Raw genomic sequence first — 275,000 nt, 5'->3', positions numbered from 1 at the left:
TGGTATGCTCAGAAAAGCATATTGTGACATAATCTATCACAAAAATGATAAATATAAGACCTTAGATAATATAATATGTTTGGGGAATGTGGCCAGCAGAACTGCTGCTTACATAAATTAGATGTATTGGTATATATACATATTATAGACATTAAATTGTGGATTATCTGGAAACTCTAGAACAACTTAGAAAACAATACAATTGACATCATTTCGATTAAAAAATGCAATTTAAATGTGATATTATTGTATTTTGAGGATACCTGCCAAAAGTAATACAAGTTGTATGTGCTGCCAACCCACTGTGTCTGTCAAGATTTTTGTAATTTAGTATTGAAGCACTAGACGAGTCTAATTCTGCAATCTTAAAATTGGCAGAGATGATACACTCGGCCCAATAAATAAAGAGTGAATAGGTGAACAGTTTGGGTGATGTCATTGACTAGTGAAATGACCTACCTGCATGGACACTTTGTGTATCTAAAATACTTAAATACTTGTACACAAACAGTTCGCCCTCTTCTTATATGTTTAGGGAAGTCTTTTAGTTGGCTATCATTGAGATTCAAATGATGTACTGTAGACCTCATTTTAATTTAAATCTCCTCCCTTTTAGACAGGTAAGATTGTGGTATGTAGTATGTTACACTAACACTGACAGACAATGCCACACTTTATGGAAGCAAGGAAGACGTTTGCAAAGAGTGAGTACTTCTTAACTCCATTGCTGACCACTCAGAACACTGTTAAAACTTGTAGCTTTGCTTTTCTAACCTTCTGTGTGTTTATTGTACTTTTATACTTTGAATAACATTTTTATTTTATTATTTTGCACAGATTCCAAATTGATGGCAGCATCAGAGGACTAAAACAGAAGGAATAGAGCTGGAGCTGGAGGAATAGAGGATGAAAGAGAGAAGGACAGTGCACTTTCCTACATGACCAGTAACTGCAGATTGGTTTTCTGTCAATGTATAACCGCAGTAGTCAGAAGATGTCAAAACATTTTTTTAAAATACATTCTCTAAATTGTCGCTCATGACATTTTATTTTATTTGTGGCTGACTGCTTTAAGGATCACTAATTCTACAGATCCAAATCAGATGGTGACAGAGTCATTCCATGGCAACTCACCTACCAGGTTATGTTGTAGATTTCAATGAAAAAACTAAAAAACAAAACTTAATTTTATTATATATAAGTTTGATATAAATGCAGGGATACTACTTAAAACTTACGTTTTGCCCAAATTATTTTGAAAACTGACTGAGATTAAATTACTAAGAAAAAAATGCTCTGCAATATAAAGTACATACTCTAGTAAATTAACCTGTTGTGGGAATATATTAATATAAAGTTAGCTGATTACAGTAAATATTTAGTCTTAGTGTTGTGTTTATGCCTAATGAATATTTCAGTTCAGTTTTGTCATTATGTAAGCAGTTAAATTCAGTATTACAGCTCAGAACCTGCTGAGAGGAAACAACTAAAATGCTACTTGAAATTTTGCATGCTTGCGTGCATTAAAGTTATTTCTTGATATTTCATGGAAATCCTGCCATTCCCAAGGTAATTTGATGTGGAATGTAGCTAAATACAAATTCTCTGGGCAAATTAAAAGCTTAAGAAGTTAAGTCATTTAGGGAAACTTACAGTCAGAATTGTTCACAGTATTGGTTATAGGAACCAGATGTCTGAAACATTTCATGCTTCTAAAAGCTCCTTCACATAAAGTCAACATAAAATTACATGAATTGGTCATGAAGATGCTGCCTATGTTGTAGTTTTGAGAAGGTTTCAGCCTAAAACATTTTTTTACTCCATTCATGGCAGAGAGATGCACGCAAAGTGTTGTAAGGCAAAATGGTCCCCAAAGAAAAGAGATTTTTTTCAGATATATTGCTGTTTTACCACCATTTTCACAATATTATGTAGAAAAACTCAGAAGACATGTAGGTTAACTTGTGGAACCACTTCACCTCACGTTTTGTGGATAAACTCTACCACTAGTCGCTTAAAACAGGAGGCAGCTGTTTCATGCATATAGTTAAAAAGGGCAGAAAGGGCTCTGTCAGATATGTGGTATGACAACATTTTGTTTGCAACAGTTCAATGTGCTAGTTTACAGGCTTTAGTGTCACTTTCATCTTTGTCAGAGAAGAATCAGAGATACATTTTATACCAAAACTGACTCACAAGGAATCCTAAAAAGCCAAGTAAGTTAAATAACTTAATTAAGCCATTAAGACAGAAACAGAAAGGCTATTAGGTTTAATCACATTTTCATAATATCAGGGCTGAGAAAATATATTTATTCTCACATTGGAGACAGCTATGAAAATAGGGTTCCCCCACCTCCCAGTTTAACCCCTCTTGGCCAAATACACAAATATATATATCTCCAAACAAGTGTATGCTCATACAAGTACATTGTTATTCCTTGATCTATTGAGTTATTAATTGCAGTCATGTAGTCAAAGTATTCAAAGTATTACCAACATACCCAAGACAATTTCACACTTCACTGTGTACATTTTTCTGTCTAAGAAACATTGTTATATAAGGGCTTTAATCTAGACTTACTTAAAGCTAGGGATGGCATATCTGTATCCATGGACCAATATCAGCAGCAAATGCTGGATGAAATATCAGAGGTAAAAAGAATTAATCCGATCCTTTCTTATTCTGATCTTTTTCATTCTTAATTAATGTCATGGTTTTGTTCTTCATACTGTATTTTTTGTGTTTGTTTACATGATTACTGTAAAGCACTTAGAGCTGCATTTTAATCAATAAAATGTGAGCTGACAAGGTTTACTGAAAAAACATGAAGGCCGAAGATAGAGTATGTAGAATTTAAAAATATTTTGGAGTTCTGTGTGGCATCTTGCTGCGGCCTGATGACCAAAACCCCCCTGAGGCCTAAAAATAAACAGACAACAGGGAGGAGATGGTGGGGGGAGGGCGAGTGTTGATAATCAACACAAAACATTGTGTATGTTCAGTAGGGTGCAGAGTTTGAGTGTGGTCTTTTTCCTAAACTTTATTACAGTGACAGAATGCATGTTTTTGCACCTGCCTGCTTTTTGTTTATTTTCCTCTCATTTATATCTTACCTCTGATGAGTTCTCAGTTCTCATCAAACTTTTTTTCCTTTAAATCGAGCTAATATTTGATATTTGGCTTTGGAAATGGTCATCCTCTATTCGATCAAAGTACAGGTCTTGCTTTTACAGATCACCCGTGCACATCTGGAGCTTTATAGAACATTCCCATGAACACTAGCTCACTGTTAAAAACCTGAAAGCTTGTCCAAAGTAATGAAGAAGAGTGTAACAGTGATTGGAGGAGTAAATGAAGTAGTCATATTTTCTGTTATGCCACTAGTAAAGTTCCCACCTCCAGTCAAAACAGCAATTCAGAACCAAACCAATTGAAAAAGATACAATGTCACAAAACCCAAATTCTGGTTTGGACTTTAGCAAACAAACTAGGTGCAAAATCAGCCTAAAAGGTGCCAGAAAGTGTTCTTTAGAATGATGCTATAAAGGAGCCACTTTTGGTTCCCTAAAAACCATTTTTGCAAATGTGATGTGTGAGTGTGAAGCACTTTTTACATTTTTACAGAACAACCACATTCCAGATAAAGGCATTTTCTGGGTTTGTCGGTACATCCAAGCCAAAAACCATTTACGAACATGGAAGTTACTAGCTATGAGGACACCACGGTCCAGGCCTTGATAGTTTCAAAAGGGTTGTTTCACATATCTCCATCATTAGATTTAATGTGGAAACAGCACTGTTCTAATAATGTAGCTTATCCAGCATAGTCCTCACAGGCTTACCCAATCAAATGAGAAAATGATATTCATTGAGCAGCATTTTTAAGTGATATTTGCTTAACTACCATTGCTATCTGCAGTTGCCTCAAGCCTTCAGTTCATTGTCAGCGCCCTTCATGTCCATAACTAGCATGAGGACACTGAGGACCTTGGAAGTTTTTGAAGCATTTTACGGTGAGACTACACATTCAGCAGTGACTGGTTCTCAGCTAACTACACAACATCTGTTTGACTTAAAGGGGAATTATTGTTTTTCAAAATTTCTAAATTGGGAGCTTTCAGAGGTATTAAACACTATAGATGTCTGATTACTATTACGACTACTGTGAATAATTCTGACTTGGTAATCATCAGATCACTCTAAATGCTTTCACATCTTAACCATTTAATTATGCAGAAATTTTGAAAAATTGGTGAAATTCCTTTTTGACTTCTTGGTATGCAGCACACATACTATAGGCTAACATACAACATAGCTATGTTAAAATGGGAGAGTTTATTAGGGTTATTAACAGATTGTGATTGTAAGATACAACCCCTTAACTGGTTTTTATTTGGGCTGCTCAAAAGTTTGCTAGCTAAATCAGCATGCTTTAGTCTAGTCCCTGTAGCTGCTCAGGTTAGGTGACAGGCTCTGACATTGGCTTTAGTAGTGATAAGATAAGAAATTAATGGTAGTTCAAAGCTGTACTGTGTTACTTATAACATACTACAATCAGCATGAAAAAGTTCACTGTTAACTAGCATATTGATGGCACATTATCATGTAATGTAATTCAGAAATCAGCAGGTACATTTGGCTGTATTATGTCTGGTTACTTGTAGGAGTATATTCTTTTCTGTTAGCTGGGGTTCGGTAGAGACAGACTTTTATACAGCATGTTTAATGTTTTTTACTAATTCTTTAGGACAGAGAAGAAAGAGAGCAAAAGAGAAAAGGCACAGAAACTGACAGAGAGAGGTAAATGAAATAAAATTAATGTAAAAATCAACTGATTTAGTATATTGATTTTATTTTAGCTGGGTAAATAAATAACTAAATCATTAAATACATTTAAACAGGGTAACTGGAGCTTATGGAATAACAAAAGTAGTTTTTGGAAGACTGCAGAGAGAGGAAAGGAATCAATGAAAGGAAAATGTACATAACACATATGGACAGGTAAAAAAGGGGCAATGATTTGGTACGAGGGAGATATTGACAGTTGGTGTGATACACATATTAGGCTGTTAGTTTTCTGCAAATGGCCCTGTTTTTTAAGAGTATGTTTAGTATTTTGGAACATAGTACTTTTTAAGTCTGAACCAATGGCTCAGAAGGAGCCACATAGGAAGGACATGTTTGGGTGTTTTTTGAAGCATGCCACGATGTGGAAAAGTAAAACAACAACACAAAACCTTTGAAGCCTTTCAGATGTGAGTACACAGTAAACAGTGACTGTTCTTTAGGATGATCAGCCTGCATGTTGACAGCATGGATCCCGTTGGTTCTCTCTCTTGTTAACAGATGTCTGTCTTTAAATGGTTGTTCCAGAACAATAAAGATATAGATGAATAAGCATGTTCTCTTTCATCACATGATGTATATACTTCCTTTATGAATTCAGCTGAATTTAGTTTGTCAACTTAGTATTTCTGTGCTCTAGATGATCTATATCCAATCAATACTGAATTCAAATGGTTAAGCAGGTTTGTGCAGGGATGCATGCACAATTCAACCAACACTCGCAATATTTGCAAGGGCTTATCCCATCATTGTGTTATTTCCACATTAAATATTGAGGTCACTTTACAATAATTGCAAATGACATATGCCGTGTCGTCTCCAATTAATCTTTGGACTGTGGGAGAAAACAACACAGACATGGGGAGAACATGCAGACTCCACACAGAAAGGACTCTGGTCACTCGGCCGGGTAATCGAACCCAGACACTGAAATCGAACCCAGACGCAGAAATGTGGTGCTTATTTTAGATACATGTAGTTTCATTACATCTTTTAAATACAACACATTGAAAACTCTTTTCTTTGAGAATATAAAACAGTGTTAAAATATATATAAATATCAAGCATGTATGTCTGCATGTTCTTGTTTCTCAGAGGTACATTATTTCCTATTTGTTTCTCCCTTGTTTTCATCAGAACCTAAGTGGGAGGCTGTGCAAGATGTAAATAAAAACACAATGCAATGATATTCAATTCATATAAACACTGTATTGAATTGAAAATAGTGCAAAGGCAACATCAAAGGCAATATCAAATGTTGAAGCTGAGAAATTGTATTGGTTTTGTAAAATATATGCCCATTTTGGATTTGATGCCAGTAACACCTTCCAAAAAAGTTGGGACGGGGACATGTTTACCACTGTGTTGCATGACTTCTTTTTTAACAACATTCTGTTTGTATTTGGATACTAAGGAAACCAGTTTCTGTAGTTGAAAATGAAATGTTTTCTCCATTCTTGCTTGACATAGAATTTCAGCTGAATATGCACAGAAGGTGGTAATAAATAAGCAAAGCCTCACATTTTTCAAAGTTACTGGCAGGAGTTTTTGCTATTTTCTCTGCTCTATCTTGCTAGTCTATCCTGCTAGTCTCTAGCTGGTATTTTAACTTTTTAATTAGTTGTTACATGAAACTCGCAATAAATTACAACCACTGATTCTTGGAGGCTACTTTTTTCCGGCTCATCGAATTCAATAGACGCCTGGAAAGGACTCAAATCAGCCGACAAAGCAGCGAAAGAATCCGTAGGATAGACTGAACTGTTACTTTGCTCTGAGAGTTCAGGCCCAGATACCTTTACATGGTAGATTTTTAACTTAATATAATTAACAGACAGTGGTTTTCAGAAGTGTTACTAAGCCGATGCAAAGATTTCCACTGCAGAATAGTATCTGTTTCAATGCAGTGCCACCTGAGGGCCTGAATATCATGGCCAGCAAATACTGGTTTTTGGCATTGTCCCTTGCATACAGAGATTTCTCCAGATTCTCTGAATCTTTTAATGATATTATGTACCATAGATGATGAAATGCCCAAGTTCTTTGCTATTTTACGTTGAGAAACATTATTGTTGAATTGTTGCTCGCGCAGTCTTTCACAGAGTGGTGAACCCCTCCTCATCTTTACTTCTGAAATACTCAGCTTCTCTGGGATGCTCTTTATATACACAATCATGTTACTGACCTTTTGACAATTAACCACCAGGTGTTTTTTAGCATTGCACCACTTTATCACTCTTTCGTTGCCCCCGCCCCAACTTTGTTTAAATATGTTGATGGCATCCAATTCAAAATGCATATATATATGTTTCAAATAACAATAAAATTTCAACATTTGATATGTTGTCTTTGTGCCATTTTTAAATATAAATATAATGTTTAAATTATTTGCACATCATTGCATTCTGTTTTTATTCACATTTTGCAGTCCAAACCTTTTTTTTGGAAACGTGGTTGTAATTTATGTTGACGTATTTAATGATCTGAGATGCAAGAGAACATCTCTATATAACATTCAAAGCTTACAATTTATTTCCACATTTAAAATACATTAACACAAAAGGCTGTAAGCCAGGAAGTTCTGTTTTGGTCACTTACACATATGTAGCAAAGTCTCTATATTTTTAGTATAAGAATTCTTTTGCAATCCATGTGGCTTCTTGATCTGGAGCTGGAAGAACATTTATATCTACATTTTATCTACATTTATCTACATTAGCAGATGCAGAATACAGCAATGTAAATATAAGACATCAAGTACAATTTTTTCATACTGTTCAATGGGAAGTGAGAAGTTAGCAAGTGTACACTCAGCCTGTCATTGCTGCCTTATGGCTTGTTGGAGCTAATTACTAAGGACTGAACCAAATGCCCTACCAGGGATACTTTCCAAGAAAATTTTGTCTATAAACATCATACCCACATCCTGGATGTTTATGGTGTTTTTCTGGTTTTCCACTCTGGTTTTGGATCTATCACAGCTAGAGGACAGGCCATCAAAAACATCACAAAACCATGTGGAGGAATATTTATTATTTTAGCTCAGGCCTCTGATTGCATTTATTGATTTATCCACACTTTGAAAGGCAACAAAGTCAGCAGTGGGTTAGGGCTTCACACCATGATGCTGGAGCAGGAAAGTTCGATCCCTAGTGGGTCAGGGGCTCAAATACTTTTCCTCTGACCACAGCTATTGAGCAAGTCATTAAACCCCCTGTTATGGGGCAACAGGGTAGACTTTTACCCTTTTCCTCCCATTAAAGTCATGGACAAGACTAAATAAGGGGGTAAAATGTTGCAGTTCATGCCTTATACTATATAGTACTGTGCCAGAGAGCACAATCAAAATGGCCATTAAGCACCCATTCTTCAGAGTGGAAAAAAGCAGAAAACAGTATTTAACTGAAAATGCACAGAAGCCTTAACAACTAAATGTAATTGAAAAATTTTCCACACCTCCAGTGTTCAGTCTTAGAGATTGTATTTTCTGCAATACAAGTAATACCAAACACATTCAATGATGTTGAGGTCTAGACTCTAGGTCCATTATTCTAATAACACCAGTTGCTTCTTTGTTTGATTTGCAAATGCTCTTATTTTTGTCCATTTTCAGTATCATGAGCTCATGTTTGTCCACTATAAACCCAGAGAGATCAAAATAGTCTGTTGCAAGCAGCAATTTTTCCACATTACTAACAGCTGGAAACTTTAATTCCATCTAACTTGATATATGCAACAAAGTAATACGTAACAAAAAAAGATTGAACAAAGCATTGGTGGGATTGGGCAATGGCTGATTTATTTAAATCAGCCAGGGCCCACCAGTGGTCCCAAAGTGTCATTATACACTGCTATAACCTAAGAATAGCTCAACTAGTTTGCATTGAGGTCTCTGTAGTTACTGAATAATAAGGCTTAGTATATAATAAGCCTAGGATTTTAAGGGGTTAAAACCCAAAGCTCACACTGTGTGAGTTAAATGAACACATGAAACACACTATGCAATTTCCAGTATCAAAGTCACAATATGAATAGCATTATTTGCTCTTTAATGGATAACTAGTCAAAATTATCCAACATGTTGGTAAAGGTGTAGAAGCAGCTCTCACATACAGGGCAAGTGCTGTCAATGTTATTTGAGTTATAAAACTGCAACACAGATCAGCCAAAACCAAAATAATAAGTTGGCCAATTGTGTGTTTGGAGCAAAACACCTGCCAATTCTGATCTTGGCTGATTATGATCATGCGCAATAATAAATGCTTCTTGAGTGATGAAATTGATATCTTGGCAAAGAGGACACCATTCTACATTTTCCATTTAGAATATGCTTGCTCCACAAAAGGTCTTATTTGGGTGAATGTACAAATAAGGTGTTTATGTCACAAGCGGCTTTCTCAGAACACTGCCTTATGGGCAGTATTGGAATATTACTGTGTAAACACAGAGGTTGAGGATTTTAAATGACCTACCTGTATGAATGCCTTGTGTATCTACAATACTTTAAAACTTTTCCAAAAACACTTCCCAGATGTTGCCATGGAGAAATTCAAATGACCTGCCTATGTGTCTGGTTCTGCCCAAACCTCCTCCCCTTTGGACAGGTGAATTGGTAAGGTATAAAGGTTTGTCAGCTGGATTTGGACAGGCATGTACATCAATGTGTAACTAGAGAGTAACTGAAGATCTTAAAGATAAAAAGATGGGGTTAGGAGTGAGTGGATCATATGTTTCTTAAATCAAATGCACATCAGGCCACTCAATTTGTTTATATCAACCCTGATTCTGTAGTTGTACATTTTTAATGCCTGAGAGTAGATATGCACAATTTAACACTTATGTATTTTGTATAGACAGGAAATGATAAGTACAAGTTGGCAGCAACTTCAGAAGATGGGGACAAAAAGAAGAAAAAGAGGAAGGACATGGATGAACTCAAGAAAGAAGTGGATCTGGTAAGAAATTAACATAGTAATGTTTTGCCATTATTTTCAAGGCAAGATATGAAAACATAATATTGCTGCATTTGTGTGAAAGCACTGTGAATTTTTGATGTTTGACTCCTGTATCAATCACATTGTCTCCTATGCAGGATGATCACAAGTTATCCTTAGATGAGCTGCATCGCAAATATGGAACTGATCTTAACAAAGTAAGTTTTTGCAGTGAATGAGCTATATTCTTCTAATGTACTTAGAAGAATTTAAGAAAAAATCAGTCTTTATGCCAATTATTAATCTGTTTACAAAGTAATAAGCAATATATTTTACTTTGAATAGTTTTTATTTTTCTGTCTGTTGTTTTCTTATCTAAACCTAATTGGTTCATGTTGTCCTAAAAGAAAAACAACAACCAGTTCTTCACTATATCTGTAAGGGTTTGTCCAGTTCCCGTGCAACGGAGATTCTTGAACGTGATGGCCTCAATGCACTGACACCCCCTCCAACTACACCAGAATGGGTCAAGTTCTGTAAACAACTCTTTGGTGGATTCTGTACACTACTGTGGATTGGATCTTTCCTTTGTTTTCTGGCTTTCGCGATCCAGTTTACTACAGAGACTGAACCAGAAAGTGATAATGTAAGAGATGAATGTTGCTTGAAAATCCCTTCTCCTCCACAGCTTCACAGCTTGTTAAGTGAAAAAAATAATTAAGATTTACAGTTTTGTAACACTTCCTTTTTGTCATGATTTTTTATTCGTTCATTCATTTACTTGTTTGTTTGTTTTTACAGTTGTACCTGGGTATTGTTCTTGCTGCTGTGGTTGTGATTACTGGTTGCTTCTCATACTATCAAGAGGCTAAAAGCTCAAGGATCATGGACTCCTTCAAGAACCTTGTTCCACATGTATAATGCCAGCAAACTGTAATAGGAATTATACTCTTTCTGCATCTCAGCCCTCAAATAATTAAATTTTTCTTATATAGCAAGCTCTGGTTATTCGAGATGGTGAGAAAAGGAGCATTAATGCTGAGGAAGTTGTCGTTGGTGACCTTATGGAGATTAAGGCTGGTGACAGAATTCCAGCTGACCTGCGTATCATCTCTGCACATGGATGCAAGGTAAGACAAAGACCTAAAAATAAAATGCTAGCTACATGGACGAGGACTGGAATTATAATCAGGTGTTCAATTAGAGCTGGGCGATATGGCAAAAGTATAATATCATGATACTTTGGGACTTCTTCACTACACATGACATGACACAATATTTTTTATTTTCTGATGTTGGAACAGAGCTCCACATTTTAAAAATACTATAAAAGACTATAAATACATTCATCATTTGTATTAAACATTTCACACACTTCCTAATTAAACAGGAATAATTATTCCCTCCCTGTAATCAAACATGCCGTGAAATGTTTTTTAAGTATTGACAATATACTTTCTTTTTACATATTGTGACATGATTTGTTATGAAATACATATTGTCATATTGCCCACTTTATGTTCAATACTCCTCTCTTTCAGGTGGACAACTCTTCTCTGACTGGTGAATCTGAGCCACAAACCCGTACTCCTGACTTCTCTAATGAAAATCCTCTAGAAACAAGGAATATTGTGTTCTTTTCCACAAACTGCCTGGAAGGTATAAACACATACATGAGCTGTAAAAAGAACTACTACACTACTATTACTAATATTAATGCTGATGCTAATAATAATAATAATAATAATAATAATAATAATATGAATAATAATAATAACAATAATAATAATAATAATAGCAATAATGTGTGGAATGTGCAATATTCTTTCTCAGGTACTGCCAGAGGTATTGTTATCAACACTGGTGATCGCACTGTGATGGGTCGTATCGCTATACTAGCCTCAAGCCTTGAGGGTGGACAGACCCCAATTGCCAAAGAGATTGAGCACTTCATCCACATTATCACTGGTGTAGCTGTTTTCCTGGGCGTGTCCTTCTTCATTCTGTCCCTCATCCTTGGATATGGCTGGCTGGAAGCTGTCATTTTCCTTATTGGAATCATTGTTGCTAATGTGCCCGAGGGTCTACTCGCCACAGTCACTGTAAGTATTGTACCAAGTAATGCAAACTCCATATGGTTCAAAGTGGATTTTCCTTTCAAGAAGTTAAGAAAATGTAGTTAATTACATATAATGCATAAGCATTCCTGGAACTGAACTTCCCCATGCATTGTCCATCTCTATTAGTATTGATTTTTTTGATAATAAGAGTGATATAGAAAAACGCTATACAGTGGATAAGAGTATTATTGAACTTTAACCACATTGTTTTTCTTTTTTTTTTTTTGCTGTACAAGCCTGTAAATCTGGTATGTAAACCCAGTAGGAATGTTTTAAAAGAATGCAGTGTCTGTTGCCACCCATTCAAAAGTTTCAAAACCCAGGGCACAGATACATTTGGCCAACCTTGGTATCTAACTAGCTCCTGGGACTGGTATCTGTCAAAAAGGACATGATGCTTTCATGATATAATAAATACTGAAATGTAAATATATTCTGAAATATGATTCAGGAAATTTAACTTCATGCATCTATAGCTGCTACTTTTATTCTTATTTATTCTTATAGGTCTGTCTGACTCTGACTGCCAAACGAATGGCCAAGAAGAACTGTCTGGTGAAGAATCTTGAAGCTGTAGAGACACTTGGCTCCACCTCCACTATTTGCTCTGACAAGACTGGAACCCTGACCCAGAACCGTATGACTGTGGCTCACATGTGGTTTGACAACCAGATTCATGAAGCTGACACCACAGAGAACCAGAGTGGAACCTCTTTTGATAGAAGCTCTCCTACATGGTCAGCACTTGCTCATGTGGCTGCCCTGTGCAACCGTGCTGTCTTCCTTGGGGATCAGAGCAAAGTTCCCATCCTCAAGGTCTGGCTATAAAAATGTAAAAAAAATTCCTGATCTTAGATCTTTTTCCTTGGGCTTATTTTGATTTAATCACAGTTCCATGTCTGTAGTAGGTGTGAAACCTAGTAGGTCATACACCAGCCATGCCATTCTAGGATAAAGAACAGTGCGAGCACTACCTCCAGATTGTGACTGAATGACCGTGTTTGCCCTTTTCTTCTTTCTCAGAGAGATACAGCTGGTGATGCATCTGAATCTGCCCTGCTGAAGTGTATTGAACTCTGCTGTGGTTCAGTCAAGGAGATGAGAGACAAGTACCAAAAGCTTGCTGAGATCCCCTTCAACTCCACCAACAAATACCAGGTGCTTTACTTAGCGTTTCAATAACTTTTTAAAATGTAGTAACTTCATGGACATTAGTGAACCTAACAAAAGCTAAATTTTTATTCATTAGCTCTCAATCCACAAGAACCCTAACCCCTCAGAGACTGAGCACTTATTAGTAATAAAGGGTGCTCCTGAGAGAATCCTGGACCGTTGCTCAACCATTTTGATTCAAGGAAAAGAACATCCCTTGGATGATGAAATGAAGGACGCTTTCCAGCACGCTTATGTGAAACTTGGGGGACTTGGAGAAAGAGTGTTAGGTGAGATGATCTAAATAAATGCACTCTTTGGTAGTTAAAGACAGCTTGTATTATAGACATTTATTCTCTACATTGCAGGTTTCGGTCATTTCAGTCTGCCTGATGATCAGTTCCCTGAGGGCTTTGCATTTGATACAGAGGAGGTGAACTTTCCCACTGAGAACCTGTGCTTTGTTGGCCTCATGTCCATGATTGATCCTCCTCGTGCTGCTGTACCAGATGCTGTTGCTAAGTGCAGGAGTGCTGGAATCAAGGTACAGTGGTTTATTTTATATTACACTGCAAAATTTGTAGATCTTTATGTCAGATGTTTCAATAATGTCATGTGTTTTCAGGTTATCATGGTCACTGGTGACCACCCAATCACAGCACAGGCCATTGCTAAGGGTGTGGGTATCATCTCTGAGGGCAATGAAACTGTAGAAGATATTGCTGCTCGCCTGAATATCCCTGTTGGAGATGTTGACCCCAGGTTGGTCATTTTTCAATGCTGTTTTGTTACAAAATAAACAATTGAAACATTTTGAAATGTTTAAATACGGGGAAAACAATATTTCAGACTAGTGTTAAATATCTTTCCAGACAAGCAAAGGCCTGTGTGGTCCATGGTGCAGAGCTGAAGGAAATGAGCCCAGAGCAACTGGATGATGTCCTGAGATACCATATTGAGATTGTGTTTGCAAGAACTTCTCCACAGCAAAAACTCATCATTGTGGAAGGTTGCCAGCGACAGGTACCATAAATATGACAGTGCTGTGCAAAGTCAGAAGGCCGACCTTTCATTTATTCAATTTCAAGTCAAAACAGACATGAAGTACAAGTTATTTTTCAGTGACACCTACTGACACTTGAGCTCTTCCATTCTTCCAATCCAGTGAACGCAAAAATTGTTCCTAAAGGTTTGGACACAATGTATCGACATATGGTTTTTCAGTGCATACATCCCAAACCTTATAGGGTATTTGGACTCTTCGTCCATTGGAATACCATGAGAGTCTTTTCTGCTCCCCAGCACAGAATAGAGCATGCTGTTTGATGGTCTGTTCCAGTAAAGGAGAGATGATAGTGATGACAATGATGATGGGGCCCCAATTTCCACAATAGAAAATCAAACTCCAGTCTTGCCTCTAAAAAAATTCTTCCACTGTGAGAAGACAACTACATGTTATAGAAAAAATGAAAAGGATGTGTGACTGTCTGAAAGAATGTTTAATTGTCTAAAAGGATGTGTAACTATCAAGAAGCTGTTACTAAGAAAAGGAAACATATAAAAAAGAAGAACATTTGCAAATCAAATAAAGAAGCTACCAGCCACCCCAGAGCCCAGACCTCAACATCATGGAATGCGCTTGGGATTACTTGGATTATGAAAAACTCTGGAGGGGTGGAAAAATATCCCTGCAGATGTCTTTAAAAAACTTAAAGCTAGCTTAACAAAAAGTATAGAAGAGTGGGCACACTTGACAATGACAAATGTGATGTTATATTTAGTTGTTGAAGCTTTTTTGTTTTTTTTTTCTCTCAAATATATGTTTTCTGCTTTTTCTCTGATACTGAAAAATGAATAACTTGTCCTTAATGGTCGTTTTTACTGGAAATTAAATAAACAAAGCGCTCTGTATTTTTTATGTAAAATTTGATCAATTTGAGTGTCAGTGAAGTGGTCTTTCATGTTTTTAACTGTCATTTTTTGTCATTTCTTTTGCTGACAGGGTGCCATTGTGGCTGTGACTGGTGATGGTGTCAATGATTCTCCTGCTCTGAAGAAGGCTGACATTGGTGTAGCTATGGGTATTGCTGGATCTGATGTTTCTAAACAGGCTGCTGACATGATCCTTCTGGATGACAACTTTGCCTCCATTGTGACTGGAGTAGAAGAAGGTAAAAAACAGCGCTGAAGTGCTTACAATCAGGTTAAGTTTGAAATTAGCAAAGTATTGTAATGAAAATGTACTTCTCTTTTTAGGTCGCTTGATCTTTGACAACCTCAAAAAATCAATTGCTTACACCTTGACAAGTAACATACCTGAGATCTCCCCTTTTCTGCTCTTCATCATTGCTGGCATTCCTCTCCCTCTTGGCACTGTGACTATACTTTGTATTGACCTAGGAACTGACATGGTAAGAATATGGGCATTCATAACACATCATATTTATTAGAGTGTAATGTAATTATTTTACAAATCCAATTCCAAAATAAGTTGTGACAGTCGGAAAAATTCAGATAAAATCTGAATGCAGTGATTTGACAAGATGTGAAACGTTTTGTCTTATCAACTTCTTTGTTTTTTGTAAATGAATTTATTCTCAAATTGATGCCTGTACCGCTTTCCATGATTCCAAGATCAGACTGAAATGTTGTGAAATGTTCAAAAAACATCTTTAACAGGTGATCCAATCATGCTTGAATATCAAAGGAGCATCCAGGCCTCTTTATGAGGTCAAGGCTCACCACTTTGCAAAAAACACATCAGCAAAAATTCCAGCAGTTTAAAAATAACATTCCTCAGCCAGGGGTTGCAGTAACTTTAGGTATTTCACAATCTATAGTCCATAATGTCATCAAAAGATTCAGGGAATGTGAAATCTCTGTGCCTAAAGGACAAGGCCTGAAAACAAATGAACACCCATGACCTTTGACTCCTCATATGTCAGTGCAAAAAAAACAGCATGCTTCTGTGACGGATATTACCACAAGAGCTCGGGAATTCTCAATCAAAACACTGTTGCTGCATCCACAATGCAAGTTAAGACTGTACTGTGCACACTGGATGTCATATGTCAACAATGTCCAGAAATGCTGCTGACTTTTCTGGGCTCAATCTCATCTGAAATGCACGGTAGAAACGTGTTTTGTGGTCAGATGAGTGAGTCTTTCAGATTTTTTACAGAAATAATAGATGTTGTGTTCTCTAGGTCAAAGAAGTAAAGGACCATCAAAAGTTCAAAAGCCAGAATCTGTCATGCTATGGGGGTATTGCAGGGTAACATCAGTGAAAGCAATGTCAAGAATTAATGTTAAACATACTTTGGAGCAAGATGTGTTGCATTTTAGGTGCTTACTTATTTAGAGACAGCCAAGCTTATTTCAACATGACAGCATCAAGCTATGTTGTCATGACTGCGTATTCAGTGTGGGTGCTAGACTGGCCTGTCTGGATTCCAGATTTTCAAGATTTTAAAATGCTTGTCTTATTAAGCTCCAAATACAACCACAAAGGCCCTGTACATTTGCACAGCTGGATCCTTGTGCAACAGTAGACACCAATTCAATTGGTGTCTACAGTCCCCAAGTGTTGTTAAAAAGAAAGGTGGTGTAACACAGTAGTAAACATGCACCTGTCCCAGCTTGTTTGGAAAGTGTCGCAGGTGTTTAGAATTTAGAATGAGCATTCCACACAAAGCTTTACACAAAGTTCCACAATGAAGTTCATAAGGTAAAACATAAATATTGTTTTTATATTATTTTTAGTGTAATACAGGTCAAACTGAATGTACAAATCACTGCTTTCTGTTTTTATTAGCATTTCATATACTGTTCCACTTTTTTTGAATTTGGTTTGTAAATTTGACATTTTTTTTCCAGAACTTTATTCCACTACAGTGCAGATTTAGCTTTCTTTTTGTTTGCATGCACAAAAAACTCTAAATATCATAAACACATATTTGCAAATTAAAACCATACAAAACTATCATTATTGCAAATCAGTAGTTAAATAGCAACATGAGATACCTTAGTCATTTGGACAGAGAAGAGAATATTAACCAGCTTAAAATATGCACTGTTGTTTTTTAAATTTAGATCATCACATCTGACAACTTGAAGTGAATTCCTTACACTTTGGCCAGTATTTTAGTGGACCCACATAGGACTGGAATTTTGACAGCCATAAGAGACATAAAGGCCACACATAAATGTATAAATACAAGCTTGAACAATCTTTGCTTATGTATTACAAATAAATAAAACAGCACCTCATTCTCAAGAACATACAGGTTGGTCTTTTAGGTTTCACTCTTCCCCTTCCCAATTAAATAATAATCTGACTTTTTATGATACAATGCTTTGAATTGAGAACCTAGAATATCATCAATAAGATACAATATCCTTTTTTAACTAGTGAGCTTCAAAAAGAGCTATTTGTGTAGTTGAAACATTTCACATTCTTCACAGCATTTTCTACTGACATTGGAACTATACCGATACCTGGTATCAGATCAGTGCCCTCTTTACTATTTATTAGTATCTTAAATAAGCATTTTAAATCATTTTGCAGGTACCTGCGATTTCTTTGGCATATGAAAGTGCTGAAAGTGACATCATGAAGAGGCAGCCCAGAAACCCCAAAACAGACAAGCTGGTGAATGAAAGGCTCATCAGTATGGCATACGGCCAGATTGGTAAGACCACTAAGACCACACAAGTGTTACTTAAGAAACACTGGCAGATGAAGAGGTTTGGTATCAGGACAGTCACTTGGGGATCTCAAAATATGGTGGGTCTAATCCAAGGACAATCCTAGGATATCTGTCATTCGGAACTGCATAAAAGAAATATTCAAAAGTTATCCTTTTAGCCTTTGAACCAATTCAGTTTTTGTTCTTTTTGTGTTTATTTAGGAATGATGCAAGCAGCTGCAGGTTTCTTCACCTATTTCGTGATCCTTGCTGAGAATGGATTCCTTCCTTCATACCTGCTAGGACTGCGTATTGACTGGGATGATAAGTATCTCAATGACCTGGAAGACAGCTATGGCCAGGAATGGGTATGTTTTGCAAATCATGGCCAAGGGGGAGGGTCACATTAGAGCTGTTGGATTCTTCCCTTTTCACTGTGTCTTAAACAATGCATGTGTCTTTTTTGCTTGCAGACCTACGAGAGCAGAAAAATTGTAGAGTACACATGCCACACCGCATTCTTTGTCAGTATTGTGATAGTGCAGTGGGCCGACTTGATCATCTGCAAGACCAGGATGAATTCTATTGTACAACAAAAAATGAAGTACATAAACAAAGTGACAGATTTCAGCATTTTACATTGAATTAAGGATGTGTTTTCACATCATTTCTCACTTTTTTTCTGCTTTTAGAAACAAAATCCTCATTTTTGGTCTTTTTGAGGAGACGGCTTTGGCTTCTTTTCTGTCTTACTGCCCAGGCATGGATGTTGCCATCAGAATGTATCCACTTAAGTAAGTTTGGCTACAGTATAGTTTGCAAACAATTAATAGTGTAGTAATGTTTGTAATTTGACTCTACACCCTGATGTTTTCTCTTGAAGAAGAATTGCTCCTTTGGAAACCCTGTGGAATTCCACCAATGTTTAAAAATTTAATGGAATAATGAAATAGTCATTCAGAGTAGTTCGATGTAAATGCACTTTTCTAAAGAAACTTACAGTCAGAATTGTTCACAATGGTGAAACTGGATGTCTGAAAAGTTGAAAGCCTCTAAAATCTCCTTCACAATGTTATTACACACACAGTGTGTAACACAGTTACAAATATACTGCATGATGCCTGAGACATTGTTTCACAATAGTTATTAGATAAGATTGTAACCTAGAATATATATATATTTTAAATCTATTCATGGTGGAAAGGTACATGTTAAAGGCAAAATAGTGTCTAATGAAAGTATCTTTTTTGAACTTAGCAAAAAACTTAGAAGGCACATGTAGGTTCACTGGTTGCTTTGGATAGTGAATAATAATATAATAATCATATTGGCTAAATTTGTGCTGCACCATCACAACCCCTGGTTCCTATCATTGGCAAATAATATAAAGAAATCATAAACCATTTTCCATCAAACCACTTTGAATGACTTGAAATGTTCACATTTCAATAATTAAATTGCAAAATGCAATTAAATGCAAAATGATTGAAAAATCAGTGGAATTCCTCTTTAAAGGAGAATGTAAGAAACAGGAAAAAGGTGGTTCCACATCCTTTGTGTTGGTTCGTTTTAACAAATATTCACAATGGTTGGGAAGAGTTTTCTCTGTAATGTAAATATTGCCACCCCCTTCATTTTTTTAGACCTTGGTGGTGGGTGTGTGCCTTACCATACGCATTCATCATCTTCATCTATGATGAAGCTAGAAGATACATCCTTAGGCGGAACCCAGGAGGTAAGAACGGATGTGTATTTTTATGTTACTGCATGAAGAACCTTCAAAACATTCCAAAAATGTTTGTTAGTTTTATGATGTTAGATTGATGCTGATGGCTGATATTCCTATAATTATGAAAAACAAATGTTAAAAAATTTGACAAAGCAGGAGATGACATGAAGTGTGTTCAGCAGATAAGAAAGATGATTATCTGTATGTTCATAGATCAATGACAATGGAAATGGATTTCCTAATAATCCTAATAATAATTCCTAATAATCATTGTTTGTCTCTCTTTTTAGGCTGGGTGGAAAAGGAAACATATTATTAATCCAAGGAGAAAATCTTGCTCCAAAGACATCTACGAACATATAATTTGTACTAAGTAAACCAAAATATGTGAAGATTACTGATTGTTTCTGTTGTTGTTTAACTATGAAACAGCAATGACAAACTGTAAATACCTATTTTTTGCAGGAACTGGTGATGAATAAAGATGAATAAAGAACTATTAGGTATGAATTGATGATGAATAAAACCAATAAGACTACAAAACTGACTTGTAAATTATGTTTAATTATTTACGTTGCCTTTACAGTAAAAATCTTGTAAATGTCTGAATCTGTAAATGTCTGAAAAATTTGTGTGATGAACAGTAATTAATGTCAGTGATTAACTGTTCATCACACAAATTTTTCAGACAAATGCAAAGCAAAATTTGAAAGATTGTGGTTAGTTCATATGGCAAAAACACAACAGTACTAATGCAGCCAAAGTTGGTTCTATGCAGTGCCAGAATGGATAATGGGGAGAGTCGTGAGGTTACTGTGGGTGAAACCCACGCATATAAAACAGAACACCCTTCTGGTCACCCTAGTTGTGGAAAGTGACACAGTCAGACATCATTAATAAAACACAAGTTGTGCTTTGTGGTTAAAACATCCCAGCGGTGTAGATCAACTATGAGAGTCTGATGACACTGCATTTAATAATTAGTGTATCTTGCTGTAATTGCCTTATTTGCTGACCAAACAGGCGAGTGAATGTGCGCTAAAAGACTACATACCCAGCCATCACCATGTCTTGAGATGTCTTAAGACATGTCTAAAGACACATTATTTCATTATTTAATTTTTTCATTCTATGTAGGATGCATAATGGTATCATTTATTTTAATATATTGCATATCATTTTATAAACATATAAACATTACATACATTAGTACATACTACATTTATACATTTCAGAACAAATTTAACAACAAAAGTAATAATAATAATAATAGGCACATGGTTCCCAGTCTGTAGCTTTCTCTACAATAAGCCATTTTATATGAAACCACTAAATGATTTTGTTTACATCGCAATGACAGAATTATGCCAAGTTTAGAAAAATGTGGAATTCTCCTTTAAATGTTTCTGTTGCATTAGAAAAGTTTATGGAATCTGTGATATGATGAAAATTTATTTGTGAGTTCATACCATGCCTTCAACATGGTGGTAGTATGAGGGAAGACTCTTATGCAACTATTTTGTAATACAGTGTTGCTGCAAAATTTAAAAATTTATTTCAGTGCTTTTAAATACCTTTTTATAGTAATTAACCCTTAATGTTTTAAAAATGTGGTAAAATGTGTTAAATACATTTTTTTACAGACTATTTTACAGTTGCTTCATTTTTTAATGAAGGTATCATTTTATCAACTTTTAAAATAATAATAATAAGGAGAACAAGAACAATAATAAGTATGCATAAATTACAGTAAACTAATTTAAAGGGGTATGGAAAATCACTATTTTACAGTTTTGTATTTCCTTGTTAATCTGTTAAAAATTCAGAATACTTCTACATTCAAATAATTTACTCTGCAATCCAAACCACAGCCCATGAAAAAGCACCCACATAGCTTTCAAAAAATATAATTACAGTTATTGTTTATTGTTTTTACAACTGTGTATATGCACAGTACAATAGCGTCATCACACTTGATATGTTCTACAGACGGAGAAAAACATGTTAACTGACTTTGTGTAGAAATTTGAAATATACTGCAATAAATACACAGTTTTGACCAATGAATCTGATTTTAAGGTCTGCTGTTATTCCATATATAAGTTATGCTGAGGTTATTAACAATATAGTACTATGAATAATTATAAATGATAGGAAACAATTTTAAGATTTTTAGTCCATATTAATTTTTAACAAATTAATATGGACTAAAAAGAAAAACTGACCAACAGAGTTATACAGAGGTCTGAACCCCAGCAGCACTCCTAACATACCTGAGCCAGATAATGATCAGCTGTCAAACAATTAATACCAGACTCAGATGTGCTGGTAGCTGGAATAGAGCCAAGCTGTGGACATATGTGGACAGAGGAAACAGGACACAGACAACTCGATGTGCATATGTCCATGCCGTAATGCCTGAACACTAACATTACTGATATCACACTGCTAATGCTGTTACCGATCTCTCCTTTCAGATTTAAATCCGTGATGAGTGAGAAAACTGTCAGATTCACAGCCCATCGCTTCTTCCTCTGTTTTTTCTCAGTGTTGTGTCTTCTTTGTCAGAGATATGAGGAAAATGCATCTGTTAAAAAATCAATTTTAAGACAATAAATTTGAAATTACTTTTGGATCTGCATACACAAGCAGGCTGAATTTAAAGGGGACCTGTTATGCTAATTTCCAATGTTCATAAATTTATTTTTGGGGTCGACTATAATACATTTACATGCTTCAGTGTTCCAGAAACACATTATTTTTGTCATACTGTAATTGTTTACTCACCCTCTGTCTGAAACTCTCTGTTAGAGCTCCAGTGTCTTTAAGCCCCTCCTTCCTGATGAGCCCAGTATGCTCCGATTAGTTAGCTCGCTCACTTGGCTCTGACTGATCAAGCACCAGAGCAGTTCCGCCAATACACGGGCTCCGGTAGATGCGTTGCGTTGTGTGAGGGCGTACTAAGCTCGCTGGTAGGTGGGCAATAAGGATTGTGTTATGGGATTACATCATCTTGTAACAAAGGAAAAGGGCTGGGGAACTCCAGCCCTCAGGCAGCTGAGAAAACTGGTTTCTGTGGGAAAGAGTTTCTCCCTCTGGCATATACTTTCAGCTTTGTATCTTACATGCACAAAAAGCTACATAACACAGTAAATAAAAGGGAAAGCATTATATATTCCCTTTATAAGTAGAATATAATGTACAGTATACATAATTTTACTCATCTAAAATCAACTCAGGCATTTAGTACACAAAGAAATGTGACAAGGCTTTAAATAATACCTATGTATGAACTCCAGTGTGGCACCCAGCTCACACGCATAGCTGATGTTCAGACAATGATGTTCAGTGTAATGAAAGAAGCATCAGGATGAGGCCACTTGTGTAAGAGCACAGTTGAGTGTTGAAAAGGATATGGACTGCCACCATACTGGATGAGGCCCAAAGAAAGAATGTTCCTTGGGAAGGATTGAAAACAACAAAGTTGATTAGATAATTCACAATTCTATTGTTTTCATCCTCTAACATGCCTGAATCAACACGTGACAGAAATGATCATTTGCTATTGAGGCAGGTGTGAGCTTAGTACTGATATCTGTATCTGTTAAAAGCTGTGTTAAAGAAGAATTACATGATTTTTAAGCACAATTTCATCATTAAGATGCAAAAAAATAGTTCGATACAAAATGTTCCACTGTGGAAAAACTTAGAGTCAGAGTTGTTCATAGTGGCAGTGACAAGAACCAGGCATTTGAAGAGTTCAATGCCTCTAATCTCTCTCACAGAGAATTATTACATGAAATGATTATTAATAAGAGCTGAACTCTATTAGATCATGTTTACCACATGCTTTATGCTATAAATTGTAGGGCTCTGAGACTTGCAGTATTACACATTAAAGCACTGTGAAGAAGTAAATTCATAAATATTGACAGTGTTGGTGATATTGCCATATCGATATTTTGAACACAGCTGTAATGGCAAATAACATATTAATAAATTGAATGAACAAAGCGCAGATATTTCAGTACTGTAACCCAGCTTTACCTAAACATTCTGCTCTTCTGTATTACAATAAATACTTCATGAATTATATTTGTTTGAAATACCCACCAAATCTAAACATCTGTCTGACATTCTTATAGTTTTATTTAAAAAATTAAAACTTGAGTCTCACCAGTTGCTCAGCTTCAGATGATTTCTGATGAGAATCTAAAACAAAACAGACACATGAGGTAAATGCAGCAAAACAATAACAGCAGTGCATAACAATGAAAAACACAAAACAAACTGGTCATTATATATTACTAATAAATGTAGCCGAGTAAAACATAGATTATTAATCTAAAGCACAGATAATACATTTTAAAAATTCTCTAGAAAGTACAAATCCACCAAGACGTTACTGGAGTAAATGTAACTGAGCAAATTAAAATCATTACTACCCTCTCTGAACTACACAGACTGATGGACTGCGTTCAGTTTCACTGTTGTATTGTTCAGTGTGCTGACCCTGCTGCACTGCGATCAGTGTGCTGACCCTGCTGCGCTGCGATCAGTGCGCTGACCCTGCTGCGCTGCGATCAGTGCGCTGACCCTGCTGCACTGTTGCTCAGTGCGCTGACCCTGCTGCGCTGTGATCAGTGCGCTGACCCTGCTGCGCTGTGATCAGTGCGCTGACCCTGCTGCACTGTTGATCAGTGTGCTGACCCTGCTGCGCTGTGATCAGTGTGCTGACCCTGCTGCGCTGTGTTCAGTGTGCTGACCCTGCTGCACTGTGATCAGTGCGCTGACCCTGCTGTATTCAGTCTTAGGTTTATTTCTGAGGCAGTCTTTCATTTGGAGCGCGTGCTAAGCGACATCTGACGCAGCCGCGAGGCGTAAACAGACACGCCGCTTAGCCGCTAGCTAGCTAGCTAACTACATACGCTACCCAACCGCTGGTGTCTTCACTCGGCAGATCGACCCAGAAATACAGAAATAAAAGTGTACTCCAGCTGACTGTTAGTGATGCTGCTCATCTCATTTAGTCACTACTCACCTTTTAAACGCAGATTCTGACCGCTGCAGCCGGGACTCCAGTCGTGACTCCAGTCGCCGCTCCACTCGGTCCAGTCAGTTAACTTTAGTCAGCTACGCAGCTGAAACTCCTCGTTTGTGGAGCTGAACGCGTCACCCGGCAGGCGGCGCTGTCTCAGTAAGGAGTGTAAGAGAGTCTTATCGAGGTTTAACACTCGCTAAACAAACTCGATAAACTGCCCGCGTTAGCGACCTGAGAGACTCGCTCACTGTAACGGCTGTAACGGTCGCGCTCGGCTTTAAACGGAGGAACGGCGGAGAGCGCTCGCGCTTCAAAACCGAACGTCCAAGAGGCGGAGTCTCGCGCTCTGATTGGTCTAAACTCCCGCCAGTCTTTTGTTTGTCCTCCCATAGAGCTTTTTTCCGGTTCGCGCCTCTCTGTACTGAATGAACTGTGCTGTTCTGTTTTTGTTTGTTTGTTTTTTTAATCCAGACACAGAATAGAAAAGTGCAAACTCTTGAAATACACGAGACAGCTATACAGCGTTATCATACAGCATCACTGGAGGCCATGTCTTAATATATTAAAGTCTAAGTATGAAGTTGGACATTTAAACAAAAATCTGTTTATTATGTAATTTTACGTGGTGAAACAATATAGGTCTTTATATTACTACTCAAATACATTTGTTTATTATTGTTCGTGTTTTCCAAATACTGGAGATAATAATTTTGAAAGTTATACAAATTAAAAGTCTAACTTTGGGCAGCCCTGATCAGCTTAAGAAAATAAACAGAAGTGTAGATGATGAAGAGAGTGAATTAAGTTTTGGTGGTCTGTGATCTCTAAAGTACCCAGGTTAGCTGTTAAGTACATTTACTTCCTATTAGCTCAAAGTTGTTTTATCTTGGTTCCTAGCTTGTTGTCTCTGGTTACAGTTGTACATTTGAAAATAGATCAATGTTGTGTTAATCATAGCATGTTTTCTGCAAATGAGCAAAAGGCTGTGACTGACTGTGATTATCTCCTTTGGTAAATGTTACAAATTAAAAGTTATTCTACCATGAACTTCAATGATATAAGGAAATGAGTTTAAACATTTTAAGGTAAGGTAATGGTTTAAGAATTGATTTTTTCTTTTGCTATTTTGCCACTGTAAACACATTTCTGCAATAATCAAAAAACAAAACATACAAAAAAAAAAAAGAATCACAAAAGTACAGCAAGTAAAACCTCAGTGAATGTTCTTTTAGTAATATCACACAAAAAGCATAAGATTACAGCAGGCTGTTTCTTGAGGACATACTTATATTCTCTCTTATATAGTTATATTCTCATTATATTGTACAGTAGGCAGTGCTGTGGTAATCCTGGTAATCCTCTGTAATCTTCAGTTTGGCAGTACCACAGGAATACCACACTCATACCACAGGACCTTTTGTAATGGACCACTCTTTGGTCTCAACTGAACTGTCTTAAGACACAACATCTCTGTGTCTTAAGACAAAGTGATGTCTTAAGTCGTGCCTCGTCTTCAAGACACACAAAATAATTACTTCTTTGTCTTAAGACGTTAACTTTCAGGTCTCAAGACAAAGACAGTGTCTTCACTCATACGTCTTAAGACGTTCTTGAGACGTCTTGGCATAAAAAAATGTCTCAAGACATCTTAGAAATACTGTCAAGACATCTTAAGACATCTTAAGACACAGTGACAGCTGAGTATGTATTAATAGGCTAGTTCATGCTAAGATGCATTGACTGTCAAAAATTAGTCAACCATAATTATCTATCATGCTAAATAATTACATTTTACAGATCAACACAGATCAACACATGTATGTGCTGTAGGTTACCATACACAGTGCTGTCTGGCTAGCTTTCTACTAGACTGTAGCTGTAGTGATGGCAGCCTAAATTAATAACTTCTATGGGCTGTCTTTATGAACTTTTTTCTTAAAGTTACCATTGTGCACTGAACAAAATGAAACATTTAATCATCAAACATCAACACAGTTTTATCTTTAGATTAATTTTGTCAATAGTTGTATTGATGCACTATTTCATTCATGTGGAATTGATGGACAGATTTAGTTATGTACAAAGACGAAAAACAACACATCACATTTTATATCATTTTAATACAGTAATGCTTTGTATTTTTATTTTTATTTTTTTCTTGGAGTGCGACACCCCAATAAAATCTTTGGGTCGTACCTGGCCGTCCCATTCTAAAAGCCCTAGATACAACTGTAGGTGTTATAACCAAGTCAATATTTGTAGTAATTTAGGGGTTAAATTAAACACTTCAGATCCTTTATATTACTAATAGACTTCACTTTGTTGCCCTTGGTAAGCACAACTCTGCTGTCAGTTCTGTTAAACAAGGTGTCCCCCAGGGATAAGTCATTGGCCCTCTACTCTTCATCATCTGTATTTTTCGCCTCGGTCGGATCATACTGTTATGTCGATGATATTCAGATCTATGTTCACACCAGCACCACCACTAACCTGCCACCCCCTGCCCTAATATCTTGTATTCAAGACCTCAAACAATAGATGCAGAGAAACTTTCTAAAATTAAACACAGATAAAACTGAAATTCTACTCGCTTGGATGATGTAACTGTTAGACCTTTTACTGTAGTCCATTACATGGGTGTACTTTTTGATCCTGTCTTTTCTTTCAAACCTTATATTAGGGCTTTTCTCCATCTCAGCAATATTGCTTATCTTCGCCCACTGCTCTCAATGAAAGATACTGAATCTCTGGTCCATGCTTTCATATCAACTTGCTTAAACTACTGCAACTCCCTTCTCATTGGTGTCCCTTACAAAACTATCTGACCCTCTTCAGTATTTACAAAAGTGGTACAGCCGTGGTTGTACTTAGTCAGCTTACAAAACTTGTCAGCTCTTACAGAGTGAGTATTGTCGCAGGTAGCCTTACATATTAGTCCATTACTTTTCAGTCCATCACTGCTTTCCAGTGTAGCCATTTTCATATGTGAGTCATTTGAAGAAGAACAGCAGTGGCAGAAAATGAAAAAAGGCAGCACCAAGAAGTTGAGGATAGAAGATCTGAGGAGGATGCTGTTAACTGGTCCCAAAAATCGGATATATCTAAGCAGGAGGGCATTGAGGAATGCTGACAAACATAGCCAGCTAGCTAGCATTAATTTTTAACAAAAAGATACTGTTGGCTAACCTCATTTGAACTCTATGATTAACAAGCTTTTAGCTAGTAAACATATTTAGCTAATATTGCTGTTGTGGGAATATATTCATATAAAATAAACTGATTTAAAGTAAAATACAATCCTTAATATTTTTATTTAAATCTAGTTAATAGTCTCAATCCAGACTTACAGGGAGAAGTTTAAACATGTTTTATATATTTTATTAATTATAATTAATTTATTCATAATTCTTTTTAAATTTGTGTTTATTTATATATATGTATTATCAAATAATTGTTGTTATTGTATTATATTGTTAAGATATTAAATATTATTAAGAAATTAAGTAATTAAATTAAGTAATTAAATATTATTCATATTTAAGGTTAAGATTTACAATCTTCTGGAGTAAACTTTAAAAACTCATACAAGGAAAAATATTTGGAACATGGCTTTGATTACTCAAGTTCATGTCCTTAGTCCTTTTAAGGATGTTTCATCATACCATACCATTTAAAAGACGCAATTCTAATTTTCCTTTAATCTTTACTGAACTGCAAAGTGACTTCTGCCTGCCCTGAAACTCATCTTTGGATTTTTGATTACATCATTGTGCACCAGAGAGTGGGGAAAATATAATAAATATTAACCAATACTTTTATGTTTCACCTTCCTCTTCTTCAGTACCCACCTATTGTAAAGAGAAATGCTGAGCTAGCTTAGATGGCCTGCCTAAAACTGTGTTTTATGTCGGAACCCATCACAGTATGGAAGGAAAATGTGTTACGATTTCTGATTCATGTTGACTTTAATGTTTAAGTACATTGCACACTAAAGTTTCAAACACTTCAAGGCATTCTGCAACAACAGGTGATATCCTGATTCAGTTAAAAGGAAGAAAGATCATGTTGTGATCATTTGTGGCTGCACATGAAGAATATGCTGCCAATGAATAAGCTAAACTACATTGTAATATCTGCACAGGCAATATCTATGCTGGAACAAATTTGTACCACATCTCAGAACCACAGACGTCATGATCAGAATGAATGAATACAGCATATTTCGATCCAAATTGCTGAGATATAGTTTAAAGGTGCTAAAGGGGGCCTTTTGCCTCCTGTCAGGGGGAGGACTTCTTGTCCCAAGGTCTAACTTTACAAAAGAAGAAAATACATTTTCCTTTTCCAAACCAAAATTAAATGTAATTCTCTCTAAACAACCAATCCACCCCTTAGTTGTATATGAAAAAAATCAACTGATACTAATAATGTTCAATGTTCTGTGGGAATAAATCCTAGGAATGTGGTAATCAAAATTATTTTTATTACTGCATTGATGCTTTTCCTAAGTTAAAGCTGCTTTTCATTTGCATGTGTTAAGGTACCTGATGGAGTTGATGTTCCAAACAACTATCACATGACATGAAGTCATGAAGTGGTAAAAATATATATGTGCTAAAAAATATGGCTTAATTTGGGATCATATGGCAGATTAATGGCAGATTTAGGGAATATGTTTTTGTTCACCCCTTAAAATTACTGTAATTACTGTAATAGGCTTATTACATGCTAAGACTTATTATTCAGTAACCACAGGGATTTCATTGCAAACTGGCTGAGCTATTCTTACGTTATAGAAGTGTGTAATGAAACTTTGGGCCCACCAGTGAGCCTTGGCCATTTAAGGGGGCTAATGTATATTATTTTTTGCAATGGCTATATGTTAAGGCCCATTCAGTCTTATTCAGGGAGATTCACTTGAAAGAGGCCCCGAATATTCTGTTGCAACTCCTGTTAGGATGAAGCAATCTGAACCACGCTCGTTTCCAGTTTCTTTTGAGGGGACGTCACAAAAACCATATTTCTTCCTAAACTCACTCTGACATTGCTTAAACGAACTGGTGACCCAAGAGTTTCGCACCATGAAGACATGCTGCTCAATACTGTACACCACCATCCTGATGAGAAGTTGAGTGACTGAGTGAAGGGGTACAGGGGTATGCACCCCGAACTTGCAAACAGAGGTTAAACTTTGCGACGGTCGTCCGGCGCCTACCTCATTTCTCCGATGCAGGGGCAACCTGGCTTGTTTGAAGCTCCATATACTGAGGAGCACATTGCACATTGTTTGGTTCAGATTGCTTCATCCTAGAGAGAGTTATACTTTAGAATATTCGGGGCCTCTTTTGAGCGAATCTCCCTGTACAAAACTCATGCTTATCTTATAGCACTGTCTTGTTTCATCTCTGCTATGATCCTATGCATTGCAGATAACATTTACTGCTGGCTGATGATCTTCTCTACATAAGTGTAGATAACATCATCCTATTATTACAATCATACATGTAACAAACATAATCAGCAAAGAAGAACAGGCTCTGCATATACTCTTTGGCAAAAACACAGAAAGGTTTTGTGTACTGTAGGTGATACACCACTGCATTAGTGAATCAGGAATTGACTGTGGAGCTTCTTGGACAGGATAACTGACTTTATTTTTTTATTCTAAATTGAAAATCTCATTCTGTTATGAGTACTGTATCTGCGGTGACAGTTCTAAATTTCAGTGCCTCCCTAATAGTCTTAGGGTATTTTTTCACTGCACAAAGAACAGTACAGTAAATTTACCAGTGCAAACCTAGAACTATCTAGACCCAGGTCGTGTACCTGTGTCTGTTTCCCATTGCATAAAAGAACTGTGAATATAGGCAGAGTTTTCTTTATCTTGTGTTCACATGACTTTTTACACAAATGTTAAATGACAAAATGCATGACACTGATTTGTTATGATACTGCATTGCCTGGTGAAAAAACAACATAATTTTTTCCACTGGCCATCAATCCAGCACCGAAGGTTCCAGTTTTATGTTTTTTGGTACCTGCTCAAAATTGGTACCAGAACATAATAGTATTTAATAGTATTCTCCTCTGTCTTTGGTAAGCAAATTGCTGCTGTCGGAAGAAAACCTTGTATCTCCATTTTTGTCATTTTTTCAGTTTTTGACATAATTTGAAAATGCCTGTAGTCCTTTACATCGTGTGTAAATTTCATGAAGAATGGACCAAAAGAAATTGCCCAAAATGACTTGGAAAAAAGTCTGGTTCCATTGTTTTACATTAAAAGTAAAGTAGGTTTTTGTCCTTTTCCTGTAAAATGATCATTTTATCATATTTTACTCTTCCAGGTAAAGAGTAAAAAGTCACCAAGCACTACTGCATTATCAATAAGTGCGCCAGAATGCAAACTTAATTGGTACATTGATTGCTATTTTTATTACTCATTACTTTGTAAGGAGTTCAGTAAGGTAATATAAGCTATGAAGCTTATATTCAAATATAATTATAATTAATAATTATTAATATTATATATAATATTAACATGTATGCTAACCTGTTTATATTTTGATACTTAGATAAAAGCTTTGTTTGATTCAACACATGAATCTGTATGAATTGTATAAATGCAAACATGTTTGTGAGTGTGTTCATGTAGACAGGGCAGTATATCATTTTATATCAGCCAATTGGTTAAGATAACTAGCAAGCAAAATAGTTAATTAACCAAATTACAGTGCTATAATATTAGCAAAAAGAAAGTTAAATTGCTAATTGCAGTTGCAATTGCACTTGTCCCATGCAGGTTGAAAATGAACTGAACTGTTGTTAGTTACAGTTCTCTTGTGTGCAAATCAGTACATCCCAGTGCCTGAGATGAGGTGTCTGCATGCATCAGCAAAATAAAAAGAAAAAACACACACACATTTTGAATGAAGCTTAGCGAAGCTGCAATACTTGGAAGCCTACCATCACCTTTTCTTTTTTGATCTGCACTATGTGCCTAAATCATATAGTGTTGCACTGAAATAAGCGTTTTACATGAAGCACATAATCTGTCATGAAAAAAAACAATATCCACAGTGCAATATTCTGTGGACATTAAGTCAAAAGAGTGCTACATTGGCTCCATCCTGCTCTCCACAAAAGGAGATAATTTGTAGTCATTAAATAACGAAACCCAACGCACAAACAAAGAATTGTCTTCTAAGCATCCAGAACTAAATCCAAGTAAGCAAAAATTTGAAGGAAGATTTGTGGATGTACTTTAAACTCACATTAAAAATCTCATTGTATTTACATGATGTAAATTGATGCAGTTTGTAGTTTGTAATTCCAGGAATTTCAAGGAAGGCCAATTACTGTAAAGAAAATTTGTGATCACAAATTTTGCCCAAAATACTTGGAAAATGCTTGCCCATATCTTAGATGTTTATAGTATACGCTGTGCTGGTGTGGTTTCCACTCTGCTTGTGGTTATCTCCAAAACATTGCCAGCTCTGAACATTATAAGTCTAAATTTAAGTCTAGTTTTTAAGTTACCTTTCACAAGGAGGAAAAAAATCTTGATTTTCTCTACTATAAGTGTCTAATGTCATGCCTCAAGGCTTCCTCCTACATAGTTTACACACTTTTTACTCCTATACCATAGATTTGAAGTAACTACATTCCAACATTGTCCATTCCTCTCACATTATTCATAAACTCATTGTTCAGTCCATTACAAACCCAAACTGTGGAAACAAATATCCAATTTCAGCGTTTTGGCTCTAGACAACACTAGCTTATGTGCGCAGATTAATAGATAGTGACTAATATTTGAAGATAGAGAACTTACCATTGCTAGATAGGGGAGCAAATGACAACAGGTACAAAATAACAGTGCATGCATGATTGAATTTTGTCTTTAAGTACACCCTTAAATTATAGGTGACAAAAATTGTTCTTTGGAGCAATGTCATAGAATAGAGATATCACACTGGGTTCTTCCCTATAAAACACCTGATTCAACTAATTTGCTAATTAGCAAGGCCTTCATGAGTTGAACTCAGAGCACTGTGTAACTAAGGGGGACCAAACACACTGGGGCCCATGGCAAACTACTGGGCCCCTCGTATAGACGCTGACAAATTTATACACCCATGACTCACAGAAGTCCAATTTCTTAACAATGCACTTCACCAGTTAACGTCTATCTGATCCTTCACAACCTGCAACATGATATATTCATTCATTTATACTTTATATATATTTATATATATAGAATAATGTTAGACACTAGTGAACAAAGTGGCCTTTAGAGCATCAACTTGTATGAGACATAACAATATCAAATAAAGCAGCAAAATTACATTTTTATTTTTTTAATCATAATAAAATAATTCATTTGGGGGGCCTTTTTTCACACTGGGACCCATAGATTTTAGTTACACCACTGACCCGGAGGAACAATAATAATCTCTACACAGCTGTGCCCCAAAAAGAACCTAGTCTGACACCTCTTTCATCTAGAAGAGCCACTTTTGGCTCCATAAAGAACTGTTGAACAGATAATTGTCTAAAGATCAAATTTTGTAAATGAGGATTGATACCAATTTAAGATTTTTTTGCCCCCCAGACAGAGTTGTAGTGTGAGTGAGACCTACTACACTGTGAATTAACTGAGATAAATTTTGTTTGAAAAAAAGGGGGGTAATTCTTGTGTGCTAATTTTACTAAAGCCCTTTAGAAATGCAATAACAGGAAATATGTGATGCAATTCCTGCATCTTTCTTGGAATGCTGTCTTCCAAGTAGCAGCAGAGTTATGCCACACCTGTATAGGTTTATTGTGTACTCCAAAATAATTTGACAACTTTTCCACAAACATCTCAGATGTTTTGGGAAGGCCTGTTCTAGGTTGTCATTTAGAATCAATGACCTACCTGTATGTCCAGTTTTAGCCAAACCCCCTCCCTTTCAAACCAGTGAGCTGATGGGGTATAAAGATTTGTGACCATGCTTTGGAAAGTCTCTGATGTGTCTGTAGAGACACAAACAGGAGAGCTGAGAAGGAAGCACTGACATTGACCAAGAGCTAAAGAATTTTAAATAAAAGAGGAAAAATGGGACAGGGAGTAAGTTGATTCTCGCCATCATTAATTGTCTTTCTTGATTTTTATTCTTCCGTAATGTATAACTTTTATGTACATTTGTAATGTACATTTTTAAGGTTTTTATTCTTTTTTTTTCATTGTGTTTTCACAGAAAGGGAATGACAAGTACAAAGTTGCAGAAAAGGATGGAGACCAAAAACAGGCGAAAGAGAAGGACATGGATAATCTGAAGAAAGAACTGGATTTGGTGAGACTTAATATTTTAGCAAAATTTAAAGAAACAAATGATCATTTGTACAAATGCTACAATGAATTCATTTTTTATGTTTTTGTGTATCTGAAAAAAGCTTTACATTTAAGTTCTACATGTAAAGCACACTTCCTTCTTAACAGGATGATCACAAGTTGACTTTAGACGAACTCCAGCGAAAATATGGCACAGATCTTGTCAGAGTAAGTAGTACAAGAACGCATACTTTTACTGTATAATTGAAAGGTTTTACAAGGAAAAACTCTAATAGGATTTAAAATTATTTCTGAAAGGGCTTGTCCAGTTCCCGTGCAAAGGAGATCCTTGATCGTGACGGACCCAATGCTCTGACCCCACCTCCAACTACTCCAGAATGGGTCAAGTTCTGCAAACAGCTCTTTGGTGGATTCTGTACACTACTGTGGATTGGATCTTTGCTTTGTTTTATAGCATTCACAGTACAAGTTACTACAGAAAACGATCCAACAAATGATAACGTAAGAAAGTCTTTCATTTTTTAATTTCAAATCTTAACAGCATGAATTTGATACAACATGAGGGACACTAGTTTGTGTAGTTTATGTTTAGTGTAATCATTACATTTTTCTTATGTCTTGGGTCATTTTTTTCTTCAGTTGTACCTTGGTGTTGTTCTTGCATCTGTGGTGTTGATCACGGGTTGCTTCTCATACTATCAAGAAGCCAAAAGCTCAAAGATCATGGAATCTTTCAAGAACCTTGTTCCACAGGTATAAGAACGCAGAAACAAAAAATGGTATTGTACTAGGAATGTTACTCTCTCTGATATCATTCCATCTTGTTTTGGTTAATACAGCATGCACTGGTCATTCGTGATGGAGAAAAGAAGAGCATTAAAGCCGAGGAAGTGGTTGCTGGTGATCTTGTGGAGATCAAGGGTGGTGACCGCATCCCTGCTGATTTACGCATCATCTCTGCGCACGGATGCAAGGTTAGATCTTAAGAAAAAAGTAACATTCACTTCAGCAAGTAACTAATGATTTTTATTAATTAAATGTTCAGCAATAAGCACAATCCTATGAATATTAACTCATGTTAATGAAAGATAGATTAAAGATTAAACCATTTTGGAAAAAAAAATGAATTGATTTTGGCACAGCAAAAATAATCTACTAAACACTGAATTTGTTCCTTTAACTTTTCTTAGGTAGACAACTCTTCTCTTACTGGAGAATCAGAGCCCCAACCTCGTACTCCTGAGTTTTCCCATGACAATCCACTGGAGACAAGAAATATTGTGTTCTTTTCGACAAACTGTGTTGAAGGTACCATGTAAACAGATATGCAACATTTTTGACAGTTAATATTTTCAGTTGTTTTTTAGAGCCAGATGGTTTCATCTACACAAAGAGTATCAAACTGAGTTCCTTTTGGGCCACAACTCAACAGAAATTAGCTTTTTTCCTCCTCTGATGGTCCAAATTCAACTCATGAAGGCCTTGCTCATTAGCTGATGAGTGGAATCAGACTGCTAAACTCAGAGCTCAGAAGGAACCCATTTTGAAACCCTAATCTAGACCATACCCTCTGTCTGCATGTAGTTTGAAAATAGTTTAAAGCTATTTCTATATTTGTAGGGATGAATACTATTAAGAGAAGACCTTTGTGGGGAATGTTAGAAGAAAACCAGAGGTTAATTTCCAACTATTTTTGTACTCAAATGCACCTCCTGTTGTAGGTTCAGCCTCAGGTATTGTTATCAGCACTGGCGATCGCACTGTGATGGGTCGAATTGCAACGCTTGCATCAAGTCTTGAGGTTGGAAAGACTCCAATTGCCATAGAGATTGAGCACTTCATCCACATTATCACTACTGTAGCCGTTTTCCTCGGTGTCACATTCTGCACCCTGTCCCTCATCCTTGGATATGGCTGGCTGGAAGCTGTCATTTTCCTTATTGGTATCATTGTTGCCAATGTGCCAGAGGGTCTACTTGCTACCGTCACTGTAAGTCTTTCACTGCTATGTTGAAAAGTGAACAGAAGCTGAAATACAGATCAAAAAATGACTTCTATTTTTTTTTTTTTGTCAAAGTCATGATCAAAAATATGGCTGCTCATTGTAGGTGTGTCTGACTCTGACTGCCAAGCGTATGGCCAAGAAGAACTGCCTAGTGAAGAATCTTGAAGCTGTAGAGACACTTGGCTCCACCTCCACCATTTGCTCTGACAAGACTGGAACCCTGACCCAGAACCGTATGACTGTAGCTCACATGTGGTTTGACAACCAGATCCATGAAGCTGACACCACAGAGAACCAGAGTGGAACCTCATTTGACAGAAGCTCTCCTACATGGTCAGCACTTGCTCGTGTGGCTGGCCTGTGCAACCGTGCTGTCTTCCTTGCTGAACAGTCCAATGTTCCAATCCTCAAGGTGTGTCTTTATTATCGGATAAAATGTAATATTTATACTTGATCCACAATTAGAATTTCTTTTTATAATACAAATTGAAGGACCAAGTATGTAGTCTAAGTCTGTAGCCATATTATAAAAGTTATTTTTGTTGTATGTTGCAATCCTCTGTACTCACTCAGCGTACAGGTCAGCCTCTCATGCATCTACCACAAGGTTACTGCTACAACATGCATGCATGTGTGACTTTTCACAAGCAGAGACTTGGCTTTTGTTTATGTAAATGTGGGTGAAAACATGTGAATTATAAAGTAAAAGACTTTTCTGAACATTTGATGGAACATTACAGAGTGCAGTAACTTTTTGAGACCTTTTGAGAAATTATCTAAAAAAGTCAACTTTTAATTGACAAAAAATATAGCAGTACCAGATTCAGACATGTAATTTTTACCCATGTATCTTTGTGATTAGTCCTGTCAGGGTTAATGACGTATTCTGTCCCTCTGCATCTTTTCAACTAACAAAGTAATATCAGACAGCTCAACATGCTTGGAGAAGAACACTAAATGTTATAGCAGCCAAGGACACTGGGCCGAAATCATAAAGGCATCCAATAAAATCAAACAAATATAACACTGAAACATTGCTGCTTTTGCATGTACATTTCTGTAATTGTGAGATTAATTCGAGGATGAACAAGTTTGTTCATTAAGTTATTATATAATATAGATCTTTTTTCCCTTTTCACAGAGAAATACAGCTGGTGATGCCTCAGAGTCTGCTCTCCTGAAGTGTATTGAACTCTGCTGTGGTTCAGTGAAGGATCTGAGAGACAAACACCCGAAAGTGGCTGAGATCCCCTTCAACTCTACTAACAAATACCAGGTAATACCACCTGTTTTATTGATAAAATACATTTTCAATATGGTCCTAAGGCAATTATTAGTACTAATGCCCCCTGTCATGTTTTTTTGCTAGCTCTCAATCCACAAGAACCCAAATTCTTCTGAAACGAAACACCTACTATTAATGAAAGGAGCGCCTGAGAGGATTCTGGACAGATGTTCAACTATTTTGCTTCAAGGAAAAGAGGAGCCCCTGGATGATGAAATGAAGGATGCTTTCCAGAATGCTTATATGAAATTAGGAGGTCTTGGAGAAAGAGTTCTTGGTGAGATTTACTGTCAAATTAGTTAGATTTACTCCTGGTCCTGTGTGGTACACCCACCAAAAACAATGCAGGGGCAGTTGGGGTCCAAGATCCAGTTGAATGCTGGCTTTCATATTTCCAATAGAATATTAAAGAAAGTTTGATGTGCATCATCAGACTCCAATATTGGCTTGCCATGGCTGCTAGGCTGCTTATGGGCACCAAGAAAAGAGACCACATCACTCCAGCTTTAGTCTCCCTTTGTTGGCTTCCTGTCCATTTACCAATTTAGGGTCCTTTTAATATGTTTTTAAAGCTCTTAATGGGCTAGCCACGTCTTACGTTGCAGACTTGCTCCTCTCCAGGGTCTCTGAGGTCTTCAGATCAGCCACTTCTGGCTGTTCCACGGTCTCAGTTGAAACAATCTCAGTGATCACACTTTTGCAGTCGCTGCTCCAAAACTGTTTAGCATTTTCATATCAAGACTTAAAACTTGCTTTTTTACACTTGCATTTTGAAATGTTATTATGTTTTATTCAATTATTTATTTTATTTCATTATTACTTTTTATTGATATCATTTACTATTATTTATTAAACACTATTTAATATTATTCATTTTTATGTATGTCTCTTTATGTACAGTTGGTCAACTGTTGCTTTAAATGTGCTTTATAAATAAAAATGTACTTACTTACTATCATGGGCTCATGTAAATGTTTATGACGTTCATGTTCCATTTTACAGGTTTCTGCCATTGTAGTCTTCCTGATGATCAGTTCCCTGAGGGCTTTGCATTTGACACTGAGGAGGTTAACTTCCCTACTGAAAACTTGTGCTTTGTTGGCCTCATGTCCATGATTGATCCTCCTCGTGCTGCTGTACCAGATGCAGTAGCCAAGTGTAGAAGTGCTGGAATCAAGGTAAAGCACCAAGTACATATGTCATATATATATGTATATATATATATATATATATATATATATATATATATATATAGAGAGAGAGAGAGAGAGAGAGAGAGAGAGAGAGAGAGAGCTTGTAATAAGATGCTATGACCCTAATATCATCCTTTATTCTCAGGTTATAATGGTCACTGGTGATCATCCAATCACAGCCAAAGCCATTGCTAAGGGAGTGGGTATCATCTCTGAGGGCAACGAGACTGTAGAAGACATTGCTGCTCGTCTAAATATTCCTGTTGGAGATGTCGATCCTAGGTAATAACCTACATATCATATTTCACCATTTTTTATGAAACAGAAGTGCACAGATTTAAACGTATTCATACTTTTTAGTAGTTAAGACAACCAAAGTCATTGCAGACAACCATTTCTTTTCCAGAGAAGCAAAGGCCTGCGTTGTTCATGGTGGAGAGTTGAAGGACATGACATCAGAACAACTTGATGACATCCTCAAACACCACACTGAAATTGTGTTTGCAAGAACCTCTCCACAGCAAAAACTCATCATTGTGGAAGGCTGCCAGCGACAGGTATCATGCATGATTATTACTTAGTAAATGTACCCTTTCAAAGGTTCAGATGCTTGCAGTAAAGTGCAGTATGAATATTTGAACATCTATATGTTTGGACCAACAGGGTGCCATTGTGGCTGTGACTGGTGATGGTGTCAATGATTCTCCTGCTCTGAAGAAGGCTGACATTGGTGTAGCTATGGGTATTGCTGGATCTGATGTCTCCAAACAGGCTGCTGACATGATTCTCTTGGATGATAACTTTGCCTCCATTGTGACTGGAGTGGAGGAAGGTAGAAAATGCAACTTTTAAATTGTACAATCCAATAAGTATTTTAGCTCTTTGGCTGAAAATATAATTCTGTTTTCAGGCCGTCTAATATTTGACAACTTGAAGAAATCCATCGCATACACCCTGACCAGTAAAATCCCTGAGATGTCGCCCTTCCTCTTCTTCGTCATTGCTGGCATTCCTCTTGCTCTGGGCACTGTTACAATTCTATGTATTGACCTAGGAACAGACATGGTGAGAAACTACAACTAAACATCATCATGAGGGAGTTTTAGTAAAATTGATGAAACTCATTGTGCTTTGGCTTCTGCAGGTACCTGCTATTTCTTTTGCATATGAACCTGCTGAGAGTGATATCATGAAGAGGCAACCCAGAAATGCCCAAACAGACAAACTTGTGAACCAAAGGCTCATCAGCATGGCTTATGGGCAGATTGGTATGAGTAAATGATTACATACACATAATATGCTCTTTAGATACTACACAAAATATGAATAGGCAAAATCCTTTCACTATTAACCAACTGTTATTAGCTGGCAATGGATGCAAGACATCAAACTTTCATTCAAAGTAATTGTAAAATACTTGATATATGCACACTTGAGTGCATACATCAACTGAATTCTGTATTAATGCACCAAGATAACAAAGAGTTTTCCTTGTATGGACCATGGAACATAGTACAGATAGGTAGGGCCAGGCAGGAGCATGTCTATGAAGCAAACAGCCAGAGCTGCATTAAACAAACATATTAAAAGAACTCCATTATTTATTTATTTTTTACCGATAACATTTGACAAACAATTGCTCCTTGGTCGGTTAATGATTAATCAGTTTATCTTTTACATCCATAAAACACAATAATTTTGTCAGATTCATGTATTTCATGTGTCTTTAAAAATGTAAAACATTTTTAAAAAACTGAAACCTCCTAAAAGATGGATGTGATGCATCTTCAGTTAGCATTTTTAAAAGCAGCTTAGAGCATATCTTTTTACTTTCGTAGATTTTGTATTTGATCATTTTAAAGTTATGAACAATTTTGTATTTAATTTTCCATTGATTTTTCAAATGATTATTCCTTTCTAGGAATGATGCAAGCAGCAGCAGGGTTCTTCACCTACTTTGTGGTCCTTGCTGAGAATGGATTCATGCCATTTTTTCTGATAGGACTACGCATTAGCTGGGATGATAAGAATTGCAATGACCTGGAGGACAGCTACGGGCAGCAATGGGTACATATCACAAAGCTGAGTGGATCAAGATGAATTAAAGAAACAATGTTCACACCTAAATGAATTCTGCACCTCTGTTACAGACGTATGAGAGTAGAAAAGTACTGGAGCACACATGCCACACTGCGTACTTCGTCAGCATTGTGATAGTGCAGGTGGCCGACACTATCATCTGCAAGACCAGGGTCAATTCCATTGTACAACAGGGAATGAGGTATGTAAACAAACACCTCACTTTACAAAAACAAAGCAGTAACACTTTACAGTTGGAAAAAAAGACGAGTGAAATGTCACCACTTATGCCCTCTGCAGCAGGAACAAAGTCCTCATCTTTGGCCTTTTTGAAGAGGCAGGACTTGCACTCTTCCTGTCCTATTGTCCAGGCATGGATGTTGCACTTAGAATGTATCCACTCAAGTAAGTTTGCTTTGTTGATGATGAAATGTATCTGATGTTGATGATAAAAAAAAATCTTTTTGTCTGTTCCTGCTGTACACAGTTAATGTTTGATAATAAAAGTATTTTTTTTTAGCTCTGTGTGGAGTTTTGTGGAATCATAGCTGTACTTTATATTAAAAACACATTTAATCACATTGTATCTACAAAAAAAAATATTTTAGATATTTTAAAAAAATTCATTATTGCCAGCTAAAACTACATGTTCTTTGTATAATGGATCACATCATTATCATAATTAAATCTGCCCAAGACTTAGTGTTACAGCATTTAGTGTTACAGCAGCAGGGAAATCATAAAACTATTGTTTCTACATTGCAGAGCTTGGTGGTTAATGTGTGCTGTACCATATGCACTCCTCATCTTTTTCTATGATGAGGCAAGAAGATACCTTCTAAGGCGAAACCCAGGAGGTAAGGAGTCATATGTCATATGTCTGATTATTTATTCATTTATTGCTTTAGCAAAATTGGACCTAGCTTACGATATTGGTGGTACCTCCATGAAAGTACAATTTGACTAAACATTGTCTAAGTGTACTTTGGCTAATTGTACAGCTTAATGATTTCAATGGTTCAACAATGCCTCTAAGAATGCAGGTAACACATATCTGTCCTACAGAGTCCAAATACCTAAAATGTTTAAAATATTTGCCTCCGCTTCCATTTTCTCCCAAGTTTGCCCCCTGATTCTCCACTTAGAACTGTAGCCAAAAATAGTGTGCATTGTGCAAATATTGTGTGTGATGTGCTTCTCTTGTTAATGAAATTGTTTCCCTATTTTTCTCTACTTAGGCTGGGTGGAGAAAGAAACATATTATTGAAAAAAGGAAATCCCCCCACAAGCAATTTGCCACCTGCTCCTGCCAGATATTATTCTCCATATAAATCTATGGACATCTTTCTTGTGATATTCTCAAAAAGATACACGACTGCATCGTATACATGGCATAAATATATTCTTATTTGTATTTATTTATTATTACTAAATAAATACAAGATGTCAACCAAGCTAGGAAATGTGTCTTGTATATTTTTGTGAAATAAAAAAAATCCTGAGTTGCTTATGTACAATACTGAGTAAAAGACTTTTTACTGTTGAAATACAGGTATTTCTCTAATAGTCTAAATAATACTATTCAAAATTATCATCTGCCACATTACAGTGAAGACTGAAACTTTCAGTTAAAAACTTGACTTGATCAATCCTCAAATCCTCAGACAGTCCTTAAAGAAATGGTGTGTCTCACTTTAACGCGCTATTCTTTTTTTTGTCAACCACTGAATTCCCAATGAAAATTTTGTGGTATCTAAAAATAATAAGCCAAAACAAGAACACATCAGGTATTGTCAGATCGAAAAGCAATAAGAACACTTTCCAAAATGTAGTATAAAATTATAGTAAGATGAAAGATTTCATTGCCAGGATCAAGTGTCATAGATTAGACTTAAAGCTAAACCCTGCAGGCTGTTGGATCTGATTGGCTCGGATCGGGCACCACTGTTTACACCACAAGTTTATGGAAAGATCAAATCATGCCTTTGAATTGCAGGCAATGCAGTATCACCTTGATACATATATACATCACTTTGTCATTTTGGAATATATTTCATCATATCAGAACTTCATAACTAATTTTTCCCCCCATTTTTATTATCATATTTTTTTAACAGAATGTAAAAACATCAGCTGTCCTGTACATTTGGTGAGCACCAGCACGAGACCAGTAGATTTTTAAAGTTACCCCTTTGGAATTAGGATTTTTTACTGAAAGTAGCAATGTAAATAAATGGCTTTCTCAGAACACAGTGAATTTACTGCACAATCATGGGCCATTTTCTTATAGAACAACCCCTTACCAAAATGTTTGGAAGCAACATTAAACAAAGGTGCTCTTAAATAGATGAAATTAATGTGACAGTTTTCATTCTTTAATATCTCTTGTTGTTAAGAAATGCATTAGTAGACAACTTGATTTTGTTGTCATGACTAAGAGCTCAGTTAGCTAGCTAATGCCTTTTGTTAGAGAGATTATGTTAGAGGGTGAAGGACTACCCAGGCAGCTACAAAAGGTTAGATCGGACATTTTGCTGACTGAAGCCATCACAACCAACCAGATGCAAATATGTTCACTTTCAAAGAAACAATTTCTAATGCGCATGTGCCCTTGTTGAACTCAAGGTGTGCACTCAGACTACTAATGATGTCAATCTGTTTCAAATATAGAAGGAAGAACCATGTGTTAGTCTTTATCCTGGAAATTACTGAATTATGGAGTGACAAGTGGAATCTTTTTATCTATTTATTTATTTATTTATAGTGCTATAATGTCCTTGGTCTAAAAAATAATTTATTAAACACACCATTGATGACATACAATACTGTGCAAAAGTCAGAGACCACCCGTCATTTAGTTAATTTCCAGTTAAATTGGCCACTTAGTAATTATTCATTTGTCAAGAGATATTTCTGAGGAGATTAGATATAAGATAATCTACTTGAGAAGGGAACGGGAAAGTCAAAGGAAAAAATCAGGAGTTTCAAAAAATGAAAAGATGAAAATGGGACCTCTAACAAACATGCAAGATATGGCAGACCACCAAAACTGTCACCATCAGATAAACGGTACTTAAATCTGTAAAAGGAGAACATTAAACTCCACTCCTGTTTCCGTGTGAGAAGACAACTCAACACTATGGATATAAAAACATGTGTAGCTGTCAGGAAGCCATTACTGAGAAAAGGAAACAGCCAAGAAAAAAAAATAAAAATAAAAATTGCAATTCAAACAAAGAAGCTGCTAGTGTTCTCAGAATGATGGCCTGACCACTCCAGAGCCCAGACCCCAATGTCATTGAATGTGTTTGGTGTTACTTGGACTGTGCAACCAAATTTAAAGACTGAACTTTAGAAGTGTGAAAAATATCCCTCAAGATTTCCTTGAAATACTGAAAGATATATATATATATATATATATATATATATATATATATATGTATATATATATATATATATATATATATATATATATATATATATATTTAGTTGTTGAGGCTTCTGTGCAATTTTCTTTTAAGTATTTAGTTTCTGCTTTTTTCTTGGTGCTGATAAAACAAAAAAAAACAAACAAAAAAAAAAACTTAAGGGCTGTTTTGACTGGAAATGAAATAAATGAATAATGGTCTAATGATGCAAAATACTGTAATTTTGCTTGAAATTATGCTAGTGTGAGTAAAAATAAACACGAATTTAAAACATTTAATTACGTAAACACTCTCTTTTTCATTTCATACTTGTGCCATTTATTAATGTACTTTAACTATAATTCAAAACATACATTATGTGATCTATATGCTCTAAACGTATATATACCTAAAGCTATTTGTCTAGACAGTAAGTGTTTCTTTGTTCGAAAAACACTAACATTGGAATAAACACAAATAAACTTTGTATTGCCACATATCTCTTTGTATTTACAGTTACAGTTAGTATCTAAGGTAATATAATGTTTTTACATAACTATAACTATAATTACAGCAACATATATATACACCAATTTGTACAAATTATATTTTGCTACTTCGTGAGACATAACAGGTACTCACCACGTTACATGCCATCTTTCTTGTGAAAGTCCAACAATAGATTGCTATCCTCTTGTGAGCTAATTTAGAGACATACCACCCAAACTCCTGAAGGGGAGGAGTTTGAAATAAAATCTGGCAGAAATTGGTAGTGTGATTTACTCAACCTTCATCTATACAGGTAGGTCATTTGAGCTTCTCAATGACAAGAACAGGAGTACATATAAATTTGTCCTCAAACAGCTTGTTCACATCCTAGACGTTTATGGTATAAACACTTCATTGTTCTCTGCACTCTGCATCATCCATATGAAGATGACACCTTTCTGTATGTGGTTGCACCTACACTAAAGCAAAGAACAGTTTATAGTAAACTTTCTACAATACTGAATGAATACTTTTAGGCTTATGTATGATTTACTACAAGGTTGCCAGCAAGTTTACTTCTTTTAGAACAAAGTGATATTTTACTCAAAGATTTGAAGTTTTCAAAAGAGAAATGGATAGACAGAACTAGAAATGACAAGTATATAAGTATTATAGTAAGTATGTATGTATTTATTAATTAATTTGTTTATTTAGCAACTTCCCAGGCCAGAGTCACAAAGTCCTTCACAACACAATAAAATATATAGTAAAATTAAATTAAAAACATAATAATAATAATGATAATAATAATAATAATAATAATAATAATAATAATAAGCCACAAAACATCCACATAAGACAATGAAATTAAAAATGACATGATCTAAGATTTTTAAAAATACCAAAATACAGATTTTTGTTTTTACCCCCTTTAGAATTATGTATTACAAATAACATTGTATGTATAACAACAGTTAACAAATCAAACAAACAAGAGTTTCCTCTATATCACTGATCTTGTCACTTTTTTAAGATAATTCATATTCTCTCTTTTTTTATCATCCTTTTTATCACTATTAGCAATTCAGTTGATTGTCACTGAATACGTCAATTGACCTACCTGTATGGACACACTGTGTATCTAAAATATTTCTAAAAGTGTGTCCACAAACTTACCCCCTTCCTAGATGTTTAGGGAAGGTTTTTGATTGGATGACATTGAGAAGTTCAGATGACCTACCTGTATGTCCCAATCGTATCCGAATCTCCTCCTCTTCATGCAGGTGAGCTGGTGGAGTATAAAGGCTGGTGGACCTGATTCTGAGATGCAGAGACTGTAATGTGTCTCTGGAGACAATAACAGCAGGACGGAGGGGGGATTCCACCAGATTTTGGAGAAGAATGGGGTTAGGAGTGAGTGGACTACATCTTAATTGTGTATCTCTTGTAATCACTTTATGACTTTCTTTTCTTTTGCCTTGGTAGTTTTTTCCTTATGGTATATCATTCTTCTTACATAGTGTAATCAAAGTATTTCATTCTATTATTTTAGAATGAATTACTTTATACTAATTTCTACTAATTTTACTGTATTTCACTAATGAATTCATTTAAAATCATTTACATAGACAGGGAATGAAAGATACACGTTGGCTTCAACCTCTGAGAATGAGAATAAAAAGAAGAAAAAAGGAAAGAGAGATCAAAAAGACCTAGAAGAACTGAAGAAAGAAGTGGACCTGGTAAGGAAGTTTCATTTATATTTATTAATTATTTATATAATTTATTTTAATTTTATTTTAATTATTGCTTACATAATCTTTCTCCTGTGCAGGATGATCATAAGCTGACGCCAGAAGAGCTTCAGCGTAAATATGGCACTGATCTTATTAGGGTGAGAAAATTTTTAAGACAAAACAAAATTTCAAGCAATGTGTACCAAGATTTTTTCCTGTTTATGTACTTTCATTCTTGCACTGCCATAAAACTAGACCTTTAATGCAGAAGGATTGTAAACTTAAAGACTGCTAAAAGTGAAGAGAACTTTATTGATATGAATTATAACAAAGCGGAGAATTTGCTTCAGCTTGCATTAACAAATACCTAATACCTCTGTTGATCTTTCATTTCAGGGTTTGTCCTATTACCGTGCCAAGGAGATTCTTGAACGTGATGGGCCCAACGCTCTGACCCCCCCTCCAACAACCCCAGAATGGGTTAAGTTCTGCAAACAGCTCTTTGGGGGATTCTGCACTCTACTGTGGATTGGCGCTTTCCTTTGTTTTCTGGCTTACACAATACAGGTTACTACAGAGAGTGAGCCTGTAAATGACAATGTAAGAAGAATGTAAAGTCAAAGATTAGTGAAATTTTAACAATGTACAATTTTACTCTTAATCATAAAGCACTACTACATTACATGTATATGTTTATTTCCCTTCAGCTGTACCTAGGTATTGTACTTGCGGCTGTAGTGATGATCACAGGATGTTTCTCATACTATCAAGAAGCTAAGAGTTCAAAGATCATGGAATCCTTCAAGAAACTTGTTCCACAGGTAAAGACAATCTAAGTATATTGCAAATATAACTTTCTTTCACTGCATGTATACCGTAATTCACCTGATTGTGCTTTGGTTTACTTAGCAAGCCCTGGTTATTCGAGATGGTGAGAAGAAGAGCATTAATGCTGAAGATGTGGTGGTTGGTGACCTTGTGGAAGTTAAGGGTGGTGACCGAATCCCTGCTGATCTGCGGATTATTGCCGCACAGGGATGCAAGGTCAGTTAATCAGCACTTCTACAAATAGCTAACAACAATTTTGTCATAAAACATGATAACGTATATGATAATTTTCATACTCAGGTGGACAACTCTTCTCTTACTGGCGAATCTGAGCCCCAAACTCGCACCCCTCAGTTTTCCCATGAAAATCCTCTAGAGACAAAGAATATTGCTTTCCTATCCACAAACTGCGTTGAAGGTACACAAATGAACTAAAACTGTGACCATTTTAAAGAGTTTCCATTGATTTTTCAAAATGTCACTATAATTAAAAATATTGATTCATTTAGAGTGTTTTGAAGTGTGTTTTGAAGAGAAAAGTACTAACTCAGATTTCTTTATAATTTTGTTGATAGGAACCAGGGGTGGCAAAGCCTATAAGAGAAATAAACACATTTTATTTAGTATCCAAAACGACCAATCTACCTGCAGTTCAGATTTTTTATATGCAATACTGATAATGGTAAAGTAGTGGTGAATCTGGGAAAATAGGGTAATAGTTTGTCTTATAACGCCCTGCATGTACCTCTCCACCATGAATAGCTTTTAAAAATTAGATTTTAGGCCAAAACCTTATCTCAACGTTATCATAAATCAATGTTTCAGGCATTAGCTGAGGTATTATTTAAATTGGTGACATTTAACCATCATATGTAATAGTTTTCTGTAAGGGAACTTTCAGTGGCATTTAAAACTTTAGACATCTGGTTCCTCTCACCACTACTGTGAGTAATTCTAAGACTTGTAAGTTTCTCTAAAATGGCACATTTCACATCAAGCCACTCCAAATGAGCTTATTTTGTCTTAATATTTCATCATACAGAAATTTTGTAAAATTGGTGGAATTCTCCTTTGAGAATACAATTATATAAATAATAAACCATCAAAGTTTAATAAGTTATACAATTCTTCTACAGGTTCTGCCACAGGTATTGTCATTAACACTGGTGATCGCACTGTAATGGGCCGCATTGCTACCCTTGCCTCCAGCCTTGAAGTTGGACAGACCCCAATTAACATAGAGATTGAGCACTTCATCCACATTATCACTGGTGTGGCATTTTTCCTGGGTGGAACCTTTTGCATTCTTTCGCTCATCCTTGGATATGGCTGGCTGGAAGCCGTAATTTTCCTTATTGGACTCATTGTTGCCAATGTGCCCGAAGGTTTACTTGCCACAGTCACTGTAAGTATTGTACTGAGTGATACAAACTCCATATGACTCTACAGATAGCAAAAAATCCTTAATGATGTCATTGTTGTTAATGTAATTGCAAAGTTACTGTAAGTAATATTATTTAAAATCTATGAACTCTTTTAAATTGTATTTATGTAGTAATTGTTTCACAGATTGGCTAATTTGCTAAAGTCTAATCTAATCTGTTAGAGTTCAAAATTTGTTAGCAGAGCTAAAAAAAGTTTCTTCCTTTCAACTTCTTAGGCCCCACATGGGTCCACAATTTAGTTTCTCAATCTCATAACTATATAATTTATATAATAGTTTCATAAAATGATCTGATCATATTTTGATTTTAAAAATTATTAAAAATAGTAAGTCCAGGGTTTAAAGGCATAAAGGTGCTTAAAGCTTCATTTATTTTAGGTAGCTGTATTTCAATAATGTGATTTCTAAAAGCTATTGCCTCACTGCTTAATATGAGAACAAAAAGCTACTTAAAATATTCTTTGATTATTCATATAAATTTCTATTGTGAGAAAGCAAATACATAAGTGAATATGTGTGTTTGTACATATTTAATATCCAAATATAATTCTGAATATCCAAATTAGCAGTATTATGCATTGTTTGAATAGACTGCAGCTGCTTGTTCATTTTTGGTTAATTATACACTCTTAAGGTTCTAGTGGGTTTAGGAAAGAACTTGGTATATTGGTATAGAACCTTTACAATATGTGGAAATTGTTCAAAGTTAAAAAAAACACATCTTCACACATCTCATTACAAAAATTATCCTTTAATATCCATTCACTGAAGGGTTCTTTAGGGAACCAAAAGTGATTTTCATCAGCATTGATCCATAGAACCCTTTTAGCACCTTTTTAAAGAGTTTATTTACACAACACTAGATTAATATTTGGCTTGAAACTATCACTTTTAGGTGTGTCTGACTCTGACTGCCAAGCGTATGGCCAAGAAGAACTGCCTGGTGAAGAATCTTGAAGCTGTAGAGACACTTGGTTCTACCACTACTATTTGCTCTGACAAGACTGGAACCCTGACCCAGAACCGTATGACTGTAGCTCACATGTGGTTTGACAATGAGATCCATGAAGCTGACACCACAGAGAACCAGAGTGGAACCTCTTTTGATAGAAGCTCTCCTACATGGTCAGCACTTGCTCGTGTGGCTGGCCTGTGCAACCGTGCTGTCTTCCTTGCTGACCAGGCCAATGTTCCAGTTCTTAAGGTGTGTCTGTGTATCAAAATATTCTATAAAGGTTCATCTCAGACAACAGTGTCAAAATCTGATTGTTCTTTATGAGTAAACAGTCTTTACAAGAAAATATTGCTAAGTAATGCAGAATGTTTTCATCTTTTGCAGAGGGACACCACTGGTGATGCCTCAGAATCTGCACTACTGAAGTGTATTGAGCTCTGCTGTGGTTCAGTGAAGGACATGAGAGACAAACACACAAAGATTGCTGAGATCCCCTTCAACTCCACCAACAAATACCAGGTACTTTGTTTTCACTCGTGTAAATAACCTTTCACATAAGATGACAAGATCAAAGATACTGTTAGTCTAACATCAACTGATCTGTCATGCACTAGCTTTCAATCCACAAGAACCCCAACTCCTCAGAGACTAAGCACCTGCTGGTAATGAAAGGAGCCCCTGAAAGAATCCTGGACAGATGCTCAACCATTTTGATTCAGGGAAAAGAGCAACCCCTGGATGACGAAATGAAGGATGCTTTCCAGAACGTATATGTGAAACTGGGTGGCCTTGGAGAAAGAGTGCTAGGCAAGCAACTCATGTCAAGTGGAAACGTCAAGTATTTGAGTTCTGTAAATATAATACACAAGTAGGCAAATGTAAAAGTGACATTTTTTCTTGCAGGCTTCTGCCATTTTAATCTCCCTGATGATCAGTTTCCTGAGGGATTTGGATTTGACAGTGAAGATGTAAACTTCCCCACTGAAAACCTGTGCTTTGTTGGCCTCATGTCCATGATTGACCCTCCTCGTGCTGCAGTACCAGATGCTGTCGCTAAATGCAGGAGTGCTGGAATCAAGGTAAACCCCTTTAGCTCTCACTTGTGTGTGTCATATGTTCAGACAGCAGAATATTATTTCATCATTATATTATTTTTTCAAATTTGCTTAGGTTATCATGGTCACAGGTGACCACCCAATCACAGCTAAAGCCATTGCTAAGGGTGTGGGTATCATCTCTGAGGGCAGTGAGACTGTAGAAGATATTGCTGCTCGTCTGCACATTCCTGTTGAGGAGGTTAACCCAAGGTAGACAGAATTAAGAATTTTTTTCACTTTTCTGAAATACATCAGGTCAGTCAAAGTAACAATAAATGTCTTTTCAGGGATGCAAAGGCCTGTGTGGTCCATGGAGGAGAGCTTAAAAATATGACCCCACAGCAGCTGGATGACATTCTGAAGCACCACACTGAGATAGTGTTTGCTAGAACGTCTCCTCAGCAAAAACTGATCATTGTGGAAGGCTGCCAGCGACTGGTACTTCATTAGGACACCAACACATTCATTGTTCCGTAGCTTAGGATATTTTGTTTATTCATTTTTACAATGAAACTTCTGCCAACAGGGTGCCATTGTTGCTGTGACTGGTGATGGTGTCAATGATTCTCCTGCTCTGAAGAAGGCTGACATTGGTGTAGCTATGGGTATTGCTGGATCTGATGTCTCCAAACAGGCTGCTGACATGATTCTTCTGGATGACAACTTTGCCTCCATTGTGACTGGAGTAGAAGAAGGTAGATAGTACTGAACAGTGAAATGTCTTTTGCATTTTGCAGGTGATCATATTTGTCTAAAAATTTAATTCTCTTACCAGGTCGTCTTATATTTGACAACTTGAAGAAATCCATCGCGTACACCCTGACCAGTAAAATCCCTGAGATGTCGCCCTTCCTCTTTTTCGTCATTGCTGGCATTCCTCTTGCTCTGGGAACTGTCACTATTTTATGCATTGATCTAGGAACTGACATGGTATGGATGAAAATATTTCATATGTACATATACATATAACTGTGTATAGGTGATTATACTAACTGTGGCTTTTTATTCACCTTACAGGTGCCTGCTATTTCTTTGGCCTATGAAGGTCCTGAGAGTGATATCATGAAGAGGCAGCCCAGAAATGCGAAAACAGACAAATTAGTGAATGAAAGGCTCATCAGTATGGCTTATGGTCAAATTGGTACGCAAACACAAGATTCTTAAGAATTTTGCATAAGAAAATGAACGTGTTAGTACTTTCCTCCAAGGGTGCTGAGATCTACACTGAGTTGGTAATCCTTGACCCCCACTGGTCCGATCATCTACGGTGCAATAGCAGAGATATGCATCTAAAACAGACATGAGAGAACAATTACCTTATGGCATTTGGCGGATGCTCTTATACAGAGCAACTTACAATTTAATCACTTTTACAGAGGAAGGCAAATGTAGCATTAGGAGTCCTGCAAAATGACTTGAATATGTTAATGGCTTGATTTGCTGTTGCTTCATAGGGATGATGCAGGCAGTAGGAGGATTCTTCACCTACTTTGTGATCCTTGCTGAGAATGGATTCCTGCCCTTGTTTTTGATTGGACTGCGCGTAAATTGGGATGATCAGTATTGTAATGATTTGGAGGACAGCTATGGCCAGCAGTGGGTATGTAACACAAATCAGGTGCAATCAAGATGTGACTGATATAAATACACATTTCAATGGCCAAAATGCTTTATTCAACATGCTTCTGTATATTTTTTCAGACTTATGAACGCAGAAAAATTGTGGAGTACACATGCCACACTGCATTCTTTGTCAGTATTGTGATTGTGCAGTGGACTGACTTGATCATCTGTAAGACCAGGACGAACTCTCTCATTCACCAGGGAATGAAGTACGTAAACAAAAAGAAAATAATAACAATATAAAGCATTCAGTGACATTAGAGTTTAACTGCATTTAATAATTCTTTTTTTTTTTTTTTAGAAACAAAGTCCTCAACTTTGGCCTGCTGGAGGAGACAGCTCTGGCAGCCTTCCTGTCCTACTGCCCAGGCATGGACGTTGCTGTTAGAATGTACCCACTCAAGTAAGTTACACTGTCAAAAAAAGTGTTTGTGAAATATGTTGAAGACCAGTATTAAAATGGTTTTGTACAAGCACAGCATAAGAGTAGTTCATGTCCTCTGAATACTGAATACTATGAAAGAGTTAGCATTAATTAGTACCTGTTAGTATCTGTCTCAGGGGCATAGACAGATAGGCTCATAAACAAACAAAAAAACAATTATTTGCAGTAGAAAAACAAAAAAAATGCAGACAGACATGCATTTTTTTATGACATTAATACTTCTTGGTCAGCATTTTCACTTCATCTGTGTTCTGGTGTCTGAGGTTCTCAATTCTGATCACTAAAGCCAGTGCAGGAGCATTAAATTTCCTACTTAAAAGTTGCTTTCTGCAAGAAAATCAGAAAGTATAACAGAGACTATAACTCAGCAGGATATGGGATGGGGTGGAAGTGTTGGTGGGTTACTGTGTTATGTTTGGTCCAAAAAGTACATACCTTTTTAAGATTTTTGTTTAGTAGCTGCAAATTGTCCTAGCCCATCACCTCCACACCACTCTTTGACTCAAAAGTTTTTTGGAAAAACATACTCATTGTAACACCTCCTCAGACTGAATTGAGCTTGAATGATCACAATAAGCCATTTTAAACACATAGCCTAAAAATAACTACAATAACATGGAGAAAAGAAATGTAGCCAGATTAATTGTAGTGTGTTTACAGTGTAGATAGTCTGTATTTTACTGCACCACCAGACTATTTGTAAGGGTGGAACCATTTGCTTACTGTAATACACAAATGATGGTACCTTCGTATCATGTAATGTTCATTCATGTCATGTGTTACTTATGTTTCCATGTATGTTAATACCACAAGACGCTTCAGTCAGCTTAACCACTGTTGTTTCTACTTCCTCACTTCCACCTTGCAATAACAGAGCATTAAAACTTAACTGTTATTCCTCCCTTTCAGACCCTGGTGGTGGTTATGTCCTGTACCCTATTCACTCCTCATCTTCATCTATGATGAGGTCAGAAAATACATCCTTCGGCGGAACCCAGGAGGTAAGAGCTTTGAGCTTTTTATTTGCTTTATCAATAGGTGAAAAATTATATTTCTCAGTCCCAACAATAAAAATTGCAATGAAACAATTACCCAATGAGAAAGAGCATGAGATAAGTCCAGTGTTAGTAAAACTGATTATATACATATTTGTGATCTTACAGAAGTATTATAAAGAAGCATTTTCTAATTTCTGTTTCCCCTTTTTTAGGTTGGATAGAAAAAGAGACATACTATTAAACCACCCCTCTGTGATCCCTCTGCTCCCCATAAATCCATGGTCACATCACAATTTGTTCAGTGCTGAAGATTATACCATAATACAAATGCTCAACCCAGAAAAAATGTGTCTGATGCATTTATTATACTATGTTCTTACACTGAAAAAAAAGCATTTTTGTCATAAGAGGCACAGTCAGGATTTTAGGATGAATCTAAACATCTAAACAAAATTAGGCCACTAACCAGACGGGTAGCCTGACTGACTGTCTGTCATGGGAAAGATAACTTTTCCACATAGAGTAATGCAAAACATCAACAGTGCCTGCATTCATGAAGCTTCTTAGAGTAGGAGTGCTGATCTATGATCAGATTCCTCTCTGATTTACTATGACTTTACTAAGGGGAACAGATCCTAGATCAGCGCTCCTATTCTGAGAAGTTTTATGAATAAGGCCCAGACCTACAGCATTGTGCAAAAGTTAAAGACCACCTTTTATTTATTATTAGTTTTTTAATTTCCAGTCAAAATTGTTTTAAGTACAAGCTTGCACTAGAACAGCAAAACTGAATATCTGAGATTTGGGGCTTTTATGGACTGATGAGTCAGAATTTTGGATTGTGAATCTTGGATTATGAGAAACAGAAAAAGCAACCAACTTTTATGACTGAACTTTGGAGGTGTGGAAAAAAATCCTTTCTGATATCTTTGAAAAACTAAAAGCAATTCTCCCAAAAAGAATGAAAGCTGTATTAAAGTCGAACCCACTAAATGCTGGAAAATGTGATACTTTATTTAGTTGTCGTGACTTCTGTGTAATTGTCTGTTAAATATATGTTTCCTGCTTTTTTTTCCTGATGCTGAAAAGGTATAACTTGTACTTAATGGAAGTTCTGAGTGGAAATGAAATAAATGAAAGAGTGGTATCTGACTTTGGCACAGTACTTTCTTTTTTTCTAACCATAACAGAGGAACTACAATTGTATTCCAAAAGATAGTAATGCTACAGTATATAAAGCCTATAAGAATAGTTGTTGCTGACAGAATGTTACAGCTCCTAAACTTGCAAACATAAACTTCCCTTATTTGTGCTGAGAATGTATAAAACTTGTGCTGAAAGGGAAATTGTATTACTATGGGTGTTCAAAAACCAAAGGGGACAGAGCACTGAAGTTCACTGACATAGCAGTAGTCAATCTTTAATCTTAAAGATGTTAATATATGAAAACCAGGCTTAAAAGGCTAAGCAATAGATCTAACTGAACATGCCCATGTCTTACAATCCTATCTATATAGTGCATTGATTACCACCATAAAATAAAGAAGAAAAGAAAACACTGTTATGGATCACATCTGACTTTTATTCTGGGTGCTCTAGCACAGCAATTAAAGTACAACACTGTTACAGTACTATAGCACTTAAATCATCTCATATAACATTCAAAAGGGAATATCAAAGAGCTAAATATGTGTTGTGGAGTAGGCCTGAATGTATCACCTCTAAGACTCGAAAATGCAGGAGTGGACCTTTAAGGCCTCTTTAATATTACATCAGCCTAACGTCCTCCCACAGGGGGCATCATTCTGCTCTAATGGGGGTGGAACATGATAGTTTCCATGGAAACACATTTATAGGCTAGAACCCGCAGCGTGTAAATAACACTTGATATTTTTAGCTTTCACTTTGAAGATGCTCATTCCTACGCACGCAAACTGTACAGGGCTGGTCGATTTCCAGCAGGAATTCTGCAAAATGTAAATGGATTTAAACGCTAACATGGAGGATTCTTTTTTTATAATCCTGAATAGGCAGCAAACAGTGAGCCTATACACTGTACATAAGAGCTCACTAAACACAAAACTCCGCAAAACAGACCCTATACTGGTCTGTGAATTGTTCTAAATGGGTTGATGATTAAAAGTGATTAAAAGTTAAGCAATGTATCATTTTTAGACAAAAAATAATTTTCTTGTTATAAAGTAGCTATGATTTAGCATCAGTATATCTGAATAGAGAATTTTTGGAATGATTTCTGAACATAAATAGACTTATTATAGACCTACCAGTTCTTCCCCCCTAATTTCACAATTTACATTTCAAAAGACTTATGAAAATTGTGTGATATCAAATGACTTATTTCTTTTATTCTCATTCTCTAAACTATGATGGAAAATAGACGGCTAGGTGGAAGTCTGACTTCTGGCACTGAAGGAAGGTTTTCCTCCTAAAATCCACATCCATAACTCCCTAGCTCTGAATGTAAAAAAAAAAGCAGTAATTAGCCTGAATTTTAACAAACAAGCTCAAAGTGATTCTTTACATTTGCACTGACACATTAAGGGTGAAGCTATATTTTGTCCCACAGTGGATTAGAATAGCTGCAGACCTCTTTAGAAAAAAGGGCGATGTCCAAAGGCGTGCGCATTTAAGAATCATTAACGGCAATTGAAGCAAAAAAAGGGTATCAAATCTTTAAATGATCGCTTTAAATGTAAAGTTTTTAGCTCACAGCTGAAATGTATTAGCCTAAATGAAGCCAGCAAAGCGAAAAAGGCTCATACGCTGAGCTACATCATAAGCAGAAGCACTCCATGCTGCAAGCTCCACCCCTTCATGTTACCATGGCAAGAAGATACGTCACTAGCAAGAAAATCTTCACTGTATAAAAGTGTTGAACCCTCAAACGGCAACGGAGCTTGGATGCGTGTCCGGGTGGAGTGACACGTGTGGGCAGGACACATCCAGGGGGAACCCAAAAAGAGCCAACGGGATTTTTAATTTTCTGACTTTTATCATTTATTTTTTAAAATAATTGGGATTTGAGCACTTAAGTTCTCATTTCATTTCCCCCAAAAGAAGCAAAATGGGACGCGGAGTAAGTGTGTGCTTACTATTCTTACTTTGTGTGGCTTGTTAAGTACAGATTATCCTCTTAACCTGGCGAGAAACGAGCGAGCACATGCTTCGTTGTTTGGTAACGTTAAATCGATGCGGGAACAGATCTTAAGATAACTCAGACACACGACTTCCGCAAATTTCGTTTCTCAGTGGTTTCGTTTAGACTCGTAGATTTTACAATGTATTTGTGATTATGAGGTAAAAAAGCAACAGGTTATGGTGTTACAGTGAACTAACGGGTGTGTTTCTTGCCCGAAAGAGCTCCATAGTTAGTTCACTGAAGATCACGGGAGTATAGGAGACAGTGAAACTTCCACTGAGATGGCCGCAGCTGTAGTGTGGCCTGCTTCACCATGTGTTGGAGGAAGATGTAGTCTTGTGACTGTATTCGTGAGCTGTTTAGGAGCTCTAAACCTTCCGGAGAGGAAAGTATGCCCACCCTCTAAACGTGGCTGGCAAATGCGGATCATGTTTTACGTTTTATATTTTTTCACTTGTCTAAATGATTCGAGCACGTTTTGAACGAGGTGAACGAAAATTTTCCAAAGACTGTGTCTTGCTTCATTGAGCGTTTCACCCACCGCGCTGTTGAACGTAATTGTGATCTCATGTCGCCTTACTGAGACTGATTGTGCAACAGTGTGGGCAGCCCACTGTGTAGAGCTGGTAAATATAACCTACCATTTTAAGCTCGCCTTGGAAGAGCGCGTCGTTTTCTCATGTCTGTTGCAATATGTGAGTCCTAACGTGGGAGATTAATAGGGCCTTCTTGTCTCCTCCTCCTTTTGCGGACCTCTCCCAACCCCCCTTCCTCTCAATGCATGATCTCGCCAGTGGCTAGAAGTCGTCGCTAAGATCGTGACAGAAATAATGTATAAATCGGGTTACTTTTATAGGATTTCTCTTATCTTACACGAGGGAAACGTGGCTCTTGGCTAGTTTTCCCGCGTGCTCTTTGTTTTCTTTTCTATTGGAATGGCATGACTTCAACAGTGGCTCATTGGCTAGTGGCGGGCGTGTCTATGAACAGTATGTCCTCCTGTATGTCACAGCATTGCGTAGAAGCAGCACCACTCCCTGCTGAGAAGAGTGCCGCGCCAGCATAGAAATAAAATATGCATTCACAGCCGGAGCCATCTTTGTGTTGTGGAGGGAGCAACCCTGCATTCAGAGATTGCGTCCGGTTTGGCGCACTGAACAACGCCCCCCACCCCCCACACACACTCCCTGCCTTTACAACCCCCACTGCCATAAGACAAATGCCTTCCCTCTCCAGCGGACATGATGATGTGTTGTTTTAGGCATCTGTTGTTGAGAAGCTGTGTGTGTGTGTGTGTGTGTGTGTGTGTGTGTGTGTGTGTGTGTGTATAAGTAGGGGGTGGGGAGCCGAAGCTATGGTTAATGCTACAGAAATACTCTACAACTGAATGTAAGATCAAAGCATTATAATTTTGCTCTAGGTGTTTGCTCATTATACATTGAGTTCTCTTTCCGTTTCATAAGTGTGCATGGCTCAGTGTTGATAACAGGTGTTGGTCTCAGCTGTGTTCCCTCATGCCCCCACCCCCTGAATGTGTGTGTGTGTGTGTGTGTGTATGTATGTGTGTATGCAGAACTAAGGCCATCGTGTCCCCTCCAAAGGATTTAACATTCTTTCCGTTTCGCAGTCACTACTTGTTAGTGAGCCCTTTTGTCACTTGCGATCCCATCTCTTGAACCGAGATGAGAGCACTGGCCCCCACCTCTCAATGCAGAGGCTGACTTGGTACCCCTTTCCTTTTTTGGTGCTCGGCCTAGAGCAGATACCGTGAGGCATGAACGTCTCCATATTCACTTGATTCTGCTCCATGGGTGTTAGTGAATAGTACCATGAAACTTCAGTAAAGATAAACACGTTTTCATCAGAGTTTTATTTGTACTATGAACAAGTTTTTCCTCTTTATCCCTGGCTATTCAGTGGTTTCGCATGTGAATGCACCCTTTCAAATATCTAGAGGTGTGGCTCTGGCACCCATGGCAACAGGGCCAAGTCCCAGTATTAGGGAAGTGATATCAATGGCTCGCATACACAATGTTTTGGTTTGGCACGCATACAGCAGACAAAAAAGGGGAAAGAAAAGGCTCACATGCAACACTTTGACTGTTTGTTAAATCGGTGCTTTAGCAGATTATCTCCAGATGCCTTGTATACATGTTACTTTCAGAATTTCTTCTTTTAAAGGCTTTGTTTAATGCTAGTTCAGATGTTTGCTGTAACAACAAAAACAAGTCAGATTTCATTGCATTTTGCCTGCGAACTCTTTTTGGAGCCACTGTATTTGTTATTTTACTGACATACTCTAGGGCAATATAATTACTTTTTATGTATTCTCATCTTCACTTTATCTTGACCTGCATTTCTTCACTGTCGTGGTTCATAAAGAAAATGATCTGATCTTTTCTTTCTTCTCATTTACATGTGAAATTCTAGTCTGAAAACTTGTGAACCTTGTCAGCAAATATGGAAAAAACGTGGTCTTTGGAGAGCCTCACCTCGATTTCCTGGCAGTGGTGTTACTCAGATGTGTAGAACCACCTTGCTAGCACCCCTTCTCTTTTGGAACAAGAGAACAAATGGGTCAAATAGCTTTCACCTAGCACTTGAATGCAAACGCCACACACTACTTCAGAAGTAGCGCAGAATGTGCACCTAAATATCATCAGTATGATGCTGTAAACAAATACATGTCTTGCCAGTGCTACACCAAAAAAAATACACGTGTGTGCGTGTGCGTGTGCGTGTGCGTGTGTGTGCGTGTGCGTGTGTGTGTGTGTGTGTGTGTGTATGTATGTATAAAGTTTCTTGAAACAATAAACATACTGGGAAAAATCTTTCAATCCCATCTTGCTAAAAGGAAATCCAGTTCAGCCAGACTGTGAAAAGAGACCATAAACAAACATTAACTTAAATGTGTAGTATATCACTAACATCTTACAACAGAATTAGCTAGCTAGATAGCTATAAATGCTTACCCCTGATCAAGGCAAGTTAGGAAAAGTTACAGGAAATAATTATTCTTGTTTGTTATGCATATTTATAATTAGCCCTCTACATTAAATAACTAGCGGCAGCAAACAAATGAGACTGCTGATATTTCTGGTCCCAAAATGGTATCTCCGCACCCCAATGCTTAGTGTAGAAATAACACTGAATTGTTGCTTTAGAGGTGTGTGTATATGTGTGCGTGTGTGTGTGCATGTGTGTATGTGTTGGTGTGGTTCCTCTTTTTTTCTAAAAATGCTGGGGGGAAACCCCTTTCAACCAAATGAGGGTGTCCCTAAATAAATTGCATAAGTATACCTGACATTGGAACTGAATTTGTTATTAGGTTCTGTTAATGTTTCAGGGTTGAATTTAAAATGATAAACTTAAAAACAAATGCTCCAGACATCAATTTTAGCAGTATTTAGAGTATTTTCACTATTACTGAACTGCTTTACAGGCCTTTCTGTAATAAATAAATGATGTCTGGCTTATGTTTGAAAAAGAGATGGCTATTTTTAGACATGCACCATCTGGTTCTCTATAGGCCAGTGATGGAACAACTTTCTTTTAATCTAGCTGATGCTAAACTGCTGATCTAATTTCGCTAGTAGCTCTCTAAGACTCCGAGACAGACTGTGTGCCATCCTCGCTGGAAGGAATCGCTGTAAAACTGGAACATGCAAATACAAGTCTCTGTCGGAGGCTTTACATATACGTAATGGTGATGCCAAAACAAAAACATTTATAAAACACAGGAATGTAAGCAGAATTTAGGTGAGTACAAAAAACATGAACCTAAACTAGTGGCTATCAGACATGTTTTACAATATTGGATTAGCTTGTTGCTACTAAATGAATAGATTCAATAATGAATTGCTCTTGATAAGTATCATTATTGCTGCTATATTTCATATAATAAGCAGTTAACACCTTTCTTTGGTTTAAAGTGTAACTACACCAAGACCATTTTTTTCATTAACAGCTGAAATGCACTGCTCTGTAATAATAAAATATACCAGCCTTGCTTAAAATGTTAACCAATTTCCGAACTGTGAAAATATCACTTTTATTCGTGGTCAGTTCTGCCTCTGCAGCGCCCCTCTGGTTCAGCTCTGCTATAGATGCGGATGACGTGTCTTCGTACTGAAGTATGATGACGATGAAATCAGTCAAACAACGTCACCGCCCCCTGATGACACCCTACTCGTGCTGCACTCATAAATATGAAAGCGTAGGAGCCTAGAGCGAGGAGATAACCACACTCATGTGCTGAGCTAAATATCCCGAGCACCACCTCGCAAGGTTGAGATGCCAGTTGTCTGTACCAACTGTAAATAACGCAGTCAGTCTGAGCATAGTTTGTAATAAAGATTGATAATGTTCAACATATGACTAGGTAACCTGAAGCACCGATTAAGGATTTTTGCAAGTCTCCATAAAGCTGCCGATGTTGCATCCGATTCACATTTCCCTTCACAAATCAAACTCGGGTGTGCACACTCACTGAACAGAAATCAACACGAACTACGGAAAGCGACAAAGTTCAGGAAAGGTCAACGTTGAATGGCCGTTGTTAGCAACCTTTCATCTGTACAGCCTTTCTCGAACTTTTTCCTGCTTTCCTTAGTTCCAGTGTTGCTTGCTGTTGATGGCTGACTGGTGATGCAGTCTGTAACCTTGATGTCAAACTGAATGAAACTTGGTGTTTAATGAAATCCACTTTATTAATTCAGAATTCAGTGCATCTAAGAAATCAGGACTTGGGTTATATAGAATATGGACCTGCTGAACAGATAATTAGAAGCTAGCTGTTGTGGTTTCAGGGAATGTTCTGCCACTTGGATGTCTCTGCCGTTCGCTGCTGAATCATTTTCTGGCACTATGTGAACTCTTCAGCGGCTTGAGTCAGTGGCTCATACTGTTAAGGCTCAAGACACACTGCCTGATCAGAAACCAGAAAGATGGGGGATGGTAGTAGAGAAAAATCAGCCTTGTAAGACCTCTCTGTTCCAAAAGTGCCGTTTGATTCTGTCTCTCTCCATATTTTCTGGTAGCTAACGTTAACTGTAAAAACACAACAGCCCAGCCTGCCCGGTTTCCCTCGCAGCCCCACCTACCAGCATGCCCCACTTATTTTTGAGCATTTTTCAAATTGTGCCAGGGGTGGAGTTTACTGAAAATAGTGGGGTGGAGTTACTCTTTAAATTGCTAAAATTAAATTATTTTAGTATAATTTAGTAGCGGTTATGAACTTAAGAGTTAAAGGCATCCTCTAAATACAAAAAGGAAAAAGGTGTATTTTATTTTTGTAATTTGGTAGGGACATGTCTATGATGAATGATTCTGTCATGCTGCTAGCTTTATAGGTTTCAACAAATTAGTAGAAAGCTGTAAAAGTGAAGACTTTTCAGAATGTTGAACAAGGCTGTGAATGATTCTATAATGAATACGAAAAGAGGTGTTCAAATCTTGAGGCAGAATTGGAGATGTTAAATTGCCCCTACGTGAGAGTCTGCATGAATGTGTATGTCTGTCTGTGTGCCCTGTGATGGACTGGCGACGTGTTCAAGGTTGTTTCCTGCCCTCTGCCCAGTGACCGCTGGGATAGGCTCCAGCAGCCTCTCCGCAACCCCGGAGTGTGTGTGTGTGTGTGTGTGTGTGTGTGTGTGTGTGTGTGTGTTCTTGATAGGGATACAGCAATTATGAGAATTTTGTGGAGCAGTACCTATATTTGATATTTCTAATTTAAATATCTGCCAAAGCCGACGTATAAACGTTTATAAAATACGTTGTTTATTTATATATACAGGGTTAGAAATGCAGAAAAATAATGAATAAAAATGCAGGTATTTGTCCAATGCCAATATTTTATTTTAAGCAAATATTTTTCAATACCGATATGTTTCTGATATTGTGCATCACTAGTTCTTGATTTTCCAAAAAGAAACTGTAATGTTAATGAATGAATAAAATGTTAAAGTGCTTTCTGATGTCTAGCTTATAATATTTCAGACTACACTAAGTTATTATTGAGTAAAATTAGTTACTAATATGACATATGATTCCAAACCTTTGTCACGATGCAGAGTTTGTATGTGAAAGTCCTGTTAAATTGCTGGTTTTGCATACAGTGAACTTTTCCTTAAAAATGCTTGTACACCACTTTGTCCCTTCCTGTGTGATGACTCTGTAATGGAGGCTGACACTGATATGGACACTGGAGATGGTGTGTGTGTTTTTCCCCCCCTTCTTCTTCATGGTATTTATTAATTATGACTATGTATTCAAAGTGCATATTAACAGCAAACTTGATGCTAAATTTCTCTATGTTGTCATTTTTGTAGCAATCCAATAATTACCCCTTTACTCTGCTTTGTTTTCTAATTGCTTTATTATTTTGAATTGGTGCCAGTTTTAAGAAAAGCTGCTATTAATCATGGGGAAAAAAGTTTAAGTGTGATTGTTTGGTGTATTGCAGGAAGGTCGGGAACAGTATGAGCTGGCAGCCACCTCAGAACAGGGGGGCAAGAAATCCAAGTCAAAGGGCAAGAAGGACAAGGATAAAGATATGGATGAACTCAAAAAGGAAGTTGACTTGGTGAGTCAGTCTCTTGGAAATTAAACAAAACTGCTGACAGTGAAATGCGTGACATTCTAGTACTAAGTTCAGAGAGATCTTTGTTTCCAATTAAAATTTTCTCTAGGATGATCACAAGCTGACGCTAGAAGAACTCAACAGGAAGTATGGCACTGATCTAACAAGGGTAAGCCTTATTAATTCCACATAACAAATCAAAAGTAAAAATAGGCACTACCTTTTGTTGGCTCTTTTTGAGGGCTTGTAAACTATGGCAGAATATAGGTTTGAGTTTTTGTATTCACTTTAACATGGTTTACATCATATGCTGAATTTCTGGTTCACGTGTGTCTACGTCTGCGACCAGGGGCTGACTGCTGCTCGTGCAAAGGAGATCCTTGCACGTGATGGACCCAATGCTCTGACGCCCCCTCCCACGACCCCAGAATGGGTGAAATTCTGCAAACAGCTCTTTGGTGGCTTTTCTACTCTACTGTGGATTGGAGCTATACTTTGTTTCTTGGCTTATGGAATTCAAGCAGCCTCAGAAGATGAACCAGCAAATGATAATGTAAGAAAAAGATTTTATTAGATTGGAGGTCTGTTATGTAAAGGTTGTCACTGGTCAGTAGCAGGATCCTTTAACCCCTGTCTCATTGTCCTACAGTTGTACCTGGGTATTGTGCTGTCTGCAGTGGTGATGATCACTGGGTGCTTCTCCTACTATCAAGAAGCTAAAAGCTCAAAAATCATGGATTCCTTCAAGAACCTTGTACCTCAGGTACTGAAAACATGTCCTTATATTAAGACTCTCCCTTCCTGTTATAAAGCAAATGTGTTGTTACTGATCGTTCTGATTTGTTCATTAGCAAGCCTTGGTTGTCCGTGATGGTGAAAAGATGAGCATAAATGCTGAGGACGTAGTCGTTGGAGATCTTGTGGAGGTTAAGGGAGGAGACAGAATTCCTGCTGATTTGCGTATTATTTCTGCTCATGGATGCAAGGTGAACATATGCTAATAATAATTGAGTGTTGGCTTCCTCAGAACCAAAACCTTCTTGTCTGTAATGACTCATTTGATGTCCTCCTCTTTTTAGGTGGATAACTCCTCCCTGACTGGTGAATCTGAGCCCCAGACACGAACTCCTGACTTCTCCAATGAAAATCCCCTGGAGACAAGGAACATTGCCTTTTTTTCCACCAACTGTGTTGAAGGTACATAGCTCAAGTTCTGAGCTGTTCGGGTATCCAGTCATTCAACAAATGTTCAGTACTCAGTGCCTGAAAATGTCTTTACCTTTTTTAAACTTTTAGGTACTGCTAGAGGTATTGTCATCAACACTGGTGATCGCACTGTCATGGGCCGTATTGCTACTCTTGCGTCTGGTCTTGAAGTTGGCCGAACCCCCATTTCTATAGAAATTGAGCACTTTATCCACATTATCACTGGCGTAGCTGTTTTCCTTGGCGTGTCCTTCTTTATTCTCTCCCTGATTCTTGGATACAGCTGGCTGGAGGCAGTCATCTTCCTCATCGGTATCATCGTTGCTAATGTGCCAGAAGGTCTCTTGGCTACTGTAACTGTGAGTACCAGGTTGAAGAACATAAAAGAATATTGTAGCAAATATACTGTAAGTGAATTATCTCAGCCTGCATCTATCGGAGTGATAACCAATCTCTTCTTGTCCATGTATATAGGTTTGCCTGACTTTAACTGCCAAACGTATGGCAAAGAAGAACTGCCTTGTGAAGAATCTTGAAGCTGTTGAGACCCTTGGCTCCACCTCAACCATCTGCTCGGACAAGACTGGAACCCTGACCCAGAACCGTATGACTGTGGCTCACATGTGGTTTGACAACCAGATTCATGAAGCTGACACCACAGAGAATCAGAGTGGAACCTCTTTCGACAGAAGCTCTGCCACTTGGGCTGGTCTGGCTCGAATTGCAGGCCTGTGCAACCGTGCTGTATTCCTTGCTGACCAAGACAACATTCCAATCCTCAAGGTACTTGTTCACATTCATATTCACTCAGCTGCTTTAAAGTGAGATACATTTGGTTTTATACATGCTATTTGAACACACATGCCTGTCATTACTGCACCTCTCTAAGGTTGTTTACTGACTGCTAAGACTTATTTTTCTGCTCATGTTCCAGTGTGATTTTGGTCTTTGCCTCCAGGGAATCTTTGTGCCCTTTGCTCCCAAGAGCTTCTTAGCAGTACTTAGTCTCCCTGTAAACACTCTTTCTGCCTTCTCATGTCAATAGTTTGTGAATCACTGCCACATTTTAGCTGTACCAATCAAGTTCACTTTTAAGAGGTAGTTGATAACTCACCATTATGCAAGTGTTATTTGTGTAAGTGTTCTGAATTGGAAGGATTGTCCTTTAACAGCTGTGATGCAAAACTGTAATGAGCTTTGTAAAAGCAAATGTACTGTAATACCAAAACAATGAAATGAAATGCTTAATTGCTCTTTTCCACAGAGGGATACAGCTGGTGATGCCTCAGAGTCTGCCCTCCTGAAGTGTATTGAACTCTGCTGTGGTTCAGTGAAGGACATGAGAGACAAATACACAAAGATTGCTGAGATCCCTTTCAACTCCACCAACAAGTACCAGGTAACTTGATTCACTCACTTTATAACTTGTGCGTTATGTGGTCTTCCTGTTGATACTGATTTGCTGATTTGTCGCTTGGCTTTTCTCCATTAGTTGTCCATCCACAAGAACCCTAATGAGGGAGAGAGCAAGCACCTGCTAGTAATGAAGGGAGCTCCTGAGAGGATCCTGGACCGGTGCTCAACTATTGTGCTTCAGGGAAAAGAACAGCCCCTAGATGATGAGATGAAGGATGCTTTCCAGAATGCTTACTTGGAACTGGGTGGCTTAGGAGAGCGAGTGCTGGGTAAGACTGTTACTAACTGCTGCTGTAACAAATCAATTTAATAAGTAGAGGTGGTCAATATGTGGATGTTACTGTTAAAATGACAGATTGAGTATATTGCGCGTTGTCAGTATTTAAGGATGACCGAACAACTGCACATTTTGTTGGACAGCAATTTTTTTTTGGTGTGTGTGTGTGTGTGTGTGTGTGTGTGTGTGTGTGTGTGTGTGTGTGTGTGTGTGTGTGTGTGTGTGTGGTGTTTTTTCTTTTGTAGGTTTCTGTCACTACAGCCTTCCTGATGACCAGTTTCCTGAGGACTTCCAGTTTGACACAGACGATGTGAACTTTCCAACTGAGAACTTGTGCTTTGTTGGCCTCATGTCTATGATTGATCCACCACGTGCTGCTGTGCCTGATGCTGTTGGCAAGTGCAGAAGTGCTGGAATCAAGGTAAAACACCAAATGTTCTAACTGTAATGTTCTTAAACTGGGAAACCCTTCAGACTTCACAGCCTGTACTGTCTTCCAGGTTATCATGGTCACTGGTGATCATCCAATTACAGCAAAGGCCATTGCTAAGGGTGTGGGTATCATCTCTGAGGGCAACGAGACTGTCGAGGACATTGCTGCTCGTTTGAACATTCCTATCAATGAAGTCAACCCCAGGTAATGCGTTGCTCTTGTATTTTGGGATTTATGTGCCGTGTTTGCAGAGTCCATGTGGTGTTAGAATAACATCCATGTGAACTCCCCTTGACTTTATTTCCAGAGACGCCAAGGCTTGTGTGGTCCATGGTGGTGATTTGAAGGACCTGACCCCTGAACAACTGGATGATGTCTTGAAACATCACACTGAGATTGTGTTTGCAAGAACATCTCCTCAACAAAAGCTGATTATTGTGGAAGGCTGTCAGCGCCAGGTAACCACTTGATCTCCGATCCATTGAACTGTAGAGTGAAAGTTATGAGTGATAAAAGATAGAAAACTGTACAAGGTCACACTTACTTTTCATCTTAACAGGGTGCCATTGTGGCTGTGACTGGTGATGGTGTGAATGATTCTCCTGCTCTGAAGAAGGCTGACATTGGTGTAGCTATGGGTATTGCTGGATCTGATGTCTCCAAACAGGCTGCTGACATGATCCTCCTGGATGACAACTTTGCCTCAATTGTTACTGGAGTGGAGGAAGGTGAAGGACACTTAAATAGAATGAACCTTGGTTCAGCTGCCACTTATGGTTGTGACATTTGAACATAAATTGATTATTCTTTTTTCAGGCCGCCTAATCTTTGACAACTTGAAGAAATCAATTGCTTACACCTTGACGAGTAACATTCCTGAGATCACTCCATTCCTCCTCTTTATTATTGCAAACATCCCTCTTCCTCTGGGCACAGTCACCATCCTCTGTATTGATCTTGGCACGGACATGGTAAGCATAATTCCTGAGAACTCATTTTTGTCAGTACTTTGTAAATTTAGCAAAATGTACAATAAATGCTCTCAACCTTCAGGTTCCTGCTATCTCCTTGGCTTATGAGGCTGCTGAGAGTGACATTATGAAGAGGCAGCCCAGAAACCCCAAAACAGACAAGCTAGTGAATGAAAGGCTGATTAGCATGGCCTATGGACAGATTGGTAAGTACCCCCGTCACTTCATTGAAGAAACCCTAGACATCATGTTTCACACATACATTTGAGAGTTTTACACAGAAGCAAGGATTTGATAATTGTCAGGAGAGACTGGTAGAGAGCGAGATTTAACAAAATGAGTGTAATTTGTGTGAGGGTTTATAGTGCTGTTGAATTTTGTTGGCTTTTTTTTTTCTTCCTGTGGTTTATAAAAGGTTGCTTCTTTTGTTGGTTCGTGCGCTGTAGTAATTCCGCTGTAGTTAAGTCAAGCCTCCTTGCTTGTTTAGTCACAGAATTTAAGCCAGCTCTGCACCGTGTTGATCAGACAAATTTTTGCCACAAGTGTACATTTGCCATAAACAAAATCTTTGTAATAGTACTGATTTGCTTTTGCCGAATGACAAAGAACCTTATTTATCATCTCTCTTTTCTATAAAACATGAACCTCACTGCAGGTGTATCTGCGCTTTTCTGCCTGTTATCAGTTCTTTATCATGTTGAGGTCTTCTGCAAGCAGTAGATTGTCTCTGTACTCAGGAGGTTTTCAACTGTTTTTGCTATGCCTTATTCCTCTGGCACTCCTCTTTTGAATTTAAGGTTGCTGCACAATCATTTTCAAGCTTGATTATTTTCTAATAATTTACAAACTACAAGGAAAAATCCAAATCCATGATTTTCAAATTAGCTAAACTGTCCCATTAAAGTAAAAGCAAAAAATCTGCTTTTAATTCTGCTTTTTAGTCTTAATTATTTAGTGCTTAAAGCAGTTTATACTTTCATCATATACTTTAGAGAACACAAACAGTGTGTTGTGCAGATACGCAAATGTAAACCAAGTGCACCTGTAGTGATTGGGCTTGGGGGTGTAGTGTTGCACATACCGGATTAAGTGTGATCAATTCTGAGGTCAAGATTTGGTTTGATTTTTCAGTATTTTTTGTTGAAAAACATCTTGGATTTAAGAGGATTATAAAGTGATATACTACACAGAATTAAATACTAGACAGAATACTTTGGCTCATTGTTATGGCTTTTCATACCCACCACACCAGCCCTGTAACAAAATACACCCCCAAAAACCCCAACCCCAGGAATTAATAAGTGACTTCAGAAAAAACGCTGTGATTTGAGCATGACTGCATGCGTAGCATTAAGCCACACTCCTTCCCTTCACTTCACTCTAAGATGCACCCAGATGCATGATCATTGACAGTGGTATCCACAAAAGGAGCAAATGAGATTATTTGAAGAAACCAAGAGATGTTTTGGCTCTATGTGTATGTGTGGTTGTTGTTTTGTGTTTGTGTGTGTGTGTGTGTGTGTGTGTGTGTGTTGTGTGTTGTGTGTTGTGTGTTGTGTGTTGTGTGTTTTCCCTTCTCCTTCTTTACTTTGCACAGTGTTTCAAAGGGGTTTACCCAATACTTCAAGTTGGCATGGGTTTCAAAAGTTAATTTCCGCTTGTAAAATGGATCTATTGATAAAACCAGAGTCAATTTTTCTGCTGCAAATCATGTCATTAACCTGACTTAATCATTTGACTTCAGAACATGCATCAGAACATGTGACCATGTGCTGACCTTGTTCCCGCTCACAGGTATGATTCAGGCCCTTGCTGGCTTCTTTACCTATTTTGTCATTCTGGCTGAGAATGGATTTTTGCCATCCACATTGCTGGGTATACGTGTGTTTTGGGATGACAAGTATATCAATGACCTTGAAGACAGCTACGGTCAGCAGTGGGTGAGTATATAATTCTGGTGTTGTCAGGTTTCCACTGAGATTTGAATGCCAGCCTTCTTATGTCTGTATGTGTTTTTCAGACATATGAGCAGAGAAAGATTGTGGAGTTCACATGCCACACTGCTTTCTTTATCAGTATTGTAATTGTGCAATGGGCTGACTTGATTATCTGTAAGACCAGGAGGAATTCAGTCTTCCAGCAAGGAATGAAGTAAGTGGAGGATTCATAATTCTTCCTAGAAGAGGTTCCAAAATGTTCTCCTGGTAAATTGTCTGGCTTTAATAGTTGTAATGTCTGGATTTAAGATTATAATGTAAGTTCTTGCCAATGCAGGAACAAAATTCTCATCTTTGGCCTGTTTGAGGAGACGGCCCTTGCCGCCTTTCTGTCCTACTGCCCAGGCATGGACGTTGCCCTCAGAATGTACCCCCTCAAGTAAGTTGGTTGTTGGTTGTTGGTTGTTGGTTGTTTGGTTGTTGGTTGTTGTAATCTTTTTGCATCTTGTTTTTCTAGACCAAACTGGTGGTTCTGTGCATTCCCCTATTCACTTCTCATCTTTATTTATGATGAAATCCGGAAACTTATCATCCGGCGCAGTCCAGGAGGTAAGGGGGTTCTAGACTCTCTACAGTAGTCTTTTGTAATGAATGTTAAATGTTCATATATTTTGAGGTTTTTGTTTTGTACTGCACTCTGTATGTTGTACGTGATCTCTAAAGAGGTGTATTCATGTTTTGTTGTAGGTTGGGTGGAGAGAGAGACCTACTACTAAAGCATCCAGATGACATCACACACATTTTTGCATGGCTGTCTTGCTGCTTGGAATTTTAACCTCAGTAATTTGGATATACATATATCTTTAGGGAATGCTTGACACAAACACTGAGATCGTGAACCAAGACATTGTGTGCCTTGTTTCTGAAGCTGGACCAATTTTATACATGGTTTTTAAAAGTGTAATGTTAATAAACTCTCGGTCAGGTCCCACATTTGGAGTCATTTGAATGTTCTGTTTTTTGTTTTTTGTTTTCATTATTTTTCTTTGTTTATAACAGATATTTGGAACATAATGAGAATGCCATTGTTCTCTGGTACACTGAGCACTTTGTGTCAGTTGACCAGGAGACTTTTACTTCACATGGCATTAAAAAGTGATTAAACTCATTACACCTACTCACTTCCACTTCAACTCAACGAGTGACCATTTCAGTGACCTTTCTGAGCCCATTTCTACAGCCTCAGTTTCTGAAAGGAGGGCAAAGCTGTTTTATAAAGAGGAGTTAGTTTAGAGCCTCCCAGTAGTGAGAGAGGACCCATTTTAAGCAGTTCTGGTATGCAAAATCCACTACCTGGAGGAGGAATGCAGAGGGGGGGGGCGGAGGGGTTGGGTAAATGGTCCTAAGGCTATAACAGAATGTCCTGTAGTGTTTACAGCTCAGAATCCATTTCATCTGTCTTGCCATGGTGGGTTCACTTTGTGTGTTTACTTCTGTTTTTGTCTTTCTTAATATTTTACTTGGTCAGTGTTGTCTTTGGAGGGAGAGGAGCTGGAAACGGTCCTATCTCTCCTGTTCTGCCTATAGGGCTTCAAGCAGCATGGGATTGAGAGAGAAAGCATGTAGTTTAAGCCTGAATGAACCTGGCTCCCCAGGTGTCAGGTCTGTTTCTGCTCAGTAGTCTTACACTGGCAGCAAAAGCTGCTCTGTAATTCTTTGAAGCTGAGGCTGTTGAAAATCCATGCTTTTCTGTTCCTTTTTTATTTTATATTTCTACATCATAATAATCCTGGCTATTCTTAAGGGAGTTTGACCCCAGCAACCAAATGTTTAATTTCATGTAATTATGCAAGACATGCCATTAAAGCACCAGGGCACAAATGTTGTGTGTTTTTGAGAATCCTACACCCCTTACACCCTTGCTGAAAACCATTTTTCCATTGTGTTACAAGGTTGTCCAATTTGTGTACAAGGTTTTAAAAAAAACTTTACCTTTTTTATCTTCTACATTTTCAATTAACATGCTCCAAATATTACTGCCATCATTTCCAAATTTTAAATGAGCCAATAGCTATTCAACTAGCCAAATTTGCACCTCAGCTACTGGAAAATTTATAATAGCATAATAAAATCCAAAATTCATAAATGGCATTGAAACCATGCATGAATATTGAATGATGCTGATTTACAGTGTGGATTAGGCACTATTTTGAATTCTCAGCTATGCTGTGTGTTAAGTTACAATTTCTCACAGTGACATATCAATTTAGTATTGCTTGTTTATTTATTTGTTTTTCCTAGAGGATTTTGGGGGATCAGTAAGAGGACCACAGCTCATTTACAGCTGGTCACTTGGCAGATTAAGCATGAAGCCGATTCCCAATTGCTTTTGCCTGAAGTATGAAACAAAGGAAGAGAAAATGTGTAATTTGTATACAAAACCATGTATGTCATGTGCATGATTTTGCATGACTTTCAGAGAACTATACATCTGAAATGCTGAGTGATGCTGTTCCTGTATGACGTGGTCCTTTGACAAGGGCCTGGTGGCCCAGCACTTGTTAATTGTGGCGAGAGAATGCAGAACAAATTCTTTCCCGACAGAATTTCCCCTTAATTACAGCAGCTGACTCCAGTGCTGAGTGAGCTCATGAGCAGACAAGAGAAAAACGCTGACACCAGGTCACTTTTGGATGTCATCAATTCTGCCTAATTTGGGCTTGAACACTTTTTGACACCTTCATGAAAAGCAGGAAAAATGAGCTTGCCAATTGTTGTTGTCTGTTTATGACTTATTGGATATGTAAACCATCACTGTAAATGCATTCCCCATGTGAATGAAGACTGTTAATGAAACCAATAAAAAAAAAAATGCAAAAAAATCTTTTGTACCATGTCTCTTGAAAGTGCTGTTGAATCAGCTTTTTTGGTAGGCTGCTAGTTTCCCATCCTTCTTAAGCACTTTCAGGCCTGAGTTCTCATCTTTTTGTACATATACTAATGTGCACTACTCACAATAACATTACTAAACATGTTTGTAAAATTTTTGTAAACATACTCGAGGAAAGAAAAAATACATGGGCTACAACAGATAATGGCATGCAAGATTTTAATGTTTTTTTAGGGCATATAAAAATGAGATACTCCCAATCAATATTTTATTGTGAACTCCAAAGCCAGGATAAGTTATTCTGCATATAATTATAAACACTAAAATATTCTGCTTGCATAACAGCTCCAAGCTTAGATGGGTGAAAAAACCCTAAGAAGGACGCAACGGCCATATAATTCCACTAGAATTAATTAACACACTACAGCAAGTTAGAGATACAGTGCTGTGCAGAAATCAGAGATCACCCTCTATTTACTTAATTTCCAGTCAAAATGGCCATTAAATCTTTTGCGTTTCCCCTTCCTTCCATCTAATATTCTCTGAAATATTTCCTGAAAAATTAACTTGTAATTAATGGTTATTTGGAAATTAAATAAATAAAGGATGGTCTCTGACTTTTACACTGTACAGTAAAGGGTTTCCTAGTTCAGCCAATCATAGCAGACCTGGGGGAAGGTCTCTGTTTATGCACTGCAAAGTAATCATTAGCCTAGCTAAAGACAGGATTTTGGCTAAAATCTCACTAAAATAAACCTTAGACCTTATTTATAATCTATAATATGCAGAAGTGTTAAACTAAGTGAATATATCCACATACAATATAGATTTGTGGCAAATTATGGTCAGTATAGCTGGATGTATGTTTTTTTACTTGGTTGCTTGTTAATTCTAGCTAGCTAATTTTAGTTAGCTTTGGGTTTAAGTGAGGTAAAGAAAAGGGGTTAGGATAACACTACATTAGCTAACTAGCTGACAAGCCAACTGGTTTAACCTCCTTTCATAGTGTGTGTGAGAGTATGAATGAACAGGAAGGATAAAAATACGGCTCTTTATATTCTTTGTTTTGGGATTTCTTTTCAATATTTGGAAGCAGTGACACCAGTTTGCCATATATTTTTGTTTGCAGTAAGTTAACGTCAGTGAAAAGGATGAGGCTGAAATTGGCTTCCTATTGGCCAGATTCTTGTTCACATTTTCCCACTGCATGGCACCAGAATGTAACCGCTGCAGCATTTAAGGTGGAATGGGAAAATTCAAACAAGAAGAGACTTCAGTGTTCCCCTTCACAACTCAAATTCTCAGGCACGAATCCTCACTTAATCGGTCCAACATCTTTATTAGAAACTAAGCTTAGATTAAGTGGGTTATTTACAGTTGGTACAGACAGCTGGCATATCGCAGCCTTGTGTGGTGGTGCTGGGGGTATTTAGGTCAGCACGTGAATGTGGTTATCTCCTTGCCCTAGCCTATGCTTTCATATTTATGAGTGCAGCACGAGTAGGGCGTCATCAGGGGACAGTAACGTTGTTTGACTGATTTGCATACTGTGATTCTTCATATTTTGGTATAAAGACACATCATCCGCACCTATAACAGAGTTGAACCAGAGGGGCACTGCAGAGGCGGAACTGACCACGATAAAAATTATATTTTTTACAGTTTGGAAAGATGTGTTCACATTTTTAGCAAGACTGGTATATTTTAATATTACAGAGCAGTGCATTTCAGCTGTTAATGGAAAAAAGGTCTTAGGGTGTTACTCTTTAACATGGCTGATGTACTTCACATTTTCTGGCTGTTGCTACTCTAAAAGTGTATTTTAAAATTCTCTTTGGGGACCATGCCCCCAGACCCCCCTAGTACAGGCTTAGCCCTGCTACCCATTGAACCTCTAGTGATATTTCATGGACAGTGTGCAAAACTGGTACATATTTACCACAAAATAAATTTTTGAAGCTTTTATTGCAGCAAGTGATGCTATACCAAATAGTAATATATTGGGATTGAATACTTTTCACTTTTCATTTTATTTATGGTAATTTATGCACAGTAAGGCAAAATATATTAAAACAATGCTGATTTTTTTTAGATTTACCACTATTTTATCATTGTCAATAATACATATGAAGAGTTAATTTGCAAAAATAGATATCTCCATCAATTTTAATACATATTTTTTTTTTATTGTACATTCCAGGTAATAGCAGTCAAACTGCTGTTGGGTTGTTTTGATTAAGTAGAAATAACTACATGTAATTGTAATGGTAATTTGGTGTTTCAACAGGTTAAAGTTTAAGTTAAACAAAGCCATGTAATGGATACACATTTCTTTTAAGTGCAGTATTTAATATTCTTTAACATAAAACAAGTAAGTAAAGTGCTGGAAATTGTGACAAAAACAGCTCATAAATGGGCGACATTAAACATCTATAAGATCAGACTTTGGAAAATCCTAAGGCTGAATCTCAATTGGAGCTGCCGTTTGACTGTTTCTGTGGTAAAACTTGAACTTGTAATGCCTCCTTGGGACAAAAAACAATGTATTCCAATATATAGTGCATAGTTCAGAATGCGCTATGTATTGGAATAACACAACAGTCAGGCGTTTATTGTTTTTCTCTTTTTTGCAAATTAATTCTTAATATATAAACTCATAAAGCACGTAAAAGGTCTCTGGTAGTTTGGATAGTAAAAAAGGCTATATTTTATGCTGTAGACATGGTGACCTCTGGGTCCTATCACTGCCATTGAAAAGAAATCATTCAGTAAGTTTCTCAACAGTGAACAATTTCACATCAAACCACTCTAAATGACTTTTTTTCATATCACTGACTGAATTATACAGTGTTAGAGCATATGAGTTCACAATAAAATACTGAAAATATGTATCACTTGTATGTGAATGACTTTGGATACATTTGCAAGGTTCTGTGTATGTAGTGGTTAAAAGTTGGAACATGCTGAGATCCTAATAAAAGAAGAGACCTGGAGAATTCCTTTTTACAACCGATGTGTCTCCAGCCATCACAGTGCAGCCACTCTGTGACTGAGGCCTAAACACACAAGCAGAGACAAAGTCCAGCTTGCATGTGGCCTGAGCTATAATGTCAAAAGATTTCTTGTCTTATCAAGGCGATTTTAAGTGCCAGACTCTGGGGTTAGTATGACTAAATGGCAGTTATCAGATAAGCTCAACCTACAGTGCAGGGAAACATAGACCTCACCTCAGCTATGACCCTACACCTGCAGTCGCTGAGGAAAAACAGTGTCCACCAAAAATCCTATTGGCAAACAGGATCTCAGCTACATTTCCCACCAGTTCTGATTATTCACTATTAATTGCCTGCTCAGCACACAGTCTTTTAAAAAAAAGGTGCCAAAAAGGGTTCTCTGGAGCAAAACCACAAAAGAACTACTTATGTTTCCCTAAACAACCTTACAATTGCTGGTTCTTTGAAGAGCCTCAATATGATGTAAAAGTTCTATATCAATTTAAGGTTTTGGAGATCCAAGCCAAGAACAATTTAGGAACCTCTATTTTTAAAGGGAAATTCCACCAATAATTCAACATTTTTGCATCACTCAATTGTTTAGATGTAACAATATCATTCACAGTTTAAAATGGTGCACTGTCATAAAGAAACTTACACATTCTGATTTCTTTACAGTAGTGGTAATACGAACTGGGCGTCGCACAGTCTACAATACAAATATAACCATTTTACTTGTCATTAAAACACTTTTATTGGTATTGTTGATAATGAAATATAGTAGGAAAAATTGTACTATATTGCCAAAAGTAAACGGATACCTGACCTACAGTGCTGTGAAAAAGTATGTATCTCTTCTATTTTTGCGTATGTCACACTTGAATGTTTTAGATCATCAAACTACTTTTAATATAAGACAAAGACAACGCAAGTAGACAGAAAATGCTATTTTAAAAGATTATTTAATTTATCAAAGGAAAAATGCTATTCAGCCCTACTTGGCACTATGTGTAAAAGTCATTTCACCTTTACGTACTAAATCGACCGGTTACTTAAATTCAATTGATTGATGGGTTCAATTTCACTAGCCACACCTGTTGAATCTAAACATCACTTAAGTAGAATCTGTCTGGCAATGTGAAGTAGGCTAGAAGGTCTCAAAAAACAGCACATGATGCCACGTTCTACACAGATTCAAATACAGAGGCAAAACAAAGTCATTGAAATCAACCAGTCTGGAAAGGGTTACAAAGCCAGTGCTAAGGCTCTGGGACTCCTGCGAACCACAGTGAGAGCCACTATCCACAAATGGAGAAAACTTGGAACAGTGGTGAACCAAAATTTTACCAAGAGCGCATCGACTACTCATCCAGGAGATCACAAAAGAACCCAGACGAACATCTAAAGAACTGCAGGCCTCACATGCCTCAGTCAGTTACGATTCTACAACTAGAGACACTGAGCAAAAATGGCATCCATGGAAGTGTTGCAACACACAAACCACTGCTGACCAAAAAGAACACAAAGGCTCATCTTGCATTTGTCAAAAAACATCTAGATGATCCCCAAGACTTTTGAGATAATATTCTGTGGACTGATGAGTCAAATGTGGAACTTTTTGGAAGACATGGATCCCATTACATCTGACGTAAAGCTAACACCTAAGAACATCATACCACAGTCAAACGTGGTGGTAGTGTGATGGTCTGCTGCTGGTTCGCTTCTGCAGAACCTGGACATCATAACTGATGGAACAATGAATTGTGCTCTCTATCAGAGCTCTATGTCCACCCATCAGTTTGTGACCTAAAGCTCAAGCATAGTTGTGTTATGCGACAGGACAATGATCAGAAGCACACAAGCAAGTCCATCTCTGAATGGCTCAAAAGAAACAAAATTAAGATTTTGGAGTAGCAGAAAGAAGTCCTGACTTAAATTCCATTGAGATGCTGTGGCAAGTTCATGCTCTCCAATGTAGCTGAATTAAAACAATTCTGCAAGGGGGATCAGGCTAAAATTCCCCCACAGTAATGTGAAATACTCATCACAAGTTATTGTAAATGTTTGATTGCAGTTATTAATTCAAGGTGGTGCAACCAGTTATCATGTTTAGAGGGGCACTTCCTTTTTACATGGGAAATTTAGATTCTGAATAAATCTTTATCTTCAAAAAATGGAAGGATCATTTAAAAGCTGCTTTTTGGGTTTACTTTGTTGTCATTATCAATGTGACAAATTAGCAAAAATAGAAGAAATTGGGTCAGGGCAAATACTTTTTCACAGCACTGCATGTGAACTTGTTGGACATTTTATTCCAAAACCACAGGCATAAATATTTGTGGCTATAACAGCCTTCATTTTTCTGGAAAGCCTTACCACAAAAATTATGCGGTGTGTCTGTGTCAAAATATTAAAAAATAAAAATAAAAATTTGTGAGGGCAGGCACATGTTGGATGAGAATGCTCACAATCGACGTTCCAGTTCATCCCAAAAGTTGTTCAGTAGGGACAGTTGACTGGGACAGATCTAGCAGGACTTGTGGCTAAACTGGCTTTTGTTAATTTCACATTTTTGGCAATGACAGTGCCATCTTTAAAGGGACTGAGGTCTTCAGTATGACCCGTTCTACTTCCAATCATTTGTCTGTGAAGTTTGTATGATTGAATTTATAAAAACATCTAAACTCAATAAATAGGAGGGGTGTCCGTATAATTTTGGCCACAGTGTCCGTTTTCATGGAGTTTTCCCTTATGGTTCCATGAATGACTTCTGAAAATATGTTTTAGGCCAAAATTCTCTTGTAATGTATCAAGCATCAGGCAAGATATCTCCATGCAATAAAACTTTCTTTTGTTTAGACGTTAACGATTTATTTATACAAAAATGTTGAAAACTTGTTGGAGTGCACATGATCCAGAAAATGAATGAACATTTGGAAAATCAAAATGGCTAAATGCCCAGCGGCATCAGTAATTGTCTAGTGATTCAAAATGGTCCTAAAAGTTCTATGAGTTCTCATGTTTATCATCTGCCATATATTTTCAGAGCAAGCATTGAGCAGATGTCACCTGGTTCAAACAGCATATTTGTAGAAAAAGAGTTATATGCAGTATATTTCACATATCACATGAGTTTTTAAGGGAGATCAGCAGTCATTCTTGCTGATCAGCTACACTTTACAGTGCTGTTAAATGAATGAAAATATATAAGTGTTGGAAAGAAAGATGCAGGCACAATGCTGGATGCCATTTTGAATAGGTATGATGTAAATGATGTTGTCTTCCTTTAGTGCTAATTACCTGGTCTACCAGGCACATTTGAATTTCTAATTAAAGTTTTATTGTGAGTAAATTTATTACATTCAGTCAGTATTACATTCCACCTCTGCTTGTACCCCACATTTTATGTCATATCTGCCCACAAACACATCTTACATATAATGTCCCTCATAATCATTTGCAACCTCAGTTAATGTACACAAAAATGCTACATTCATGTTGTTTTCAAATGTTTTCCATTTTTAACACCTAGTGAAAAGTTTGTAATCTCAATCAGAGCTATCACTATTGATCAGCTTGCATTAATAACCACTTAATCTACCCTTTATCTTGACAATTTTGAATAACCAGAGTTTAAAGGCCAAACAATAAAAATGACTTAATAAAGTGAATAATAACAAACCATTTATAGTTATTGGAAATAGATAAACTGGAAAGCTTTTTAAAAAGGACTTCTTTAAAAAATCATATACACTGGCCCAAAAAAGTATTTGGACATATGTGCCATACTTAAAAAATGTATTATGGTCATTGTATTAGGAAACCAAATGTCAAACCAAGTGGCGCTTATTTTAAACAGACCATTTCAAGACTGTAATTTTCTTTTTGGCAAGGTATTTTTTCACAGTGCAGCTGGTGTGTGTTGCACATTGCTATCGAACAGTTATTTTCTGCAGAATTCTGCAGCCTCAGACTTTCCACCTCTGTACTTTACATTTGTTTGTTGTTGTTTTTGTATAATCAAAATCTACAGAACTTAATTACAGTTTACCAATGGTTGAAAGGTTCAAAGTACATTTTGGGGTCGCTGAAAATAATTATAATCTATTATGACTGCAGCTTCTGATCCCTCTTTCAGTTAACATCCTACTGCTCTGTGGCATACATAGAAAGGCCCAGTTAACTTCGATTTTGGATCAAGTGGGCCGGAGGAAAAGATCTAAGTGACTTTGAAAGACTGTGTCCCTGCACTTTTTTTCTGACAGTATACTTGATCTAAAGCCAGCTTTGTTCTTGTTGCTCTTGGGCATTAAGGATTGTTGATGCCCATTAATGTCCCTCATGCTAAAACAAAAGCTGAAAAGTCCTCAATAATATCCACAATTCCTCTTTTCCAGTGGGAAATTTAATCCTCTATTACTTAACCTCATGTGTGAGCAAAAATAAAATATCCAGACCCTTCTGGCTCAGTTGCTATGATGTAAAGCGCCTGCTGGTAATTTCTGAGAACCTCTTGAACAGTTTCTCTGAATCAGTTTTATTTAAGCGAAATTGCATCTGGAAATATAATGCGATTTTTAGGGCCATTCTGCTTATGGCTGGCAGTAGTGTAGCCACTGCTGGAATTAAGACTAGGGCTAGTGGATCAGATGTTTACCTTTTCCTCAGCATAAAACATTTAGGATAAAACAAGATACTTGCTGTGATCTGCCCATTCAATGGAACTGTGCTGAGTTGGGAAAAAAATATTAAACAATAAACACAAACAATACCAATAAAAGTATTGAAACTCCATAATATGCATTCTGTTCTGTGATTCCCATGTCTAAATGTCTGTGACAGGTTTAAAAATGGTTGTATATAAGCTAGAGATGCCATGAAATATGCACCACTGATAGCATAACATAAGGAATCCCTTAGGGATGCTTGCGGAAATAAGCAATTTGCTGACCATGGTAAACACTGCAAGGTTTCTGCACTAAACATTGCTAGTGTTCATTCGAAAAACTCTTGAAAAGATCAAACCAAATTATGCCGCTTTCACAAATGAAAGTACTGATTCTGACTTTGTAGTATATCAAGTTATATCAGTGAGTGCATTTACATGCGCTCAATAATCCAATAATTGCAGAAAATCAGATTTTGTCAGCAATCCGATCAATGCGTTTACATGCACTTGTGTAATCAGATAATGGGAAACTCCGTGTCTACATGAGGCAGTAATCGGATTTCTGCTTTGCAACCAGCCAATAAACTCACAGAAGAAGACATGACGTAAACATAACATAACACTCAAACTTCATGCTGCCGTTAAATCGTGCCGCTTTACCTGAAAATATGAACATACATCATCTAGAAGATAAAGAACATTTAAATTCTTCATTTCGTCAAGCATGTTGTTGGTTTCAGCGTTGCTGCAAACCCATTTTGCCGCCATCTCAGATTTCTTAATCGGATTTTAAAGTACTGTGTAATCTTTTGTCTTGGGAGGCTGAAGAGCAATGCTTTTGTCAGACTTGGGGCCAAATACATTTTAGAAAATGTATGGAACAACATTATACTATATCTTCTTACTAAAAGTCTTGAGAAATACAATTTTAAAAGGTAAATAAGAATGTAATAAGTTATATGAAGTGTAGAATATGTTAGGGTTAGTGTAACTTTCTTGGCAGGCTAAATCATACTTCCTTATGGGCCATCTTTGGCCTGTGGGCCACACTTTGGGCCACGCTGCTCTAGCCAGACATCTAGACAGAAGTCTTGTATCTAGGCTAATCTTATTATGCCATTGAGGTTGACATGTCATTATGTGGGAAAAGCCTGATTTATCAATCAACAGTTAGACAGCTGTGGCTAAGATTTGTAACAAATGCTGAAGTTGTTTCAGTTTTGCTTTCAAGTTTTTTTCTTAAAGCCTGCTTTTTGGCACAGTGATAATAGCCAGAAGAAAAACCTAAATATAGACGAAAAAGCCAAATATGTGCATTTATATGCTCTTAGAGTTATTCTTGAGGTAGAGATGGAGATATTCCAGCAGTTTTTGACTGGGGCTTTTACTTGTGCAGTCAAGGCTTGGAGGAGGATTCTGCAGTGTGGAGTATCAGCCCATATGAATTATGCATGAGGCAATGTGTGGCACTGATATTTTATTAAAATATATCTCCCTTCTGTTTTTACTGATTTTTTTATGGGTACCATGTTAGTGAAAAATACACATAAGGCATGCACATGTCTAGTCACACACACACACACACACACACACACACACACACACAATTATAGAGAGAGCGGAGGGCTGCATCTGAATAGGTTCTTATAATAGGACTGCACTGATAGAGCAGCAGGCAGATATGGTCTGTATGAGCCCCCTGTGGCCATGCTGTTTGCTCATTTCTCAGTAAAATAAAGGGAAAAGAAAAACATACTGGCTCAGCACAATGACTGTCACTTAGTTTCTCAGTAGTGGTGTAATTATTGTGACTCCAGACATTTGTAATGAGGCTTCAGTAAAATGTAATATTATTTTTAAAAGACACGATAACATTATAATGTAAGATTAAAATATGTTAATAAAAATATTATATTTAATTGAGACTTTGGTGTGACTTCTGTTAAATATATGCTTTCTGTTTTTTCCTGACACTAAAAATTAATATTTTGTACTAATAAATGAAGGATGGTCTCTGACTTCTGCACAATATTGTATTACTCAGTTTAACATTACTAACATTGCAGTCATCAGTCATCAACATCAGTAGTTCTAATAATCTAGTAATCTGTGACTGGTATATTACTTTGCAGCCATAGCTTTCTGTTAAGGAATCACATTGTCAGGCAGAAGAATGGTTTATTTTTATTTTAAAAATAAATACATTAATTTTAGTGGCCTAGTTACATCAATGAGATTGTGTTACAACCATTTTACCATGGTTAAGGTGGTAACACTTAGCCTTATGCCTGACAACACCTCTTTATTCCATGGTACAATCACTGTAACATTAGCCTGATTATTTTAATCTCACAAATGTATAAAATCCAAATATCTCTGCAGTGTCACCCAGAGGAGGATGGGTTCCCCTTTTGAGTTTTGGCTCATTTCAAGTTTTTTGGTTTCATATTCAGTAATTATCACAAACACCATCTGCTGTCCAAGCTATGGCAAGATGCTAGGAATATCTTGGCCAGACTAAGAGACTGGATTGGAGAAACAGTTCCACATTCCAGAGCTGGGCTATTTTTAGCTCACCCTTCCCCAGGGGTCTTGATAGGCCTCACCTTGCTTGAATGTGATGTAAACAGGGAGTCTACAAAGGTTCCCTACAAAAGACTCATACAATTTTGTATTCGTTTATTCAATACTCCTGTTGAAAATCTTTTCCAACACTCCTCACTACATTCCCTATTATAAATGAACATAAAAAGATATGTATGATAATATCTGCATTTCTTTCAATTTTTTTTTTTTTATTTCAGTGAGCCCAATCAGTGCTAGACGGTAACATGTGGCATTAATGCCATGTTCACATGTCTCACATATACACATTCACACAAATAACTACTGTATAGGGATCATTCTACCACAGATAGATCCAGACTAAACAGTTTTGCCTTAATTTCAACATTAGATCAGCTACAAGTGGTATAGAGAATCTACATTTACTGTTTTTCATCATTCGTTTGTCCATTGCTTATTGTTACGACCTGTCTAGGGGTTTGAGATGATCATAACATAAAAAAAGACAAAAGAGAGCCAGTTGACGTTTAAACAGGTCAAATCGTGTTATTTTCTCTTTATGCTGCTCTTTTGTACATACGACACAGGAGAACGTCAGAGTGGGCATGCGCCAAAACAACAAACATAACCAGCCTAGCTAGAGATGCTAGAGAACTAACTTACCTATGCAAACATAAAGAAACAAAAGTACAGTCAGTCTTTCCTAACTCCCTAACTATACCAAAAACAGGAGAAAACTAGATCAAAAGAAATGGCACCCACTCGGCATAAGAGTGAACATTTACAGAGACAGATCATGAACTTACAGTTTAACTGCAGAGATAACTGGGTATAGAACAAGAGGTAAAGCTAAGCTATTTCATTTGGGAGGAGAGTAGACAATCGCAAGGAATAAAACAAACAAGCTGAGCTGCGGTTCGGATCTAAAAACAATCGCCCCAAGCCGCCATGGAGGAAAGCCTCGATGACATCCGGCGCAGCCGTCGAAGATATACGCCATGCAATTTCAGCCAGCCAATCAGATGAAATTTCGTTACGGGACTCCAGCCAACCACACGCACAAGTCGGCGGGTTCCTAATAAGCGAGAGTATAAGAGAGAGAGAACGAACGAAAGGGAAGCAAGCAAAAGAAAACATACGTCCTGTGGACGTAACATTATTCATATTAAAGCTGCACTCTGTAAGTTTGGCAAATTTGGGCAACCTCTCTGGTGGAAATATGTAAGTGCATGAAATGTGTGGAAGAACATTTGTAATGTGGGTTGTGCTGTGGTCTCCTTCTCTGAATGGATTAACTTGAACTGCTCTGGAAAAGTATGGGTATGTTACCTGCCTCAGCTCACTGTATCACCAGCTACCACAGATAACTGATTGTTATCTAACATTACCATTCATATGACAGCTGGATAGCACGTGTCCATTAGGTTTGTAAGCTCAGGTCAAGGAGCTGTCAACTCCTGAAGTGTGCAGACAACACTATGGTCAATGGACTCAGGATGGCAACAAATCTGCGTATTGGAACTAAACACACTCAAGACAGTGGAGATGACTGCACTGCATCCCCTCACAATATCCAGTAGTCCTGTGTCAACCGTGGACAAGTTTCAGGGAACTACCATTTCCCAAGACCCGAAGTGTGAGACCAACATCAACTGCATCCTCAAAAAGGCCCAGCAGAGGAGGTACTTTCTGCAGCAAATAAGGATGTTGAGTCTGCCACAGCAGCTGCTGAGCCAGTTTTACACCGCAGTCGTCCAATCTGTTCTGTGCACATCCATAAGATGATTTGCTGATTAACACATCACTAAACAATAACATTCAACATTCTTTATCAGTTGCAGCTACCTCTTTACTGAAAACATGCACTGTTATAATGGAGTAGGAACGTCGCTTTTAGGGCTATCATTACAGGTAAATGTTGTCGGTCTCTCCCTCTCAACCACTAATGATTGTTGTATAAGGGAGTCTGATATGCAGTACTGCGCAAAAGTTGGAGGCCACCTTTCATTCATTTAATTTCCAGTCAATGCAGCCGCTAAATGGTTACTCAAGTTGCTCATTTTTCAGTATTAAGAAAAAACAGAAGAAAACTTATTGTCTATTTCTATTTTTTTCCCCACGTCATTTAAACACAGCAGCTGTGCTTTACATTGTGTGAAAACTGTATGGGCCAATAGAAACACTCCAAAATACATGGAATAAAGTCTCTTTACATTAACTTACATTAAAATTAAGTACGGTGGCCCACTGAGTCATATGAAAACAACATTTACAAAGCAAATCAAAGCTGAGAACACATCAGCATTAAGGCAGAACACAAACACAAATACAAAAGAGAGAATGCAAATACAAACGTGAGAACATACTTAAAGATCAGTCAGCCGTGGAATCGTCAGTAAAGCATTTGCTGGTAAATTTGTCTCATAATGTTTCAGTGCTGTGAGTTGTTTCTACAAGTGCAGCGTTTTTTAAATGCTTCATTTCTGGTAATGTATTTGCTTTCTCATATTTGTATTTGCATTCTCACTTAATGCTGTTGTGTTCTCAGCTTTTGTTTGCTTTGTAAATGTTGTTGTGGCAACCGTATATCCCCCAGTTTTCCACAAAGAAAGGTGGGTGTTGTCCGTGAGAGGTGGAAATGAACCTGTTAGCCTAGTCCAAAGTGAAATTATCTAATTGTGCTCCACCAGTAGTTATCCATTAGTTATTTGATATTTTGACAGTAAACTCTCAGTATTTACATTTCTCTCCAGTTTTAGCCAGCATTTAATCAATGCAGGCAAACTTTTAGGAAGTTATTTATTTTAAATCACTTGTCCCTGCCCCTGCCTGGTTCCAGGACTCTACCAATGAACCAGCCCTGTCTCCCCATCCACATACTCCTACTATTGAACCAGCGCAGTGGCCACATACCGTAGTGGGGCCCACTGTGATATCTTTTCAAGGGGCCCAAAATCTCTGGTGGCACCCCTGGTTATTGTTGTTTATGTTGTTGGTTGTTATTTTAAGATGTGTTTTATGTGTTGATGTGTTAATGTGTGTTTTACTGTGGGTTAGTTACTGTGGGTTTAGTGTGTACTGTAGAGTAAACTGCTATGGCTAGAAGTGACCCTCCCACTGTTCTTGCCGTTATTCAGTGGCCTTATCTGCTTTGTTCAATAAACTGGTTTAATACTGATACAATAATGGCTTCCTCTTGGTCTTCTTCATTGCCGATACCAGATGGATGGATGGACATTTTGTTATTTTCCTTTAAATGCTTTTGCTAAAAAACAGTTGTTTGTTTCAGTCCTTTTTAAACGCCATTTATCTAAGCAGTCACCTAATTTTATTTATTTAGCTATTTTTTTCTCAGTAGAACCTGTACGTACATTTTACATCTGGCATGGAAAATGATTTAGGAGCTTTAGCATCAACCTGGATTTGCAGTACAGTCCAGGTAAAGGGGGTGGGGCTGAAGTTTAATTAACTGCAGGGGGATCTCAATGTGTTAATATTCCATTCTACTGATCCAAGACCAGTTTTGTGCCTTATCTTAGTGATAAAAGTTAGAGTTTGGCTAGAGAGAACTTCTACTTAACCAGAATAAAAGGACCATCGCTATCCAGAGGGTATTTCATCTGGGACCAACACATAAATCCACCTCCCACAGTTTTTGACGAAAGAACATTGTGTGCTCTGTGAAAGCATGTATTCTGCACAACATCATGAAACAATGGGCTATTAGTTTTACAAACACTGAAGAAGTGTGCATACCCAGAAAAAGCTGCACAATCTTTAATTCTAATTGCAGGATTAAGACTACAGAAGCTCAAAAGGATCTTACAATTTTGGCCTGACAATAACAGACATAGATCGATATCAAGAAATCTATCTGAGGCATAAATCACCTGAATGATCTGGTTGCAGGCATAGTGAAAAATCAATAATCATGTGTCACAGAGCACAAGGGCTGTCGTAAACCCCCCTCTGTGTACACATAAATGCAAACAGAGACACGCACAAAAAATGAGCTCGCCTTCATTTTGACACAAATAAGCTCTTCCTCCCTAACAACACCTACTTCACTCATTTAGGTTTTAAATGTGTAGTTTGTCTTTACCTCTGTAATTTGGGGTTTAGACTCAACATCTGAAATCACCACTAACAGTGTATTTAAGCTTAATGACTATGCTGCCAGAGCATAAGCATTTTCTGGTGTGGCAAAAGGATTCAGTTGAACTAGAAAAGTGAATTCCCTCAAGAAAACACAGAGTGATTGCAAACTTAAGCAGTAGTTAGGGTGTTGCTTGAACAGTTACTACAATATTTTAGGTGGTGTCAAAAATGTTGATAAGTGGTTGCTGGGGTGTTGCTAGGTGGTTGCTATGGTTCTCCTTATGGTTAGTAGGGTGTTACTGATGGACTATGTAATTTATTAACATGACATGGTGCATAGGTGCACAAACGTTTACACCCAATTCATTCCTATGGGGGAAAAAAAAAACATTATTTGATTGTATGAAAACCATACATCTGACGTACATACATCAAAAAGCTGTAAACAAGCACACCATTCCCAATCAGACCAAAGTTCTGGGGTTGGAACAGTGTTGATATCTTGAAAACTGCGGGACAAGATAGCAGATAAAAATCCAGAAGAAATGAAAATGACCAAGAAGAAGAAGAAGAAGACGAAGGAGAAGAACTAGAACATTGCATTTCCTGAAGAAAATGCAGAGCGATTGCACAGTTCCAAAAGGGGTTGATAGGCAGTTGCTATGGTACAAGGATTATGTGCTAAAGTGTTGCTAGAAGGCTGCCATGGTGTATAGGGTGTTTACTCAGTGGTTGTTGGGGGTTGCCAAATGGTTGCTATGTATTGTCAAAAACGAATAGGAGTTTTCAAGTTTTGCACACCAATATGAGACAGTAGGCATGTCTGGTAGTTACCGTCACAACGGGAAAGGCTAGTTTTATCAGAGCCTGTTGCCCGCAACTAGTGAGCACTGCTCATACTGCATTTGGTGTGAAAACAGCTTGCTTTAGACTTGAGCAGCGAGCACAGCGCATAATATGTTCAGTGTGAAAGCAGCTTTTGCTTAACATAGAAACTAGTTAGAGGTGTGCATCCTAAGTTAGAAAAAAACAGTGCTAGTCAGCAGAGCCCAGACTCGCTGAAAGAAGCTACAGTTAGCATGCCCTCGACTCTGACAGCAGAGCCCTCACAACAGGGCAAATGGGTGGCGTCTCAGCCACATAATCGCAAAGCTAAAGCTAATGCTAAAGCTTCTTCACTTGAGCACCACTCCTCTCTCATTCATGCAGCTACTGAGAAATTTGTAATTAGCTACACTTCACACTTTAGCTACTTTTCCAGATAAAGTAGTGGCTACTTTTTAGCTACTTTTTGAAAAGTGGTGCACTACTTTTTAGCTACTTTCAAAGTGTTATTGTCAGAATGTTTGTGAATCTCCACCTGACACACCAAACAAGCCCAACTGCTAGTGTGAAGAAGACACTGCATTTAGTCATGTGCCAGAAAGAAACAAAAATTGAAAAGCTGCAAATATACGAAAAGATCACCAAAAAGTCAGTTTAAGTGTAACCAACAATCAAACTTACACAACCAAAGGCGTGATATCCAACAAAAATTTAGATTAAGTAAAGGCTAAGTCAATCATTCCAGGTTTTTCCTAATGAAAATCAACAAAAATAACTGTATACAAACCAACTTTGTGAAAAGCATTGTCAACTGTTGAAATAAAACTGCTCCAATTTGAACATTTCAGCAAGATATGTACAGACATGACATTCAAAGTCCTTTGTTAAACTTCAGCAAAACTTTAGCCTCAAAATTCTCATCAGTGACCCTGGTTTCTGTGAGAATCAGGCCTGAATAATCTCTCCACTGCTGCAGAGCTGTTGCGGCTCCACAGCAGAACTAGATTTTTAGGTAAAATAACATAATCCTCCTTTGCTGTAAAATCGTTATAACACACAGTTCAAACACAGTTTTCACAATAAATGGTCTTAAACGCTGGGGTTAACGCATAACTGCTAATTCACCAAACTTTAATGCTGAAGATGATGTGCACACAGCTGGTCACACAGCAATGCAGATAACGAAATGGCAAAGAGAGAGATTTAAGACGAACAGCTCTCAGTTGGTTTCCTGGTATGTTTAATCTGCAACAACTCACAAGGCTGTAGTCAGCTCCTCTTTCGCCAGCTTCTCGTTCGAATTGTCCCGTTCCACCTTAAATGGCGCAGCAGTACAATCTGGTGCCTCAGGCACCATTTAAGGTCAAATGGAAAAATTAGAACTAGAAGCCGCCAAATGAGAAGCGACTTCAGCTTCGTAAAAAGTCGAACATTGGGGGACATTTTACAAGAAACTCGCGGAGAAGTTTCCTGAGTTGCAAGAAAAGCAGCTACAGCTGGGCTAAAGCTTAAAGCAGAGCAAAGTAAGTCTGCGCTTTCGTTTATATTTTTCATCCTATACTAGCACATTAGCACATACTGAGATTTATTTACAGCCAAGATGGTAAAACAGACATAAAATGTTGTGGCTCTCAAAGTGGTTTCATTTTTGTTGAAAGGACAAAATGGCTCTTCTTAACATTTCGGTTGCCGACCCCTGAGTTAAGCCTACTAGTAAGTGGTGATCAGCGCGTGGGCCGAGTGCGTGTCCATTTGCTCGAACTGTCCGCAGCTCAGTCAGGATTGCACAGTCGCCACTAGTCCAGTTAACGACCATGTTCTATGGTTCACATTTTGTGCAGATTACCTGAAGGACATTTGAGGAAACCTGAAGCTGCTAGCTAGCCAAAGGTATTCAAGGATAGTTATTCATGTAGGTACTAATGATGTCTGCAACAGTCAGAAATAAATAAAGCTAATATTAAAGAGGTGTGCAAATTGGCACAGACAATACGTAGAACAAACAAACATGATATGCTCTGACCCCATCCTAGTTCGACATGGTTCCAAAATCTACAGCAGGATATAGTCACTGAACTGCTGGTTGTGGTGCTCAGAAAATACTGTGGGCTTTGTAGATAATTGGTCTACTTTAGAGGGCAGGCCTGGTGTTTTGAACAGGGATGGTATCCACAGGGGTGCCACTAGGGATTTTGATCCCCATGAAAATATATCACATTGGGCCTCACTTCCAGATGGGGAAGTAGTGCTGGGTCTAAATACAGAGACTCTCTGGATGTTTACTATTTGTCAAAATCAAGAAAACCTTTAGTTTTGTAAGTAAACTGTACACAAAACATTCTATTAATGAGGATAGGTTAATAAGTTATTATCAAAAAATCATCTAATGTATTCAGAATTGTCCAAACTTCTTCCTCAAGAGAAACATTAAGTACAAGGAAAAAGTAGGATATGGGCCTTTTAACTAGGATGACCATAAAATGAGTGGCATTCTGCCTTCCAGTGTAATACTGCTGTTTTCTAAGTTCTATATTTGCGACCGAACAATAAAAATCCAACAATCAATTTACTTCATTTAGAGTACTTCAAGCCTTTGAAAGACCATTACTTCCAACTAACGGAAAGAAATTCAGCTGACTGCATATCATTTCATATATCTAAAAGCCTAATTTTAAAAGCCTCACCTCACTCATCACATTCAGAATCATCCTCATAAAGCTCCTCAAACTGTGCTGCACTGCAGCAGCAGCTGAGGGATGGGCATTAACATTTGTTGATGGTCTGCTGCAGTGAAAGATCTCTTGTCTCCTGGGAGTCATAGACGGAGTAGCATACTGCAGGCTACCCATGATTTACGAGCTTATAAAGCCAGATGCAGCCTTGCCGGTCCCGTCACTCAGAAACTAATGGAGCTGTTGCTGCTTTAATCAGGTCTACTCCCCATTGTGCTTGCCTAGCACATACAGTGCTCTACATGTTGATAAGTATTAGTACAATGAAGTCTATCTATCTATCTATTTCTATCAACTAATTAGTAAGAAACAGTGAAAGAAAGCTTTATAACATTGAGAATAAGTTATAATAAATCTAACATGCAGAATGCCTCGTATATAACACTTGATGATGAAATCTTGGACAAATAACTTATTAAGAAATTACTGTAAATAAATGATTATTTACATATTATTTACATATTTTTATTTTGTATTATTTACCATTTTAAAAACTTTTTGATGTTTCCACAAAGATTACAGAAACAGTTAAATGAAAATAAACAATAATTTGTGATTTTGATGCCCATTAGTGTGTTAGCTAATCCATTTCCAAAGTTCTCCTTGAGAAAGCCCAGTATTTACTGTTACCATCCAATACCTGCTTCATCTAATCAATCCTTCATTAAATTAAATTAGGTGTTCTGCTTATGGAACTTAACAAATCCATACAATGGCTGGAGTGCACCAAGAATTCAAGAACCAAACTTGTGTTCTTTTAATTGTATTCTTCTAAGATATTCATAACATGTAGTGTTGCATTTACTGTATTTATTCTGTTATGTAAAGATTTTTCTGGCTAGGCACTACTAACAAAAACAAACAAAAAAAGGTGAATAAAATTATCTATCTGTCATGATATCTATTGATCTAACTGTCTTTCTGTCTGTCTGTCTTTCTATCTAACTCTTATAAACTCAGTACAGTGGTTGGTATCGCATAGTGGGTAACACCACCGCTCTCCATGTTGCAGACTAGGGTTGGATTCTCTGTCTGAGCATGCACACCATGCTATACCAAAATGAATCTGTGAGCAACACTCAAACATTATGTTTGCCTGCTTACATGATTAAAAATAATGTCTGTCAAATGTAACTACACTATATACGACAGCCATTATATATGATTCAAGAGTAATATGTTGTCTTATTGGGGTGAATTTCACTCATGATGGCCCATGGACCTTTCACCCAATTTCCAAGCATATCAACAGTAATTTGTTTAGATTGACATGTCACAGATTCATGCATACCTATCTTTCAAATCAAGCTTTAAACTTGTAACCATTTTCTGGTAAAAGGGAGGGACAACCCCATACTAATGCAAAAACTTACACCAGTGTAACTGAATTTTGCTCTTTTTTATGAGAGGTTGATGGCATCATCCACTAGCAAGTGCATTAGCCATTTCGGGAATGCTCTACTTTGCAGGCATCGTGACAATGCTGCATTAAAAAATACTACATAACATGAGAAATAAAGTTACATAGGCCTTGTGTCAGAATACCTTTGATAATGCTTTCACTGTGAGGAGGCCGTGAGGAACAAAACATCTCTCTGGTTACCATCCATATTCAACTTTAAAATTGTTAAACTGGGTTCTTGTACTATAATCACACTTTACATTATATAGCATTAAAATACACCTTCTTGGCTTTATTGCCGTAAACTGTAAAGTCATGTTCTGACTGTTCCTCACATGACTCTGAACAATGGACAGCTCGTTCTGAATCCCGAGCCCTCTGCTTGTTACACAATTATACTGGCCTTGAGCCAGTCCAAACTTCAGGCCCTGGGCACATGAGATTAACAAGCAGATTCAGGAAATTAATTTAATTGTGTGTATGTGTGTAAGAGAATGAACCAAAATGAAGCACACATCATTCTCTCTTTTGATTTCTTTTCTTTTCATCCATGTGATGAAATGTGGAATAGAATTGTTACTACGCCCTAGATCAGGCTTTTAATTTATTATCTATTTGTTTATTTCAAATAATTTCATCCTTGTTGGCATTACTGTTAGGTTTTTCAAGCTGAACATTGTTAATGTAACTAGTGTATCAGCAATGCAAGACACAGTGTATTCCAGATTATCTTTTTAAATAATTATATTAGATATATCATTTTAACTTTCAAAAGTTTGTAATCATTGTTTTGAATAATATAAAACCAGTTTTGTTGAAGATGCATGTGTCAATTGATTATACAGGGAGATTCACTCGAAAGGGGCCCTGAATATTCTGTTGTAACTCCCATTATTTGACTCCCGTCAAATACCTCTTTGGTATTCCAATCTACATTGTTCATTTTTAAATAAAATAACAACACATCGAAATGACAAGAGATAGATACACTACCCAAAGACTTCTAAATGGTGGTGTAAGGTTTTAATGTACTGTCTCAGTGTAAATAGTAGAATAAAGTATGGTTTATCATATACAAATTCACACAAGGTTGATCAGCATTACTGGAATTCAACATAACTTGTTCTGTTTCTCATGTGATCATTACTAGTAATCATATGTATTGTCACAACCACATGCGTAATCACATGTACTGTCATGAAATCGCGTTTGTAATCAATTCAGTGAAGAAGTAGAAGTAGTATAAATCTGTGCCAGAAGAGGTTAATTATTAAACACTCTTGGCTTTTGTCCATATGTTCCTCTGAGTTCAAGGTATGATGTAGCCTAGTTTAAGCTAAGCAGTGAGACTTTGGACCTAACTAAGCTAACAAATGGATTAAACCAGTCAGGTTCATAAAAAAATCTTTTACTCTACATAAAATAACGCTCTGTATCACAGAACACACAGATACATTGTTGGATATATATACTTAAATTCTTTAAGAGAAAAGAATTGACATGATTGTAGTCATGTGTTTTTAGACCAAATGGTTATTACAGTAACAGTTTCTTCCTACTGCAAGATTGTTAAGCAGCTCTGGCCTTCAGTAGCTCAACACTGCCATCTTTCAGCTCAAAGGTAACAGGACACATATATCTCTTTTAGCTGCACTTCACAGATGTAACAGATAAAACAAAAGATAGGGCAACAACATTCTGCAGCCAAAACTGGTGGTGGACAAAAAAACTCCAGTACTCCAGTACTTCATAAAATATTTCTAGAGTGAAAGTAGAGGTCCTCTACATTTCTATTTGAGTTAAAGTAAAAAAAATATATATATTTTAAATGTACATAAAAGTAAAGGTACTTTGAGATATTCTAATATGAGATATTCTAGTATTATAGTTATGTTATATTATTTGAACAAACTGCTTATATTAAGACCTTTGTGGCTGCAGACATGATGAACAGTTACATTTGCAATATTTCAAAATAAGTTATTGGTACTGTTACTCTTACATGCTGGTGAAGACAATTGGCCCAGGTCACCACACACTTCTTTCCCAGTCAGACACAAACAGCTGTACAAACCCAATTCCAAAAAAGTTGGGACAGAAGGTAAAATGCAAATATAAACAGAAAACAGTGATTTATAAATCTGCTTTGACCTGTACTACACTGAAAACAGTACAAAGACACAATATTTAATGTTTTATGAACTTCTCTGTCAATATATGCTTATTCTGAAATTGATCACTGTAACATAATCCAAGACTAGAAACACTGTGAAACATTCAAAAAAACCTCTTAAACAGGTGAAGCAGTCATGCTTGGGAGCATGCAGGAAAGGCCAAGGGCTTTATAAGCAAGCATGGGTTGAAGCTCACCACTTTGCAAAAAATGCGAAAAATCATTAAAAGATTCACAGAGTCTGGAGAAATCTCTGTGTGCAAAGGACAAGGCCCAAAACTACAACTGAATGCCTGTGACCTTCGACCCCTTAGACAGCACTGCATTAAAAACCAGCATGTTTTGGTGACGGATATCACTGTATGGGCTTAGGAATACTTTGACCAAGCATTGTCAATAAACTGCATTCACAAATGCAAGTTAAGGCTGTTCTATGCACAGTGGATATCATATGTCTACAGCGTTTAGAAATGCTGATGACTTCTCTGGGCTCAAGCTCATCTGAAATGGACCGTGGTCTGATGAGTCAACCTTTCAGATCATTAATGGAAATAACAGATGTTGTGTTCTCTGGGCCAAAGAAGAACAGGACCATCCAGATTGTTACTAGTATAAAGTTCAAAAGCCAGGGCCTGTGATGGTATAGGAGGGTATTAAGGGATTAAATTGCAAATCTGTGAAGGCACCGGTAACACTGTGTAACATATGCTGCCATCTAGATGACATCTTTTTCAGTGACATCCATGTTTATTTCAACATGACAACGCCAAACCATATTCTCCATGTGTTACAACAGCATGGCTGCATAATCAGAAAGTGAAAATATGTGCAAAAGACAACAATAAAGGATCAGACAGCTGAAGACTTAAATAACAGAAGAATGGCAAAATATTCTGCTTTCAAAACTCAGTCAGTTTTTTTCAGTTTCAATGCCTAAATGTTTATTAAGTTTTGTTAAAAGGAAAGGTGATGTAACACAATATTAAACATGCTCTTGTCCCAGCTTTTTGGGGATGTTTCGCATGCATCAAATTTGGGATGAGCATATATTTACCGCAATAAAAAACCCATTACAATCATAAGGTAAAACGTAAAATATTGTGGCGTCAATCAGAAGAAGAGTTGAGGTGAGGCCATAATTTCTGCTTCAGAATGCTCTCTTTATTCAGAACAAAGCAGAAATGATACACATACATAAGCACAAAAATAGCATTGAGGTCACGACAAGCCATACATTTCCACTTCACAGTTAAAGTACTAACCCACAAAACTAAACCCACACTCCAACACAGAATAACACAAGCAATGCATAACACATCTTAAACTACAAACAACCAACAACAATAGCAGTCTCTTTTTAAGGGTGTGTGTCTCCCATAAGCCTCTCTGTAGGGCACTATTGCATGCCACACTTGTGAGCTCCAATAGAAGCACAGCCAATGGCAGTATTGTGTTTTGTGTCTTTTGGCAGCGCTAAAAGAATCAAGACAGAGGCTAAAGCTTACAGAGGTTAAAGCACACAAGGGAAAAGCCTCATCAAATATTGATCAGTGCGGATAATGAGATGAAAGAGCACTGCAGGGAAGGTAAATGTATGGTTATATGTATGGGCAACATTTGGCAGGGGGGCAAGGGGGGGCATTTTTCCCATTTTTCCATTTTCTAAAATGTTCATCAATTCACTTTAGTTATGCAATATTAACATTTGCCAAAACTATCTGCTATGTATACAGACTGTTCTCGATGACACCAGGGGGCAGCCTGCATTCTGATGCAATTAGTTTTCATGTAGTGCAATGTACTATTGAAACGGGTTTTGGGCAGCAGAACACTGGTATTACTACTACTGAGCGTTAATTGGTTGGCGAGCGGAGCAGCTCATTGGCTGTTTGCGCTCAAAGACGTCATGGATGTACATGAGGCGCCGTTTTAAACTCATATAATTCGAACTTAAAAGCTCTTAAAAATATAACAGCGGTGTTAAAATGTTTCATGCTGTTCAGTGTCTAGAAAACGAATATATTCTTTTTACATTAAAAATGTTTAAGCATTTATAAACTATGCTCCATTTAACCCATTCATTTTGGAATCGCTCGCGAGCTCCCTCTAGCGTTTGAGAAATCCGGAAGACATTACGGTAATTCTCCACTTACATGTTCTCTGGGTCTGACAGCAGAACCGCAGATTTACACCCGCAGTTTCACTCCAGCGGTTTCAGGCCAGTGTAGCGCATGCGTAGTAGGACAGCGCGACTGAGCCATGTTAACAAAGTCCTTATAGGAAAGTTGAGCGTTACGAGCGTCCCATTCATATTTCAATCAGTGGACGGTCTCCTCATTTATAACGCCTCTCATGTAAGCGACAAGGTGACAGCGACTAGATCAGATGCTGGCTCTGCTGTGGGTTACTACAAGGAATTGTATGTTGATGTGCTGGACAAAACAATTCACAAATCTGTGATCCGTTTCAGGAAAATGCCACAATAGAGTCTGGCTGCAGACATGCGCTCTCAGCCTGACATGCACTCTCAGCCCTAGTGACGTCACGTGCACAACGGCAGAAGCAGCCCAAAGGCACGGTAACTTTTGGCTGCTGCTGCTTAGCGATATCATCATTTAATCCATTTTTAGGCCATAACACGGCTAGATAGTTTCATTAAATGTACCTCCCTTTTGAAAAAAAATCATAGAACCCATTAAAAGTGTCTGCTGGTTCCTAGTGGTTTTCAGTAGTCGCTATCTGTGGATTCTGATCGTTTAATCAGGTGTTTTGGGACTGATTCCAGATACATTTGATCGTTTCCTAATGGCCTCTAACGGCAACCATCAAGCCAATTCCCGTTAGGAAGCAAAACCATAAGGTTTTATTCATAACGGCGCAGCAAACACAGTTACGTTGTGACAACGTACTGTTTTGGTGCCCACAGCGTTGTCTGCATGGTGCTCTCTACATTGGCACAACGCTGAAATGTAATTACTCAGAAAGTTAGGAACGTTGTCTGACAACTTTCTAGGAGGTTGTGACAACGTTGACGAGACAGCAAAAGTAATCGATATGTTGACAGTACGTTGTCACAACTTCCTAGAACCCTTAACGAGTTCTATTTTATCAATATTACAGTTTTTGATAACTGGCTCTAATCGTCTTCAGCCTGGCTTCATGAGTTTCAGTAGCCTTTTTGTTTTTTCTGCGAATAAACCCAACATTCATGTCTTATCGTCGTGGTCGGTTTTATTTTCCGGTTTCCATATTTAATTACCTTATTATCAGTATGGCAACGTTAATATACATTCAGTGTAACTCTTGTTGCCCAGCAGTACGCGATTCGCTGTTTTTCCTCGTAAAACCGACAAAAACACTATCGTGGCAGAGCGTGCACTGACGTCATCAATAGGCTGGCGGTGCATGTCAGGCTGAGAGTGCATGTCTGCAGCCAGACCCTTCTCCGGAAAATGACGTGGAAAGAATAATCGCATTGAACAACATTCTCGGCTCTAAAACACACACTGACGCGGACCAGGCATTTGTTTGTCGTTGCTATGGATTTCCCAAAGAGGAGACGAATACAGAGATGTCTTTCTTTTAGTGTGAGAGGAGAAACGAGTGAATCTTTAGCCCTCTGATTATCAAACGTTTGATATTTACGACTCAAAACGTTTACGAGTCCTGTAGTGTGAGAAGTTCAGAGATTCACTCAACGAGTGATTCAAACAACAGCCAATCAGAGAGCTAGAAGAGCGGAGAGACAGGCGAAGAGATGCGCATGAACAGCGGAGCACGGAGACAGAGGAGCTGCGTGTAAAATACAGGTAGATACGAGCCGTTATCATGTTAATAATGTTTGGATCCAGACGGCAAAGCACTCTTTTTACAATTTCAGCTCAGCCGCCAGTTTGTGGTGAAGCATTTCTCCAGCTATCACGGTAATACCAGAGTTTCTCAACCCCATATTAATCCCCAGTTTGCGCAATCGCTACGCATAAAAGCACAAACAGGTCCGGTCTAGTAAGTTTAGCTTTGTTTGTGTCATGTGATCTTTTAGAAATCTGTTAAGATTTAAAAAGTCGTGTAGTGTACGCCCAGCCTAAGGTACGACATCGTTCATACTTGGATAAATATAGGTTATTTGCTAAATATAGGTTTTATACTTTTATACTTATACTAGTATGTTAGGCTAGCCTCCCTTACGTAACGCTGAGTCTCAAATGTCGCCCATGATTATGCATCTGTAGTTTGAATATTCAGCAGATGTGCCATAGCCTGTTTCTGTGAATTTTTTTTGTTGTAGGTTTAATTGGTAATGAGGTCTAACACTGTTTAATCCAGATTCTACATCTCTCCTCTTATATCTTAGTTCAGGAATTGAGTAGAACTTCGCTCCCTCAAAATTCCTGGGATATCTTATTTACAGTAGAAGAGTAGAAACGAAGAGCAGGATATTTTAGTGTGAAATGTGAAAGTAAAATCAAATGGTATTTTTCATGTATTCTCATACTTCATGTTGACTCAGATCAACATGAGATGTTCTAGCAGAGCCTGGGAGAAGGTGACTATTGATAGAAGAAGCAAGCATGCAGATCACTGTTGGTTACAAAAGAAAATGGCTTATACCTAAAGACAGAGGTAAATGACTAATAGAGGAACAAATTAACTAATGCTAAAAACTAATTAACTAAAATGCTAATTCTAATATTCCAGTTGAAACATAAAATTAAAGCAAAAGAACAATTATATACACTAAATATTATAAAAAGCTACAGTATCACCAGCACACATCAGTGTTGCTTATACAATGCTTTGCCTCTGTACTTTAGCACAGTAGGTTTGAAACAAAACAATGGCTGTTAAAGTGCAGACTGCCACCTTTAATTCAACGGTATATATATAAGTCCACATGAAGGTGACTCACATTGGAAATACAGTCATTATTATCCTTACATTCTCCACCCGTTTTAACAGACCAAATATTATTGTACAGTTGGCTGCTCAGTGGATTCTTGCAAAATTGTTCACACAGTCCGTTAAGCGACTGAAAAAGAGATATTTCCTCAATTGCTTTGATAATTGTGGGTGAGAGTGTGGTCCAAAATCAGTCCAAAATCTGTAGGTGTTTAATTAGATTGAGATATGGTGACTGCAAAGCCAGTAACATATGTTTTACATCATTTTCATAATTATCAAACCATTCAGTGACTGACTCAGGCTTTGCAGTTGGGGGCATTGTCATCCTGGATGAGACGTAAGGTGATTGGGCAGTGACCCTGCCATCTAAGAAGACAAGTTTACCCAAATCCTACCAGCAAAATGCCCTCACAGCATAACAAAGACTCTGACTCCTTCACTGTAGGGGTCAAGCATCCAAGGCTATGCCATTCTCTTGGTGTATGCCACACATTATGCCGAAATGAACACACTTGCTGGAAATATCTTTGGAACATTGTCCAAAAGTGGTCACAATGCGCCAACTATGAGCCAATACAAAATGTCATGTTTATGAAAGTTTAATTTGCCACTTTATCCCTAATTGAAATTCAGCCCATTATATATCTTAATTAAAACCTATGAAGCATATAGTGTCTTACATTTATTCAAATACCCACAAATAATTAGAGCTGTCTGAGAGCCTTTAGGTCTATTCAGCATAGCTTAGCAAGGGTTCTTACTTCCTCAGTCTGGAAAGAAAAAAATGTGAGACAATAGGACAAAGACAAAAACAAGCAAACTGACAACCACATGACGTAGCCTAGGATATTACGGTATCTCATCTTCATTTGTATCCTGTGAGTCATGGAGCTTGGCACACTTGGGGAAGCTCAAAACTTTAAAACAGGGAAACAACTTTAAGTCAGGGATGCACCCTGGTTTTTAGTGTCAAGCTGCAGTGCACACATTGTTCTTCACTGTGTGTTGTGGGTGAGATGTAGTTGACTGTAGATAGTATAGTATTGTGAGCGAGATGTAGGTGTTGATGCTGCTGCTGCAACATGTAGGTGTTAATAACATGATGAGATGAGTGTGACAGCAACTGTGACCTGTGCTCATCAGACCCGGCTCAAGTTATCATCAAGTTATAACTTGATGGGTTCCTAGTTGGGTACCTTTTTTAGCTTTTCTTATATAGAAGAATGCATCATCTTGTGAACACGAACAGCATAAAAGATTTTACCAACACTGTTATATTTGAGTGATTTTGAACTCTGGGAGAAATAAGAAGTGGCCAGGCTCCCTTTAAACCAGCCCTGGGCCAGGGATGAGAAAGGGAGTGGCCAACTCCATGATTGGTCTGCAGAATGGAAGTCGGTGTTTTTTCCACCATCTCTTTTGATTAGCTGAAAACTACATCAGTCACTTTGACCGGTTAAAGCAAGACGTGTCCATGTCGAGCAGAGGAGTTAGCTGGGAGAGTTATATTTGTGTTTTCGCCACTAATAACTTTTGAATGGACTATGATAGCCAGTAAAGACTTACATATTTGCGACAATACGACAACAGAGAGTGATGCACTCCTTTTCTTTTGTGGTTTGGATGACTTTTAACATACACCCCTCTTTTTGTGTTAATACCGAAAAACTGAGAGTACATTTCCAGTCAGAATAAAATGCATGCGTTTGTAGACCCCGCCTACATCTGTGCACATGCATTTGTTTTCCTTTAAATCATTTCAGTGCATTTACATTAATCTGATTATTTGTGTTGTTTGCTTTGAGTTATAGGGGGAATTGCACACCATTTAAATTTTGAAAAGGGACATTTAATTAACCGGTAACTAACAAATGTACTTAGCAATACGTATTTTAACAACAGTGAGCATATCTTACCTATAAAAAGTGATATTACATCTGTGTTGATATAAAGCTTGATGTTGGATGTTCAATATTCATTAGAGATTTATAGTCTTTAAGGTTCAATAGATTCGTAATCATCTAGAACGTTTGTTTAAAAAGGTTATTTTCAATCAAATATGAGTGTAGAAGAGAATCTGCCTTATTTAATTTAAGTTGAATTATCTAACTGTAACTCAAAAGTGTTATAAATCTACCAAACATTCAGTGTTTCAAGTTAGTGGCCACCTTCAAATAGACCACTTGGAGATAGAATAGCACATCTGCAGTTCTCTTGGATTAAATAGCCTACCATCTTAAAACCAGCTGTAAAATGTGCAAATAGGTGGCACTTACGATTCACAACCTTCGGCTCATGGATGTAATACAATATATATTTTATGTTAATTTAAAAAATAATATGGATGTAATTAAATACATTCCTTACATTTTTTTCAATTGCACAATTTCTGCCACATTAAATAAAATGCTAAAATCAACTACAAAAAGGGCAAATAAATGGCAAAGATGATTCATCATTTTATTTTGAATGAAATTCTTTGCATTATATTTTCCATTTTGAATTTTAGCAGCATTTTAGCTGCATTACTTACAACACTAAAATCAGCTGTGTTTGGTGCAGGAAGAAGTGTCAGCAATGATAACCTTTGGATTTTACCTTTGGATGTAATGCAACTGATTTTAGTGTTGTATATAATGCAGCTAAAATGCAATCATTTGGTTTCCTCCAGGTGCTCCGGTTTCCTCCCACAGTCCAAAGACATGCGATCAGGCTAATTGGACAGGCTAAATTACCCCTAGGTGTGAAAATGTGTGGATGTATATGTCTGTCTGTCTGTCTGTCTGCCCTGCAATGGACTGGCGACCTGTCCAGGGTGTATCCTGCCTTCCGCCCAATGACAGCTGGGATAGGCTCCAACATCCCCCTGCGGCCCAGAAGGATAATCGGTTTAGATGATATATGTGTGTGTGTGTGTGTGTAATACTATTGAAGTTCAAAATACATATAAATTTAAATAAAGAGTTCAGTGCATTACATCCAAAATCCAAATGCTGTGCATGATTGCTGACACCTTGCTGTACTATGTAGCTAAAATGTTATTTAAATTAAAATAAAGATGTTATTGCATTACACCCCAAATCCAAAGGATGTGAATCATTACTGCCACCTAATTGCTCCATACACAGTATATTGCTATATATAACATAATACGGGTAATATAATACGGGTAAGTATTAAAAATATCCAATATTAGATATGCAACTCAATTTGTAATTAAAAATAAAGCCTGTCTTGCTGTGTATCAGAATTTTAGCACTCAGCATGAATCCAAGAGGACAGAAAATCAATAAAAAACATGGCTGCCTTACACTAATTGTTTAGTTTTACTCATAATAACAAATAGAATGAATCACCATCAATATTCTTGCACTTTTAGCTCACAGACACTCCAGACAAACAATTTCTGAAAAGGTATCTGAGGTTCATCTTGTTTCCAAGATCTCTATAAGCAAAGAATTCCAAACTTTTGCAGGCACTAGGTACATTTTTGTAGATATCAAAGACATCAAATTTCTGTTAGCATTTACATGTCAAATAATGGCATATCTGGATCAGGGTCTCCTGAAAACATATGGCATGTGTGACTGTCTCATGTAAATACTTTATAATTGCAATTGTAATTGTAATTGACCCAAAATACCAAAAAAAAATTCTCAAAAATTTTAGGGTTCTATAAATAATAAATCCTGAAATACAACACGGTTCTTTCAGGAGGACATAACCACATAGTTATCATTTGCTTTGTTAAATTTACAACCAACCCAAATCACTGTTAGCTAGTTACTTACTTAGCAGGCTAAGTATCCTAACTCTGTGGATTCCGGCTCAGGTCTCGGAGGGTCACAACCTGGCACAGGTCAGTGTTTTCTGTCTTCTAAAATGAGATTCAACTCTGAAAAGTTTTAGTGATGAGGTAAACACGTGTTTAATAAGAGAGGATGCTGAATTCTGCAGTGCTGTAACCCTAGACTAAGGTTAGACACCCCTGATCTAGTTTAGAGTAGGGATGTCCAGTCTTATACTCAAAGAGTGGTGTGGAGGTTTTCATTCCAAACAAGTAGGGGCACTAGAAGCACACATGATCAATTATTTGCAGACTAAGAACAATTGATTAAACAAGTATAATCAAGTGAGTTTCAGCTTGTTGGGAATGAAAATCTTGCAGCCACACCTGCCCATTGCAGATAAGACTGAACTCATCTAGAGTATCACATGATTTACCAGACAGCTGTTGTTGCTCAATGTTAGTGAAACATTGTTAAAGTTAGCAAACACCATCTAACATTATTAAAATTGATGTGGGGTATACATGTTCTTAAATGATGTTCAGATGAATACCCTCCTGTATTGTACTGTTGTCATGTGCGTTTTTTTTGTTTGAATAATTGTTTCTAAACAATTTTGAGATGTCTTGTCTCTTTTCTCTTTGTCTTACAAAATTTAGCCAAGAATTGTAGATGCTCAATGTGTTTTCTCTGCAGAATATCACAGAGGTGTCAGTTAGAGTCTTGACTGTAATGCTGCAGTGACAGTCTAGTCCAGTTCTCCTTTTGCTGCCAAGAACTATACGAGCCTAAAGAATATGGTCAGGTAATGACTCACCTGAACAGTGAGGGCAGTCGAACATAGAGGTGAGTGTGTGTAGGTATTTGACATTTTGATAAATGTTTTAAATAAACATTGATCCTTTCTTCTATCTGTTGTATAGCACATAGTATTTGGTTCTGGTCAAGACTGCTGTGGAAAGAGATGATTTTCACTGCTGCCATGGTACATAGAGCTATTTAAACAAAAAATGCACTCATAAAGCACCTTTATCTCAACATTATAGAAATGGCAAGTTTATCAGCTTAACTAGTTCATCCCCCAGGACTAGAGTTTTGTTTGCCAGGACAACCACCTCACTCAGGACAGATACTTCATTCAACACAACCTTTCTTCCTGCAGGACCTACTTCAGTTGCCTGTGAATGTTTGGATATATCACCTTTTGGCACTGTGAATATTTTATTCAGGTGATGTTGACCTGAATAGTTTGGTAATTATCTGATTATGTGTCGGGCAGGGCTAGGAACCACAAGCTAAAACTGTGAATGAGAATGAATTGCCAATAATTCAGGCATTCTTTGTGCTTTAAATGCTCTTATATATTATACGTTGTTGTAACAGAGCAATCTGTGGGCAAATGAAATTATCTGATTGTCTAACGAATGAATGAATGGAGTCAACTAATGAATCAAACCATTTAAATATCATATTGTCAGCTCTTGAGTAGTCTAGAGGAGGAGTTCCCAATCACAATCTTGATGACCATTTCCTCTGCCACCCTTTTCTGGTTTCTACTCTACACACCTGACCCAGCCAACAAGGCACTTGTTAGTTAGTTAATGAGTTAGGTGAGCTTGATGAGACAAAACACAAAAATGTGTGTAGTGTTGGGTCATCAGGACTGGGATTGGGAACCCTTGCTCTACACAGAATACTCAAATATAGCATTTTCTGCAGATTTTTTTCTATTGCACAGGTTATCTTTATTTGCTGAGGTTAACATTATAGAAAAATATAAATATAGAATGTACCATAACTTTTGCACAGACCACATTTTATGTTTTAATTTTTTCCAGTATGTTAGTTTTCTGTAGAGGATGTGTTAACTCATATTTACTGTTACTATTCACTATTCATTATATTCACATATTTATTTATTTTTTTGTTAGAACAGCATAACATGTTGTGTATGATTATTATTATTATTTTTTTTTTGGCTGTTGTACAATGTCAGTCTATAATATGTCATTGAAAATTGAACAAATGAAATTAATTCTCCTTCTCAATCTCTTTCATTACAGAGCTGCTTGAAATGCTTGCATGTATGTTATACAACTTAACAAAACTGTAGGATTGCTGTTTCGCCAAAACCAATACAACAAAGTGCAGAAATCTTGTAACTGAGTGAATGTAGAAATACCTGTGGTGAAATATTGAGTCCTCATATTTCTACTTGAGTTCAATTACAAAAGTATTTGCTTTTAAATATATGCAAGTTTGAAAATTAAAGGTATACAGTTCACCTGTTAACTATAAATTATGGCTGTACAGAATTTATATATGAATTGAAACACTTAAGGTCTAATAGCGGTTTAGAAGCTATGGATATTAATAAAAAAAAACAATGTATGATGAAAAGTTAGTAAAGAATATGGTACAATATATGATTACTGGTATGAGTGGATCAGATATTGCGTTGATGTGTATTCTTGACGCTTTCTGCGTTGATGTGTATTCTTGAAATTAAAGTGAGTGTCTTAATTATAAAGTGGCTTTTGTCATGTAAAGAAAGCCCGTGGAAATTAGGCAGTTTAATTGAATAAAGATGCTATCATGAATCAAAGAATGTGTTGCTGAACACATCAATATGCCATATTATGGAGAAAAAACAACCTGAGTTTACTGTACCTTTCTAATCAGAGGTGAGGTAGTAAAGATCCACGTTAACTGTGAGTGAACTATACTTCTAGAAAACTGAAGCTACTCAGTGTCTGCAGAGGCAAGCCCCTGCCTGCTCTCCTAAAGGATCAGATACAACCGTGCTGCTGGAGTTTTTAACACTGTCCGCTTTCTGTCTACTCTATTAGACACACCAACATTGTTGGTCCACCTTGCAGATGTAAAGTCAGAGACAGCTGCTCATCTGTTGCTGCACAGTTGTGTTGGTCATCCACTAGTACTTAATCAGTTGTCACTGGATGCTGTTGGCTGAATATTTTAGGTTGGTGGGCTATTCTCAGTCCAGCAGTGACACTGTGGTGTTTAAAACTCCAGCAGCACTGCTGTGTCTGATCCACTCGTATCATGGCAACACACATAAACACACCACCACCACCATGTAAGTGTCATTGCAGTGCTGAGAATGATTCACCATCCAAATTATTCCTGCTCTGTGGTTCAGATCATTGTGGTCCAACAGGGTGAAAGGGGGCTAACAAAGTATGCAGAGTAACAGATGGACTCCAGTCTGTAATTGTAGAACTATAAAGTGCACCTACATGGTAAGTGGAGCTGATAAAATGGACAAAGAATGTAGATAAAAGGAGGTGCACTTAATTCAGTGGCCAGTATATGCAGTTAATTATTTTTCAGGCAGTAAGTATTGTCTTTTTTTTATTTTTGTTTTTTTGTACTGGTAAATAATTTTTTACAGTCTATATTGGAGGCCCTCTGGAATTTAGTGGATAGGCTGTGTAACCATGTGAGCGTGTAAAATGGGCCATAAGCTCAGTCCCTAACGTTGGTATGGTCTAGTCATACCCCAGGTAATAAGATTTGTTGACCTCTTGTGGCCAATAAACTCTTTTCTGACAATCTTAGGAAGAAAGTGGGGTTGTCCTAAGAAGAAAAAAAAATCAAATTCACATGATTCCCCCCAATGTAGCCAAGCAGCCAAAACATGTTTGGTATCTGTAGTTTGCTTCTTTACTTTTGGACTGGAGCTACAGGGCAAGCAACACATCGGTTAACCTCTCTACCTGCTCAGGGCTCATTTCCATGCACTCAAGTGCATTCTGATTTTAAGCTTGATTCAAGCTCAACATTGTTTACAAGGACTTCATTATGGAGTAAAATGTTTGAATTATCCCACTGTAATTGTCAGTGTCAGGGTTAATGAAGTATAGGCTATGACGGCCTTGCATCATGACTGTGTGCTTTCTGCGTTGATGTGTATTCTTGAAATTAAAGTGAGTGTCTTAATTATAAAGTGGCTTTTGTCATGTAAAGAAAGCCCTTGGAAATTAGGCAGTTTAATTGAATAAAGATGCTATCATGAATCAAAGAACGTGTTGCTGAACACATCAATATGCTGTATTATGGAGAAAAAACAACTGGTAGTAAAGATCCATGTTAGCTGTGAGTAAACTATACTTCTAGAAAACTGAAGCTACTCAGTGTCTGCAGAGACAAGCCCCTGCCTGCTCTCCTAAAGTAAAAATCATTTCATTTCTTTTGTTAACAATGAGGAACAGATTTTGCTTTGATTTGTTCTGTAGTGCAATGTGTTTTGTGGGACAGCTAGAGTAAGCCTGCATTTTTCATTTGCATTCATTTGGTTATAAATCTTTCAGCCTACTTTTAACAAAATCTCTGAACTGCAACAAACATGAATGCTTATCCATTCATATATTGGAAGGCATTTGTCTATGAATAAAGATGCAGAGACAAAAGTGAGGGCACTCTAGGAGTAACTGCACTTGCTATGAATCCAGAAAGTGTTTAACATGTTCAGTCTATCATTAGTCTGTAAAACTCAAATGGCACTGTCTTCAAAACACAGCTGTAATTGCAGAAAGCAAGATGTAAGTCATCCATATTTTTTATGAATGTCTTTTCAAGACTTCTCACATATGTATGCAGACTCCTAGACTGAGTTGAATAGATGATCTTCCCTTACTTTGAAATTTCTGGTCATGTGCAAGTGTGTAAATCCACTTATTTTCACATAGCTTCTGTCATATTTAAACAAAAATTAGGAGGGGAGATAGGAAAAGAGAATGCCATTATCAGTAAAACACCTGTATCATTTATGCCAGGTTTGTCAGATAAGACAAGCCAAGTGTAAAGCTACCACATTCAGTGGAGGCAGCAGAGAGCTGCTTTTAGGACAAAATCTACTTTTTGCATTTACAGACATCCTCCAATTCAAATACAGGAAACTGAAACTGTTTCCTCCATTTGTCTGTGAAACGCTTTAGAAGAACAATGAACTTCAAAGGTGGTGTCACACTGTTATTCTTCTGCACCCTGATTATTTTCCACATTGAGGGTAAGTTGTGATTTTTTTCTTTGTTTTAAAGTCATTTTAGTGTATTATGTCTGAATTTGTGTTAACATGTTGATTACTCATTGTTGCAGGATCTAAATTTGGGACTATGACTACTTTTTTGTCTGCTTTGCTTTTTTTGACCATTTTTTTATTATTTTTTATTTTTCTGTATTGGGTCTGTATTATTTTATATTATTACCTGGGTTATTCATGTCATATATTTTTTTGTATCCTTTGTGAAAGCTATGTTTGGGATTCGTCTTATTTCCAAGATGAAAAATATGTCTTTAAGAAAGTCTTTAGGTCCAAAAGGAAATCAAATTTTTTTCTCTCTAAGTTTTAGCAATACCACACATTGAGGTTTTTGATAAGAATTTCAAATATCTCTTGTGTGTGTGAGTGTATAAAATGTCTCTACAATCTTTCTCCACAGACTGCAATGCATGTAACCTCACCGCTACAGTTGGGGATACTTTAAACATTCCACTTAATTTTGAGCCATTGAATCTGGATGATGAAATAAAGTGGACACATGAAAACAAAGTTATATTTAGGAGAAAGAATGGAAAGAAGGCAAAAGAAAACATTGCAGATGTGACTGAAAATGGGGAGCTTATCATTCAAGATGCAGAGAAGAAACATAATGGCACATATAAAGTGGATGTGTATGATAGTAAAGGCATGGCTAAAATATTAAAAACGACCATGCTCTGCGTTCATGGTAAGACATTTATGAATGCTCTTTTACTGAAATTCCATTTCACAGATGTTTTACAACCTTCTGAAGATTTCGGAAATATATTTTCCACTTGCATCTCTGATGCAGTAATTTTATGTTTTAATGGATCAGATGTAGACAATATATAATTTATTGTCACTTTCATAGCATTTTTTTTCATGCATTGCTTAATCACTTGGTGTTTAAATGATTTAGAATATGACCAGAATGCTGTCTTTCTTTTTACCAGAAATGCTCCCCAAGCCAGTAGTGAATATCACATGTGACAAGGGGAAAGTTCTCGTCAAATGTGATGTTCAGAACGAGAAAGATCAAACCTTCATTTGGTACCACAATGGAGTTCAAACAAGAGAGGATAAACAAACCTTCTCTCCAAAAGTAAAGAATGATGAGAAGTTTGAATGTGCGGTGAAGAAACCAGTTAAAAGTCATAAAAGTGATGCAATACATGTAAAATGTAAGTATGTTGGTTTCATGCACTTTTAATCTTAAATCTCTTGAAGGTTCATATAATATGATTTTATTAGGATTCCTGAGAGTGTTGTACAACCCAAAGCATAATGAAAGCCAATAAAGTAATTCTTGTCCAGTGCCTTTATATATTCAGTTCTAATATTATTAAATGTACTCCAATACACTAGAGGCAGCTAAAGCTGTCAACAAATTTAAGATGTCAAGTTACATTCTTTTTTGTGGTAGGTTTTTAAACTCAGTACCCATCTTTTTTAAATTTGATTGATTCACAGTCTATATCACAACTAAAAACTGAGCAGTACTATACATGATTCACTTAAGTCTGTGTTATACAGTTTTTAGCTGTTGTTTCTTTTTCTCATATATTCTGTTATTCATGTTTACATTCATTTGGTATGCATGTATTTATTTTCTAATTGATTAATTGATTGTGTATTATTGAATAAATGTTATTGCACTTGCACAGGTATACAGGAAGGTATATTGGGAAGAAAAACGCTCTTTGGCTTTGACTTACGGATTATGGTTGGCATCTTAGCGACTGGAGGAGGTCTTGTACTGTTGTTGATGATTGTGCTGGTGACTTGTGCATGTCAAAGCTGTAAACGACGAGAGAAACGGCTGCGAGGTGAGCTCAGATTTCGTAAAATGATCAACATTTCCCCTAATATTTCTGTTTTCTACTGTTATTAAACATTACTCAGAAGTGAAAGTTGCACGTAAAGGCCTCTCAAACTGTTTCTTCAAAAGGAGGCTAGTCGTTTGTGCTTTCGTGTGGCCATTAGTATATGCTTTCGATGTCTAGGATAGGATTCTGATGAGCTGATGTAAAAAGGAAAAAATGAAACTAAAGCAATTAAAAAATCAAAGTAAAATTAAAAACAAAGGATACAGGCATACAGTTATTTCTAACCCCTAACCACAGACTTTCTGGGCTCCACAAAACAGATTTCTGAGTTTGTGGAAGCCCAACTACACCCATAAAGAACAAGTTGGGGGGAAATTGTATAAGCTGAAGGTTCTACATATTAACACATTTATTAACAAATAGGAAACCAAGATTCTTTTTGTTCATTGAATCTTATAAATGTTTATAATATGAATTAATTATGATCTACAGTTTATTTCTAATCATCTTAAGTGCACGTAAATAAACCATGCTGTAATTTATCACTGCTGTTGTTAATTTACAGAAATAGACTAAATTCACGAAAACAATCATCTTTATTTCACAGACATTTGGATTTATTTTTTATTTTAGGTTAATTTTAACTAGTAAAACTGTTGAATTACAGTAAAGGCAGGTAGTTCTAAGAAATGAAAGTATTGTAATTGGACAGATTTTTATCATCATTAAGAAAAAATACTTTTACTGTTAATTAATGGATTTTGCCTTGCACTCCTGCTGCCGGACTTTTTTTCCTTTTTTCACAGATTTGTTTTTTTTTGTACAGTGTAGGAGTCACTAAACAAAAGAAAATTAAATTTCTGTTATTTTAAAGATTTTTACCATCATTGAGAAAACAGATTTTTACTGTTAATCAACAGGTTTTGTCTGGTACACCTGTCTTTTTTTAACAGTGTAGGAGCCACTAAACAAAAAGTGGACTTAATGATTTATGGGAGCAATTTTTTTGCTAACAATATTGTTGCGCAATATTATCTAGCATCAATGTGTTGTCTAATACACAATGAAGACAAAAAATTAAAAAACCACTTGTCATGAGGTGGTACTATCAGAATTATGTCTTCAATATCTTTAGGTAAATTATTGTATCATAATAATTTGCATTGACTCTATGCCCTCCATATTTTGTCTTGTCCCCAAGCTTTTTATTTCACTTTTCTATTTAAAAATTTTAAAAAACCCTTTAAAACTCATTTAAGTTGCATAACTGGACTTGAGGACTATTGTCCTACCTTTGAGGCTACAGTTACATGGTTTGTACCTTTGGAGACAAAGAAGTACCTGTCTCCAACTACACTTTTAATAGATAGGCTTCAGCCACGGTATAATATTTCTTCACACTAAAACTATGGGAGTTCTTCTGTTCTATTTGGATCCACATTCAAGTGGCTAGGTTAACTAAAAATTTCCTTGTGATGGATGTAAACTCTGCACTAAGGGCCTTTTCACCTAGCAATACGGCTGTGGGACATCAAAATGTCAGTATCATTTGCATAAAGGAAGTGGTCACAAGAAAAAGCAGATTTCAAATAACTGATATACAAAAGAAAAAATGGTAGGTCCACAAGTACTCTGACTTCCAAGAAGCCCTCTGCACTCAGGGATTTTAGTTAGAGCAAAGGTTTCATATTCCATCCACACCTATTTTGTCCCTCAAAAAAAAAACTTTTATAGAAATGTGTTCTCTCAGCTGACTCATTAGAATATCAATGTGTCAAATGTTTTTTTAGATATCTAACCATGTCACCGAGCTTCCTGCCATCTACATCTTAACATCTTGGTTAACTGTGACCTGTTTTTTTTCCCTTTACAAAAGAGAACACAGCTGTTTGGACTCATTTTCTTTCTTCTCCCTTCATCTTCTCTTAAAACTTGCAAAGCTGCTATATTTGAATCTCTTCATAACATATTATTTTAGCTTGCAACTTATTTAAGGAGCAACAGTTACTGCAGAAAGTGTGTCAACAGGTCAGTTTCATATGGTGGCAAATTATGACATGATGATTTTTGGGGTAGGAAATTCTGAACAAAATAGGTTTTAGATTTTCAAAAACAGAATATATTTTTTCCCATAGACCAAAATTATTAGACGCAGGGCTCATCTGGATACCAGTGCAGAACTACAAAATGATGATGCATGATCGAATGTTAAATGATTCATGTCTGTAGACATGTGTTCTTGCTACACGATCATGTCTGGCCATGGAAGATTAAGTCAGATCAGGCAAAGAGTTGAAAGTGGTTAATCTATCAAAAATGTATATTTAATTTAGACCTATGTCTAAGGCTCTTGACATGTCAAAATGAAGCATAAAGATATTTTACATTTTGTTTAAACTGGCAGAAAGAAGATAAGATGGTACTCTAGGACAGTAAACCATTCAGATGTCAACGTCTGATACCTAATCAATACTAATAGATCACAAAAGCACACAAAAAGTTTATGAACACCTTTTATGTGTATGCATGTAGATTGCCATTCGAAAGGAGAATTTCACCAATTCTACAAAAATTCCGTGTAATTCAGTCATTGAAATTTAAACAAAGTCATTTCGAGTGTTTTGATGTGAAATGTGTCATTGTGGACAAACTCGCTGACTCATATTTCATAACAGGGGCTGCGATATCTATAATGCAAATATAACCACTTTATTGACTATGCAAAACCATTGATGAACCTACATGTCTTCTGTGTTTTATTTATAATGTGAATAATGGTAAAAGATTTTTTTTTTTTAATTTTGTTTTAGATTTTTTCAATTATGTTGAATAAGCAAGTGAACAGTAATTACGCATTCAGTTGTGCAGAAATATGTTCTCTGTAGATGGTGTGTTACTTATTTTCACTTAGAAAACAAAACAGAATATGTCATTTGACCGGGACACCCAAACTTTCGCATACAACTGTATGTAAACAATTTTGAAGTTTCAAAATATTTGGTTCCCCACCCCCAGTCCATACAGCCCAAATGTAGAAACTAAACTGCAGAAACAGCCTGTGTTGTATTAATTGTTTTTGTGATGTCACAAAAACTGTGGTATTTACATATATCCGCCTATTCAGCCTGCAGCTGTTTAGCTCTGCCCATTCATGCTATAAAGTTATTCGGACTGTTTTAGGCTAGAAAAAGCGCAATGCACAGCCAATGAAAACATAAATTACTTAAAAAGGCCTCAGTACGAAGAAACAAATATAAATGGTTATGTAAAAATAGATTATAACTCAATTTGGTCCTCAAAAAGAATATAGGTTATGGGCTCTTTAAGAGCCATTTTTGGATTCTTGGGTTTCTTTCTTTTACTTCTTTTCTATGTCCATGCAAAGATGCACTTGAGTAATTTTTATAGAATGAGAAGTGAAATTTACTCCATTATTCACTTCCACTGCAGTACAAATAACACTTGTATATATTCCAAGTGACAGTAGAGTGTGTGCAGCCTACAACATATTTTGTCATAGGGTTTCCTATAATCTGGTAATCTGTAGCCTACTAAAACGTGGAACAGCACAGCATGAAGATATAAGCAGATAATTTGCTGATGTTTGAATAGTCAGTGCAGAATACATGTTTATAAGCTTTTAAACTGTTTTTTTATTCTTATATTATTCTTTGTAATACTGTTGGCATGTTTATCTAAATTGCTATCACTGTATGTAATTGAAGACAGTAGAAGTTTCCTAGCATGTAGAGGATATGTTAAAAAATTCTCATGTTTTGTGATAAAGGTCACTTCTATTTCACTATATGAGTGTTGTCCAGGTTTTTATATATTTCAGTTACATTGATCTTGATGTAATGAGGAGAAAGATGTATGAAAGACAAATAGTGAACCTCTTGTCTCCATTCTTAACTGCAGATGAAGAGGAGCTCAGGCTGAACAGCTTCCACACCCCTCCACAAAGATCAAAGCATACCGCAAGGGGTCAACCAGCACCTCCAATTCCCCAAGAAGATCCTGAAGTCTCCAACTATGAAGTGGATGAACCTCCACCTAAGGCCCAGTCCAGAGCCAAGAACCAACAGCGCATTCGGCCTCCACCACCACCTGTTGATGAGGACGAATCACCTCCACCATTACCCCAACCCAGGAAAAAGGCTCCAAACACCAAAAAGAATCAAGGACCATTGTACATGCAACCATGAGAGAGTAGTCCAGGAATTATTTGTCATTTATTTCTGGTATTAATTATGGGAATTTGAAGACTCTGTGAAGGTGAGGCAAACTGCAAGTTGTGTTAGTCATGTCTTACATACATACATACATACATACATATGTACACCCCCAGTCAAATTACGTTTTGTTGATTTTCTAAGCAATAGCACAGGGATTGAACTTAAATGTGGCATTTTCTGCAAATTTTAGTACAAAATTTCTATTTATTTGTTTATCATGAAAAAAAAAATAAGTATGTTAAATTCAGCAAATAAACAATGCATTAAAATGTGCAAAAGTGTGTTCTCTGTAATGGATGTATGCTTATTTCATATTAGAAAATCAACAAAACTCACCAAATTTTTTTTAACCATTTTACCAATTGCTTTTATTTTATCCAATTTTATCTTACACAATGTGTGTTGAAATACTATATACTATACACCAAAGGCATTTTAAGATGTTTTATTTAACAAAAGGTTTGGGGAGCAACCAAAAATTTTAAATGACAAAAAATATACTGTAATTATTTATATGTAGTATTTTCTTAATAAATTATCTGCCAGAAATTGTGACCATGTTCCAAGTACAAGGCATTCCAGGTGATCAGTTTATCATTATAGACACACCTAAAATTATCTTGCTTTTTTTTGGTAATTTTTACTAATCACTTTAAACCTGATGAGCAGTAGAAGCCTCATTATAAAACAACTTCAACCATTTCTAAAATTGATCTTTTGTATGTTATTAGTATTTAATTGAAAACAGTGATCCCAGTGATTTTTGAATTGTGATTCCACATATATTATGATATTCATGTGGCATCTGTCAAAATGATATGCAAAGCTATTTATCTGGGCAGTAATTATTTGTTATATATATATAGTTAGTTAGTTTTAAGAACTAGAACCACCAACTGGGTGGTTTAAAAATTTGAAGACAGCTATAAGTTGCAAAACATTAAATGAGACACATTTCCAACAAACTGAAAGTGAACAAACAATCTGAAATGCCATCTCCAGAGCAGGTTTGTCTTAACATGTCCTGCTGAAAGCAACAAACCTGAGCAAAAATGAAAGTCATATGTATTTTGAGTCTGGCTTGTGTGAGCATGTGATGTATACCTAACTGGAACATTTTACACAAGCAAAACTGAATGCACAGCCCTTGCTTGCCTCCCTCGCCCCAGTCTCAGGGATGTGGTTTAAAAGCACATAGAAAAAACCTACTGAACGACACATTGTCAGCTTTTTTTTTCTCAGCATCGTTTGCTCATTTCCTGTGTGTGGGAGATATGTGAAGCTGCACCTTGTGATAAAGTCTTTTTTTTTTTCACGGTGGAATGATTTAAGAAAAGAAAGTAACATTATTGCAAAAAATCTAAATCAAGACAGTATAATCAGCTTTATCTTAGCTACACCATATTTTTACCTGTTTCTTTTTACATGTTCAAAAACAAAAATTGATTTATTTTTGTACTAACCACTCTGCAATTCGATTTAATACACTCATGGTGATCATCCTTTATTAATGTTTTCTATTATTCTTTTTTTATTATCACTTTTAAAATGCATAAGAAGTTCATGAATTTAAATTTTATGGACTGATAGTTGTTCTGCAGAGTTAATACAACATAATCAGAATTTTCTTCAGTTTAGTAACAGGAGTGATGTACTGACCAAACCTTTGCACATTTCCTGTGTCAGATTGCCTGTTTTTGTTTGTTTTGTTTTTTTAGACAAAACATTGTCTTCAAATAAATCTGCAAAAATATGTCCTCTTATTCATATTCAGTGCAGGTTTGACCATTATATAACAAATGAAACTGAACTAACTTGCATGAGCAGTACATTTTTCAAAGTTATTCCATGGAGCCATGCTGACTTTTATCATTTCATAAGAGAAATTAAGTGTCATAAAACAAAGTTCAAAAATACTTGAGAAGGATTTCCAGTTACATATTAATATGACAAAAAGAATTGCTAATAAGTGCTATTGGTAAAAAACAAAAACACCTTTTGCAACTATTTCTTTTTTATTTTTCATTTTTATGTATTATTTTTTGTAATTATGTGTTTACATATTATTAAAGTATATATATATATATTAATACCCATGGTCAATTGCATGCATTAACTGCTGGGATTTAACTGCCGAGAATGTTTCATTGTAGTACTTTCTGTATGTTATGAGAATTATTATAATGGCTTTGCGGTGCCCAGAAATTTCTAATCAAATTAAATAAATGTAGTGCATTCATTCATTTATCTCCTTATATTTAGGATCAATATGATATGTTGGAAGTTTCATGTCAATCATGCTCACATAGAGAACATTTTTCTTTTTAAAAAAAGGAACCTGCTCAGTGAAAAAACAAAATCAATAACAACTAGGTGATATGCGTGGACATTGTCCTTTCTACCTCTTTAAACCTTTTAGTTAATTTGTGGATCCTGTTTTGCTTCTTAGAGGGCATTTCCTTAGAGGGCCTCCACAGGAAGTGGCCAAAAATACTAGTGAGATCTTTTGATGAGTGCATCTCACCTAAAGATGAATTTAGCTCGAGAGTTTTCCATTACCACTGCTTTTAATAGCCACACTGAAATACAGTACCATTACAAGACCTTACAAGAGGGACCTTTTGGCTAGGTAACTATTGGCTAGGTAATCTGTCTTGGTGATGTGGATCCTTATGTAAAATGTACAGCTTTCCAAAATGGTGCTATGGTTATGTAAATTGACAATACAGAATGCTTTGTAACTGTTCAGTCTGTCATTAACTTACATTCAACTTAAAACCATGTGGGGTCCAAAAAGTCCAACACCACTGGTGAAAATGCTGCTGTTTTGCATTACTTTCTAATTTAATGCTAAGTGTTTCATTACAAGTGATATCAGCATAATAATTTGAGTGAAAAGTAAAATCTTTGCATGTGTACATGAATGCAGAGATTCTTAGAATTTGGTACTGTATGTCCCTCTTTTGCTTTAATGACTGTGCACTCAAGCTGCATGGACTCCATAGGCTTGTGCAAAAGCCTCTGATCAGTAGATCAAACAGAGCTGGGAGCTGTCTAAACATATGTTTCAAAGGAAGGAATAAGACTTAAAAAAAAATCTGACCTTTTTGTACAAGGATTTAAGATTCAATTTTAATATAATAAAGTAATAATAATATATCTTCATTTTAATTGTCATAACATATTTTTTTTATTCTTCAAGATTCCAAAACCTTCTGTTGTTTATTTACAGGTTTAAATGAAAAAGAAAAAAAAAACAGATCTTCAGTGCAGTCTCAGACTCCACTGTATCTATTAATTGCAACGTGTTAACAGCATAACAACATTTTTCTGTGTTAATAATTTAATCATGTTATCTTTGACAGCTCTAATTTACCAAACTGAATTTAAAGTTAAGTGTGGTAAAGTGTGGTAGAGTGTAATAGATTCCAGACAGAATTTGAGAGATCCTATTATATCTAACGCTAACCCTAAACCTAACCCTAACCTTAACTTGAACCCCAAACCTAAACCTATCCTTAACCTAACCCTTAACCTAAACATGTTGACAATCAATGGAGTACCACCAGAAAATCTGTTAAAAACTGAACCCCTGAAAATCCCAGGCTTCTTACATACTAAGGCCTATTATTCAGTAACTACAGGGACTTCAGTGTAAACTGGCTGAGCTCTTCTACAGCCTAAAAGTTTAAGTATCTGTAGATCATCTACAGAGGACCATCAAAATAAAGTGTGACCCAAATAGTAAGCAATAAATACAAACAAATTAGGGCTGTCAAAGTTAAATTATTAACGGCACAGTTTTTTTAACCTGTTAACACATTTTTTGACCCTACGAAGCAGCCGACAAGGTCAAGTCAAGTCAAAGTTAGTCAGTAAATTTATATAGTACTTTTTAGTTGTTGTCACAAAGCAGCTTTACAGAAAAATCCGAGTCTGAGCCCTCATGCGCAAGCCAGTGGTGACAGTGGCAAGGAAAAACTCACTAAGAGCAAGAGGAAGAAACCTTGAGAGGAACCAAGACTCAAAAGGGGAACCCATCCTCCTCTGATCGACACTGGATAGGAAACAGTGTTAGTATAAAATATCAAAGTACGCAGCAGCGGTATCATCAGAAAGGTCTGGTTGGTGTAGGCTGGTGTAGGCTGAAGTCCAGCTGCTGTTGCACTGTATTTTGCTATGATAGAATCCAGCATTGTTGCCCTCTTGTTCAAAAAGAGAAATAAGAAATACCATCGGCACCTTCCTATCATAACGCTGGAGTGTTTGAGAGCTTGTGGGAAAGCTACGTAAAACTTGAGCAGCAAACTAACAAAAGCAATAGCAAAGTAAAAACCTACATTTCCCTCAAGAGCCTCCATTGTAACAAGAATCCAAGAGGCGTAAGAATGAGAGTAAGAGGTAGGCACTCATTGGTTGGAACATGCAGCCACTGTTGATCTCACTGGATGTCAGCAATAAGCACCTGAAACTGCATTCACCTTATGGAAATCATGTGATGTTCATGTGATAGTTTGTGTGAATCCTGTGTTCACATGATGAGAATAAGGGTACTGAATTATTGATAGTAATAAATACATTCTGATGAAGCTTATTTTGTCCTCTTCTATACCTATAACAAAATGAAAAGCTTTTAAAAAGAAAAAAGCATCTTACAAATTGTGTAACTGTTGTAATTGTTTTACAATAAAATAAATACAATTCACACTGCCACTGGGCATATTCCAAACTAAACATATATACAGTATATAAATTTACCTAGGTCATAGGTCAAGTGGAATATAACTAAGGCCTTTATATACTTTATGCATATATCAATAAATTCATTCGAACACATGTATATCTCACACACCAAACAAAATTTTTTGGTACTTAAAAATGCAACATTTATGTTATCCACTCTGTCCAATTTTTGTTGACTTTTGTGACAAGAACTCACCAATCACTGCTGTCTCTGGCACTGGCATGGCAACAACCAAGATGACTGATCAGTCATTCCCCAGCAACTAGATCATTTTGACAAACATAGTTTCTCTTGTTTTGTCATGGGTGGTGTGGTGCTGCATCTCCAAATGCAGCTCAAACTGCATCAGAGCTTTTTCCAAAAGCACTCATAAAGTTTCATTTCCTGAATGAAGTGGTGAAACTCTCTGATATCTTCCCGCTTTTCCAGAAGTAGCCTACCCAACATCACAGTTTGACCATTTGGGAGGAGCAAACCATATCTGTCTGTTTGTTCTACTTTTACAGCTCAAACAGTATGGCACAATTCCAAAAATGTCATGTTGCATCCAGTGAAAAAAAGCACATCTGAATATTTCGCATTTGGAGTGTATCCCAGTGGTCATTGGGCAGAAGGCAAAAGTTTGAATACCTATGGTCAAATAACATGTTTTGGGAAACGTGAAGATAAGTTTTGTGAAACTAAAATGAACTGACACATCCTCTAAAGGAAACAAATTTGAAAAATTGGATTTTTCTGTAAATATTACTGCAAAATTTCTATTTATTTGCTAAATGTAATGTATTGGGGAAAAAATTAAACATACAATACAAAAAGTTGCTATAACTTCTGCACAGGCCATTTTATGGTAATTTTTCCCAATGTAAATTCAGCAAATAAACAGTAATTGTGCATTACAATGTGTGGAAGTGTTTTCTCTGTAGATATTGTGTTAACTTTTTAATTTTTACTCAATCAACAAACATAGTATGATCAGCAACACCCAAACTTTTGCATGCATATGTATACATATACAGTAAAATCAGCTGAAGACAATAATGCAGTTTCCCAATGGACTGTGTATCATGCAGACTCTCATTTATGCATTTACAGGGTGTCCCAAAAAAATTGACATAATTTCGTAGTCTCCCTCAAATGATCTCAAACAAAATGTGTAAAAACTAAACAAGTTTAATTTTTAATATTTTTTCAGGTTGAAGAATGGTGTGAAAAGACACTAGAAATGAAAAGGCATTCTGTGTGTTAGAATATGCTCAAACACAGTGAAATTATTGAACATTTGTGAAGCTTAGTGAAATCAGTTGGAAAATCTACATCCCTCTGAATTTTTTGTTAGGATTTTGATAAATCTTGCATTGTTCAACATGAAGCCTATTTAATTTCGTTTGCCTAGGACATGTAGTTACTCAAATATTCACATCTCAAATGATGGCAATTTTTTTGGGACACCCTGTATTTAAAGCCAGTGGACTGCTTTAAAAGTGCTACTGTGACTTTTTTATGATGTTTGTTCAACTCACATTTGAAGTGTAGCAGCCTTAACAGTGCAAATTGTGTTTGTCATCTATACCTGTATTGGCCTTTAAATAATTTTATTGATTTAATTCATTCATTCGGTTGTACTCAGTTCATTCTGTTTATTTAGTTTTTATATTTTTGCAATGTATACATAAAAAAATACATACAAGGTATCTGATATTTTTCAAGCAGTCAATGATAAACATGCTTGAGCAAGACAAAAACTTGTGTAGTAAATGAGAAGTTTTTGTGTGTTTGTCAGCGAATAACACTTTGGAGCATATGGGTATATTTTTGTTGTAGCTTCATTTTGACAATCACTTACATACCACACAAATATAGTGGCACTGGCAGTCAAATAGCTTTCCTATTATTTGCAAGCAGTGGCCACAAAGGAGGTGAAATCTACCAGACTCTTGCTTGCAAAACTACAGTCAAGAAAATGTTAAGCCTTAGCTGTGATCAGAGCTAAGCCTGAGATAGCTGAATGCAGGATTGAAGAAATGGGTCTCAGGGCACTAGGATGCATGCATCAGGCGAACCACATGGCTGGGTATCGTTTTGCATATTTGCAATAAAAAATCTGGCTATGTTGTGAACATCACAGTTATTTTATGACACATTTTATGCTGTTGACATTCTTGAAGACTGTGGCAGTCACTGCATGAGATTATGTGCATGTTAAGCCAAGTGTCAGGGGTAAGAATCGGAAGACCAGATTGGAATTTGCAAAGGAATGCAGAGATAAGCCACAAAAGATCTGGAAGACAGTTTTATCAACTGATGAGACCAAGATTAACCTCTACCAAAGTGATGGAAAGGCCAGACTGTGTGTAAAGAAAGAAAACATAGGAGCTTGTCGGTCAAGCACGGTGGAGGTAGTGTCATGGCTTGGCTGCTACTGCAACATGCTCAATAATCTTTATTGATGATGTAATTCATGATGGTAGCGGGAGCATGAATTCAAAAGTCTACAGAAACTTTCTGTCTGCAGATTTACAGAGAAATGGAAATCTTTAACTTTATGCCTTTCGGAAATCAGGTCATATTTTACTCACTTTGCTGTTCACAGTAACAAAAATTTTGAGAGGGGGTGCCCAATCTTTTGCATGCCACTGTACATATATAGCTCATCACAAGTCTTTAAACTTCCAGAAGCAGCTGAAACGATCAAACCTACTGGATACTATTAACCTTAATTATGGTTCTGCATTTGAGAACTTGAATGCTCTCTCATCCATTAATACACTCCTGCAACCAAATATCTCCCACAAACTGACCGCTTAACATCAAATATTCTGTATATTTGTAATAACCATAAAATTCTCACATTCCATTTAACTAACATTGCATACCCTCACATATATTTTAATAGACCCACTCTCAAATCTAACTCTCAACTTGTTTCATTAGACTTATATACTACTGCATATAAAGCTAAACCCACCAAACTTCCTGTATACTTTTAGGCTATTAACCCAAAAACACTTCTGTGTGTCAGGTTCTATAGCTATCTTAACCACAAGTGCCCCTGACCCAGATCCTCTAAACTGCCAACACCATGTAATTTTTTATCTTTAAACTCTTCAGATCCCTTTCAATATTTTAATACATGAATCCCTTCAGGCCTCTGTTTTAGGCCCCTCAGTGTGTACTGCTGTTTCATGTTTTCTGTTCATTTCACCATACAGTCCAAGTTCTTGCGTCCTGTCCTGCTCACAGGTTGAACTCCTCATTATGAACCTGAAGTCCAATCTGTATTTTTCTACAATATGCTTTCATTTTACTCTAAAGAATGTTTGCTCAGTCTGCTTCCTTTTCATGTGTCTCCATGTACAAATGATCGTAACGCGTAACATTTTACACCTCATCTGTTCTGCTACGGCTTCACCCTAGGAATAGTGGGCAATAAGAATTTTTTACACAAAAACATTTGAGATATTTTGCTTATGAGTATCAGTTTTTCTAAGTAATTCTTAAATGTACAAGGAAGCTAAGACCAGGTCTGCGGGTGATCAAGACCTCCTTCTTTTCCTTGGTCAAGCTTTTAGTTTATTAGCACCGGCCAGCGTTTCCCATGAATAAATTTTGAATATAAAGCTGCTAAAATGGTCATAAGATGTGTCTGGAGAATATCTGATATCCTGACACACTGAATTATGTTTCTTATACCCATTTCCACAGTCAAAACTGAACTTTAATCTACGTGGCAAACAGAAGTGTAGATTGATCATGTGGCTACTCAGTTAAAAGGGGAGAAAATCTGATATGGTTTTGTGAGTGTTGGCATTGTATTACTGCCCACTGAAAGTTCTTCATGTTAAACAAACAAGAACGGGACAGAGCACATACTCAGAAGACAGAAAAGGTAGTTACACAGAATTGTGTACCTTTACTTTCATTAGTTATGAGAGTTGGCCTGAGAGTTTTAGTTTGTAGTCATTGGTAACTGCTGTGGAGAGTTTTGTTAGGGGCCAAAAAATGCTGATAAAAGAACTAACATGTTGTTACATGTTTTCTTGATGATGGAAGATGGCTATGTTAGATAGCTGTGTATTTTGCCAGAAACCACAAAATGGCTCTGAGTCTGAAAGAGGATGCATAACTGACTGCTGAGCTAAGGAAACTGTTTTGATTAAAAGACTGGGGTTTACAACATTTTGTGTGCTTCAAATACAGAAAGCACAATTCTAATGGAATTAATAAATGATTGGTATACAAGTAAAAGAGTTTGTTATATAGAATATATGTTAGAATACATGTTCTATAGATAAATACCAAATGGCACTAATCACAATATAAGATGAAACATCTGAGAATGCTTTTTCAGTATCCTGGATGATGTGTACACAGTCTTGATATTATTTTGTATCACCATAGAGTGGATCCATTGGAATAGGTAGGGTGACTACTGCACTGCTACCAGCAAAGAATTGTTATGGTATTGAGGGATGTAGTGTGTTTTTTCACAGGCCTTCTCAAAAATGTGTTTCTGCTTACCCCACTAGTGCTAAACCTTATCATCAGCCGAATACACCCAGCATAAAAATTAAAACTATGTTTGCTCAAACGTTAGTCCTTTAATGTGTTTATCAGTTGGTAATACCCTGTAAACATCACCATGTGTGGGCTGTGAGGGCTGGGCTAGCCAACAGATGTACCCCGTAGCCCTCACAGCCTAGGGCTAGCCAACAGATATGAGTCAGCCCACTGTGAGCATATCAAGACAGGTTGTCAGCCTGTCTTCAACATTAGTATATCAACATTATTTCAATTTTACTATGATGTTAAGGTGTCATATATATATATATATATATATATATATATATATATATATATATATATATATTTCTGACATATATATATATATCTACATATATATATATCTGACATATATGTCAGATTTTGACACTGAGAAATTTTATTGTTTTTTTGTTTGCAAATAGTGCAAAAATTCAAGAATAATGTTTCTCAATGTAAAATAGCAAAGAACTTGGGGGTTTTAGTAACTATGATACACAATATCATTAAAAGGTTAAAAAATCAGAGGAAATCTCTGTAAGGGGCAAGGCCAAAAACCAATCTTTAATGGCAGTGATCTTTGGGTCCCCAGGCAAAATTAGATATAAAACAGACATCATACTGTAGTAGAAAACAGCTGTACAGGCACAGGAACACTTCCAAAAATCACTATCTGTAAACAAAGTTCATCGCTGTATCCACAAAAGCAAGTTAAAACTCTACTATGCAAAGAAAAAAAAAGGTGGACTGAGCTGAAGTGGAAAAGTGTCCTGTGGTCCAACGAATCAAAATGTAAAAAATCTTTTTGGAAATCATGGATGTCGTGCCCTCCTAGCCTAAAGAGGAGAGGGACTGTCTCGCTTGCTATCAGCGTGCTGGTCGAAAGCCAGCATTTTTCTCCCAAATATCACTGGATCCACTGAATTATAAGGCTCTTAAAGAGTAGAAATATGAATATTGCTACATTAAAGCTAATGCTGCCGTGCATCAATTTGATGTCATTAAGTTACATGAAAGTAAGGCAGGCTATGGCCATGTTCTGACGAATTGTGCCTCCTTGTCGAAATGTCCTACCGTAACACATATTATAGTAGCTCTGTACATAAAACTCCAAGTAGTATATTTTGATAGCCCAAATCACCTTATTAAAAAATACTACCAGCCTTAAAACTATGAGGCTGAAGTCAGCTTCCTATTCACCAGCTTCTTGGTCAAATTTTCCCATTCCACCTTCAATGGTGCAGCAGTTGTGATTAGCTATCACAAGCATTAGCAAATAGGACAAAACAATACAGCAAAAAGAAGTTAATGTCACCCACCTGTCAAGCAGTAACAGAGCAACCTCCTCATCCCTTTCATTTCTTTCAACTCTCGATGAAGTTGAAGTTCTTTTTTGCAAGCTTCTTTTTCGATTTTTCACATTACACCTTAAATGGTGCAGCTATAATTATTGTAACGTCTCAGGCACAAGAGATCTGCCGCATCACATGGAAATTTGAACAAGAAGCTGGTGAACGTCAGACAATGTTACCAGCATTAAAAGAACTAGTATATTTTAATTTATATATTTTAAACGAGCTTATCAGGGGTAAGTAGTAATATTAAGCTGAGTCTGTACTGAATTAGCCATGCAGGATGGAGTGCGGGTAGCATTATCCTTGTAGAGCTTGTCAAAGCAAGCAATGAACAGAAGGAAAAGATCTATCATATTCCAGCAAGTATGAGATGAAGAATAGATAATTACATCATAACATCATAACCTACATTATTTGGCAGGGAAAACCTCTTTCTTTTTTTCTGACTTCCTTTTATGTGCCCTCATTCTGTACACAGAAATACACTACCACACTGGCAACCATGCTGGATGGCATAAAGGTGGCTACAAGTCTAATGACGTCAAATCAATGCACAGTAGCATTAACTTACATGTAGCAATATTCATATTTCAACTCTTTAATGACCTTGTAATTCAGAAGATCCAGTGATATTCGAGAGAAAATGTTCCTAGGAAAAAACAACAGTTCTGGAACATTTTTGATTGCCACAGGATGCGACAGATGCAATTTTTGAAACCTGCATTCATTCTTCTAATAAAGAAATTGCTTTTAGACCCGGAGTTCCTTATATGGGCATAAGAGCACAGCGCCAACTACAAAAGCATGACATGACTTCAGCGGTCTATAGATAAGCAACCATTTGTTGAGTAGTTTCAGTGAAAATGATAGTAAATATACATAAATATTTGTAACATTTTTCTCTTTTGAATTTCCCTCTACTTATGTTAATTGTTTTATAAAAAAAAAACATTTACATCTAATTCTTATTGAACTACAGCAAGACTGATGAGTCAAAGCACAATTACATTGTTGTTTGTCAGCTGTTTAACCCTCAAATGGATACCACAAGCAAGGCCTTCTCTGAAAAAGACATTGTCTGGATGGCAGCATATGTTGCCAAAACCTGCATATATCATTCAGCGTTAATGGTGCCTTCACCGATGTGCATGTCACTCATGCCATGTTCACTAATGCACCCCTATACCATCATGAATAGTGGCTTTTGAATTGTGCACTCTTAACAAGTAGGTCTTAAGCCAGAGGACACAGTGTCCATGATTTCCAAAAAAAATTTCAAATGTTGACTCGTCGGACCAGAGGACACTTTTCCACTTCCCCTCAGTCCATTTTAAATGAACTTAGGCCCAGAGAAGGTGGTAGCATTTCTGGATCCTGTTTATATATGGTTTCTTCCTTCGGAATCTCTGAATCTTTTAATGATATTATGTACTGTAGATGATGAAAAGCAAAAGTGTTTTGCTATTTGCATTGAGAAATGTTATTCTTGAATTGTTGCACTATTTGTTTGCACATTATTTGTCTTTCACATAGTGATGAACCCATTCCCATCTTAACTTCTGAAAGACTCATCCTCTCTGGGATGCTTTTTTATACCCAGACATGTTACTGACCTGTTGCCAATGAACCACCATGTGTTTTTTTAGCATTACACAAGTTTACCAGCCTTTTGTTGCCCCCGTCCCAACTTTTTTGGAACGTGCTGGCATCAAATTCAAAATGGGCATATTTTCAATGAAAAATAGGGTTTAAATGATTTCCACATCATTGCATTTTGTTTTTATTAACATTTTGCACAGCGTCCCAACTTTTTTTAGGAAATGAGGTTTTACTTTACGCAAGCCCTTTCTGTGCTTTTTTACTTTCCCTGCACATTCTCTCTTTCTTGTTTTTTGTATTTACCGTACTTACTTGTACAATAAATACAATTTTTAAAATGTAAATGAATAAATAAATAGTGTTGCCCCAATCTGTTGTGAAACCAGGGGCATGTGCGGGGCCCTCCTATCAGGGCTTAGGGTGGGCTGCCACCATAGGGCACTAACATCAGGGCTGCATGTGACCCCGGTTTCACGACTGACAGACGCCCAGTTTTTAGCCCACAGTGGCCCCAAAGTGGCCCCACATGGGCATGTTTGCAGGGATGTTGGCTTTGCAGTAACTTCATTGGGGCAAATGAATTAGATTAGCTATTCCAGCACAAGCCTCAGTAAACCTGCAGACACAACTGATGATGGGTTTTATCTCCTAATGTTCATACTGAAAATGATAATTTATCATTTAGAGGAACATTTTTCTTTGTGTTGAAATAAATTTAAAAAATCATATCGCTTTATGTTCTAACACGTACTTAAGACCTTGCTGTCAGTTTCTACTTGAAACCTTTCCTGAGCCCCAAAACTGATCTATTCCACTTGATTCAAACTGTTTGCACTGTGTCAAGTCTGGGCTTGTGTGTGCACCTGCTTATTAACAGGTCATATTTGCCTTTAAAACTGAGACTCTGCGAATTAGTTTTGCTCCTCTCTCATATTTTAACTCCCATGTGCCACCTTGCTGTTATAAGAAGCATGTGCAGAACGTTGATTGGCACCACAGTCAGCACTCAATATCTGTAAGACAATAAGTTCTTTTGAATGACAACATCAGAAATACACAACATTCCTGGTCAAAACTCCATGAAACTCTATTTACCCCCTCCAACATAACGGAATAACCTTGATTTCCAGTGAACCGTATCAACTGAAGAAACAGGAGCAAAGCTACTTGCTTCAAATACAAGCAAATCAAGTACTTCTATCGAACAATGCCATCTTGTAATATTTACTGCCCCCTATGCTTCACCTGTGGTAAGTGCAACCAAGCTGGTTTTGATTCTCAATTTCACAGTGTTTTTTGGACAGATATTAGACATCACAGCAGAATGGCTGAGCAGGGGTGCGGCTAGAGCTTTTAGAATGGGGTGGCCAGGAAAGACCCAGAGATTTTTAGTGTTTGCTTTGTGTCTTGATATGTTAAATCTTATGCCTACATCTAAATGTTCACTATACCAAACACTGAATATTATATGTTTACCAGAAAAAAAAGCAAAAAAAAAAAAAAATATATATATATATGTTTTAAAAAACTATTATGCTAGTTAGTAGGCAGCAGAGAACATAACAAAACACTATTTGTTCTTAAACTGTCCAGTCTCAGGGCTGAGGAGTATGTGTCTCTTGTTTTTTGCTAAGTAAGCAGCCCTATCTGAAACTCAAAGCTGTCTATACAGCCTCTGCCTCTCTTCTGCACTCTGTATGGCTGACCTAGCCAGGGTAGCAAAATAAGCACTTACATATCGATAAAGATCCCATTTCCATATGTGCTATTTTTTCAAGTGTTCTGATCATTCTTGATATTAGCATCAGTTACTGATGTCACAGCATGTCACTAGTGTTATATGAATATGGTGTAACACCAGTGACTGTGACACTAGTGACATTACTGTTAACATCGAGGATTTTGTAAACAGTCTGCCCCATTGATGGCAAAGTGATCATGTGCAACTATCTAGCCATTAAAGCACATAACAATAGTGACAAAAAGAAAGTGATGTGCTGCCTAAAATTAAGCTTAAGATGCTTCTTCTCTGATAAGCCTTGACTCAAGAAAACAATTTAATAGAGATGAAAATACTATGTTAAAATGTTATGTGTCCAGATGACAAATGTATTTTTTAAATACAATACAAAAAATATATAAAATCCAATTTTTAAAATGTACTATAATGTTACTGATGTACACAGTAAACATTAATCTGTTTTATACAATTTCTTAAAAATATTGTTTTATATTAAAAATAGTTTCTCAAATGTTGAAAATTGGTTACGTGATAAGCTGTTTCATATATGTAGTGCACTATGAAACCTGGAAAAAAAGAAAATGAAAGAAAGGATAAGGGAAATATTTAATTTCAGGTCAACTGTTTAAATGTACATAATGACTCTTGGAGCTGTGCCTAATCTTTTAAGCAACGTTTTAAGCTCTGCAACCTTTGTGACATGGCTTCCCACTCCAAATGAAGAATGACCCAGTAGCACTGCTAAAGAGACCCAGTGCACATTCACTCACCTGTTTCCTCAGCAAATAGTTCTATTACAGCAAGATACGCTATTATTAAATACGGCGTCTTCATACTAACTTAATAACTGATTGATAACAACCCGATAGCACATTTTCACCCTAAAGCATAACTGATGCTTTATTGACAATGGCTGTCTTACTTTCCATGCTTCATGCTAGAATGGCACAGGTTAGCCCTTGGCTATGACTTGTCATGACTACAGAACGTTTAACAGGTATACACACAGATATAGACACAGGGTGATTTAAAAAGATTCATCCGATTTCAAAATGATTGTTTACTTGTAAATCATTAAGAACAATGCAGTAAATTGTTAATGGTTTAAGTGAGCATAAAGTTTATTATGTAATTTTACAAGTGCTCAATATGACCTCCTCCAGCTGTACGGACAATGCGATAGTCAAATTCATCCCATACTCGATTGAGCATGTGGGGTATCACTGTACTCACAGCTCATTCAATGCAATTTCGGAGATCATCCCGTGCTGTTGGGAGTGGTGGCACATAAACAGAATCCTTAATGTACCCCCACAAAAAAAGTCACATGGCGTGAGATCTGGTGATGCTGGTGACCTTTTTCTTGGAACTGTTGGTACCAATGACAAATACTCTGAGCTGTTGGAGGTTCACTACCATAGTGACAGTCAGAAACTCTATGAACCCTTCTTTCAATTGGTATGTGATTGGTTCCTAGGCGCCTCATGGTTGTAAAAATATGGCGCTTTGAAATCGAATGAATCTTTTTGAATCACCCTGTGTATATGTGTTGTTTTCCAGCACCACTGGGCCACCCCATTGAAAAAGTTAATTTCAATCAGGGTGCCAGGTTAGACCCAGCGATTTTATTGGGGTGGAAAACTACTAGGGAAAAAGGTGTGTGGCAATAGTATAAGAGAATAATATTTGGCTTGTGTATCAAGCTAACCTAGTGTTGCATTAGTAGGAACGTAAACTCAGCACCGGATTCACCTCTAACAAAATCAAGCCTGCAGCATGAAACACATGCATGTACTCAGCTGTAAATCGGATTTAGCTTACATTATAAACAATAGACATTACTATCTGTCTAGTAGTAGTGATAGTAGTTACTCATTTTTGAAAGCTTAGCATCATATGGTCTACTTCATATAAATGTAGCTCACAGAGCAGCAATGGGTAAATTATAAATGTGGTCAAAATTCTATGAAAATTACAAAAATAATAGGCCTCATTCTCTAATATCTTCCTAGGTTTTCTCTTAAATGTTTTCTTGAGAAAGGTCTACATCAGATTCATGACTTGTTCTTTAAAGCACAGAATTGTTCACACTTTTGTGCTCTTGAGTGTGTGTCGATTCTTTTCTTACCTAAGAACAAATCCCAAATAAGAAAACATTGGTGAATGTCGGATTCTTCGTAAAAACTGTGTTAAGTGTGTTTTAAGAAAAAATGTCTTTTTGGTGAATGAGGCTTATAGTTATTACCTGGTTAACCACATTTTTAAATGCAGTTTCATTCTGAAAAAACTGAAAGCAATATCTCTGCTGAAAACTGTTACATCACTCCACAAAGATCACGCCATGGAACAAAAATACTGTAATACATTGACATAGAGATTTTGTTTAGGTGCTTTTAAACATTTTCCTGAAGTAGCAAGCCTATGTTAGCTGCTTCCTTAAGCAAAACAAACAATAATAACATTAAGGATTTGAGCAGCATTCACTTACCTGTGAGAAAAGGTGCTTACTGAGTGCAACATCAGATCATAACTGATTGGTAACTGCCCTGAAGGCAGATTTTCACTGTAAAACTGCTCACACAATTTAGCCGAAGTTTTCTGCGGTGAGTTGATGATAGCTGACTGTCTCACTTTGAATAAATGGGGTGGCCACACTTCTTGGCAGGGTGGCACTGGCCACCCCTTGGCTATGCCCCTGTCCCACACAGGTTTAATTTTAAAAAACATCTTAAAGCTTTTTAAAGAACTACGCACTTCTGTATAAGTAGTATTTAAACCAGGAATTCTCCTTACATTTTTCTCTATAATAACTGTCACTCCTGTTAAGGATGAACACAAAAATGACAAGAGATGAGAAAAGAAAAAGTGATGTCTCAAGAAATCATTTCTGTTACCTGTTAAAACCTGTACATCAAAGTTGTACATCAATAGAAACACTTACAAAGGCTAATTCAAACATCCTCTAACGTTCAAACTCTTGAGCGGCATTTCATGATTTCCTGTCTCAGTGGAATATAAATATGAAGCAATATCAATTCCTGATTCACATGCTTTCGTCTGTACTTCAACATCTTATTCACACTCATGTTAAGTAAAACTTCTGCAGCTCAGGCCACATGCCTCAGTGGGCTCTTACATTCACAGGAACAGATGCAGAAGCTCCAGGTTACTCTTGATGAATGCGAAGCTTTGAAGATGGGTCATTCTACAGAAACGTCCATTTTTTTTATCTATCAGTCACTGTGACATTTTTAATGAAAAATGCATTTTACTAAATGGCTGCTACAGAGCATCAAACCACATGTTGTAAATCATGGAATATCCACTAAAATATGTAATTTAATCCATTTGTATTCTATTTCTTCACAATCACCTAAGAATAAAGTAGGTCATACCAGTGACGTCAACTAAAAGCTTCATATTCAAAATCACAAGCTAAATGAAAAATTTCTGATAACTGAAAAGATGCAGTGGACTTACCACATGCTTTTCTTCATAGATCTTAGAAAATAGGTAAAAGGAAGTCAAGTGATGTCATCAGTGTGATTTTTATTTCAAAATAAGAGATTTTTTGTTAGGCAGTAACACCAATGACACAACTCCTGGGGAGCACAACATTCATTATATACATTTGTTTTCTTTATGTCATTTAATTAATATATTTCATAGTCATGTATAGATTATTGCAGTTAAAATTGCAGAAAAACATATTTTTAACTGAAACTAACTTGCTAAATTACCCAGAAGGATAAGCGGCTTATAAGATGTGTGTGTGTGTGTGTGTATTGCTAAATTGATTGTAACCTTAACATGTTTTTTAAGTGTAATATATCTGTAAACGCTAGGGACACAAAAATGGACGTTTCTGTATAATGACCCAGACGTGTTTTCAGCAGGGTATGAAAAATCTCGACTTACTCGGATGTTTTGAACACTAGAGGGCATGAAAGATTGTCTGTGTTGTCGTTTCCTAATGAGAGAGAGAGAGAGAGAGAGAGAGAGAGAGAGAGAGAGAGAGAGAGAGAGAGAGAGAGAGAGAGAGAGAGATCTCCTACTGATCCAAGATCAGCATAGACAGATGTCCCCATGTAGCACCTGCCAGATCTGCTGCGCCACCCTCCCAAGGAAAAGTGAAAAGACTAGAGCTACTATCAAGAGTCGCTAACGTGTCACGTGCTCGCCACACCTGAACAATTTTTGTAGCATGACCTTTGATATGAGAGAGGTGTTTTCCGCTTCTTTCCTAATGAGCCTTGTTGAAGAGAAAGGTAATGCGCGTTTTAGCGAGTAAATCTTGGTTTTGTAAAGCTAACCTGTCCAGACCTGCGTTCAAACAGACCTAATTCTGAATTAACCGAGGAGCTTCCCAGCCAGTAAATCTGTTCGAGCGGTTCCGTTGTTGGTTAAAAACTGCTTAAGGACTCGGTTCACCAGTCGAAAACCGAGGTTTCGTCACATTGCGTCACAGACGCAAGTGAAGTGAAGGACTGTCCGGTAACGCTCGCTCCTCCTGTGTGAATCTGACCCCAACGTGGTGAACAGGTTTGTTTCTGAATCGCGAAAATACATGACAGAGAACGGGCACGTAAGATATCGTCAGTGCGTGTCAGAGAAGGACGGAGGTTTATCAAGAACTACGTGCCACCACAGCATGGAAAGGCTGCTCGCGCTTTTCATCCTATGTTTTACCGGCGGTGAGTACAGGACACATTACGGGACTGATGAAGGACAGTGGTGTATCTGAGAGGAAGGGTCAGTGGCAGAATCAGACTCATTACTGTCTTCACCAAAAGCTACCTCAAACCAGCAGATAGAGAAATAAGGAATCACTTATAAGAGTTATATTATAGCTAAGTTATATTATGTTATATGAGTTACAGAGTGTGATTTTAATATTGATCTTAATAATCGGAAGTGTGTTGTACCTAGTTTTATTTAGTCAGTTCATTAAGTAACATGTTGATGGATTTGTATCGTCTGGAGTTTTTTCCAGATAAAAGTATTACTTTCAGATAATACTTTTACTCACACAAGTAAATACGTGAGGAAAGGAATCTACTTTTTATTCATTTACAGTTGAATCACTGACATTAAGTTAGTAATTACTTTTTTGTGTTTTATTTTTCAGCCAGCTTCTGTACTGTTTGAATGGTCACACCTCTCAATTTAGAGTTTGAGCTTTTTATTTCTTCACAAAATTGTCATTAAAGTATATTTAAAATCTAACCCTGACTAGTGTGTGGTGTTGGCTGAATCACAAATGGCTACCTTCCATGGTAGCCATTGACTGTGCAGTCATGAAATAACAGCTTCTACATTAAAATATTATTTATCTAATAGAAAGCAATTTATATTCAGCCATATTCTGAATGACTCCCTATCTAACATTTAGTGCACTATTGGGGTGTAGAAGCCATAGTTTTGTGACCTATACAGTGTACTATATAGGGAGTAGGGGGCCGTTTTTAAGATTTAGCCAATGAAACCAAGTGGTAAGACACGCAGAAGTCAAAATGAGCGTAGGACCTGTAACACATGCAACACATAATTATACTTAATGAGTGCACAATGTCTAGAGTGCAATTAACAAGATTCTTTAACCTAGTGAACTGTGTCTAAGAGAGATATCTTTGGGTTTGTGTGCATGTAATCTGTTCCTGGTAGAGATTTCTATTTCATGCTGAAATGACATTGTCACAGAGGCCTCCGCTTAATTGCTTTCTCCCTGAATTAGCACAGTGAGAGATGCTGGTACTCTAAATTTGGTCTGTGTTGTGTGTGCGTGTGTGTGTGTGGGTGCATGCATGCATGTTTGTATACTTACTGTTTATCTGCATGTCAGAGCCTTTGTATGAAATTTACCCATATAAATAAGCCTTTACTTTGTACTTAGGCCAAAGGTATAATATTGATGCATAGCTTTCCCCTTTCTTTCCCTTCTTTGCAAAATTGTATATATAACAACCTTTTCAATGAGAATTCCTCTAATTTTTCAAAATGTATAATTCAGTTGTTGGGACAAAGACATTCAGTGTGGTCTGATGTAGGGAAACTCACCAACGATTTTTGGCATTAGGAACCAGGGGTTGAAATGTCTACAACATATTTGCCGTCCAGTTTTCATATATAATATTGATAATGGTAAAATAGTGGTGAGTCTGAAAAAAGACATTTTTGGTACTTTTGCATCACACCACCCTGCATGTATCTCTGAGTTTAAACACCTCTGGTCACATTATGTTTCAGTTCGTTTAGAACCGAACAGAAACTGACTTCACTGAGGACTGAAACTGTAGGCTACTCTGGAGGAGAAAACTATAAATATAATAGAATAATCTGGAATTGACTGTTCGCTGAAGCTACTCACTACTATACCCTATAATGTCAATAGGGAGGTTGGTTATTTAATCATAATATTTGAAAGGTTAAATTTACCTTCTACTTTAGTTTGAAGTGTTAGGTTTTTTTGCAGCGTTGCTGGAGGTGTGATGTAGACGAATGCTTGTGCAAGTCTTGTAGTGAGTTGTTCCCAACATTAAAGCTGTCCAACCAGTTCCAGTTCCCATGCAATCACCTTCTTCTGCTAGTGTGAGAAACAGATGGCTGCTAGAGTCTGTGTGAGAATGTTGCAAAACTTGATCTCATCTCTTTTTTGCCTCTTTTCATTCTCTTTCCCCACAGTTTTTCCTCTCTCTGTTTATACAAGGGCGGGTGATCCCTCTCTTCAAAGAGAACCCCTTTTGTGGCCCTAAGAAGGTCTTGTTTAAGTTGGTGTCTGTGAGTGTGCCTGTGTGTTTATTTTTAAGCATTTTGAGGACAGAGTGGTCCTGACTTTGTCAAGTGCTTTTTACAAAAGCTACATGTTAATTTTTTTTATACTGTTCTTTGGTTACTGACATTAGGCTTAGGCTTAGAATTTTCCTATTAGACATTAATGGTGTAAAGTATTATTAGTATATGAAAACAGAAAAAAATTGCATATACTACTGTAGGAAACCTCCCTTTGCTAACTAATAGCAGTGGTCCTTGACCTAGAATGGTTGATAAGATTTGAGAGACCATGATGTCATGCATCCTATAAAGGTTCACAGGGACTTTGAAGGAAAAACAGTCCTAAACATCACAGATCCTTTACCATACTTAACAGTGGGATTCTTTTCTATATAATATGCTCCTTTTTAAACCAAATCCATCTTGAATGTTTATTGTCCAAAATAAAAACTCATCTCACCATAGAACCCAGTTCCAGACAGAGTTTTCATAGTGTCTAGTGAGCTTGTGAGGTAGTTTGCTGTCATGAATGTGTCATCTAATTGTACTTTTGGAGTCTTGATGACCCCAAAATGCTACCATCTTATGCAAATCTTTAACTGTGATCCTCTGAGAAATGTTTGACGCTCTAACCATCCTCCTCACTGTGCATGGGGGTAAAATAAAGGTGTCCTCTTACAGGCAAGTTCGCTATAGCTCTGGTTGTTAGAAACATTTTAATTGTTGCCCTAACAGTGGGTATGGGCATTTTCTAGTGTTTTTAATAGCTTTTGCTTGATTGATCAAGGTCATCAAATGTTCGTTTCATTTCATTAATGTATTCTCTAATCTTCCCCGTGTTGGATAATAACTAATGAAATGTGGCCTCTGTGTCACCACATACTTATACCCCAGTGAATTATAAAGTCATGCATAACCCCTTAAGATTTCCTGAATACTCAGGTGGACTTCAGGTGAAATATAAATGGTAACATGCTTCATTTACATTTTGTTTATAACAATGTCTAGGAGTTTCAGTAATTGATGACATTTTTTTTAATTATACTTGATTTATTATACAAGTAATTTGACTGGATTGTACAATATTTGTTTGGTGTTTAGGTTTGAGCTGGGCCCGAAAAGTGTCAGTACCACCAGGACCTTTGGTTCGAGTGGAAGGTCAGGCATTGTCTTTACGCTGTGAAGTATCAGACTATGAAGGCCCCCCGGAGCAGGACTTTGACTGGAAAGCAACACGAGGTTCAGAAACCATCAATGTCATCTCCACCTTTGACTCTTCGTTTCCAGACCAGTCTTTAAAGGACCGGGTGATCAATGAGGACATCAGTGTGCAGAGACTGGGAGATAGTACAGTGGAGTTAAGGATTAGAGAATCCAAAGTGACGGATAGTGCAACATACACCTGCAGTACCCCCAGTACTGATTCTGTTATCAGTGGAAACTATCATGCAAACGTGCAGTTAAGAGGTAGGTGTGTGGGTTCACAATTCTTTGTATGCTGTGAATACATTACTATGTGTGTTGCATGTTTAGGTTGGGTCCACAACTACAGGAGATAGCTGAAGCTAGCTGTTTTGAAACTCAACAGCCAAACAAATACAGTGTTCCTGTAGACTGTGTGTGCTACTTAAGCTAGAATACATGAATGCCGGTTCTCAATTAGTTCTAATCGACTATCTGGTCATATTCAGGTGTGAATTGATGTAAAATATTATGTTCTTCTAAAAATCTAACATTTAGCTTTGCATTGCTTCACATGCTGTGTACTTGATTATATTAAGGCAAAAGCACATTAACTAGTGTGCTAACAATACACACTTGAGGTCTGTTATCTGGGTGTAATTAATGGTGCATTATTTGATATATTCTTTGCAGTATTCATAATTGTAAAACAATATTTCTCAAACTATTACCCTTAGTAGCTTATTTCGATAAAAAACTTTGTGTTCCTGCATCAGTGTACATGTGTACATGAAACATTTTTAGAATCCAATTCTCGAAATACCTAGACATCAGAAACATTACAGTGAATCAGTCCATTTCAGATGAGCTCAAGAGAAGTCAACAGTGTTTCTGGACTTTGTTGATATATGGCTTCCACTGTGCATAGTGTAGTCTTAACTTAGATTTGTGGATGCAGCTATGGACGTTGTTTATTGACAACAGTTTGTCAAAGTATTCCCAAGCCCATGCGGTGATATTTATCGCAGGTTTTTGTAATCTGTCTGAGGGATCAAAGTTTATGGGCATTCAGTTGTAGTTTTTTTGGCTTTGCCCTTTACGCACGTAAGAGACTTTTTTCCAGATTCCCTGAATCTTTGGATAACATGGACCACAGAAGGTAAAGTGTTCCTCACTCATTGAGGAACATTTTTCTTAACAGTTGGACTATGTACTGATGTTTTGGGCAAGTCGCGACTCGTAAAGGACTAGGCTTTCCTGGATGCTACGTTCATGCTCAAGCATGACCACATCACATCTTTTACGAACCCCTTTTCCAGAAAAGTCAGAACATTTTGTAAAATACAATAAAAACAAGAATCGTTTGATTTGTTAATTCTCTTGAAATTTTATTTAACTGAAAAAAGTACAAAGAAAAGTTTTCCAGACTGCAAGCCAGTCAAGCACACACACTCTGTGTCTATGAAGCCATGCTGTTATAGCATTTGCAAAATGAGGCCTGGCATTGTCTTGCTGAAATAACCCTTTCCCACTGCTAGAAGTCAGGATGGTTCCTTTCGTCTTTGACATGGAGAGCTCAAAGTTTGTTTTCTCCAAAAACAAGCTGAAACATAGACTCATCTGACCACAGCACATATTTCCACTGTCTTTCGGTGCTTGGACCCAGAGAGGTCAGTAGTGTTTCTGCACAGAATTGATGTATGGCTTTCTGCTTACCGAAGTTACCTAAGTTCAAGTTACATTTCTTAATGCTGCAGCGGACTGTGTTCAGTGACAATGGTTTTCCAAAGTACTCCCACGCCCAAGCCTATATTTGACACAATATTCTGACAGTTTCTCATGCAATGCTGTCTGAGGGCTTGAAGGTCACACACAATCACCAGAGGTTTCTGGCCTTGCCCTACACTGACTGAGATTTCTCTGGATTTCCTGAATCTTTTCACAATATTATACACAGTACATGGTGAAAGACCTGAATTCTTTTCAATTTTGCATTGAGAAGTGTTCTTTTTGAACTGTTTGACTATTTTCTTATGAAGTTTGGCATAAACAGATAAGCCACAACCCATCTTTGCTTGGTTCTATAAACTTTTCACTCTTATTTTGCTCCTGTCTCAGCTTTTTTGAGGGTGTTGTGGGCATCAAATTCTAAATTTGTTTATATCAAATTAAATTATTAAATCAAGTTGGTCAGCCAAAACATTTAAAAGTATTTTTTTGTCTTTTTGTTAATTAGATAAAGGTTTAAGAGAATTAACAAATCACAGATTATTGTTTTTGCACTTTTGCACAACTTTTTTGGAAACGGGATTTGTAAAATATTTTCTGAACATTTAACAATGTTCATAGTCTTAAATTACCCCTTCCCAGCTTTTTGGAACGTATATTTGGCATCAGTTTCAAAATGAGCATATATATACAAAAAATAATAAGTTGATAAGCAATTATTTTAACATTTAATTATTTTGTTATGTCTTTTAAATACTGGTCAAAGTGTATCTACAAATCACCGCTTTCTGTTTTTTATTTGTGTGTCACATAGTGTCCCAGATTTTTTTGGTATTATTTTATTTTGAAAATGCAGTTATTTCCTGCATTCTCTGACTATAAACATTACATGTGGATTTCACAGGACTTGAATGCCAGGGAGGAAAAAAAACCTTATTGTCATAATGAAAAGAGCAAAGAGGTTATGCAATGCTTTCCACAGTACATGGTCTATGTGAGTAGACCTTTATGAACACAGTAGTAATGATTTAGCCATTAGATACTGTGATTCAGAGGTGACTAGGTATGTATATGCCAAGAAAGCTACATTCTTCAGTTGTGCTTATTTACAAAATATCGCAGCAAAAATGATCATACTTCCATCATGATTAAACATAAAGCAAATAATAAAAATTACTATTAGTACATAGCTCACATTAGATTTCTCTTACAACCACACTACCCATTACCAGAGATATCACTTTGCAGGCCATGACTAAGTTAAATAATCTGATGTCATAAAATGTAATTTCCTTTGTAATGTGGGCACGAATGCTGACAAAAGTTCCCTTGAACCAGACATATTTTTTCCACATCTTAATTAAAAATTTGTATACTTTTAGCAATTTTAAGTATAAATTCTCACTTGAAACAGTTTTTATCCATGACTTTCTGAATGGTTAATGCTGGTCAAGTAGGTATTGACCTTTAGATGAGTATAAGATGAATAAGCAGGTACAATGAAGTTTAGCCAAGCTTGGCAGCAATACAGTGTTTTCATTTGTTGCAAGATACAGAGAGTATGGGGAGCTCTATTCTACCAGACAAAGTGCACTTAAAGCAAGAACTATGGTTTTGTATAATAAGCTATCTATACATGTGCATTTACAAACAAAATAACACAAAGTAATTTGACTAGAGGTACCCAAACTTTTGCATATGACTGTATGTAAAATAAAGGTACACTGGTCTCAGTATTTAATCAGAAAAAATCATTCTTTGTCAGCAATGCAAATGCAGTCCTTTATTGGTCCTTTCATTCTTTTAAAGTTATTGCATTAAAAAGACCCTAAGCTCCAACTTAAGTGTTTTCTCAAATTATTTCCTTAAGTTCTTCATAAAGCATATAAAAATGTTTTATGCAACATACATATTAAATTTCCTTAGAAATTACCCATGCATGTACAGTAAACCTAAGCCTTGAGAAATCATCTTAAGGAAATAATTTTATAATAATTTTATGCAAGACTTTATTGTCCTCTCTGGATTTCACTACGTTTATTTAAACTGATTTTGCTACATATGCAATTTATAATATGCTTAGTACTGACCTTTAATACACTTTGGCAGTAAGATTTTCCTGTTTATGTGTGAAAATATTACTGCCACTAAACATGTGCCTGTGTATTTTTGTGTCCACACGTGTATTTTTGTCCATGAACATAAATTTGTCAGTACTATTCAGCACCTGTGCCAAAAATGTCCTGAACACACTTCCTTGTTATTGTTTGCTTGTAGTAATTCCTGATACGCTGGTCTTGGTCCCTGAAGCTCCAGTCTCCTCGGTCACCGAGGGCAGATCCATCAGTCTGCGCTGCAACATATCCTATGACTTCATTGAGGGAATTTACCTGTCAATTACCTGGTCTATTAAAAAGGAGCAGTCACTAGAAGAGGATATCTTTACCTTTGGACCTGATGTGGGAGTAACTGTTGGTTTGAATTTCACTCTGCGGTATGTGGATGGTGGAATGCATCTGCATCTGGACAGTAGGGGCTCCTACAGCCTGGTGCTCTCTGGAGCAGTGCCTGCTGATGAGGGAGTGTATGTGTGTGCTGCCAGACAGTGGACCAGAGAACAGGGTGTCTGGAACAGGATACAGGAAAAGACAGCAGTCATGGGTCGAGTGGCTGTTGTCCCAACAGGTGAGGATGGATTGCAGAGTAGCTTTCAGTGTATGTGTATGGGTATGTTTGTATGTGGATAGGGTTTACACTCTAAATAGTCCCTTTAGGAATAGTTTCCTTGGACATACAGTTCTCATTAAAAAAAAAACAAAAAAACATTATAGCTATAGAACCTTTACAGTATTTACTTTATGTACATAATGTACTTTACGTCACAAAGGCTCATTACGCTCCCACATCTCATTCACAAAAATGGTTACACTAAAAGATTCTTTAGGAAACCAAAAGTGCTTCTTCTTTGCCATTGATTCTGTCACATTTTTATTTTATTATTGTTTGTTTTTACCATTTATTAAATGATTTTAGTATTGGTAAAATTAGCATATGCAATCCCTGTTATTTGTTTTATTTATACAGGAAATGTGCCAGAAAAAGTTCCTCGAGCAATGTCATAGAAGAACCACTTTTGTTTCCATAATTCTGGAGCACAATAAATACTCATTAAATATTAGTTTGAAAAAAACAAATGTCTGTTGATATAATTACAATATCATGCATCCCTAAATACATACACTGCTTACACCCAGCTTAAGTGTGCATCTCATCTCCTTTGCTCATTCCATTTGTTACTTGGTGTGATAGTTTGCAATGCTTTTTTTTTGCGATTCTCTGTTTATTTAATTCTCTTGCCTTATCTGCTACATTTACTTCACTTTTTAGACTTTCTATTAAACTTTTGTGTTTGTGTGTGGTAAAAGTTAAACGGAGTTCATCAAAAAGTAAAATACTTTTCATTTTCAGCAGTCAAATTTCTTTTAGAAGTTAGACCAATAATTAATTGCGTTGCCATTACAGTCTTTAGGTCTCTTGTAGAAATTTTGTCCCATCAAACTCTCTCATTACCCTTCAATGTGATGAACACATTGTTGATTGCAAATACAGAATGATGACAGAACGGATCGAATGACATAACATGCAAAGTATGATAATTATGTTACCAGATTTGTGGGAATGTAGCGTTAGGAGCCGTGACTAATATATTAGAGCAGGGGCATACTCTCCTGAGTCAGGCTCGAAACCCTGTCACCCACATGTACAGCAAACGATATAATAACCACTCTGCTGTAGTGGTTAAGTAAAACAACTCAACTCAAAAACTACTATCATGGTGATGAATGACAAGAAAAAAAATCTATATATTTAGTCATTTTTGAAAACCATCTATTTATTAATTTTTGTGCTTGTTGCATACCCAGTCAGACAAGCTATTTTAATAATAATTTATTACTTCTCATACCATCATCACAATATCCAACCACTTTTGAACACTGCATTTTATCTTCATATTGTGAAGCCCTAGTTATTGCAAGTACAGCAAAAAATAACGTAAATCAATATTAAATAATACAAGTATTTAATTATTCTACAGTATTTAGAATGATGCAATACAATATGTAAATGCTAATGTCTACAGCTTCTGAGAGCAGTGTCTGTTTCCTTTTTTTCTTTTTTGTACTGTTTGCTAAGTGTCTGTGACTCTTCTTACAGACCTGAGTATTTGAGTTTACGTTACCAAGGACATCCCAGGTTACCATGTAGGCTGTGAGCGATGCTACAGAATTTAATTAAAACTGGACATATATTGAAGTGTCACATCTCTAAAAGGCCACAAACCCCTCTGAGACTGAGATAGCATGGGCCACTTTCTCCACTGTTAATGTGTGCTAACAGTAAATTTGCAGTAAAATATGTTCAGGATTTACAATATTAATCCAAAATATGTAATAAATGGTATCTGTGAGGTCTCATTTCCTACTCTACTGAAGTGAGATTATTACTGTTTTTATTATTTTATACCTGCATATATACACATTATATGGCCAAAAGTATGTGGACACCCATATGAGTTATTAGACATTCCATTCCAAATCCATGTGCATTAATATGGAGTTACCCCTCCACATACCAAAAATTTGTGAGCTTCAGGCACTGATGTCGGGTGAGGAGGTCGGGACTGCAGTCAACGCTCCAATTCATCCCAAAGATGTGCAGCTGCTAGACCATGGAAACCCCTTTAAAGAAGCTCCCAATGCATAGTTCTTTTGCTGATGTTGAATCCAGAGGCAATTTGGAATTTCAAGCTGAAAATTTTAGAATTTTATGAATTAATTTAATTTAGAAACCTTCCTGTAAGAATAGAGGTTCAAGGACTATATATATATATATATATATATATATGTATGTGTGTGTATCTTTTTTGTTTATTATAAGTGGAGAAATTCTCTAGAAATATTCTAAACTTTTCAACATAATATAATTTAATAATAATGTAAAAAAACAACATTGCATGAAGGCAATTCTCTTTAGTGAATAAGTAAAAGTGCATATTTTTTTTCATTACGTATTACTGATGCAATAACAGCAATGCTAAACCATTTCCCCTTTATTGTTTGATTTCAGCTGAATCCCTCACTGTGCAAGTCCTGGGCAACACCTTCCTCACCATAGGAGACACTCTGAACCTTACCTGCTTGGTTTCTGCAGATGACTATGCTGTCCTAGGTCTCGAGGTGACTTGGCTACTAAACGCCACACAGGTTCTTACCCATCTTGGTCGAGATGGCATAGTGGCAAAAAGCTCAAATGTATTGGGCATAACCCAGGTTGGAGAAGGCGTTTTCAGACTGGAGATTCAAAGAGTTGAGCTATCTGATATGGGATTCTACTCATGCAGGGTGAGGGCCTGGGTGCAACACAGCAAGGGAAAATGGTACCAGGCTACAGAGAAAAGATCAACCCCTGTAGAGGTGCTGGTTAACCCGAAAGGTCAGTAGAACTGTGCTTGCAATATGATCAAAGGACATTGCATACGAACAGAGAGTGAACTGAGTGATTAACTAGCAGTCACGGTTAGATTTCAGGGTTAGAAGTTGCCAGGGGAAATGGGTCTTGTACCTATAGCTTCTCTGACATGATTTCCTTCAGTACTTACCCTCATAACCAGAAAGTCCAAACGAGTGTCACTACAGTTGATGTTAAGCCTGAGATTCCTTAAAAAAATACAGTCTGTGTTTAGTGGATTTTACCACAAAGCAAGTTTATTGCATGAACAGAGCAGCCTACAGGATTCAAGGCAACATATAAGGAATTTAACCTTATAGGAAGTTGAAGTCCAAAGTAGTTTGCTAGACATTGTTTCCAACATCCTGAAAAGGCAAAACCAAACCCCTGTCTTGTGGGAATGAATGCTTTCTCAAGGACAGACATAGGGGCTATACTTTGAGACCACTATAGTGTAATGTATGGCAAAGCTAAGAGGTGAAAGAAAGGGTAGACATTTGTGTATTGTGACATGTACAGACCCAGGCTAAGTGACAGACCAGAGGAAGAAAAAATTTATCCATAATGGGTGTGCCATGATAATAAGATTTTAGCTAATGATGCCATACAATTCCATCGTCTTTTTTGTTCATTGTTTGCAGCTATTAAAGTACAAGTCTAAATTAGCCAAAGTGGTGACACTGTTCTATCTCTATTGCCTGCAAGGACCAAAACACTGCAATGATCGATCACAGACCCACCAAATCAACAGAATATTTATTAAACTGCATTTTTTGAGATAATGAAATTTAATTTGTTTTCTATGAGTGCTGTATTATGGCCAATCAAATCTTTATCATCTTATTTTCCCAGACCATTAATTGTTGCTTAACAACTTTTGATGTTCACCATTGTCTCAAGCCTTCAGTTTGTTTTCATTTCATGCCAGTGTTTGAATTTTAAACTCCAGCTACACTCAAAAGATATACTGGGAGAACAAGTAACAGTGAGATCCTGTGCCCAGTAGAGTATGTGGTTTTCCACCCATCCAAAGCCAAAAACAAACTTTAATAATGTCATTGTCAAAAAAAGGTTTGACCATAGTAGCAGTTTTTAGCAGTGTGCTCAAGCCTCAGCAGACCATTAAGGACAGCTGATTATATCTATAGTGTTTTAAGGGCTAGGTCTTTTTTTATGACAGTACTCAGAGTGTGTGATAAATAATTAGTCAGTCAGTGATTATTACAAGAGGAGCAGAGGTTAAGCATATACAAGCTTTAAAAAAGTGCCTAAAATACTTTAGCGTGATTTTGTAAACAAGATGTATGTGTAAACGATTTCAATGTTAAGTAAGTTAAGTTTTCTTCTAGAACCATATTAGCCAAAAACCATTTTAACAGCCTTTATTTTTATGAGGCGTTTTGCACAGGTGTGCAGCAGAAAAGCAAAAGAATGTGGAAATGGGGGGGAGAGAGAGAGGAAAAAGGAAAAAAGACAGTAGCAGAATAAGTGAGAGATAGACGGTCTGTGATACAAAGCCTAAGTGTCTGATAATGTGGATTGAGTGTCTGGTGTGGAGAGACCATCTGATCTTGACTGACTCTCAATCTTAGACACCCCTTTGCCTTTGCCTCTTGTTCAGTTCCCAGGGTACTTCATTCTTGTCCCCAGCAACTTGCTATAAAAGGCAGCCGAGGGGCATTCATCTTGTCTGTCCTATTTGCCAAGCTAAAGAAATGAGTTATGTGACCCATCTGTTCTTTCATTTGGCATTGTCTATGCAGAACCATTAGATTGTGTACATACCTCCGTAGTTTGCTTTCATATTCTGTTTGCAAACATTTTACAATATTCATTTTCCACAATAATCAATTTAAATGTTACACTACTCCTAACTAACTTAATCTTGGATTCTTTGTGTTTTGCCCCAATTTTTCAGAGTGCTTTCTACTCTCTACTATCTGTCTTCAGCTCACTCTGGCAATGAAAATTATGGAAAAAGGGTTTTAAGAAGAGTAGGAAGTAGGGAGGTTTGGAGCTATACTAGGCAGATGGTTCTAATGACTCACTTGCAATGATATCCAAAAGCCTATCGCAAACCCACCACTACACATGGGGCTTAGTGAAGCACATTCAATTGTATGTGTGTTTGGCATTCTTATGCACTCTGTTTTCCACTTTTTGCCTCTCTTTTAGCACTCTGAGAGTGAACATAGCATGTCTAGTGTTATCTTTGTTTAGATTTGTGATGTGTCTGTGTGTGTGTGTTTTAATGGCATCTTGCAAATGAGTGTGAGAGAGCTTTTGTGTGGTTTATGCCAGCACTGCTCTGCCATGCGTGCAGGCCCCCAGTTGTGCAAGGAAATGGCTGACAGTGAGAGCAGCTTCACAGAGCTTTCACCTCCAACCATGCATCTTGGCCCCACTTCTACAAGCACCTGACACTGTTGTGCAAATGGCATACATTTAATTGCTGTTTTACGAGGTACATCTACCTAATATCGTCACAAGCTGTGCCAACAAGATAAATGTGTCTAATGAAGTGGTCAATAAGTAGACACAGTGTTTATAAACTCAGCAACACTGCTGATACACTCATACATGCTAGTATGAGTGTATCAGCTGCTGAAACATTCATACTAGCACCACACCAATACTCTGCTACACCACTATCATGTTGGTGTCATGCTGTGCTGAAAATGGTCTACCATTAAATAATATCTGGTCAGCAGTGGTCCTGTGGTGGCCCCTTTCCAATAACCATTCCAGCTTGGTTGGGGTTGTGTAATGAGTGATTCCCCTGCCCTCTAAGCAGCAGACTGGAGTTTAATTTCCTGCCCTGGCTAGCACGCCAAGCTATGCCAGTAAGACTATATTTGCCTTCTTCTGTAACATGATTAACTTAAGGAGGTTGCTCTGGATAAGACCATGTGCCAAAAAGGAAAATGAAAATGGGTGGGTTAGAGGGTGAATGACAAACTGTGTAGCAATAATCTGTATTTGTTAACCTACAAAGTTTATGGAAGGTGTGTGTGTTACATTAGCCAGGGACTGCAGGTACAAGGTAGATGTCACTAATACACTGGCACCTGTATAATGTTGAACCTTTAAATGTTCTATAAATTCTAGTGTTTTTTTAACTCCCTGACATTCAGGTTAAACATTTTCCAGTAGTACATGGGGTACCCCAAAAACTGAATTGTTTGAATAACTGTGTTTATTCCTTTAAACCAAAAGCAATTGTTTATCTTTAATGCCTTTTTGTTTGTCTTTGTTAGATCCAGCGTTCACTGTGGCTCTTGATTCTCCAGTTGTAGCGCAGTACTTAGGCGATCCAACAGAGCTTGTGTGTCAAGTGACCAACATCTCTCTCTTCCGGTGTGAACGACTGGGTGTCTCCTGGTTCTACTCAGCAGCCTCACCTTCTAATGGCCAGAGGACCACTGACATCATCGCTTCCCTGAATGAAAATGGGGCTCTTGTTCCCAGTGAGAAATACAGGAGCCGCATTGACTCAGGACTTATCGTCGTGACCCATATGGAGCCACCCACCTTTAAGCTCCGCCTCCTCCATACTGCAAACACAGATGCAGGTGAATATGCTTGCAGTGTTATGACATGGGCACCCACTCATCATGGAAACTGGAAAAAGTCATCAGAACATCAATCTCATGCACTGACAGTCAGCTTGGCTTCCAAAGGTGAGTCCTCATTTTCATAATTAAATTGCATGTAAAGAATTTGAATCATTTAGTATCGACATTGGTCTACAATTTAATTTGTCCTGAAACAAAACATTGCTTCCATTTGATGCATTAGTTGCAATATTTATGCCACCCAGTCACATTCACAACAAAATAAAGAATGAAAAAGATGGAGTTGCAAGGTTTTGATATGATCTTTAATTGAACAGTTTGCCAAGACTACACATCAATGTCCATAGAACCAAGACTAATGTGTCTATAAATTAGTTTAACTTTCTATTTACAGTACACTTTAATTTTAACCCCCAACCCCACCACCTACTCTGAAAGTCTCCTTCCTCCTCACAGTCTCTTCCTCTCTCTCTCCAGGGCCTGGAGTCAGTGTCGCAGCTCGTATTGTGCGACCAGCAACTTCTACTGGCTCCACCTTTGAGATGGCCTGCCAGGCTAGACTCAAGAACCTCCAGGCGGGCATATCCCTTTCTGTCCTTATATTGGTCCAGGAAAGCATTGGTGCTCCCTGTCGCAAACTCGCTTCCCTCAACCCTGACCTTATTCTCAAATTAGAAGATTGGCAGGAATCCAGTCGAAAGGATAGTCTAAGTTTGTTGAAGACTGGCAGAGAGGAGTTCCGATTCCGGATACAGGGCGTGCAGTTAACAGATAAAGGATTCTACTCATGTGAAGTTGGTGTGTGGATGAGACAGGATAGGAACGAGTGGGCAGAGGTGGCGAAAGGAGACTCGAATAAGGTTTTGCTTACCTTTGATCACACAAGTAAGAGCTTAATACACAAATCCTTGAAACCACCTTGACTGACATCAAAGTAGATATTTACTATTTTGTGGGTTTGCTATGTAGTTTGTATAAACTACAAACTATATGTTTGAGCCTGAGTGAAGGCAGAACCACTTTATGCAATTTTCCTATTTTGCTGAAATAAGAGGTTAGAGTGTTGTTCCTATTATCACTTGTTGAATAATAAGAGGTTAAGAAAGTTCTGTTGTTCTGTTCTATTGTGGCTATAATTAATTAGCTTCTATAATTATGTAGCTCCATGAATATTGTGTGTAGACCACACATTCACATAAATATGAGGGTATAATGATTTCAAAGGACATAGCAGGATAACACTTGTAATGAGTATGCAGTATAATTTACTGCTGTCTTTCTAATTTTGAAGCCATGCTTTACCTTTGATAGAATTTAGCCTTTATCCATCACTTTACACTTTGATTTATAAAAAATAAAGGATGGAAAAGGTGCCCTTTACCAGGTGCTGTGAGGATTATTGTCATGAAGGTTGTTTTCTGTGAAAATAATGGTTAAATGTACCGACATTTAATAGTGTCATATTCCATTATGTGTGTTTGAGACTGATCTCACAAAGCATTTTTACTGTCATTTACGTTCACATGAGTTGGCATGTATTCTTACATAAGGCTGAAGAAATCTCTAATCAACCAGGAGGTGCTACTATGAGGAACTAGTGCCAAAAGAGAGCGGTGAATTGTATATTAAAGTGTTTTAAAAGAACCTTGATTATCTTTGTGTGCTTGTTGAAATGTGTTACAATCTTGTTTTGTGTCAGCTTAAAGCTTGTAAAAAGTGTAACAGCAGGATTCGGGAGTGCATATTGATATTTTTGAGCTCTCAGGCCACTAATGGCAATCATCTTCAAAATCCAAACTTCAAATTGTCTGTCTTTTCCCCAGACTTTCATGAAATTGGTTGCATGAGGGGGGAAAAAAGAATTAATCTGATCTGATTTTGTACTAAACCTAGCATGAAATAGCTGTGTATTTTTTCCTGTAAGGTAGTAGAGTGTTTAAGTAGTTTAACCATGATAACCTACTTTTAGCTATACATCTTAAATGAAGTGCTTCAATTAAGAACACACAATTTAAGCTTTAAAGTAATTTTCAGATTGGTATTGGTATTGGCCAGCACTCAAGCTTTCAGCATCAGTATTGGTATGCAAAAATTCATACCATCTCTAGAGACATTCTTAAGTAGGGACATATTTAGTTGTTTTACTTAATGTGTGACATTTGTCAGAAACGGATGCCTGTTCTATATTTGTATAGTTTAAGGTAGGGCAAATGAATTAAATTAGTCTGGAAAGGATATTTAGTTCAAGAATCATGGCTTTTGATCATACATAAATCTCTGCACTTTGGAAAAGCTAGTTTAAACTAGTTCAAAATGGCACTGAAACCTGTGTTCTGTTGTTATGCTTATGCCTTTACCCCATTGGTAGTGAACTCAGCAATTTAGGAATTCTTGAATCAGGAATTTGTTTGTGAAACAATGTGGAGGAAAGATTGTTTGAGATAGATTGTCTGCACAAGATGTTCCATACTTGTTAAACAAGTTTTTTACTTATTTGCTTGTTCTGATGGTGTTTCCAGACAGACGAAAGAATTTAAAAAGTCCATCCTTAATCACTGTTTTACATTCTTATTCTCTGTAGGGCCATCTTTCGAGCTATCTATCAGTTCAGACACCAGCAGCGTTTACCCCTGGGAAACAGTTAAGATGGAGTGTATAGTGAGTCTATCAGGAACATCTCCCAACACAGGTAAGGCATATTTGTTTCTATGAAAAAGACTGGATAATTTTAAGTTCAATCACTACACATTAAACCCACTATTCATTTTGAGTAGCCAATCCAGGAGCCAAGGATTAAATCAACACAAGTGTTGATTTCGGCACCAAAATTTGCCCAGAAATCATTGCCATCACGTCCCTTTTCAAAACCCCCAAAAATGGCAGACAAAGCTGCAGCAAGCAATAGCTATGAAATACTTCAAAATGCTTTATATTTAACAACTATAACATTCGATTTGCTGTGTTCAAACTGGGATCTTAGAAACTACACCATCTCCATGCCTGCTTTGATGCTCTGTAAAGTGACCTTGAGCTTTGTAAAGGCACTATCTAAATAAAACATTATAATTATTATTAGTAGTAGTAGTAGTAGTAGTAGTAGTAGTAGTTGTTGTTGTTGTCTGTTACACATAACAGCTGATACGATTTTACATTACTCTGCTAGCTTGCAAGTCAACAAACTAACATCTTAATAGGATGAGTAGCAGTTGGCGAGGGCATGTTAAAAAGTAGCATTGAAATGGGACCCCAGTCTCTTGTCCACCTGTGTTTCGATTGTAACCTTATCCAGTAGTGGACTTATTTGCATTTTATAAGCACTCCAGCTGGTTTACTGATATGTTTAATTTACAAAGAGAAACTGTCAAACACTAAAGTTGCAAAGCTAAAGGCCCAATCCCATTTCTTCTTTTTACCCCTACCCCTTGTTTTCGAGTGTCACTCTAACTAACCCCTTGGAACTGAGTTACAAGGGGTAGTGGTTGAAATCTTGCTGTACGAAATGGGACAACCCTCAAATTAGCATTCCTTCATTAAAAGGCTACTAGCAGTGCTCTGTAGGCGACCCGGCCTGTCTTCAGTGATAGCAGAGAAGGGAAAAGTTCAGCAACCTCACTGCTGAGCTTTAGTTACATTTAGGGCATCATATGCCTTCAAAGAGCGGGTATAAGACAATTATTTATTAGCGCCCACCGCTAAATCTTTGATGATATGAAGCTGAAGCAGTTACATTCTGGCGCTTCAGGCGTCAATACTGCTGGACTATTTAAGGTGGAATGGGAAAGTTAGCTAGCTAACTACTGAAACATTAGCATGCTATTAGCGATTTTTTATGCTTGTTATGAAGAAAATGACCATAATACATTGCAACAACATTAAACTAAAGATAATACAATGGTTAGTGTAATTTTTAATGGAGAAAATACTCACATTTGTGGGTTTCTTTGGTCGCTCGCGCAGCCATCTTGCTGGTTTTTCTTTTTTTTCTGATAACACTCCGTTTGTAGCCCTAACGCTTCGCCCTACCCCTCTATCTCAACAAAAATTGGGACACCCTAACCCTAGACGTGAACGTGCAAAACAGAGGGCTAAGGGCCAAGTGGTAGGGACAAGGGGTGAAATGGGATTGGGCCAAAGTCAGCTTTTCGTTCTAATTTTCCCGTTCCTCATTAAATTGTGCAGCAGTTACATTCTGGCGCCTCAGGCACCATTTAAGGAAGAACGGTAAAATTGAACAAGAAGCTGGCGAATGAGAAGCTGACTTCAGCCTCATAAAAAGTCGAATGTTGAGAGACATTTTACTAGAAACTTTTCTACTTTTGCGGAGATGTTTTCTGCCAGAGAAAAAGCAGCTATAGCTGATCTAAAGCTAATGATGTGCAAATAATTTAAACCCTATATTTAATTCAAAATAGTACAAAGACAACATATCAAATGTGAAAACTGAGAAATTTTATTGTTTTTTTTTTTTTGGTTTTTTTTTTGGTTTTAATATTCCCATTTTGAATTTGATGCCGAAAATTTGTAAAGTTGTGTAATGCTAAAAAAAAAACACCTGGTTGATTGATTTCCAACAGGTCAGTAACATGATTGGGTCTAAAAGAGCATCCCAGAGAGAGTCTTTCAGAAGCAAAGATGAGGGGGGGCGTTCACCACTCTGTGAAAGACTGCACGATCAAATAGTGCAACAATTCAAGAATAACATTTCTCAACATAAAATAGCAAAGAACTTTTGCCTTTCATCATCTACGGTATATAATATCATTTAAAGATTCAGAGAAACCAGAGAAATCTTTGTTTGCAAGGGACAAGGCCAAAAACCAGTATTTGCTGGCCATGGTCTTTGGGCCCTTAGGCAGCACTGCATTAAAAATAGATACGATTCTGCAGTGAAAATCATTGCATGGGCTCACTTCTGAAAACCACTGTCTATAAAAACAGTTTGTCGCTGCATCCACAAATGCAAGTTAAAACTCTAAAACACAAACATTCAAAAAGGATTCAAAAACAATCCAGAAACGCTGTGGCCTTCTCTGGGCCGAGCTCATTTAAAATGGACTGAGGGGAAGTGGAAAAGTGTCCTGTGGTCCAACAAATCAACATTTGAATTTTTTTTGGAAATCATGGACACTGCATCCTAAACACCACTCAGCTTGTTATCAGTGTACAATTCAAAAGCCAGTATTCATGATGGTATAGCGGTGCATTAGTGCACATGGCATGAGTGATGTGCATCTGCACCATTAACGCTGAATGATATATGCATGTTTTGGCAACATATGCTGCTATGCAGACATCATCTTTTTCAGGGAAGGCCTTGCTTATTTCAGCAAGACAATGTAAAACCACATTCTGCATGTATTACAACAGCATTGCTCCGTAGTAAAAGAGTCTGGGTGCTAAACTGGCATGGCTGCAGTCCAGACCTGTCACCCACTGATGAAATTTGGCACATTATTAAATTAAAAATACGACAAAAGAGACCCCGAACTGTTGAGCTGCTGAAATCCTATATAAAACAAGAATGGGAAAACATTTCACTTTTAAAACTACAGCAGTTGGTCTCTTCAGTTCCCAAACACTTATAGAGTGTTGTTAAAATAAGAGGTGATGAAACACAGTGGTAAACATGTCCCTGTCACAACTTTTTTTGGAATGTGTTGTTAGCATCAAATTCAAAATGGGCATATATTTTTCAAAACACAATAAAAATTTCTTAGTGTCAATAATTGATATATTGTCTTTGTAGTATTTTCCTTTAAAATCTGGTTTACATGATTTGCACATCACTATTCTATTTTTATTTACATTCTGCACAGCGTCCCAACTTTTTTGAAAAAGGGGTTTTACAACCAAGATGGTAAAATGGATATAAAATGTTGTGGCTCCCAAGGTGGTTAAATTTTTGTTGAAAGGACAGAATGGCTCTTCTAAACATTTGGGTTTCTGACACCTGTCCTATACCCTTGACATCTGCCTGCTCTGTTTTCTGTTGATATAAGCCCAGATTCTAATAAACAGATTCAACCTTTCTACTTCTTTCCATGTTACACTCGAGTTAAACTTAGTATAGACTGCAAAAGATAAAACAGCCTATTAGATAGCAGTCTGATTAAGTGTACCTGGTGATTAAATGCACCTAATTATTTAACTGTAGGATGGTAGAAAATATGCTTTAACCTTTAAACACTTTGGTTCATCTGATATGACTGAAATGGGTTTGTGGGGAAGGAACTGCATGATGGTTGCAACAATTGTGTCAGTATTTGAATGTAATGGGATTTATAGGCTTTGTGCTCATAAATGTTTTAAATGATAAGTTGCTTGTCTGAGGTTTCCCACTTCAGTTGGCTATATTCAGATATATGGAGGGCTTTTCTGTAATATATAAACCTCTCCTTCATTCTGTTGTTACTACATCATAACCTCACAGACCCAGACAGCCTCTACACTGTCAAGCAGAGTTGTATTGTCCACATAACCCCTCGCTGGGGAGATTGTACATGATGGCCAAAAACAGGAGGTTCACAATTAGACCTGGAATTTGATTTTTGTAATAGTAACAGTAATAAAAGTTAAGTCTATCCTATACACTATACCAATAAGAGTCCTTGGGCAAGACTCCTAACACTACCTTTGCCTACCTGTGTGAAATGATCAAATTGTAAGTTGCTCTGGATAAGAGCGTCTGCCAAATGCTGTAAATGTATATGTAATAATAGTAGCACCTGTATGTGTGTGTTTGGATCAATAACTAAGATGCCCATATTTTCCCGATTATCTGTGAAAACATTGAAAAGTAGAATAGAATTGCACTTGCACTACTTTTTTATTTGTAAGACTGTAAGCAAATTTCCTGAATAACTTAGTATCTGTCATATACTGAGTAACTGATAATAAAATCTAAATATAATACAACATTGCAATGCTAGTCTTGACTAGCTTCAAACATTCCCAGCTGAACATAACATACAATGTCTCACATATAAGTAACTAAAATTAGTTTGAGAAACCTTCAGTTGATTTATTGCACACTTTATGGCAGGCACCTCCCTAAGGTGTGACTAGCATAAAATAGGCAGGTGCCTCTCCAAACAATGAAGGTCAACATATGTCTCTCTCCAGAGGCGCCACGAGGGTTTTTTGGGCCCCATGAAAATATATTACATTGGGCCCCACAACCCAGCACCACAGGCCACTCCAACCCTGAAAATAAAACAGTGATGATAGGTTAAGGAAAAGTTGATGATAGGAAAAGTAGAATAGAATTGAACTTCCTCCCCCATACGGCACCCCTGTCTATTTGTTGCATCTAATATTTCCTGATCAAAGACCCCCCGTTTCTTGAACGTCTTTTTTAGTTATGTTACTTTACCTTTTTTTTTTAGCATCTTTTTACAACAGAGAGAGTATAAAACATGACTCAGTAATACAGTTAACAGTATTACTGAGTATTGAGGGGTATTGAGGGGTCTTCATCTTTAGAGAGAGATAAGGCATGTTCTTACTGCTGCAAAAATTTCCTTTCTTTTGTGTTTGGAGCACATAAGGGAGAAGAAGGGAAAATTAATGAACAATGCATTCTCTTTTTCTTAGAGAAGGTAATTAGGAAGCTACATAGGAAATGTGAGTAATCACTTAATCTGATATGGAACATCTATTGTGTGGCAATAACCTACAAAGATTCATTATGACTGAGTCACTATATGACAGTTATGCAACTAATGTATTGTGGCAGTGTGGAAATACATATGACACTTGTCTGTAATAGCTGACAAACATATATTAGTGGAAGTACGCAACCTTGTAAACAAGTTTGCACAAGCACACAAGTGAGAGATTTTATGGAGGAGTGATGTTTTTATATGCTTTTTTGTATCTCATCTGGCATTATAAGAGAAGATCCAATACTGTTATCTTGACAACGGGAGAGTGCACAAAGCACTAAATGCAAGGGCACCAGTAAGGGTGGCAAACATATATTCGCTGTCTTATTAAAGCCTCATTTTGCTGTTCTTTACATCATTTGAAAACACATTTACTTTTGTTAACATTTCATGATGATAGGACCAATAGAAGTGGTCCAAATTTACTTGGAATAAAATCTCATGACATTAAATCACAGTAAAAGTTAAAAATATGTTTAAAAAGTTACATATATACATGGGTCAAAGAAAAATAAGGTTTTAAAAATGTACAATTTTACATGATATGCATTTCGTATATCTCCATATATATTTGCATTTATATCTGTGTGCATTTGATATCTTAAATATAGTAAAGCTTTTAATTGTCTGTTTCAGTTATTAAACTGTACTGGTTACGCTACATGAACTTACTGGTTGTGCCACCTGAATTTTCAGACAAATTCAAAATTAAACATGCATGGAAACATTAGTCCTTGAATTTTTAATACTTTTAATAATAAATTTAAATAAATATTATAATATTATAATATTATACATTTCCATGGTTTTCCTGAGGTCTTACCACCTGACCAACCATTCTAACCATGTTTAAAAAACATTTTTCCAAAGTTTGGGAAAGGGTTAGTGACCTTGGCATTCCATCACGCAATTCACGTGGGGTCATCTTTATGATGCAATACCCTGGCCCCTCTTTTTTAAAGGCATGTCAAAATAATTGTCCTTTGTTTTTGGTTATGCTGCCTGACATTTGAAGAAGTAAGAACTTGTGGACAAGTGACAGTGAGTTAAGTACTTCTAAAGTTGCCTTATTCTGCAACATGGTTTTAGGGTTAGGGTTATGGTTTTTACAATTACATTTTTGATAGTTTATCAGCATGTATGGTTGGATGGTTGTACTGCCTGAGATTGTTTTGGAGAGAAAAAGAAACTAAAATGAATTAAAATTATATGGATGCATTATATGGAGTTATTGTTGAATAATTTGATATGTCATGTATTTATGCATTTTTATATATATATATATATATATATATATATATATATATATATATATATATATATATATATAAGTGACAGAAAGGTGCACAAAAGTAAAGAGTGGACTAATTAAATACTAATATTAATATTAATATATTAATTTTCTGCAAAATTAGTTTCCTTCCTATTTTATAATGTTTGAACTTGCACTTTGTGGCCCTTGCAAATTAAATAAACAAAACTATAGTCTCTCAATTATCGACAGAATTAGCCAATAGAAATAGCCCAGACCTATGTAGACCTATTGGCTTTTGTAGGCAGACTGCACGGTGTTATACATACATACATACATACATACATACATACATAATTTGTAGGCAGACTGCACGGTGTTATATATATATATACACACACACACACACACACACACACACACACACACACATATATATATATATATATATATATATATATATATATATATATATATATATAATATAAAACACTGTGCAGTCTGCCTACAAAAGCATCAAACATAGTTCAAACATAATAAAATAGGAAGGAAACAAATTTTGCAGAAAATTAATCAAAAGACTGCAATACAAACCAATATCAAATGTATGAGTATTTATACTCTTTACTTTTGTGCACCTTTAATGTTACCATCCTTCCCATCCACCCACAGCTTTGTTCCCTCCCAAAAAAATGTGGTTCTTAAGGTGTCACTGACAAAGTTACCCTTCAAAAAGACCTCACACAAGCACCTACCTAAACATACATTAGCTGCCTTGCATATTTCTATTTTGTGTGCAGTTTATGGCAATTTTAAATAGAAATTGAATAAATGAAAGAGCGGTCTCTGACTTTTGCACAGTACTTTATGTATTGATTCCATAGAAGACTCCAGAGAGCCATGTAGCTGTGTGCAGTCACCTCTTTTTTCTGTGTGAATGTTGATATTGTTCTCTAAACTCTCAAGGCAAAAAAATGCACTAAACTGTCACAAGGTGGTACCCTATAGGATATATTTTCAGTACCTTTACTTAGAGAACATGGTTGTATTATTATTTTTAATATTTTAAATGTTGCATTGACTCCATATACCCTAGCTTTTTTATTTCATTTATTTTTTTTGTTTTTTGAAAGTGAATGTGATTGGACCTTAAGGACCATGTTGTAACTTTGAGGGTACATTAACACTGTTTGTACATTAGGGGGCAAAATTGTACCTGTACAGTAACCTTTTTACAATGACAATGTCAGAAGACATAATGGCAGAACACATAACAAACACCAATTCTATCTTCTATGTCCATCTAATTTACTTGCATCTAGTTTATAGAAAATAAAAAAACTACGTTTTTTGTAGTTTTGTTGTGTAGTTGAATTTGAAGTTGAATTCATCAACTGAATCCTTACAGAGAAGTAGGGTTAGTGAAGAATTATCATCTTGGGAAAAGTGCATTCCCATGAAACAATTTTCCCTCTCTAACATCCTGAGGAACATCCAGTTTTTCTGCTAAAGCTACTGTAAATTTATTTTTAGTTGACTGATGACCTCTTACAGACTTTACTTAAGAGGTTCTCTTGGGGATGGGGATAGTGTGCGGATGTACTGACAAAATTATACCATGACTGTTGCATTAGTCTTGAAATTAAATTTTAGTGGCTCCACACGGTTAAATTTCCTTTCCTTTTTATGTTTGATCTGATCAGAATGGACCTACACTAAACAAAAACAAGTTTTTCTTTGAAAAGCTCATCCATTATTCATTTAATTTCTTTCTGTTTTAGACTGAAGGTTATAAGATGTGCAGGCATTTTAGAAACAACACATGCAATGCTACTGTCACATATTTCCACAAATGATGATGATGATTTCACATGAAATGCTTTGAAGAATGTTTATATGGACAACCACATGTTTAATGTGGAATTTCATGTGCTTGCCAAGAGTGGCAATAGTGGAACTTTAGATGAAAATGTCTGTAAATGTCTGACTTGAAAAATATCAATCAGATCTGGACAAACATTTGACTAGTACATTTGAGTTAAACACATCAACTCATGTCTCAGAATTAACCTCCGAACCTCCTTGCCTCAGAAATTGCTGTGATCCTTCTCATGGTCCCTTCTCAGTGGCTCTATAAACATCTGTCTATAAACAAATCCATGGCTGTGTTGATAATCTTTATCATTATTGTAACGCAAACTTCTCAACCACTTTTAGAGTAGGTGGATGAGTGCCAGTGGAGTCAGTTAGCATTGTTCATAGTATTGATAACTGACTGGTTTTACTGTCAATAATCAATACTGACAGTGGGGGTGGGGGCTTTGTGTTAAAACCACGTCAATGAATATGTTGTGTTGGGTGGCAAACATAACTGATTTATGTTTTTTGGTCTGTACGTTTTTTCATAAATCTCTCTCTCGTAATCCAGATGATGTGGCATATGAGATACAGTGGTATCTGAGTCGATTACGGGGATCAGACAGTCTCACACTGTTGGCCAGTATGGATCGCTGGGGCATGGTAAAGAAAAGTCCTCGTAATGACTCCAGTGACTGCAGTCTGGAGCGCCTGAAAGCCCAAAGATTTACCCTCAACATTCATGGGACCCAGGACAGTGATGCGGGCGAGTACTACTGCACTGCCACGCCTTGGATACGATCAGGCGTATCAAGAGTCTGGAGCAAGGAACCGGACCTCATATCTAAGCGGATCTTTCTGAATGTCAAGTTTGCATGTGAGTAATGTTTTTTTTTTTTCCCTTTCTTCTTTATTGTTGATGTTTCGATTCTTTGACATTTGCTATTTCCTTCAGTAGCTCCTGGACCAAAACCCACTGAGGTAGAATGAAAATGCATAAAAACTGTGGGCAGAGAGTGAAGACAAGTCAACTGTTTGCTCTCTACTGACTAGCTAGCATTTAGCTTGATAAAGATTTTTTTAGAGTATCCTGTTGTTCATTAGTCACTTAATTTGTCATGTAACAAAGAAAATTAAGCCAGGCTTAAATTAGTGATAAGTAAAGCACAAAAGTATTAGAGTCATCTTTGTATATATATTTTCTCATATATAAGTACACCTACTTGTATCTACACTTTGCTTATTTTATCAGGTCCACTTACCACACAGTTGCAGTTGTAGTTCTACAATTACAGACTGTAGTCCATCTGTCTATCTGCATACCTTGTTAGCCCCCTTTCACCCTGTTCTTCCATAGTCAGGACCACCATAGGACCCCACAGAGCTGGTATTATTTGGGTGATTGCACGTTGTCAGCACCGCAGTGACACTGATGTGGTGGTGCTGTGTTAGTGTGTGTTGCACTGGTACCAGTGGATCGGACACAGCAGTGCAGCGGGAGTTTTTAAACAAGTCAAGTCAAAGCTTATTTGTATAGCGCTTTTTACAGCAGGTGTCGTCACAAAGCAGCTTTACAGCTTTAAGCAACAGCATCAGACCACACAGGATGGGCTTTTGTTTAAATGGGCAAAGAAAAGGAAAACACACAGAGTTAGTTCTGTAAAGAGTGACTGATCACAATGTACAAAGTTAACAGAGTGCAGCAGTGACTCCAGCAGGTCTGGTTATTACAGCCTAACTAAGAAGGACAGCCAGAAAAGTAAGAGAGACATGAGGGTCCATTTACTTCCTTTCTACTCTATTAGACTCACCTACCTTGTTGGTCCACCTTGAAGATGTAAAGTCAGAGACAACAGCTCATCTGTTGCTGCATAGTTGGCGAGATATTTTTGGATGATGGAGTTTAAAAACTCCAGCACTGCTGTGTCTGATCCATTCATACGTGCACAACACACACTAACATGGCAGCACCATATCAGTGTCATCGCAGTGCTGAGAATGATCCACCACCCATATAAAACCTGCTTAGTGGTGGTCCTGTGGAGGTCCTGACAACTGAAGAACAGGGTAAAAGGGAGCTAACAAAGTATGCAGAGCAACAGATGGACCACAGTTTGTAATTGTAGAACTACAAAGTGCACCTATATGGTATACAATGTGTGTGTGTGTGTGCACACACACACCACACACTTACTGATCACTTTATTAGGAAAACCTGTACACCTGCTCATTCTTGCAATTATCTAATCAGAAAGCTGAGGCTGCAGTGGGTACAAGCTCACCAAAACTGGATTGATGAACACTGGAAAAATATAGCCAGGTCTAAAGAATGTTGATTTCTAATGAGGCACACAGATGCTAGGGTCAGTGTTTAGTGCCAAAAGCATGAATGGACCTAACCTGCCTTGGGTCAGACTGGTGGAGGTGGTGTAATGATGTGGGATCTAAATTCAATAGAACACCTTTGGGATGTGGTAGAATGAGAGATTTGCTGCATGAAAGCACACCTGAAAAATCCTGTCAGTGTAGACTAGAGAGAAGGATGTGTGAAAGTGTGTGTGTGTGTGTGTGTGTATATATGTGTGTGTGTGTGTATATGTGTGTGTGTGTATATATATATATATATATATATATATATATATATATAGCACTTCATTTGTAACACTGTACTAATAAGGGCATCCCTTTGCTCTCAAAACAGCCTCAATTCTTCATACCATGGATTCCACAAGATGCTGTAAACATTCCTTTAAAATTCTGGTCCATGCAATTCCTGAAGATTTTTCAGGTGTACTTTCATGCTGCAAAACTGACTGGGAAGGCCACTGAAGAACACTGAACTCATTGTCATGTTCATAAAACAAGTTTGAGAACTTTTGCTTTGTGACATGGTGCATTATCATGCTGGAAGTAGCCATTAGAAGATGGGCAAACTGTGGTCAGTGCACATGGTCAGCAACAATACATAAATAGGCAGTGGCATTCAAGCGGTGATTATTTTGTGGTTTTGGGCCCAGAAAGTGCCACGAAAACAACATTATACTACCTCCACCAGCTTGCACTGTTGCCACAGGGCAAATTGGGTCCATGGATTTTTGCTGCTGGTGACAAATTTGCTGTTGGTGCCAAATTCTGCTGTTGGAGACTAAATTATTCCAGCCTTCAACTGTACAGTTTTGGTGAACCTGCGCCCACTGCAGCCTCAGCTTTCTGTTCTTGGCTGACAGAAGTGGAACCTAACATGGTTTTCTGCAGTTGTAGCCCATCCACCTCAAAGTTTGACATGTTGTGCATTCAAAGATGTTTTTCTGCTCAACACAATTGTACAGAGTAGTTATGTGAGTTACCATAGCCTTTCTGTCAGCTTGAACCAGTCTGGCCATTCTCTGTTGACCTCTCGTCAACAAGGTGTTTCTGTCCACAGAACTTCTGTTCACTGTTTTATCTTTCTTGCACCATTCTGCATAAATTCAAGAGACTGTTGTGCATGAAAATCCAAGGAGATCAACAGTTATAGAAACACTCAAACCATCCCATCTGACACCAAAAATCACTGATAAAATTTCCCCATTCTAGTGAATGATGTGAACATTACCTAAAGCTGCTGGCCCATTTTATGCACTGCAATTCTGCCACATGATTGGCTGATATTACATATTAAATAGTAGTTATGAGAATTTGGAGTAATTTTGTGGTCGAGTACTTGTATGTGTGTTTGTGTGTACTTGACACACAAGCACTCTGCCACAAACTTACTCTTACAATTCTTATCACTACTGTTTATTATGTACCATGTTGATCTTTTCGATCTGAAGAACATTTGTAAGATCATACTTTGTTTAGTGCAAAATGTCTTGTGAAATGGTCTTGATTTTGGTACTGATTTTAATTTTTTATTTTTTTAGTATGGGATTCAGTAAAGTTACCTTTGCTGTACGGGACATGTGCCTCTCTCTCCGTGGGTCTCTTCTCCCTCATTCTAGGCTTTGTCTGTGCTCGTTGCTGCTGTAGAAACACTACACACACACCACGCTCTCGCATCAAGCTCATGGACTTGGAGATAGACTGACAGGCACAGCATACATAAAGCTGTTCTTCTCCTGTCTGTGCACTATGGCCACAACATGACAGAACCTTAGAAGAGAGAAAATAACTGTGGACAGAATAAGAATAAGCATCTTCCAAACCAATGAAGACTCCCAAGGGAAACGATGGATCTGGGACTTAATATTGTTAGGATTTATTTTCCTTCCTTATTTTTAAATATGAAACAGTTTTACAGAGGTAAAGTATGTTGTAAAAGATGAAAGATGAAATTGTACTCCTGAGACTGTGAGGGTGTTTCAGTGAATCTGATATCCAAAAACCTCTTTCTGTGTTCAAATGATGCAACAACACATTCCAATCCAAAGTGTGAATTCACATTATATTGATACTATGAACTTATTAACTATGGTTCTACACTGAGACTGATTCTTTTATAAAAACATGACACTAATTGTTTAAATAATGTAATGTTTCAACCTATGTGACAAGCACAAATGCACTGATAAAGCTTCCTCGTTTAGGTAAATGTTAACTCACTGTCTACATCAAAGGAAGGTCTTAAGGGTTCAGTCACCCCACATTTTTCCTCCTTAAGTTCTACACATGTTGGGAGAACAAATTGGATTGCTTTGCTAGTTTTCAATGACTGTGCTGAATTCTTCTGGACTAACATACTAATTAACAGACACATAGTCACGTCACTGATAACCTGTTCAACTACCTTCCATCCTAGTATGAGCATTTTGACCAGCTAAACAACACAACAAATCCACTGATGGTATGGTTTAAACTGTGCCTTAGGATCCTTTTTGAAGACTCTTCTACAGCGTATGCTATTGGATAATTCCATCAAACCCCTCCTAAGAAGCGCTCTCTTCCTCAATGGCTCCCCATTTCTTAGAGCTTTGATTTAATACCATGTAATAATATTAAAGAAGAACCCCCTACACCACTAAACATAACTGACAAAAGCACAGTTGTTTTGTGGTGTTTTTGTTATTTTTGTTATTGTTTTTTATAGTATTTTGGATTTTATGATGAATGTTTTTCAGCCCAGTTGAGTCTAAATTGTGTAAGATATGGTTCTCCTAGCTGGAATCAGATTTTTCTATGACAGATTCTCTATTGGTATAACATAGGGATAATAAATGTTTTGTATTTGGTTGTGGGTTTGTGTGTGTGTTTTGTGGACTGTTGTTGACTTCTACACACTTCAACATTTTCGAGCAGTTGCTTGGTCATTAGCTTAGCAGTGATTTAGTCTCAGGTTTAACACAGGTTCCGTTAAACCAGTAACTTAAGGGGTTTAACACACAGGTGCATGTTAAATTAAACTTGACTGCTCTGTCAAAATAAGCACAAGTATACCTGATCCACAGTTAAACGTCCGGTATACTGAGGTACTGTCAAATTATATCATGATCAGCCACTATAAAACAAAACACTACTTAATAAGGACATGTTTTGCTATATGAAAGATTTCAAGTCAAGTCAAAGTTAATTTATATAGCGTTTTTTACAACAGGTGTTTTTCACAAAGCAGCTTTACAGAAAAATCCAGGTCCACGCCCCCATGAGCAAGCCAATGGCGACTCCTTAAGAGCAAGAGGAGGAAACCTTGACAAGAACCAAGACTCAAAAGGGGAACCCATCCTCCTCTGGTTGACACCGGATAGCAAACAGCATTAGTATAAAATATTATAATACAGAAATGGGGAAAAACAGGTGAAGCAATGGTTAAATAGTCTGAATCTGTGCAGCAGCAGCAGAAGCAGTATCATTAGGAAGGTCAGTTCATGCAGGTGAGGTTTGCACAGCAAGAAGCTCCTTGGTGGTCAAACTGGTTCAGAAGGCTGGCGAACAGTGGGCGCCCGATCAAGGCAGAAGAAGCAACAGTATCAGACTGCACAGGATGGGCAGTTGTTCAACTCGGCAAAGAAAAAGAAAATTTGTCAGTCAACATTAACTGGAACCAAATATCTGTGGTGATTTTTTAAACAAGTGGTCGATGTGAAACTTGTCCAGTAGGAACACATAGGGATGAGCCCTGTGTCCCACATCCACGAGGAGCTGCACAGCTGGCTGATGTTAATACTGCACAGCATCCCACAATGAAGATGCTCCATGCAATGCATCTCCATGCAATGCATAGCTTAGCAGTCACTGCAAATCATTCCTGTGTGGGGCTGGGAGAATGAGAAATACAATGTTAAGATGAGATGCGTGTCTGCTACAGTTTCCCTTTTGAGTCAATTACAAGGAGAGCCTAAACACAGGTCACGTTTAGCTTCTCTAAACAATACTTTGTGAAAAAGCCTAATCAAAACTGCAATGATTAATACTTTTTCTAGGTGAGTATAAGACCTCAATATAGAAAATCTGCAGCCACACCGGCCCTCTGCTGATAAGATTGGACACCCTGCTCTAAACCTCTGTGAAACCACATTAAACTTTATCAAGTTTAAAATAGACCCCAGTTACACATGCAATACAGCGACATCTAGTGGCAGATGTGTGATTTTTAAATGACACAGTAACTGAGTTTAATTGTAACCGCATTCGTGTTTTAAACTACAGAGCAGTTAAGTTTAAGAACCCACCTGCCTGTGGAAGGAGAAACTTCTATCAGCCTTGCAAGACCTGGTAGCCCACCAAAACTGTCACCCAGATGTTCAGATGAAAAGTACTTAAAGCTTTCATGTTTGAGAGTGTTTGAGAGAAAAAAATGCAGCTCTACTCTTGCGTCCAATCTGAAAAAATCCACAGGGGTTTCTGTCCTCCCTTCCACTGTAAGACGACAACTCAGTGCTATGGGTCTGAAAGGATGTGCAGCTGTCAAGAAGCTGTTACTGAGAAAAAAATTAAGATGTGCACTAGAACATAAGAACTGGAGTGAATCTGAGATGTGGAGTAAGGTTTTATGGACGGATGAATCTAAATTTGTAATTGGGATTACTTGGATTGCGAGAAGCAGAAAATGCAACAAACTTCTAAGACTGAACTTTAGAAGTGTGGAAAAATACAACCAGGTCCATAAATATTTGGACACTGATAAAGTTTTTGTTATTTTAGATATTTTCCACAGCAAATTGGAGTGGAACTTAAATAAGAGTATGAGCTTGAAGTAAGAGAATTTACACCCAAAAATCTAAAAATGAAATAAATGGCTCGTACACCAAAAAACAGGGCAAAAGCCACAAAGTTAAATGATTTTTAGAGCTGAGTTTTTCTTCTGCCTATGTCTTGCGTATCACTGATGAAAGTCTGCTGACTGAAACATTTGCTGCCTTGTTTTTGTCTCATTTGTGTAATCAGCTTTTAAAAAAATCTTTTAACTTTGTGTCTTTTTTGGCACCCTTTTTAGCATGCAAGTCATTTGGTTACATTTGCTAAATGTACATCCAATCAGATGAACAGAGTAGGCATATTACAACCAATTTCACACGTAGCCTCTCCATTTTAAGAGGCTCAAAATAAATGGAGAACGGTCTGCTCAGCTGTTCCAAGGCTTACAGATAAGCAAATAAATGTCAAGATTTGATTCCAAGTGTGGCATTTGCCTTGGAATCTGTTGCTGTTAACTCTGAATATGACATCTAATGAGCTGTCACTGCCACTGAAGCAAGCCATCTTTAAGCTGTAAAATCAAAACAAACCCATCAGAGAGATAGCAAAAACATCAGATGTAGCCAAATTAAATATCTGGTACATTCTTTAAAATAAAGAACACAGTTTTGAGTTCAAAAACACTAAAAGGCCTGGAACACCATGGAAAACAACTGTGAATTTTTTCCCTGGTCAAGAAAAAACCCTTCACAAGAGTTCAAGAGATCAAAAACACTAACCAGGAGGTAGGCATGTCAAAGTCAAGAATCATGAAGACTTCAGCAAAGTAAATACTGAGGGTTTATCACAAGATGTGAACCATTGGGAAGCCTCAAAACAGGATTAGATTTTGCCCAAATTATCTAAAGCTACGTTTATGATGCAGTTAAAAGTGGCCCAAATCCAGTCTTTTTATTCATACATGACACAAATTTGTTTTTTTGTGAGACAGCATGAACAGCAAAAACACACTCAATGTATTTATGTTCCGATTTTGGCTATTTTTATATGTAGTACTGAAATCCAAAACATATCCTTCACACAAATTTTGTCTCTTTATCCAGCTAGCAAGGGGATGCAAACTCAGCATCGAGTTTGCTTCCCCTGGCTAGCATTTTTCTTCACAACAGGTAAATGAAAAAAAACTGAGCTACCTTTCTCTGATCATAATCCATTTAGTGCAGATTTAGTGTCTGCTGTCCTACAAGTTTAAAGAAAGAATTAATCTTAAGAAAATATGGAAGACAGCTGTGTTTGTTGGACATTTGGGCAGTAAATCGGATCCAAAGCATGCTGCAAAAACAACCCAAATCTTTTTAAGGCAAATAAGTGGAATGTTCTGCAATGGCCAAGTGAATAACCTGACCTCAATCCAATTGAGCATTTCACTTACCGAAGGCAAAACAGAAGGTAAAATAACCCAAGAAGAAGCAGGAACTGAAGACAGCTGCAGTAAAGGCCTGGCAAAGGCATTACCAGGGAAGAAACCTAGCATCTGGTGATGTCTATGGACTTCAGACTTCAGACAATCATTGACTGCAAGGGGTTTGCAGCCAAGTATTAAAATGACAAGTGAATTTATGATTATATTAGTTCAATTACAATTGAGCCCTGAAAAATGGAGGGCAATGTCTGAAATTTGTTACCCAAAAAGATTGCCCTACACTGTTCAACCCAATTTAGATGTAAATACCATCTAATTATGGCTGAGAGTCTACACTTTATGCTGATTATTTCAGTTCAGTATGCTGTGGTAGACAGTTTAGTTAACAATAACCTCCAAATCGACATCAAACTGAAGCTGTTTATAAAATGAGCATGTACCAAGGCTTAACTAAATATCTGAGGATGCCTGAATTATCCTAAGTTACATATGTTAGTCTAATTGAAAGCACATGAAAAATACTAACCAGTAACTTATATTTATAATATTGCAGTCATGTAGCGTTAACATATACAGGGAATTATTACCGGTTATTTTGTTTTGTTTGGTTTTTTTTTTTTGTTGTTGTTATTTTTTTTATTTATTTTATTTTTTTTTGAGGTTTGCGGGTCTAGTGATGGGCTTCCTTTAGGGCTTGTGAGGCTAGTAACAAGATTACTGAGACAATACAGAGGATGAGAGTGTTAAATCAGAATTAATAGTTTACTATTATTTAAATAAACGATAGTCTCATCATCTTACCCTGTCATTAGCTTAACTGTGGTTACGAGTTTAAAGAGGCACATGAGTTCTTAAGCTCCAGAACTGTTATGAGCATCTGTGGTTTAAATTAAACCCAACTGCAAAAAACACACATCTGCCACTACATGTCGCTGTATGTTAGTTTTACCTGAGATTTATTTTAAACTTGTTACATACAAGATTTCAAGATTTCAATATTTTTACTTCATATTGAAATAGTTTCACAACTTTCTGACTATGGCAGAAACATAAAATTCCACTGCATCTAGTTCTAGTCAGGAACTGTGTAGTATGTCTGTCAGTAGCTCAGTCACTCTAAATAGCTGAGGTGAGCAAGGAAGGAAGCAAAGAACATTACAACAGAGGTTTTAGAAACAGCCCATGACAGATGTCTTTCAGTAGGATGGAAGCTTATAATGACATTATTCCTGCTTGCCTTACACTTAACCTACACACTACTGCCTCCTAACGCCCACAATCTATTCTCTCTACCACAAACCATGCAATGAACTGACAGGCTACACTACTAACCTGCCACAAAGCAGATTAGCATACTAGGATCCTGGCTGAGATATAAGCCCTTCTGAAGTGACAGCAATTAAAACTGAAGCCTCTGTGCCCTACAGGGTCGGTCCCCCATGTCACAAATACAAAATAATATCCCACATTTTAAACATCATGTGGAGAAACTTAAAATACACCTCCTTGTTTCTACACTATGTCCATTTTATCAGCTCCACTTATCATAGAGGTGCACTTTGTAGTTTTATAATTACAGAATGTTGTCCATATGTTTCTCTGCATATCTTGTTAGCCTCCTTTTCATTTATTTAATTTTATTTCTATTTATTTATTTATTTATTTACAATGGTCAAGAGCAGGTATTTGACAACTCCAACAGCCCTGCTGTGTCTAATGGCGGCTCGTCCAGAGGTAAACAGTCATGACGGTCAGCGAACGCCAGTCGCTCCCGCTCGTCTTCGCCAGCATCACAGGAGCGAGTATAAATTTCCAGTGGTTGACAGCTGGACCCATCACCCACAGTGTGTTCGAGTTCACCGTAAAAAGGGCGCGGCCATTTCTTTGGTTCGTGTCCTCGGATTCTTTAAACTGTTCTCTGACGCTGCAGCCTCGGTCTCCTCCGGCCACGTTCGGCCGTTTCGTTCGAAACCTCTTCAAACACAGAGCGGTTTGATGAGTTTCTTCTAATGTTTTGGTACAGAAACATCAGACGAAATATTTATGAGTCTCAGCAGCGCAAAATTATGACGAATGTCGAGTAGGACTGACGTAAAAGTCGCATGAATTCCGATTTGGCTTTTCAGAGTCGCATTTCCTTTCACTCTGTTATAAAATATTTGTATGGAATGATTTAATGTCTTTATTCTGGTCTAGTTACAGTTACATGGAAATACAATTGAAAATACAGTTGTATATTTAACTAGAGGTTAAAGGTCTGAAAGCTCTGAAAATAACCTATAGAAATCTACAAACTACAACCTGAAGCTGATCAGAGTATGTGACCAGAAACTGCTTATTCTGTCAGTGAAAGTAAGAGGTTGCTTTTTAGCCACTCCTTTCTTTTTCCTGAATTAATCACATTGTAAATGTGAAAACTAGTGGTCTACTTTAAAGGCTTTGTAAAATGTTTGTCCAATGAAACTCTGTATCGCATGCTGTGAGGTATCGTCTACTAGAAATCTGAGTCTTCATGGCATGTTGTGCTATGGCAATGGCTGAGCTGTGGTGTGCAAGACCTCTGATTCCCGAATCATATTAACTTTAATATACTTACTTGTTGCTTCTTTACTGGGACTAGCTCATTTGAACCTGAAACCTCATTTGGACTATGCCTGCGCAGCGATATCATTTTACTACGTTCCTGAGTATGCGTAGTCCAAATTGGGTTGTTGACTTGCATTGCTGCGCATGTGTAGTACAAATTGGGTAGTTATATTTACTGTAAATGGCAGAGAAAACAGCCATAAAAGAAACAAAAGAAACAAAAGCTATCATTTATTTTGGTCCATTGCGCGTCTGTGGGGCACACACCCTTTCCTACTTGCGCAACAGTATTTCCCTGAAGAATTTAATTGTAGCTAGGTTTACATAACATGGCATCATGTTATAGTCCACTTTTTCCATGGTAAATTCCCTTACCTTTTGTAGCAAATTTCCCTTACCTGTGGTCTAAGTACACAGAAGGCACCCACAGTAAGGAAATAAAATTATGTAGAATTCAGCTGGAAATGTGGTTAATATAATAAAACTATTTCTGCAAAAATATCACATGGAAATAAGTCAGTAAGTTATTTAAGACCTTTTTTCTGATGAAATGTCAGTGTAAGACCTACCATTTCCCCGTAATCAATAAAGTACAGCCCCAATTCCAAAAAAGTTGGGAAGCTGTGTAAAATGTAAAGAAATGTAAATAAAAACAGAATGCAATGATTTGCAAACCTCATAGACCCATATTTTATTCACAATAGAACACAAAACACATATCAAATATTAAAAGTGAGATATTTTACCATTTCATGAAAAATATTACCTTGTTTAGAACTTGGTGGCAGCAAAAAGTTAACAAAAATAAATACCACTTCACTATAAACCTTTTTTGTTTTGTTTTTGTTTTTTTGCTCACCTTCTATCACATGATGAATTGCTTGATATCAAGTGTCAAGAATTCCCCTTTCATGCTTTTCATTTGGCTAATCCCATGGCCTACTACTTTGCATCAACATGCATGTGAGGTAAGAAGAGAATATTTCAATGAATGCGAAAGGCACTGTCTTTTAATATCTGACATGAAACAGTTTTGGTAACAGATGCATTTTCCCTGATAGTTATGCAGTACTCTGTAATATTGTATGTGGTGTCTTTGAAGGAAGTTGGTGGTCTACATTATAACACACTGCAAAATTTGCTTGGTCTCTTTCTTGACCAAAAGGTATTAATTTTTATTACTATTTATTTATTTATTTATATCAATAATTTCGTTTGAGGTATTGACATGGTGTTCCTGGAACTGAACCCTAAGAATTTCCAACAAAAACATGAGTGTCTGGAAAGCATAGCTTTGCGTGCAACTCCATAGTTTGGAAACAAGTGGCTTACAGTAAATCCAGAGTATCAGCTTTCTAATTTCCTCTTCCTTTTCAATAAAATGAGAAGCGGATGCAAACTACATAAGGCTTATGCAGGTAATGTTTACAGTGATCTCACGCAGGTGGTGAAGTTACAGTTTTTTTTTCATTATGCCTAAAAAATAAATAAAAATAAATACAAACCCAATTCCCCCTTTAGCTCACCCTACAGGTTGGGACAATAGGTAAAATCCAATTAAAAACAGAAAGCAGTTATTTCTAAACCTACTTTGACCTGTATTTGAACAAAAAATTACTAAGACAAGAGATGTGCTGTATTACCCTAAAACATAATTGTTTTTTATGAATCTAAAACATTTATTTCTATGACATTCCAAAATAGTTGAAATGCAGCAATTTAAGACTAGAAATGCTGTGAAATGTAATGCAATAATGCATAGATATAAAAGGAGCGTCCAGGAAAGGCCTAGTGTTTTATGAGCAAGGATGGGTCAAGGCTCGCCACTGTGCCAACAATCGCATTGGCAAAAAAATCGTGAGTTAAAAAATAATGCTCCTCAGCCAGGGACTGCAAGGATTTTATGTGTTTCGCCCTCTATATTGCACAATCACTAAAAGATTCGGGTAATCAATACATGTATTGTGGTCCACCTGTCAGATTAGTTATGGAAATAACGGATGATGTGTTCTCTGGGCCAAAGAAGAAAAAAAACTATACAGATTGTTGCCAATGTAAAGTTCAAAAGCCAGAGTATGGTATGGGGGGTTAGTGGGTAACTTGTTCATCTGTTAAAGCACCATTGATTCATTAACACGTTTTGGAACAACATATGCTGTCTTTGATGCCGTCTTTTTCGAGGACGTCCATGCTTATTACAACTTGACAACGCCAAGCAACACACACCGCACATCACAAAAGCATGGCTGCATGATCAAGACAGTCCACACTCTTTCCCATTGAAGATGTGTCTTATTAAGCTCAAAATACAAAGGCCCTATACAGTTGCACAGCTGAAGACTTGTGTAACAGAAGAATGGCAAAAAGTTATGGTTTCAAAAACTGGATCAATTTGGGTCTTCAGTCTCTAAATGTTTATTAAGTGCTGTTAAAAGAAAAGATGATGTAACATAGTGGTGCTACAGCATGCTCCTGTCCTATTTTTTCTGAACATCTTGCAGGCATGAAATTGGGACTGAGCGTACATTTAGAAAAAACAATGAAGTTCATAACATAAACCTTTAAATATTGTACTTTTGTAGCATTTGTAGTAATTTAATGCAGTTCAAACAGAATTTATAAATCATTCCTTTCTGTTTTTATTTGCATTTCACATATTGTCCTAACGTTTTGCATTGGAGCTGTCAATCTAGAACTAGATTTTGAGTATTGTTTCCACTTCTTAATGAGTAATGTCAAAATCTATACAATAACACCTGTTTTGGCGTGTTGCTGCCTGATCTAATTAGTTTTCCCCTACATCTTGAGTACAATTTTGGATGGACAAGAGGTGCCAAAATTAGGTCCTGAAGGACCAGATCCACTGTAGAGTTTAGTGCTGAACACCTAGTTTAACTCATGACAGGCTTGGTAAAAGGCTGCTAAGTTGAATTAGGGAAATCAGGGAAAATACTGGGCCCTACAGTGCTGTGGCCCTCTAAGACAGGTCTGATACCATTCGTCTGTTAGAAGTGTAAAATGCTATTAAAAATAACATTTTATTTATTATTATGTTTTTGACCTTACATTTATGCTAAATAACTATTTCTTTGAGTGCATTGTTTTAATGTCGTTTATTTGAAATCTATTCTTTGTCTATTGTTGTAATTAATTTACCCATTCTCTACCCAGTTCTTCTTTTGAAGCAACTACTGGGAGGTTGGACAAGCTTTATGGATATATAAAATACATTACTAATTTCAAATTATACTTATTTTGTTTTTGTGTGAAATATCACAGTTTAGATGGGGTGCAGTTTTTTGTGTGTGACTGTGCTTATTTTTGCATGGTGGCAAATTTGTTGTTGTTTTCAACATAATTTTAATTACCAACATATAATGCTGATTGAGATTTTTGCAAATGTTATGTAAACCTTGTCCAACCTCACATCAGTTGCTACAAAATTGATTTTGTAGTGGGCCACTAAAACAGAGATATGAACCTAACCCCATTAGAATCTTTTGAAATGCAAGGAAATGGTGAGTCCATCATACTACGGTAGATTCATCTATTTTTAGGCAGACTAATACAAACAGAGACATTTAACAATAATAAAGACATTGAAAGACATCAACATAGACAAGAGGTTTGAATCAGGCTTAACATTCATTAGCATGGTGCTTAAAGGTTAATGGATAAGTATGTCAAGGACAGTGAAGCAGGTATTTAAGTGAGATTACCTACTGGTTTATATTTTTAAAAACTACTGTGAATATTTTGGATAAAAAAGTTCTAAGCCCAGAATCATTTAGTATAAAACTTTCGAGTCAGCGGTGTGGGCTATTCATTGCTTGACTAAAGGTCTTCGGCAGCTGTTTAAAAGGAGACTTAAAAATGCCTGTTTGAAGCGGTCACCAGCCAAGGTGTACAGCCCCAAGTTGAATATTGTATTGAGTGCTGCCACTGGCCTTGAAACCACATAAGCAGCATGTACACATCTCATTAGCATGCAGGAGCCATCAGGAATTATTCTTGTGTATATTCTCAGTGTGCGCAGAACATTATAAGGAAAAAAGCAAACCACAAAACAGATTATTACTAATGCAATGAGCCTCTTTGCCCGAGTACGACTCCTATTTTGAGTGTGTGGACCCCTTCCTAACTCTTTTGCTATGCATATGTAACATGCACATACCACTACCAGGGGTAGTAAGAAGCCTAGAACCATCAGCATCCAGCTATACCACCATACATGTGTTGGGTTGTTGCTGGCCAGGTCTAAGCAGGAGGTTGTGTTGTTCTCCTTCACAGTGAAGATCATACTGAAGATGGGTGCCATTTGTGCAGCTGCAAGGGTCCAGGTCAGAACACACGCGAGTAAACCCCATCTCTTTTTCTGAATCTTAGCTGCTTGTAGAGGGTGCACTACGGCCACATAACGAAAAACAGCCAGACAGGTGAGGAAGAGAATGCTGCCATAGAGATTGAAGTGGAAGCCAAAGCGCACAAAACGGCACATGAAGTCACCCAATGTCCAGGAGTCACTTTGTGCATAGTAGTAGATTAAAAATGGCATGCTCAGCATATACAACAGGTCAGTTGTGGCCAAGTTGACCAGGATGATGCTGCTGCTTTTCCAGGGACGCACTTTAACCAGGTAAACCAGTAGTGAGGTCACGTTACCCAGTACACCCACTACAAAAATTATTCCATACATGAAAGGTAGATAATAGCGCTTCATAAGGTAGTCAATATTGGTGCAGTTGCCACTGGAACCATTTCCATAATATGTGTTGCTGGCCATAGTCCTGCGTCTTTTCTGGGGGCAGAGAATTAGACAGTGAGAGAGGTGGTAGATATCAGCCAGATAAAATTGTTTTTAGGTTGTGCAGGCTAGCAAGCGTCCCACAGCCGTTAAAGGCAAAACACAAAACAAAACAAAAAAGGTCTAGCATATAGCCACACGTTACTTTTCTCCATGACCATGTTTCTACCATATTTTGATTATTTTGAGATCAACGCTCATTACCATCATGCATAAATGTACAGAAAAAAACAATTCTTCACTTTCACTGTCAAATATTTTTTCAGGCCAACGGATATGCTGTTGATTGTGTTATAGCCAGTGACATAATTATTGGCACCCTTGGTGGAAGAAAAAGACATGAGAAAACGTTTAAATGAAGTAAATTTAGCATAAAACCAATTTAAAAAAAAATATGTGTCACAATTATTACCACCGCTGCATTTAATGCTTTGTGCCAAAATAACAGCCAATACTCTTCTTATTCTCTTTGATGATAATGGAGAATACAGAGCAAGGAATAGAGAATCTCTCCAGATCCCGATCATATTTTCTGCTATAGCACAATCTTTCTTTTTAAACAAAACACACCTTGTGTGTTTGTTTTCGTAACAGTGTATTTTTGTCTCATCTGACCGTGGAACCAAGTTCTTCTAGTGTCTAGTGAATTCCAGGCACCTACATTTGTGATTAGATCAAAGAAAAAAGCTTTCTTCTGTCACAGTTTCTGAATGATTTGTTGGCATGGAGGTGGCATTTAATTATAGTATTGATGACACAGTAACATGCTTTAGTTACAATTTTTTCATAAAAATTTCTATGGGTGCCAGTAATTGTGACACATGTTTTTTTGATAAGATTCGCTTTCCTAGGCTAAATTTACTTCAGTTAAGGTTAGATGTTTTCAGTGTGAGATCGAGCTAATTCACCACAAACACATTTTTTCCTGACCTTTTTATCCATCTTCACCAAGGGTATCAATAATTATAGAGCTGGCTATATGCTACAGTTCCACTGGTAATAAGACTTTGGAAACATTAAATTATATTTCTGAGTAAGCATTTTTAGTAGGCACTTTTATTTGTTGTTTTAAAAGATTATAAACACTTTCACAACCAGAGATTATAAATACATTTACAATCATGAAGAAGAAAGTTATGCCACAAGCATCATTGCACAGCAAACACCAAAGACATGATTAAAAATAGAGATATATAAGCATTTGACAATACATTCTTGTAGCACTTGTGTAGTGACATATAATTTACTCTTTCCCTCTTATTTTTTAGCTTTAGCATTTTATTTTAGAGCAATGGAATCTCAAACAGAGAAGAACAATGTGTAGCAAACTGGATGTACTACAGGCTCTCTATAGATGACTCAAGTACTCAGAAAGAGTTTTACCTGCTTGCTCCTATTCAAGCTGTGTTTTGCTAGCCTATGTTTACTTCTACTTGAGTCACTACTCCAATCACTACCAATAATTTTAGGCGAGTATGGGTTTAGGCTACTCTATCCACCTCTGTTGAGCAATAGCGTAGGCTTGCGCAGTAATACTCACAGTGAGAAATAATGCTGTCCCCTCAGCTGTGCTCTCTAGTGTTTCCTTAATCTCTAGGTTGATCCATCTACTTAAAATATTTGGGCCCTCCCCTAAAATCTCCAACGCACTACTTTCCTTCAAAAGAAAAACACTGCAAGTTGATTTTTTTCTTTCTTTTTTTTTTTTGTTGTTGACAACAGTTCTTTGTACTTGTAAGCACAGTGTTTAATCCTAGCTAGACACAAATGAACACAATTATCACTGGGGATTTTTATGTGTGGGGGAAAAGCAGAATTTGAGGCTGGCAACTGATATGTACCTGAAAATTATCATATTGTGATAGTTTCCACAAGCACTCCTGGGAATATGCTCCTTTGACTGGATATAATGGTGTGTGAGGACATGAAACATAATCTTTTGCATAGACGTATACATTTATGAAATAACCAGCATAAAGGCTTAGGATACAGCAACATACTCTTGTTAATTTTTGTATTTATTCTAATGTTATATAGTTTTAACACACACTTACTGCAAAGATAAATACACAATTAAAAGTTTACATACCCTTGTAATACAATGCATATGTAGTGTTTACATATCCCTGTCAAAATGTTCATACCCTTAGTTTTTAATATCATGGGATGCCACCTTGGGCTTCAATGACAGCTTGCAGCAATTTGTGATAGTTGTGAATGAATGCCTTTATTTTCTCAGTTGGTAAAGCTACACAGTATTCTTGGCAAAAGTTTCCAGGTCCTATAAATCTTGATTGCTTTGCATGTACTACACTTTTGAGCTCTCTGTCACACGGCTCAATGATGTTGAGGTCCAGGGACAGCACTCCGGCCACTCCTTCACTTTATTCTGCTGCAGCCACTGAAAGGTCAGCTTGACCTTGTTCTTTGTTGTGCCCCATGTGCAGTTCCTAGCTGATGCATTGCTCCAAGATTTTTTGATCTGCTGCAATCATCTTACCATCAAGTTTGACCAAATTTCCCCTAAAACAGCATCCAACTCAGCGCTTCATGGTAGGGATGTTGGATTTGTCTTCATGGGCCTAGTTGATATCTTTCCACATGTTTATGGTTGTGAATATAGAGCAAAATGTAGAGAAAAATGAGTTTATCCCAGAAGTCTTGAGATATTTCTAGATGCCGTTTTGGCATATTTGCAAGTGGGTTGTTTTGTGATGTGTTTTTTCTGGTAAATCTACCATGCAGCCTATTTCTGTTTTAGTATCTCATAATATAGTCCATTCTAAAGCAGCCATACCACTTTGTTTCAGTCTGGTTTTCCACTTCTTTGTCAGACTTCTAAATGTCCCGAATGCCATCTTTTTATAACTTTTTCTCACAGATCCTTTGACAGTTCTTTTGCTTTCCCCATATTTATATATGATATATATATTTATATATAAGTGCAGACATAAGCACAAGGTTTCCCCAACAACTGAAACACACCGACTGTTTATACACATACACTGATTAGAGTTGAATAAGGCAGAGGTGCAAATTCTTTACCTTCACAGTGATCTCTATGTATTTGAGTGTGTATTAACTGGCCCAACATGTAAGAGTATGAAAACCTTTGACTGTGTAGTTTTAGTTGTTATTATTATGTGTAATACAATAGAGTCACATTTCTGGAATGGTAAATAGCTTCATCTGGGCACTATTACCAAATAAAAGAAACTTATATTTTGTAATCACTCATAATTTTTTAAATGGTAAGCACCTTAGCTCAGCTCATAAACTCATAAGCAGAAATGTATATGTATTTATCACAGCTGTAAGCATGTATTTTGTCTATAAACAATACACAAAATTCATTAAATAAATAAATAAACCTTTTTTTGTTTTAAAACAGTTACTACTAAACAGTTACAGCTGGGGATAACCTACAGTTATCCACATGTTAATATTTACACTTTGTTGTATATGACACTGTATTACTTAATTTATTTTTTAAAGTAATCTTTGAGTATGGTAATCTAATATAGAAGTCTATAATAGACTTCTAACATTAGTCATTTGTTTATGTTCCTAATTCTACATAATGTTTAGATACACTAAATCAGTGATATGGAAAGTAGGGGTGCTGAGGGCATCACCCCCAGATTTCCGGATTATTTAACTGCAACTGCTAAAAACTGCTAAAAACAACAGAAAAACAGCAAAAGAGCAGAATTGTAAAATATTTTACAAAGCTCTATATGTACTTCGTGTAGGATTTGTATTTTGTTTATTGTACTAATCTCCTGCTAGATGTGCATGTGTAGCTTGACCAGCGGTGTGCACAGACTTTGCATGCCACTGCTCTGCCTACATCCCAAATGACATCCACCTCAAGGATCACTAAGGATGTTGCTCCATTACTACATACTGCTGATTGCATATGCAGTGCATTCAGACACCTGCACTTTTTCCTTCTGTCAGTCTGTCTTTAAAATGGATTAAATGGCTTTTTTCCTTTCCATCTCCAAATAAATACTCTATTAAAAGTCCAAACAGGTTTTAAACAAATGTTTTATACATTTATTGCAAAGTGTTCAGACCTTTTGCTATATCACTCAAAATTAAGTTTAGGTGCATCATATTTCCACTGATCACTCTTGAGATGATTTTAGAACTTGATTACAGTCAATCTGTGGTGAATTCTGTTGATTGTGCATAATTTAGGCAGGCACATCTCTGTCTACATAAAGCCCTACTTCTGACAATATACAGAACAAGCCACAAAGCAAAAGGAATTGCCCATAGACATCAGACACAGAGCTGTGTCGAGGCACAAATCTAGAGAAGGCTGCCATTAAAGTTTGGAAGAACACAGTGGCTTCCATTATTCTTAAATGGAAGAAGTTTAGAACCATCAAGACTCTTCTTAGAGATGGTCACCCAGTTAAACTGAGCAAATTGGGAGAAGGGCTTTAGGGAAGGGAGAGTTGACCAAGACAGACATGACAGAACTCCTGTGTAGAGATGGGAGAACCGGCCAAAAGGACAATGATTTCTGTAGCGCTCCACCAGTCAGGGCTTTATAGTAGAGTAGCCAAACAAAAGCCACTTCTCAGGTCAAATGAAAGCAAGCTGAATGCAAAGCATTACACCTGGAGAAAACCAGGCACCGCTCATAACCTGGTCAGTTACACCTCTACAGTGAAGCACAGCAAGGTGGCATCATGCTATGGGAATGTTTTTCAGCAGCACAGACTGAGAGGCCTGGTCAAGATTGAGGGAAAGATGAACAGATCAAAGTATGGAGAAATTCTTGAGGACAACCTGCTTGAGAGCCCTCAGGACCAGGGCAATGGTTCACCTTCCAACATGTCAAGGTAATGAAGGAGTGGCTTTGGGACAGGTCTGTGAATGTCCTTGAGTGAACTAGCCAGAGTCTGGATGTGAACTTGATTGAACGTCTTCAGAAAGACCTGAAAACAATAAAACTGTGACGTCCCCAATTACCCTGACAGAGCTTGAGAGGTTCTAGAGTGAGGAAGGATTAAGTATGATTAATGTATGTACACAGTGCACAGACAGGACAGAGCATGTGTAGCCTCCTGTGGTCTTCAGATGCAAAAAGAAGAAAAAAAAAGAGCTTGAATATTGAATATACCTTTAGTATATACACTGGGCATAGTTGTTTTCATATTTCACTATTCACTATTTTAGCATTTCAACTGGTCTTAGACTGATAATCATGTTTTTTTTTAGCATATGTGAACATGTTCAACAAACTCAAGTCAATTCAAGATCTATTTATATAGCACTTATTACAATACATTTTGTTATGAAGCAGCTACACAGAAAATTTGGGTCCAAACCCCAAATAAGCAAGCCACGGGCAGCAGTGACAAGAGGCAGAAACCTTAAGAGAAACCAAGTCTCAAAAGGGGAACCCATCCTCCTTTGGTTGACATTGGGTAGCAAAAAAATAATATAACAAGAGCCATAAGAATAAAGAATAAGATTTGACAATAAATATATTATACTGAATATGGAAGAACAAAAGGAATGAAATGAGCCTATAACTGGACAGAAGTATTTAGATTAACCAATGATAACTGATGATCACTGTCTTATCACAGCGAAAATGAACATAAAATTTATTTCAAGGCATACCGCACATACAAAGTCACAGTCTTCCAGTACTTAGCGAGCAAAAACAAACTACCTAGGAGAATGGCTGCCCATGGGTTTGTGCAATTTCAAGAGACAGCAGAACAAACCACAAAAAAGCACTAAGCCATGGGAGCCCTCATGGTTAAAAGGTGATGCTTTAAAAAAGGGCACAGCAGTGTTGAATAAACCTATTTTCAATGGGAAAAAGGCATTTTGATAAAAGATGATCCCATGAACAATGGTTTATATAAAATAATTGTTTATAATAGCTTGGTACTATTGGAGTATGTTATGGCTTAGCCAATCAGATCTGTGCATCATGAATTGCCAGTAATTAGGTTTTACCCTGCTGGGGTCTGAGTTCTAAAGGAGCCGTGGTGTGAACAATGAGTGATCTGATATCTTGTCACAGATAAAGTGGACCAGTAAAAAACGTCGGCTATTCCCTCCACCCTTGACGGAGATAGAAAGTCCCTGCAAAGGGGAACAGCTCATGGCTCTTCTACAATAAGACTGATTATTAAGAATGGATGATACCACAAATTTTCTTTTTGATCCAATACCAAGGCAAGTTGCAGTTCATTCAGGTTCACTTCAAATGACTTTGGTTCATTTAAAATATGTCAATCAACACTCTTAGTGAGAGAACAGAGAACATTAAGGCTGTACTAATAGCACATTCAGATCACCTTCATACTTTGCAGAGGCCAGTGAGGCAGTCTCATATAAAACAAACCTCTTATCCACAGACTCCAGAGGCTTAATAGGAGACTCAATGACAATAGACAGGCCCCAAGGGGGACAGCAGTCCTAGATACACACTTGAAGTTCCACACACTTTTCATAAAGTGTACAGTAAGAGGGTGTACCCTGGCAACACCCTGCCAATCTCAGTATGACAGACTGGTATGTGCTTGACTTTATTGTCAAGAATGAGTGCCCTCCCTGAGGAAATGTTAAAATAACAACAATAAAACACTGAAAGGGAAGTTACCTTCTCCCCAGTTGTAAAAATGATGTAATATAGCCATTACCTTCAACCTTTTAACAGGTAAGCATGCAGACACCACTGGGTGAGCTATCCCCCCAACCCCTGACAGAGATAGTAAGTCCCTCTTCTACTATGAGACTGATTATTAAGGATCCAATACCAAGTAATACCAAGGGTAATATCCTGAAACAAAGACCAATCATTTTAAAAGGGGGAATCGGACATTAAAAATTGTGGACATTTAAATTTTATTTGAAAGTCTTTGTATTAGTACTATAAGCTGCTTAGAGAATGTGTGTGTGTGTGTGTGTATTAGTACTAAATAAACTGCCCTGTTTAGGAAACCCAATCCGAACAGGGAACCCAAATGAGATGCGGCTCTCTTTGTCAGTGTGTGTGACAAGTGTAGGGAGAAGGCAGAAGGAAAAGTAGTTCCTATCCTACACATTGACTTGCTATGATTAGAAACAGAATCAGAATCAGAATCAAGCTTTATTGGCCAGGTATGCTTACACATACGAGGAATGTGGTTTTGGTTACAGGAGCTCACAGTGCACAGTATCAGACAAACATTTACATGTAGTGAATAAAATAAAATAAAACATGCATTCCTACCATCACTTACTCATACACACACACACACACACACACACATACACACAGAGTCATACTTGTAACCTTTACATGATCTTTTTCACTTTTTCTGTTTAATAATACTGATATATAATCAGTTTACTTCTTAAGGAAATTAGGCGCAGTGGGTAGTGCTGTCGCCTCACAGCAAGAAGGGCCTGAGCTCAATTCCTAAATTGCCCCTAGGTGTGAGAGTGTGTGTGAATGTGTGTGCTGGGATAGGCTCCAGCTCCCCCCACGATCCAGAAGGATAAGCGGCTTAGAAAGTGTAAGCTTAAGGAAATCACCTAGTATCTATAATGTCATGAGAGGATTAATTCTCAAACTGATTATCTCTACATACTACTCGACACACCCCCTACAAAGTAGGCAAGATCAGCCCCTCTGGGGGAAAAACATACAGGAGGGTGCTGGTCCATGAGTGTGCCAGTAGTAACAATTGCAGCCTAAGAGGCATTAACGTCTTTACCTGTCTTTAAAATTGCTATAGCCTAATAAGACTCTAGCTCACCTTTCTACAGTCTGAAAATAAACAAAATGACAATGATAAAACAGCCTGGAAGGAGATCCAGGGCCTCATTCACCCAATGTTTTTTCTTGTTTAATAAGAAACATATGTTCTTAAATTGTTTGTACCTTTGTGCTCTTGAGTGTGTGTAGATTCTGTTCTTACCTAAGAACAAATCCCTAACAAGAAAACATTCATGAGTATGAAAATCTTCATGAAAACTCCATAAGTAAGTTTTAAGAAGAAATTTCTTCTTAAGAACAGATGGTAAATAAGGCCCATTCCTCTCTATCACCTCTTGATTTTTGTTCCACTGCATGATAAAATACCTTGAAGGAGAGTTAATTCTTGTAAACATCCTGGAAGGATAACAGCCACAGAGCCATTAATGTAATAACACTGACTGATGAAAAGATCAGAAGGAGAAGGTGTTTTAAACCAAGTTCAGAGACATCAACTAGATTAGCAAATGCTTCTATCAAAATACCAGCCTGTCATTAATCTGTCCATCGGGAAAACATAATATGGAATGAGCCTAAACAGCACACTGCTAGTGAGCCTGGAAGGTGGTTTGTTTATGAATCACCTAACAGTGTCAATCTTAATAGCTACTAATAACCACTCACTCACGCTTTTGAGTTATATAAAGCTTGTATGTATTTTAATCCACACAAACATAAGTCTTCCTGCACATTAGTCTTAAAGGGCAGCAACTATAAAGCTCTTTATACTGCTATGGAACCTGAACAGTAATCATTAAAAAATAGGTTAGAATGCTAGATAGCAGCTAAATGAACCCCTCAAAATGTGTTTGTTACGTAGCAGAGTAAGGTTAGGGAGTAAGTCATACAGGCCACAGTAAAAAAAATTCCAAGATAGATAACTGGCCAGTTACAAAGTGTTAACAAGCCCAGTTAATAAGCTTACAAATGACTGTAAGTCTACAACAAATGTTAGCTTAGGATCAGGATCAGATATTAAACTGTTTAAAACAAAGATGAATACTAAAACTTTACTACAAATCACTAGAAGGGTTGTGCGTGTGACAGTCTTCAATGAATTTCTCAGCAATTTGACCACATAGTCTCTTCACACAGGCCCCTTGTAACATGAACAGTTTTCCATCAACAATATAGTCGTGTGACTGAAACTAGAAATATCACATAAAACATAAATAGGTAGGAGTGCATTAGTTGAGTGAAAAGTTAAGAGATGAAAAACCTGGATATACAGAAATGCCCCCTGTTCATTTACATCTGAATAAAAAACTTCAATTCCGTGAGAGCTTTCTATAAACTCTCTTTACATCTACATTTACACACTGATCACAGAATGTTGGTTAAAAGAATTCCAGTTCCATCTGCACTCTCTACAGTTTTCAATCTCCCTTAAAATGTACAAATATCCTGTGTCCACTTCACATGGAACTATTAGGAGGGTGACTGGAATGTGCCTTTAACTCATGAAGTTGTGGCTGTGACCAAACCTACAATGCTGCCTCAGCCTCTGCTTCTGTCATTAGATGTGCAACAGTTTCTGAACAAGCACAAGCATATATTCAGACTGAAATTCAAATCATTAACACCTTATTTTTGATGTCAGAAACATTTTTTCAAGCAGAGTAACAAGAAGAAGTGACTGAAGTCTGAAGAATGTTTCTGTGCATTCATCATTTGCTAATTTAAAATAGTAGTTCATGACCAATCTCAAAATTTTCAGATTGTTAGATCATTTTCTATTCGTTTAAAAAAAGAGTGATGGCTCCATTTGCAGACTGTATTACTTACTGAGAAGAGTAAATTAAATATCAGAATTAACCATTTTCTCTCTGCATAAAGTTAAGCTGGTGCTTTTTAATCTATTTATTTAACTATGTTACCTAGAGAATTAGCACCCTCTGCTGGAAAGAAAGAATTCTGCCTTATGCAAAATTGTGGGCAGCCCTGATCATATTAAGTTTTGTTGATTTTTTTCAAATAAGCTAACACATCCAGGGAACAAACTTAAATATGGTGTTTTCTGCAAAATTTAGTCTACAACTTATATTTATTTAAAATGTTCGGAAAAAACGAAGCATAAAACTTCAGCCATAAATAGTAATTGTACATAAAAAATTGTAGAAGTGTGTGAACTTATTAGAGGGCGAGTTAACTTATTTTTACCAACTGTAGGTTTGATGTCTCCTTGAAAGATCTAAACATTTCTACCGTATATCATATATTAAGTTATTCTTAGGGCTAACAGAATGGTCAAAAAAATGGTCAGTAGGGCTATTGATCTATTTTGAGCTTGAAGAAACAGACTTGAGGCTATTCAAAAAGCACACTTTGGAGCAGGATTACAGTGAAGAAATGAACATGGTGAAAGTTACAGTGAAATAGCTGACATATAGCTTCCAGATTATAAAATTGCTGGATAAAATTCACATTATGTTTCTAGGCTTTGCACTGTGGGAAATTAAAAATATTATTTTATTTCAACTTATGTGAAAAGAACACATTTTGCATGTGTGTCATAATGAGCACCCTAATTTCGGTTTAGAGATGCTTCCTTTACCAAAATAACAAATCTGAAACGTCTGTGAACTCTGTCCATGCAGCATATTTTTTACATAATTATGTGGTATCTTGGCTGCAAGGCCAAGCTGGGATAGCTACTGAAAAATTTGTAGTTAGCTACTTTGTAGCTACTTTCCCAAAATTTGTAGCTAGCTACAATTTAGCTACTTTTCAAGAAAGAGTAGTGGCTACTTTTTAGCTACTTTTTGAAAAGTAGTGCACTACTTTTTAGCTACTTTCAAAGCGTTATTGTCAGAATGTTTGTGAATCGCCACCTGACACACCAAACAAGCCCAACTGACAGTGAGAACAAGACACTGCATTTAATCATGTGCCAAAAACATATAATTGAAAAGCTGCAAATGTACAAAAAGATCACCAAAAAGTGAGTTTAAGTGTAACCAACAATCAAACTTACACAACCAAAGGTGTGATATCCAACAAAAATTTAGACTAATGGCAAAGTTAATCATTCCAGGTTTTTCCTAACAAAAATCAACAAAAATAACCGAATACAAACCAGAGAATTTTGTGCAACGCATTGTCAACTGTTGAAATAAAACTGCTCCAATTTAAACATTTCAGCAAGATTCACCGATCAGGCATAACATGACCACCTCCTTATTTCTACGCTCATTGTCCATTTTATCAGCTCCACTTATATAGGTGCACTTTGTAGTTCTACAATTACAGACTGTAGGCCATCTGTCCATTCCTACCCTGTTGTTCAGTGGTCAGGACCCCCATGGACCCTCACAGAGCAGGTACTATTTGGGTGGTGGATCATTCTCAGCACTGCAGTAACACTGACGTGGTGGTGTGTTAGTGTGTGTTGTGCTGGTACGAGTGGATCAGACGCAGCAGTGCTGCTGGAGATTTTAAACACCTCAGTGTCGCTGCTGGACTGAGGATAGTCCACCAACCAAAAATATCCAGCCAACAGCATCTTGTGGGCAGCGTCCTGTGACCACCAATGAAGGACTAGAGAGGATGACCAACACAAACTGTGCAGCAGCAGATAAGCTATCGTCTCTGACTTTACATCCACAGGGTGAACTGACAACACAGGGGCGTCTAATAGAGTGAACAGTGAGTGGACAGTGTTTAAAAACTCCAGCAGCACTGCTGTGTCTGATCTACTCGTACCACATCCTCACCTGGTGTAGCAGGAAAATAAAGATGCAAGTAAATGATCCCAAATGATCCCCAGCCAGTCCACAATTTTGCTCGATCCCAATTCACAACACAAAGGGGACAGAGCAAAAATATGAAAAACATTGTCCTTGATTTTCCCTTAGTGCAGTCTGGTTGAAATTCCACTCCATGAAGAGGAGTCTACCCTCAGTTTAATGCTGTGCTAAAAGTATTTTCTCTGAAACACGTCATTTTGTTAAACATTTTCTGAAATGACGTTAGCCTAAAGCAGTATTAGTGTAGCCACAACTTTGCAAGCGACCAGTGAGGCAATTTTTTTCGTTTTTCACAAACATTCTGAGGTCCTGTATTGTTGCCGTACTGGCGCGACATCTTATTTCCGGGGAGTGTTTTCTACGCTTACTCCTCCTTCCACCAGTGTAAGAGGTCCCGTTTCCGACCGGTTTATTTTCGCTCCTCCCGTGTCGGCTGGTTTCTTTCTGGATTCAACTGCAATGGCGGAGCAGCAGCAGTTCTACCTCTTACTGGGGAACCTGATGAGCCCTGATAACAATGTCAGGAAGCAGTCAGAGGTATTGATTATTCACAACTGCTAAAACGACATATGCCTCTAATTATAACGTTTGTGTTTCAGGCGCCTACTTGATGTAACCTAGCTAACGCTACGTGTTTCATATCTCGGTGTGGCCCAGCCCACGTGTGAAGGCACAAGTTTTCGGGTAGTCTGCTAAATTATAGTGATCTAGCTACTTGATCGTTAGCTAGCCAGATACATGCCTAGATAAGTTAGATCTAAGTTAGATCGCTACCGTTACCTATTTTTCACTAATCATGGATGCACGAGTGGCAAATATTTTCAGTTAGCTACGTTTCTTGAGTTTGTTTAGCACACTATGCAAGTTGGTCTGATAGCAAGCTAGGCTAATTTGCTAGTTCCACTATGAAACGTTAGCTAACGTTAGCTGACCATGTCAAGATTCAGTAGCTAGCTAGCGACAACGTCGACACCAGCGTTCACTTTTCTATTGTGAAACTGCCATGTAGCTAAGTGTGTTGGCCAAGAGCCCCGTTCCGTTCCATTGAGGTGACTGGTAAAGGCTACAAGCTAGCTAGTTAGCTAGCTAGGTTACATTCATATCATAGTTGTTATAGCTAACATTAAACTAATGACAGCTGAGCTGGCAAATGGTAGACGGAGTTAGAGCAGTTTCACTAATGATATTAACGTTACTTGTTACAGATTGGCACGGTGAGCATAACCGTTGTCCAAAACTCAACTCTGAACAACCGCCGTGGAAAGCGGGAAGTGCCCGAATTCTCCAAGCGGCAAACTTCGAAACTCCACACACAAGTGGGCTGAATCAGTTGTGCTAGCTGATGTCGACTACACTTCGGCAGGCCTTATTCGCCGTGTACATCTTTCTAAGAAGTACCTAATTAGCTTGCTAGCTGGTTAGCTAAAATAAAGAACTGAAGAACACCGCTTATATTGTACGGTTATATTTGGGGTTTGCATTTATTAGCTACAGTTGGGTCAGCTTCACAAGGAATGGATTTCTTTCTATAAGCTAACATTACATCTTGTTAGCTTCGTCTTACGGCCCTTCTTTTAATTTTGCATCTAAACTTGCACTTTTCCTGATGCTCATGAGCTAAACTTGGTAACTTGCCATGGCGATTTAGTCAGGGTAAGTCTTTTGTTCTCTTTGCGATTAAGCGCGAATCCCCGCTAAAGCTTAGCTGCGTGTCCTTTCTCTGTTGATGTGAGCAGTCAGCACTTTCTTTTATTTAAAGACAATGCAAGGCCGACGTGCCGCTGCTTTTACTACTCGGTTGGAATCCTAGTCTGGCTGCCACAAGATTAGTTAGCTAAGTTACTCCTCTTTGCTTTTTGCTAATGATAATGTTATGTAGGTTAATGTTAGTAGCATCTATTTAGTTTACGGCCCAAGTTGATTCCATGTCCAGTTTACGCTTAACTAATTACTGTGGTTTAAACAAATAGGCAGTTAGACAATAGCGATTTCCAACTTTTGTGTTCAATACCGGGTAGAAATATAAATGATGAGCTTCCGGAAGGCTGAGTAATGATTGATCCCGTAGGTCGGTGGGGTGGGAGGAGATCCTGGAGCAAAAAAAAGGTGAGGTTCCCCATAACATTGGATGTTAATGGATTATTTGAAGCATTAAACTAACTAAGCACACCATATGATATTGTAGAAATACAGTAACTACAAACGGTGATCCAACTTTGAAAGTGGCACATAAAATCTGAACACAAACACTGGAACACACAAAAACCAAAATACTTATTCAAATGGTGCATATAATCATGAACCTGCACCAGCCACATTTCATTACAGGGTTTAATAAAGTAATATTCATGTTATAAAAGTGTTTTCCCACTGCACATTCACAAACAAGACCTGACCCAAACGTGAACCAACTGAACGGGTGCTTCTAGTTCTTTTCCCACCCGTTTGAGAGGCAGTTGGAACCATTAACAACAATTAATGATTTTAATGGACTTTCTGATCATTGTTATTCTAAAGAATGTAACTTAGGCTAATTAGCTACCTTGCTTCCCAGAAATTAAACAATATACCACACAACTCTGCACACACACTCTCACAAATGTCTGTATTTACACAGTCATGTGAAGTATCAAACAAAGCTTTTTTTCTCTTCCAAGTATTAAAAAAAAAAAGCAAGCGCTTGATCGGCACTTCGTTTACCATGAATTGCCATAACCTACATCTGCTCTTAAAGTAACTGAAGCAGAAACCAAACAACTCTTGTGTAAAAGCCTATTAAGATTTTTTTTTGATGCTCACACCAGCCAAATGAGTGCTGTATAACAGGTGAGAAGTTGCATGAGTTTGAAAAGTCAGCATTCTTAGTAATGCTGTGTTGTCCTTTAATTTGAACAATCCATTTTAATGTTTCCTCACAACTTACAACTGCTGCTAAGGGGTCACAAGTAAAGAACAGCAGTCAGTTGATTGCTACTGTGGAAATTGCTGTGTTTTTCCCCTGTATCCTGGGATCTGAATGATATTGCCCTTTTAGAGTCACGCTTGTTTGGTTTGTTTATGCTGCACATTTGCAGCATCTTAATAAAGCACTCTGTTTAAAATGCTGTTGACCCTTTACAAGTGCTTTTTTATTTATTTATTTAAATATAATGCTTTTGTATAGGAAACATATGACACCATCCCTGGATCAACAAAAGTCACGTTCTTGCTGCAGGCCATCCGTGATGCATCAGCTGCTGAAGAGGTATGTGAAAAATCATTTGTCTAGATGGATTAGAGTACTATGTTTTTGCACAGTAGACAAACATTTGCAGCATTTGAAGTGTTTGGTAATGCAGTCCCTGAGGGTTTGCCTGAAGTACTGCTCTTCTGTGCTCCATTGCTTGTTCTCCAGCCTCTGGGTGTTACATGTTAAAATTGTACTTCTCCCTTCCTGTTCTTTTCTACAGGTTAGGCAGATGGCAGCTGTCCTGCTGCGACGATTGCTATCCTCAGCATTTGAAGAGGTCTACCCAGGTTTGACTATAGATGTTCAGATGGCCATCAAAACAGAGCTGCTTGCCAGCATCCAAATGGATGGTTCTTCCAGTATTCGTAAGAAGGTCTGCGACGTAGCTGCTGAGCTGGCCCGCAACCTACTTGGTTAGTTGCTTATAATGATTGTCCCTCTCTTGCTATTTTTCCAAAACTTTAGTTGTCTCTACAAGTTTGTTTTGGTAACCTCTTCTCTGACTGTAGCATGTGAAATATCAGAGCCAGACGCACACTTCCAGAAGAAGTACTGCATGTACTAATTCTTTTGGTTAACCATGACCTGTAATGCTTTTTATTACATTAGACACATCTGCCTTAGTAATTAGAAGTAACTTCACTGTCTTGTCCTTGTTGCTCAAGACGATGATGGAAACAACCAGTGGCCAGAAATTCTCAAGTTCCTGTTTGAATCTGTTAACTCACAGAATGTTGCTCTACGAGAGGCTGCACTTCATATTTTCTGGTGAGGTGTCGTTTTCTCTTTTTTGTGTGTTTTGCAAAATCCTGCAAAATAAAATCATTTTGTAAGATTTTTTGTTTTTAAAATGTTTTCAGGGTTTTTTTATTTATGCAAGTTGATCTAACACTTAACCCAAAAAATTGTGCACAGGAATTTTCCCGGTATATTTGGCAACCAGCAGCAACATTATATGGAGGTTATTAAGCGCATGTTGGTGCAGTGTATGCAAGATCAGGAGAACCCACAGGTCAGTTCAGCACATGGACTCACATCAGGTAGCTACTGCAGAAAACAGCTCATATGTTCATATAAGTAGGAGTGTAGGTCACAGTGGAGCAGTATCCCTCCATCAGTGGAGACCCCATGTGCTGCACCTATTTAAAGCAGGGACACACATGCTCAATTGTTAAGGACTAACACCAGTTGATTTGAGTACACACTTGTGGCCACGCTTCCCTTTTGAAGATAAGACTGGACAGCTCTGCTTTTAATAGTACATGTTTTTTAAATTCTTTGCACAATGTATTGTATCAGAGATTGTGTTCTGTACAGGAACTGGAGATGAATAATTATCAGTAGTAGTAATTATAAAAATAAGAGGTTGTTGTTATTGTTGTTATTATTATTATTATTATTATTAGTAGTAGTAGTAGTAGTAGTAGTAGTAGGAGTGTTGTTATTATTATTGCTAGTCCCTGCCCACATGACAGCCAAAAGTCAGAAAACTTTTTAGAGGTGGACAGATGTCACTATTTTGTGATAAAATATTACAAAATTTTCAAAAAAATGTTTCTACAGATTTTCAGGATATGATGAATTGTGTTTGTGTGATGAATTGTTTGGTGGGGGTGGGGGAGTGCCTCAGTCATTGCATCTGTTTTACATCCCCTTTCTTTTAGATTCGCACCCTGGCAGCACGCGCAACTGCCTCCTTTATTCTGTCCAATGAGAGCAACACTGCGCTACTAAAACATTTCTCTGACCTTCTGCCTGGTATACTACAGGTGAACTATTTTTAATTTGTTTTTGCTTGTTTATTTATGGTCACATGTATTTCTTTTTGATTTGAAGTCTGCGTAATGGCCAAAACTTTTTTCTTTTCATTTTTTGTGATGCATTTATTATTTTCCACTTGAAGCACAACCACCCCCATTCCAGCCCTGACCCACACGCACATGGGACTTACAAAAGAAGAGAGGAGGGGGAAAAAACATAGCTACAACATAGGACACATGAGAATTGAGTTACATCGTTCACAACTTAAACACAGCGTATAGTTAAGCTATTTCTTGCAGATGACCGTTCCAGATATAGGATATCCAGTAAGGTATGGAGCCAGTGACGTATGGACAGGTTGTGAGGGGCTAGCCAATGCTGGACAATGACTTTTTTCGCTGCTGTTAAGCCAGCCAGCCATATTTTCCAGGAACTTAGTTATCATTCAGTAAATGAAGTTCGGGGTCCATGGGGAGGTATGTCTTGGTCAGAGAAGAGATGGAATCACCAACCTCATCCCAAAAAGCATAAACTTTTGGGCAGTCCCACATAATATGCATAAAAATCCCCAGAGTCCCATTTGGACAGAAAGTACCGAAGGGGTGAAGGCTTAAACCCATCACATGTCTTACCCATATTTTCAGATGGATGAATTCATGATTGGGGTTATGTGATGCCCTAAAAACATTAGCCCATGCTATTTCCCAGTTTACCTACCTTCCTCTCTGTGACATAAACTTAGCATAAATAAAATACTATTCTTTTGGCAGCCTCTGTGATCCAACTAATTGTTTGGTCTTTCAAGTCTGAGTCCCATTTAACATTGTGCTTTCAATGCAGATCTGAGTCTAAAATAAAAGAATAAAGAATGCTTGGGTATCCCATGATGTGCAAACAGTTCCTCAAAAGATCTTAGAGAATTGCTGCCATTGATGTCTTCAAGAACGCTTATACCTTTTTCTGCCCATGAGTTTTGGATGAACGGTTTGTTCCCTGTTAGAAGATTGTTGTTGAACCAGATTGGAGATAATTTATGCCATTTAATATGCAACCCCATGTGCTTCTCTGCTGCTTTAAAGGTTTGAAGTATATGTGTCATTACCAGACCATACCTAATTGCGCATTTTTAGAGGAAACCCCTGGAAATAAAAAAAATCCTCTAATTGAATTGGGGCTACCTTTGTTTTGTGTTTTGTTTTGTTTTGTTTTATTTTCCACCAGGGTAGGTTAGAGTTTGGGTTGAGCCAGTCTTTAATGATTTGCAGAGTGAATGACCAATTGTAAATTTTGAAATTAGGATAGGCCCACCCACCTTTGGATTTATCTAGCTTCAAGATTTATCTTTTTGTATGTGGACGCTGTCCATTCCAGATATATTTGGTAATTAAGGAATCCATCTTTGACCAAAACCCAACCAAGGGGGATAGAGATAGCATTGAACTAATGAAGTTTATCCGGAGGTAAAACATTCATCTTGACCACTTATATGCACGCTGGCATTGAGGCTGGTAGGGCTGTCCATCTTTTAATGTCTTCTTCTGTGGATTTGAGAATTCTGACAATTTATTTTAGCAATTGCAGCAATGGAAATTTTCATCTGAATACTTAGATAGGTTACTTAAGTGGCAATGGGAATTTCTTGAGGTAGTGTCACCTTGTTCTTTTCTGTATTGATTAGCATTAATGCTCACTTTGTTGGATTAATTTTAAAGCCAGAAATGGAACCGAAATTCTTTAAAATGGTATTGGGAAGTGAGTTTTCAATATCTGAAAGAAACAGAGTATCATCTGCATACATTGATACAGAGTGGCTAGATGAGCCTATTTTAATTGGAGATATTGAGGAACAGTTTCCTATATATTGAGCCAGAGGTTCCATAGACAGGTTAAATATTAATGGAGATAGCCCACAGCCTTGACGCGTGCCCCGAGATACACTGTATTGCCAAAAGTATTCAATCACCCTTCCAAATGGGTGAAAGAAAGAATGGGTCACTCTCAAGGAGCTCAGTGAATCCCAGCGTGGTACCGTGATAGGATGCCACCTGTGCAGCAAGTGCAGTCATGAAATTTCCTCACTACTAAATATTCAGCCACGAATTGGTAGGCCACGTTAAATGACAGAGCGGGGTCGGCAGATGCTGAGGCGCATAGTGCACTGAGGTCGCCAACTTTCTGCAGAGTCAGTCGCTACAGACCTCCAAGCTTCGTTTGGCTTTCAGTTTAACTCAAGAACAGTGCATAGACAGTGGAATGGGTTTCCATGGCGGAGCAGCTGCATCCAAGCTTTACATCGCCAAGCGCAATGCAAAGCTTCGAATGCAGTGGTGTAAAGCACGCAGCCACTGGACTCTACAACAGTGTTCTCTGGAGTGACGAATCACGCTTCTCCGTCTGGCAATCCGATGAACGAGTCTGGCTTTGGCAGTTGCCAGGAGAACGGTATTTGTCTGACTGCATTGTGCCAAGTGTAAAGTTTAGTGGAGGGGGGATTATGGTGTGGGGTTGTTTTTCAGGAGTTAGGCTCAGCCCCTTAGTTCCAGTGAAAGGAACTCTTAATGCTTCAGCATAACAAGAGATTTTGGGCAATTTCATGCTCCCAACTTTGTGGGAACAGTTTGGGATGGCCCCTTCCTGTTCCAACATGACTGCGCACCAGTGCACAAAGCAAGGTCCATAAAGACATGGACGACTGAGTTTGATGTGGAAGAACTTGACTGGCCTGCAGCCTTTATTGAAACATGAGTCCTGACCTCAACCCAATAGAACACCTTTGGGATGAATTAGAGCGGAGACTGTGAGCCAGGGCTTCTCGTCCAACATCACTGTCTGACCTCACAAATGCGCTTCTGGAAGAATGCTCAAAAATTCCCATAAACACACTCCTAAACCTTGTGGAAAGCCTTCCCAGAAGAGTTGAAGCTGTTATAGCTGCAGACAGTGGGCCGACATCATATTAAAACCTATGGATTAAGAATGGGATGTCACTCAAGTTCATATTTGTGTGAAGGCAGACGAGCGAATACTTTTGGCAATATAGTGTAGTATACTCAATAGGTCAGAATAGTACCCGCCGATGCATAACCGAGCTGATGGCTTGAAACCTTAATCGTGCTAATGAAATTTGGACCAAATTTAAACACATCCAGTACTCTCCAAAGGTACTGCCACTCAAGCCTATTGCAGTGAGATGAAAACTTTTGTGCTTCTCCTGTTACGTGCAGAAGTCTCCTTATATTGTCTGAAGCTAAACGGCCTTTTATGAACCCGGTTTGGTCTGGGTGGATCAGTTGACCTATCACTTTCTCCAACCTAAGAGCTAGAACTTTCGAAAGTAATTTAACATCTGCATTTATCAGTGAAATAAGATGATAATTGGCACAATTTAATGGATCCTTATCAGGTTTGGTATGATGGTAATAAGCGCAGTGTAGAGGTCTCTATGGAGGCTTCCATTTTCAATGGCAAAATTTATAGTTTTGAGCCATATTGGTCCTAAAATATCCCACAGAGCTAGGTACACTTCTGCAGCCCAAAACTTTTTTTCTTTTAAAATTTAAAGGTGCATTTCTTAAATGTAAAAGTTCAGTCATCTCTTAGTTATTTTATTGAACTTGAACAATTTGTTTTATTGTATTAAGCCATTTGCTTCTGTTTAGTTATGTGACATAATTCACATAGTTGATGGATGACTGCTAAATGCCACTGAACTGCTTTTTGTTTATCCCAGGCTGTTAATGAATCCTGTTACCAAGGAGATGATGCTGTGTTGAAGTCTCTTGTAGAAATCGCTGACACTGCACCTAAATACTTGAGGCCAAATCTGGAGGCCACCCTACAACTCTGTCTGAAGGTATGTATACACATTGGTCCTTTTGAGTTAGGTTTGTTTGCGCTCCCCACCAAAAAAAAACCCCATAATAGATTATGTAATTACGTACATTTTTTTTGGTTATGCTGAACCATTTGAATGCTGTAGTATTCATTACTTATGTTAGGGTCTGTTTCATTATTTAGTAAGGTGTTTAAGATGTTTATATAAGACATATTAAATATGAAAAATGTTAAAGTGAATTATAGTTGAATTATATACAGGTGGAAATTTTATATGAAAATACATAAATTTGGGCTAGACATCCATGTCTTCTCGCTTTAGAGTGCAAAAGACTTTGCAATAAAAGGTTGGTATACCGTTAAGACAAGTTTGATCAGTAGTCTTAAATATTTAAGTAAGGTGGTAGTTACCCACGTATTGCTTGGAAGGCTACATGACTTGTACCATTTCAGTTCATTTGCACAACCTCAAGAATACATTTTAAATACAACAGAAATGAAGAAATGCTACAGAGGTCACAAAAATGAAACAAAAAGACAGGTGCTCCTGGGGCATGGGTGCAGAAAACTCAAAAAAGAAATGCTTCCATGCTGGGGGAAGCGAAAAACCAAAAAAGTAGCCATCCGCATCCACAAGGCATGTGCAAAATAAATCCCAATGCAAAGAAATCCCGGGCACACCGTCCTTAGAAAAAGTATGAAAAGCCTTTATTGAAACATGGCAATAAGTATAAAATGTGCAGACGCGTTGCGGCCTTCTCGGGCCTTTATCAGGACACAGAACAATGACATGTTAATAGAAAACACCTGAGAGCACCCACGTGTATATACACACACAAGCTTCAACCACCTGTTGGTCAAAATTCAAAGAAAAGGAGAGAAATCAACATCCTCATTCAAACCAGGATACTCTGTAGCTTTAAGAGTGTAAATCCAAAATGTCTCCTCCTAAAGTAATTGCCTTAATCTGTTACCTCCTCTAATGGACTTTGGAACAACCTCAATGGCCATTGCTCGCAACGAGCTAGGGCTCGGATGTTTAGCTGCCTTATAATGCATGGCCATAGGATAGTTAGGGTTCTGGGTAACAATAGCATTTTTATGTTTGGATAATCTATCTCTAAACCTCCTTTTCGTACGACCAATATAAAAACAACCACATTCACATTCGAGTCTGTGTACTACAAAAGTAGTATTACAATTAGCCAATGAATTAAGTTTGAATGATTTCCCAGAAGACAAATCCACAAACAGATAATCTCATCATATTGGAGCAATGATTGCACCCACCGCATCTAAAATTGCTTTTGGGTCTATGCAGCCATGTGTCCTTTGTATTTCCAAGCCGGCTGTGCACCAACTTGTCTTTAAGGATGGGGGCCCTTCTAAAAATTTCTATCGATATTTCTATTTCTGTCCAGATGAAGGCCTGAGAAGGCCTCAACGCGTTGGCACATTTTTATACTTATGGCCATGTTTTAATAAAGGCTTTTTATACTTTTTCTAAGGACGGTGTGCCTGGGATTTCTTTGCTTTGGGATTTATTTGCACATGCCTTGTGGATACGGATGAATACTTTTTTTTGTTTGTTTTTTTTTTTGCCTGCCCAGCATGGAATTTCTTTTTTACATTTTACTTTTTTTACCACTGTTGGAGAAAGCAAACAGGAAATGAACCCTTCCAAGGCTGTTTGGACATTGAAAGTGATGAATCCATTGAACTACAGGGTGTCCCAAAAAATTGACATCATTTGAGATGTGAATATGTGAGTAACTACATGTCCTAGGCAAACGAAATTTAAATAGGCTTCATGTTGAACAATGATTTATCAAAATTCGAACAAGAAATTCAGAGGGATGTAGATTTTATAACCGATTTCACAAATCTTCACAAATGTAATATCTTCCAGATCCCTTTGCCCTGCACAGACAGTCTTCCTCTTTGAATTTTTTGTGCCATGTCCAAATCTGCTTTCCAGTTGGTGCATTTTTCTCGAAAATGCATGCTGCACACTCGTTTGACTGTGTTCGAGCATATTCTAACACACAAAATGCCTTTTCATTTCTAGTGAACGCCATTCTTCAACCTGAAAAAAAAAAACATTAAAAATTAAACTTGGTTAGTTTTTACACATTTTGTTAAAATTTGAGATCATTTGAGGGAGAATTGGCTATGTTATTAGACTACGAAATTGTCAATTTTTTGGGGGGCACCCTGTATATCTAGGTTTTGTGTCTGGTGGTTCCTTGAGACAGCTCATTCATGCTCATCATTAAAGGTATTTCACAGGCAAATATTGATGTCTGCATTTTGATGCTTGGGACCTGCTTACTTCTGGCTGCTTTCAAAGCCTGATTGCAGAATCATTCGTCATCCTTTTAAGAGGGTTCTTTCTGGATTTACAGTTCTGCTAGGAGCTTGGAATGTTACCAAGACCCTTTAATAGGTTTGACTGAAATCCTTCCATATCATAGTGCATTATTGAGAATTGCTGGAGTGTACGAAATATCAGTGGACAATTCAGCATGTAGTTCACTACGTAATGAACCTCTGTACATGATTTTATGACAGCCTTGTTTTTGTTCACTTATTGCATTTTTTTTGTTTGTGCATGTGTCAACTGGAAAGATTTTATTTGGCAGTCAAAGTAGTAAAGTAGTTGCTCACCTAATTTAACTGACACTTCAGACTTGTCATATTTTGTCATTTATTACTTTTTTTTGTATTCAAATACTCTATTAATTTTGGCTAGCATGAATGGTTCCAATTCCCATCACGTCTACTGTGTTGTCTGACTCTAAACGGTTCTCATAGTCCATGAAGTTGCACTTGCAGATCTTAGTTGGTTATGCCATGCCATATATATAAAAAAAAAAAAACTTGGCTGTGCGAATGGGTAGTTCCTCTTTTAATCTTTTGTGTTATGGTTTAGACAGGAATTGTAACTTCTGAGTGATTTCAGAAAGCAAATATCTGACTTGTGTGCTTTCAGCTGTGTGCGGATACCAATTTGACAAATATGCAGAGGCAGCTGGCTCTGGAAGTTATTGTCACACTGTCTGAGACTGCTGCTGCCATGCTGAGGAAACACACTGCCATTGTGGCTCAAAGTGGTAAGGGCATTGACTATTTCCATATGCCCAATGATTTTATGATGCACTAAAATTTTGCTCTGTGCGAAATATAGTGAAGTGAGGCTGGTTTATCTCTCACAGATGTCTCACTGGGGACATCTGAGATGGGTCAGGATCGTTCAGGAGCCGTTTACATATTGTTTCCAGTATAGCTGTTGTGTAATGTATATAGATAAGTATTATTAGGCAGTTTGTAAAACATGGAATAAAAATAATTGTAGTTGTATTTTATTATTATTATTATTATTACCTCTTGTCACCGTGGTGGTACCCTCAAGGTACCATAATCCAGTGAAATGAGATTTTTGTGTTGACTCCACACACCCTGTCTCATCTCTAGGCTTGTTATTTTATTGTTCTGTTTTAAAACATGAGGGTATGAAAATGTACAAATACATACTTTTCACCTGGAAAAAAGCTTAAGGTACACAATTGGACCTTAAAACCACTGTTGTGCCTTTGAGGGTACATTTACATTTTGTACCTTGATGAACGAAACATGTACCTGTACGGTACCTTTAATTTTAAGAGTGTAGGTTCTGTGCTGTTCCCTTTGGCCTTTTCAGTTGAAAATGGTGGCAGCGCTACCTCAGCACCATCTAGCGACGGTTGTCAAAAAAGCAAGAGTTTCATCTCCTGGGCTTATATACTCTTTGCCTGTTCTCCTCTGTAGTGCTACTTAATCCAAGTGAGCATTAAATAATATAGCATAGCTAGATAATGCACGTCATTTAAAAACAGCTAGATTTCTATGATTTAACTGTTAAGATGCATTGTACAGACATGTCAATAGATGATTGATATTGTTCATAAGTTCCACATGGAAGTTTTTACTCGTAATAAACAGTAAACTGGTGCTAGTGATGGGACGGTGACTCCAAAATGGTCAATTCAAGTCTGACACGTTTTGCAAGCGTGTCTGAGCACTACCCTGATAGCATGATAGAGCCCTGGTATCTATGGCATACCAGTGCTGCTCACCAGCTGCTGTCAACTCAAGCTCTCATTATAAAGTGCAACAAGGATTAGAAATTAAACCAAACCACTATTCATCATAGAGTAATGTAAGAAACTTGGAAACAGAAAAATTCTTAACCTTTTCTTAAACATGGTTAAGTGGTAAATATGGTTGATTTTCCTGAAATTGTGACGACAGTGATTTTCTCTGTATGTTGCAGCTGAATTTTGTCTAGTACAGGGGTTCTCAACCTTTTCCACCCCAAGGCCCACCTGTGTACAACTACAAAGCATAGCAGCCCACAGGAAAGCTAAAATCAGCTTATTTAAATACAACTTTTTCTTTTCTTAAATACTGACACTAAAAACCTGAGACTTAAGGCCACATCAGATCAGATCTTTACTAATCACTAAGCAGATCTTAATGAGAACTTGCTTACCTATGTGGACTGTGTTTATAAAGTTGCTTTTGGGCGAGATAGCGCTCAGACATTTACATTCAAAATGAAGTCTCCTTTAGAAATTTTGCTTTGTAGGCTTTTGTTTTTCTTTTTGTAAAATCACCCCCCTTTTCTATACTTCTATACTTGGCACATTTCCTTCCTCTTTCCTTTCCAGTTCCTCAGATGTTGTCCATGATGGTGGACTTGGAAGAAGATGAGGACTGGGCAATGGCAGATGAACTGGAGGATGATGATTTTGACAGGTGAATTCATTCTGTTCTGGTTACATAGTCTTTACATCTGTCATGCATTTATATTAAAAAAAAAAGTGATTTACGCCCAAAGTTTTGGTACAAAATTAACTAACAGTTGAGAGGGCTGTGCCAATGTTGGTAAACTTGGTTATCAAGCCTGTAGTCAAAAACTAATCTCTATAAATCTTGCCCTACATCCTGCAATTTAACTTTTGTGTGCACACTAATAATTCAGTTTACTAACTCTCCCACTTTTCAGATGTAGCTGATGAGGTTAAACCTGCCAAAAGTCAAATTCCCGTTGTCTTAAAATGGCAGAAAACGTTTGTTAAAGTTTCATCAGGCTTTGTATTTCCAGTTCTCTTTGTTTGCAAGAATCACTGAATATTCTCTTCCCAGTAATGCAGTGGCAGGTGAGAGTGCTTTGGACAGAATTGCCTGTGGCCTTGGAGGAAAAATTGTGCTCCCCATGATTAAACAGCACATCATGCAAATGCTACAAAATTGTGAGTGTATATATTACACACCTGAGAATTTGCACAGTGACTTTTCTTATATTAAATATTAGGGCTGCAACTAACAATGATTTCCATAATCAATTACTTTGTTAGTTATGGCTTTGATTAATTGTTTAATAGGTGAGAAACAAGGTATGGACAGTCTGTCAGTAACTAAACTTTTCACAACACACAGTGCTCTTTCAAACTAAACTTTCTATCTTATCCAAATCTACATCCGCAATGCCACAAGATGCCTTCTGCATTACCCTCAAAAATGCTATTTTACTCCATGTGAAAGTTGCAGAAACTAAATAACAATGCATGAACAAATCTTACACAGAAGCCCAAGTATTATTGTGGAGGTTGTTTGATTCCACAAGTACTTCGCATTGGTATTTAAATGATTTTTCCTGTAATTATAAAGCAAAGATAAATTAAGTTCTAGGTAATCATGTAATTAAACCTCATATTACTGATTACACCGAAGCAGCCTGTTATCAGCCATATCAGACATGCAGGGCCAGGAAGCATGTCACCATTCGTTGAACAGTAACAACCATGTCAGCATTTTAAAAAACATCTTTCCACATGACATCTTTGTAGATTTTGCCAATGATTTTTGTGTGTGTGTGTTTTTATTTATTTATATATAAAACACATTTAAAACTGTACTTAATTCATTCTTCTAATTCCACAGCTGATTGGAGGTATAGACATGCTGGTCTAATGGCATTGTCTGCCATTGGTGAGGGCTGCCATCAGCAGATGGAGACCATTTTGAATGAAATTGTCAGTTTTGTTCTACTTTTCTGCCAGGATCCTGTGAGTATTATTCATTGGCTACACTGAGCAGGTCAATTGTTGTATGGTTTTAGATGCTACTGACATGAAGTAATCATTTATGTTTGCTGTTTCTCTCTTGTTTTAGCATCCCAGAGTCCGATATGCTGCCTGCAATGCTATTGGTCAGATGGCCACAGATTTTGCTCCTACCTTTCAGAAAAAATTCCATGACAAGGTATAGATTTGCTTCATTTCACAGAAAATGACAGAACTTCACACTTTAGTCCTCATCTTTATTGACTAGGGAAACTGACTATAGACAACTTCAACCTGACTATAGAGACAGAGACCGTAGCTGGCACAGCTTTATCATTTAACTAAACAAGTAGACATAACATGGTTTGTGTGTGTGTGGTGTTTTTCTTTCTTTCTGAAAGATTGTGGAAAGCATTGTCAAATGTGCATTTAAATAATTTCTGTTCTGAACATGATTTTGTGTCTGCTTCCTATGCTTCTATAGGTTATTTCTGCCCTGCTACAGACCATGGAGGATCAGTCTAACCCACGTGTTCAGGCCCATGCTGCTGCAGCTCTAATTAACTTCACAGAGGACTGCCCCAAAGCTCTCCTCATTCCATACCTGGACAATCTGGTTCAGCACCTCCATGTTATTATGGTTGCCAAACTCCAGGAGGTCCGTTATGGGTTCTTAGCAATTTTTGTGTGAAGTTTATAAGAATGTGCTTACACCTGGCTTTACATGGCTACATAGAGCCTTGCAAAAAAACTGAAATATGATGCTTGAGTTTACTAAATTAATGTTTTTTTTTTTTAAAACAAATACTCCTAACTTGTTCAAAAGCCTCAGAAAACCACATCTTATGTTGGGTGTCTGCTGTTGACTGTGTCTTTTGGATGGCGTAGCTTGTTTAAGCTGTGCAGATCTTGACACACTATAATATACCTGAAACATAGTGGTATACCTTGTGCAAAGGCACTTGCAAACAAATATGCCAGTAATTTGTTTCAGTATTTATGTATTTGGTCAAATTGGATCTATGCTCACATGAAGGTTGTGTAGTGGCATTAAGGTCAGATTCTGTTATGCAAATGCTCAGACTACTGTGGCTTATGAGACCCTTCCAGTGATCTATGCAGTTCTAAAATGAGGCATAGTCATTGTGTGTGTGTGTGTGTGTGTGTGTGTGTGTGTGTGTGTGTCTTTTTAAATATAATTTAATTTAAAACATAGAATGTCCTCACTTCTGCTATGTTTCCTCAGCTGATTCAGAAGGGCACCAAGCTGGTGCTGGAGCAGGTGGTGACCTCTATTGCGTCTGTGGCCGACACAGCGGAGGAGAAATTTGTTCCTTACTATGACCTTTTCATGCCCTCCCTTAAACACATTGTAGAGAATGCTGTACAGAAGGAGCTTCGTCTGCTCAGAGGGAAGACCATTGAGTGCATCAGCCTGATTGGGCTGGCTGTGGGCAAAGAGAAGGTACATGTGGTGTTGTTGTTGTCGTCGTTGTTGTTGTTGTCCTTGTCCTTGTCCTTGTCCTTGTCCTTGTCCTTGTCCTGTAGTTTTGAATTTTCATCCCAATCTCAAATGCTGATTGACAAAATCTGTCTCTAATTTATATGGAGCATTATTTTTCCAGAATTACTGTGTGTTTAGGTACGCTTGCTATAAATTAACAAAAGTGATGCAGGAATGTTTTTGAATGTGTAACATGCAGAGTTATGGTTTTAAATTCACTTTACCAAGTGAAGGGCATGATAATTAGTAGACGTGAATTATGTGCATTAAAGTAAAGTGAGAAACCGCAAACAGCAGTGAAAATGGTACTTAGTGGTTGTTTCTCCTTCCTTTTTCTCCTACTGTAGTTCATGCCTGACGCCTCAGCAGTAATGCAGTTGCTTCTAAAAACACAGACTGACTTTAATGACCTGGAAGATGATGACCCACAGGTGAGTGATGGTTTAGAATTTCACATACCCAGTAGCTGGGTTTGATTCTTTTCAAATATACAGATGATTGACAGAAAATCAACATGGTGTTGGGCCATCATGAGCAATTAGAACAGCTTCAGTGAGCCTTGACATAGATTTTGCAAGTCACTTGAGTTGTAATAAACTTTTTTTTTTTTATTTTTTTTTTTTTTACCCAAAAATATTCTTTTAGGGGCTCCCGAGTGGCGCAACCGTCTAAGCTTTGGCCCTATCATCAGGAGATCGCGAGTTTGATCCCTGGTGATGCTACAGCCATCCATGGCCGGGAGTCCTAGAGAGCACAATTGGCCTCGCTCTCTGGGTGGGTAGGATGGGCCCCCCCCTTCTCCCCCCATCACTCAACGCGATGCTAGTCAGCGCAGGCGTCTATTAGCTGACGTAACAGAACTGGCAGTTGGTGCTTTCTTCCAAGCGCGTTCAGCTGTCCAATGACATTGCGTGAGCGGCAGTTCAAAAATTCATCAAATTCACAAGTTCAAAAGCATTCGCCCTCCTAGTGTTGATAGTACCATGTGACTGGGGGAGTCCTAAGTAGAGGGTGGAATTGGAGACGGCAAAATTGGGAAGAAAATTGGGTTAAAAATATATATATGTGTGTGTGTGTGTGTGTGTGTGTGTGTGTATATATGTGTATGTATATATGTGTGTGTGTGTGTGTGTGTATGTATGTATGTGTATATATATATATATATATATATATATATATATATATATATATATATATATATATATATATATATATATATAATTTTAAGTTGGTTTATTGATGATGCTTGCTGGTCCAAAGCTTCTGTTATAGCATATGATTTACATCATTTTCATACCTGAATCCATTCAGTAACTCCTCATGCCTTTTGGATGGGGTCCTGTAAGAGACCACTCCCATCAGGATTGAAATGTTTATTCATAGGGTAAAGCTGGTCAGAATAGCACTCTGTTGATTTGCAGTGACCTTTCCCTCAGTTCCCTACCATTTATTTATTGAGGTTTTTTTCTTCAAATTCTCAGCCGTTTTATGTATTTGATTGCTTATGGGGGAAAAAGTATTTCTACCTCTGTGTTGAGACAAAGATCATCTACATGACTAAGTGACAGCAAGGCAACTATATTTTCCAGCCGTGGTCCTGGAGAAGCTCTGGACTGCTCTGTTCGTTTTAGTGTTTCCCCTGATTCTTACACACCTAATCCAGGGTATCATATTACCAAGCCGTACTTAAACTGAAATTGTTGTGTTGGTGCAGGAAAATGATGAAATGTGTAGGACAGGGTCGGGAACCTGTGATCTGATAGTTTAAATGATCTCTGTTCTATGAAGCTTTTGGGATGCTAAACCTGCTCATTTAGAATTCTTTATCTGCGTTGGTTAAAAATAAATTTAGACCATTGTTAATGTGGGGGGTGTTGGGGTGTGTGTGGGGTTTTATTTATTTATTTTTGTGCTTTATATATGAGGTCTCGTTTTGATTTTATTATGATCAAAATTGCACCTACATACCTGGCAACTGATTAAGACCAGTTACGAAAATTTGTGTCTGTCTTTCTTTAGATCTCTTACATGATCTCAGCCTGGGCCAGGATGTGTAAGATCTTGGGGAAAGAGTTCCAGCAGTACCTGCCTGTGGTTATGGGCCCACTTATGAAAACGGCGTCAATCAAGCCTGAAGTAGCCCTTTTGGACAGTAAGGCACAATCTTCACTATGCTTAATGACTTGCTGTCTGTGGGTACTGCTCTTAGTTAGATTTACATATTTCAGAAATTTGTATTTTAGATTTATCTTAATGGATGTTTCTTCTTTTAGCTCAGGACATGGAAAATATGTCTGAAGATGATGGTTGGGAGTTTGTGAATCTGGGAGACCAACAGAGCTTTGGAATAAAGACTGCTGGATTAGAAGAAAAGGCTACAGCTTGTCAGATGCTGGTGTGTGTGTGTGTGTGTGTGTGTTAATCAGACAGATTTTTTTAATTTTGTAGTGTGGTGTTTTTTATTATTATTGTTGTTGTTTCCCCCCCCTCTCTCTCAGCATACTTGTCACAAAGTCTACAACTTGCTTTTCAAAATTTACAAGGCTTTAGCAAGCAGACCTTTTCTCTCCTTCCAACCCTGCCCTCAAACACGTTCCTTTTTTGTTTCCTAGGTCTGTTACGCTAAGGAGCTGAAGGAAGGTTTTGTGGAGTATACAGAGCAGGTCGTTAAGCTGATGGTCCCTTTGCTGAAATTTTACTTCCATGATGATATCCTTTACATGCCTTTACAAGTTATTGATCATGTAAAAGATTTAAAGAAACTGAGATATAACTTGTAGAATTACAGTGCTGTTTGATTCCAATCAGAATTTACCTCACAACATTGCAGATGACAGAGGCCACTGTCAAGCTTAGATGGTTGAATAAACTTGATCAATTCATTATTAATAAAAAAGTTATCTTGATTCATTGTTATGACTTTGGTTTTCTGCATGAATGGCTCTTAAATGTGACCTGATCTTCACCAAACATTTCCAAAGGAGTCACAAACTTTTTGTCTTGCAGCTGTTTCACTTGTATGTTCCTTTACTTAGTCCTCATGTGTGCGAGTTGCTGCTGCTGAGTCCATGCCTCTATTGTTGGAATGTGCTCGTGTGAGAGGCCCAGAGTACCTCACTCAGATGTGGCATTTCATGTGTGATGCTCTTATTAAGGCTATTGGCACTGAACCTGACTCAGACGTGTTGTCAGAAATCATGCACTCCTTTGCTAAGGTACTATTCATGCTTTATATGCACTTTTTTCTTTTAAAATAATATTTCCTGCATGTTTTAAATTCTTTGTTGTTTTTTTTTTGTTTTGTTTTTTTTGCCTTTGTGATGCCAAGAAAGGATAGTCTTTGTTGTAAGCAGGATTGCAAGATTGGATTGGTCATGAAAACTGACTTAAATATTATTTCTCATTTCTTCCCTTTTTCATTCTCATTCACAGTGCATCGAGTTAATGGGAGATGGCTGTCTAAACAATGAGCACTTTGAGGAGTTGGGAGGCATTCTGAAAGGAAAGCTGGAGGAGCACTTTAAAAATCAGGAACTCAGGCAAGGTGAGGCTTGTTAGAAATATTCTATAAACCAGTAACATATTCTGTGTGAGGCATAAGTAATGCACTTTCTTGACCATCATGTGCAGCCAAAAGACAGGATGAAGATTATGATGAGCAAGTTGAAGAAACGTTACAAGATGAGGCAAGTTCAGCTGTTTGTCTTTGCACCTTGGAAATAAATGCCATTCAAAACGGGTAATGTCTTGATATAACTGATCACAACTGGTCTTTTCCAGGATGAGAATGATGTGTACATTCTTACCAAGGTGTCAGACATTTTGCATGCAGTATTCAGCAGTTACAAGGAGAAGATTCTTCCCTGGTTTGAGCAGCTTCTTCAACTTATAGTCAATCTTATTGTAAGTATAGTCTTTACTCATGTTATCAAGTTTAATCTCACTCGGCCAACTGCAGCTAATCTCTAGTATATGTGCTTATGTTCATTTAGAGTGTTTGGTCTTGAAGCCAGTAGGCCTACACAATATTGGGTAGTCTCAAAATCCTTAGTTGATATAGCGGTTTGTTTTTGATTATTGTTGTGCACATTGCATAATGAACCTTCTTTTGACATAGTGCTGCAGTCTTTGGTAATATCAGGACCGAAGATGAGTGAGCATAATTCACAATCCTTTTTCCTTGTCATGGAACTAAGTAGGGCAGCTCACAAATGAGATTAAAGATAAAGAATCATTTAAAACAATTCCAGAATGAAACGCATACCCATATGCCTTCACATGCCCAAAAATACCATAAATAAAAGCTCTCACTCTGTATTTTGCCTTAGTATTTTGAATCAATTTTATTTGCCAAGATGTACAAGGAATTTTTCTTGGTGCACGTGTCTGAGCCCAATAGATTTTCTTTCAATAGCTTGAGCATACAGGTACCATTTACCTTGCTGTTACTATCCTTTTTATTTATTTATTTTTTTTTTTTTCCCCCCCCTTCTCCTTTTCCCCTACATACCCGCCCTTCAACCTCCACTGTAGTGCCCACACAGACCCTGGGCAGACAGGCAATGGGGTTTGTGCATTTTTGATGATGTGGTTGAGCACTGCAGTCCCTCTTCATTCAAGTATGCAGAGTACTTCTTGAGACCGATGATTCAGTCTCTCTGTGACACCAGCCCTGAGGTGCGGCAGGCAGCTGCATATGGCATCGGAGTCATGGCCCAGTTTGGAGGAGAGAACTACAGGCCCTTCTGTACAGGCAAGTCTTATTCTTTTCTCAGACCCATTAAAAGCCACTGGTTGAATAGTTATGCATAAGTCAATTAGAAATTGGAATGGCATCAGCCGTAGCATGTTTTGTGTAGCCTGCTGTGTAATGGCAAGAAATTGGCCCAGTTTTAAAACTCCTGTACTAATTTTATTTATTTATTTAATATATTTTTATTTTTTGTATTTCATCCAGAAGCAATTCCCCTCCTGATTAGTGTGATACAAGCTGCAGATTCCAGAGCAAAAGAGAATGTTAATGCAACAGAGAACTGCATCTCTGCTGTTGGCAAGATCATGAGGTATCGACCAGAATGCATTAACGTCAACGAGGTCCTTCCTCATTGGGTCTCATGGTTACCACTCAATGAAGACAAAGAAGAGGCTGTACACACATTTAATTATCTGTGTGACCTTATTGAAAGGTGAGTCCTTCCTTGTGATCCTGTGTTTGGGGTTTTGGTGTGATTTTATTTTATGCTTGTCCAACCCTAATAAATTTGTTGTCATATTGTCTTCTCTCAAAAGCAACAACCCTGTTGTTCTTGGACCTGACAATACAAACCTACCTAAAATTTTCATCATCATTGCTGAGGGGGTTGCTAACGAATCTATCAAAAGCGACGATGATTGCAGCAAGAGACTGGCGAACGTTATCCGCCAAGTACAAGTGAGTGTCCTCAGTCAACCTGCTTGGTTCAAGTGTGTCTGTGTAGAGATGAGATACTGTTGACTGATTCCTTGATGTTAAGGTTTAACTCTGTGTGTCTAACCCTTAGGTCTCTGGAGGACTTTGGACGCAGTGTGTATCAGCCCTTAATGAAATTCACCAAAAGGCCATTCAGGATCTCCTCAATGCAGCATGAGTGAAGCTTTATCCCTTGAAACCTGTCTACTCAGCCATCTTATGAAAGAACTCTTTCATTTGGAAGTCCTCTTTAGAACCCTACCCCATACCACTTTGCGTGAAGAACTGTAGCATGACTTGATTATAGGACTGAGTTCAAACCCTCCCCCCACCCCCCGCCCATGGGCCTATTGTCCAGCTTCCCAAAAAATCTTCTAAGAAGAATCCTTGGGCTCATCTGAGAGAAAGTGGGGAAAGTGAGGTCAGCAGTCGTTGCCATTAGATGTTAAAGTATTTCCAATATAGGAACTATAGTCCTCTGTTTGAGGTAGTTCAGTCATGTTATCACAGCTCAATGTCTGTTAATCTAACACAGAGTTTGATCTCTCTCTGAAACAAGCTTGCTTGTTGCACCTGGGTGACTCAATAGTCAGTGACTAGTGTTGTTGTTTTTGTTTTCTGTTTTTTTTTTTGGTTGTCTTTTTTGTTTTCCAATTTTCTTTAATATGGATTGCAATGGATAGAAGTGAGGGGCGGTATCTGTTTGCTCCACTATGCAGATGTGTCCTAACAGTATGTCCTGTCACTAGTCCACTCACTCCATGGTATAAAAATAAAACATTATAGATAAGGCATGATTGTTAAGTGTTTTTTTTTTTTTCTAATTTAATGTTCAACACCTTAAAAAGTTCAGCCTTCAACGTAAGCATTTCACAGAACCTGATCACTAGAAAAATTAGCCCTTAACCCTATATTTGAATATAACATTGACAACTTTTTTTTCATTTTATCCACCATATCAAATTGATCCAATAATACAGCTTTTTTTTCTAGTTACCTACAATACAATCATCAGATAATTTACAGATGTGACTTTTACACTGTACCAAGTTAATGCAAGAGTCTGTGTGTGCGCGCAAATTGAAAATGGAATAAAAATAAATAAATTTAAAACCGCTATTGGTCATTTCATTTTAGTCATTGTTCTGGTATTTCATGGCCATATCTAAAATGGAAAAGCAAATAGAGAAAAAATCCAAGCTTCACTTTGGCTTTGCCTTTTCTTCATGAAATGCAGAATACGTGTCAAAACTAAAATCATCTTGTTTCAAAACTAAATCTTGTTTCTTTTTCATAGCAATAGGCTGCATATCCGACAAAATGAAAATGCAGTGTGGATAAATCAACAGCAAAGTGACAGTTTGCGATTCAGTTTTCGGCGTGAATGCGCTTTGTGTTGGAATAAAAAGGCAAACAGAAACGAACACGGGCACCACCTGCTGGCGATTTACTTTTCATTTCCCACTTTGCTCTTTCATTTCCCACTTTGCTCTTTCATTTACAGGTTAATCAACATGCAAATATGTTAGTGAACTCTGGCCGAGGCTACGGGGTACATTTCAGGACATCCTCAGACCTCAGAGTCAAAACAGCATCATTCCTCGGACTAAACTGAACATCAGACCAAATGGCCTCAGAAAAAAGGTATCAAACTAAACGCAAGCCTGGTCGAGCATATACTGATTCGCTTAAACTATTGTGTATTTTGACAAATGCCAGTGCAATATTATAATAGTATAAGTGTAGCCCCGCCTTGTGTTAATTAACATACATTTGCATGTTGGTTAACTTTGAAAACGAAAAAACAGCAAGGGAAATGAAAAGTTAATCACCAGCAGGTGGCGCCTGTGTTCGTTTCCATTTGCCTTTTTAATTCTGACACTTAATCCATTTCGTCCATGACGAAAACTGAAACTGTCACTTTGCTGTTGTTTTAGCCAGTTTGCATTTTCATTTTGTCAGATATGCAGATTGCTATGAGAAAGAAATAACAACGTAAACATTACATTTTGATTTTAGTTTTGACACATATTCTGCATTTCATGAAGAAAAGGCAGAGCCAAACTGAAGCTTGGATTTTCTTTTCTCTATTAGCTTTCCCATTTTAGATATGGCCATGAAATACAGAATAATGATAAGGAAATGACAATTAGTGGTTTTACATTTATTTTTGTCACAAATGACTCGTGCTCATGTGAAAAATTAAATAGCAAATGTAGGTATTTCATTTTCAATTTTGGCAGGATTTTTGTGCTGATGTTTGGAAAAAGAAATGGCAAAAAGAGGTTTGCATTTACATTTTGTTTTAATTTTAATTTCTTTTTTTGGCTGGATTTGCCTCCCATAGTTTTTGTGGATTCATTTCTATATAGAGAGTGTATGGTAAATAACATTGTACATTTTTAACTGCTAATAATACACACACACACACACATCATGTAAACCGCTTATCCTTCTGGGTCGCGGTGGGAGATGGAGCCTATCCCAGCCGTCATTGGGCGGATGGCAGGATACACCCTGGACAGGTCGCCAGTCCATCGCAGGGTATGATATAATACACCAAATTCTTATTTAAAAAATGAGACAAATGGAAAAACAAATACCTCTTAACACTGTCTTGGTAAGGTACTGGGCCACCATGATCTGTCCAAACAGCCTCACATTAACTTGGCAAAGATTATACAAGTCTTCATACTGGAGTAATGGAACACCAATACAATTGTAGAAATATTTTTGGAAGCAGGCCCAGAATCATGCTGGTGCAAGCCGTGATGAGTCTATGGCCTTTGAAGACATCGGTTTCATACTCCATGAAACAATTGAGGGATCCCTTGTGCCCCGTGGATGAGGGTATTGCAATCTTGGAGGAGGCCACTTATTATTTATTGCACTATTTTGATTAACTCTAGAGACTCTTGTGCATAAAAAATCCCAGAAGATCAGCAGTTTTAGAAATGCTCAAACCAGCCCGTCTGGCACCAACAATCATGCCACGGTGAAAATCCAAAATCGCATTTTTTCCCCAGATTCTGATGGTTGATGTGAACATTACCTGAAACTACCTGCTTCATTACAAATATATTTTAGCTTGGCATCTTTTTATTCAAGAAAAATTTGACTTTTCCTTTGATGTAATGGTGTATAATATATAATAATGATATGCTATTTTATGTTTTGTCGTTCATCTTATGGCACACAATGAATGACAGGCTATTGACATCAATGTTCTATTTTTTGCTATTTATTTTCTCATTTTTAAGCTCAACACTTTGGAACAATTTTACTGGCATATTAACCATTGCCAATGTGCCAATACATCCATTTCTCTCTCACTCTCTCACACACACACACACACAAAACAAAACACTGAAATTACAAAAATGGCAGAAATCCAAGAAAATATCCAGTTCTGTTCTCAGGAAAGTTGTCAAAAAGGACTACATTTTCAGGCCAATTTTATACAGAATGAGCACCAGCATCATCAAGCACAAATGAAGTTAAAATTTCTAGTCTTATGTTACCTAGTTTTGGCAGTTAGTAAAAGTCATGATGTAGTATGAACATTTTCAGAATCAGATCAGGTAACAACTGTACATTGCACGTACATCTTCACCATAGCTGTTGCGCTTCAAAAGTGCAATATTAGTACTATTATCAACCTGATATATAAGTGTATCCTCTCTTCTATCTTTTGCTTTTCTAAAACTTTTGAAATGCCCTGTGCAAACAGCTTCACGCATGCCCCATTTCCTGACCAATGACATGCCCTTTAATATTAAATGCACATCCTTAATAGCAGTCTACCACATTTTCTTCACTCTGCTGTGCTACAAACAGAATGTCTTCCATTACAGATTGAGGTGAATTGATCACATGATCACTACTAAGTGATAAAATATACTGCATGTCTTCAAGATCTAATAATTCTAATAACTCAAAAAGACCCACCTTTTTTGGCAAGTCAGGATCTGCATCTTGATCTCCATTTTTCACACAATTAGACTCATCTGCCTGTTGTTTCTTATAGCATCTTTGAAGCATTTCCTCACCCCAACTACACCTGCTTATTTCAAGGGTAAGATCACTATGGCCAGCACTGAAGGTCTCCCTCATAAATGTTCTGAGCTTCAGCAAGAGTGCACAGGCTTTCTCAGAGACAGGTCTGTCACATTCAAATAAGCATTTTAACAGCAAATCAAACAGCCCTAAAACCATCAGCTTGTTTAGTGCTTGCTTTATGCATGTCCTTTCAGAAGACTGGAAGGTATGGACGGAATATGGACAGCGATTTAATAAGGAATCCATCAACACATCTGCTATCTCCAGGGTATGAAGTTTCACCTCCCAGTCAAAGTCGTTGCTACCCAGTGACAATACTGAACTCAGAGTGTGGTCTAATGCAGTAAAAACAAGGGTGCTTTTCAGCCATGATGTGAAGACCTTCACTACAGCACGACGGGGGAAGCTGTCAGTGTCTTCAGTGAGAATGGTCATCAGATGTTTAACAGCTTCCTCCTGAAAAAATATGAAAGAAAACAACACACAGATAAAAGCTAGGTATGTTTAGGCTTTCCATTGTAGCAACGTTAAACAATTGCCAGGTAATAATTAGTGATGATCATTTACAGTAATTTTGTGATGAAGTATACTTCAACACTAATTAAACGTAACAATCAGAGAGCACACAACTTGAATTAAACATAAGTAAATAGTGTAATTACTATAATATATATATATATATATATATATATATATATATACACACACACACACAAGATTAATATAATGACAAATAAATAAATAAATACATACATACATACATAAAGTCAACAGGGGCCTAACACAGTACATCCTAAGTCACTAAAGTGTACAGAGAATACTGGATTTAGGAGACCTATCAATGCTCTACCAGGGTTCATTTATACATATAAACCAACAACTTTACTCCGTCGTAAAATTAGCAGAACTTAAATCTTCCATATAACTAAGGAAATATAGCCATATCGATGTAAACTTATCAGCTGACCCCTTAAACGTGTACCTAATCTTCTCCAGCTTTTTGAAATACAACATATCCCTAATCCATTGGCAAAAGATAAAAGACACAATTTGTTGCTATATAAAATAAGATTTTGTGATACCACACCAAATAAAGCAAGGGAGGCTGATGGTTCTAAGGATACATCAGTAACATTAGAAAGCATATCAAATATCGATTGCCAGAAATGACAGTTTTAGGACAATCCCAAAACATGTGAATTAAAGTCACATGATCATGTGACTATACACATGACATGAATACATTGGGTCTGTATTAGATGTAAATTAGGATAGTTGAACTTTGGTCCAGTGCAGTTGGTGAAAAATGCATAACTGTATGCTTTATACATATTAAGGATGAATGAACTCCCCCTATCATCTTTGACCAATTGGATTCTGAAATTTCTACTCCCAGATTCTTCTCCCTCTGATCTTGAAGGACATTCAGACTTGTCATATTTTCTGGCATAAAAGAATATATGTCCCCTATCTTACCCATCTTAGATGAAGTGATGTTATTTATTAAATCTAGGGAGGTGTCTGGTGGCTGTGACGGAAATACTTATGCTTAGATATTCGAAGATACAAAGCTACGAATGTGTGGACAGGCCAAACCTCCTTTGTTGTCGAGGTCTCTGTAATACAGATTTGCATATACGTGGGTTCTTTGTATTCCAAATAAAAGAAGAAAGTTTTTTTTTATCTAGGGACAAGAGGAATGTTTTCACTCAAAAAACGGTAAATACTGAAACATATAGAGAAACTTGGGCCTTACGTTTGTCTTTATAGTGTTAATTCTACCTGCTAAAGTTATGGGTAGCAGATTCCAACAGTCAATATCCTCTTTAAGAGAAAAAAGGAGAGCGGGGAAATACGCTGAAAAATGTTTAAGTTTGTGTGTGACCTAGACTCCAAGGTATTTAATTTACTCGCTGCACACTTTAAATGGCACCTTACAAATACATAGGGATTCTCTTGCAGCCAAATTTATGGGCATCAAATCACTTTTTGTGTATTTATGGTACAGCCAGAGATATTGCCAAATTCAATAAGGAGATTAAGAACTACAGGAAGAGAGGAAGAAGGATCAGACAGATAAAGTAACATATCGTCTGCATATGATGAGACTTTATGTTCCAAATCTGTCCTCATAATGCCCTTAATGTCTTTATTATTGCGTATAGCTATAGCTAATGGTTCAAGGAGGGAAGACTGAAAGGTGACTTCTGCCTTGTCCCTCGTGTTGGTGCAAAAAAGGGTGATATACTGTTAGTACGTACTGCTGCAATTGCCGATCTACATAGGATTTTTATCCATGATTAAAAAGTTCACTCAAATCTAAATAATTTAAGGGTATAAAATAAATAGTCCCTCTCCATCTGATTAAAGGCCTTTTCTGCCAACTTGCAGTTTGTTGGGTACAGAGGAACCATAAATAATGTTATACATGCGCTCTTAATATTGAAGGTGGAATGTCGATTTTTAATGAAGCCTGTCTGGACCAAAGAGATTAGTTGGAAGAACCACTTCAAGGCCAGGTGATTTACCACTTTGCATACGTCTAATGGCTGCCTCAATTACGTTGACTGAAAATGGAGACTCCAGCTCTACTGCTGTAGAATCTATGCGAGGAAACCTCATAAAGCGTGGCCAAGTGATCTCTGCAGATCGTACCCGATTCATCCTGGATCTCAGGAATTGCCTGATTTTCCCACAAAGTTGGTGTGCAAGAATCTTCCCCATTTTATCGCCATGCTCATAGTACCCATAATGAGATCTAATTTAAATATTCTCAGCTTTTTGTGTAGTTGGCAGATCAAATTCTTTTTGAAGGGGTAGGTGCTCCATCATCTGAAGTGGATGTTGCTAGTCGTGAATCAAGGTCCCCAGTCTTATTCATCAATTCATTAATAAGATTATTTCTGCTTCTTCGTAACTGTGCGTTGTAAGAAATAATCTGGCCTCTTAAATAAGCTTTAAGTGCTTCCCATACTATTGATGGTGACATCTTTGGTGTCTGATTTATTTCTAGAATTTCTAGAATTGATTTCTAGAAAGAAATCAATCTGTGATGAGATAAAATCTGAATTTTTTTTTATCTGAAAGTAAGACTGGATTGAGCCGCCAGTTAACAGGTTTTGTGGTTGGTAGATTCTTCGGTTTATGGGGAGCATGATCAGAGATTACAATTGACAGACAGTCACATTCCTGAACCCAATGAAGCAGACGCTTATCCATTAAAATATAATCAATGCGTGAGAATGTTTTGTGAACAGCTAAATAGAAGGGGTACTTACGAGCAGTAAGGTTAAGTCTGTCAAACATCACCGATACTGTAAGTATTGAGAAACAGCTGAATTGAGAGAGCAGCTTTAGAAACTGGCACAGTTTTATCAGCGCTACGGTCCAGTCTAGGGTCCAACACACAGTTCATATCTCCACCTATTATCAAATGGTGTTCATTTAAATCTGATCATCAGGAAATGAAATTAGTAAAGAATGCAGCATCGTCCCATTTGGGGGCATAAACACTGGCTAAAGTAACTAGGGTGTCATATAATTTGCCCGTAACAATGACATATCTGCCTATGGGGTCTGCATCACTTTGGGAAGAAATAAAAAGGTACATATTTACTAATAAGAAGTGCTGCCTCTTTTGATTTGAGTTGAAACTTCATAAACTTAATAAACTTCACCGACCCATCTAGTATGTAAACGTATGTTATCCGCATATTACATCTGAGCATCTGAACATCCAGAAAGCCCCTTCTCTGTCTCCTCTGTTTTGTTACCCAGCGCTGCTACCTCGTTGTTATCTGCGGTCTTAAAGTTAGAAATTTCTGCTCTGGCAGCCTGTATCCCTAGTTTGATGGCAGACATTTCACTTTTAAGTACCGCCCATACTTCATCCTTGAGAATGGTAGCAAAATCAGCTCACAATGATGCCAATGATGACCTGAATCACTGGGGAGACAACACATTAGCTATAGCAGGCCCGGTCGTTGCAATACTAATATTACGACCTTTAGTGCTCCTGCCGGCCATTGTAACGAGTTGGATACAAGAGTATGGGTGTTTTTTGTTCATATAACTCCAAAATAACATTTAAATGACAAAATGTTCTAAACAGCTCAACAAAAGTCCACCTACTCCATCACTTACTCACTAGTGCCCCCTTTACAATATATATTTAAAATGGAGAGATTTAAAATGTCTAAAAGGTATTACAATTAACTGCTTCACCTGCAGGCTAGTAGAGAGTTGCAGGTCAGTTGTAGTTAATGCCTCCCCTAGAGCAGCCACTGCACTTGCTCGGACATAGCCCTCTACATCTGACAATGATGTGAACAGCACTGAGACCATGCCACAATCATGGAGAGCTTCAGCATATTTACTATTGCCTGGGGAGAAGAAAAAAAAATATTACTGTTTATGTTCCCAATAAAGATCCACTTCCTATGATAATGTTACAAGATTACATGGTGCAGGGCTGACAAAGGTGGGGCGAATGATTCTTATCATTGTGGTACCTTTGAGTGTAGCGGTGAGCTGCATAATAAATTCGAGAGTGGAATCTCTCACTTCCCATCGTCCATCACACACATGCTTTTTCAATAAAGGGAAGAGGTCTGAAACACACACACAAACAGATGCTCAATGTCTGTATTAAACCAGTAGGCAAGTAATTAACCCAAATCAGAATCAACCCAAAGAAACATGTTTTTAACAGTATCTGTAAAGTTTACTTAAATATACAGGATAGAAACCAGATTTACATTATTGGAATTGGCAAAAGTAATAAGGAACCTTATTTTCATGGGTGCATAAAAGACAAGACATAAAAAGGTACAATTTCCTGGTACCAGTACAACATATTAGTATTTGTATGACCATTTCTAATGCATTATGAATACATGAATCATAGGAAAACATGCCAGCTGTTTTATGAATGAGGCCTGCCAGTCTCTGACTGATCACATATGCCTTGTGCTGAGAACTTCATGCTCTAAAATGACAAATTTTGCCTCTGTTGAGCTGTATGCCTGACTCTAGTACTTCCTGGAATTGTTTGCCCACCAGTGCATGTCAGAATCAAATGAGAACCAGAAACACTTTGCAGCAGAAGTACAACAGGCATACAAATAATTTGCTTTAGCAACATTGTGCATGGCCAGGGGTGGTGCAACACCTCAAAAAGTGGTGGGGCAAAATTTATTGCCAGGAACAACCAACGCCCGTCACCCTGTTGTGGAGCTATGCGCACGCTAGGGTGTACCATATCATATCGTTTGCGATAATACCGGTAAAATTTTTTAAACGATAAAAAAAATCCATATCGTGATAGCGATATTCTGTCTTATTGACGTAAAGGCGTCATGCGCATGGCGTACGTTCGTTACTTGAGGCATTTTGGAACAGAAAGAAGTATGGAGGAAAGCAGCTCTGTGGTGGAGGAGTTTGTTCCAAAAGGGGGAGCGACTTCAGTAGTGTGGAGCTGGTTTGGTTATAAAATCTCGGATGTACAACAGACCACAGTAATATGCAAGATATGCAAGAAGCCTGTAACAACAAAAGGGGGAAACACAACTAATCTGTTTCACCACCTCAAGCAGAAGCACTCAGTTGAGTATGAGGAAAGTCAAAAATGCCACGAAGAGTGCTCAACAGCCAATGTGAGTTCAAACCCAAGCAGACAGTCTACACTGACTCAGCATAGCATCACTGTATCTCTGGAAAACTGTACTCCGTATGACAAGAAGAGCAAACGTTGGAAAGAAATTACCGACGCCATTGCATTTTGTTTGGCTAAAGATATGATGCCAATTCAAACAGTTGAGAAGGAAGGTTTCACACAGCTTATTAAAAAGCTAGACCGCAGATATAGCGTCCCTAAAAGGCAATATTTTTCAAGGACAGCACTCCCGGACATGTATGAAAAATGCCGTGATAAGGTAGCAGCTTCACTGTCTTGTGCAGAGTTCTACGCCTCGCCTCGACATATGGTCAAGCAGAACTACAGAGCCTTATCTTAGGCTAACAGTGCACTACATTAACAGCGAATGGAAGCTGTGCAGCTCCTGTCTTGAGACGAGCTACTTTCCCGAGGACCACACAGGGCAAAATATAGCAGATAGTTTAAGGGAGTTTCTCCAGTCGTGGTGTCTCAAAGAGGAGAGACAAGTGTGTGTGACAATAGACAGCGGGACAAACGTTAAGGCAATCGAACTGAATAACTGGACCAGACTGTCATGCTTTGGACATCGTCTCCACATTGCTATTGGTAAGTTTCCTTTATTAATTTATATGAAATATTAGCCTTTGACGTTAATATAGCACATGAACAAATACTTTTACAATAACGTTACACAGAGGGCCCATAAAACGTCTGATATCGTCTGAAAATAACGTCTACGTTGTCTTAAGTTTCATTCAGAGCCTGATAGAAAGTTTGATTCATTTTCCTGAACCGACTGCGAATCAATTAACCGATTGTGATTCAACTAATTCGTTTTGCTATAGAGTCTTTGACAGTGTAAAACTGATTCACTGCTACCAAGATATTCAAAGCCAGTGTACACTAGTGGTGAACGGTGGAACTGTAGCATATATTTTAGCCTGGGCAACTGACTGGTTTGTTTTCTGTTTACCCATCAAATCGTACTATAGATATAAGTTTTGTTTTGTTTGGACCTTGAGGAGATTAAAATTCTATAAATTGAGAAATGTTACATAGTTATTGCATTAACAAGTTATTTAATATTTATGCTAAACTAATGTTGATATTAAAAATATATGGTTTCCAAATGCCTTACTTTAACTTTTTTTTTCTTGCTTTGCAGAGAGAAGCGTTAAACACGCCAGGGTTGACAGAGCAGTGGGAGTTTGCAAAAAGATTGTGAGTGCTTTTTCTCACAGTTGGAAGAGATAACGGGCTCTTCAAGATGTTCAGAAAGACATGGGCCTACCCCAACATAAACTTGTAACAGAAACTCCCAAGAGATGGGGTTCTAGGCAAAGGATGATCCAGTGGCTACTGGAACAAGAAAAGGCCATCACTCAGGTCTTGACAGCTGACAGGTCAACAAGGCACCCAGTCCTGACGGGGCAAGATATAGAGGTTCTTGACTCCGTGAACAAGGCCCTTGGTCCTCTTCTAGAATTTACAAACGCATTGTCTGCTGAGGACTATGTCACTGTTTCATGTTTGAAGCCTGTGCTTCAGTTATTTAACAGTGACATTCTACAAGTCAAGGAGAATGACACAGACCTCACCAAGACTATAAAAAACTCAATACTGGAATACTTGAACAGCAAGTATGAAGACCCTGAGGTTGAGGAACTGATAAGTCTGGCAACTATGCTTGACCCACGCTTCCACACTCAGTACATGGGCCCAGAAGAGATCCAGATCATGAAAGCCAGAGCAGTTCAAGAGATGGAATCTTTTCTGTCAGAACAGGGTAGCACCTTTGCCTTTGAAGCACCTTTACAAGGTTCAGGATCAGCAGAAGGCATAGTAAGTGATGCAAAGAGGCCAAAGAAGACTCTTGGAAGCTTTTTCAAGAGGGCAGTACCTGACAAGGGTGGACAGTCTGAAAAAGAGACAATTGAAGCAGAGCTGAACAGCTATTTACAGTGTTCTCCAGCAGACAGTGAGAGTGATCCTCTTGCGTGGTGGAAACTGCACAAGATTAACTTTCCTCGGGTTAGTCGTTTAGCAAAAAAATACCTGTGCATCCCAGCTACCAGTGCAGCCCCTGAAAGGCTTTTTAGCACAGGAGGCAATATTGTGACCTGCCAAAGATCAGCACTGAAGCCTGCTACAGTGAACATGTTTGTGTTCTTGACAAAGAATCTGAGACTGTGATGTTGGTGCATGGAAAGCCACATGGGTTACTAATTTCTGCCTCTAATTGGCAGCATGTTTAGGCAGCATTTCAGAAATGAAGGTGCATGTGTGGCACATTATGCCTTTTTTGAAGGCTGTATTTGTTTTGCATTTACTGTGAAGCTTTACGAGTATTATTATTATTTTTTACGAGTAATTGTTTACATTTGCAGTTTATATGCATGCACAAAAGTTTCTGCACTTTAATTTTGTGGTAGATTTATTTTTACATTTGTTACAATACATTACCTTTGTTACATTATTATATTTTATTTGTAATTTATTATTTTATACAAAATCAGAGTTGGTAAGTTACTGATTACAAAATAGAAAAAAAAAAGTTTACCGTTTTTTTTGTTTCTACTGAATATTTGGAACACATATTTATACTAAATAAAACTAACATTTATTTTGTTGCAATAGTATGTTTTTGAAATTAGTAAAATATTATTCAGTGTTTTGTCATATCGCCAAAAATATCGTTATCGCAGAAATACCCTGAAATATTGTGATATTATTTTAGGGCCATATCGCCCACCCCTAGCACACACCCAGTAGAACAACTGAAAAAGACTACGAACTACAGCACTACGAAACTTTATAATGTCTACGGTTCTGCTCAGATAACAACTTTGCAAGCTAACATCTCATGTTTTAGTTTAACAAGGTAGCAGTATTAAAATATGAAACTGTTTTTGTGCATTGGAGTACACACATTTCTTCTGCATTAGTAAACTACAGCTGCCTCTCACTAAATATGAAACCACAGGGTTTTTGCTGTTTGGGAAATGTCCTACCCACTAGTTGAAATGGCGATTTTGATACTGTTGCAGAGTTTGAGACTCTGACTGTTCATGCTTACAGGTCAGCTGTCCATGACTAGGGACTAGGGAGTGTGGAGATTTTTTTTATGCAAGTGTCCTAAACTCAATCAAAGAAAAAAAAAACCCAATTCCTTGAAAAGTGGTGGGTCGAATGCCTGCTCACTCCTGTGGTTCTGGCAGCCACGTGCATTGCAAGTAAAATGCAAGAACATACAGGATGTGTAGATCTAACATAAAAAGACTTGTAAATAAAACGTATAATCTCGTATGTTATGTCTAATGATATATCAGATTAATACTTCAGTGATTCAGCCAAATTACAAATTACAAGTTAAGAGTAACTGACTGTTTATTACTCCTGTACATGTAATCAAATATTGGAATAAGGCATGGGTTTGGAATAAGAATTGCATTCCAGTTTAAAATAGACTACAACTTGTGATTTAAGTAATTTTAAATGCATTTTTCATTAAGCTTGCAACACAGAACAGCAGAGTGCATAAATGCACGCATGTTTGTAGTCCTAAATTGTGTGTTGAGTTGCCATAGGTGGTAGGACAAAGGTGTGGACAAAGGATGGACACACTAAATACTGAAAAATGTGATATGTTGTGAACTTATGTGTAATTGTTTGTCAAATATGTTTTCTGCTTTGTTGTTCCCTGATGCTGGTAACTTGATGGCAAAATTACAATAATAAAGGGTATACACCAATGAGCCAAAACATTATGATGAGTGCATCCAGCTTTCTATCCTACAGTCTTACAGCTGCTGTGCAACGAAACCCAGGGGGTACTTACCATGATGGACATTCTTCCATAAATCAGTGGAAGGTGAACATAAGCTAAACCATTTAAGAGTGGCTTGATGTGCCTTCTTCAAGACCTAGGAAACACAAAAAACTTGGCAATGACCTGTAAAACAATTAATGTTACATAGAAATAGAACGGAGTTATATTTGGAATTAAATCTTTTCTTCACTGAAGGCAGACTTACTGTGGCATGCACATCAGGACACTGCAGATACAGCAGAAGAACTGCAAGCGCCTCATGAATTGTGTCCACGTTCTCTATAAGATGACAAACATTCAAAATGGCCATTCCAATGTTAACACATAACAAAAACCTTTTTAATCATGTATCATTTTTATTTTATGTGCATGTTAGACAATGCTTTTCACCTCTTTAACGTCTTAAATGTCTCTGAGTCTGAAGATTTTGCTTGGGTAGTATTTATTTTGTCATACCTTCCTGATATTTCACCGGGGTACACGATATATGACAATATTTATGGAAAAAAAATAAATAAATAAAAGCTGAGCTGCTGGCGACGTTTGTTGCCGTCTTTAGCGTTATTTTAAAATTTTAAAAAGTAGTTTGCGTAACATGGTTACCAAGTAAGTGAACACAGTGCATGATTTCAAACCATCGTACAATAAATGGCAAACCATCTTTCGAACAGTTAATGAATGTTAAAGAGGCTTGGACCTGGATTTTTCTGTAAAGCTGCTTTGTGACAACACCTGTTGTAAAAAGGTGCTATATAAAAAAAAACTTTGACTTGACCCCACTGGTGGCATCCCTTCTGAATCAAAATAATGGCCACAACTTGTAGAAATGTGTTCTTGATTCATGCTCATGACTTTATAGGCCCAATCTACAACTACAGTGCAACAGTCCTGAAGCTCATTGCATTGTTCAGTGCTGGCTTGGGCTTATGGGGCATGAGACCAAAATGAACACCTGAGTGACATCTTTTCTTTTGCAAGGTGCTTTAGAAGACATTAGGATTCACTATAGTAACTTACCATTATTACGTAACTAAATAACTACACACCTGGGACCAAGAGAAGGCCTACAGGGCATTAAAATGAGAAACAAAAAATGAAATTCTGTTGCTTAATAAGTAGATGGTATCGGTGTTAAAACCAAGTTCCAAGTAGTGATTAACTGAAAGACAAAATTGGATTGATGCACATTTATTCACGTGGAAATGCTGGCTTAACACATACAGATGTGGTTTTCAGTGTAGGCTATACATATACAACCATGTCAGCCTTATTATTCATTTACTTATTATATTTTTCAGCAGGGTAGGAAACAGTCCAGCAGTAATTAAAAGTTGTTTTTTGGAGAAGCAGTTTGTGATGGCATGCAGTCAGCCACAACTACTGCCACCTACAGTGTTCCACAGCAGTCAATACTTGGACCAAATTTTTTGGATTTATATGCTTCCTCTTGGTTACATTATTCCACAGCAAGCCTTGAGCATATACGCTGATGACACTACAATTTACATTCACACAAAGCTTGATTCAGCAGTGTTTGGGAGATTGCTTAGTTAGCAGACCAAACGTGCGACACCACAGCATGGTTGTAGCTAATTACTTTGAATAGACTTAACTGCTTGTAGGATATTAAATCGTGGATGCATAGTAGTTACGTTAAACTTAACTTTGAAAACTGAATTAATTTTAAATGGCCCAAAGACTGTTGCTGACTAGGCTATGTTGATATCACCCTGTCTGTTGACAATTCTAGGGCAGGTCCATCTGTACTGGTTAAATATCTTCTCTCGCATACAACACCTCTGTTTCATTCACATGTTTGAAATTCTTTGAAAACATTCTTTCATTTAAGGAACTTAGCCCATATTCTGTCATATCTTCGTGTCTCAATTACTGTAGCACTCTTCTTATTGGTCTCGCACTCACACTCTAAATAAACTTTGTTTCTACATTGTAAGTAATTTAATGGATGTGTGTAAAGCTCTTGGAGAAGGCACTATATCAGGGGTTCTCAAACTTTTCCACTCTAAGGCACACCTGTGTATAACTACAAAGTAGATTTGCAAAATTTGCAGGTATGGCAAAAAACATAAAACATACAAAACACATGGTTGCAGTGATGTTGACAAAAGGCGGGGGGTGGTGGCTGGGGAATGTACAAGGTAAATATGGATTGTGATTTGAAGCTGCAGTCCATTAGGTTTTGACTGAAAACACTCCACTGCCTTTCCCAACAGATTAATTCTTTGGTCGTGAAACGTCTCTTCTGTTTTGAGGACTTTTGTGATTCATTTGAAATAGCCAGACCACACTCCTTTCACTGGGCTTTTGGATTAGCACTGTCACAATCAACAATGATAATAAATCTTTATTGATATCTGCTTCTTTGTCATTGTTTTAGCAATTTGAGTTGAACCATTCTGCAGTTTTTTGCCAGACCGGTTCAAACTGTTTGTTGCCGTCCCGAATACAGGTGGAGTGTTCACACATGTCAAAACAGAGCGAACTAAAGAAAAGGTCTGGTAAGTCCACACCAAACAAAGCGCCCTGAGAAACTTCTCCATCTCTGGCTTGCTGTCTGCATCGCATGCCTGCAGCTACGCTGTCTAAAACAGATGACGTTTAATTAGCCCACTACCGCAATGTTTTTATTTGTATGTCTCTATTAATATTTATATCGGTTATAATGTGAAAACATTTAATTCTTAGAATTTTAATTATTAAGTTAATCTTTTTTCCACTTATGTTTTTAGGACTGAAAGTGCAGTTACCAGTCCACTACAAAATACTGCCTCCTTCTCAGTACCAGCCCGGGAGGGTGCTTCACAGCACACTGGTGGTCCAGGGCCCATAGGTTGAGAAACCCTGCACTCTACAATACATATAAAATGTATTATTATCATTAACTTTCTCTTCTGTGAATAGTCTCTCCCCACAAGAGAGGCTGTGTTACTGTTAATGCTGTGCTTAACTCAGTAAAGTTTGCAATGTGGCATCCTAACAATGACTGAAGGTTTAAAATAGTAATTAACACCTAATAGTGGTAAAATAACACCTAATAGTGGTAAAATTTGATTGCTGAATTAAAAAAAAACAGATTAGGAGCACCAGTGGTCTTTGATGAGAAATAACCAATCAATCAATAAAACTGCTCACATTTAGGATGTACAAACTACCATGTAAACATACAGTTTTACACACTACCATGCAATTAATGTCTTGGACCTCCTGAAAGCCTGAAAATTCTGTGGGGGTCCCTGAAAATTATGATGTCCGTGAAAAAAATGCACATTCAAGTAAAGGTAGTTTAGCCTGTTGCACTCAGGTAACGGCAAGTCTTCTGCCTCAGGTCTGCACTGTCGCACACTGGTTTACCCAGTTAGTCCTTCATAGCTTAGCAACTGTAACTATGTATGTATACAATATTTGCAAATCTGTAAACTCTCTCAATTGCCCAAAAGACTGGTGGAAAGATTGCACTGTTACTGATTTCTAAACATGAAGAGAAAAGAGGAGATGTGAAAGATCTCAATTAATGTGTGTAAGACCGCTTTCAAATCAAATATTTTGGTGCCATCAGTGCCACAATTGCAAGTGCGCTGGCTGTCAGCCAGTACTGGAGTAGCCAGCCAACATGGAGTATTTTGCACACTGCCCTTGGTATCCTAGTATTGCCTGATTTCCCTGACATTGCATGCAGCATTGCACACATATTCACAGAATGACATGGATTCAGCCTTGCCACACACCTGCCCTATCTTCAGTTTATGGATGCAACTTTTTCTCAGAGATCCTTAGCATTAGAGGAAGAAGCCCTGCACATAACTCTACACCTGAAAGGCTGCAGTGACAAACATACAAGCTGGTAACCTGGTATTAGATATGGTATCTGTAGAGTTCTGGTATTCTGTAGAGCTCTGTGGTCTATTTCTAGATCAATATGCCACCAACTGCCCAGGAAAGGCAGTCATTCTACACGCTTTCCATTTTATCAGGTCCACTCACTCAAGTAGGGTAAGTACTTAGTAGTTCTACAAATACAGATTGTAGGCCTTCTGTTTCTTTGTATAAATTTTTACCCTGTTGGTGTGTCAAAATACACCTCGTATGAAATGGGATTTAGTCATCCTCTTCTTGCTTGTGTATGACGAAGTGAATGCCGACAACGATTATCTTTACATGCTTAACCATTAATGGTCAGTCCAACTACTGAAATAAAACACCTAAAACATACACCAAAATCTTTTATTTTAAATGTATTAATCTAATGAGCATTTTAAAATTGTATGCCGAAATACAGAAAATCTTCTTGGGTAAAAAAAAAATTAAAAAAAAATTGTCCACAGATGACAAAATTTCTGTCATGTCATAAAGTAAAATAAATTAAATTAATGCTGTTGTGCTATCAGGGAATAGACAAGCTCTCTGGCAGACACCGTCATCTCACTATACAACCTGGTCCTAACTCTGAGTAACATTCAGAAACTGATGTTTACACTGGTACCTCTGCTGCTGTATGTTGAGGACAGCCCACAGCTGAACAACTATATTTCATACTGCTACATACTGCTAGACCCAGCTAATAAGATGTTTTGACCTTAATACAGTATGAATACCTTAAACTACTAAAATATGGTCATATCATTCACAACTGGTAACTCACGTTTATACATTACATTTACTCATTTACTGCAAAAAGCACAGAACTGTGGACTGGCAAATGCTCTCCACTATCCATGGATTTTTGTAGTAAATAAAATATTCTGTGTAATGATAACAACACATATTCTTAGTTTAGGATATTTAACGCACACTGAGGTCAAACAGCTGAAGTCAACCATTCTTACTTGCCAGTGTTCATTTTAAACAATAACATGCAAGACATTTACCTTTACAGGCAGCAAGGCTTCCCAACACATCCAGACTGCACCTCTGTATCTTGCAGCAGCCAATAAGATGAGAATAGATCCCAGCTTTTTGTAAAGTGGTGGGGTGATGACCAAGGCATATCCTCAGAAGTGATATCACAGACAAAGTGATCAGTCGAACAGGAATATCATCCAAGGGTCTCTTGCCGAAAAAAATAAAAAATAAAATTAGACTAGAGTCTAGAGTCCTGTCAATCTCTTTAACAGTATTTTCTACCAATTAAATCCCTGAATGAGCAAAACAAGATCTCTGGGGCCATATTACACAAAATCTTTTCTTTTATCATAAATTAAGATCTGACAAGGTCTGACAAGATCTGACAAGATTTTTCACAAATTCGTCCCACAGAAATAAATATTATTTTATCTTACCTCATCTTCTCAAATTACAAATTCCTAAACTACTTGTCATACTTATGTCATGTCTGTTACCAAGAAGCCAACAACACATGCACAGCTGAAATGTAAACACGTATAAAAAAAAAATAATGTAAAAATGACATGTTCTTATGAACATTAATACATGAGGGTCGTAAGAGGGGACAATGGAGATCATGTCTGCAATGTCGGGGATTTTAAAATGCAGAGTTAGAAAAAGAAATCCACAACTGAAACCAACATTCTCAACATTGATAAATGTAACATCATTATGCTAGTGATAGTGAACTTTTTATGCTGCATGTCACTGCCTAAAATGATAGAAATGCTAGTTACATGTAACTGTGGATATGTGAGTAGTGGATGACCGTCAGGGGTGGTTCTTACCAAGTGGATAGTAGATGTGCTGGCTGTAGACTGAGAAAGTATGCCAAACAGTCATACTCTGACTAAAAAAAAACAAAAAAAAAACTAAAAGGGGCCATCCTACCTGACCCATGATCAATAACATGCAGCTTTGACACAAAGATGCTGTGGAGCCCTTGCATAATTTGCAGGGCCCTACGCAACATGCGTAGTGACCATGTAGGGCTGACCGGCTCTGGCGATGACTATATAACCGCTGCGCAGATGTCTACCAGAGATGCACCTTAGAGGGCAACCCAGGAGGCTGCTATGGCCCTAATGGAGTGTCTAGCAGCCAGTGAGGGCATGGCTGCTGTTTAGAGAGAGCCATACCCAGTCTCAACTCAGAGAAGCATACAAAAAACTGATCCATTTTGGGAAGCCCAGCTGCAGCAGTGACATCCTGCAAAGCCAGAACTGGGCACAGTTGGTTCTGTCCATAATCAGTCTACGTAAGCCGCTAGGCTGATGGACTGATTAATAAAACCTAGAGTAGCAACTTCGGCTAAGAAGGGCAGGTTACGTCTATTACTGTCTTTTGCCATTTATGCTGGCATGTATGTTATAAAATTACAGAACGTCCCCATTCTATCCCTACCTTCTCCCCTTTAAAAGAAAAACAGATGTTGAGCAGCTAATAGGGCTGTGAGATCAGTAGCAACCTGACACCAACCTTGACTTGACTTGACTTGATGTTTAGACCAGACTGAGTATGTTCCAAATGATGTGTCAGAAGCCTTAAGTGGAAAGATATAAATATTGGAAGCTGAGCAAGGCTGTTTGTAAGGATTAAACACTTTAAGGACTGGAAATATTCAGATGTTCAGAAGGCAGGTGACACTGGGAATCCAGCACCAAGGGGAGGTCCTAGGGTGGTATCCTAAGTGGCTGAGGTGGATGCAAAGAAAGGCTGTCACCAGTTTATGGGAGCCCAAAAAGGAGCCCTCAGGTAAGGCCAGGTGGTCTGCCAGGGCGGCCACGTAAACACTAATAGAAAAGGGGGTCCTTCCTTCGTCAAGCAGGGACTGCAAAAGGAAAGGACTACTTTGACTGTGAACAAGAGCGGGTCTATCTGGTTCTTTAAACACCAAACGGTAATGCCTCACATCTACCTTCACATAGAGCGCAAATAGAGGGGGCTCTCACATTCAAAATCGTGTTTCCAACCTCAGGGGAACACACATCCACATCTGGAAGCAGTTTCCAGTGGCTAACCTGAAAGCACCAGGTGCCACCGTAGTGGCTCACGTGATAAACTGCAGATTGATTGTCTGAGCGGACAAGAACGTTTGCCTTGCAGAGCGGGGAGAAATATTCTAGACCTAGCCAGACCTCGAGAGACTTGATATGTTGCCAGGCATCTTGTCTGGACCATCTGTCTTGCACCTAATCTGTGCCAACAGACAGCGCCCCATCTAGTAGTGGAAGCATCTTTTATCACCATCTCCCTGCGTGTAGGAAACTGGCCAATAGCTAGGCCCGAAGAAACTGACAGAACTTAAGGGGCATCAATTTTTATAGTGCCCCTGACCAGGAGGGAACGGACTTCCTGAGACAGTGCACGAACATTAGCCAGGTTCATAGCCAAACAACTGTAACAATGCCCGGAACACCTCTGAAAAACTTTACAATTATGCTCTTGTTTTCGGTAGAAGCAGGGAGCATCACGTCATTTTTGGCTTCCAGTCTGAGTCAGAAGTATAATTGTGCAGCTCACGCAAAGGTCGACCAGTGCTTCGAGGAGTTGACCTGATCTGAGGCAAGACAGGCTCAACTTATGGCTGTTCTGCAGCTCAAGAATGTTAGGGCAAAGTCCACCGTTTCCAAGTAACTCAGTGTCGTAGTTTAGCTAAAGTGGCGAAGCTAGCGCTGTCTGATGAAGACTGGCGAGCCGTAATGGGAGCTAGGGCTCACAGTGTGAAATGTAGCCACTGGTCATTTCTATGTGTCATTTCTTCTGCTGCTTGTGATTTCTACTATTTGTTTTGTCATCTGTATGGTTTGGCTGATGTTCATCCAAACCGTAATCTGTAAGCATCTTTGGGTCTTTGTAAAGCGCTATATAAATGTCAAATTATTATTACTGAGCAGCCCAAAGGGGCTTGAGCAGACCGGCTGGACGACTTGGCTGACAGCACCTGTACATTAGCTAGCACTGTAGTGGAGGACTGGTAAGCCATGAGGAGAGCCGAGGCTCGCAGTGTATTGGCAAAACTCTGTGGATGTTCCAGTGAAATTTAGGCCCAATCCCATTTCACCCCTTGCCCCTACCACTTAGCCCTCTGTTTTGCGCATTCACGTCTAGGGTTAGGGTGTCCCAATTTTTGTTGAGATAGAGGGGTAGGGCGAAGTGTTAGGGTTACATGGCCTTCCAAACTGAGGTTTTTCAGAGGCACACTCCAAACGGAGTGTTATGAAAAAAAGAAAAAAAGAAAAAACAGCAAGATGATTGCGTGAGCGACCAAAGAAACCCACAAATGTAAATATTTTCACTGTTAAAAAATTACGATAACCATTGTATTATATTAGTTTAATGTCATTTCAATGTATTATGGATGTTTTCTTCGTAACAAGCATAAAAAAATCGCTAATAGCATGCTAATGTCTTGGCAGCTAGTTAGCTTATTTTCCTGTTCCAAATGCTGCACCATTTAAGGTGGAATGAGAATATTCGAACAAGAACTTGGTGAATAGTTGACTTCAGCTTTGTATCACCAAAGATTTTGCGGTGGACGATAATAAATAATTGTCTTATACCCCCTCTTTGAAAGCATATGATGCCCTAAATGTAACTAAAGCCCAGCAGTGAGGTTGCTGAACCTTCTCTGCTATCACTGAAGATGGGCCGGGTCGCCTATAGAGCACCGTTAGTAGCCTGTTAATGAAGCAATGTTTTTTCCCACGAAAACAAGGGGTAGGGGTAAAAAGAAGAAATGGGATTGGGCCTTAGTCACTTGAGTAGGGCACGCTTGCCAGAGTAGTTGATAAAGCCTCAGCTTAGCAGTGGAAAAACAGCCCTTTGAGGACAAACGTTTTCAAAGCTCTGAGAAAGTCATTAGGCTGCATTAAGTTAATGAACTGAGAAGCGAGAAGAGAAGGAGGAAGACTACAGCGTGATTCTAGCATACACAGGCTCGACTATGTCACACGCTGCTGTCACAAGGTGACTGTTTGGCATACTTTCTCGGTCTGCAAGCTAGCAAAGCTAGAAAACAATCCACTTGGTAAGAACCACTCTTAGCAGTCAGGAGCTACAAAACATAACAGACAGTTAAAACAGAAGTTAGAACACCACGGGGGTTGTCCTAAAGTTAGGACAGTATTTAGGAAATTTTATTATCTTACCTACAGTTATGATAGGATTAGGAACTTAGAAACTATTGTTCTGTAATAGCTTCTGTCCTAAATTCAGTTTGAACTGAAGCTGTCATGGCGATGAAACAGATATTATTTCACAGTTAGGATGTTTCTGTAATACGGCCCCTGATGCAATATAGCATAGGGAGAGGTAGCAGTCACCTAGATAACTATGCATAGATAACTATTCACAAAAAAATCTCTTACCATTTCTTTTAGTTGTAATAACTCATTATTATAATAAAACAGGCTGCTTCCTTTCTTTGACCTTTGCCAAGCAGAGAGACAGATCAGCACTATTCCATAGGGTAACCTACCTTGCACACAAGATCTGCTATGCTGGACAGACTTTGAGTAATCAGGGGGACACAGGATATTCTCTGCGTTAGTTGTTCCTCCAAGAGTGAATCATAATCTGTACCAAAAATATAAAAATGTTTGTCAGCAAACCTCTTAATGATTTGTGTTTAAACACAGAGTATATATATATGATCATTTCAAGGGGTTAATCTATTGAAATATATATGATCCAGCATATTTGAAGGCTTTACAGCTGACAATGAAAATCACTACTTATCACAATTTTGTGCTCTTTATCCCAAGCCACGAGTATGAGCTTTTAGCTTCAAATCTACTCAGATTCCAATAATGTACAAAGAATCCATCTAGCCAAAACGTAACAGCTATTAAGGCTAATGTTCTAGGCACTGTTTGTTCACTTGAAACATCTTAGTAGATAACCTGCTAAATCAGCCACCCTCATTAGCGCAAAATGTTGGTAGACTGCCAATAACTAATGGAAGGAAATGCATCTCATCCTAGCATCCTATCAGAACGTCCAACACTTAAATACATGTATTTTAAGAATGTCTGGTCATTTCTAGTTTTTGGGCACAGATTTCTAAAATTGGGCTTAATTGTCAAGCCTAACATATGCTTGTTACAACGAGTCTTAATGGGTGCAGTAATTTCTACTCCCATCTTAAGTGTATAAGCTTAATGTTTTCTTTTTTCCTGTTTTTTTTTTTTCATATTAATCCCTTAACTTTTAATTCTCTCTTTCTCCTCTTGCAACTAATTACAAACTAGGTTGAGGATAGCACCATAAAACTGTAGAGATAAGCTTTCATCACAGTTGGTCTGCAAATTCTGTGCACACAGTGTCTGACTCAGTTAATATCCAATACATCCCTCAAACTATAAAAGGATCAGCAGACCGTCTGGCATCCTTTTCCTCAATTGCACTGATCATGGAACGCTAGCTCTTATGATATGTACATATAAGAAGCAGAGAAAGGGTTTTCCCAAACCTGGTCCATGAGGCTGAAGAGAGCATGAAGTGACAAACAGCAGAGGATGGAGGAGGACATCTATTGCTTTCCTTTCTAAAGTCTCAGGGCTGAAAGAACAAAAGAATAAAAGAAGGAAAGAAAGAAGAAAAGAACAAAAAAAAGTACAAAAACAAAAGAAAGAAAGACAGAACAAAAGAAAGAAAGAAAGAAATATGATGCCAATAGTGGCAGGGGTAACATGCTGTTTTCAAAATTAAGTAAATGCTCCTCTTCTTTAATCACCAGTTCTCTAGTTGTAGGATTAGCGCCGCACACTGCACAGATGTGTTTGTATTTCTTGAACACAACATGGTTTCCATCAGTGCCTCCACTCTACACTCTGGTTTGATGAAAAGAGGACTCCTGTTATACAGAGAAAGCACATAACTATGAATGAACGACTTGTACATTTATAGTTAAATCATTTATAATCAAAAAGTAGAATAGAACATACAACTCCATTTCCAAAAAAGTTGGGACGCTGTGCAAAATGTAAATAAAAGTAAAATTCAATGATGTGCAAATCATTTAAACCCTATATTTCATTGAAAATAGTACAAAGACAACAAATCAAATGTTGAAACGCCAATGACAGGTCTGGACTGCTGACAGGCCAGTTTAACACCTGGACTCTTTTAAGACAGAGCCATGCTGTAGTAATATATGCAGAATGTGGTTTAACATTCTCTTGCTAAAATAAGTCTTCCCTGAAAAAGACATCACATGGATGGCAGCATATGTTGCCAAAACAGGTATATATCATTCAGCATTAATGGTGCCTTCACAGATGTGCCAGCCACCCATGCCATGTGCACTAATGCACCCATCATAAATACTGGCCTTTGAACTGTGCACTTATAACAAGCTGAGTGGTCTTTAGCCTGGAGGACACTGTGTCCATGATTTCCAAAAAAGAATTTCAAATGTTGATTCATTGGACCACAGAACACTTTTCCACTTCTCCTCAGTCCATTTTAAATGACCTTGGGCACAGAGAAGGTGGCAGCATTTTTATTTCCTTTTAATGTATATTTTTTATTTTCATTTTTCACAGCGTCCCAACTGTTTTGGAAATGGGGTTGTAGAACATTCAGTCATAAATGCTACATATTCAATCTAATCTGCCATTTATTGACTGTTTTACTGACAGAAGGCTCAATACAAACAAGGAAAAATGTGTGTAAAATTGTTTAATTGGGGGGAAGGCGCTGTAGAGTGTGCATCTAACTCTTACAGGCTGCATGGCTTTTTTGACAAATTTTAGTATCTCTCTACACTTAAAGAGCATTTTAAAGCAGAACCTGTGTCTTGAGTATGAACAACTGCTGCACTAAAGATTTGGCAAAAGTTTCAGTCAGCAGGGACTCGGAACATACTTTTGGCATGGTTAGTGAGTGGGAAGCTGGCAACTTTCATGTTTTGTTAATTACTAATATTTATTGAAGAACCACTTATAATGTTCCTGTTCATGTCGTAGTTCATAATTTTGCCAATTTACACCTATTGTAGCTTGGAATGCCACAGCGTTGCAAGTGAGCAGAAACGTGGACCCTGTATCTTTTCAGCATGGGCAGTATACCTTATTACAGTTACCACTGCCAGTGAAAAAAACCCTCTTTAGGCTGAGAAATCAAAACAAACCCATCAGAGACAAATCAACAACACTAAGAGGAAAAAAAAAAACAAACTAGTGAGCTCAGAAACACCAAAAGGCCCAAAAAACCACAGAAAACAACTGTGACACATGACAGAACAATTATTTTCCTAGTGAATAAAAAACTCTTCAGAACAGTTGCCCAGATCAAGAACAACCTCCAGGAACATATCTGTGTTAAAGACTTCACCAGAGTAAATACAGAGGTAAATGCAAGATGTAAACCATTGGTAATCTTTGATGAGCTAAAGCTCAAAAACATGACGCTCAGATTAGATTTTGCAAAATCATCTAAAAACAGCCTGTACAAGACTGGAACAACATCTCATGGACAGATGAGACAAAGATCAACTTGTACCAGAATGATGGGAAGAAAATGGAGAATGGATCCATTCAAATTCAGCCAAATGCTTCACAACTCATTGGACATTGCTTCACAGTGCAGATGCATACAGTGAAAGCAACCCAAAACTTTTTTTATGCGAAGAAGTGGAATGTTTATACACATGCACATGTTGATAACATCACATCTGCTCCATGCAGCATACTAACCAGCTAAGCTTATTTTTTTATATTCTATTCATTAGAAGAAAGCAGAGAAGAAGCAAGTTCTCGCTAATCAATACTAAAACGCTGTATTATTTCTATTTTTAGGTACGCGTTACTTCATGTATAAAGTTGTTAAGTCTGAAACATTCTTATAAGCTGTACAGTTATACTAACGCAACAGAGCGCAGCAGAATGATATCTTCATTGTGCGTGCCTCTCGTCTATGTAAAAATCCAAGTGATTATTACAGTTAATCAGCTGCTGTTTTTGAATTGCAATTATCCTAGATTATACTGTTACTTTTGTTTTAAGCGCAAACTACACTAATACCTGTTGTAAAAAATAAATAAATAAATAAATAAATAAATAAATACTGACAACTTTTTGACTTGAATAGTGTGATTCACAAACGTATGAATCACTGGAGATGTAGACATATGTGTACAGGGAGTAGAGCAGTGAGTAAAGTACACTGTGGATTGCCACTCGTGATGAACACAGTTCTGAGAAACACTTACTTAGCCAAAGACATAGGGTCAGATTCATAAAACACACCGCCAGATTTACAGTGACTTTGATAAAGTTATACCATGATTTCATAAATCCTCTCTAAAAAAAAAAAGTCTCTCAAGAATAGTTAAATCTAGGACTCCCACAGAATAGGATAGCAGGTCAGTGGACAACAATGTTTAATGCGGAAAGCTTGTAATATGTTACATAAATAACCTTACAGGATTTGTAATGTCATGTAGGCACCACATTGTAAAAGCCAAATTATCTCTTTTTTTTTACTTCATGTTACTGTTTAATAGTTGCTAATTCAATATATGAACTTGCCCTGTTTAAAGGGGAACTAGATTAATTTTTCAAAATTTCTGTATAATTAAATTGTTAAGATGTAATACTTATCCATAGTAGTTTGATGCGAACAGCACCATTCTAGAGAAAACTATGTGGTCAGAATTGTTCACTACGGTGGTGATGGGAACCAGACACCCAAGTCATGTAATGCCTCTAAAAACTACTTCACAGAAGTGTATTAAATGAAATATTATAATACATCATATGTAGATCATATACATCTCCATGATTTCATTACGTAGAAACATTGACAAATTCAATACTTAATTAAATACTGCAGCAGCCTGTTAGCTGTCTGCTGTTTTAAACAGTATTAAAGACTCACCTTGCAGAAACTTGAAGAACTGCCATGATATGCTGAGTTAATGAGCACTCCTGCAGGTTTGCTAGTACCTCCAGAGGTTCCAGAACATGTGTCCACAGCATTTCCTTCAGAGGTTCACTGCATTGGGCAAGAACTACGGCAAGCAGCCTTAAGCCTGAGAGGACAACAGCCTGTTCCTCTGAGGCTAATGACTTCGCCACATGGATCATTACTTCTGTCGTAACTGAGGCCCAGTCAGTGCTGACAGGAGAGCTTTGTGCCACACTCTCAAAATTGTTGCTTAACACAGTGGAATTTAAAAAGTGTGCTAAAACTTGATTGGTCAAAGAGGCAATGAAGAGGCTTTCGTCATTTTGAAGATACAGGACCAGCTTAACAAGCTCTGTAAGTAAAACAAAGGAAAGTAAATTAAGTGAGGAAAATATTGCATGTTTCCAAAAAAAAAGAAAAAACAACATAACAAAACTTAGCAATAAGCTAATACCAGCTAAAATCACAACTCCCTAAGGATTATTTAGCAAAAATGCAAAGCTTAGATAACAGTTGAAGCTTTTAACCTTGTTCCTATACTTGTACCCAGAAAGATATTGCACTGCATGTTGTATTTATATAGTTTCTGCAACTTTGCTGTGCAACCAGAGGATGCTTTGAAACCTGATCTTGGTCTATCCCATGTAAAGCGCACTGCAAATATCAGGGAGGGAAAATAAAAGTAATGTTTTCATACTAGTATACAGTCAGGTCCCTCGGACAGTGACAATTTTCGCTCTGTATACCACAATAGATTTGAAATGAAGCAGTCCATGTATGAATGAAGTGTAGACTTTCTGCTTTAATTCAAGGGGTTAAAAAAATTATGCATTAGGAATTACAGCCATTTTGTATAGTCCCTCCACTTCCACAGGCTCAAATGTAATTGGACAGTAGACTGCAAATCGGTTTCATGGCCAGGTGTGGCCTGTTTCCTTATTACTGCAAGACAAATTAAGGAGATGAAAGGTCTGGAGTTGATTCCAAGTGTTGAATATGCATTTGGTAGCTGTTCATGGGAACTCTCAATATGCAATCCAAAGAGGTGTCGATGCAAGTGAAGGGGCCATCATTAGGCTAGAAAAACAAAATAAACCTTTCAAAAAGATACCAGAAACATTAAGAATGTACCAAATTATTGGTTTGGCCATTTTTAAAAAGAAGGAATGCACTGGCGATCCCAGCAGCACCAAAAGGCCTGGAAGACCACAGAAGACACTTAAAATGGACGAACACATAAAAACCCCTTCACAACATCTAGTGAAGTCAAGGACATCCTTGAGGAGGCTGGGGTATCATTGTCAAAGTCTACAATCAAGAGATGGCTTCATGAATGTAAAGTTTACCTCAGTATGCAAACCACTGGTAACACACAAGAAAAGAAAGGCCACATTAGACTTTGCTAGAAAACATCTAAAAAAGACTGCCAAGTTCTGGAACAAGAGTAGACAGTATTATGGCATGGGCATGTATGGCTGCAAATGAAACTGGGTCACTGGTGTTTATTGATTATGTGACTGCTGACCAGAAGTAGCAGGATGAATTCTAAAGTGTACAGAGCTATAATTTCTGCTCAGATTCAGTCAAATGCTGTAAACCTGATAGGACAGCGCTTCACAGTACAGATTAATAACATCATGAAACCAACCCAGGAGTTTCTTAAGACAAAGAAATGTTCTTAAATGGCCAAGTCAGTCATCAGACTCAACCCAATTGATAATGCTTTTTACCTACTAAAGACAAAACTCAGGGCAGAAAGACTCACAAACAAGCAGCAACAGAAGGCGGCTGCAAAAAAGACCTGAGAAAGCAACTTGAGGGAACTCGACATTCATGTCATTCAGTCCATGGGTTCCAGATTTCAGGCAGTCATAGACTGCAAAGAATTTGCCTCCAGGCAATAAAAAAATAATCCTTGTATTTGTAATTATGTTAGTATGTCCAATTACCTTTAAGCCTGTGAAAATGGAGGGACTACATAAATAATGGCCATAGTTTCTATACAGTTAATGCAATATTTTTGTTAAACCCCTTGAATTAAAGCCGAAAATCTACATTTCAATCATATCTTGACCGCTTCATTTCAAATACATTGTGGTGTACAGAGACAAAATTACAAAGATTGTATCACTGTTCAAATACTTACGGACCCTACTGTAAGCCATATAAATATAGTGGTAACATTTAAATGTCGTTGTCCCAATCTGGAATGCATGGTTATTAAATAAGCCAAAAAACAGTACAAATAACACACTTCCAGCATCTCATGCATTAATAACCCTTGCTTGCTTGGAAAAACAGGGTTTCCAAGCAAGCCCTCCTTACACTTGTAATTCAGATTACTACAATGGGTTTCCAAAAAATTAAATACACATATCTGAATCTGAATAAGTGTAACAGGAATTCAAAGGATTTTAATGAATCCTTTGTAATTAAATACTCTTTAATAAATGGCACCCAAAATGTGATTTAGGCCTGTGTCTCTGAGTAAGAGTCCACACCCGTCTGCAAAATAATCTCAAGATTCATTACAAACTGTCTTGATAACCAAACCTAAATATAAGCACATAAATCTCCTAAATAGTCCTATTGATTCATAACAACTGTACCGCTAACCCAGTTTACCTATAGCCTTTTTATTGTCCAAAATAATCCTATAGTTTCATATTACCTGGACAAAGATTTACAGTTTGAAGCCTACTTGAAGCTTTACAAACAAGGCAACTGCTTTTCTTATTGAAGGGCAGGACTTTCTCTGTAAACAGATGGCCAGGTCAGCATTACAAGTTCTCTCATTAATTTTTCACCTAGTGAACTGCCTCCTTCTCCTTTATATTGTGAGGATGATGCAAGAACCCAGTGAACCCACAGGTTCAACACATACATTTATGAATACAGACAGTTTATGAAGAGGTTTATTGGGACATGTTATTATAACAGTGATATGCTAAATGCAGTGGTAAAAGTTGGTCAGTCAGTGGCCCAGTTTAATTTGATCAGCAGAGAAATCTAAATAATCTAAACTCAAACATATGATCTCTTCACCTGTAATCTCTTTCCACTAACATGCATACAATAATGTGAAGAAGTAAGTACACCCCATGGGAAGTATTTAATTTAGTTAAAAATGAACATTTTTCTTTTATATAATTGAAATAAACAGTACTGCAATTTTATGTGGAAAAAGTATGTACACACTCACAAATATCACTACTTCAAACGTGTTAATTGAAATCAGGTGCACTCAATCAGATGCTAATGATTAGAACACCGCAGAAGAATCATCATGCCTAGATCAAAAGAGTTTCTTTATGCCTTCAGAAAGAAAGCTGTAGATGTCTGGGAAGGGGTTTATGAAGATATGAAAAATACTGGAAACTAATCATTCCAGTGTCCAGAGGATCATCTACAAGAGGAGAAGATTTAAAACCACTGCCAACTTGTCCAGGCCAGGCCGCCCCAGCAAATTTAACCCAAGAGCAGACTGTAACATACTAAAAGAAGTCTAAATTTCATCACAGGATCTGCAGGTAGACCTTCCCACTGTTGATGCAAAAATGCATGCACCTATTAGAAAAAGATTGCCAAGAGGCACCAAGACGAACATCGGGGCAAGACTAAAGTTTGCTAATGATCATCTAGGTGAGGACCAGGACTTCTGGAACAATGTGCTGTAGACAGAGGAGTCAAAGTTAAAGTTGTTTGGCCACAGTACCAGAAGCCATGTTTGGCAAAAACCAAAGACAGCATTTGATTAGAGGAACCTGATATGATCGGTAAAGCATGGTGGTGGAAATTTTATTGCTTGGAGCTGCTTTGCTGCCTCAGGTCTGGCCAACTTACGATCACAGGATTGACTGTAAATTCTCTTTCACACCAAAGAGTGCTTGAGGAGAACGTGATTATCTATAAAACGTTGAAGCTGAAGAAGTCGACCTTACAACAGGATAATGATCCCAAACATAAGAAGAAGAAGGATAGGGTTACAGAATTGCCTATTCAAAGCCTGGATCTTATTACCACTGAAGCGCTGTGGATGGATTTAAAACAAGCTGTACATGCAAGAAACCCCTCAAATTTTGCACAGTTTAAAGAATTCCGCATCGAAAAACATCCCAGTAGATGTCAGAAACTGGTAGGCAGCTGTTGTTGTTGTACAATAACAGTACCAGTTATTGAACCCAGGGGTGTACTTACTTTTTCAACAGACAAAAATGACTATTATTTTTAATACATGATTAATACATACAAGTATTTTTTTAATACATGATTGCAAAGTCAAATTTCCATGTTTTTTGTTCTATTATATAATATTTATCCATACGTACTGTTGAATTGAAGACAAAATTCTAAAGTTTCCACAAGTCAAAAAAATGGATAAATATTTCACGGGGTATACTCACTTCTTCACATGACTGTACGTTCTGTCTCAGTACTATTCCACATTTGTAAAGATAACAGTGTTATAGCTTTCTTACTAGTTTGAGTTTCATTTTCAGAAATTGCCATTTAGATAATATACACTTATGACTTGTTGCTTTCATTTACATGTCAATAAATTTCATGTTAACCAATCAGTCTACATTGTTTTGAAACAAATATTGGATTCAACCACTATCACTTCATAATAAAATAAAATTCTTGTTTGTAATTTCTTTTGTCAGTAAGTCTGGTACTGTGTATTTGATTATCCATGAGACTGATTAATTAAAGAGGCTGACTGTGATGCCTAAATACAATTAACATTGTAACAGCAATATTTTGTAGCAATCCTACAATGTTGTGACCAGGTAAAAAAAGCATGGCCAACCTTACGATTTACAAATCTTTTGCTGCCAACTGATGTTTTACCTCATACTGAATGTCTATTGTGACCTAGCTTCAGATGTTGTGGGTTTTTTTTTATATGCAACAGGTAAGTTTCTATCTGAAGCTTTCAACTCAGTTGATGTTCATGTTGCAGAATCATCTGACAAAAGGAGCACCATTCATCATTTTTCTAGTAAACGTGCACTCTTCACTCAAGACAGTGTGCAAACTCAAATTTACCTCTCTTACAGAAAAAGTCCATGGCTTGTTGGTGTTGCAGCATGTTCCACAGTCCTTGCAGCCACCCACAACGTACGGAGGCATTTTTCCAAAGGTTTAGTTTATGCCAGTTATCTGGCTCAAACATATACAGTAACATTCCTCTCTCCTAAACCAAAATAGACAGAAACAAAAACAAACTTATGTGATCTGGGATACATGCATATTGTACAAATGTGCAGAACAGTAGTGGGAAAACAAAATTTACATCATGTTATAAGTAAAATTTCTGACTGTTTCAGTGTGTGTGTTTACATAATATATACATATATACAAATGTATTTTATATGAACAAATAAACCTACTTTTGTTGATTAACAGTGGCTTATTTTTTTCAGATGTCCCTTCACTTTTAATAAGAACCATATGGGCTTTATTTCTATGACCTTTTGGCATAACAGAGTGATCATGTTATGCACAGATCATGTAATAACTTGTATGCATGTCGGTACTACACTTCATACATGAGTGAAATTAAAGACATAATACATCACAAGCGTTAAAAATGAATAATATAAAAAAGAGAAAACAAAAAAGGTTGCAAAAAATGTACAGCAGACGATAAAAACTTAAATGTGAATAGATAAATTAAAAATCTCAGACCTTATGGAATCTTAGCCTTCACAACCCAAGTGATATTTGAGGAAAAGGTCAAACAGTTTGAAGACGTAGTTTATTTGAATAATAAATAGTAGCACTGATGCTATTCACAGAACGAGTCCATTATTGTGTTTAACCCCTCCCACAGGCTTCTCATGTTGGTGATGTTGAACTGTGATTCCACTTTAGCCCTTTATTTACATTTGGCTGCTCTTATGGTCTAACAGAGAGCATAGCTATTTTTTTATACTCATCCGTGTTTCCTGATTTAATAGCAGCGGTACGTGCATTTAGAGCTGCACAAACTTCACAGTTAAGCCAATTAGCTTAACACAGTTAAGCTTAAACACTATTTAGCTTATTCACATTTTAGCATTTTATTTTAGACCAAAGTCATCCAAAAAAGAGCAATACAAACTTCAGATTCTGTGCTGATAGATACTGGATATACTAAGTTCCACTGCAGTTCTATATGTTACTTAGCACTGAAGTAGTTTCTTTTGACCTGACACTTTTGTACTATTACTCAAGTTGTTTTATTTAAAGGCACTTTTACTTTTACTTTGTGCCATTTTTTCACCCCAAGTATCAGTATTTTTTTTGAGTATCAATTTCGGCTACTCTACCCGCCTCTGGTCCTGACCACTGAAGAACAGGGTGAAAGGTGGTTAACAAAGTATGTGGAGAAACAGATGGACTACAGTCTGTTATCGTAGAGCTACAAAGTGCCCTATATGGTAAGTGGAGCTGATATGGACAATAAGTGTAAAAAACAAGGTGGTGTTCCTAATTAAGTGCTAGGTGAGTGTACGTAATGAAGCCATTAGATTGAATAGCAAGTACATGTTCACCGATGAGCCATAACATTAAATCCACCTTGTCTGTACACTCCATTTTTAGCGGCTCCACTTACCATATGGGTGCATTTTGGAGTTCTACAACTACAGACTGTAGCCCATCTGTGCACCATAACACAGCATCTGATCTTGGGGGGAAAGACCACATGCGCTGATTCTAAAATTTTCAAAATAAAGGTTGAATCATGCAAGTTCTGAGGGCTGCAGGTCACTTTTCCTACAGTCGCCACTCTATCTGCAATATAGGCAGCAATCATGAGGAAAAGGCAGGCTTTCTATAACTTAACCCCCAAATAGGGACCATTTTTAACAACTAAATTAAATCTGAGATTTTTGTCCAAAAGAGTAAAAACAAAACCAAACAATACCCAGAAAAACTTATGTCAATATGCCTTCCAACACGTCCCGCAGGCCTGGCTAAAACAGTGCTAACTGTTTCACATCAGAATTTCTACAAGCCTTCTTATTAGGCAGCTTTTTGTTAAAAAAATTTCATTAAAATGGAGAAGCAGTTACATTCTGGCTCCTGTACAGGCACCTGAATGTAACTGCTGCACCATTTAAGGTGGAACAGGAATCTTGAATAAGAAGGCAACTCTCTGACCATCGGACACAACTAGAATTTGAAAAATATCACAGTTACACAGCTATCAATGCCAGCTGGTCTACAGCCTGTTTTGCACACACAGTGATCTCGTCTGATGCAGCTGACAGAGTAAGTGGTTTCTCAGGTAGTACAATAGGAAATGTGGCAATCAGAATGGTGTCCATGTTAGGCTAAGGCTAACCCCAAAATGTCCACCTCAAAAACATAGTGCACTGCTTCAGATGGAACAAACTAGACAAGAGAGGCTAGACAAAAGGTGATCAAGCGACTTCTGCTTTTTTACTTTCATTTAAAAAGTGCCTGAAACATCCCTGAATCCCTGTTATTCAACTAAACACGTTACAGTGGTTTGCAATGTTTGTACATCACATTATCCTGCACATACTTGTGTCATTTCGGTATTCTGGTCATATCAAAACTCATACCGGAGAAAGAATTTTAACCAGTAAACTGGATGAACCATTATATCGCCCTTCTAATGCAGACAATGACTATAAAAAGAAGATAGAGAGATATATTTGCTAAACTAAAAACAGTCAACAAAATGTAAAAAAATTAATGACTGCATAAGAGATTTTTGTTTAAATATTCCATTAGGGTCAGCTCTTACCTCTAGTAAGTTGAAACTGTCCTCTTTAGATGCCAGAAGCCCAGTGAGTTTAAGGGCGAATGAAAAGACAGTGGGATCTATTGCTTCAGACGTTGTCACACTAAGTAAGAACTGCAAGAGAGATGGTTGATGCCGGATAATATGCTTGCCATAACCTGAAAAGTAAAAAAAAAATATATATTTTGAATGTTTTATGATTTTAAATGATTTAAGATAATATTGTACTGTTTTACTCAAGGCTTAGAAACTGAATATGGAAAGTTATTAGACTTGGCAGATGCATAAATATAACAAGTGGAATACAATTATTTACCAGAGGTTGTTATGATAGCAAACAGACCTCATTATCTGTCAAAGGCATAATTTAACATAATGAAGTTCATATTAAGAAAATGTTGATTGATAGCTCAGTTTTCCTTAGAACAGTGACACAAATCACAACTGCAGAAAAAAAAAAATCCATTGACAACATCAAAATGAGACATGAATTGCTTATGTAATGCCTTAATATTGTAAGAATGTTTACTTCATTTGTTTATGGATTGCATATAAAAAATAAATAACATGCTGTGATGCATCTCAAAAAAAAAAAACACATGGTATGAAATTTATATTCAGTTATCACAGGACAAATCTGGTGGGAGTGGTGAGATCACCCAAACACCTACCACCTAGAAGGAGAACTAATCTGTATTGAGGACCAGGCGTGATAAGGACTTGGACACTCTCCATGCCATATCCACCCTAAGATGGAGGTCTCCTGGAGGTGTTCCATGTTGTCAGAAAATGCTTTTCCCTTTTTACCAACTGCTCTATTATTAAAGTTGTTAAATATTTTAACCATGTTAAAATGTTTTTTATAAAAAATATTAATGAATAAATACAAAATTGTGTTTTCTAATTCTGTACCGGAAATGTATTGTAATGCAAAAATGTATCGTGAATTTTGTGTATTGTTGCACCCCCACTCTAAACAATAATTACATAATAATAATGATGATGATCAAGGAGAAGGTGGTAATATCACCTTTGTTTCAGTGTGTTTTCAATTATGCTCAATTGTGCATTCAAAAGGACTTAATTTCTTAAGTTAATTCAAAAATGTGTTTATTTCTTGTTTGTTATGGCAGCCTCAGAACAAGTGGTGCTTTGTTAGTTTATTTATACATTTTAGAAATACTATATTTCCTTGTGCAAAATTAATTAGGTTTCAGAAGGACATGCAAAGGAATGGAACACTTGCCACCCCAACAATTACAGATCATGAAATACAACCTTAGGGTGACTCTCAATTAGCAAGTGTAGGCTACTCACTTTGACTCATCAACTCTCTGAACCAGTCCAGAAGCTTCTCCAAAGAGGTATCATCAGGCAGCAGAAGTTTAGGATTAGCTAGGACTTCACAGACAGAAGGCAGCAGGGATAAACAGTCACTCGCCATGGCATAGAATAAAACAAAAAATTGGTGGGTAACTGGGAAGGAAGGACAAACAACACTTACTCAAATGTGACTCAACTTAATCATTTTAAAATGACATACACCAAAATAATTCTCATTATTGAGTTGATTAGTGAAAAAAGCAAAATGTAGACAAACAGGTATATGAGAAGATCAAAACAGAGCATTTGTCATATCACTGAAATACAGTTATGAGAAATCTATGTAAATGTATGTAAAGGTGAGTGCCACCTCTTTAAAATAAAATTTAAAAAAAAAACAGCAAGGGACAATAAACAACACAGAGCTGTGACCTGAGAACTTAAAGACCCAGGGAAACCAAGTCTGAGTTTTCTTTCAAAGTAGGTTAATCTTCTGTGAATGTCTTTCCAATGTCCGCTGATGTATTTGGCCAAAATTCTCCTCTCCATGTAAAACAGGCAGTTCCAAGGGCAATTCTAGACTTTTACCCAATAGGGGTGCTCATCCCACAAAAAAGACTTTTTTTATTTTTAAATCTCTCATTAAGGCCATTATGGGCTTATCAGCCCAAAACTGCTGCAAAGTGGGTGAGGCAATTTGAATAAAGCAAACAACTAGTTTCTTTTAAAACGTCAGACTTCTTGCCTTTCACAATGTAAAATTCAAGCCACATGTCATCTGATATTAATGTCTGTGGGTTTGTTCTTTGTTTAATGTGTTTCAGTAACACAATGAGTGGAGTACTGTAGCATGCTGAAAACCTGATCAGTACTCACAGTTGATGTGTTATTCTATTAATTATAATATTTGTCAGTTCTGAAATGTTCATAGGTCATCTGTCTGTCTTTTGCATTCTTTCACTTCTCTACCTCATGTTTATCTACTTGTCTTTTTAGAGACTACAACAGCTATTATGAAAGTTCCTTATTATGATTATCGATAGCAAACCCAAGAACTTAGCGTAAAAGATTGTTGTTTTCCCCTGCATGGTGTTACACAAAGAATTTGTCATATATGTCATACATGTGATGTAGATAGTGGATAAAAACTCAAAGTCATGGGCTTCAGCAGGCTGCACCCTAGCTCTTTTTCTCAAAATAACAAAGACAATAATATACACCGATCAGGCATAACATTATGACCACCTTGTTTCTATGCTCATCGTTCATTTTATCAGCTCCACTAACTATATAGGTGCACTTTGTAGTTTTACAATTACAGACTGTAGTCCATCTGTTTCTCTGCATACTTTGTTAGCCCCCTTTTACTCTGTTCTTCAGTAGTCAGGACCCCCATGGACCCTCACAGAGCAGGTACTATTTGGGTGGTGGATCATTCTCAGCACTGCAGTAACACTGATGTGGTGGTGGTGTGTTAGTGTGTGTTGTGCTGGTATGAGTGGATCAGACACAGCAGTGCTGCTGGAGTTTTTAAACACTGTGTCCACTCACTGTCCACTCTATTAGACACTCCTACCTTGTTAGTCTACCTTGTAGATGTAAAGTCAGAGACGATAGCTCATCTGCTGCTGCACAGTTTGTGTTGGTCATCCTCTAGTCCTTCATCGGTGGTCACAGGATGCTGCCCCCAGGACACTGTTGGCTGGATATTTTTGGTTGGTGGACTATTCTCAGTCCAGCAGCAACACTGAGATATTTAAAAACTCCAGGAGCACTGCTGTGTCTGATCCACTCGTACCAGCACAACACATACAAACACACCGCCACCATGTCAGTGTCATTGCAGTGCTGAGAATGATCCACCACCCAAATAGTACCTGCTCTGTGAGGGTCCATGGGGGTCCTGACCACTGAACAACAGGGTAAAAGGGAGCTAACAAAGTATGCAGAGAAACTGATGGACTACAGTCTGTAATTGTAGAACTACAAAGTGCACCTACATAGTAAGTGGAGCTAATAAAATGGAGAATGAGTGCAGAAACAAGGTGGTGGTCATGTTATGCCTGATTGGTGTATGTATGAGGAACAATTAATGTAATTCTTTACTAAATTAGACCTACCTAGCATTCAAATCATATAAATCACTATAAATCACTGCAATTTACTGCAAATACAGATGAACAGATACTCTTTTACTAATGCCGACTGAGCTCTTATTTTGAAGTGCAATGTAGAAGAAGACGTCCATGACAGTGGTTAAGAAACCAGTCTGACAGAAACTACTCTGACACACTTTGGACAATAAAACAACAACAAACACACAAAGATGCCAGCGTACAAAGAAATTATAAATAGCCAAGTTCAAGTTGTATGCTTGCTAGCAAGTGATTGCAGAACAACTTCACTTTATTTGTTCTTTGCTTTAGGCACATGCTATTAGGAGCAAACTTCAGAGATTTCAAGCCATATTTGATCGCTCACAAAAGTCATTTGTAAGGTGAACCGTCAGCTGATTGAGATCGGCTGGTAACAGCTAGCGATTTGAGATTGACTTTGTGGCCTGCCTGAACTGACACTATGCTCAATTTCAGTCAGGACCACTTTGTCAAAAGAAAACATTTTATTTCCATTTGCAGTAAGTTATATTTGGCAGTATGGCTCTGTTGTGGCACCTCTCTGTCCTTCCATGTGCATACAAACTGGGGCGCAGCAAAAAGACCCCCAAAACGATTATATCTGGCAAACCTCCAGCCAGAAGGAGGTTGCAAATAGGCTTACAGAGGAAGTGGCAAGACCTGAAAGGCTAAAGCAGCTTAAATAAGCACCCTCACAAATTTAGCCAATGTATGTGTAACAGTTTAAACAATTAATTGCAGGTTTCCCCTGAGAGGCATGAAGAGCAACCCAACAATTTGAACAGCTTTTAATTTGTTAAAATTTAAGGTTACATAATCAAAGAACTAACTGGGCAATAGTTAGACACTACAGTACTTTTCTTTGATCATGAACCATGAACCTCACCACTTCCCAAGGCTACATATTACCTGTCTATTTAAAAATCACGCACACCTCCACCTATCAACGGCGCTGGCACCCATGTCTACACTAGAAATGAAACGATATTAAAATTTCATATCACGATTATCATGACCAAAATTATCACGATTATCGGTATTATCGCGATATTGTTCAATTGTGTTGAAAAGTAAAATAAATTTAAAAAAATAAATACCGATACACAAACTCGTTTCACTAACTTTTATATTAACACAAATAGAATTGACAGCAATATGCACTTTTTGTTTGCATAAACATTAAACAATAAGGTCAATACATTTTTAGTATTACTTTTGTATTACTTACAATACTTGTAATACTCTGTAAACAACAGAATAGCAAATGTATTATTATTACTGTTATTATTATTATTATTACTGTTATTATTATTATTATTATTATTATTAGTTACAATAACTAGGGGTTTCCCTGCATAGAGAATTAAATCTCTGAGGTGGGTCTTAATGGAAAATTACTACTTCTAAGAAGTGTTGCACTCGGGGGATTTCTGTCCTAACTGCAATTGCAGCATTATTGTGCCGTTGTGGCGCTGTACCCCTAATCAATACAGTGCACCAGGAAAAACTAAAAACAAAATCACAGAGGAACTGCGTGATCGTGCTGTGAGCTGCAGACAGTGTAGAATTCACACAGTGTGTCTTCACCTGTGGAGCTGCTCCTCTAAAAGCATTTTAAAACTAAAACATAACTTAAAATTAACATGCATCTGAGCTGCGGCAGAAACACTCCTAAAGTTTAATCTCTGAAACTCTGCTTTTCCTAAAAGCAGCACACAGCGTTTACTCGTGCAAGGTCCCGTCTCAAAGCACACTATCTTCCCTATGTAGTGCACTTCGTGGATCATGAAATAGCAAATCCTTCACCCAAAGAGTGCATGAAATGTTCGACTAAGTCATCTATAATCAACATTAACAATAGGTTACAAATTCACTATTTAAAACTCAACTGCTTATTAATGATGATTGTGTTTGTTTGAACAGTAGCGCACTATGTAGGGGACACTGAGTGATTTGAGACGGTGTTATTCTCTTCTCAGACAGTAAACACTGCAAGTGAGACGAGAAAGGGGAGCTGTGCAGATTGAACTTTTGCAGCATCTCGTTCCGGAGCTTGTGTGACTCAGAGCTCATTTTGGAGACACTGCTCCACAGAAATGTGTGTTAAAAGCTTTAGTTTCCATTCACAGTTGATTCACCGATTGTTTTGACGCTAAAAGCTTCATTTTATATTATTAACGAACCATAAGCATTAGTTAAACCACACAAACCATGACATTTCGTCTATTTCGAAGTCCCCACAGACTTCTACGTTAAAGTTAACCTTGCATTCTTGCAAGTAGCGGGTGGTGGTCGCAAAGATGACTCGTAAGGTTTGATGTGTTGCCCCCTTTCGCCGCTATTTTCTTTCGGCGTGTTCTGTAGACAGGCTGGTCATCTTCAATTAACTTTTAACTTTCCTTCTGCATCCTTATAAAACCCAAAATATGACCAAACGTCAGACTTGGTCTTCTTAGAAGGCTGAAATATCTCTGAATCTCTGAGTTTTTCACACCGCGGTAATAGAACGTGGTTTTAACGATACTTTAAAGTCCAAACGGTACTACTAACCGTCATTAATTTTACTGCGGTTTACCGTGAAACCGGTAACTGTTTCATCTCTAGTCTACACTATAAACAGAAGCATGCAACAAACAGTATATTCTAGTGCATATGCAGAATACAGCATGTTATTTCGAAAACAGCTACTATCCCAGACGTATATTATTGTTATGAGATCACACGTGATTATCTATGCTACCTCCATCACATACGAGATCCAAAGCAACTCACAAGCATATTTTAGCTAACAAAGTCTATGCATTAAACTTGTCTGGTCTGTTCTCGCAACAAATTCTAAGCTCTGAAAAGATACTTTTACTTACAATATAGCTGCTTTTCACAGAAGCATGGACAAGCTTACAAATTGAGGTACTAGGAAAAGAAGCTGATGGTATGGCAAGCCGTTTCAGCCTAAAATGACTCCAGCGATACAAGCTGTAACTCAGTATTTACTAGATGTGTGTAGTTTAATTTGAAATACTTAAAATTATACAAATTTTCCTTACGACTGTATTTCTATATAAGAGTGTCTCATGGTATATGGCAGGTTACTACCATTAGGTTTGCTGAATGAAATTATAACCATGGTCGCTCACTGTTCAGCGTTAACCACTGTTAGCCCATAAGCAAAAGTCTACCTTTGCATTCAACACCTTCAAAATTGCTTGAATAGGCCTAGTTTTTACTTAAACTGGAAGTAGAAAAGCAATCTATCTGCAATAAGCAGTCTCAGAAGTAACCTGCAGTTTATTTACACTAGTGTGTCCATCAGGCACACTTAACAGCAGGTTAGATTACAATTTAACCTACTTTTAACATTATATGGTGCAATACAATTAGACCTAAAATAAAACCTAGATAAGGAAATCACAAATTAAACTCCGTTTTATCCTTTAGAGTCCAACCCACCATAAAAACGTCCAGTAAAGCTACTGAGCATACCTATTAGCTATATGATTAAATTGCTAAGAATTGTAACTGATTTAACTAATCGTCTGGTTGCTGAAATACTGGCGATGTTTCTGGAGCACTCCAGTCTTTCCTTCACTAATGTGACCCCATTTAATACTCTGTTGGCTCATATTGGGTGTACATCCTGTTTTTCATTGTTGTTGGCAGGAGTGTGTGCTGTTTTCTCTGCTCTATCATTCTAGTATCTTGCTGTTTTTCACACTGTCAAGTAGTTCTTGCATATTACTCGCAATTTGCCCCACTCAGTGAAACACTCTCCGAGACACCTGTTGAAAGAGCTCTGGTCATAGGTGATTCTATTTTACAGCACAGTAAAATAGCTTTCCCTTTAGAGGCACCAGTAGCAGTTAGATGTATACTGGGAGCCAGGGCGCCAGACAATAGAGAAAACCTGAAGCTGCTAGCTAACCGTAGGTATTTGAGAATAGTCATTCACGTAAATGCAAATGACAGTCATCTGTGGCAGTCAGAAATAACTAAAGCTAATATTAAAGAGGTGCGCAAACTTGCCGAGACGTTGCCGTAATATGCTCTGGACCCTTCCTAGTTCTATGTGGTGCCGAAATTCACAGCCACAGACAATTAGAGTGAAAATGGTGCCTGACTAAACTAGAAGTACTCCAGTTCACCTTATTGACCGTAAAAGGGCACTTACTGTAGCACGCTCAACCTATCTCTCCTCTCTGATTGAAAATAAGAATAATCCTAGATTATTTTTAGCACAATTTCTAAACTGACTAAGAACCAAACAGCTACTGAAGCTACTGACCACCATCAGCCTACAGCAGCAATGATTTTACGAATTTCTTCAATAACAAAATTGAAACAATCAGGCAAAAAATTTGAAAACGCACAGTTAACCTCTACAAACCTCCTGCCCTAAAAAGCTAATCGAGATCTTGAGTTCACTGTAATTCCTACAAAGAGGCTGGAATCGTTTACCTTACTTGAACAAACTGTGCTAGTTTAAATTATTCCTTCTACTTCTACTAGCATATTAGTTCCCATCTCAAATCTTCCTTTTATATTAAAGATTTTGGAAAAAAACCTGTGGCACAACAACTAAGACCGAAATTTTTCCTGCATGTGATTCCTACGCAAATAGAAGTTAGGTTTTGATTTTAGCTCTTCTGGTACTTGATGGAATCTGTGATACCATGTGTCCAAAAAACTGTCCAGAGCCTTTAGAAGAAAAACAGCCCCACACTATCACAGATCCACCTCCATACTTCATAGAGGGGTTGTGGGGCTTTATGATAGAACACAGAACAGTAGAGACATATGTTCATATGTTCAGAGACATATGTGATTTTTAACATATCTAGTTGTTTTAAGCTTCTTAACTCTTGAACTGAATTACTGCCCTAAGGGGCTTTGGCCTGTGTTTCATCTCATATATACCCTAGTAAAACAGGAAGTCATGGCTGACCATTTAAGTGTTTCTAATCGCTCAGGTGAACTTTAAAACATAAAATATGAATGGGAATATACTTCGGTTACATTTCACTCTCAAGAATTTCTAGGGGTGCCAACAACTGTGGCACACATTGTTTCATGACAAGATTTAGTTTTTTCTTTCAACCATTATACATTAAATAAAGGTTAGATTTTTACAAATATTTTGATTGAAAAATCAATAATTAAAAATATTTTTTACAGCTCATTTCGCTCATGATTACCAGGGGTGCCAATATTTGTGGAGGGCACTGTATGTTTAATTGTTTTGTTTTTACTTGCAAAAACATGAAGCATAGATAAGAGAGAATAAAATTTCGATGCATATCAATGGTAACATATGAAGAGTCTAAATTACATTATGGATGTCATCCTGGCAATATGACTAATTAAAATGGCTTTATTGATAGGTATACTTGATATTAAGACTAGTAGAAATTGCTTAGTAGTCAAGGTATGGAAAGGTATAGTTTTTACTAGGCTGCATTATAGATCTCTCGAATTCGAGGTTTTACTAAAACAGGGTTACGACTTGTATCGCTGGTATCATTTTAGGATAAAACGACTAGGCTTTTTGCATATATCTGTAAAGAGCAACTTACAAGTGTTTTTTGAATCGTCTTCTTAGCGGAGAGCGTTGTATGTGAAACACATATTCCGTAGCTTTAGTAGTCTACAGACTAGTGAGGCTACCCTTAAATGACACTGCTGCTCCTGATTGTGTGTCAAAAACACTTCATTTCGAAAAGCTCCTGCGTTGTGTAGACTCGTTCTACAAACACTTGAACAATCAAGCTTTGCAAAACCACGTTACTGCTCCGTGAAACACGCAACAGTTGCCGAAAAGGGCATGACTTCTTTGTCAAAATAAAAGTCGGCAGTGAACCATAGATATACATACCTAGATGACGTGTTGGGTCCAGTCGGGCACGTCAACGGCGCCGCCATTTTGGGGCGGTCAACATCGCTGCTGGACAGCATTCAATGCCATTAAAGAGCGGCAGTTTAAGAAAGATACTGTCCAAAATTATGCTATTTCAAGAATATTGCACTAAGAAAGCGGGATAGGATTATAAAACGGAGGAAACGCAGCTATTCACGCTCATGTTTGTGTGCTGCGTATTTTTTGTGTCATGTTTATGTGTAGAAATTGCCGTGTGGTTGATGAGGCACAGAGAACCTGTCGATGTGATTGTTTTTCCTCTGGTTGTGCATTAAGCTTATCTCATTAAATAATCTGTTCAGTGGATCTTAACTTTATGTAGTAGTTATTTATTTACAAGTTCTTTGTAGCTAGATAAATTATAGCATCCTTTAATCCGTGTAGATATTCATAATACATTAACGTTAGCACCTTCTTACACGAAGCTTAAGTCAACATCTTATTTGCCAGCTTCTTGTCTGAATGTTCCCGCTCCACCTTAAATGGTGCATCAGGCAGCATCTTGTCCGAATGTGGGACTTGGTCAGGGCTTGTATTGAAACCTAACAGACATTAGAAGTTGCAATCAGGTTATGAACCTAACCTTTACTTTGAAATAAAAATAACTTTAGTTCAATATTAAGTGTCATGGTCTCAGTGGACCATGAATATAGTCTGTACATGCAATAGAAGGGGGCGGCACGGTGGCACAGACCACACAACAAGAAGGGCCTGGATTCAATTCCCGGCCGTGGGTTTCCACAGTCCAAAAACATGCAGTCAGGCCAATTGGACGTGCTAAATTGCCCCTAGGTGTGAGTGTGTGTGTGTGTGTGGATGTATATGTCTGTTTGTCTGCCCTGCGATGGACTGGCGACCTGTCCAGGGTGTATCCTGCCTTTCGCCCGATGACAGCTGGGATAGGCTCCAGCACGCCACCGCGACCCAGAAGGATAAGCGGTTTAGATGATGGATGGATGGATGCAATAGAAGGTCTCATTTGTTGTTTGCGGTCTTAGTGCGCCACCTACTGGCCGCTACAGGTTATTTACTTTATAATATGTGGATTCACGTTCTCTCCGGTTTTCACAGTGGATAAGAGAGTCCTAGTTCACTCGTTGTCGCCTCACGTTCAAGTCACAGTTAGAATCAGTTTGCTTTTAAAGGCATTCTTTTCACCACGTGGGCAATGCCCATAAGTATAACTTGTTTTCTTTTCACTTCGTATACCTATAAAAGCAAGCAACATTCTATGTAGCTTTCTTTCCTTCCGTAATGGCGGCTAAATTTAACTTGGTCCCAGATACTGTCGAGCATGTCAGTGAGATTCATATTCTGTAAGAATGTGCGCTTCACTGAGATATGTATGAGCTAAAAAGCATTTATGTGTATTTTTGCAGTTTTACGTTAAAGGAATAGGAGAAAAGGAACTAAAGATCAAGCTCTGCAGCTTGATCTGCATCAATGTTCGTTGTCCATCTTATAGCGTTGTGTTGAGCTTGAACTAAGTAGCAGAAACACTTAGTGAGCCCAGTACATTTAGAACATTAAAAAAGGCAGCCTCTATTAAGTCCTAATCGAGTAAAAAAATGTGATGTCCAGTCTGTTCCTACACATATTAAGGACATTTTATGGAAGAAATGTCTGTTCATAAACACTATTATGAGTTCACGTTAAGACAATACTGCACAGGGTTTCCTATGTTTCTAACGCGCTTTAGCGCTTGTGGAGTGCTGGAAACGCCTTTTCAGTGTGAAGAAGCACCTAAATTCACGAATCCATTATTGTAGATGTTTAGTCACCCAAGTTAAAGTAATCATGTTTATCTTTAGAAAGGTAATTGACTGTCTGTTCCCACACATTTAAAAGATATTTTATGGTACATATATCTGGTCATAAATTTTATTATGAGTTCACGTTAAGACAAACCGCAGAGTTTCCAGCCTTTCTAAAGCGTCTGAGCGCTGGTGGAGTGCTGGAAACGCCTTTTCAGTGAGAAGAAGCGCCTAATTCCACGAATTCATAATGGTACTGGTGTGGTCACCCAGGTTAGTCACATTTTTTCCATTGTTCCCACGCATGTAAAGGATATTTTATAGCAGAAATGATCGTTTATAAACTTTATGATGAGTTCACGTTAAGACAACAGGTAATAGCGTTTCCAGCCTTTCTGAAGCGTCTGAGCGATTGTGCAGTGATGGAAACGCTTTTTCAGTGTGAAGAAGCACCTAAATCCAAGACTTCATGATTGTACAGGTGTAGTCACCCAATTTAAAGTAGTCGTATAGTTTCTTTAAAAAATATAATTCCCCGTCTGTTCCCACGCGTATAGAGGATATGTTAGGGTAGAAATATCTGCTGTTTAACATTATGATAAGTTCACGTTAAAACAATAATGCATAGGATTCCAGCATTTCTAAAGCGTCTGAGCGCCTGTGGACTGCTGGAAAAGCCTTTTCAGTGTGAAGAAGCGCCGAAATCCAAGACTTCATGATTGTATAGTTGGAGTCACCCAAGTTTAAAAGTAGTCATATTTTTGATTAAGAAAATGTGATTTACTGTCTGTTCCCACACATTTAAAGGATATTTTAGGGCAGAAATGTATGTTCATAAACATGATAATGAGTTCACGTTAAGATAATACTGCATGGCCTTTCAAGCCCTTCTAAAGCGTTTGAGCGCTTGTGGAGTGCTGGAAACGCCTGATAATGATGAAAAAGCGCCTGAATCCACGACTTCATGATTGTACAGGAGTGGTCACCCAAGTTAAAGTAGTCATATTATTACTTTATAAAATGTAATTTACAGTCTGTTCCCACACATTTAAAAGATATTTAATGGCAGAAAAATCTGAGCATAAACTTTATTATGAGTTCAAATTAAAACAATACTGCATAGCGTTTCCAGCTTTTCTAACACGTCTGAGCGCTTGTGGAGTGCTGGAAAGGCCTTTTCAGTGTGAAGAATCGCCTAAATCCACGACTTCATGATTGTACAGGTGGAGTCACCCAAGTTAAAGTAGTCATATTATTTCTTTAGAAAATGTGATTTATTGAATGTTCCCACACATTTAAAATATATTTTTTTGCAGAAATATCTGTTGATGATCACTATTTTGAGTTCACGTTAAAACAATACAACGTAGAGTTTCCAGGCTTTCTAAGGCGTCACCCAACTCAAAGTAGTCATATTTTATTAAGAAAATGTGATTTATTGACTCTCTGTTCCCACATTTTTAAAATATATTTTATGGCAGAAATATCTGTTGATGATCACTATTATGAGCTCACAGTAAGGCAATACTGCATAGCGCTTCCAGCCTTTCTAAGGTGTTTGAGCGCTTGTGGAGTCCTGGATTCGCCTTTTCAGTGTGAAGAATCGCCAAAATCCACGACTTCATGATTGTACAGGTGGAGTTAGCCAAGTTAAAGTAGTCATATTATTTCTTTAGAAAATCTGATTTACTGTCTGTTCCCACACATATAAAAGATGTATTAGGGTACAAATGCCTGTTTATTAACATTATAATGAGTTCACGTTGAGACAATTCTGCATAGCGTTTCAAGCCCTTTTAAAGTAGTCATATTTTTCCTTCGAAAATGTGATTTACTGTCTGTTCCCACACATGTAAAGGATATTTTATGGCAGAAATATCTGTTTATAAACACTATTATGAGATCACGTTAAGACAATACTGCACAGCGTTTCCAGCCTTTCTAAGGTGTTTGAGCGCTTGTGGAGTGCTGAAAACGCCTTTTCAGTGTGAAGAAGCGCCTGAATCCACGACTTCATGATTATACAGGTGGAGTCACCCAGGTTAAAGTAGTCATATTTTTTCTTTATAAAATGTGATTTACTCTCTGTTCCCATGCATTTAAAGCACATTTCATGGCAGAAATGTCTGTTCATAAACACTATTATGAGTTCACGTTAAGATTTTACTGAATAGCATTTCCAGCCTTTCTAAAGCGTCGGAGGGACTGTTGATGATCACTATTTTGAGTTCACGTTAAAACAATACAACGTAGAGTTTCCAGGCTTTCTAAGGCGTTTGAGCCCTTGTGGAGTCCTGGATTCGCCTTTTCAGTGTGAAGAATCCCCAAAATCCACGACTTCATAATTGTCCAGGTGTAGTCACCCAAGTTAAAGTAGTCATATTTTTTCTTTAGAGAATGTGACTTCCATGATTTTCATTATTTTTCATTATTTAACATTTACAGACCACCAGGGCCCTACACAGAATTTTTAAAAGAATTTAGTGATTTCGCTGCAAACCTAGCTGTGTGCAATGATAAAGTAATAATTGTAGGAGATTTTAATATCCATTTTGAAAAGGCAGGTGACCCACTAAAAAAGGCATTTACTTCAATCCTAGACTCTGTTGTTATTACCCAAAATGTAACAGGGCCTACACACTACTGTAGTCACACTTTAGATCTAGTTCTGACACTTGGACTTGACATAGACAGGCTTAATATCCTACCGCAAACCTCAGTAATCGCTGACCATTACTTAATTTCTTATGAGCTACGTCTTAGCCATAATATATGTACGTCCCCTCGCTATTCTACAAAGCGCTCAATAAAACCATTTACGGCCCTGCAATTCATAGAAAACCTCCCAGAACTAACAACCCTAGTCTCCACTCCATCAGACCCAATGGAGCTAGATGTACTAACCGACTATTTAGAAAATACCTTTCGATCTACTTTAGAAAATGTGGCGCCACTTAAAATCAAAAGGATAAGACAGAAAAAGTTTGCCCCATGGTACGATGATAAAACCCGTACCTTAAAACAAACAGTACGGAAACTAGAGCGGAAATGGCGATCAACCAAGCTAGAAGTGTTCCACTTGGCCTGGAAGGAAAGCCTTATAGAGTATAGAAATGCTCTCACTAAAGCTCGCTCAGCGTATCTGGCCTCGCTGATCGAGAATAATAAATATAATCCTAGAGGACTGTTTAGTGTGATTTCCAGAATTACAAAAAATCAGGCAGGCACTGAACCACAAATTCCGGCGACTCTCACCAGTGATGTTTTTATGGACTTTTTTAATAATAAAATTGAAAATATTAGACAACAAACTCAACCCACAGTATTAAATCCAACTTGGCTGTCATCTGATGTGGCTGATATAAAACATAACGTAGTTGCAGAGGAAAGGCTGGAAACTTTCTACCCACTACCACAGTTAGAACTAGAGAAGATTATTTACTCTGCAAATTGTACAACCTGCACACTTGATGCAATCCCCTCAAAATTACTCAAAGAAGTGCTACCAGTTATCATTAATCCTCTTTTAACTATTGTAAATTCGTCCCTTAGCCTGGGCCATGTACCCAGAGCTTTTAAACTAGCAGTTATTAAGCCTCTGATCAAGAAACCAAACCTTGACGCTAGCGTATTGTCTAATTACAGGCCTATTTCTAACCTACCATTTATATCTAAGATCTTAGAAAAAGCTGTAGCCCAACAACTTAGTTCATATCTAGATAAGAACCACATATATGAAAAATGCCAATCTGGATTCAGGCCATATCACAGCACTGAGACAGCTCTAGTTAAGATAACAAATGATCTTCTTCTTGCCTCTGATCAAGGCTACGTATCCCTGTTGGTACTACTTGACCTCAGCGCAGCTTTCGATACGATAGACCACAATATTCTCCTAGAAAGGTTAGAAAACATGGTTGGAATCACAGGGACAGCCCTATCGTGGTTCAAATCCTACTTAACGGAACGTTATCAGTTCGTAAAGGTAAATGATTCATCTTCCAGTTATTCACAAGTAAGATTTGGAATTCTGCAAGGCTCTATTTTAGGACCATTATTATTTACATTATACATGTTACCGTTAGGCACAGTTATAAGTAGCCATGGCATTAACTTTCACTGTTACGCAGACGATACGCAATTGTACATATCAGCCAAGCCTGATGACAAATACAGGTTAAAGAAAATAGAGGACGGTGTAAAAGATGTGAAAGGCTGGATGTTACGTAACTTAATTATTAATTATTGTTAAAATTACACACTGGCTGAAGCTGGAAGCCTATACATGACTTCTGAAGTAATTTGGTAGAATGTATAATCATGTACATGCAGACTTCCTATTGGCTGTCCTAGGCCTTCTGCTTAGGTCCACAGCATGAACTTCTTTTCACTGTATCCATAGTTTAGTTTCAAAATAAAGGTTTGGCTGAAAAGCATTGAACAACTGGCAAGGCAGCATGGTCACCCATCCAGTCACTGACCTGGACCAGCCCTGCTTAGCTTAATCGATCAGTTAAGCCCAAGGGTTCCCAGCCCCATAGAGCCACAGGTTGAGGCAGGCTTCCAGTATTGGCCATTTAAAGTATCCCACCACTCTATTAGGACTGAATAGAGGCTGACTTTTTTTTAAATTCTTCATTTAAATTGAAAGTTATTTTCATTTCAAAGTAAAGGTTAGGTTCATAACCTGATTGTAACTTCTAATGTCAGTTAGTTTTTAGTACAAGCCCTGACCAAGCCCCACACTGCTAAGTTTCTGACATGAGACCAGACCAAGGGTTCTCATAGATTTGTACACACTGGCTGAAGCTGGAAGCCTATACATGACTTCTGAAGTAATTTGGTAGAATATATAATCAAGTACATGCAGACTTCCTATTGGCTGTCTTAGGTGTTCTGCTTAGGCCCACAGCATGAACTTCTTTTCACTGTATCCATAGTTTAGTTTCAAAATAAAGGTTTGGCTGAAAAGCATTGAACTACTGGCAAGGCGGCATGGTCTCCCATCCAGTCACTGACCTGGACCAGCCCTGCTTAGCTTAACAGCTCAGTCAAGCCCAAGGGTTCCCAGCCCCATAGAGCCACAGGTTGAGGCTGGCTTCCAGTATTGGCCATTTAAAGTATCCCACCACTCTATTAGGACTGAATAGAGGCTGACTTTTTTTTAAATTCTTCATTTAAATTGAAAGTTATTTTCATTTCAAAGTAAAGGTTAGGTTCATAACCTGATTGTAACTTCTAATGTCAGTTAGTTTTTAATACAAGCCCTGACCAAGCCCCACACTGCTAAGTTTCTGGCATGACTCCACACCAAGGGTTCTCATAGATTTGTATACACTGGCTGAAGCTGGAAGCCTATACATGACTTCTGAAGTAATTTGGTAGAATATATAATCAAGTACATGCAGACTTCCTATTGGCTGTCTTAGGTGTTCTGCTTAGGCCCACAGTATGAACTTCTTTTCACTGTATCCATAGTTTAGTTTCAAAATAAAGGTTTGGCTGAAAAGCATTGAACTACTGGCAAGGCAGCATGGTCTCCCATCCAGTCACTGACCTGGACCAGCCCTGCTTAGCTTAATAGATCAGTTAAGCCCAAGGGTTCCCAGCCCCATAGAGCCACAGGTTGAGGCTGGCTTCCAGTATTGGCCATTTAAAGTATCCCACCACTCTATTAGGACTGAATAGAGGCTGACTTTTTTTTTAAATTCTTCATTTAAATTGAAAGTTATTTTCATTTCAAAGTAAAGGTTAGGTTCATAACCTGATTGTAACTTCTAATGTCAGTTAGTTTTTAATACAAGCCCTGACCAAGCCCCACACTGCTAAGTTTCTGGCATGACTCCCCACCAAGGGTTCTCATAGATTTGTATACACTGGCTGAAGCTGGAAGCCTATACATGACTTCTGAAGTAATTTGGTAGAATATATAATCAAGTACATGCAGACTTCCTATTGGCTGTCTTAGGTGTTCTGCTTAGGCCCACAGCATGAACTTCTTTTCACTGTATCCATAGTTTAGTTTCAAAATAAAGGTTTGGCTGAAAAGCATTGAACTACTGGCAAGGGAGCATGGTCTCCCATCCAGTCACTGACCTGGACCAGCCCTGCTTAGCTTAACAGCTCAGTCAAGCCCAAGGGTTCCCAGCCCCATAGAGCCACAGGTTGAGGCTGGCTTCCAGTATTGGCCATTTAAAGTATCCCACCACTCTATTAGGACTGAATAGAGGCTGACTTTTTTTTAAATTCTTCATTTAAATTGAAAGTTATTTTCATTTCAAAGTAAAGGTTAGGTTCATAACCTGATTGTAACTTCTAATGTCAGTTAGTTTTTAATACAAGCCCTGACCAAGCCCCACACTGCTAAGTTTCTGGCATGACTCCCCACCAAGGGTTCTCATAGATTTGTATACACTGGCTGAAGCTGGAAGCCTATACATGACTTCTGAAGTAATTTGGTAGAATATATAATCAAGTACATGCAGACTTCCTATTGGCTGTCTTAGGTGTTCTGCTTAGGCCCACAGCATGAACTTCTTTTCACTGTATCCATAGTTTAGTTTCAAAATAAAGGTTTGGCTGAAAAGCATTGAACTACTGGCAAGGGAGCATGGTCTCCCATCCAGTCACTGACCTGGACCAGCCCTGCTTAGCTTAATCAATCAGTTAAGCCCAAGGGTTCCCAGCCCCATAGAGCCACAGGTTGAGGCTGGCTTCCAGTATTGGCCATTTAAAGTATCCCACCACTCTATTAGGACTGAATAGAGGCTGACTTTTTTTTAAATTCTTCATTTAAATTGAAAGTTATTTTCATTTCAAAGTAAAGGTTAGGTTCATAACCTGATTGTAACTTCTAATGTCAGTTAGTTTTTAATACAAGCCCTGACCAAGCCCCACACTGCTAAGTTTCTGGCATGACTCCCCACCAAGGGTTCTCATAGATTTGTATACACTGGCTGAAGCTGGAAGCCTATACATGACTTCTGAAGTAATTTGGTAGAATATATAATCAAGTACATGCAGACTTCCTATTGGCTGTCTTAGGTGTTCTGCTTAGGCCCACAGCATGAACTTCTTTTCACTGTATCCATAGTTTAGTTTCAAAATAAAGGTTTGGCTGAAAAGCATTGAACTACTGGCAAGGCGGCATGGTCTCCCATCCAGTCACTGACCTGGACCAGCCCTGCTTAGCTTAACAGCTCAGTCAAGCCCAAGGGTTCCCAGCCCCATAGAGCCACAGGTTGAGGCTGGCTTCCAGTATTGGCCATTTAAAGTATCCCACCACTCTATTAGGACTGAATAGAGGCTGACTTTTTTTTAAATTCTTCATTTAAATTGAAAGTTATTTTCATTTCAAAGTAAAGGTTAGGTTCATAACCTGATTGTAACTTCTAATGTCAGTTAGTTTTTAATACAAGCCCTGACCAAGCCCCACACTGCTAAGTTTCTGGCATGACTCCCCACCAAGGGTTCTCATAGATTTGTATACACTGGCTGAAGCTGGAAGCCTATACATGACTTCTGAAGTAATTTGGTAGAATATATAATCAAGTACATGCAGACTTCCTATTGGCTGTCTTAGGTGTTCTGCTTAGGCCCACAGCATGAACTTCTTTTCACTGTATCCATAGTTTAGTTTCAAAATAAAGGTTTGGCTGAAAAGCATTGAACTACTGGCAAGGCAGCATGGTCTCCCATCCAGTCACTGACCTGGACCAGCCCTGCTTAGCTTAACAGCTCAGTCAAGCCCAAGGGTTCCCAGCCCCATAGAGCCACAGGTTGAGGCTGGCTTCCAGTATTGGCCATTTAAAGTATCCCACCACTCTATTAGGACTGAATAGAGGCTGACTTTTTTTTAAATTCTTCATTTAAATTGAAAGTTATTTTCATTTCAAAGTAAAGGTTAGGTTCATAACCTGATTGTAACTTCTAATGTCAGTTAGTTTTTAATACAAGCCCTGACCAAGCCCCACACTGCTAAGTTTCTGGCATGACTCCCCACCAAGGGTTCTCATAGATTTGTATACACTGGCTGAAGCTGGAAGCCTATACATGACTTCTGAAGTAATTTGGTAGAATATATAATCAAGTACATGCAGACTTCCTATTGGCTGTCTTAGGTGTTCTGCTTAGGCCCACAGCATGAACTTCTTTTCACTGTATCCATAGTTTAGTTTCAAAATAAAGGTTTGGCTGAAAAGCATTGAACTACTGGCAAGGGAGCATGGTCTCCCATCCAGTCACTGACCTGGACCAGCCCTGCTTAGCTTAACAGATCAGTCAAGCCCAAGGGTTCCCAGCCCCATAGAGCCACAGGTTGAGGCTGGCTTCCAGTATTGGCCATTTAAAGTATCCCACCACTCTATTAGGACTGAATAGAGGCTGACTTTTTTTTTAAATTCTTCATTTAAATTGAAAGTTATTTTCATTTCAAAGTAAAGGTTAGGTTCATAACCTGATTGTAACTTCTAATGTCAGTTAGTTTTTAATACAAGCCCTGACCAAGCCCCACACTGCTAAGTTTCTGGCATGACTCCACACCAAGGGTTCTCATAGATTTGTACACACTGGCTGAAGCTGGAAGCCTATACATGACTTCTGAAGTAATTTGGTAGAATATATAATCAAGTACATGCAGACTTCCTATTGGCTGTCTTAGGTGTTCTGCTTAGGCCCACAGCATGAACTTCTTTTCACTGTATCCATAGTTTAGTTTCAAAATAAAGGTTTGGCTGAAAAGCATTGAACTACTGGCAAGGGAGCATGGTCTCCCATCCAGTCACTGACCTGGACCAGCCCTGCTTAGCTTAACAGCTCAGTCAAGCCCAAGGGTTCCCAGCCCCATAGAGCCACAGGTTGAGGCTGGCTTCCAGTATTGGCCATTTAAAGTATCCCACCACTCTATTAGGACTGAATAGAGGCTGACTTTTTTTTAAATTCTTCATTTAAATTGAAAGTTATTTTCATTTCAAAGTAAAGGTTAGGTTCATAACCTGATTGTAACTTCTAATGTCAGTTAGTTTTTAATACAAGCCCTGACCAAGCCCCACACTGCTAAGTTTCTGGCATGACTCCCCACCAAGGGTTCTCATAGATTTGTACACACTGGCTGAAGCTGGAAGCCTATACATGACTTCTGAAGTAATTTGGTAGAATATATAATCAAGTACATGCAGACTTCCTATTGGCTGTCTTAGGTGTTCTGCTTAGGCCCACAGCATGAACTTCTTTTCACTGTATCCATAGTTTAGTTTCAAAATAAAGGTTTGGCTGAAAAGCATTGAACTACTGGCAAGGCAGCATGGTCTCCCATCCAGTCACTGACCTGGACCAGCCCTGCTTAGCTTAATCAATCAGTTAAGCCCAAGGGTTCCCAGCCCCATAGAGCCACAGGTTGAGGCTGGCTTCCAGTATTGGCCATTTAAAGTATCCCACCACTCTATTAGGACTGAATAGAGGCTGACTTTTTTTTAAATTCTTCATTTAAATTGAAAGTTATTTTCATTTCAAAGTAAAGGTTAGGTTCATAACCTGATTGTAACTTCTAATGTCAGTTAGTTTTTAATACAAGCCCTGACCAAGCCCCACACTGCTAAGTTTCTGACATGACTCCCCACCAAGGGTTCTCATAGATTTGTATACACTGGCTGAAGCTGGAAGCCTATACATGACTTCTGAAGTAATTTGGTAGAATATATAATCAAGTACATGCAGACTTCCTATTGGCTGTCTTAGGTGTTCTGCTTAGGCCCACAGTATGAACTTCTTTTCACTGTATCCATAGTTTAGTTTCAAAATAAAGGTTTGGCTGAAAAGCATTGAACTACTGGCAAGGCAGCATGGTCTCCCATCCAGTCACTGACCTGGACCAGCCCTGCTTAGCTTAACAGCTCAGTCAAGCCCAAGGGTTCCCAGCCCCATAGAGCCACAGGTTGAGGCTGGCTTCCAGTATTGGCCATTTAAAGTATCCCACCACTCTATTAGGACTGAATAGAGGCTGACTTTTTTTTAAATTCTTCATTTAAATTGAAAGTTATTTTCATTTCAAAGTAAAGGTTAGGTTCATAACCTGATTGTAACTTCTAATGTCAGTTAGTTTTTAATACAAGCCCTGACCAAGCCCCACACTGCTAAGTTTCTGGCATGACTCCCCACCAAGGGTTCTCATAGATTTGTATACACTGGCTGAAGCTGGAAGCCTATACATGACTTCTGAAGTAATTTGGTAGAATATATAATCAAGTACATGCAGACTTCCTATTGGCTGTCTTAGGTGTTCTGCTTAGGCCCACAGTATGAACTTCTTTTCACTGTATCCATAGTTTAGTTTCAAAATAAAGGTTTGGCTGAAAAGCATTGAACTACTGGCAAGGCAGCATGGTCTCCCATCCAGTCACTGACCTGGACCAGCCCTGCTTAGCTTAACAGCTCAGTCAAGCCCAAGGGTTCCCAGCCCCATAGAGCCACAGGTTGAGGCTGGCTTCCAGTATTGGCCATTTAAAGTATCCCACCACTCTATTAGGACTGAATAGAGGCTGACTTTTTTTTAAATTCTTCATTTAAATTGAAAGTTATTTTCATTTCAAAGTAAAGGTTAGGTTCATAACCTGATTGTAACTTCTAATGTCAGTTAGTTTTTAATACAAGCCCTGACCAAGCCCCACACTGCTAAGTTTCTGGCATGACTCCCCACCAAGGGTTCTCATAGATTTGTATACACTGGCTGAAGCTGGAAGCCTATACATGACTTCTGAAGTAATTTGGTAGAATATATAATCAAGTACATGCAGACTTCCTATTGGCTGTCTTAGGTGTTCTGCTTAGGCCCACAGTATGAACTTCTTTTCACTGTATCCATAGTTTAGTTTCAAAATAAAGGTTTGGCTGAAAAGCATTGAACTACTGGCAAGGCAGCATGGTCTCCCATCCAGTCACTGACCTGGACCAGCCCTGCTTAGCTTAACAGCTCAGTCAAGCCCAAGGGTTCCCAGCCCCATAGAGCCACAGGTTGAGGCTGGCTTCCAGTATTGGCCATTTAAAGTATCCCACCACTCTATTAGGACTGAATAGAGGCTGACTTTTTTTTAAATTCTTCATTTAAATTGAAAGTTATTTTCATTTCAAAGTAAAGGTTAGGTTCATAACCTGATTGTAACTTCTAATGTCAGTTAGTTTTTAATACAAGCCCTGACCAAGCCCCACACTGCTAAGTTTCTGGCATGACTCCCAACCAAGGGTTCTCATAGATTTGTATACACTGGCTGAAGCTGGAAGCCTATACATGACTTCTGAAGTAATTTGGTAGAATATATAATCAAGTACATGCAGACTTCCTATTGGCTGTCTTAGGTGTTCTGCTTAGGCCCACAGCATGAACTTCTTTTCACTGTATCCATAGTTTAGTTTCAAAATAAAGGTTTGGCTGAAAAGCATTGAACTACTGGCAAGGCAGCATGGTCTCCCATCCAGTCACTGACCTGGACCAGCCCTGCTTAGCTTAACAGCTCAGTCAAGCCCAAGGGTTCCCAGCCCCATAGAGCCACAGGTTGAGGCTGGCTTCCAGTATTGGCCATTTAAAGTATCCCACCACTCTATTAGGACTGAATAGAGGCTGACTTTTTTTTAAATTCTTCATTTAAATTGAAAGTTATTTTCATTTCAAAGTAAAGGTTAGGTTCATAACCTGATTGTAACTTCTAATGTCAGTTAGTTTTTAATACAAGCCCTGACCAAGCCCCACACTGCTAAGTTTCTGGCATGACTCCCCACCAAGGGTTCTCATAGATTTGTATACACTGGCTGAAGCTGGAAGCCTATACATGACTTCTGAAGTAATTTGGTAGAATATATAATCAAGTACATGCAGACTTCCTATTGGCTGTCTTAGGTGTTCTGCTTAGGCCCACAGCATGAACTTCTTTTCACTGTATCCATAGTTTAGTTTCAAAATAAAGGTTTGGCTGAAAAGCATTGAACTACTGGCAAGGCAGCATGGTCTCCCATCCAGTCACTGACCTGGACCAGCCCTGCTTAGCTTAATCAGCTCAGTCAAGCCCAAGGGTTCCCAGCCCCATAGAGCCACAGGTTGAGGCTGGCTTCCAGTATTGGCCATTTAAAGTATCCCACCACTCTATTAGGACTGAATAGAGGCTGACTTTTTTTTAAATTCTTCATTTAAATTGAAAGTTATTTTCATTTCAAAGTAAAGGTTAGGTTCATAACCTGATTGTAACTTCTAATGTCAGTTAGTTTTTAATACAAGCCCTGACCAAGCCCCACACTGCTAAGTTTCTGACATGAGACCAGACCAAGGGTTCTCATAGATTTGTATACACTGGCTGAAGCTGGAAGCCTATACATGACTTCTGAAGTAATTTGGTAGAATATATAATCAAGTACATGCAGACTTCCTATTGGCTGTCTTAGGTGTTCTGCTTAGGCCCACAGTATGAACTTCTTTTCACTGTATCCATAGTTTAGTTTCAAAATAAAGGTTTGGCTGAAAAGCATTGAACTACTGGCAAGGCAGCATGGTCTCCCATCCAGTCACTGACCTGGACCAGCCCTGCTTAGCTTAACAGCTCAGTCAAGCCCAAGGGTTCCCAGCCCCATAGAGCCACAGGTTGAGGCTGGCTTCCAGTATTGGCCATTTAAAGTATCCCACCACTCTATTAGGACTGAATAGAGGCTGACTTTTTTTTAAATTCTTCATTTAAATTGAAAGTTATTTTCATTTCAAAGTAAAGGTTAGGTTCATAACCTGATTGTAACTTCTAATGTCAGTTAGTTTTTAATACAAGCCCTGACCAAGCCCCACACTGCTAAGTTTCTGGCATGACTCCCCACCAAGGGTTCTCATAGATTTGTATACACTGGCTGAAGCTGGAAGCCTATACATGACTTCTGAAGTAATTTGGTAGAATATATAATCAAGTACATGCAGACTTCCTATTGGCTGTCTTAGGTGTTCTGCTTAGGCCCACAGCATGAACTTCTTTTCACTGTATCCATAGTTTAGTTTCAAAATAAAGGTTTGGCTGAAAAGCATTGAACTACTGGCAAGGCAGCATGGTCTCCCATCCAGTCACTGACCTGGACCAGCCCTGCTTAGCTTAACAGATCAGTCAAGCCCAAGGGTTCCCAGCCCCATAGAGCCACAGGTTGAGGCTGGCTTCCAGTATTGGCCATTTAAAGTATCCCACCACTCTATTAGGACTGAATAGAGGCTGACTTTTTTTTAAATTCTTCATTTAAATTGAAAGTTATTTTCATTTCAAAGTAAAGGTTAGGTTCATAACCTGATTGTAACTTCTAATGTCAGTTAGTTTTTAATACAAGCCCTGACCAAGCCCCACACTGCTAAGTTTCTGGCATGACTCCCCACCAAGGGTTCTCATAGATTTGTACACACTGGCTGAAGCTGGAAGCCTATACATGACTTCTGAAGTAATTTGGTAGAATATATAATCAAGTACATGCAGACTTCCTATTGGCTGTCTTAGGTGTTCTGCTTAGGCCCACAGCATGAACTTCTTTTCACTGTATCCATAGTTTAGTTTCAAAATAAAGGTTTGGCTGAAAAGCATTGAACTACTGGCAAGGCAGCATGGTCTCCCATCCAGTCACTGACCTGGACCAGCCCTGCTTAGCTTAATAGATCAGTTAAGCCCAAGGGTTCCCAGCCCCATAGAGCCACAGGTTGAGGCTGGCTTCCAGTATTGGCCATTTAAAGTATCCCACCACTCTATTAGGACTGAATAGAGGCTGACTTTTTTTTAAATTCTTCATTTAAATTGAAAGTTATTTTCATTTCAAAGTAAAGGTTAGGTTCATAACCTGATTGTAACTTCTAATGTCAGTTAGTTTTTAATACAAGCCCTGACCAAGCCCCACACTGCTAAGTTTCTGACATGACTCCCCACCAAGGGTTCTCATAGATTTGTATACACTGGCTGAAGCTGGAAGCCTATACATGACTTCTGAAGTAATTTGGTAGAATATATAATCAAGTACATGCAGACTTCCTATTGGCTGTCTTAGGTGTTCTGCTTAGGCCCACAGCATGAACTTCTTTTCACTGTATCCATAGTTTAGTTTCAAAATAAAGGTTTGGCTGAAAAGCATTGAACTACTGGCAAGGCAGCATGGTCTCCCATCCAGTCTCTGACCTGGACCAGCCATGCTTAGCTTAAGCAATCAGTCAAGCCCAAAGGTTCCCAGCCCCATAGAGCCACAGGTTGAGGCTGGCTTCCAGTATTGGCCATTTAAAGTATCCCACCACTCTATTAGGACTGAATAGAGGCTGACTTTTTTTTAAATTCTTCATTTAAATTGAAAGTTATTTTCATTTCAAAGTAAAGGTTAGGTTCATAACCTGATTGTAACTTCTAATGTCAGTTAGTTTTTAATACAAGCCCTGACCAAGCCCCACACTGCTAAGTTTCTGGCATGACTCCCCACCAAGGGTTCTCATAGATTTGTATACACTGGCTGAAGCTGGAAGCCTATACATGACTTCTGAAGTAATTTGGTAGAATATATAATCAAGTACATGCAGACTTCCTATTGGCTGTCTTAGGTGTTCTGCTTAGGCCCACAGCATGAACTTCTTTTCACTGTATCCATAGTTTAGTTTCAAAATAAAGGTTTGGCTGAAAAGCATTGAACTACTGGCAAGGCAGCATGGTCTCCCATCCAGTCACTGACCTGGACCAGCCCTGCTTAGCTTAATCGATCAGTTAAGCCCAAGGGTTCCCAGCCCCATAGAGCCACAGGTTGAGGCTGGCTTCCAGTATTGGCCATTTAAAGTATCCCACCACTCTATTAGGACTGAATAGAGGCTGACTTTTTTTTAAATTCTTCATTTAAATTGAAAGTTATTTTCATTTCAAAGTAAAGGTTAGGTTCATAACCTGATTGTAACTTCTAATGTCAGTTAGTTTTTAATACAAGCCCTGACCAAGCCCCACACTGCTAAGTTTCTGACATGAGACCAGACCAAGGGTTCTCATAGATTTGTACACACTGGCTGAAGCTGGAAGCCTATACATGACTTCTGAAGTAATTTGGTAGAATATATAATCAAGTACATGCAGACTTCCTATTGGCTGTCTTAGGTGTTCTGCTTAGGCCCACAGCATGAACTTCTTTTCACTGTATCCATAGTTTAGTTTCAAAATAAAGGTTTGGCTGAAAAGCATTGAACTACTGGCAAGGGCAGCATGGTCTCCCATCCAGTCACTGACCTGGACCAGCCCTGCTTAGCTTAATAGATCAGTTAAGCCCAAGGGTTCCCAGCCCCATAGAGCCACAGGTTGAGGCTGGCTTCCAGTATTGGCCATTTAAAGTATCCCACCACTCTATTAGGACTGAATAGAGGCTGACTTTTTTTTAAATTCTTCATTTAAATTGAAAGTTATTTTCATTTCAAAGTAAAGGTTAGGTTCATAACCTGATTGTAACTTCTAATGTCAGTTAGTTTTTAATACAAGCCCTGACCAAGCCCCACACTGCTAAGTTTCTGACATGAGACCAGACCAAGGGTTCTCATAGATTTGTATACACTGGCTGAAGCTGGAAGCCTATACATGACTTCTGAAGTAATTTGGTAGAATATATAATCAAGTACATGCAGACTTCCTATTGGCTGTCTTAGGTGTTCTGCTTAGGCCCACAGTATGAACTTCTTTTCACTGTATCCATAGTTTAGTTTCAAAATAAAGGTTTGGCTGAAAAGCATTGAACTACTGGCAAGGCAGCATGGTCTCCCATCCAGTCACTGACCTGGACCAGCCCTGCTTAGCTTAACAGCTCAGTCAAGCCCAAGGGTTCCCAGCCCCATAGAGCCACAGGTTGAGGCTGGCTTCCAGTATTGGCCATTTAAAGTATCCCACCACTCTATTAGGACTGAATAGAGGCTGACTTTTTTTTAAATTCTTCATTTAAATTGAAAGTTATTTTCATTTCAAAGTAAAGGTTAGGTTCATAACCTGATTGTAACTTCTAATGTCAGTTAGTTTTTAATACAAGCCCTGACCAAGCCCCACACTGCTAAGTTTCTGGCATGACTCCCCACCAAGGGTTCTCATAGATTTGTACACACTGGCTGAAGCTGGAAGCCTATACATGACTTCTGAAGTAATTTGGTAGAATATATAATCAAGTACATGCAGACTTCCTATTGGCTGTCTTAGGTGTTCTGCTTAGGCCCACAGCATGAACTTCTTTTCACTGTATCCATAGTTTAGTTTCAAAATAAAGGTTTGGCTGAAAAGCATTGAACTACTGGCAAGGGAGCATGGTCTCCCATCCAGTCACTGACCTGGACCAGCCCTGCTTAGCTTAATTGATCAGTTAAGCCCAAGGGTTCCCAGCCCCATAGAGCCACAGGTTGAGGCTGGCTTCCAGTATTGGCCATTTAAAGTATCCCACCACTCTATTAGGACTGAATAGAGGCTGACTTTTTTTTAAATTCTTCATTTAAATTGAAAGTTATTTTCATTTCAAAGTAAAGGTTAGGTTCATAACCTGATTGTAACTTCTAATGTCAGTTAGTTTTTAATACAAGCCCTGACCAAGCCCCACACTGCTAAGTTTCTGGCATGACTCCACACCAAGGGTTCTCATAGATTTGTATACACTGGCTGAAGCTGGAAGCCTATACATGACTTCTGAAGTAATTTGGTAGAATATATAATCAAGTACATGCAGACTTCCTATTGGCTGTCTTAGGTGTTCTGCTTAGGCCCACAGCATGAACTTCTTTTCACTGTATCCATAGTTTAGTTTCAAAATAAAGGTTTGGCTGAAAAGCATTGAACTACTGGCAAGGGAGCATGGTCTCCCATCCAGTCACTGACCTGGACCAGCCCTGCTTAGCTTAACAGCTCAGTCAAGCCCAAGGGTTCCCAGCCCCATAGAGCCACAGGTTGAGGCTGGCTTCCAGTATTGGCCATTTAAAGTATCCCACCACTCTATTAGGACTGAATAGAGGCTGACTTTTTTTTAAATTCTTCATTTAAATTGAAAGTTATTTTCATTTCAAAGTAAAGGTTAGGTTCATAACCTGATTGTAACTTCTAATGTCAGTTAGTTTTTAATACAAGCCCTGACCAAGCCCCACACTGCTAAGTTTCTGGCATGACTCCCCACCAAGGGTTCTCATAGATTTGTACACACTGGCTGAAGCTGGAAGCCTATACATGACTTCTGAAGTAATTTGGTAGAATATATAATCAAGTACATGCAGACTTCCTATTGGCTGTCTTAGGTGTTCTGCTTAGGCCCACAGCATGAACTTCTTTTCACTGTATCCATAGTTTAGTTTCAAAATAAAGGTTTGGCTGAAAAGCATTGAACTACTGGCAAGGCAGCATGGTCTCCCATCCAGTCACTGACCTGGACCAGCCCTGCTTAGCTTAACAGCTCAGTCAAGCCCAAGGGTTCCCAGCCCCATAGAGCCACAGGTTGAGGCTGGCTTCCAGTATTGGCCATTTAAAGTATCCCACCACTCTATTAGGACTGAATAGAGGCTGACTTTTTTTTAAATTCTTCATTTAAATTGAAAGTTATTTTCATTTCAAAGTAAAGGTTAGGTTCATAACCTGATTGTAACTTCTAATGTCAGTTAGTTTTTAATACAAGCCCTGACCAAGCCCCACACTGCTAAGTTTCTGGCATGACTCCCCACCAAGGGTTCTCATAGATTTGTATACACTGGCTGAAGCTGGAAGCCTATACATGACTTCTGAAGTAATTTGGTAGAATATATAATCAAGTACATGCAGACTTCCTATTGGCTGTCTTAGGTGTTCTGCTTAGGCCCACAGTATGAACTTCTTTTCACTGTATCCATAGTTTAGTTTCAAAATAAAGGTTTGGCTGAAAAGCATTGAACTACTGGCAAGGGCAGCATGGTCTCCCATCCAGTCACTGACCTGGACCAGCCCTGCTTAGCTTAACAGCTCAGTCAAGCCCAAGGGTTCCCAGCCCCATAGAGCCACAGGTTGAGGCTGGCTTCCAGTATTGGCCATTTAAAGTATCCCACCACTCTATTAGGACTGAATAGAGGCTGACTTTTTTTTAAATTCTTCATTTAAATTGAAAGTTATTTTCATTTCAAAGTAAAGGTTAGGTTCATAACCTGATTGTAACTTCTAATGTCAGTTAGTTTTTAATACAAGCCCTGACCAAGCCCCACACTGCTAAGTTTCTGGCATGACTCCCCACCAAGGGTTCTCATAGATTTGTATACACTGGCTGAAGCTGGAAGCCTATACATGACTTCTGAAGTAATTTGGTAGAATATATAATCAAGTACATGCAGACTTCCTATTGGCTGTCTTAGGTGTTCTGCTTAGGCCCACAGCATGAACTTCTTTTCACTGTATCCATAGTTTAGTTTCAAAATAAAGGTTTGGCTGAAAAGCATTGAACTACTGGCAAGGGAGCATGGTCTCCCATCCAGTCACTGACCTGGACCAGCCCTGCTTAGCTTAATTGATCAGTTAAGCCCAAGGGTTCCCAGCCCCATAGAGCCACAGGTTGAGGCTGGCTTCCAGTATTGGCCATTTAAAGTATCCCACCACTCTATTAGGACTGAATAGAGGCTGACTTTTTTTTAAATTCTTCATTTAAATTGAAAGTTATTTTCATTTCAAAGTAAAGGTTAGGTTCATAACCTGATTGTAACTTCTAATGTCAGTTAGTTTTTAATACAAGCCCTGACCAAGCCCCACACTGCTAAGTTTCTGGCATGACTCCCCACCAAGGGTTCTCATAGATTTGTACACACTGGCTGAAGCTGGAAGCCTATACATGACTTCTGAAGTAATTTGGTAGAATATATAATCAAGTACATGCAGACTTCCTATTGGCTGTCTTAGGCCTTCTGCTTAGGCCCACAGCATGAACTTCTTTTCACTGTATCCATAGTTTAGTTTCAAAATAAAGGTTTGGCTGAAAAGCATTGAACTACTGGCAAGGGCAGCATGGTCTCCCATCCAGTCACTGACCTGGACCAGCCCTGCTTAGCTTAACAGCTCAGTCAAGCCCAAGGGTTCCCAGCCCCATAGAGCCACAGGTTGAGGCTGGCTTCCAGTATTGGCCATTTAAAGTATCCCACCACTCTATTAGGACTGAATAGAGGCTGACTTTTTTTTAAATTCTTCATTTAAATTGAAAGTTATTTTCATTTCAAAGTAAAGGTTAGGTTCATAACCTGATTGTAACTTCTAATGTCAGTTAGTTTTTAATACAAGCCCTGACCAAGCCCCACACTGCTAAGTTTCTGACATGAGACCACACCAAGGGTTCTCATAGATTTGTACACACTGGCTGAAGCTGGAAGCCTATACATGACTTCTGAAGTAATTTGGTAGAATATATAATCAAGTACATGCAGACTTCCTATTGGCTGTCTTAGGTGTTCTGCTTAGGCCCACAGCATGAACTTCTTTTCACTGTATCCATAGTTTAGTTTCAAAATAAAGGTTTGGCTGAAAAGCATTGAACTACTGGCAAGGGAGCATGGTCTCCCATCCAGTCACTGACCTGGACCAGCCCTGCTTAGCTTAACAGCTCAGTCAAGCCCAAGGGTTCCCAGCCCCATAGAGCCACAGGTTGAGGCTGGCTTCCAGTATTGGCCATTTAAAGTATCCCACCACTCTATTAGGACTGAATAGAGGCTGACTTTTTTTTAAATTCTTCATTTAAATTGAAAGTTATTTTCATTTCAAAGTAAAGGTTAGGTTCATAACCTGATTGTAACTTCTAATGTCAGTTAGTTTTTAATACAAGCCCTGACCAAGCCCCACACTGCTAAGTTTCTGACATGAGACCAGACCAAGGGTTCTCATAGATTTGTATACACTGGCTGAAGCTGGAAGCCTATACATGACTTCTGAAGTAATTTGGTAGAATATATAATCAAGTACATGCAGACTTCCTATTGGCTGTCTTAGGTGTTCTGCTTAGGCCCACAGTATGAACTTCTTTTCACTGTATCCATAGTTTAGTTTCAAAATAAAGGTTTGGCTGAAAAGCATTGAACTACTGGCAAGGCAGCATGGTCTCCCATCCAGTCACTGACCTGGACCAGCCCTGCTTAGCTTAATTGATCAGTTAAGCCCAAGGGTTCCCAGCCCCATAGAGCCACAGGTTGAGGCTGGCTTCCAGTATTGGCCATTTAAAGTATCCCACCACTCTATTAGGACTGAATAGAGGCTGACTTTTTTTTAAATTCTTCATTTAAATTGAAAGTTATTTTCATTTCAAAGTAAAGGTTAGGTTCATAACCTGATTGTAACTTCTAATGTCAGTTAGTTTTTAATACAAGCCCTGACCAAGCCCCACACTGCTAAGTTTCTGGCATGACTCCCCACCAAGGGTTCTCATAGATTTGTATACACTGGCTGAAGCTGGAAGCCTATACATGACTTCTGAAGTAATTTGGTAGAATATATAATCAAGTACATGCAGACTTCCTATTGGCTGTCTTAGGTGTTCTGCTTAGGCCCACAGCATGAACTTCTTTTCACTGTATCCATAGTTTAGTTTCAAAATAAAGGTTTGGCTGAAAAGCATTGAACTACTGGCAAGGGAGCATGGTCTCCCATCCAGTCACTGACCTGGACCAGCCCTGCTTAGCTTAACAGCTCAGTCAAGCCCAAGGGTTCCCAGCCCCATAGAGCCACAGGTTGAGGCTGGCTTCCAGTATTGGCCATTTAAGTATCCCACCACTCTATTTTAGGACTGAATATAGAGGCTGACTTTTTTTTAATTCTTCATTTAAATTGAAAGTTATTTTCATTTCAAAGTAAAGGTTAGGTTCATAACCTGATTGTAACTTCTAATGTCAGTTAGTTTTTAATACAAGCCCTGACCAAGCCCCACACTGCTAAGTTTCTGGCATGACTCCACACCAAGGGTTCTCATAGATTTGTACACACTGGCTGAAGCTGGAAGCCTATACATGACTTCTGAAGTAATTTGGTAGAATATATAATCAAGTACATGCAGACTTCCTATTGGCTGTCTTAGGTGTTCTGCTTAGGCCCACAGCATGAACTTCTTTTCACTGTATCCATAGTTTAGTTTCAAAATAAAGGTTTGGCTGAAAAGCATTGAACTACTGGCAAGGGAGCATGGTCCCCCATCCAGTCACTGACCTGGACCAGCCCTGCTTAGCTTAACAGCTTAGCCAAGCCCAAGGGTTCCCAGCCCCATAGAGCAGAGGTTGAGCAGGCTTCCAGTATTGGCCATTTAAAGTATCCCACCACTCTATTAGGACTGAATAGAGGCTGACTTTTTTTTAAATTCTTCATTTAATTGAAAGTTATTTTCATTTCAAAGTAAAGGTTAGGTTCATAACCTGATTGTAACTTCTAATGTCAGTTAGTTTTTAATACAAGCCCTGACCAAGCCCCACACTGCTAAGTTTCTGGCATGACTCCCCACCAGGGTTCTCATAGATTTGTACACACTGGCTGAAGCTGGAAGCCTATACATGACTTCTGAAGTAATTTGGTAGAATATATAATCAAGTACATGCAGACTTCCTATTGGCTGTCTTAGGTGTTCTGCTTAGGCCCACAGCATGAACTTCTTTTCACTGTATCCATAGTTTAGTTTCAAAATAAAGGTTTGGCTGAAAAGCATTGAACTACTGGCAAGGCGCATGGTCTCCCATCCAGTCACTGACCTGGACCAGCCCTGCTTAGCTTAATCAGCCGTAAGCCCAAGGGTTCCCAGCCCCATAGAGCCACAGGTTGAGGCTGGTTTCCAGTATTGGCCATTTAAAGTATCCCACCACTCTATTAGGACTGAATAGAGGCTGACTTTTTTAAATTCTTCATTTAAATTGAAAGTTATTTTCATTTCAAAGTAAGGTTAGGTTCATAACCTGACTGTAACTTCTAATGTCAGTTAGTTTTAATACAAGCCCTGACCAAGCCCCACACTGCTAAGTTTCTGGCATGACTCCACACCAAGGGTTCTCATAGATTTGTACACACTGGCTGAAGCTGGAAGCCTATACATGACTCTGAAGTAATTTGGTAGAATATATAATCAAGTACATGCAGACTTCCTATTGGCTGTCCTAGGCTTCTGCTTAGGCCCACAGCATGAACTTCTTTTCACTGTATCCATAGTTTAGTTTCAAAATAAAGGTTTGGCTGAAAAGCATTGAACTACTGGCAAAGCAGCATGGTCTCCCATCCAGTCACTGACCTGGACCAGCCCTGCTTAGCTTAATCGATCAGTTAAGCCCAAGGGTTCCCAGCCCCATAGAGCCACAGGTTGAGGCTGCTTTCCAGTATTGGCCATTTAAAGTATCCACCACTCTATTAGGACTGG

General features: G+C 37.7%; 9 protein-coding genes across 12 annotated transcripts; 7 read left to right on the top strand and 2 right to left on the bottom strand.

Annotated features, from left to right (window-relative positions):
- Positions 1–9,482: 9,482 nt before the first annotated feature.
- On the top strand, positions 9,483–20,014 carry LOC118798018 (sodium/potassium-transporting ATPase subunit alpha-1-like). The gene is made up of 22 exons (XM_036557314.1): positions 9,483–9,562; positions 9,702–9,803; positions 9,941–10,000; positions 10,225–10,428; positions 10,584–10,697; positions 10,778–10,912; positions 11,324–11,441; positions 11,616–11,884; positions 12,410–12,718; positions 12,926–13,060; positions 13,152–13,344; positions 13,423–13,598; positions 13,680–13,816; positions 13,927–14,077; positions 15,057–15,225; positions 15,311–15,465; positions 17,622–17,745; positions 17,965–18,110; positions 18,216–18,346; positions 18,435–18,536; positions 19,386–19,477; positions 19,762–20,014. The coding sequence occupies exons 1-22, from the start codon at positions 9,551–9,553 to the stop codon at positions 19,788–19,790; spliced, it is 3,063 nt and encodes a 1,020-aa protein (XP_036413207.1). The 5' UTR covers positions 9,483–9,550; the 3' UTR covers positions 19,791–20,014.
- A 13,471-nt stretch (positions 20,015–33,485) lies between these two features.
- On the top strand, positions 33,486–41,862 carry LOC118798017 (sodium/potassium-transporting ATPase subunit alpha-1-like). The gene is made up of 22 exons (XM_036557313.1): positions 33,486–33,621; positions 33,752–33,847; positions 33,994–34,053; positions 34,144–34,347; positions 34,486–34,599; positions 34,686–34,820; positions 35,037–35,154; positions 35,568–35,836; positions 35,955–36,263; positions 36,993–37,127; positions 37,221–37,413; positions 38,139–38,314; positions 38,475–38,611; positions 38,736–38,886; positions 38,993–39,161; positions 39,240–39,394; positions 39,474–39,597; positions 40,251–40,396; positions 40,480–40,610; positions 40,709–40,813; positions 41,174–41,265; positions 41,647–41,862. The coding sequence occupies exons 1-22, from the start codon at positions 33,610–33,612 to the stop codon at positions 41,673–41,675; spliced, it is 3,060 nt and encodes a 1,019-aa protein (XP_036413206.1). The 5' UTR covers positions 33,486–33,609; the 3' UTR covers positions 41,676–41,862.
- A 3,744-nt stretch (positions 41,863–45,606) lies between these two features.
- Positions 45,607–54,553, top strand: LOC118798016 (sodium/potassium-transporting ATPase subunit alpha-1-like). Its single transcript, XM_036557312.1, has 22 exons — positions 45,607–45,717; positions 45,933–46,046; positions 46,139–46,198; positions 46,437–46,640; positions 46,748–46,861; positions 46,950–47,084; positions 47,169–47,286; positions 48,005–48,273; positions 49,208–49,516; positions 49,652–49,786; positions 49,882–50,074; positions 50,171–50,346; positions 50,438–50,574; positions 50,652–50,802; positions 50,891–51,059; positions 51,140–51,294; positions 51,382–51,505; positions 51,819–51,964; positions 52,066–52,196; positions 52,289–52,390; positions 53,342–53,433; positions 53,643–54,553. The coding sequence occupies exons 1-22, from the start codon at positions 45,706–45,708 to the stop codon at positions 53,669–53,671; spliced, it is 3,075 nt and encodes a 1,024-aa protein (XP_036413205.1). The 5' UTR covers positions 45,607–45,705; the 3' UTR covers positions 53,672–54,553.
- Positions 54,554–56,318: 1,765 nt separating this feature from the next.
- On the top strand, positions 56,319–70,264 carry LOC118798014 (sodium/potassium-transporting ATPase subunit alpha-1). The gene is made up of 22 exons (XM_036557311.1): positions 56,319–56,527; positions 63,054–63,173; positions 63,280–63,339; positions 63,520–63,723; positions 63,820–63,933; positions 64,022–64,156; positions 64,250–64,367; positions 64,467–64,735; positions 64,851–65,159; positions 65,641–65,775; positions 65,869–66,061; positions 66,315–66,490; positions 66,570–66,706; positions 66,810–66,960; positions 67,062–67,230; positions 67,319–67,473; positions 67,556–67,679; positions 69,268–69,413; positions 69,494–69,624; positions 69,748–69,849; positions 69,928–70,019; positions 70,158–70,264. The coding sequence occupies exons 1-22, from the start codon at positions 56,516–56,518 to the stop codon at positions 70,184–70,186; spliced, it is 3,081 nt and encodes a 1,026-aa protein (XP_036413204.1). The 5' UTR covers positions 56,319–56,515; the 3' UTR covers positions 70,187–70,264.
- A 26,901-nt stretch (positions 70,265–97,165) lies between these two features.
- Positions 97,166–115,794, top strand: LOC118798020 (T-cell surface antigen CD2-like). Of its 2 annotated transcripts, none has more exons than XM_036557318.1 (6): positions 97,166–97,566; positions 103,144–107,479; positions 107,913–108,200; positions 108,448–108,675; positions 109,159–109,320; positions 113,239–115,794. In XM_036557318.1, exons 2-6 carry the CDS (start codon positions 107,416–107,418, stop codon positions 113,523–113,525), a joined length of 1,029 nt encoding a protein of 342 aa, XP_036413211.1. In that variant the 5' UTR covers positions 97,166–97,566; positions 103,144–107,415; the 3' UTR covers positions 113,526–115,794. The 2 variants fall into 2 exon arrangements, with proteins under 2 accessions (XP_036413211.1, XP_036413212.1); XM_036557319.1 differs by lacking the exon at positions 97,166–97,566 and having other exon boundaries at positions 103,144–103,293; positions 107,409–107,479.
- Positions 115,795–131,712: 15,918 nt separating this feature from the next.
- On the top strand, positions 131,713–162,282 carry si:ch211-132g1.7 (prostaglandin F2 receptor negative regulator). Of its 2 annotated transcripts, none has more exons than XM_036557405.1 (9): positions 131,713–131,801; positions 135,406–135,771; positions 139,492–139,899; positions 142,342–142,707; positions 145,980–146,402; positions 146,775–147,182; positions 148,879–148,986; positions 157,642–157,947; positions 160,976–162,282. In XM_036557405.1, exons 1-9 carry the CDS (start codon positions 131,738–131,740, stop codon positions 161,137–161,139), a joined length of 2,613 nt encoding a protein of 870 aa, XP_036413298.1. In that variant the 5' UTR covers positions 131,713–131,737; the 3' UTR covers positions 161,140–162,282. The 2 variants fall into 2 exon arrangements, with proteins under 2 accessions (XP_036413298.1, XP_036413297.1); XM_036557404.1 differs by having other exon boundaries at positions 131,717–132,227.
- A 9,733-nt stretch (positions 162,283–172,015) lies between these two features.
- Positions 172,016–174,702, bottom strand: LOC118797993 (2-oxoglutarate receptor 1-like). Its single transcript, XM_036557289.1, has 2 exons — positions 174,537–174,702; positions 172,016–172,990 (listed from the first exon to the last, which is right to left on the bottom strand). Exon 2 carries the CDS (start codon positions 172,973–172,975, stop codon positions 172,016–172,018), a length of 960 nt encoding a protein of 319 aa, XP_036413182.1. The 5' UTR covers positions 172,976–172,990; positions 174,537–174,702.
- A 10,211-nt stretch (positions 174,703–184,913) lies between these two features.
- Positions 184,914–207,195, top strand: kpnb3 (karyopherin (importin) beta 3). Its single transcript, XM_036557175.1, has 26 exons — positions 184,914–185,056; positions 187,683–187,763; positions 187,969–188,161; positions 188,414–188,516; positions 188,664–188,760; positions 189,413–189,517; positions 193,240–193,362; positions 196,336–196,456; positions 198,053–198,140; positions 198,531–198,637; positions 199,329–199,453; positions 199,560–199,649; positions 199,935–200,108; positions 200,697–200,915; positions 201,302–201,385; positions 202,974–203,106; positions 203,228–203,349; positions 203,567–203,663; positions 203,997–204,169; positions 204,387–204,498; positions 204,585–204,640; positions 204,735–204,857; positions 205,488–205,707; positions 205,912–206,140; positions 206,244–206,385; positions 206,495–207,195. Exons 1-26 carry the CDS (start codon positions 184,979–184,981, stop codon positions 206,579–206,581), a joined length of 3,282 nt encoding a protein of 1,093 aa, XP_036413068.1. The 5' UTR covers positions 184,914–184,978; the 3' UTR covers positions 206,582–207,195.
- A 2,427-nt stretch (positions 207,196–209,622) lies between these two features.
- Positions 209,623–250,790, bottom strand: brat1 (BRCA1-associated ATM activator 1). 2 transcript variants are annotated; one of them, XM_036557625.1, is made up of 14 exons: positions 250,550–250,790; positions 242,839–242,997; positions 241,525–241,679; positions 238,812–238,959; positions 233,733–234,114; positions 230,587–230,706; positions 230,323–230,411; positions 229,330–229,427; positions 224,834–225,014; positions 220,153–220,226; positions 219,957–220,041; positions 214,974–215,072; positions 214,687–214,844; positions 209,623–210,918 (listed from the first exon to the last, which is right to left on the bottom strand). In XM_036557625.1, the coding sequence occupies exons 2-14, from the start codon at positions 242,963–242,965 to the stop codon at positions 210,193–210,195; spliced, it is 2,442 nt and encodes an 813-aa protein (XP_036413518.1). In that variant the 5' UTR covers positions 242,966–242,997; positions 250,550–250,790; the 3' UTR covers positions 209,623–210,192. The 2 variants fall into 2 exon arrangements, with proteins under 2 accessions (XP_036413518.1, XP_036413520.1); XM_036557627.1 differs by lacking the exon at positions 230,587–230,706.
- Positions 250,791–275,000: the final 24,210 nt, after the last annotated feature.

Source organism: Colossoma macropomum, unplaced genomic scaffold (genome assembly GCF_904425465.1).
Source record: "Colossoma macropomum unplaced genomic scaffold, Colossoma_macropomum, whole genome shotgun sequence".
Lineage (NCBI taxonomy): Eukaryota > Metazoa > Chordata > Actinopteri > Characiformes > Serrasalmidae > Colossoma > Colossoma macropomum.
The sequence above is the reverse complement of the archived record's forward strand: the minus strand, read 5'-3'. Positions and strand labels throughout refer to the sequence as shown.

Coding starts and splice junctions, on each gene's coding strand:
- LOC118798018 (XM_036557314.1), top strand. Junction 11,442..11,615: donor TTCCACAAACTGCCTGGAAG/GTATAAACACAT, acceptor ATTCTTTCTCAG/GTACTGCCAGAGGTATTGTT. Junction 14,078..15,056: donor TGGAAGGTTGCCAGCGACAG/GTACCATAAATA, acceptor TTTTGCTGACAG/GGTGCCATTGTGGCTGTGAC.
- LOC118798017 (XM_036557313.1), top strand. Junction 35,155..35,567: donor TTCGACAAACTGTGTTGAAG/GTACCATGTAAA, acceptor CTCCTGTTGTAG/GTTCAGCCTCAGGTATTGTT. Junction 37,128..37,220: donor ACTCTACTAACAAATACCAG/GTAATACCACCT, acceptor TTTTTTTGCTAG/CTCTCAATCCACAAGAACCC.
- LOC118798016 (XM_036557312.1), top strand. Junction 51,060..51,139: donor TGTGACTGGAGTAGAAGAAG/GTAGATAGTACT, acceptor TTCTCTTACCAG/GTCGTCTTATATTTGACAAC. Junction 51,965..52,065: donor ACAGCTATGGCCAGCAGTGG/GTATGTAACACA, acceptor ATATTTTTTCAG/ACTTATGAACGCAGAAAAAT.
- LOC118798014 (XM_036557311.1), top strand. Junction 63,340..63,519: donor ATGGCACTGATCTAACAAGG/GTAAGCCTTATT, acceptor GTCTGCGACCAG/GGGCTGACTGCTGCTCGTGC. Junction 69,625..69,747: donor GTCTTCCAGCAAGGAATGAA/GTAAGTGGAGGA, acceptor TTGCCAATGCAG/GAACAAAATTCTCATCTTTG.
- LOC118798020 (XM_036557318.1), top strand. CDS start 107,416: ATGAACTTCAAAGGTGGTGTCACACTGTTATTCTTCTGCACCCTGATT. Junction 108,201..108,447: donor GACCATGCTCTGCGTTCATG/GTAAGACATTTA, acceptor TCTTTTTACCAG/AAATGCTCCCCAAGCCAGTA. Junction 108,676..109,158: donor TGATGCAATACATGTAAAAT/GTAAGTATGTTG, acceptor GCACTTGCACAG/GTATACAGGAAGGTATATTG.
- si:ch211-132g1.7 (XM_036557404.1), top strand. CDS start 132,101: ATGACAGAGAACGGGCACGTAAGATATCGTCAGTGCGTGTCAGAGAAG. Junction 139,900..142,341: donor AGTGGCTGTTGTCCCAACAG/GTGAGGATGGAT, acceptor GTTTGATTTCAG/CTGAATCCCTCACTGTGCAA. Junction 146,403..146,774: donor AGTCAGCTTGGCTTCCAAAG/GTGAGTCCTCAT, acceptor CTCTCTCTCCAG/GGCCTGGAGTCAGTGTCGCA.
- LOC118797993 (XM_036557289.1), bottom strand. CDS start 172,975: ATGGCCAGCAACACATATTATGGAAATGGTTCCAGTGGCAACTGCACC.
- kpnb3 (XM_036557175.1), top strand. CDS start 184,979: ATGGCGGAGCAGCAGCAGTTCTACCTCTTACTGGGGAACCTGATGAGC. Junction 203,350..203,566: donor CTACAGCTTGTCAGATGCTG/GTGTGTGTGTGT, acceptor TTTGTTTCCTAG/GTCTGTTACGCTAAGGAGCT. Junction 203,664..203,996: donor GAAATTTTACTTCCATGATG/ATATCCTTTACA, acceptor CTTAGTCCTCAT/GTGTGCGAGTTGCTGCTGCT.
- brat1 (XM_036557625.1), bottom strand. CDS start 242,965: ATGGCGAGTGACTGTTTATCCCTGCTGCCTTCTGTCTGTGAAGTCCTA. Junction 230,412..230,586: donor ATCCTACAACTAGAGAACTG/GTGATTAAAGAA, acceptor TTGTTCTTTCAG/CCCTGAGACTTTAGAAAGGA. Junction 225,015..229,329: donor TAGCAGATCTTGTGTGCAAG/GTAGGTTACCCT, acceptor TTTTTCGGCAAG/AGACCCTTGGATGATATTCC.